This window comes from Phacochoerus africanus, chromosome 11 (genome assembly GCF_016906955.1).
Source record: "Phacochoerus africanus isolate WHEZ1 chromosome 11, ROS_Pafr_v1, whole genome shotgun sequence".
Lineage (NCBI taxonomy): Eukaryota > Metazoa > Chordata > Mammalia > Artiodactyla > Suidae > Phacochoerus > Phacochoerus africanus.
Genome location: NC_062554.1, coordinates 45,372,586 through 45,657,061, shown reverse-complemented (window position 1 = coordinate 45,657,061; position 284,476 = coordinate 45,372,586). Strand labels below are relative to the sequence as shown.

Below are 284,476 nucleotides of genomic sequence, written 5' to 3'. Positions count from 1 at the left end.
TGACAAAATCCAACATCCATTCATGATAAAAACTTTTACCAAAGTGAGTATAGAGGGAACATACTGTAACGTAATAAAAGCCATTTATGACAAACCCACAGCCAATATATACTCAACACAGAAAAGCTGAAAGCCTTCCTGTGAAAATCTGCAACAAGAGAAGAATGTCTCACAATTTTTCAAAATTGTATTGGAAGTCCTGGCTACAGCAACCAGACAAACAAAAGAAATAAAAGGTGTCCAAACTGTAAGACAAGAGGTAAAATTGTCACTCTATGCAATGACATGATACACTATATATAAAAACCTAAGGATGCCACACAAAAACTACTCGAACTGGAGTTCCCGTCCTGGCGCAGTGGTTAACGAATCCGACTAGGAACCATGAGGTTGTGGGTTCGGTCCCTGCCCTTGCTCAGTGGGTTAACGATCCGGCGTTGCCGTGAGCTGTGGTGTACGTTGCAGACGTGGCTCGGATCCGCGGCCCAAGAAATAGCAACAACAACAACAACAAAAAAGACAAAAGACCAAAAAAAAAAAAAAAGAACTACTCAAACTGATCAATCAATTCAGCAAACTATCAGGATACAAGACTGACATTCAGAAAGGAGTTACATTTCTGTATACTAAAGATGAAATATTAGAAAAGGAATATAAAAATACAGCACCTTTTAAAATCGTGCCAAGAATTAAATACCTAGGAATAAATCTGACCAAGGAGATGAAGACTCATATGCTGAGAATTATAAAACATTAATCAAGGAAATTAAAGAGGATTCAGGAGTTCCCATGGTGGTGCAGCAGTAATGAACCCAACTAGTATCCATGAGGATACAGGTTCAATCCCTGGCCTCACTCAGTGGATTAAGGATCCAGTGTTGCCGTGAGCTGTGGTGTAGGCCAGGAGCTATAGCTACAATTCGAGCCCTAGCCTGGAACTTCCATATGCCATGGGTGTGGCCCTAAAAAGAGTAAAATAAAATAAAATATAAAATAAAAATATAAAATAAAATAGTAAATTCAAAGAAATGGAAAGATATTCCATGCTCCTGGATTGGAAGAATTCATATCATTAAAATGGCCATACAACCCAAAGCAATCTACAGATTCAATGCAATCCCTATCAAATTACCTATGACATTTTTCACAGAACTAGAACAAACAACCCAAAATTTTGTATGGAACTATACAAGACCCAGAATTGCCAAAGCAATCCTGAGAAACAAAAGCCAAGCTGGAAGCATAACTCTCCCAGACTTCAGACAATATTCAGACAATATTCAAAACAATATTCAAGACAGTGTGGTACTGGTACAAAAGAGACAGACAGACCAATAGAACAGAATAGGGAACCCAGAAATAAACCCAGACACCTATGGTCAATTAATCTTTGACAAAGGAGGCAAGAATATAAAATGGGAAAAAGACAGTCTTTTCAGCAAGTGGTGCTGGGAAAACTGGACAGCTGCATGTAAATCAGTGAAACTAGAACACACCCTCACATGATGCACAAAAATAAACTCAAAATGGCTTAAAGACTTAAACATAAGACAAGACACCATAAAACTCCTAGAAGAGAACACAGGCAAAACATTCTTTGACATCAACCATGCAAATCTTTTCTTAGGTCAGTCTCCCAAAGCAATATAAATAAAAACAAAAATAAAGCAATGGGACTTAATCAAACTTAAGATCTTTTGCACAGCAAAGGAAACCATAAAAAAAAAACCCAAAAAACAACATACAGAATGGGAAAAATAGTTTCAGATGATGAAACTGACAAGGGTTTAATCTCCAAGATATACATACAACTCAACAACAAAAAAAAACAACCCAATTGAAAAATGCCCAGACCTGAATAGACATTTCTCCAAAGAAGACATAAGGATGGCCAACGGGCATGTGAAAAAATGCTCAACATTACTAATTATTAGAGAAATACAAATCAAAACTACTATGAAGTACCACTTCACACTGGTCAGAATGGCCATCATTAGTAAATCTTCAAATAACAAATGCCAGAGAGGGTGTGGAGAAAAGGGAATTCTCCTATACTGTTGGTACAATAGTATTGGTACAACCACTATGGAAAACGGTATGGAGGTTCCTCAGAAAACTAAAAATATGACTACCATATGATCCAGCAATCCCACTCCTGGGCATATATCTGGCCAAAACTTTCATTCAAAAAGATAAATGCACCCCAATGTTCATTGGGGCACTATTCACAACAGCCAAGACATGGAAACAAGCTAAATATCCATTGACAGATGAATGGATTAAGATGTGGTACATATACACAATGAAATACTACTGAGCCATAAAAGAACAAAATAATGCCATTTGCAGCAACATGGATGGAACTAGAAACTCTCATACTAAGTGAAGTAAGTCAGAAAGATATACATATCACCTATACATGGATTCTAAAATATGGCACAGATGAACTTATCTACAAAAAAGAAACAGACTCATAGACCTGGAGAACAGACTTGTGGTTGCCAAGGGGGAGGGGGAAGGGAGTGGGATGGACTGGGAGTTTGGGGTTAGTAGATGCAAACTATTGCATTTGGAGTGGATAAGCAATGAGGTCCTACTCTACAGCATAGGGAACTGTATCTAATCATTTGTGATGGAACCTGATGGAGATAAGGAGAGAAAAAGAAGGTAAATATATATATGTATAACTGGGTCACTTTGCTGTACAGCAGAAATTGACAGAACACTGTAAATCAATTACAATTAAAACAAAATTTTTTAAAGAAATGATGTGATGAGAATGGCACTTCACCTCTGCAGTCTTCCTTCCCTACACCCACAGCTCCATTATAACCATGCGAAAAACATCAGACACCCCCAGTTGAGGGATATTCTAAAAACACCTGGCCATTACCCCTCTAAACTATCAAGATCATCAAAAACAAGAAAAGTCTGAGAAACTGTCACAGCCAAAATGAGCCTAAGGGAGGTGCGACGACTATATGCATTGTGGGATCCTGAACAGAAAAGGGTATAAGTGAAAAACTGAGGAAATCTGAGTAAAGAATGGACTTTAGTTACTGATAATGTATCAGTGTTGGTTCCTTAATTATGACCAATGTGCCATACATGTTATTAATTAGAGGGAAAACTGGGTGTGTGGTACATGGAAACTCTCTGTACTATCTTTGCAACTCTTCTGGAGATCTAAAACTATTCTAAAGGAAAAACATTGTTTTTACTTTTATTTAAAAACATTAAGGGAGTTCCCGTCATGGCTCAGTGGTGAGCGAATACCACTAGGAACCATGAGGTTTCAGGTTCGATCCCTGGCCTCGCTCAGTGGGTTAAGGATCTGGCGTTGCCGTGAGCTGTGGTGTATGTAGGTCACAGACATGACTCGGATCTGGCATTGCTGTGGCTGTGGTATAGGCCGGCAGCTGTAGCTCCAGTTCAACCCCTAGCCCAAGAACCTCCATATGCCGCGGGTGCAGCCCTAGCAAAGACAAAAATAAATAAATAAAAAACATTAAAATTCATGTCTCTCTTGAAATTAGGTTGGGGTAGGGACACTTGCAGATTCTAAAGTTACAGGGCCGGTAAAAAATTTCAGTGTCTGAAATAAACCTCTAAGCCTTCAAATGCCCTCAAAGCCCCACTGCCCACTTTCCCAACCTCCTTCAATCCCATCTGCTAAGGAGTAAACGTTTCTCCACATAAAGGCTGTTAAATGGCCATATCTGTAATAGTTGATTGTCTCACAAGCTGATGCAACTCTCTTCAGACTCTACCTCCAGACCCATGGGGAGACCCCAAGGTAACCCATGCAGAGAGACACAGGCCTGTTTATATATCAAAGAGTTATAAGATCTTGCTAAACTGTATTAGCAAAAATCTAGGAGATACACGTGGAAGTGAATTACCAGCATCCTAGACTAGAGGAGATGGGATCAAAGGCTTTATCAACTCACATTCAATGCCATGGGTGCAGTCACCTACTGTTTGGCTGAAGCAGCCTCCAGTAGCACTTACTGCTTGCTAAATTGCTTAATTAAGACCTGGACTTACTGGTGGCCTACAGCAGTGGTCCTTAAGAACACCGACGTGCAGCTCCCCGTCTAGCAGTGTCAGCAGCACCCCAGAAGTTGTTAGGACTGCAGACGCTTAGACCCCTACCCCAGGCCTCTTGAATCAGAAACTATGGGGAAAGGGACAGGCCATTTGTGTCTTACAAGCCCTTCAGGTGATTGTGAGAACTACCTGCCTACAGTCAACGAGGTCCCAATGCAGGCCCTCGAATAACAATTGTCAAGAAAGGAATCCCAAAGCTCCAGGAAGTGACTGAATTAGAACGGATCTATTTGATCCAAGCTGCTCCACTTCCCTCCCTATACAATCTGTGAGGACTGAGAGACACACCCTTCACTAAGGTATTAAGAAGTGAACTGGTGAGGCAAGACCAGCATTCATTGCCGCTGGAGAGGAGTGGGGATTTTAGAATTGCGCTTCCTAAATTCAATGGGAATAATGGAGCCTGAATAGCAAAGACCAGGTGTTTAACCTTCAGGGACAAGGTAAGTGCAGTGACCACACTGAGCCACAGAGCCTGAACAGTCACCCAGGATTTTGAACCGTGTGGATCATCACAGCTAGATGATCACAGAGTCTCTGCTAAATACTGCAGCCTTCTAAAGTGCTGCCCACATACACCTATGGCCTCAGGGAGTTCCTCATGATGAGGTAATGGAGGACTGTGCCATGAAGGTCAATTCCAGATGGCCTGGAACTGGCCCGAGTTATTCAGTGCCCTTTGCATGGCATTGACCCTTGGTTAAAGCACGAAATAATGATTGTGGCTAAAAACATGTTGCCTGCCATTTCAGTAAACAATGAATATTGCCCGCCATCAAGCCATCAGCCACTTTAGCTGGCTTGCCCATGCACCCCGACAGGAATTCAGGGTGGAGAAAGACAGGATACTGGCCTGTGGCACTGCACCCCAAAGGCCTGCAAGCCTTGTAGCTGCCCAGCCTCAAGACGGAAGAAAGAGCTCAGAGACATCCATGGTTTATTGAATAGGGAATGTTACCCATCTGAGCAACACCCCCACTCAGTCTGGCAGGCAGGACATGGCAGCAAACTTTTCTACTCGGAGGGAGGTGGGGGGAAGGGAGGCTATCATTTATAGGGGGGAAATTGATGCAATGTTGGCTCGTCAGTTACCAGGGAAACCAGCAGCTGGGGTGGGGGTAAGTGCACAGGCAGTGACCATTTAAGGCCTGTAATTAGGAGGATTGGATAGTCATGTGAGTGAATCAGGACCTGGACAAGCAAAAGAGGACAGAGAGCAAGCGAAAGACAAACAGAGCAAGAGAACAGCCATTCTGAGTGGCTGACCATACACTCCATCCCTACTTGCCCTGCAGTCCCTTGCAGTCTTGGTCTGCCCCTCTGCCTCGATATCCCTGGGGTCAGGTATAGAGAACGCACTGCAATCAGACACCGCAAAGGCAATGCAGACCACAGCAGCTAAAGAGTATAAAGCGTAAGCCAGGCACCTACCAGGTCAATGTCTCATGGAAGTTCAAAAGAGGATGACCACGGCATCTCGCTGTAGACCCAGCCATCGGACTCATTTCACCATGAAGCCACTGCTGTCACCCAATCCGTGAACAGATTCCCTCCACTCAGTCTAGGGACAAAAGTAAGATGTTTAACAGGTACGGTTCAGGGAAGAGCATGACCATTAAGTAAAATATGAGCAGGAACAGCACGGAGGTAATACCACACACCTGCCTGTGGTTTGTCCTGGCCTGCAGTACCATACCGCTGCCCGCCCTCTGGCCCAGTGGAGAAATAATATAACAACAGACCACAGGATCACTGAGAGAGTGCCTGTCTTCAGTGGGGACCTGGACTAATTACCTTAGTAGCCTTAGGTGGAGCCGGATACAAGACAGGTGTAAATCCCTTTCTAATCCTATTCCCCAATGGTCAGCAAATTCAAACCACTAGCTGTCAATCCCAGGGCCATTTCGTGGTATATTCTCCTGGGGGGTGGGGTAGCGCCTATGGCAAGGGCAAAAGTGACTTTTTGTTCTGACCCATAGTTGACAACAGTCCTTCGGTGGTCAACAGTAGAACCTGGAAGGTGTTGACTAGTTGTCTCTGGATTATCTGGGAAAATTGCTCCTGGGATGTCGAGGGCTCGAGCTAGCCTCCTGGCCCACATATTGAGTTTCCGTCTCCTTTATTAGCTAAGTCATGCATTCATCCTCTCACCCAGCAGCAGTGGGGATGTAAGGCAGGTGGAAATGCCAGCATATGACATTTTGATCAGTCCATTCCTGATTTTTGTGATCAGTAAACTAGATTCCTCGGTCACTATTGGTGCTTCATGAGGGTCCTGTATGGCTCACACAGCTTTTCCAGACCCTGAACAGTGGTTTTCTGCACTTCTCCAAAACACTGGGCCTTTGTAACATCTTCCACCTGTTGTAATGCACTGCAGGCTGCATGAAGCTGTCATCCCATCACGCTCCCCCACTGTCCTGCTCCCTTTCTATTGCTGAGACCAGAAGCTGAAGGGCAGTCTTATTATTTTGCCCTTGCCACAGGCCCCAACCAAACACTTCTGGGTAACTGGCCATGTCCAATTCACCAGCCGGCCCCTGAGTTAATATCCCCAAAACCTGTGTCTTATTGTTTACAAATGGTGGGTCAGGAGTCTCCCTGTACTTTGCAGATAACCTAAGTCCCTACCTTTTGTCTATACTCACCAGCCATCCCTGTGCAGTCAGATGAACCATGAGCATGGGGCTGCTGCCTTTAAACTAGAAGGACAGTCTAATATTAATTGGATGTCATCAATATAACAGCAGTCTCACGGTGGTCAGCTCCACGGGGCCCCACAGGCTAGCGGATGGCCTCCTTGGGGTTGTCCCTGCAACGTTCCATTCCTTGTCCTTATTTCCCGACATCTCAGGACTCAGGGGAGTTTCCTCAGCCTCCCGGCTGGCATGCCAATTATCGCACTGCACCCTGCAGGCCTGCAAGCCTTGTAATTCCCCAGCCTCGAGACCGAAGAAAGAGCCCAGAGACATCAAGGGCTTCTGCGATAGGGGATCTTGCAGCTCTGAGGCAAAAAGTCCTGGAGCGACACCCCACTGTGGACGGCGGGCCAGGGGGCAGCCGGCAGACAGGCCAGAGCAGAGATCTTGGCTCTTTGAGGGAGGAGGCTGTCACTTACAGGGGGAATTGACATCAGGTTGGCTCATTAATTACCAGGGAAAACAGTGACTAGGGCCTGAGGCAGGCGTGTAGATAGTTAGTAAGCCCTGTAACTAAGAGGATTGGATACTCATGTGAGTAAAGCGGGGCCTGGGCAAGAGGGAGATGTACAGAGAACAAGAGAACAGCCATTTTGGTTTTTTTGTTTGTTTTTTTTTTTTCATTTTTTTATTACTCAAATGAATTTATCACATCTGTAGTGAGAACAGCTATTTTGAATGGCCTAACCATCTACGGCCCTAGATAGTTAAGATGCATATCTAAGGAATCGTTTCTGTGAGCCCAGACGCCTGCATCTTCCCATTCGTAAAAAAGCACTAAAAGAGTTCCTTCCGTGGCACAGCTGGTTTAAGGATCTGGCATCATCTCTGCAGCGGCATGGGTTCAAACCCCAGCCCAGTGCAGTGGGTTAAGGAGATAGCATTGCTACAGCTGTAGCGTAGGTCACAGCTGCACCTCGGATTTAATCCCTGGCCCAGGAACTTCCATATGCCTCAGGTGTGGCCCCCAAAAAGCACTAAAATCATTAACTTGAGATGCCTGTTTTCTGTAACAGTAATCCTTTGATGTTCAACTACACGCTGTTGTTTTTTTCAGCAAAAACTCCTATATATCCTGGATCCTCCCTTATCTCTTTGGAGCAGTTCCTCAGAGCTGAGAGGCTATGGTCATCAGTAAGGTTCTCAAATAAAACATATCTTGCATCTTTTAGGTTGTGCATTTTTCTTCAGTCAACGTGATCCATTGTGTTGCTTTGTAACCATGGTCGTGATGACTTTCCGGGAGGTCTGTAGCAGCTCTCAGACTTGTTGACTGATGACAGTGAGAGTCATGATTTACACCTGGTCTCGTTGAGCACTTGGAAGACTCTGACTTCATGGGACGTGGGATTATCTGTTGAGAGCATCCTGCAAGATTGGGGTGCTATCCTACCAAATACAGTATATGCCTTAAACTGGTCGCCAATGTATGGGACCATTTTCCCCAAAGGCAAAATGCCTGGGTTCAAGAAACAAGAGGTTGGAGTCCCCACTGTGGCTCAGAAGGTTAAGAACCTGATGCAGTCTATGTGAGGATGCAGGTTCATTCCCTGGCCTCACTCAGTAGGCTAAGGATCTGGCATCACCATAAGCTGCAGCCCAGGTTGCAGATGCAGCTTGGATGTGGTGTTGCTATGGCTGTGGTGGAGGTCGGCAGGTATAGCTCTGATTCTACCCCTAGCCTGGGGACTTCTGTATGCCACAGGTGTGGCCCCCAAAAGCAAAAACGAATAAATAAAAATAAATAAAATAAAATAGCCAAGGGTGGAGAGGTGAATGGTCTCTTTCACTGTTATCCTAATAACCTACTAGAAAAATGTTTGCTTCCTGTTTCCCCACAACCTTGAGATTGATGAGCCTGGTACCCACAGAATAAAAGCCATTATCAGGGAACATAGTCAGGATTCTGATGAATCAGAAACAGAAACCATCCCACAGCACTTGGGCTCCACATGCCACTGAACCAACAGGCAAAGGAAGGGGTCACATACTGGGTGGAGTGACTGATCCCGGCTACCAGGGTGAAATGGGGTGGCTGCTACTGAGTCGGGGGTGGGAGGAGAGTGTCTGACATGAGGGGCATCGCTGAAGCTCCCCTTCATCCAATAGACCTGATCAATGTGGCCACCCCCAAAATAAGGCAACCAAGGACTCAGAATCTGCAAGAATGAAGATTTGGGTCACCCCCAGGTAAAGAACTCTGTCCAGAAAAGTGCCAGTAGAAGTTAAGGAGATCAGAGAATGGAAAATGTAAGACGACAGATAAGATTACCTTGACCTTGGGGCCAGCTATAGAGCTGGGGATGTAGCAGCCACATTTCGTGAACTTCAATGGTTTCTTTTTCTCCCTCTTTATCCATTACTTTATCTGAAGAACACCAGTGATTTCAGTTGGCTGTATGACCAGCTGACATCCTATAATGACACAGTAGCTGGTGGGACTTTACGTCCCTTGTGTTGGGGAGACAAGATTTTCCTGGGGACAAAGGCCTAGGGTGGCTTCTGAGAGTCAGAGGGGTGGACTGTGCCATTTGCCTTTTGTTTGCCCCTCCAGAACCCCCTACCCACCAATCCCCATCACCTTCTCCTCCCTGCCCTCTGGCACAGGAGGCTGATCTGTGTGGTCCACCTCCCGTGTCTTGAGCCTCCTGGCAGAGCCCCACGGGAGATCAGAGAGAGAGAGGAGATTATTTATTTTGTCCCTGTCCAAGCTGGCCTTGTCCCTCAACTAATGATTACATCGTCTCTGACCATGGCCTTGAGGCACAGCTCTCTCCCTGTGGATGCCAATAACCATTCCCTCCCTCCTCCCTTCCTGCCTCATGATGGCCTTGGTTGGCTGCTGCTAAACTTGGGTCACTGCCCTATCCTTGTGGTTTCCCTACACCCACGTCTTTTTTGTAAATAAACCCACCTCAAATTATCCTGTTTTGAAAGTGCCATCTGTTTCCTGTTGGGAGAGTGACTGATGCAGTGGGGTTTATGCCAAAATTACTCTGCTAACAGGTTTTTGTTTGAACTTCAACTTGTGGTGTCCTGGCATTTCCCCCACTTAAATGGGAGTTGCTTTGAGCCCCCTAGGAATGTCTGCACACCAACAGGCAAAAGAGTGAAATAAGAAAATGTAATCACTGGTGCAGATTCAATGAATGCTAGAAGAATCCCTCTCCCCTCTCATTGCCCAATCATTTTCCTTCTTGGCTAGTGCAGTTTGACAATTTTGTGTTCTTGTCACACACAGTCATATCGGACAAAATAGACTTAAAAACAAAGGTCATAAAGAAAGATAAAGAAGGACACTATTTCATGATAAAAGGATCAATTCAAGGATATTCCGCTCATCAATATATATGCCCCTAATATAGCAGCACCCAAATACATACAACAAGTACTATCAGCCATAAAAGGAGAAATTGATGGGAATAAAATAGTAGGAAACTTTAACACTCCACTCACAGCAATGGACAGATCCTCTAGGCAGGAAGTCAATAAGGCAATGGAGATCCTAAATGACACCAGAGATGTTAGACTTCATTGATATTTTCAAGACATTACATCCAAAAAGAAAAAAACAAAACAAAATATACATTCCTTTTTTTTTTTAGGGCCACACCCACAGCATATGGAAGTTCCCAGGCTAGGGGTCGAATTGGAGCTACAGCTGCCAAACTACGCCACAGCTATAGCAACACAGGCCCCGAGCTTCATCTGCGAACTACATCACAGCTCATGGCTACACGGGATCCCTGACTCACTGAGCAAGTCCAGGGATCAAACCAACATCTTCATGGATACTAGTCAGATTTGTTTCTGCTGCGCTGCAACAGGAACTCCAGAATAGACATTCTTTTCAAGTGCACATGGAACATTCTCTAGGATTGACCACATACTGGGGCACAAAAATAACCTCAACAATTTTAAGAGTATTGTGTTTCTCTCAAGCATGTTAGTGATTTGAGTAGGGAAGGCTTAATTAAAGTAGAGAAATTTTGCCCCAAATGATTATTTTATGGCAGGTCTGCTCAATTCTTAATCTTAATATGCCTACAAAAGGCAAGAAGGAAACAAATCTAATTTAAGATGTTTGGAAATAAACAGAATTGGCCTCTAGGCAGGGCAAATTTAGAGGCCAGCAGGGGCGGATTTCCTGTCAAGTCAGTAATACGTCAGCCCTAGGGCCCCTCAGCATCTCTGCATCTAGCCTTGTGGTCATAATTTGATTCTTTTTCTTAAAGCAGCACTCCAAAGTGTCTAAGCTTCAGGTCCCATAAATCCTGGGCATCCACCCTGCCGAGAAGCTATTATATTTGGTCCCCTCTCCGGGGCAGGTGAAAGGCAGTCCGAGGCACATTAGAAGCCAGCTCACATCCAGAAGCCCCGAGCATTCTGGATGAGTACAAACAAACCAGGGGCCTCGGGCAGACGTGAGCTGTGCTGGGGACAGTGGAACAGCTGCAGCCACATGAGAGCTCTCAGCTTCACCCACAATCAAGACACAGGAACGTGTGAGACTGTAGACACAGACTCTTCCCCAGCTTCTACGGGGCAGGTCGTCGACTACAAGCACACACTTTCCAGAGTGTAGCACTACTCACTTCCAAGTGAGCATGAGTGCCTCACAACAGCCACTGCCACCTCTAACTGCTGCTGCTTTGCTTTATGGAATGAGAGTTGTTCCTTGCTACACAAATGCCAGGGGCAAAGACCTCAGTCTGTCATTCAAAAGGAATGTCATTTGGGAGTTCCCGTCATGGCACAACGGAAACGAATCTGACTAGGAACCATGAGGTTGTGGGTTTGATCCCTGGCCTCACTCAGTGGGTTAAGGATCTGGCATTGCTGTGAGCTGTGGTGTAGGCCGGCAGCTGAAGCTCCAATTGGACCCCTAGCCTGGGAACTTCCATACGCCGTGGATGTGGCCCTAAAAAGCAAAAGATAAAAAAAGAAAAGTCATTTGTACCAAAAACATTATAACATTTTGTGCAGGAGTGGGTGTGGAGAAAAGGGAAACCTCTTACACTATTAGTAGGAACGTAAATTGGTGCAGGCACTATGGAAAACAGTCTGGAGTTTTCTTAAAAAACTAAGGACTTCCCTTTGTAACTCAGAGGTAACAAACCTGACTAGTATGCATGGGGACATGGGTTCCATCCCTGGCCTCGCTCAGCGTGTTAAGGATCTGGCGTTGCCGTGAGGGATGGTGTAGGCCAGCAGCTACAGCTCTGATTAGACCCTTAGCCTGAGAACTTCCACATGCTGCAGGTGCAGCCCTAAAAAAAGACACACACACAAAAACCCTAAAAGTAGAGTTGCTGTATGAGCCAGCAACCCCCCTCCTGGGCACATGTCCAGACAGAACTATAATTCAAAAAGATACATGTACCCCAATGCTTATAGCAGCATTATTTACGTAGCCAACACATGGAAGCAACCTAAATGTTCACTGACAGATGCATGGATTAAGAAGATGTGATATATATATATATATATATATATATATATATATATATATATATAAATTATATGAAGTGGAATATTACTTAGCCATAAAAAGAATGAAAGGTCATTTGTAGCAACATAGATGGACCTAGAGAGTCTCAAACTAAATGAAGTAAGTCAGAAAGAGAAAGACAAATATCATATCACTTACATGTGGAATCTAAAATATGACACAAGTGAACCTACTCACAGAACAGAAACAGACTCACAGACATGGAGAAGAGAGTTATGGTTGCCCACAGGGGTGGAAGAAGGGAAGGTCTGACTTATGAGATCTTGATATCTGCTTAGGAAAACGTCTGAAAGAACAAGTGCCAAAACATTACCCCAAGATGGTAGTATTCTAGCATATTTTCATTTTGTTTAAATTTTTCTAAATTTCCTACAATGAAGTTATTTTTAAAGAATATACAACACACGAGATTAATATTTTTCATTCGTTTTTTAAAAAGAAAATGGAATCTAGACAAATTGGGGTTAAAAAAAAACCCCAGACTTCTGTTTCTGAAAATATCAAGAACTCTCCTACAACAATTGCCTAAAATGGTCATAAAATGTAAGAAAGGTCTTTTTTTCTGAGATACACCTGACCTACAGCATTATTAGTTTCAGGCATACAACATAATGAATCCAGGTATGCGTATTTGGGAAATGATCATCACAATAAGTCTAGTTAATTTCCATTACCCTACATAGTCACAACTTTTCTTCTTGTGATGAGAAACTTAGCATCTATGCTCTTAGCGACTTTCAAATATACTTTTTTTTTTATGGCCACACCCTTGGCATATGGAAGTTTCCAGCCCAGAGATTGAATCCAAGCTGCAGCTGAGACCTATGCCACAGCTGCAGCAATGCCGAATCCTTTAACCCACTGGGCTGGGCTGGGGATCAAACCCACTTCCTCCATGGCAACCCTCGCTGCTGCAATCGGGTTCTTAACTCAATGCTCCACAGTGGGAACTCAAAATATAGAGTATTATTAACTACAGTCGCTGAGCTATACATTGCATCACCGTGACTTCATTTATTTTATAACTGAAAGTTTTTACTTTTTTACCCCTTTCATTCATTTTGCCCACCACCTACCCTCCATCTCTCAAAACCACCAAGCTATTCTCTGTGTTTATGAGTGTAGGGGAAAATTCAGATTTTTCCTTCCTAGGTATTTGTCTTCCACTGTGTGTCTGCTTTACTTTCACAGAAAACACCACTTCTGACACTTCTGGTCATCAAATGTGTGGAGAAATTTTCTCTGACACTGGTGTCCTACCATTTAATTCAATTCTGACACTCTCTAGCCAGAGAGAGCATCAGATCCCACAGGTTAAGGGCTCAGTCCCACAAGACTGCCTCCCCCGCACACACACACACACACACACGCACGCACACTTCAGACACCAGTACTTCCAGCCAACTGGCTAGAGATCTGAGGTTCCCTTCTGCTTGGGTTCTATTAATTTGTGAAAGGGCTCACAGAACTCAGGGAAACATTTACCAGCTTATTAAAGGATATGAAAAAGACTACAGATGAACAGCCAGATGAAGAGATGCAGAGGGCAAGGTCTGGGAGGGTCCTGAGTACAGGAGATTTGTCCGCATGGAACTGGGATGGTCAACCTCCTGGTGTCTATGTGTTCACCAACTGGAAGCTCTCCAGGAGTTCCCGTCGTGGCTCAGTGGTTAACAAATCCGACTAGAAACCATGAGGTTGTGGGTTCCATCCCTGGCCTTGCTCAGCGGGTTAAGGATCTGGCGTTGCCGTGAGCTGTGGTATAGGTCACAGACGTGGCTTGGATCCCGCATTGCTGTGGCTCTTGTGTAGGCCAGCAGCTACAGCTCCGATTTGACCCCTAGCCTGGGGACCTCCATATGCCACGGGAGCAGCCCAAGAAATGGCAAAAAGACAAAAAAAAAAGAAGAAGAAGAAGCTCTCCAAACCCCATATAAGTGGGATTTTTTATGGAGGCTTCCTCATGTAGGCATGATCAATTATTCACTCCATGTCCAGCCCCTCTATTTTTCCTGAAGGATGAGGGTGGGCTGAGAATTCCAAGCTTCTAATCGTTGATTGGTCTTTCTGATGACCAGCTCCCATCCAGCCGCCTCCAGGAGCCCATTCACCCAATAGAAGAGAAGATGCTGCTGGTGTTCTTAACACTTAGGAAATCACAAAGGTTTTAGGGGCCATGTACCAGGAACTAGGGGCAGAGACTGATATATAAATTTTCCATTATCTCACAGTGAGTTTTTTGGTTCTGTTTTTAGATTCCACATATAAGTGCAAGGATCCTTTTTTAAATGTATACCTGATTTCCTGAGAAAGGAGAACTCACCAAGGACCAGAAACAAAGCTGCCCTGCAGGGTAGTAATCAACACTACCCACGAGCTGTGAAGTGGAAAGGTGGAGCTGAGTTCCCACCTAGGTCCAGAATCTTCAGAGAGTTACAGCCTCAGTGGAAAGAGAATCTAGAGAAGCATCTTATCCCTAGCCCAGGAACAAAGCAAACAAGTGTGTCTCAGCCTGGGCTCTGGGTGGAAAAGGAAATTCTCCTTTTTAGAATTTCTAAACACAGTCTGTGCCTCATGTTTGGGGCTTGAGTTTACACCGCCTTCATGGTTATTTAAATGGGATCCAGATACTACTCAGCCATAAAAAAGAACAAAATAATGCCACTTGAAGCAACATGGATGGAACTAGACACTCTCATACTGAGTGAAGTCAGTCAGAAAGAGAAAGACAAATATCACATGTTATCACTTTTGTCTGGAATCTAATACATGGCACAAAGGAACCTTTCCACAGAAAAGAAACTCATGGACATGGCGAACACACTTATGGTTGCCAAGGGGAAGGGGAGGGAGTGGGGTGGATTGGGAATTTGGGGTTAATAGATGCAAACCATTGCCTTTGGAGTGGATAAGCAATGAGATCCTGCTGTGTAGCACTGGGAACTACATCTAGTCACTTATGATGGAGCATGATAATGCGAGAAAAAAGAATGTATACATGTATGTGTAACTGGTTCACCATGCTGTACAGTAGAAAAGAAAATAATGTATTGGGGAAATTTAAGAAATAATAATAATACATACATACATACATACATAAATGGGATCCAGCAGCAAGACAAGAGAATAACATAAAAATTTTTTTTTCAGAGTTGGTGATACTGTTGGGGCCCCTAAAAGAAGCAATCACAAAATAACTCTGAAATACGATGCTTTCAACTCAGATCACATGGGATTTGAAAATATAAAGTCCCACTGAACATGAGCTCACCATCCAAAATTACAAAAAAAAAAAAAAAAAGAAAAGGGAGTTCCTGTCGTGGCGCAGCGGAAACAAATCCAAACAGGAACCATGAGGTTGCAGGTTCGACCCCTGGCCTCACTCAGTGGGTTAAGGATCCAGCATTGCTGTGAGCTGTGGTGTAGGTCACAGACGTGGCTTGGATCCTGCGTTGCTGTGGCTGTGGCACAGGCCAGCAGTTACAGCTCCGATTAGACCCCTAGTCTGGGAACCTCCATATGCCGAGGGTAAGGCCCTGAAAAGTCCAAAAAAAAAAAAAAAGAAAAAAGAAAGGGAGAAAGAAAAGAGAGAGAGAAAGAAAGAAAAAAGAGGCCATCATTATGAACAAGAGTCAGCAAACTTAACCTCAAAATTTAACCTCCAAGGCTTCCTGGTGGCCTAGCAGTTAAGGATCCAATGTTGTCACTGCTGTGACATGAGTTCGACCCCTGGCCCCAGAACTTCTGCATGCTGTAAGCACAGTCAAAAAAAAAAAAAAATTAGACTCCCAAGATTTCAGATGTTATATGAAGATTCTAAGGATATTATAGAATAGATATCACTAAAATGCCTAGATACATGTAAGGAATTGAAAGCATGAGGTTGAACCCACTAGGAACCATGAGGTTGTGGGTTCGATCCCTGGCCTTGCTCAGCAGGTTAAGGATCCAGCATTGCTGTGGCTGAGGTGTAGGCCGGCGGCTACAGTTCCGATTAGACCCCTAGCCTGGGAATCTCCATATGCCGCAGGAGCGGCCCTAGAAAAGGCAAAAAGAAAAAAAAAAGAATGAAATGCTATGAATAGACATACATGAATAAGAATCAAATAGAAATTCTAGAAATGAAAAAAATGGTAACAAATGTAAAATTCAATAAATAAGCTAAACTCAAAGTTCAACATAAATGAAGAGGATAATAATGAACTGGAAAACTGATCTAAGAAAATCACCTAGAGAAAGAAGAAATAGAAATTATGAAAAAGGGGTTAAATGACACAAACAATAAGATGATAGGATCCAACGTTCGTGTAATAGGAATTTCAGAAGAGAGGATGGCTGAGGTACTATTGAGAGAGATAATGGTTGAGAATTTTTCAGAATTAATGAAAGCTTTGGCTCTTCAGATCTAAATAGACATTTCTCCAAAGACAGATAGATGGCCAGAAACACGTGAAAAGATGCTCAACATCACTAATTATTAGAGAAAATGCAAGTCAAAACTACAATGAAGTATCACTTCACATCAGTCAGAATGGCCATCATCAAAAACCCTACAAACAATAAACGCGGGAGAGGGTACAGAGAAAAGGGAACCCTCCTATACTGTTGGTGGGAATGTAAATTGGTACTGTCACTATGGAAAACAGTATGGACATTCCTCCGAAAACTAAATCTAGAACTACCATATGATGCAGCAATCTCACTCTTGGGCATATATCCAGAGAAAACCATAATTCAAAAAGACACATGCACTCCAAGGTTCATTGCCGCACCATTTACAATAGCCAAGACATGGAAACAACCTAACTGTTCATAGACAGCGGAATGGATAAAGAAGATACGGTATATATATATATATATATGAATATTATTCAGCCATAAAAAATAATGAAATAATGCTATTTGCAGTAATAATGGATGGACCTAGATATTATCACACTAAGTGAAGTAAGTCAGAGAGAGAAAGACAAATATCATATGACATCACTTATATGTGGAATCTAAAAAAAATGATACAAAAGAGGAGTTCCCGTCGTGGCTCAGTGGTTAACAAATTCGACTAGGAACCATGAGGTTGCAGGTTTGATCCCTGGCCTCACTCAGTGGGTTAAGGATCCGGCATTGCTGTGAGCTGTGGTGTAGGTTGCAGACGTGGCTCAGATCCCACGTTGCTGTGGCTCTGGCCTAGGCTGGTGGCTACAGCTCCAATTTGACCCCTAGCCTGGGAACCTCCATATGCCGTGGGAGCAGCCCTAGAAAAGGCAAAAAAAAAAAAGACCAAAAAAAAAAAAGATACAAAAGAACTTATAAAACAGAAACAAATTCACAGATCTCAAAACCAGTCTTATGACTGGTCAAACCACTGGGGCGGGGGGGAGAATTGGGAGGGTGGCAATAACGCATATACTTTGGTATAAAATAGTTGATTAATGAGAACCTACTGTATAGCACAGGAAAATCTACTCAATAGTTTGTAATAACCTATATGGTAAAAGAGAATGGATATACCTATATGTATGACTGATTCACTTTGCTGTACACCGGAAACAAATACAACATTGGAAGCCAACTAAATTAAATTTAAAAAAGAGAAAATTAAATTTAAAAAAGAGAAAGATATGACTCTTCAGGTTCAATAAGCACAGTAATTCTTATTTCTAAATTGTTACGTTATGTTTTATCTATCTTTGTAAAAGGTCTTAAATCTTTTTTGGGAACAGACCAACTAGAAACAATAATAAATGAATGAATGAATGTTAAACTCATCAAATGAAGATATGAATGTAAAGTTTCACAGAGGAAGGACAGCTGGATCGCACTGGGCTGGGACATGTATAGGTACCCTTTCACTTGTAAATGGCATAAAAATCCATTTAAAACTCTTATGCAACAAGGGGCAACTGTTGTTAACCTTAGTGAAAACGTAGAGAGCGCAGTTGCTTTTACGTGGGGCCTGACGCAGGTTTCAACCTGACACTCAGGATGTGCTTTCTCCAAACCTCAGCTCTGCTCTTCCGCATGCTGGCTTCGTTCTCAGGCTCTGTCTCCAACTGAAATGGGAGAGAGAGCCTCCCTGTGAAAAGAGTCTTTTTCTTTTCCATTCACTGTTTAATCCCCAACACTTAGAATAGCAATTCGCACACAGTAGGCACTCAGAAACGGTAGGAGTGAAAGGAGAAGGCAGACACAGTTGTACAATTTGAGCAGGAAACAGAAGCCTATGTCACATAGGTTTTAGAGAAGCTTCAGAACAGTGGAAACAACCTGATGATTTTAAGTCGCCTGACAGATTACCTACAAAGGAAAACAACTCATAACAGACTTCTCAAAAGCAGCAGCAGAAGATGGAACTCAGAGGCATTCTAAACTCAAAGTGCTGACAAAACAAATAACTCACCCTAGAGTTTAAAATCCCCTAAAATATCACTCAAGAGAGCTTCAGTTATTATTATTTTTTTTTTTTTGGTCTTTTTAGGGCCCCACTTGCAGCATATGGAGGTTCCCAGGCTAGGGGTCTAATCAGAGCTGTAGCCACTGACAATCCAACAGCATGAGTGAAAGTGAAATTAAAGACCTTTTCAGGTGCAGACGGAAAGAGTTCACCATAATATCACTGGTGTTAGAGTCGCTAACACATTCATTTCTAGGGAAAGGAAACTGAACTCGGGAGGTATGAGGTGTCAAAAGCAATGAAGAGCAACAACAAAGACCTACTGTATAGCATAGGGAACTATACTCAATATGGTCTAAGAACTTAGAAAAGAATCTGAAAAACATATATACACATATACATATATATGTATAACGGAATCACTTTGAAACTAACACTACATTGTAAATTAACTATACTTCAATTAAAAAGAAAAAAGCAATGAAGAGCACATTGTAAACATGTGGGTAAATGGATATAAGCCCCAGTTGCAACCATGATGGTGATGAGTTGGAAGCGTGAAAACTAAAGCAGGTCCGCAAGCCTGGATGGTGATACGGAAGAGAGAGGAGGCGATCCGAGTTGAAGGTTCCATAGGCACTTCCTGCGTCACAGGACAATCAGTCAGTGTACATATGAAAAGGAGAGAGAAGTCCTAAAGAATAAGAATGAAAACGATAATTTCCAAGAAAGCAAATGAAGGAAGGAAGGAATAAAAGTAGAAAAAAATAAGAGGCTGGCTAAATTTGACAGTTATAGGAAACAAGGGAAGGGGAACAAATGAAAAAGTAAAAACCATGAGGAAATTAAGGAGCACAAAATAAGATGGTAAAAATAAATCCAAAGAATGACAATACCTAAACTTGTAAGTTAAAAGATATGGATTCTCAGATTAGATGAGTGTATCAACACAGCTGAATCTCAGAATCATACCAGCACCAAAAAAAAAAACAAAACAAAAAACAAAAAACAAAAGAGCAGCAAATTGCCAGATGATACAGCACAATAACCTCCATATATAGTACCTAAGATTTTAAAACATGCAAAAGTATGAGGCTTCTTGAAACAATTAAACACAGAATCAACATATAATCCAGCAAGTCTGTAACTGGGTCACCTTGCTGCATAGTAGAAAACTGACAGAACACTATAAACCAGCTCTAATGGAAAAAATAAAAATCATCATAAAAAATAATCCAGCAATTCTACTTCTGTGTACATCCCCCAAAGAACTGAAAACAAGTACTTGAAGAGATATTTATACACTCATGTTCACTGCAGCATTATTCACAAGAGCCGAAAGTTGGAAAAAACCCAAGTGTCCACCAACAGATGAGAGAATAAGAAACACATGGCATATACATACAATGGGATATCATTCAGCTTTTTTTTTTTTTTTTTGGCTGCACGCATAGCATACAGAAATTCCCTGGCCAGGGATCACACCCAAGCTGAAGCAGCAACAATGCCACATCTTAAACCACTAAGACCACCAGGGAATCCCTATTCAGCCTTTAAAAGGAAAGAAATTCTGATACATGCTACAGCATAGATGAACCTTGAAGATACTCTGCTAATCAGACACAAAAGAACGAATATTGTATGACTGTATGATTCTATTTACATGAAGAACCACAAATCTATAGAGACGAAAAGTAGTGGTGATTTCCAGGGGTTGTGAGGGAGGAGCGATAGGGTAGTTATTGACTAATGGGCACAGAGTTTCAGTTATGGAAGATTAAAAATTTTTAGAGATGCATGGTGGTGAGGGTTACACAACAATGTTAATATACTTAGTGCCTCGGGATCCTACAATAAAAATTGGCCAAAATGGTAAATGGTAAATTTTATATGATGTTTTACCACAATTTAAAAAAAAAATGCAGAGAGTTCCCTTGTGGCACAGCGGGTTATGAATCCAACTAGTATCCATGAGGATGTGGGTTTGACCCCCGGCCTTGCTCAGTGGGTTAAAGATCCAGCATTGCTGTGAGCTGCAGTGTAGGTCACAGACATGGCTCAGATCCTGAGTTGTTGTGGCTGTGGTGTAGGCTGGCAGCTCTGATTCCACCCCTAACCTGGGAACTTCCATATGCCACAGGTGCAGCCCTGAAAAAGCAAAAAAAACAAAAAGAAAATCATATGCAAAGCAATACTACACATAGCTTGTAGATAGACACAGCAAAAGTAAGAAGACAGCACAGCAGGGGGAAACTGCAAATTCAGGAGAGCAGCTACACCTGGGAGGGTTTCCCAAGCATGGAGCAGAACCTAGAACTTTCGGCAGATCGTTCCCTACCCATCCTCTCCAGGTTGATCAAACCACATCCTTCTTGCAGGAATCCCCAGGCAGAGAGACAGCCTGAGGAATCAAGCTACGAACAAGCCGTGCATCTGGGCTGTGGGTGCTGCAGGTGGCCCTTGCTGAAGAATCTGGAAGCTTTCCATTCCAGGTTCTCCACTGCTGGGCACTGAGCTGCAGGCCTCTGTGGGGGGCTGGCTCGGAGCAGCCCCCCTTCACTCCAGCCAGACTGTGGCGAGGCCCCCAGGATAGTCCTCTTCTGCTGCCTGGAGGCTGGTCTTCGCTTGTCCCAGCGCCAGTTATTCTTGGAATGATGCTCAGCTGGGCACCTGCTACCCCCTTCTGACCACAGATTTGTGTCATACAAGGCTCAGAGTGGGAGGGCCCACAAGGAGCAGCCTCATGTGGAGCTGCTGACAAGGAGCTCCTCCGGGAGGCCTGACTGTACCCTGAACTCAGGGATGTTGGTCATCCACATGTGAGACCTGCGTGGCACCGAGGGAACAAGCTTCCCACAGCCCTACAGCTGCCCTGATGGACTTAACTAGAGCATCCCTACCCAATCACTGAGCAGTCGCTGCCCGTGGTCAGCTCTGCACACCTGAAACTCTAATCCTTATAATGACCCTCCATGGGGCATATTAGCCCCATGTCACAAATGACGCCACAGAGGCCCCAAGAGGTCACCTGACTGCTGTACTCATGGAGACCACGTGACAAACCAGGGTCCGTGCCTCCGAGACCCTCCCTCAGAGGCAGGCTTGGCTCCCAGATCCCCGGAGGGTGGGGGTGGGGCTGCAGGTTGCAGACTCCAGGCTTAGACACAGGCGCCCTAAAGCCCAAGTCCTCACACTTGTGGGCAGCACTGATTAAGGGAGGCACGTGGGTGGTGACAGACAGTGGCAGGAACCCAATGCGGCACAGGCTGGTATGTTAGAGAAACGCTCGTTCTTCACCTGCCCTTTCATTTGCTTTTTTAACTACTTCTCACCACAATAGAAACTGATTCTCAGCAGGTGTGTGGCTTTTCTAAGCGAATGAATGATTCCCATTAGATTTCCATAGATGGGTCAATGCCTGGCAGCCCTGCCCTTCTCGGGTAGCGTCCCACACTGGGTTTTCAGACTGGTGCTGCGACTGTCCAGCCTGTGGCCATCACAGACCCCTTTTCCCTCCTGTCCGAATAGGCCAAACCAAGCAGAATGGTGGACTCTTGGAGTTCCCGTTGTGGCTCAGCAGGTTACAAACCCAACCAGAACCATAGAGACCCCTTTCAGCCCAAAGGCATAGAAATCTGAACGCCAGTAGCTTACACAGCAACGGAGTTTTTTTTTTTCTCATATAAGGGGAGCCCAGGGCTGTTGTGACTCAATGGTACCACTGAGGGTCCAGTCTCCCCATCTTCCTGCCCTGCTAGCATCAGCCTATAGGCTTCAACCTGTGTTTTTCAGCCTCAGGTTCATTGCCTTGTGGTCGCAGGGTGGCTTCTGCAGTTGTAAACCTTTCATCAGTGCTCAAGGCAGGAAGCAGGGGGAAGGGCAAAGGACCAAGAGCAAAGCCCACTGAGTCTTTCCCATTTTAAGGAGCTTTCCCAGGAACTTCTTCCAGTGGCTCCCACTTCCACCTTGTTTTTAAGGACTGGGTCCCCAGGCACCCCTAACTACAGGGGAGCCTGGAAATGTACCAGCTTAGTCACACTGCTACCTTGAGAATAAACATTGAGAAGGAAATCAGTAGTTCGTCCTCAAAGAAAAACTTTGGGTCATTCCCATTGTGACTTAGTGGGTTATGAGCCTGACTAGTATCCGTGAGGATGTGGGTTTGACCCCTGGCCTTGCTCAGTAGGTTAAGCTGTGGTGTAGGTTGCAGACATGGCTCAGATCTGGCATTGCCGTGGCTGTGGTGTAGGCTGCAGCTCCGATTCGACCCCTAGCCTGCAAACTTCAATATGCCCCAGGTACAGCCCTAAAAAAAAAAGAGAAAAGAAAAAAAGAAAAGAAAAACTTTGGGGTCCAAGCAAGGAGATTGCTTCCCCTCCCATTGACTGCCACCCGCTTGGGCTGCCTTCCAAGGATGAGTGGTCCAGCAGGTCTTTTAGTGGGTGAGGGTGTACATTTGAGCCCAGAGCAGACTTACTAAGGCTGGGCTGACTCTCAGGTCCCCTTGTCAGTCCTTCCCCTACAAGCCTGCAGCTTCACTGCAAAATCAAAGCTCAATAAATATTTTAAAGTATCATTTTTCCCACCAACCATGCACCTGCTTGTAAATGTGCTGAGAAGCTAAGGGGTGAGACTTGGGTGAGAACATCCAAGGTCAGGCACAGACTCCCCAAGGGCAAAAGGGAGCTGCGTCCTTGTGGGCAGAGGCCTGATTCAGATCAGAAAAAGAATGAACAGAGCATTATATTTATCGACCGCCCATAGAGAGTCTGTGGGGTTTTTTTCAAGAATGACAATATTATTTTTTCTTTGTAAGAGATCTTGACACATTAAGGATCTCAATATGTACAGAGTACCTCACCGCAAAGGGCACGGCACAACTGGGGGAGTCAGCTCGCAGGCTTGAGGTCTTGTTCGAGGGCTGGGCCCTGGGTGTTGTGGGGAGAAGGAGGGCCCTGTAGTGGGGTCAGGTCTCCTCCTCAATCCTCACTGACAACACAGGCATCACTCCTAGATGGACAGCCAGAATTTGGGATATCGAGACCCTTCAAAATTGGGATATTTCACATAAAAATATGGATCTCCACCTTACATTGAAAAACTGGAAGAGCGAGCAAATAGGGACCCCATCTTCCCTTACACCAACCATCTTCAGCAGGGAGACCCTGGTTACACAGAAATGTCCCCAGGCAGAGTCATCCCCCTTGCCTGTTACCAGTCCCCAGGCAGGGTCATCCCCCTTGCAGAGTTTCCTTAAGATGTCCCACAATTGTGTCCTAGAATTTGCATTTGCAACCCCTAATGGCCAGTGAAGGCTTCAACTGATATACAGATGACCTGGAATGGTAGAGTGGCCTGCCAGAGAGATACCCAGTTATCTGGGTGTGGCCAGGAGCCCCTGACTCAGTGCCCTGTTCCCATGGGGACAGGAAGCCATAGTGGTTGAGGTGAGAACAAGAGGTTGGGCATTCTGGCGGGCAGAGGCAACCACAGGCAGCTGCCACAGGCTGATGCCTGGCCCAGACGCACCCTCTACACCCTTTCTGCAAAAACTGCTGTCATGTGCAGAAATGCAGAAATGTGCAAAGTCTGAGAGCAGGGGCCCAGGAGTTCCCCCTACCCTGTGTATACAGGCTGCCCTTGACTCTCGGTCCCAGCCCCAACCATGTACATCTTTCAGGCAACTGAGGGTTGAAAAAAAAAGTTGTTTTTGATCTACAGGTGGCTGTGGTTTGAGCAGGGCCGGGGGAGGGGACTGTGCGGCTCCCTTGTCTTGCTCTAGGCCCTGCCTTGAGAGGAGAGGGTAGCGAGAGGAGGAGAGCCCTCTCTCCTGCCCCAGCCTGGCTGGTGGCCAAGCTGCAAAGAAGCAGGCTCCACAGCGGTCTGACCTCTGGGAGTCCTCCCCAGGGGGCTCCTCCACTGCCCCTGCAGACAGAGCTGTTCACGTCTCCCCGGCTGGGGCTCCGCCCCAACTCCTGGCGGGGTCCTGCCTGCTTCCTTGGCCCCCTAGGGTCTCTCCTGCCCCAGCGATGGCCCAGAGCCAGGGCTGGACCTCCAAGAAAGGGGTGATGCACAACAGGGCTGCCCCCAGAGCATAGTTGGGACCCCTTTCCTGGGAACACAGGCCCCCAGGCCCTCAGTATCACCATCACCAGGGGAGTCCGGCCACTCAAACCAGAGTGAACACACAAGAGACTGAAGGGCTGGCCAGGCACGGCCTCACCTGGGTCCCCCATAGGGGACATGATAGCGGTTCAGGACGTAGCTCTTTCCCCCAGAGCTCACAGAGATGCTCCTGTTCTTGGTCCAAAAGTCCAACTCCAAGGCCAGGGTCTCCAGGTTGTCCCTGGGGTGGAGCCAGGCACCAGCTCAGCCCCCGCCCCGCCCCGCCCCAGGGAGCCTCAGGAAGGGGGGCGAGGGCAGCAGGGGGTGGGGTGGCCACCGGAGGAAGGCGGTGTCATTGGCCTGAGTCACGTAGCGCTCCATCATGAGGCTCAGGAGCGGGGGCTGGCTCCGCTGCAGGTAGTACACGCGGGCCCCGTTGGGGACGTGTCCGTACCTGCCGAGAACGGGGCCGCTGACACCCCTGCCCCCACTGCAACCACCCCCCGCCCCGAGCCCAGGCAGATCCCGGCCCAAGCCCAGGGCCCTGCCCCTCCTGCACCCCGGCTGAGATGCCCGGGCCTCTTACGTCTGCACCAGGTCCAGGAAGTTCTGCAGCATGCCCTTCACCGTCCCTGGCATCTCGGACAGGAGCAGACCCTCCATCACCCAGTAGGAGTCCCTGGGGGAAGGACAGCTCAGGATCCCCCACCCCGCCTGGGACGCCCCGCTGGCCCCAGCCCCCCGACCCCCGCAGCTCTTGGCCGCTCACCAGTAATAGAACTCGACAAAGCGTCCTCCTGGCACGATGAACGGGTGACCCGAGTAGATGAGAGAGAAGCGCTCGGGGTGGTTGAGGACCTCTGGCTTCACCTGGAGTCAGGAGCGAGGGTGCGGGGAGCCCAGGGCCATGTGGAGGGGAGGCGGGAGGAGGCCGCGGGGGCGGGGGAGGCCCTGGCAGCTGTGGGCTTTGGAGCCAGGCAGCCGGGCTTGGGTTCTGGCTCTGGGGCAGCTCTGCCGTGTGGCCTCGGTCAAGGCCAGGGCCGTGGGGAGCGTGGTCTGCTCGTGTCCCCAGCTGGCCTCTGGAGCCCCAGCAAGAGCACGAAGGTGTGCAGGAGCCACCACCGCCCAGCCTGACACCCCAGGTGCTCACCCCGCAGTGGCCATTATTAGGACCCAGCTGGGGGACCATTTTCCTGGCTCCCTGTGCCCCCGCGTCTCTGCTGCCACCACGAGGCCAGACCCAGAGGATCAGGGCCCCAGGCTATCTGGCCGGGGTGTGGCTGAGCCCCAGCACCTTTCCCCAGTGAGGCGGGTGTGGTGAATGGGCTGAGGGAGAGCAGGCAGGCCCCGAGGGGGGTGGCTGTGTCCACATCAGGTGTGTTCTCGCTTCATCCCCTCCCAGTTCTATGCCAGTGAGGTGGGTTTAGTGGGGAGCAGGTCAGCCTGTCCGTGATTTGAAGGGGAATAAAGGGGCTCGAGATCATTCCCACTGGGTGAGGGGCTGGGTGAGGATGTGGCCCAGGCTGGCCCAGGAGCCTGGAGCACTGCCCCATGCCAGCTGGTGCCAGGGCCCTGGGGGCCAGGCCAGAGGACGGGTGCTGTATAGCCTTGGGCAAGCTGCTGCCCTCTCTGAGCCTCGGATGAAGGAGAGAAAGTGTGTACCAGACTGTGCTGAGCCCAGGGATGGACCCCCGATCGGCAGTGGCAGAGGCCTGGCCCGAGGAGCTCGGGGAAGAGGGAAGCCAGCCAGCAGGGGAGTGAGGGAGTGAACACAGTCAGCCACGTGGTGTAAAGGGCCGGGCCGGGCAGCCTGGGGGTGGAGGACAGGCTAGGTTTGCCTGGGGGAGGACAGGGGGGGCTCAAAGGAAGAGGGGAGGAGTTAGAAGTAGATGCTGCCCTGCTCCCTCCAAAATTCCTTCTAGAGAGTTTCTGTAGGGCCCAAGATTGGGGGCTCTGGTTACTTCTCTAAACCCATTGCCACCGAGAAAAATGACTCTCAAGCTATGAAGTGCTGAAATTTGTGTGGCCAATCCAGATATGAAGTCTGGGATCCTCTGGGCCCAGCTATGAGTGGCCACCCTGAAGCCTGTTCTGTGAGATGAAGAGAAAGGTGGCTGATTCAAGCACCACTTTGAACATATAAAGACCTGGGAGTTTTATCTATTTACCAACTCTTCTCTGGGCTGGCTTCTTCTCTAACCCAGGCGACGTGGACAAGGCTCTGAAATACCTGGAGGTGAGGGGGCAGCTAGGCAGGTGGCTACACTGGAGGCAGGACCACCAGCTCTATCCCTGACTTTGTCCTGTGACCTCTGGCAAGTGGCAGCCACTCCCTCCTCTGCCCTGGGTCTTACCCTGCGGGTCCCACTGCAGCCACCAGGGGGCGGCTGCGAGCCAAGAAGAGAAGGCCCAGGAAAGGAACATCTGGCTTCAGCAGGGCCCAGCCTCGCTCGTGGTCGCTCGCGGCTCCCTGTCCAGTCCCCCCACCTACACAGTAAGGTCTGGAACCTTCTAGGACAGCCAGATCCTCACCTACCACTACGGAATCCCGACCTCTCTCCGGAAGACAGGCCAGCAGTGGGACTTCCCCAACGCCTGGGCCCCCCTGCAGGACCTGGTCATCAGAGGTAGGGAGGCAGGGATGGGGCACGACCCAGGGCCTCAGCCCCAAGGGAGTGGAGGGCCGGCCTCCCTGGGACTGCGGAGCTCTGAGCCAAGGATGCAGGACCCTTTCTCTGGCTCCTCTGCTCTCTCAGCCTCTCCTTCAGCAAACGTGACACCCACCCCACCTGTCAGGGGAATCGGCCCCCCTCTCTCCCTCCAAACCTGGGCCCTGGAGTAAGAGCGGCTTGGCCCCAGGCTCCAGGAGGGAGGCCTGAGGACTGGGCCTCGTTCCCACTCCCCCTGTCATGGGGGCTCTGCCTGGGCTGGGGTCTAGGTCTGGCCAAGTCTCCTTCAGCCAGAGCCCAGGAAGTGGCTTTCCAGCTGGCCCAGAATTGGATCCGCACCAACTTTGATGTCTACTCCAGGAGGTCAGCCATGTACGAGAAGGTGAGCTGGCCCTGAGCCCAGGCCCTCCAGGCCCTCTCCTCTCCCCATGGTGAGATGGGGGGAACTGTCAGGCTTTGCAAAGCCCAGGCCCAGCACAGCCGGGACCGTGGCGACGCCTGGTGGCCATCCTTGGGCGCTGCAGGGGTCAGAGCTGCTGGCCAGAGCAGCTTCTCCCTAAGGGGCTCCCATTTCTTGCTCCCTAGAGACCTGGGGTTGGGGGAGTCGGGTAGCCCCTGACCTGAGCCTGTCCTCCTGTCCCCAGTATGACATCAGCAACGGTGGACAGCCGGGTGGTAGAGGGGAGTATGAAGTTCAGGTGAGTGGCCCATATCCTACAGGGACCTTTGGGGCTCTGCTTCCCCACAACTGACCATGACTTGCCCTTTCTAGGTTTCAGTTTCTTGGGTGCATGTGGGTTAGTCCACATGCTTCACTGTCCTGCTGAGATGTTTATAAATGCTAAAAAACCACCCGGCCTAAAGTCCCGAAACCATGAGTCACAAGTGCTATGAAGGAGGGTAGAGGAGGTGGAAGCTGAACAAGTGCTGAACTCTGCCCTCCTGCACTATACCTTCGAAGGAGCCAAAATTTGAACGTATTAGTCTAGATCATATCATGCCTCTGGGCATTTTAAAAAACAATAGAGCAATGAGCCAGCAGTTATTTTATCAGCTGAATGTGCTCAGGGAAAGAAAGGAAGAAAGCCCTGCCAATATCACTGTCATCCCAGGGTGACCGAGGGCACAATCAAAGCTGTGCCCTGTCGGAGGAGCATAGGCTTAACACTGAGGGAGGGAAAAAGGCTTCACTAAAATAATCTAACCAGACACTCCACAAATCAACACACAAAGAACAACAACAAGCCCTGTTGGGCGATGTGAGGAAACAGGAGCAGTACCCAGACCTGCTATATTATCCAAAATGTCCATTTTCCAACAAAAAACTGTGAAACATGCAGTTATTATGATACAAGAGAGTATCACACACACACACAAAGAAGAGAAAAGAAACTGCCCGTGAGAGTGAACAGATGTCAGATTTAAAAGCAGAAACTTCAGGAGTTCCTGTCCTGGCTCAGTGGAAACAAATCTGACTAGTGTCTATAAGGATGTGGTTTCCATCCCTGGCCTCGCTCAGTGGGTTAAGAATCCAGTCTTCAGGTAGGGTTCATCCCAGGTTCACAAGGATGGTTGAACATACGTTAATCAATCAACATCATACACCACATTAACAAAGGAAAAGTAAAAAATCATATGATCATCTCAATAGACGCAGAAAACGCATTTGACAAAGTCCAACATCCATTCATGATCAAGACCCTCGCCAAAGTGGGTATAGAGGGAACATTCCTGAACATAATCAAAGCCATTTATGACAAACCCACAGCAAATATAATACTCAATGGAGAAAAACTGAAAGCCTTCTCACTCAAATCTGGAACAAGACAGGGATGCCCACTCTCACCACTGCTCTTCAACATAGTTTTGGAAGTCCTAGCCACAGCAATTAGACAAACAAAAGAAATAAAAGGCATCCATATAGGAAGAGAAGAGATAAAACTGTCACTGTATGCAGATGACATGATACTATACATAGAAAACCCTAAGGACTCAACCCAAAAACTACTTGAACTGATTAATAAATTCAGCAAAGTAGCAGGCTATAAGATTAACATTCAGAAGTCAGTTGCATTTCTGTATACCAGCAATGAAATATTAGAAAAGGAATACAAAAATACAATATCTTTTAAAATTGTACCTCAAAAAATCAAATACCTCGGAATACACCTGACCAAGGAGGTAAAGCACTTATATGCCAAGAACTATAAAACTTTAATCAAAGAAATCAAAGAAGATGTAAAGAAATGGAAAGATATTCCATGTTCATGGATTGGAAAAATCAATATTGTAAAAATGGCCATACTACCCAAAGCAATCTACAGATTCAGTGCAATCCCTATCAAATGACCCATGACATTTTTCACAGAACTAGAACAAACAATCCAAACATTTATATGGAACAACAAAAGACCCAGAATTTCCAAAGCAGTCCTGAGAAACAAAAACCAAGCAGGAAGCATAACTTTCCCAGACTTCAAGAAATATTACAAAGCCACAGTCATCAAAACAGTGTGGTACTGGTATTAAAACAGATAGACCAATGGAACAGAATAGAGAACCCAGAAATAAACCCTGACACCTATGGTCAATTAATCTTTGACAAGGGAGGCAATAACATAAAATGGGAAAAAGAAAGTCTATTCAGCAAGCATTGCTGGGAAACCTGGACAGCTGCATGCAAAGCAATGAAACTAAAACACACTCACACCATGCACAAAAATAAACTCAAAATGGCTGAAAGACTTAAATATACGACAGGACACCATCAAACTCCTAGAAGAAAACATGGGCAAAACACTCTCTGACATCAACATCATGAATATTTTCTCAGGTCAGTCTCCCAAAGCAATCGAAATTAGAGCAAAAATAAACCCATGGGACCTCATCAAACTGAAAAGCTTTTGCACAGCAAAGGAAACCCAAAAGAAAACAAAAAGACAACTTACAGAATGGGAGAAAATAGTTTCAAATGATACAATGGACAAGGGCTTAATCTCTAGAATATATAAGCAATTTATACAACTCAACAGCAAAAAGCCACTCAACCAATGGAAAAATGGGCAAAAGACCTGAATAGACTGTTCTCCAAGGAAGATATACAGATGGCCAGCAAACATATGAATAAATGCTCAACATCACTGATTATAAGAGAAATGCAAATCAAAACTACCATGAGATGCCACTTCACACCAGTCAGAATGGCCATCATTAATAAGTCCACAAATAACAAGTGCTGGAGGGGCTGTGGAGAAAAGGGAACCCTCCTGCACTGTTGGTGGGAATGTAAGCTGGTATAACCACTATGGAGAACAGTTTGGAGATACCTTAGAAATCTATACATAGAACTTCCATATGACCCCGCAATCCCACTCTTGGGCATATATCCAGACAAAACTCTACTTAAAAGAGACACATGCACTCGCATGTTCATTGCAGCACTATTCACAATAGCCAGGACATGGAAACAACCCAAATGTCTATCAACAGATGATTGGATTCGGAAGATGTGGTATATATACACAATGGAATACTATTCAGCCATAAAAAAAAGAATGACATAATGCCATTTACAGCAACATGGATGGAACTAGAGAATCTCATACTGAGTGAAATGAGCCAGAAAGACAAAGACAAATACCATAGGATATCACTTATAACTGGAATCTAATATCCAGCACAAATGAACATCTCCTCAGAAAAGAAAATCATGGACTTGGAGAGAAGACTTGTAGCTGCCTGACGGGAGAGGGAAGAAGTGGGAGGGATCGGGAGCTTGGGGTTATCAGATACAACTTAGAATAGATTTACAAGGAGATCCTGCTGAGTAGCATTGAGAACTATGTCTAGATACTCATATTGCAACAGAACAAAGGGTGGGGAAAAGAATGTATAAATGTAAGAATAACTTGACCCCTATGCTGTACAGCAGGAAAAATATAAAATAAAAAATAAAATAGGAGTTCCCGTCGTGGCACAGTGGTTAACGAATCCGACTAGGAACCATGAGGTTGCGGGTTCGGTCCCTGCCCTTGCTCAGTGGGTTAAGGATCCGGCATTGCCGTGAGCTGTGGTGTAGGTTGCAGACGCGGCTCGGATCCCGCGTTGCTGTGGCTGTGGCACAGGCCGGTGGCTACAGCTCCGATTCGACTCGTAGCCTGGGAACGTCCATATGCCGCGGGAGCGGCCCAAGAAATAGCAACAACAACAACAACAACAACAACGAAAAGACAAAAGACAAAAAAATAAAATAAAATAAAAACACATAGCTATCGTAAAAAAAAAAAAAAAAATCCAGTCTTGCTGTGGGCTGTGGTATAGGCCAGCAGCTATAGCTCCAATTCAACCCCTAGCCTGGGAACTTCCATATGCCAAGGGTGGGGCCCTAAAAAACAAAAAAGAAAAAAAAAAAGCAGAAACTTCAGGGAGTTCCTGTTGTGGCTCAGTGCTAATGAATCCAACTAGTATCCATGAGGATGCAGGTTTGATCCCTGGCCCTGTTCAGTGGGTTAAGGATCCAGTGTAGCCATGATCTGTGGCATAGGTCACAAATGCAGCTCAGATCCCGCGTTGCTGTGGCTGTGGCGTAGACTGGTGGCTGTAGCTCCAATTCGACCTGTAGCCTGGGAACTTCGATATGCTGCACATGTAGCCCTAAAAAGGGGGGGCGGAGCAGAAATTGCCAAGTGACCATTATGAATGTATTTAAAGAATTAAAGTAAATTTTGCTTAAAGAAATAAAGGACATGATAGTGTTGCATCCAATAAAAAATATCCATAAAAGAGATGATAAAGAGATGGAAATTATTTTCTTAAAATCAAATAAGGGTTTCCAGTTTTGAGTCCAGCACGTAAAGAGCTTGGAAGGCATCACTCTGTTCTAACAAAAATTTAAAAGCTGAACAAATTGAAGATTAACGCCTCTTAGATCTTTCTGAGAACGGAGGTAACAGGGCAAACTGTGATCCTCAAAATTGAGAGACAGACAGGGAGATAGAGACATTACAGCTTACCAGCAAAAACTCACATGCCAAAACCTCTAAAGGAAATAGTACTAGGCTTCTTTTGCCCAGTTGTCTAGCTTTCAACAAAAAATTACAAAGCATACTATTTATTTATTTATTTAGCCTCACCTGCATTCATGTGGAAGTTCCTGGGCCAGGGATCGATCCAAGCTGCTGCAGTGTCAGTGCCATATCCTTAACCCACTGTGCCATAAGGGTTAACTCTCAAGGCAATATTAAAAGACCAAAAAGAAGAAAAAACAGCTCGAAGAGACAGACAAAGCATGAGAACCAGATTTCAGATATAGCGGGGATGTTGGAATTATTAGATCAGGAATTTTAGAACAGATATGATTAATATGTTTTTTTTTTTTTTTTGGCTTTTTAGGGCTGCGCCTGTGGCATATGGAGGTTCCCAAGCTTGGAGGAAAATTGGAGCTATAGCCACCGGCCTACGCCACAACCATAGCAACACCAGATCCTTAACCCATTGAGCGAGGCCAGGAATCAAACCCAGAACCTCATGGTTCCTAGTCGGATTCGTTTCCTCGGCGCCATGAACTCCATGATTAATATGCTACAGTGGAAAAATTAAAAAACATGCAAGAACAGATGGGTTTAGAAAGAATAAAAAAGAAATGCTACATACAAAAAACATTGTAACAGAAATGAAAACTCCTTTTGATGGACCCTTCAGTAGACCCGATACACCTGAAGAAAGAACCCGTCAACTTGAGGATATGTCAGTAGAACTTCCAAACCTCAAAAACAAAGAGAAAAAAGACGGAAACAGAACAAAATATCTAAGAATTGTGGGACAAATACAAAAGGTGTAATATATGCGTTAATAGAGCTGTCAGAAGGAGAAGAAAAAGAGAAAGGAACAGAAATAATATTTGAAACGATAATGACAGATAATTGCCCCAAATTAACATCAGACACCAAATCACAGATCTAAGAAGCTCAGAGAACACCCAGGAGAATAATTGCCCCCAAATCTACACCCTGACATATCAAATCAACTGTGAAAAGTCAAACATAAAAAAAAAAAATCTTTAATAAAGACAGGGGAAAAGACACCCTACCTGGAGGGGACTAAGGATAAGAATTGACTTCTCCTCAGAACCAATGTGAGCGAGAAGAGAGCAGGACAAAGTATTTAGTGTTGAGGGAAATAAGTGGATGTATGAACAAAATGAGAATGTTGAGAGAGAGAAACTGTGTATGGAGGTTCCTCAAAAAACGAAAAATAGAACTACCATAGGATCCAGCAATCCCACTTCTGGGCATCTATCTGGAGAAAACCATGATGTGAAAAGATACATGCAGCCCAGGGTTCACTTCAGCACCATTTACAATAACCAAAACATGGAAGCAACCGAAAGGTCCATCGACAGAGGATTGGATAAAGATGTGGTACAAGAGAATATTCCTCAGCCATAGAAAGAATGAAATAATGCCATTTGCACTGACATGGATGGACCTACAGAGTATCAGACTAAGTGAAGTTAGTCAGGCAATGATAGACAAACACAATATGCTACCACTTATATGTGGAATCTTAAAAAAAAAAAAGGATAAAAAATAAACTTATTCATAGAACAGAAACAGACTCACAGGCTTTGAAAAACTTATGGTTACCAAAGGGGACAGCTGGGGAAGAGAGGGACGGACTGGGGGTTTGGGACTGGCACATGCACACTGAGCTCTATGGAATGATTGGCCAACAGGGACCTGCTGTAGAGCACAGAGAACCCTACCCAATATTCTGTGACCATCTATGTGGGAAAAGAGTCTGAAAGACAGTGGATGTGTTTACATGTAAAATTGAATCACTTTGTTGTGCAGAAATGATCACAATATTGTAAGTCAATATACATCAATAAAACTTTTTGATGATGGTTGTACGCTATAAATATAATAAAATTCATTGAATTAACAATAAAACTTTTAAAAATTAAGTTAAAAAAAGAGAGAGAGACAGAAATTACCAGAAGAAACCAAGTAGATTCTAGAGCTTAAAGGTACAATAGTAGCTGAAAGAAAAAATTTACCGGAGGGCTTCAACAGCAGATTTGAGAAAGCAAAAGGCTCAGAGAACTTAAAGATGGGACAACTGACATTATCAAGTCTGATGAGCAACTCACCAGGGACAACATTAACTGCCAAGTTCGCCTCAGAAACCATGGTGACCAGAACACAAAGAGATGACTATTGAAAGCACTGAAAGAAAAAAAAGTCGATCAAGAATTCTATGTCCAGGAGTTCCCATTGCGGCGTAGCGGAAACAAATCCGACTAAGAACCATGAGGTTGTGGGTTCGATCCCTGTCGCTCAGTGGGTTAAGGATCCGGCGTTGCCGTGAACTGTGGTGTAGGTTGCAGATGCGGCTCAGATCTGGCATGGCTGTGGCTGTGGCTGTGGCCGGCAGCTGTAGCTCTGATTGGACCCCTAGCCTGGGGACCTCCATATGCCATGGGTGTGGCCGTATAAAGAAAAAAAAAAAAAAAAAATCGATGTCCAGCCAAACTGTACTTCAAAAAGAGAGGAAATTTAAGAAACTCACAGATCAGCAAAAGATGAGGGAGGTTTTACCACTAGCTCTGCCCCGCAAGAGATGCTAAAAGTTCTTTCATGTTGAAATGACACTAGATAGTAACTCAACCCCTATAAAGAAATAAAGATCTCCTGTAAAAGAAAACACATGGGCAAATATAAAAGCCAGTACCATTGCATTTTGGGTTTATAACGCCCCTTTTTAATACCATTAGAGAATTTAAAAGACAAATGTAAAAAAATAAATATCAATTTATGTTATTGGGCACACATAGGCTGTTAGTGACAACAATAGCATAAGGGGGAAAGACAGACATGTATTGTGATGTATTGGAGCAGAATTTTTGTATTCTGCTGAAGTTAAGTTGGTATTAGTTTGAACTAGCTTGTTATAAATTCAGGATGTTAATTTAGTTAATTCATGGTAACTAAAAAATAAACCCAAAAGGAAATGAGAAGGGAATCAAAATGATTCACTACAACAAAATCAACTATACACAAGAGAAGGCAGTAATGGAAAAAATGAGGGACAAAAATAGTATAAGACGGGAGTTTCCTGGTGCGCTAGCTGTTAAGAATTCTGCGTTATCACTCCTGTGACTCGGCTTTGACCCTCAGCCCAGGAACTTCTGCATGATGTGAGCATAGCCAAAAGAAAAACAGTACAAGACGTGCAAGAAGAAATTAGCAAAATGGCAGAAGTAAGATTACACTCTCCAGTTGAAAGACAGAGAGTGGGAGTTCCTGCCTTGGCTCAGCAGTTAACAAACCCGACTAGTATCCGTAAGGATGCGGGTTCAATACCTGGCCTCGCTCAGTAGGTTAAGGATCTGGCATTGCCATGAGCTGTAGTGTAGGTCACAGATGTGGCTCAGATCCTACATTGCTGTGACTGTGGCATAGGCCAGTAGCTGTAGCTCTGATTGGACCCCTAGCCTGGGAACCTCCATATGCCGCTGGTGAGGCCCTAAAAAGCAAAAAAAAAAAAAAAAGAAGAAAAAGAAAGAAAGAAAGAAAAAAGAATTTTTTCCCCAGGATGACAGCCTCCAGGGGAGCTCACACTAATGATTATTCCCTGAGACCACAGCCTCTGGTGTCCTGTCCCCACAGCAAACTACAGCCACCCCCTACTTTCCCAGGACACCCTCCAAGACCCACAGTTGAGCATGGGAAGTAGAATGAGGAGAGCTTAAATTGTCTCTGAAACCAGACCTGATCCCCAGGTTCTTAGCTCTGGGTGCTGCTAATGGAGGTGGGAGAACTTGGGATTTTGATGCTGGTTTTGGTGACATCCATCATCAGCTGAAGGTACTTTGCATCAAGGTTTCCCCAAGTCTCGTAATGTCAAAAGAAGATCTTGGCATACAGGCTGGATGCAAATGGAACATACCTGATGGGATGTCCGTGGCATTCATTGTGAGATGGGCAAAGGGTTGAGTCTCAGGCTTTTTCCTTCTGGTCAGATCTTACCATGAACTTTCTGCTGTGACTGGAGATGACAGAAGACAGGCTAGCCCAAAGAATGGTGACCCTAGGGGTTTTCTAATATCCATACAGATCCATGCTTACATTTTTTCTGCTCTGATGTGTTGTGATTTAACAATATGTTGCATTTCCTGAAATAAAAAGAAAAAAGAGTCTCAAAAGAAGAGAAAAAAAAAAAAAGACAGAGTTCCCTGGTGGTCTAGTGGCTAAGGATTTGGCATTGTCACTGCTGTGGCACAGGTTTGATCCTAGGCCTAAGAACTTCTGCATGCCACACGTATGGCCTAAAATAAAATAAAATAGATCTTAACTCAATAAACTAACTTTACACCTAGAGGGGAACTAGAAGAGCAAACTAAATAAAAAGCTAGAAGAGAAAGTAAATAATGAAGACTGGAACATAGATAAATAAAATAGAAAATGGAAAATCAATAGACAAAATCAATAAAGCCAAAATTGGTTCTTTGAAACAACAACAATAAAACTGACAAATCTTAAGCTAGAAAAAAAATTGACAAAGAAAAAAAGACAGAAGAGGAGTTCTCTTGTGGCATGGCGGGTTAAGGAACCAGTGTTGTCACTGCAGTGGCTTAGTTTGCTGCTATGGCACAGGTTCGATCCCTGGCCTGGGAACTTCCACATGCTGGAGGCACAGACAGAAATATATATATATATGGAAAAAAAAAGACAGAAGACACAAATCTCTAAAATCAGAAATGAAAATGGGGACATTACTACAGAACTTAATAAAGATAATATTAGTATCCATGAGGATACGGGTTCAACAATCACATGCCAACAAATAAGATAACCTAGATGAAATGCACAAATTCTAGAAACACACAAATTTCTTAAACTGATGCAAGAAGAAATAGAACATCTCAACAGATTTATAACAAGTAAGATTATAATTAAAAACCTTCCAACCTATAAATCCCCATGTGGGAGTTAATTTTATGTGTCATATTGGCTTGGCCAAAATACCTTGATATTTAGTCAAAGATTATTCTAGATGTTTCTGTGAAAGAATTTTTTAGATGAGATTAACCTTTAAATCAGTAGACTGAGCAAACACCCTCCCTGATGTGAGTGGGCCTCACCCAATCAGTTGAAGGGCTTAGTAGCAAAAGATTGACCTCCTTAGTAGAGGGAACTCTGCCAACAGACTGCTTATAGACTTGAACTGCAACTCTTTCCTGGATCTCCAGCCTGCTGGCCTATCTTGCAGATTTTGGACTTGCCAGCCTCCATAGTCATGTAAGTAAATTCCTTAAAATAAGTCCCTTCTTCACCACCACCCACCCCACACATACACATCCTGGTGCTTCTGCTTCTCTGGAGAACTTTAATATAATCCAAGAACAATTCCTTCAGTGGTGAACTCTACCATGCATTTAAAGAAGAATTAACACCAGTCTTTCTCTATTTTTTCCAAAATAGAAAAGAAAAAAACACTTCCTAACTCATTCTGTAAGACCAGCATTACCTGATGCTTAAGCCAAAGAAAGACATCACAAGAAAATTACAATCCAATAACCTTTATTCGCATGATGCAAAAATCCTCAGCAAAATACTAATAAAACAAATCCAAAAGTATATTTAAAGGATTATACACCATACAAGTCAGATTTATCCCAAGAATGTAAGGATAGTTCAATATAAAAAATTAATCAATGTTGGAGTTCCCGTCGTGGTGCAGTGGTTAACAAATCTGACTAGGAACCATGAGGATGCAGGTTCAATGCCTGGCCTCACTCAGTGGCTTAAGGATCCAGGGTTGCTGTGAGCTGTGGTATAGGTCGCAGACGTGGCTTGGATCTAGCGTTGCTGTGGCTCTGGCGTAGGCCAGCAGCAACTGCTCCAATTGGAACCTTAGCCTGGGAACCTCCATATGCCACTGGTGCGGCCCTCAAAAGACAAAAAAAGACAAAAAACTAATCAATGTAATACACTACATTAATAGTACAAAGAAAAAAACTCACATGGTCATTAATTGACAGAGAAAAGCCATTTGAGAGAAAAGCCATGTGAGAGATAAGCCATTTGACCATGATTCTAAATATAGAAAATCCCTTCGGTGGTTTAAAAAAAAAAAATCCTAGGAGTTCCTGTTGTGACTCAGCAGGTTATGAACCCGACGAGTATCTATGAGGTTGCAGGTTCAATCCCTGGCCCCAATCAATGGGTTAAAGATCTGACATCACCATGAGTTGTGGTATAGGTCGCAGAGTGAGCTCTGATCCTGCTTTGCTGTGGCTGTGGTATAGGCCAGTAGCTGCAGCTCTGATTAGACCTCTAGCCTGGGAACTTCTATAGGCTATGGGTGTGGCCCTAAAAAGGGCGGGGGGGGCAAACCCTAGAAACTAGGAATAGAATGAAATTTCCTCAATATGTAGGGAATTTATGAAAAGCCCACATCTAGAATCATACTCAAAGGTGAAAGACTGAAAGCTTTCTCCCCAAAATCAGGGGGGATAAACAAGGATGTCTCCTTTCACCCCTTTGATTCAACACTATTCCAGAGTTCCAGCTAGAGAAACAGGAGAAAGAAAGAGAGGAAGGGAGGAAGGAGGGAGAGAGGTAGGGAGGGAGAGAGAAAGAGGGAGGGAGAGAGAGGGGAAGGGAGGAAGGAAGGGAGGAAGGGAGGAAGAGGAGGAAAGAAAAGAAAAAGAAATAAAAGGCACTCAAATTGGAAAGGAAGACTATATCTATCCACAAATGACATGATTCTATATATAGGAAATCCCAAAGGACCCACAGGAAAGCTACTAGATCTAATAAACAGATTCAGTAAAGCTTCAGGGTACAAAATAACACACAAAAATTGGTTGAGTTGCTATACACCTGCAAAGAACAAACTGAAAAAGAAATTTAAAAAGCAATCCAGGAGTTCCCATGGTGGAGCAATGGATTAAGAATCCAACTATAGTGGCTGAGGTCGCTGTGGAGGCGTGGATTCAATCCCCAGCACAGCGCAGTAGGTTAAAGGATCTGGCATTGCCACAGCCGCAGCATAGGTCACAGCTACAGCTCAGAATCAGTCCCCGGCCTGGGAGCTTCCACATGCTGTGGGTACGGCCACTTAAAAAAATTAAATAAAAATAAAAAGGAATGCCATTTAAAATAGCATCTAAAAGAACAAAATACCTAGGAATAAATTTATTCAAGGAGATGAACGACATACACTGAACACTAAAAACATTACTGCAAGAAATTAAATAAGAGCTAAATAAAAGCAATGGCATCCAGTGTTTGCGGGTAAGAAGGCTTAATATTAAGATGTCATAATACAAAAAGCAATCTACAAATTCAACACAATCCTTATCAAAATTCCAACAGCCTTTTTTGGAGAAAGGGAAAAGCTGATCTAATTTGTATGGAATTGCAAGACACCCTGCATAACCAAAACCATCTCAGAAAAGAACAAAGTCAGAGAGCTCACACTTCCCGATTTCAAAACTTGCCACAAATTTTTAAACGGGCAAAAACCTTGAGTAAATGTTTCTCTGAAGAAGATATGCAAACAGCCAATGAGCATAAAAGATGCTCACCCTCAGTAATTATTAGGAAAATGCAAGTCAAAACCACCATGAGATGTTATCTCACAACCGCTAGCATGGCTGTTATAAGAAAAACCAACAAAATAACGAGAGCTGGGAGAAATTGCAACCATTGTGCATCGGTGGTGGGAATGTAAAATGGTTCACCTGCTAAGGAAAACAGCCTGGCATTTCCTCAAACATTAAACACAGATTGACCATATGGCCCAGCAATTCCATTCCTAGGTACATACCCCCCAAAAATGAAAGCAGGGAGAGGAGCAGATATTGTCCCCCCATTTTCATAGCAGCATAATTTGCAAAGCCAAACGGTGAAGGCAACCCACATGTCCAATGATAAATGAAAGGATGAAGTAAATGCAGTCTTGGAGTTCCCATCCTGGCGCAGTAGAAACGAATCCGACTAAGAACCATGAGGTTGTGGGTTTGAATCCTGGCCTCATTCAGTGGGTTAAGGATCCGGCATTGCTGTGAGCTGTGGTGTAGGTCGCAGACACGGCTCGGATCTGGCGTGGCTGTGGCTGTGGTGTAGACCGGCAGCTGTAGCTCTCATCGGACCTCTAGCCTGGGAACCTCCATATGCCGCAGGTGCAGCCGTAAAAAGCAAAATAAATAAATAAATAAAAGGAAATAAAAAAAAAAAAAGAAAATGTGGTCTCTACATACAATAGAATATTATTCAGTCTCAGAAAAGAAAGGAAATTCTGATACATACTAAAACATAGATGAACTTTGAAAACATTATGGTGGTGAAATGAGTAAGACGCAGAAGGACGAATACAGTATGGCTCCACTTATATGAAGTACCTAGAATAGGCAAATTCATAGACACAAAACTAGAATCATGTTTTCCAGGATCCATGGATAAAAAGGGATTAAGAAGTTATTGCTTAATGTTTTTTGCTTTTTCATTTTTGGCCGCCCTGAAACATGTGGAGTTCCCAGGCCAGGGATCAGATCCGAATCACAGTCATGAGGCAGCAGCCGGGATGGAACCTGAAACTCAGCAATCCCAAGACGCCACCCATTTCATTGTGCCACAGTGGGAACTTCTGCTCAATGGTTTAAAGTATGTTTGGGGGAGTTCCTGTCGTGGCGCAGTGGTTAACGAATCCGACTAGGAACCATGAGGTTGCAGGTTCGATCCCTGCCCTCGCTCAGTGGGTTAAGGATCTGGTGTTGCCGTGAGCTGTTGGTGTAGGTCACAGACGCGGCTCCGATCCCGAGTTGCTGTGGCTATGGCATAGGCTGGCAGCTACAGCTCCGACTAGACCCCTAGCCTGGGAACCCCCATATGCCGCGGGAGTGGCCCAAGAAATGCAAAAAAAAAAAAGACAAAATAAATAAATAAATAAAGTATGTTTGGGATGATAAAAACAAAAAGGGTTGGAAATAAATAATGGTGACAGTTGCAACATTGTGAATGTAATGTAAATTGAACTGTGCGCTTAAAAATGGTTGAAATGGCTAATTTTACGTTATATTAACCACAAGGAAAACACATTTTAAAAAGGAAGGAAGGAAACATAAAGCATCAGGAGGGAAGGGTGGCAGGAAGGAGGTGGGCAGACAGAGCAGATGCCCGCTCCAGTGGGGGCAAAGCACTGGCAGCAAAAGCACAGGGCCTGGCCCACCCCCTCGTGTGCAGACACTGAGCAGGCACCCAACAGATAGCCTGGACAGCAAGCCTGAGTCACACAGGAAAGGTCACACGGTCACCACACGCCAATGACCAAGGCTGACACAGGCACCTTCTCCCACCCACTCCCTGTGCTGGTTCAGGCCTGAGTCACTGACCCTGGACCATCACTACAGCCTCCTGATGTGCCCTGCCCCACCTCTGCCCCAAACCTGCCTACCCTGAGGCCCAGGGGCTGAGCTTTCTGAAGCAAATTGAATCCTGCTGCCTCAGCTCACAGCGTCTCTGGGGTTCCTTCACTGGAAGCTGCTGCCTCCCTGGTTATTGACAAAGGTTACTGGCAAAGGCTACTGGCAGTTCGGTGCCAACACGTCCCTCTGGCCTTGCCTCATGTCCCTCCCCTGCACCAGCCCCACGTGCTATCTGGTCAGGCTGATACTGGAATGGCGCTGTTGACACTGGAATAGTCTTTAGCACATTTCCTCGGTGAACTCCTACGTCATCTTCAAAACCCTTTGCAAATGTCATCGCTATGGTGGGTCTTCCTCAGACAGGATGCTTGTGCCCTCCTAAACCCCCCAAAATTTCTTATAGATAAATTGCAGGGGTCCTTGAGTTTCTCACTACACCTGGAACAGAACCTTGAGCCATTCTGTTTGAAATGCTAAAGGAAAAGATAACCCGCTGAGGTGGTGGTCTCAGGTCCATCCAAGCAACCGGCACCTGGGTCACAGATGTGTGGCCTAATTTCGTCCCATTCCCCCGCCCCCACCTTGACTGTGAGGGAAGGGCCTGAGAAGAGGCACCAGCTGCGGCTGAGAAACAGCAGAGAAGGAAAAGAACAAAGCTGGGGGCGTGGGTGGCTTCTGCGAGCTGAGTGGAGTGGCAAGCTTGCAGGAGTGGCAAGCGGGCTGTGTGCGGAGTGGGCACACATCCCCTCCGGCGGCCACGCCTCAGTCCTGGACTTTGGCTGTCCTGGGTAGGCAGGCGGGCCAGGCTGCGCCCCAGCAAGCAGGAGGTGCCTGGCTTCCTCATTTGGCCGCAGCCACTGCCACCATGCAGAGGAGGACCTGGGGGCTGCACCTGCTGCTTCTGCTGGGGCTGGGGCTGGGGTCCTGGGAGGCCCTGCCCCCACCCTGTGAGAGGTAGGAATGGAAAAGGCTGGGGATGGGGCGGGAAGGCTGGCTCTGGAAGGTTGGGGTGAGAATTCAAGTGCTCGGGGTCAGCCCTGCAGAGCGGAAGAAGGGAAAGAAATTAGGTTTCCTTGTGTGGCAGGCTCTGGTCCCAGCCCTGCACCTCCCACGGTGGGAAACAAGGGAGCGGCCTGAGGCTGGCCTGGGCACCGTCCGGGAGCCTGCTGCACAAGGAGGCCTGAACCTTCTCTCCCTCTGGCCCTCCTCCCAGCCGCTCTTTGAACTGTGCAGGCCTGTTCTCAGGATTGTTCTAGGAAACTTCCTACTCCATTTCCCCAGCCTGGATGTGAGAGGGGGTGTAAGGGCCTGAAAAGAGTTCGTGGGTTTAACCTCTGATGTCTGTAACCAAGGGCAAATCAAACCTCTTTCTAGAGCCATAGGTTCCATCTCAAAATAATAGAGATAAGAGACCCTGTCCTGCCTCCTGGACTCACAGGGCCCTGCCCACTCCTCATTCAACAGGGATTTATTGAGCTCTCATTGTGCCCCTAGGGCTGCAGCAGTGAACAGGAGCAGGGAGGCCCGTGCACGCAGGGTTATTGTTACATAACAAGTAAGAAAACTAATAATAGTGGTTCAACGGTGATAGAAGTACAATTAAAAGGAAAATGAAATTCAAGAGCCGCTGATGGGGTGAGCAGAGGGTGTTTGGGACAGGATGGGGAGGGAAGGGGATGATCAGGCTGAACTGTAGAAGGAAACCTCTGAGTGCAGATCTGAGAGAAGACGGGCCAGACATGGGAGCTGCGGGGCAGAGGCTCTGAGGTTGCTGGTCAAAGATCAGGAAGAAGGTCTGTGCGGTTGGGGCAGGAGCGGAAAAAGCTTGGGGGAGAGGGGAGCTCCAGGGAAGAGGGGCCCGGGGCGTTGCCGTGAGCTGTGGTGCAGGTCACAGAAGAGCCCAGATTCCGCGTTGCTGTAGCTGTGGCTGTGGCCGTGATTGTGGCCTGCAGCTGCTGCTCCGATTTGACTCCTAGCCTGGGAGTTTCCACATGCCACAGTGTGGCCCTAAAAAGCAGGAAAAAAAGAAAAAGAAGAAGAAGAAGTAAAAGAGAAGGAGGGGAAGGGAAAGGGGGAGGAGAGGAAGGAAGGAAGGGAGGAGGAGTTCCCGTCGTGGCGCAGTGGTTAACGAATCCGACTAGGAACCATGAGGTTGCGGGTTCGGTCCCTGCCCTTGCTCAGTGGGTTGACGATCCGGCGTTGCCGTGAGCTGTGGTGTGGTTGCAGACGCGGCTCGGATCCAGCGTTGCTGTGGCTGTGGCGTAGGCCGGTGGCTACAGCTCCGATTCGACCCCTAGCCTGGGAATCTCCATATGCCGCGGGAGCGGCCCAAGAAATAGCAAAAAGACCAAAAAAAAAAGGGAAGGGAGGAAAGAAAGGGAGAGAAAGAAAGAAGGAAGGAGGGAGGAAGAAAGAAAGAAAGAAAAAGAGGAAGAAAAAGAAAAAAATGGAATGTTTAAACAAGCTTTCTGTCAAGCGGTTGTTCCTCCTTCAACCAAATGTTTTACGGGAATGACCATCATGACTGATGGGGAACACTTACCCTGCCTGTCACTGCAAAGCAAAACCTGCTCACGCCCGAACACCGCCACAGTCAGGAACGCAAGGGTTGATGTGACTAGGATGAAAGTTTGGGTGAAAAGTGGTGTGTTTGAATTCTTCTTCTTCTTTCTTCTTCTTCTTCTTCTTCTCCTTCTCCTTCTCCTTCTCCTTCTCCTTCTCCTTCTCCTTCTCCTTCTTCTTCCTCCTCTTCCTCCTCTTCCTCCTCTTCCTCCTCTTCCTCCTCTTCCTCTTCTTCTTCTTCTTCTTCTTCTTCTTCTTGTCTTTTTAGGGCCAAATCCATGGCATATGGAGTTTCCCAGGCTACAGGTCCAATCAGAGCTACAGCTACCGGCCTATGCCACAGCCACAGCAACACCAGATCCAAGACACGTCTGCGACCTACACTACAGCTCACAGCAACAGCAGATCCTTAACCCACTGAGCAAGGCCAGGGATCAAACCCGCAGCCTCATGGTTCCTAGTCAGATTCGTTTCCGCTGTGCCACGATGGGAACTCTTGTGTTTGAACAGTTCTAATGTGAAGGGATTGCATCTATTTTCCCTGAATGTATTACAGGGACGGATACTATGCCTGACTGGGGAACGTTTCCATTCTCTAGCAGTAAAAAACAGAGAGTGTGTCAATCCATACATCAAGCAACATTAGTTGGATGTTCCAAGTGGGAAAAATAAGATCAGCTGAGTCCACACAGAGTGTAGCCTTCTGGGAAGCATAGCCTGGGACTTCCAGCAAAAACCTTTGGGTGCCACCCAGCACGATTGCTGAGACTTTGGACTAAATCATTTCCATTTGAGAGGCAATTGCTAGCTTGCTATCAGATATTAATTGAAGCTGCCCCTATGGTTGAAGGTCATAAGATAATCCTGACACCCGAAATACCCATAATATCTTGGTGATACTGGAGAAATGCTTTAAGAGGGAGGACAGTGCCCGGAAGAGTTCCACAATAAAATGGAAATGTTTTATGCAGGAAATGGTTTATCCATGAACATGCAACTGGGAGAATGCAGTTTCTTGGTGTATTCAAGAGCAGGTAGAGTCTTTTCCCCCAGGACTAACTTTGGAATCACCTGAGGAGCTGCCGGATTCTATTGCCACTTGGGCAGTGCCCTATATACAGCTCTTGATTGACCAACAAAGAGCTGCTTGGTTTATGGGTGGCAGTTCCTAGCTGAACATGCAACATACTGTTGGGAAGATTGCCACTCTCATCAAAGGAGATCAAACCAAATCATCTTGGTGGGCTGAACTGCAGACTGTTTGCCACTGCATGTGGGTTTTTGCCTATTCTTGGTCAATAGTCAATGGTCTGGCCATATGTGGGCAGAAGGACAATGGAAAATCCGTCTATGAAAACAGTGCTCTTTTGTGGCATGATCCTATGGAAATCACTATGGGAATTTGAATAACGCATTCAAGTAGAACACACTGATGCCCATCAGAATCCTCTTCCTATATTGAAAGGTAACTGGAGCCAGCAAGTGAGTTATCTCCGTGTGTTCGCATGAGGTAGCCTCTTGGGTTCATAACCTGATTGACGTTGGGAGGCTGCAGCACTGCAGAGATGGGCTGAATCTAGCTATATTCCATTTGTACCCTCTAGCAGAAAATGTCACTAAGAACTCTTCTATCTTCCAGCAAGAGACACAGACTACAGATGACTGTGGGGCAGATTCCCTGGGGGAAAGGACAGGCACATAGCTGGCAAGATGATGACTGATGCTGGAAGACCCAGGAGGTTACAAATGGGTCCTGACAAAAACAGGCACTTACTCTGGACTGGGTTTTGCATACCAAGTGGTAAATGCTCAAAATACTGTAAAAAGGACCAGAACAGAATATATGGCATCAATCTGGACAACTGCATGAACATCTCTTCAGACCAAGGAACGTACTTTCATCCTTGGAGCAATGGTTTAATAGAGAGTTGCAAAGGTTGGTTGTCTAAATCAGAGGAGATATAGGTACAAAGTTCTGGCTTAAATACCTTCATGAAAGTGTGATCACACTCAACATGAGGGGGATCAAGGGAGTGTCCCTACTAGATGGATTCGACTGGTTTTTGTAGGGGAATCTAGGGAAGAGGGGGTGGAGAGGATGTTGGGTTCCATTACAATTCCCCCCATGGGAAGTAGACAATGGTAAATGCTCAAAATACTGTAAAAAGGACCAGAACAGATTATATATGGCATCAATCTGGACAACTGCATGAACATCTCTTCAGACCAAGAAATGTACTTTCATCCTTGGAGCAATGGTTCAACTATACTTTTTCTTTCTTCCCCACATCACTTAAATTTTCTTTTTTCTACCTGAAAGAAACAGTGTTCCCAGGACCAAGACTGCAGCTAGAAGTGCCAGAAGCAGGAGTGATTCCTAAGCAAGAAAATGTAACTATAGCTTTAAACCATCATGTCAGAATTCCTAATGACCTGATGGGATGGTTGCCTTCATCCCATGTGGCTCAACTGGGATTGTTAGTGATGCATCTGTATTTAGCCCTAACTCATGCCTAGTGATGGGAACAGCCCCTCTCATCCTGTACCTATGTAACACTAATCCATACGAATGGGAGGGAGTGGCTGCCAGGAGGCATCTGCCAAACCAGTACTGCTGCCTGCAATCCAGACCAACCCAGTAGCCAAATCTAACAATCTTTCCAAAACTGGAAAATTCTGAATATAAATGGAGAGAAGGACAAGTAGTCCTGAGGTAAAGGAATAAAAGAAGAGATTAGCAACAAGTGCTGTGAAGGAAACTATTACATTAACACTTTAAAAAGACTTAGAACAAAAATGATAGTGCCTCTTAGCTCAGTTATACCAGATCCCTGAAAGGGTGAAACGATGTATTGCTGAGACCATTCCTACTTTGGAATCCGACAAGATCGAATGTACGTCTGCAAAACTGGGTATCCTCGCCCTGGGAGATATTTTGGGTATGTGATCTGATGATGGACTAGACTAATTATTACTGATTGTATGGAACTCTAATGATGTGCCAACATCTTTTGACTTGTATTTTTAGGTTATATCTATCATTGTGTGACGTGATAAACATGGGCATTAATGGTTAGATTATAGTATTAATGGTCAAATTGGGAAATTGAGTTAAAGCCTTCTATCCCTACCCTATACTAGCTACGTTGGGTATATTTGTGTTGATACTATTGCTTTTTCTGCTATATAAATGCTACATCAAAAGTACATACTCAAACAGGTATGGCTGCTTTGCTGTAAGGAGCCCATGGCCAAAGAGCAGGGGTAGGGGGCTTATTGTGTAACAAAGAATTTGTCTGTCCTTGACTTGGTTTCCTGGGACATAACCTCTGAGCTTTCGGAATTTGCAAAGTGCTAGGAAGGATACTGAGGGTGGGCTCTGATAGTCTGTCAATGGGATGACTTGTGGTGAACCCCTAGATGGGTCGTGCCCCATAGTACATGCCAATGAGATGGCTCAGGGTGATAGAAAGACTAAGCAATTAGAGGGTTGGGGCTTTGGACCTACATGATATCAGCTCAACCTTCAGGGAGGAGAGGGGAGTGGGAGAATGAGCTCAATCACATGGCCAATGCTTCAATCAATCAAACCTATGTAATGATACCCCAATAAAAATTCTGGACACCAAAGATCAGTGGAACCCCCTATTTGGTGGACCCTTTGATGTGCCAGGAGGGTGATTCATCCTGATTCCACAGGGAGAGGATACAGAAGCTCTGTATTCAGGACCCTCCCAGACCTCACTCTATATGTCTTGTAGAAATGAACTGAGTGAGGCAGTTTTATTAGAGCCTTGCCCCTTATACCTGTGGAGCCCGCCCTAGCTCCAGGTGGTCAGCATCAGAACTGAATTCAGTTCACCACCCCTCTGGCTCTTGACATAGGCTCTTTTACCAGCAAAACCACCATATCTGTCTGAGCATCTGCATTTAGTACAGCAATTATATAGTAGATACGACAATATGGAAGTTCCCATTGTGGCTCAGTGGGGTTTGAACCCAGCTAGTATCCATGAGGATGGGGGTTCACTCCCTGGCCTCACTCAGTGGGTTAAGGACCCAGTGTTGCTGTGAGCTGTGGTATAGGTTTCAGACGTGGCTCAGATCTGGTATTGCCATGGCTGTGGTGTAGGCCAGTAGCTATAGCTCCAATTCGACCCCTAGCCTGGGAATCTCCATATGCCACAGATGTGGCCCTAAAATTAAAAAAAAAGGCCCCCACACACAAATTATATAATAGAAATGACAATAGTATGACTATGGCTGACATTGAAAGGAGCCAGTGCTAACTACAGATAGACTTAAAAGTAACAACTAACTTGGCCTATAGAGCTTTTACACACATTTCCACATTTTTGTAGTGATTTGGTTAATTCACTTCCCTCCTTGATCTGCTGCTATTTGTATCTTACAATAAACTTGTGCAGAACTACTTAGCCTAGAAATTAGCTAAATCTAGTTCTTCCTCAAGCTGGTCATTTCCTACTGGTTTTACCTTCTGCAGAAGCCTAACTCAATCTCCCAATATACTTAATCAGCAATATCAGTATTACCATATGGCTTAGTTACACCATGTAGTTGAATCGTACCAACAATATCCGTGTTACACCATAGCCTAGTATGATTGTAGTATAATTCAATTTCACTACAGAACAAATCTGTAAGAAATAGAGGTATTTTTCTATGCCTTCCCCGTGGAATCAAACCTTTCACATACACTATATACTATTATGGATAGGCATCACTGTAAATGGCCATGATTTGTAAATGTTGTTTGTTATTTCTGGGTCCCAGGTCAGTTGGAGGCAAATCCAGTCACCCTGTCTCAGTTCACATTCTGGTCTGAGACTGGTTTCCATCGTGTGCTGTAGGAGAGCAGGGCCCACCTCCTTCCTATGACAGACACGGTTCCTATCCTTGCTAATTATACTATAGATTACCTCTTCTTCTGATCTATTCTTGGAGCAAGGGGAGTCATAGTACATCAATGTAAAATACAAGAGTCTCAGAGAACTTTGCAAGGTTTGCAGGCCCATAAGATTCCCACGGGGTGTCCCTTAGGCTTCTAGCTAGCATGGTGGGCCATGGCCCTATGGCTACTTTGGCCTCAGTCAGCCAGTCATTTCCCATTGATATTACATTCTGAAGAGGCTTTAACTCGGTCTCCTAATTTAGTTAATTAAAACAGTCGAGAGGCCCTATGGGTGAGGATATGAGCCTTTTCCCAGGGCTGGGCCCTAGCATGACTCAGCATTATTTGTTCTCTTGGCCTGAACCACCTCACTAAAGCCTCATCATCTTTCCAAGGCTGATTCCCATCCTTTGCTTTCCTCCTGGAAGAGATCTCCTTCTAATCTGCTTATTCTAATTAATAAATATCTTTCCTCTGAATGCCCCTCCCCATTAAAAGCAAATCCAGTTTGCTCCCCAATGTGGGGCACTTACCTTCCCCATAGCCCTTTCCTGTCTCATTATCTGATCCACCATGCATGCGTCACCATTGTATATTAAAGGCAAGAGTGGTGGGTCCCCCATGCTAGAACTAGTTAAGTGGTAGTCACACCTAGATGTAATTTGAGTTTGCCATTAGGCCTCCCGTAGTGGTCCTCATTTCAGGATGAGGCTATTCCCCAGAAGAAGCTGGATGTACCATGTGATGCCTATTGCTTTAATCCCATAAGAAACCCCTTCTTTCCATTATGTTTAATAGCTTTCTGTCCACAAAAGCAAGGGTGATCTGCCTTTGTGCACACAGCGCATTATGACATGTTGGGGGTGCCATTGCTATATTTTGTCCATTAAGACGAGGGACCTTTCTAAGCATTAGATTATCAAGGTTTTTGGTTCCACAGCCATTAGTCTGCCAGAAGTAGTAAACCACACAGCCCAGAGACTACAGAGTAGTTCCCAGAAATTCCTTCCCAAATGACATCCTTCATGGTAGGTATGACCTGGAAACTTAGCGTCAAAAAACCCTGGCACATTCTAGAGTTCCCTCAGTTGTCAGTAACTAGTCCAGCTCAGCATCGTATCCCAAGACCAAGATGTCCCCCAGGGCGACACCACCCAGGTGTGCAGGCTTCCATTCAACTTTGCCAGGTTCCAAAGGCGGTGGGCGTGGCAAACACATGGTGTCACCATTGCAGGCACCTGGCCTACCTGTGCTAAAGACAATATTAACCTCTATCTCTGAGCCTCCCTGCAGGCACCAGGGAAAGGTAGGATGTCCCGTTTTCACTTCGTTCCCTTTTGTGCAGCCCTTTACCCTGAACTACCATTTCTCCTTCTCACCATTTGTCTCCATTTGATTGATACTAAACCTTTCCACCTTTAGAACAGACGTTAGGTTTGGCCACTATACCAATCTTGCAAGTGCCTCCCTCCCCACCCCTCCCATTCACATAGGGGGCTATTCCTACCCCTGGGCAGTCCAGCTGCATTCACTGACGGCCCCTATCTAGCCAGGGTGGGTGTAGGCACAACCCTCCCCAAAAGGCCCTTGAGAATCCTATCACAAAAAATTAAATAATAGGTAGAAGAGTTTCTTGCTTCAGGATCATTTCTGTTTCTGGTACCAACATTGCAGTCCTGGGACCACTGTTTTGGCAGGAAGAGGAAGCTGAGATGATGTAGCAGAGATCTGTACCATACCACCAGCAACCTCGCACACCCCGTCTCCCCAGATCCCCCAGAGAAGCAGAGGAATCTATCCAGGGGGGACCTTCCTGGGCCGCATCATGCTGGATTGAGCACACACTTTGAAGGTGTGTAAGCCAGCCCTCAGGGCTTTCTCTCTTCCCATTTTATTTGTTTGCTTTTTAGGGCCGCACTCGCGGCATATGGAGGTTCCTAGGCTAGGGGTCCAATCAAAGCTACAGCTGCCAGCCTATGCCAGAACCACAGCAACACCAGATCCAAGCTGCCTCTGTGACTTATACCACAGCTCATGGCAATGCCGGATCCTTAACTCACTAAGTGAGGCCATGGATTGAACCTGCAACCTCATGGTTCCTAGTTAGATTCATTTCCGCTGTGCCACGATGGGAACTCTGCTCTCTCTCTCCCCATTTTAGACCACAAACGTTTCAACTGCCTGTTCCAATTCTCCATCGAGCACTGCTCTGAGGAGCTACACACACATTTGTTGTGATGTGTCTTCGCCTGGCATTGGAGCTATGGACTGTCCACCTGGCAGAGTGTCTTCTATCACCATATAGTATTTTATAGTATTTTAAGGATTTTAATCTACAACCAGGTGTGCAAAGCTACCTTCATGTGCCCTTTAAGTTCTCACAGTGATTTCCTTGGGGTTATGCCCCACACGGGCTTCCCTTTAAGAGTACAGCTTTCACTGCCCATCTGCCAGGCCACTCGCCATGGGAAAAACCCAGACCCAGGGACTTTCGTCGTTCAATTCTTCCACCACTGCAGGGAAACAGCTCGAAATTCAGCCCACCAAGCTGGCTTGTTCTTACCTTTTTTTTTTTTTTTTTTTCCTTTGTCTTTTCTAGAGCCGCTCCCAAGGCATATGGAGGTTTCCAGGCCAGGGGTCGAATCGGAGCTGTAGCCACCGGCCTACACCAGAGCCACAGCAACTTGGGATCTGAGCCGCGTCTGCAACCTACACCACAGCTCACGGCAACGCCGGATCCTTAATCCACTGAGCAAGGCCAGGGATGGAACCCGCAACCTCATGGTTCCTAGTCGGATTCATTAACCACTGAGCCACGACGGGAACTCCTGTTCTTACCTTTTTAAAACATTTCCATCAGGCAGCAGAGTGCAGTGGCCTTCCAAACAAGATACTGTCTGTCCACTTTGGAAGCGCCTTCAGTAAACCCAGTGGCTTTTTGTTGGTCAATAGGAAACTATTCACAGGGCACCTGCTGGGGGCTCATCAGCTGCTTCCCAAGTCAGCCCTGCAGGAAAAGCAGCCACCTACCCCTAAACACGATGAGCACCTCCGTGCATTCCTCAACTACGATGTCCTTGCATAAACCACCCCCATTTCATTAAGGAACGTGCAGGGCCCTACCTTCTGTATCAGAGTGTTTCTCTGACATAACCCATCACGGTGGTTTCAAGAATACTTTGTGTCCTTCAGTCATAGAGGTGGTTTCACATGGAAACTTTCTGGTCCAAAATCTGAGCCATTGCCACTGGGTCCAACTCACAGGGTTTTGCCACAAGCCCTTGCGGTTGGGTCCACACAGAGCCACTGTGCAGAGAACCGGCCCATCCCATCTAACATGTCACAGATTAAGTGCCAAGCTCCTCTGGTCCACCAGGTTTTCTCTCCTGTTTCAAATTAACAAGGGGGGTGGGGCCAGGCAGTTGTTTAGGTCCTTTATTGCACAAGGACCCTCTTTGTTCTCTCAGCCCTGCAGGTCACCACCACCACAAACCCCTTCTACACGTGCACATGCACACGCATGCACACGCACAGCCCTCATCCCCTCCAGCGAACATGCCCCAGACTCTTGTTTTCTTCTCCCCTGATGGGGGTGACCCTCCCCTCCCCAAATGTCTCTGCAGCCAGATTTACTGCCACGGGGAGCTCCTGCGCCAAGTTCAGATGGCCAGGCTCTACCAGGATGATAAGCAATTTGTGGATATGCCATTGTCCGTAGCTCCAGGTGAGACACCTGGGGGCCCCACCTTCTCCTGAACCTTCCACCAAAAGGTAGGGGGTAAGACCAGGCAGAGAGGGGCCTCTGATCAGGGGGGGGACCCCTGAGGTCCTGCTGACCCCTCCCTGCTGCCTATTCCCCAGACCAGGTACTACAGCGCTTCAGCGAGCTGGCCCAGGCCCACAACTTCAGCATCCCCCAGCAGGAGCTGCAGGATTTCATCCGAGAACACTTCCAGGCTGTGGGGCAGGAGCTGCAGCCCTGGACCCCCGAGGACTGGAAAGACAGGTACAGCCCTGGACGTGGGCACAGCAGAGGGCCCTTCACCCAGCGCTGCCTCCCTGAAACCTGTGGTCCCGGCGCTCTTCCAGCCCCCAGTTTCTGCAGAAGATCTTGGACCCCAAGCTGCGAGCCTGGGCAGGGCAGCTGCACCAGCTGTGGAAGAAGCTGGGAAAGAAGGTATCAGGGCCCTGGGTCTGGCCAGGGGAGATGGGGTGGGAGGGGAGCCCATTTGGGGCCTTCACTGTCCCTACAGCAGAGATTGGGACATGTTTTCCGAAAATACAACTCCCACCTCGAGGGTCCTTGAACAGAAACTCTAGAAGGAATTTCGGAGGGAGCAGGGCAGCATCTACTTCTAACTCCTCCCCTCTTCCTTTGAGCCCCCCCTGTCCTCCCCCAGGCAAACCTAGCCTGTCCTCCACCCCCAGGCTGCCCGGCCCGGCCCTTTACACCACGTGCCTGACTGTGTTCACTCCCTCACTCCCCTGCTGGCTGGCTTCCCTCTTCCCCGAGCTCCTCGGGCCAGGCCTCTGCCACTGCCGATCGGGGTCCATCCCTGGGCTCAGCACAGTCTGGTACACACTTTCTCTCCTTCATCCGAGGCTCAGAGAGGGCAGCAGCTTGCCCAAGGCTATACAGCACCCGTCCTCTGGCCTGGCCCCCAGGGCCCTGGCACCAGCTGGCATGGGGCAGTGCTCCAGGCTCCTGGGCCAGCCTGGGCCACATCCTCACCCAGCCCCTCACCCAGTGGGAACGATCTCGAGCCCCTTTATTCCCCTTCAAATCACGGACAGGCTGACCTGCTCCCCACTAAACCCACCTCACTGGCATAGAACTGGGAGGGGATGAAGCGAGAACACACCTGATGTGGACACAGCCACCCCCCTCGGGGCCTGCCTGCTCTCCCTCAGCCCATTCACCACACCCGCCTCACTGGGGAAAGGTGCTCTCAGCCACACCCCGGCCAGATAGCCTGGGGCCCTCATCCTCTGGGTCTGGCCTCGTGGTGGCAGCAGAGACGCGGGGGCACAGGGAGCCAGGAAAATGGTCCCCCAGCTGGGTCCTAATAATGGCCACTGCGGGGTGAGCACCTGGGGTGTCAGGCTGGGCGGTGGTGGCTCCTGCACACCTTCGTGCTCTTGCTGGGGCTCCAGAGGCCAGCTGGGGACACGAGCAGACCACGCTCCCCACGGCCCTGGCCTTGACCGAGGCCACACGGCAGAGCTGCCCCAGAGCCAGAACCCAAGCCCAGCTGCCTGGCTCCAAAGCCCACAGCTGCCAGGGCCTCCCCCGCCCCCCGCGGCCTCCTCCCGCCTCCCCTCCACATGGCCCTGGGCTCGCCGCACCCTCGCTCCTGACTCCAGGTGAAGCCAGAGGTCCTCAACCACCCCGAGCGCTTCTCTCTCATCTACTCGGGTCACCCGTTCATCGTGCCAGGAGGACGCTTTGTCGAGTTCTATTACTGGTGAGCGGCCAAGAGCTGCGGGGGTCGGGGGGCTGGGGCCAGCGGGGCGTCCCAGGCGGGGTGGGGGATCCTGAGCTGTCCTTCCCCCAGGGACTCCTACTGGGTGATGGAGGGTCTGCTCCTGTCCGAGATGCCAGGGACAGTGAAGGGCATGCTGCAGAACTTCCTGGACCTGGTGCAGACGTAAGAGGCCCGGGCATCTCAGCCGGGGTGCAGGAGGGGCAGGGCCCTGGGCTTGGGCCGGGATCTGCCTGGGCTCGGGGCGGGGGGGTGGTTGCAGTGGGGGCAGGGGTGTCAGCGGCCCCGTTCTCGGCAGGTACGGACACGTCCCCAACGGGGCCCGCGTGTACTACCTGCAGCGGAGCCAGCCCCCACTCCTGAGCCTCATGATGGAGCGCTACGTGACTCAGGCCAATGACACCGCCTTCCTCCGGTGGCCACCCCACCCCCTGCTGCCCTCGCCCCCCTTCCTGAGGCTCCCTGGGGCGGGGCGGGGCGGGGGCTGAGCTGGTGCCTGGCTCCACCCCAGGGACAACCTGGAGACCCTGGCCTTGGAGTTGGACTTTTGGACCAAGAACAGGAGCATCTCTGTGAGCTCTGGGGGAAAGAGCTACGTCCTGAACCGCTATCATGTCCCCTATGGGGGACCCAGGTGAGGCCGTGCCTGGCCAGCCCTTCAGTCTCTTGTGTGTTCACTCTGGTTTGAGTGGCCGGACTCCCCTGGTGGGAGGGTGGGTGACTCTGGCTCACCTCTCAGATGGTGATCTGAGAGCCCTGGGCAGTCCAGGACAGTGGGCCCCTGGGGAAGCTGGGCCAGCATGACTTGGCCCCCAGCCCAGGCACAGAGGGCCTAGAGCCTCCCAGTACCAGGCCCTACTCCCCTCCTGCCAGGCCAGAGTCATACAGCAAAGACGCAGAGCTGGCAGCCACCTTGTCTGAAGGTGAGCAGTAGGAGAGCAATGGGTCTGCATGGGCCTGGGTGTCTGCAGTTGCACCAGGCCCCGGGCTCCTGTCTGCTGCTGCCTTGTCCTCACAGGGGACCACGAGGCTCTGTGGGCTGAGCTCAAGGCAGGGGCCGAGTCTGGCTGGGACTTCTCTTCACGCTGGTTCGTGGGAGGCCAGAACCCTGATTCGCTCAGCAGCATCCGAACCAGCAAACTGGTGCCGGTTGATCTCAATGCCTTCCTGTGCCAGGCAGAGGAGCTGATGAGCAACTTCTACTCCAGACTGGGTGCGCACTGCCCGCGGGACCCTGCTAGTCCTGCTTAGGTCCCTGCCTCAGCCTCGGCAGCAGAGCTGGAAGTAGGCCGGTGGGGGAAGGGCCTCCAGCTCCCCTGGCCTTACCCTCACCCCCAGAGCAGCCACACCCCTCCCTTCCTTACTGAGAGGACACCCTACTGCACACATCCAAACCCCCTCCATTCCCTCTCCCCAGACAGCTGCCCTTTAACCCCTCAGAGCCAGGGGAATCCACACAGGATCTGTTCCCGAGAGGACAGACCCAGGAACAGACCTGTGCAGGTCCTGGGAGCTATTCAGGGCCATTTGCTCAAGGAATTCCAGCTGCTAGAGGCCTGAAATGTGCTGGGCTCCCCTCCACACAGGCATGTCCCCATGGTGCTCAGGACCCCTCAGCCCTGGGGGAGGACAACAGCATGAGGCTTAACTAGACTCCTGGAGGCAGGGGGTACACGGGCCGGGGGCCCTGTCCCTCAGCCTAAAGGCAGTGCTGCCCCAGGCAATGACTCCCAAGCTGAGAAGTACAGAAATTTGCGAGCACAGCGCATGGCCGCCATGAAGGACATCCTGTGGGATGAGGAGAAAGGTGCCTGGTTTGACTATGACCTTGAGAACAGAAAGAAGAACCTTGAGTTTTACCCATCCAACCTCGCTCCACTCTGGGCTGGCTGCTTCTCTGACCCAGGCGACGTGGACAAGGCTCTGAAATACCTGGAGGTGAGGGGGCAGCTAGGCAGGTGGCTACACTGGAGGCAGGACCACCAGCTCTATCCCTGACTTTGTCCTGTGACCTCTGGCAAGTGGCAGCCACTCCCTCCTCTGCCCTGGGTCTTACCCTGCGGGTCCCACTGCAGCCACCAGGGGGCGGCTGCGAGCCAAGAAGAGAAGGCCCAGGAAAGGAGCATCTGGCTTCAGCAGGGCCCAGCCTCGCTCGTGGTCGCTCACGGCTCCCTGTCCAGTCCCCCCACCTACACAGTAAGGTCTGGAACCTTCTAGGACAGTCAGATCCTCACCTACCACTACGGAATCCCGACCTCTCTCCGGAAGACAGGCCAGCAGTGGGACTTCCCCAACGCCTGGGCCCCCCTGCAGGACCTGGTCATCAGAGGTAGGGAGGCAGGGATGGGGCACGACCCAGGGCCTCAGCCCCAAGGGAGTGGAGGGCCGGCCTCCCTGGGACTGCAGAGCTCTGAGCCAAGGATGCAGGACCCTTTCTCTGGCTCCTCTGCTCTCTCAGCCTCTCCTTCAGCAAACGTGACACCCACCCCACCTGTCAGGGGAATCGGCCCCCTCTCTCCCTCCAAACCTGGGCCCTGGAGTAAGAGCGGCTTGGCCCCAGGCTCCAGGAGGGAGGCCTGAGGACTGGGCCTCGTTCCCACTCCCCCTGTCATGGGGGCTCTGCCTGGGCTGGGGTCTAGGTCTGGCCAAGTCTCCTTCAGCCAGAGCCCAGGAAGTGGCTTTCCAGCTGGCCCAGAATTGGATCCGCACCAACTTTGATGTCTACTCCAGGAGGTCAGCCATGTACGAGAAGGTGAGCTGGCCCTGAGCCCAGGCCCTCCAGGCCCTCTCCTCTCCCCATGGTGAGATGGGGGGAACTGTCAGGCTTTGCAAAGCCCAGGCCCAGCACAGCCGGGACCGTGGCGACGCCTGGTGGCCATCCTTGGGCGCTGCAGGGGTCAGAGCTGCTGGCCAGAGCAGCTTCTCCCTAAGGGGCTCCCATTTCTTGCTCCCTAGAGGCCTGGGGTTGGGGGAGTGGGGTAGCCCCTGACCTGAGCCTGTCCTCCTGTCCCCAGTATGACATCAGCAACGGTGGACAGCCGGGTGGTGGAGGGGAGTATGAAGTTCAGGTGAGTGGCCCATATCCTACAGGGACCTTTGGGGCTCTGCTTCCCCACAACTGACCATGACTCCCCCCCTCTGGGCTTTATTTTCTTTTGTGGATGTGGGTTCCAGGGAGGATGATCCTTGGTGGTGATCCCTGTACCCCTGGGGCTAGGTGAGGCCAGAGCCTCACATGGGGATCCCATGCCCCATAAAAGGACTAGGGGGCCTTCCCCAGAGATCTTGCCACTGACCTTGCCTCTTTCCAGGAGGGGTTTGGCTGGACCAATGGAGTGGTCCTGATGCTCCTGGACCGCTATGGTGACCGGCTGAGCTCAGGGACCCAGACAGTTTTCCTGGAGCCCCACTGTCTCACCGCTGCCCTTCTGCTTGGCCTCATGCTCAGCCTCCTGCCACAGTGATGGGCCTTCTCATCTGGCTCCAGCTCCTGCCAATTAAACCTCGGCATGAGTCCCTACCTTCTCCTGCCTCTGGATCCTTTATCCCTGGAGAGCCTGCCTTCCGCCCCAGCCCAGCCCTCAGTTATATTGGAGTAGGAGCCAGGCAGGGACCTGGAGGTCATGGTGGGGGAGTTAACATGGTGGGGGAGTTCCCGTCATGGCGCAGTGGTTAACAAATCCGACTAGGAACCACGAGGTTGCGGGTTCGATTCCTGGCCTTGCTCAGTGGGTTAAGGATCCGGCGTTGCTGTGAGCTGTGGTGTAGGTCGCAGATGTGGCTTGGATCTGGCGTTGCTGTGGCTCTAGCATAGGCCAGTGGCTACAGCTCTGATTAGACCCCTAGCCTGGGAACCGCCATATGCCACAGGAGCGGCCCTAGAAAAGGCAAAAAAAGACACACACAAAAAGTGGGAATCCTGCTTTGTGGGAACAACCTAGCAGCCTATACCACATACCCCAGCCCCATGCCCCCCATAACCTGGCCTCCCAAACACATAGTCCAAATGCTTTATTGTTCTGCTGAGATGCTTACAAATACTGAAAAACACCCAGCCTGGACCCAGCAACCATGGCCCAGGACCAGGAAGAGGGACAGGGAGGTGGGCTTAGTGTTAAGGCGCTAAGGGCTGAGCCCAGACAGCTGGAGGCCTGGTCCTCTGCTCTCCATTTCATCCCTCTTCTGAGGCCACAGGAAGGGCAACCAGATCTCAAGGCCCCCTCTCCTGCTCAGTGCTTCCCTCAGGGAGCATCTGAGCAACCCTCTGCCCATCAGAAGCTCAGCCCCATAACAAACCCCGAGGACAGTCCTTCCAGCTTCCTCTCTCAGCCAGTGGCTCCTCCTCTGGTCTCTAGTTCCCGGCTTCGTCCCTTCTGGCTCTAAGCAAGGCACGAGTGGAAGGGAGAGGGTTGGACTGGAGGCCGGCAGGCTACATATCAGGGCCTGGAGACACAGGCTTGGGGGGGAGAAGGTGTTCAGTCCCGTCCCCCCAGGTGGAGATGCCCAAGGACCTGGGCTGGAGAGATAATGGCACGTACCCTCAGCCGGGCCCACAGTTGAAGCAGCGGGCTGAGCCACAGAGCCACGGCAATTAGTATGTAACCATGGCAATGAAGCAGTCACTACGGTGACCATGGTGCTGGGTCTGCAAAAAGGGGAGAGGCGGGACCTGAAGGATGACACCCGTGGTCTCTGGCCCTTGGCAAAGTAATCAACATGGGTCAACAACGGGCTAGAGCAGGGTTTGAGAAGAACACCGCCTGAGCTGTTACCCCACTCTGGATGTGGCTCTCTCAGCCCCCAAGGCCCCTGCAGAGGGGGCTGAGGCAAGAGGGGATCTTTGGCAGATTCTGGTACTATAAGTTGTCCTTAACAAAAGAGAACACAGGCTGGGGAGCGCAGGTGCCAGGTCAGGGCAGAGGGGCCCCCCTGTGACAGCTCCTTGCCTGTCTGGGCCCGGGGCAGGACCCTGAAGGGTTATTGCGAGTTCTGGGCTCCAGGAGGCAACAAGGCCCCCTCCCCAACTTTTATCTCCTGGCTGGTTCTTTAGAGGGCCAGAGCTCAGAAACTCACAGGAAGAGCTCCTTACAGAATGTTCCAGAGTCTCTTCTGGCACAAAAGCCCCAGTATGCTCTGCCCTTCAGGGCCTCTGGCAGCATTCCTGTGAGGCCCAAGGCCCAGGGTGCCACTCTGGCTCCAGGGGCGAGCAGAGTGCAGGCAGTTGGCAGGGTCCTGGGGCCAAGAGGCCCGCCCAAGGGGCCAGAGGCCCATTCCGTCAGTTCATGAACTGAGTGTAGCCCTCAGCCCCGGTGACGATGACGTCCATCCAGATGCGCATGGCCTCCGCGGATGGGGCCACCATGTAGTACAGCCGGTCGTGGGTCTTCACACAGAAGGTGAGGGCTGGGTTCGGGCTCTGCCGAGGGGGAGAGGAAGGTCTAAGCCGCGGCCCACCCCCGAGGCCCAGGAGCACCTGCCTGGAGCTTGGAGCTGAGCCCTAACTAGGCCTGGAGCCCAGTCCCCACCATCAAGTGGGCCCCAAGCTGAGATGCTCCCCTGGGCAGTCCTGGGACCCTGGCAGGGCCAGACCCCGCCAGATGGGGGCAATGTTCCCTGGCATCCCCAGGCACAAAAGGGAATATCAAAAGAATCAGACTTGGAGTTCCCACTGTGGCAAAAGGGGATTGGCGGCGTCTTGGGAATGCAGGGATGCAGGTTCGATCCCTGGCCGGGCACAGCGGGTTAAGGATCTGGCGTTGCCACACCTGTGGCTTAAGTTGAAACTGAGGCTCACATCCGATCCCTGGGTCCCTGGCCTGGGAACTCTGTGTACCTCAGGGGTGGCCAAAAAACGAAAAAACAAACAAACAAAAAAAGAATCAGACTCAGGAGTTCCTGCTGTGGCTCAGCGGTAACAAACCCAACTTGTATTCATGAGGATGAGGGTTCAATTCCTGGCCTCATTCAGTGGGATAAAGCATCCGGCGTTGCCATGAGCTGTGCTGCAGGTCACAGGCATCACTCAGATCCCGCATTGCTGTGGCTGTGGCGTGGGCCTGTAGCTGTAGCTCTAATTCGACCCCTAGCCTCCCTTCCATACCAAAAAAAAAAAAAAAAGAATTACTCAAAGAGCTGTTCCAGCAAGGGCCAGAGGCTCTTCTCAGCAAAAGAGGAACAGATGGGGAAAGCTGGGATGCTGGGCTCCAGGGCCCCAGAGGAGCAGAGATAAGGGCTGGAGCGGGTGTCTGAGGCTTGGCGGGAGAGAGGCCGACTTGCATGAAGGCAGCCGGCCGCAGCCTCAAACCTCTCCTGTTGATCAATCCTCTGCACCAAGTCTAATCTCTGAGGCCCCCCACTCCCTTATGCATCCCTTCTGCGCTGCGCCAGAGACCTCCTGCCGCCATCCTAGGAGAGGGAGGCAAACAAGCCCACTGGAACCCACAGGGGCTTCCTGCTCTGCAACCCACCTGGCTCCTCCCTCAGGCCCGGGGGGGAAGGGGCTTAGGGGAGAGTCAAGGGTCAGGGGTGAGAGGGCATAGGAGGCGTTAATGTGCGGTAGTTCTAGTTACAGGTATGTGGGGAGGGGTACCTCAGTCACCAGAGTGAAGCTGAAAAACCTCTTCTGGGAAAGGGAGAGGGAGAGAGGAAGAGAATGTTTACAAAGGGCACAAGGAACGGGTCTGAGGCCAGAAGAGAGCGGGCTGGGCTCACCCCTTCCCCTTGCCCGGGCTGCCCCTCTGGCCCTCACCTTGGCCGCACTGCGCAGGTGGTCATAGTACACTTCCTCGATGGCTTGGAAATAGATGACCCCCTTCAGCTTCGTCTCATGCTTGTCTGCAAAGGAATAAGGGCCGGGCTGAGGAGGCCTGTCACACTTCCAGTCAGGCGCCATGGACGTGGAGCGTCCCCCTCCGGGAAACAGGGTGATTCCCAGGCCTCCACAGCAGAGCCCAGCAGGGAGCCCCAAGGACCGAGTTGGTGCTCAGCTTCCCTCAGAACGACAGAGGCTGCGAATCAGAACTCCACCCAGACACCACTTCCCACTTATCGCAATGGCAAGAATATACCCAAAATACACAGCATACTTTTGGCAAGTCTGTGGGGAAATAGAATGATAAACCCGAGAGGTGGGAGTATAATTGGTATTTATGAATGATTTGGCCATATCCTCCAAAGTTAGAAAGGCATTTGCCCTTTGAGCCAACGTTTACACTGATGAAAATTCATCTTACAATGTACAAAATAACGAATTTACAAGATAAGTCACCCCAGCAGTATTTACAGTCACAAAAGACTGGAAACAACCCACGTATCCAGCAAGTGGCGATGGCTAAGTAAATTAGACTGCACCACCCGGCAGAACACACACAGCACTAGAACAGAATGACAGAGAAATATCTGATGCAGATTCAGAAGTAAATCTACAAAATACATCCAGATTTAAATATCTAGATAGACCTATGTCTGAGACAGAACTCTAAGTTACATTAGCAGAACAACAAAGATTGTATCATGTGCTACTTTCTGTGTGAGAAACAGGTAAGAATATATGTTTGCATTTGTTTATATTCCCTAAAGAGACTCTAGAAGGATACACAAGAGATTAACAAAAGAAGTTATCTCTAGTGAGACAGGGCATAATTCTCAATTTAAACCTTTTTCTGTGTTTGGAGTTCTTAGCAATGTGAATGCATTTATCTGCTCAACACCAACACTCAAAAATAGAAGCATAAGGCATCAGGAGGGAAGGGTGGCAGGAAGGAGGTGGGCAGACAGAGCAGATGCCCGCTCCAGTGGGGGCAGAGCACTGGCAGCAAAAGCACAGGGCCTGGCCCACCCCCTCGTGTGCAGACACTGAGCAGGCACCCAACAGACAGCCTGGACAGCAAGCCTGAGTCACACAGGAAAGGTCACACGGTCACCACACGCCAATGACCAAGGCTGACACAGGCACCTTCTCCCACCCACTCCCTGTGCTGGTTCAGCCTGAATCACTGACCCTGGATCATCACTACAGCCTCCTGATGTGCCCTGCCCCACCTCTGCCCCAAACCTGCCTACCCTGAGGCCCAGGGGCTGAGCTTTCTGAAGCAAATTGAATCCTGCTGCCTCAGCTCACAGCGTCTCTGGGGTTCCTTCACTGGAAGCTGTTGCCTCCCTGGTTATTGACAAAGGTTACTGGCAAAGGCTACTGGCAGTTCGGTGCCAACACGTCCCTCTGGCCTTGCCTCAGGTCCCTCCCCTGCACCAGCCCCACGTGCTATCTGGCCAGGCTGAGCTTCTCACGGTCGCTTAACAGCCCACTCTGCCAACACTGGAATGGTCTCCAGCCCAATCCCTTGGCAAACTCCTGCGTCATCTCCAAAACCCTTTGCAAATGTTACCACTAGTGCACAGCTGTGTCTCCTATGCTTTCACAATACATGTTCCTCTGTACAGAACTTATTCTGCTGAATCTGAATGCTCTTTTATCTGTTCACAGGTCTAGCTCCTCCAACACGGACTGCTGTGTGCCTAGCAAACGGGAAGTGTTCAGTCAATGTTGAATAAATGAGTCAGAGGCACTGGGATCCAAAGAAAAGTCAGAGACCTTTCTCTCTCTTTTTTTTTTCTTTTCTTTTCTTTTTTGTCTACACCTGAGGCATATGGAAGTTTCCAGACCATGGAATGAATCTGAGCTACGACTGCAACCTGTGCCACAGCTGGGGCAATGCTGGATCCTTACCTCACTGTGCCTGGCTAGGGATCAAACCTGCACTGCTAGAGACAACGCCAGATCCTTAACCCACTGTACCACAGTAGGAACTCAGAGACCCTTCTCTTAGGAACCCACAAGGGAAGAAAGCACAGGCACACAGCCCTTCATCAGCTGTCTGACTTGGGCATGGTTAGGATTCCAAGAGAACACCTGCAGGTCGCAGGTGGTCCTGAATATGAAGGGACAAAACACACTCCAAGGGCTCAGCACTGTGTCTGGCACAACACATGTGGCATCTGTCATGACATCAATATGCCCCAGGGCTGATGTCACATGGCAGATGGAGCCTGTGTAACACAGGAGTTATACCTGAGGGCAGGAACCGTTTCCAGTGAGCTGGGGCCAGGAAAGGCTTCCCAGATGTGGATTCTGATCTGGACCCTGCAGGATGGAGGGGTTTCACGGGGTAGGTGGGAGGACAGTGCAGGCAAGGGCAGGGAGAATGGACGAACTGAGGAGCAGCCAAGCACGGCCAGGGTCCTGATCCAGCCACAGGCCCATCTCCCTCGGACACTTCCTCCTCGGGACAGCGACCCAGCCCCATCCCGGCCCCTGGCCCGGCCATCCCTGCAGCCTCCATTGTCTCCCATCTCTTCCTTTCCTGGAAATAGTAACACATTCCTGCCTCTCTGTTTCCTTACCACCCACCTACCCTCGACCTTGTGCAATCTGGCTCCCGCCCCAGTACGCGGTGGAGACGATTCTCTCATCAAGCTCCAATCCCTGAATCAAACAGCCTTTGGGTCCACATTACTCGTGGCCTTTCTGCAGCACCCAGCATCATTGTGACAGCCCCCGCTTGCACACGTCTACTCCTTTGGCTGGCTTCCTTCTCGGTTTCTGTCCCGCCCTCCCCTTCCCCTGACCAGGTCTTCTTTTGTTTCACAGACATTAAGGAAGGTCACATATGCCAAGTGCCAGCCCAGCACCTACATGTGGCTTCCTGCCTCTTGTCCTTGGCTGGTGCCTCCTTTTCCTACTTCCCCACCAGGGAGGGCCTGCCCCAGGGTGCAGCTCTGTCTCTCCCTGAATTGGCCGCTGAGACCCCTTGGGCAAGTTTCCTAACATCTCTGAGCCTAATTTTCCTCATCTGTAAAATGGGTGTAAAAATAGTGCTTCCCTCACAAGGTTATTATGAAAATAAACGAGACAATGCATGTAGAGGGTAGAGCCCTGCAGCTGGTTCATCCAAGGGTCCAGTATGATCTGCTGTCGTCACTGTCATCATTATTATACCAACAGCTTCGGCTTGCACTCTGCCTCCAACCCTGACCTTTCTCTCTCTCCATCTCTTTTTTTTTTGGCCCCCACCCACAGCCAAAAGTTCCCAGGCTAGAGGTCAAATGGGACATGCAGCTGCTGGCCTACACCACAGCCACATGCCAGATCTAAGCCTCGTCTGTGAACTACACCACAGCTCACAGCAACGCCGGATCCTTAACCCCCCAAGCAGGGCCAAGGATCAAACCCACATCCTCATGGATACTACTTGGGTTGCTACCACTGAGTCACAATGGGAACTCCACCCTGACCTGTCTCTTACTTAGATACTCCAGGGGCTCTTCAACTCAACAGGCCTAAAATGGAGTTCTTCTCCCCCAGCCTGTTCCTCTCAATCCTGACAAAGTCTCTTTCCAGCCCAGGTGGAAACATGGGAACACATGTGCCTTGGCCTCCCCACACCAAGGGCCTAGATAGTTAGGGAAGGCTTCTTGGAAGGGATGGCACTTGGTTGGAGACCAGGTCAGGGGCAAGTAGGGTGCTCCAGGCCTGCACAACTCCAGCACCAAACACTCTGGCCCTTTCCTTCCAGGCTCTGAGCAAGATCGCTCTTCCTGTGTTTGTGGTTGGCTGGGGCTGGGTGACTGGCTGAACAGTCCCACTGGTGAGTTGGGGACAGACTCCAGCAGGGGCATTTAACACCACTGAAAAACCAATCAGGCTTCTCTTTACCCTCGGCCACCACAACCAGCAATGTTCCAGAAAGACATGCTCTGAAGCAAAAAGAAAGCTGACGAGGAGCAGAGGCCCCACCAACCCACAACATACGTGGACACCTATCGGGAGTAAGAAGGAAAAGTTTGGTTTTGAGCCACTGGGATTTTAGGGTGGGTTGATTCCTCAGCAGAGCCTAGCCTATCCTGACCTGAACACACATAGCAGCTCACGCTCCCAGCAGGAACTGTCCAGACGGAGTTCCAGGGATGGGAACTAAGTTGGAGCCCAGGCGGAGAGAGCTGAGGGAGCTCTCCCCAGGGGGCCTGTCCCCAGGGCTGTCCTGAGCATCCCTGGGCACTGCTCAGCAGCTTGCCTTGGGGTCTTCACAGGAACTCACCCAAGGGGGAATCCATAGGACCCCAGGCACCCACAGCATCTGGGTGTCCCCTACAGCATCTCCAATATTCTTGTCCAGTATCTGCCTCCCTGACAACAGGCTCCAAGGGAGAGAGCTGTGGCCACTTTGCTTATCACCAGTGCCCAGAACAGTGCCTGGAACTTATTAGCTGCTCAGTTATACTGCTGAATAAACGAATGAATGACCGAACAAATGGAGGGGAACCAGGTACACCCTGTACATTTTCAGAGAGAGGGGGACAAGTCCAAGCCCCTGGCCCCGACTTGGAAGCCTGGCCTCCTTCCAGAAGACCCAACATCCTGGGTGACAGAGTCCCGGGTTCCCTGTGGAAACTTACCTACATAATAGGAGAGGGTGCGCTTGAGCCGATCGAAGACAAACCAGCGCTTCTTCCATGATTTAATCTTGCCGCCCATCTTGACCAAGTAGCCACGGCAGACCTGGTAGGAAGTGAAAGTGAGGAAGGACCCAAACGCGCAGCCCCCAAAACTTTCTTCCCTCCCTTTTCTTTTCTTTCTTTCTTTTTTTTGCTTTTGAGAGCCACACCTCCAGCATATGGAAGTTCCCAGGCTAGGGGTGAAATTGGAACTACAGCTGCCAGCCTGCACCACAGCCAGGGCAATGCCAGATCCAAGCCGTCTGTGACCTACACCTATAGCTCACGGCAACTCTGGATCCTTAACCCACTGAGCGAGGCCAGGGATTGAACCCGCAGCCTCCTGGATACTCGTCAGATTCATTTCCACTGTGCCACAACGGGAACTCCGCCCTAAACTTTTCTTCCCTGAGCGGCAATGTCAGCGCCATCTCCTGTGCCTATAGTCATGGGGGGGATGTCCCCAACATCTCTTGCGGCCAGCACACCTGGTCCTGGGACAGAGACCTCAGGGGTTAGGGCAGGAACTGAGGCCACTATTCAAAGGACTCAGAAGGTGCCCCTGCCAGGGGGGCCCCACCCCCTGCCCCTGCCCCTGTACCTTGCTGCTGAGCACCACGTGCAGGCACGTATCCACACCGTGGCCTGAAGACTCAATGTGGGTCTTCAGGTCAAAGTCCTCCTTCCTGATTGGCAGGTAGCGGGTCAGGGGTCGTGCCTGGGAGCAGAGGGAGGGTCAATAGAGGCTCCTCTCTTCCCCACCATTCCCTTGTCCAGGCCCCTTGGCTTGGGTCCCGAAGCCCCCCCCACTGCAGCCTGCCATCACCCCCTCCCCGCCCCTGCAGCTGACACCCCGGTTTCTTGGGGCTTCGGCAAAAGGGCCTGGCAGGCCTGTGCTGACTCCACCGAGGCCTGGGTAAACTGCAAATGGTTCTACGCCTCAGTCTCCCCACCTAAGATCCAAAAATGTGGGCCTTGTCTTGTCCTTGCCCCTCCTCACCCTCCCGCACGGAATGGAACAAAGCAGACAACCAGAGAGGAACATGCTCTTGGAAAAAAGTCCGATAAGAAGCCTGGGCTCTGACTTCCCGTGGGGTCTTGTTTGGGTCACGACACCTCTCTGGGCCTCTGTCTCCTCCCACATAAATGAGCACTCTGAACTAGAGGATCTCTGCGGTCTATTCTATCTCAAGATTTCTGATACTAAACTCGAATTGTCAGTCCACTGCAATTTTTTCCTACTCTTCCTAAGAAAAAACATTAGCATGACATGAGAAGAAAACATCACAAATTATTTAAAGAAAAAAAGAAAACGCTCAACTTCCCAGAGGGGCCCCAAAGATGAGCTGACTCCACCCACCTCCCCAAAGCTGGTGGGACCTGAAGCCACGCCTGAGTCCCAGGGCAGAGAGCTAGAGAGGGTCCCCCAGTGACCACTGACAGAGACAGGAAAGAGGAACTAGGCATCTGACAAAGATTCTAAGCACAGAGGTAAAACTCAGAGTGTTTCTTTTATTTCTAAATTCCCAAAGCAATCTAAGCAACCAACCCATAGAATTTACGTTGCTGCATCAGTAGAAAATCAGGGGGCTGTGATTGCCAGTCACTGCTGTGTGGAGCCCACCCTGGGAAGGCCTAAGGAGACCCCATAGGAAAGGGTGGCCTGTGAGTCTCACAGGCTCTCCCAGGGGCCCAGGATCTGGGACCAGAGACACAGGTAGATTTCCCTACACAACCTAATTTCTCTCTACCTTCAACTGCTCTGCTCAAGTCTCCTGTATAAGGAAAAAGCCCAGGCTGAGTTTTTGTGTAAGGATGGATTCTGGTCCCTAGGAGAAATTGGTACAATTCTCTTCTGGAGACCTAAACTGAAAGTCAGAGTGAGGCCAGCTGCTGGAGGTGGAGCTGCAGCCAAAAGGTCTGGTGGAACAGGGCCAGGACAGCCACGAAGCCCAGGCTCGGGGCAGGGAAGCAGAAAGGAGGGGCAGGGCAGACTTATGAGACAGAGGTGAGGCCCTCGACAGAGGCCAAGGGAGCCCCCCTGATTCTCGACTCAGCTCCCACCTCTAGAGGGCCTGTCCAGACCCTCTTCTCTGACCCCAGTGTCTACAAGGTGTCCAGCCATGTCCTCACAACCCACCCACTCCCAATACACACATACACACACTGGCTTGAGCAAGCCCTGGTGGGTCCCTCTTCCTTGGGGCCAAACAAATCCCAGGCAGAGCTGTGCTCGTGCAACCCTTTCTGGGCAGAACAGGCTTAATGGCCCAGCAGGGGTGCCCTGGGATAACCAACCCCTGCACAGCTCCACTACCCACTCACCTGTGAAAACTGTTTCTCCCGCATCTTGACCTCCTTCTCCACCAGCTGCTGCCTCCGGGCACTCTCGCTCTGCAGCCTCCGTTCCACCTGCTCCCGCCGCCTCCGCTCCTCCTCCAGGGCCTGCCGCCTCAGCTCCATCTCCCGCTCCTGCCCCCAAAGGCAGGACTCAGTGCCCATAGCCACCCTCTTCTCCCCCGACCCCCTCCATCCCTCCTCAGGCTGCAGGAGGCACCCACTTCCAAGGGCGGCCTGGCATGAGGGGCCACCATCCTCCAAGCCCATCCTCTCCAAGGACCTCGCTGACAAGGGTAAATGCCTTAAAGTGACACCTGTCTGGCTCCAAACCCTGGCTCTGCCACCACTAGGAGCTCTAGACCCTAACAGAACGATTTAAACTCTCTAAGCCTCAGCTGCCTCATCTGTAAAATGGGGCCAAGAACGCCTACTCCTGGGATTATAGCACAAATTAAATGAGATCATAGAAATAAACGCCCATCACTGACACTGGCTGGAAGGAGGCACCCAATAGACAAGCGGAGCTTTTATAATTTTTTTTTCCTTTTTTTTTTTTTTTTTTTGTCTTTTTAGGACCGCACCTACAGCAAATGGAACTTCCCAGGCTAGGGGTCGAATCAGAGCTGTAGCTGCCAGCCTACACTACAGCCACAGCAACACGGAATCTGAGCCTTGTCTGCAACCTACACCACAGCTCACGGCAATGCTGGGATCCTTAACCCACTAAGCAGGGTCAGGGATTGAACCTGTGTCCTCATGGATACTAGTCAGATTCGTTTCTGCTGAGCTCTGACGGGAATGCCAGGGCTTTTATAACTTTTACCTTAATCCACCATAACAACCCTCATATCTTTAACTCCTGCCATTTCTTCCCAGCCCAAAACTTAGCAGAATCTCCTTTTTCTCCATTTGCCAAGAGAGGTTTATCAATCTGCCCTCCTTTGAAGTGAGTGAGACTAAAGAGCCTTCTTTCCTGGTTGGTCTCCTGCTCCCCGGGGCCCACTCTGATCTCTAGACAAGGAGGGTGCCTGGATGGTAGAGAGAACAGCTTCTGCAGAGTCTATTGAACCTCCTCCCGGTGCGGGTTCCTCAGCCTGGCTCCACCCACTGTAAACAACAGGCCCCTCTGCTGGGCCCCAGCCCCAGCCCGCACTCTGCACCAGCCTGGACAGCTGCCCTCTCTCGGTTCCATCCTTCAATCCCAGTTCCTAACCATTCCCAAGAGGAACCACCTGCCACTCGGGTAGAGAGGAATCAAAATTCCCATGGTGGCCAAACATCTACAGAAGCCAACAAACAAAGACTGGACATTCCCACACGGGAAGGTCATGGTTGGGCGATGGTCACTCTGCTGCCTCCTCTTCCTAAGAGCTGTGAACCTGTAATCTCGCCAAGCCTCCCTCTCCCCGACTTGAGGAAGACAGGCTTTTACTACACTTTCCTCCTCAAGGGACCACTGTGAGGACAATGTGGGTGAAGGGGCTTGGGGAGGAGCGGAGGGCCTCAGCAGACGGAGGGCAGCCCGGGGCCGAGGGACCTTCTCCCCGGTGGCCCAGATCTGCCTCACCCTTGACTCCATGAGCCGGCTCTTTTCCGCATGAGCTTCTTTTAGCATCTTCTCCATTTCCTCGATCTTCCCCACATCCAGGCCGCTGGCACTGGAGAAGGAAGGGGAGGAAGCACCAGTGGAGGCGGTGGCCCTGGGGTAGGGAGGACCGAGGCAGCGCCATGCGTCAGGCGGCAGCCGGGCTGGGGTACCTGGACATGTTATCGGGGGAGCAGGCCGAGTTGCCCCCCGTAGAGATGCTGGTCTCCATGCTGTCCGAGCTCTCCAGGCTCAGCGTGTCGTAGGCATGCTCGCCCTCCTCCCCGCGCTCCCGCGCAGCTGGCAGGTGGTGCAGGATGGAGTGGTGCGCGAGCGGTGGGAAGCCCGAGGGCCCGGTGGGGAAGGGGGCCGCCCCGTGCAGGGCATCCCACTGGCACTGCGCCTCTGCCGCTGCCTTCTGCTTCAGCTCCGCCAGCCGCCGACGCTGCTCCTCAATCACCTGCTGCCCTGCAGGAGGGACAGGTGGGAGTCACGCTGGGCACCCCACCCACCCAGGGAGGACACTGGCAGCATCACAGATGGAGGGAGGAGGCGAGCAGGGGAGAAGATAACAGGGCAGCCCCCTCGCCCCCACCCCCACCAGCTTCCCTAAAGCCCCCATAGCTCTAGGTCCAGCTGCCCTGGCAATGCTTCTTCGCCTGCACAACTGGCCTCAGCCTGGCGTCAGCACTCTCATTGTGTCCTGAGCCCACACAGGGCACCAAACCTGCCCAGGTGATGCCCTGGCAGCACAACAGCCAGGTGACTCCAGCCCACAACCAAGGCCTGAATGGGTAGGCAGGGCACATGCAGCCACCCTGCTGCTGGGGAAGGCAGGAGGAAGAGATGCTGGGAGCACCACGTCAATGCAGACCCCGCCGCGATGCAGAAGCAAGAGCAACAGCAGCAGGAAAGGAGAGGGGGAGACAGACGTAGAGCACAGCTAAGGCAGGAGAGAGCTTGGCTCCGGGGTGAGGCCAGCCCAACACCCCGACCCAGCTCAGCCTGGGAGTCTGGCTGCAGACATTGGGGGCCTGGGCAGAATACATCATGCAGACGCCCGGGCGGGGGCCACCTGGCCAAAGCAATGCCCTCAGCGACCAACGCTCTACCTGCTGGGTCGTCGGTTGGGAGGGGCTCGGCAGGAAGCGACTCGACTGGTGTGGGGGCCCCAGGCAGAGGGCAGGGTAGACACAGAGGGGATGAGAGGAGAGAGAGGCACAGACATGGGCTTTCAAAACAACCAAAATGCACATGAGCAACAAGGACTCCTGGGTCTCCAGAGCCAATGACTTAGGGAGGCATTTGCAGAAGTCATCAAGGCCATCCCCCTGCCTCCAGACAGCAACATCTATTTGCTAGGCTCTCTGGGAAAGATCGCACAGCCCCCGCCCCCCCCTTCACCCTTGGTCTTCTCTTTTTTATCAGAGCTGCAGGTGCTGGCCTATACCACAGCCACAGCAACGCAGGATTGGAGGTGCGTCTGCAACCTATACCACAGTTCACGGCAACACCGGATCCTTAACCCACTGAGCAGGGCCCGGGATCGAACCCTCATGCTCATGGATACTAGTCGGGTTTGTTACCAGTGAGCCACAAGGGGAACTCCTGCCCTTCGGGTTTTGATAACTATCCAGCAAGCTCTTCTTTAAGTATCTAATCTCAATGCTTTCTGCTCTCACCTAGATCCCAAGACAAGGAAAAACAACCTGTGAAAGGTGCAGGCGCGGATAAGACCTGGTGGAGAGTGCGTGGCAGATACCCAGGGCCCCCAGGAGAGCAGGTGAGCTGGCGGGGCAGCCACTCACCCTTCTGCTGCAGGGCCAGCTGGCGCTTGGTCTCAATGTCCTGCAGTGTGGCTGCCAGGTTGCGAGGAAGGCTGCTTGTGCCATTGTGGGAGAGCAGCACACTCTGCTGGGGGGGGGGGGCAGGGGTATGGAACGTTGAGACGGATCCAAGTCCCCTCGCCCCAAGGCTTTGGGATGGATGGCTCTGGCCTCTCCCCTGCGTGGCAGTCTCCTTCCCCCTACCGCCGCCACCCTGCCACATGCACAGCCCACCCACTGTCCTCAGACCTTTGGGGAGGGGCTACGGCCCAAGGTAGCCACGCTGAGCTGGGAGGAGGAGGAGGATGAGCCAGAGGAAGAGGGGAGGGGGCCACTGCGGGTCCGGGGCAGGGGGCTGGTGGCTTCACCATCCATCCTGGAGCGATAAACCTGGAAGGAAGAGATACTGCCTGGCATCTCCAGCTCCCCCACCGGTTGCCACCCCCATGGCACCTAGGCTGGCTGTGACCCACGATACTGCCCATGAGGTCTCTGTCTCTAGCTGACAACAGCACTGAGTCTCCTGGGCCAGCCCAATGGGCAGATGCTATTGGCAGCTGCCAGGCCTCCTTTCCAGGCTGCTTCTCCTTGGACTAATCCCCGGTTTAACCCTGCATCTTAGAAAGGACCTCGTAAATCAACCCATGTGAAGAGTTAACATGGACGGGCAGAGTAGTACAGGAGCCTCACTGGAGGACGGGGCGTCCTCTGGTCCCAGGTCTGCTACCTAACAGGCTGTGTGACCTCCGGCCACGCACCTCCCCACTCTGGGCCTTGGTTTCCTTATCTGCGAAAGCAGTGGGAAGGACTAGACTAAACAATCGCCACGCTCCCTCCCAGCACTCATGTTTGGTGAATGTGGTCTTTGGAGTCACGAACCCCCCGGACTCTCAGTATAGCCCCTGCTACTTCCCAGTTGTGTGACCTCGAGGAGATTACTTATCTTCTCTGGGCCCCAGTGTTTGATCTATGAAACAAGAGTTATCATTATCTACCTCACAGCCCTGGGGTAATGATTAAATAAATCAAAACGTGTAGAAATCTCTAAGCAGCCAGGCCCAAAGCAGAAGTGCCATACAGACTCCTCAGAAGGGAACACGGACTTTCAGCTGAGATCACAGTCTTAGAGGCGCAGTGTCTTCATTCAAGGAATGGCTTTTGAATGGGTGTCTCAGCACTACAGCTGGTCAGTGAAGTGAAACTTGGGGTAGAAGACATCCAAATGCCCTTCCCTACCCCCTGGTCAGCAGCTTGCTGCAGGCTCAAGCAGGCCCTTGCCCCCCATGGCAACTCTGAGGAGGCTTGGCTGTGTCCTCAGGGCTGTCACTTCAGAGTCTTTGTCCCACTCTGTCTTGCCTCCAAATGTCACCCCCGGGGAGACTAGGAGAGCAAAATACTGGCACCTCTCCTAGGACACACTCATTCCACTGCAACAGACTCAAGGGTGTGTCAGGCCCCCAGACCAAGTGAGAAGCTCTGGGGTGAGGGCTGCCAAGGACAGAGCCAAGCCTGTCTAGCTCAGCACGAGACACCACTGCTCCCAAACCCCTTCCATGGAACAGTCAAGCATGTCACCCTCAGACTCAGGAGGCTGGCTCCCCAAGCCACCCACGGGGAGACCCTCACTCCCCTCTCAGGGTCTAGAGGCCCCTGCTGCCCTGGCTGGATTGACCCCCACCATCTAAGGTAGCACTGGGTGGCTGATGGGTCAGCAGGAGGTACCCAGAGCAAAGAGGAGCAGGCCTGGGCAGGGGTGGGCAATGGAGAAGGGGTTACCTGCAGCTGACGGGAAGCTTTGGCGGGCAGAGGCGGGGGGGAGGAGCGAGGGGAGGCTGCAGTGGGGCCAGTCCCCAGCCCGGCCATCAGCTCCTGGTACCACTGCTCTAAGTCTACAGCGGGGAGCAGCAGCTTCTCCATCTGGAGGGGTCACGGGGAAGGGGACAGGGGACAGGAGGGGAAGGATGGAGAGGAAATGTCAAGAAATGAGGGGAAAGGAATAGGGAGGAAGAAGGAAGACAGGGGATGGTTGGAGGAAGGGTAGAGAAAGGCCATCATCAGGCAAGCAGGCAGGAAGGTGACGGGAAAGGGAGGGAAGGGAGAAAGGAGAGCGTAAAGAGAAGAAAACACGGTGAGAAAACAGTGGCCGTGGATGCGCTAAGGGCAACGAGAAACAAGGCACAACTCCCAGACCACAGACACGTGCTCTACCAACCACGATGCCAGGCAGCCAGAGCCCCCAGGCACTCAGCACTCCCCGGGGCCAGCCGAGGGCCGAGATGCCGGTTCACGGAGCAAGGCACACACAGACGGAGTGGGCTGGCGGGGGGGGGCAGGAACACACAGACCACCAACCTGGGGTGAAGGCGTGACAGAAGCCAAGGAGGAGGAAGAGGGCAGCACGGGAGGAAGGCAGGTGGTGGGAACCAGGTCCTGGGAGGCAGAGGCCCAGGGAGGCAGGCCTGGCGCAGGGGCTGTGAGCCCGGGCGAGGTGCCCCACATCGCCTTTAGCTGCTCAAGCGTCACGTACTTGGGGGAGGGCCGGGCGCGGGAGGGAATACAAGAGGTTAATGGGACAGGAACCCAAGAGGCAGCCCTGCCCGTGGGCAAGGGAAGGGTAAAGGCAGGATGCACGGAGCAGAGGAGGCTGGTGGAGCCCGAGAAAGCCAGACTCCTCTCAGAAGGATGCCCTCGCACTAGGGCAGGCCCTCCCTCCTTGAGCCATCAGGAGCTGAAGGAAGTTCCCAAGGCTCTGGGGGAGAGAGAGGGAATCCCACCCAACCCCCCTATGCTAGCGCCCTTCTCCCTCACTGTGGAAGACAGACCCGGCTGCCCCCCAACCCAGGCCTGAGGGACAGTCTAGGGCCTCTGCGAGGAGGCCCGTGGGCATAGATGGGCTCACTCAGTGGCTGGTACCTCACTGTCAGGCAGGGGCTGGGCGAGCGCGCTGGGGGAGGTGGCAGAAGCAAAGGGTTCCAAGCGGGAGCACAGCTGGAGAACCTCTGCCAGGCTCACATACTCCTAGGGTGCCCAGTGGGAGGGGGAGGGATGGGCAGAGAACAGGTTAACAGGATTCAGCCAGGTACCTGATACCCACACTCCATGCCACAGAGCCATCACTCCACTCAATACAGAATCCAGAGCAGGGCGGGGGAGCTCAGCTGCCCACTGTGGCCACAGATGGCTGTGGGGAAGGAGGGGCAGGAAAGGACAGGCGGAAATGACTGTCTGGAGGCTCCTGAACTCCACTTTTGAGGCTGCCTTAGCATCTTGAAGGCCCATTCCTGGGTTTGCCCTTGAATAAGGGCTGAAGAAGCCTGAGGAAGGTCTTCCAAGAGTCCACCAAGGACCAGGAGCCAGATCCCAGAGAACCCTTCTGTCTCCAATACCCTGGGCATCCCAAATAAGGCATACACATGCATCACTGGGCACCAGTCACACCATTCCTGAGGGACCCCTCACATCCCACCAGCTGGAGCAAGAGCTGGAAGGTGTGGGAGTGAAGGCACTACGAGGGCCTGAGCAAGATGGGCCCTGAGAAAGGGACCATAGCAGGGAGCAGCTAAAAGCCCAGGTAGGAAAAATGGGCCCACTTCCCAAAGGTTAGTACTTGAAAAGATGCTAACACACTACTAGACTGTGGGTTGGAAAGACAGGGACTGTCACACTCCCTGAGCATATCCTCAGAATCTCGAGCTCATATCTAGGTGCTAAGGACACAGCAGGTATCCAAAATGCATGCAGAATCAAAGCACAGAACCTAAGACCACCTCAGCCAGGGGGGCCCATGCTGGCCTAGCCCCGGAAGCTGACTGTCCTCCAGGAGTCATGGAAAAGGAAAATGAGGGGGAAGGTCCAGTGTGTTATGAGAGCTGATGGAAGGCATGCAGAATACACATGAATTTAAATGCCAATCGATGCTCTGATCTTGCACCGGTGGCCCAGGCACCTATAGAACAGCACTCTCACAAACTCTGGCCAGATGAGGGTTGACTGCCACACGCCCTTTAGCTGGGCATTTGGGAGGAACTGTGAGCAGAAGCTCAGCAAGCAGGCAGACAGGCAGTGAGCACAGCAGAGCAGGCAGTTAGCTGTGATTACCTCTTGCGCTTTGGGGCAGAGCTCAGTGGAAGCAGGTGGGGTTAAGGGGACAGAGGAGGCCCCAGCCTGAGAAGACCCTGGGAAGGGGCCCAGAGCCGCCGTCCCCAGCCCCATCTCTGAGGACGCGGAGATGAGTGGTTCAGCCTATAGAGAGGGTACATGTGAGGGGCCTCAGCCCTCGCCCTCAGCTCAGCCACCCCAGCCCAGGCCTAAACTGCTTATGCCGGGAGGCATGTCCTGGCTGGACCTCGCTCACCAGGCACGCAAAGACTCAGCAAAGAACGGCTGAAGCAGCCTCAATGCCCACTTCAAGCCTGCAGCCTAGTTCCAGACAGAAGCCGGGGGAGCTCCAAGGTTAGGACCCCCTAGACCCAGCCCTGACCCTCGCGAAGCCTCCAAGCTGCCATCCTCCCCACCTATGCCTCCTACATCCCCCAGGAGTATTCAGTCACCCCACATGGTAAGATCAGAGGGCTCCTGGGAGCCAGACAGGGAGCTGAAAAGCAGCAGCTGGGACCCATAGAGGATCCAGTGCCAGACCCAGGTCTCTCTAGTTCAGGAAAACGTCCCCATACTCGACCTCAGCCACTGGGGTGAAGGTGCCACGTGTTGCTCCAGAGCCTCCCAGGAGAGCACTTGGGCCTCAGGCTGGGGCTGATCCAACCACATTACCTCTTTGAGAGTCGACGTGGTCTTCGGGAAAGGCCTGCCCCCTGTGAGTGAGTGGTATCTTCGTTCCAACATGGCCAGTTTCTCCTTCTCCTGCAAGGCCACAGTGGCAGAATCAGAAAGGAGTGGGAGTGAGGGCAAGGCAGCCAAGGTGGCTGGCAAGTCTCCACTCCGGCCCTTCTGCACGCCCCTCCCGCGCCCCCCAGCCCCTCCCCATCTCTGCTTCCCTACCCAACCCAGCAGGACACTACCTTCTGCAGCAGCTGCAAGGAGGCATTCTTATCCCGGGCCAGGCGTTCAGACTCTTGCACAGCCTGGGACCGGATCTGCCCAGCCTGACTGTCCAGGACCGCCAGGCGTTCCTGGAGGGGATGTGGGTTCTGGGTCAGGCCCTGGAGAAACACAGGGCTAGACCCGAGGTGAGGTGAGGCTGTCTCTCCTGCCCAGAGACCCTCGGCTTGGGTGAAGAGAATCAACCAGCTCTTCTGCTCCGCCTCATCTCACCCAAGGAAATCCCGGCAGGCTGCTGTGGTCAGCTCCTTCCCCCACCCCCCTTGACCAGTGACCCCATCAGGCGCACCAGCCAGCACTTAAGTTTCCAAACCTCACTTCCGCCCCCCACCCTGTGTCTAGAATCCTGGAGATACTGCCCGGTTCTCTATCTGCCCACTTGCCCATCCCACTGCCACCACCCCAGTCCAGGCCCTGTGCTTTCCCAGCCTGGACTTTTTCCCCAGCCTCCTCCTTCCACTCTCTCCACTTTCTGATCCACCCCACACTGCCACAAATGGCTTCCTAAAGTGGCCTTTGAGATTTGTTTTTGTTTGCTTGCTGATCTAAATTTTCTAATCTTTCTAAAAAGAAGGTATATTACTTGAAATTTTTTTTTTTCTGTCTTTGTATCTTTTTAGGGCCGCATGTGCGGCACATGGAGGTTCCCGGGATAGGGGTCTAATTGGAGCCCCATCTGCCACCTACACCACAGCTCACAGCAATGCCGGATCCTTAACCCACTGAGCAAGGCCAGGGATTGAACCCACATCCTCATGCTTCCTAGTCGGATTCGTTAACCACTGAACCAAGACGTGAACTCCGATTTTTTTTTAATCCACGAGTAAAGGTAGATCACGCCTCTCAAAAATCTTTCTGTGACTCCTCAGAACTCACAGGATAAAGCACAAACTCCTCAGATAGCACTCAAGGGTTCCTGGAACTGGGCCTACGCTTTCCAGCCTCCCCCCGACCCTGAGCCCTCCGTGTTCTCAGCTCAGCCCTGTTGTATAGTCAGCTGTGCTCAAATTATTCCATTCGACCATTTGCCTTGTATCATTGTTACTTGTGAATATATGTCTCCAACACCAGAACCCTGCCCAAGCTGTCAGACCCAAGGGCAGGGCCAGTGTCTTTTCTGTCTCCACATCCCCAAGAGGGCTTGGCACAATGCCCGGATCAATGACCATGTGCTAAAAGGAAATGAAAAGGTAATGAGCAAGAGAAAAAGGATGGGGGCTGAGGAAAATGGGCTGGGTTTATCTCAGGAGGGCTTCCTGAAAGAGGAGGCCTTCAATGATCAGCAAGACATCGGAGGGAAGGGAAGGAAGAAGGGAGCTGTACTAAATCTGGGGTCAGCCCAAGCAGACTGAAGCAAACCAGCCAGTGAAATCCTCACAGCAAGATCTGCCATTTACTGAGAATCCCATCAAGACCCAAGGACTCAAAGCCTTTACATGCCTGACTTCCTTTAACTCTCTTATGGGGCGGGTGCCTCTATGCCCATTTCACAGATAAGTAGATACATTTGTAAGGCAGAGCAGCTCAGGGAGAGAAGCAAGGAACCTGGACTCAGGGAGAAGTCCAGTGGCTCCCCACTTACCATCAAATTCAGGCTAGCCCTCAAGCGCCCAACTCATCACTTTTTGACACCCCTCTCCTGATTTCACTGCCCTCACCTTCCACCCACTCACTCGAGCCAGGCAAACAGCACATGCGTGCATATGTGTATCTGAACACTCAGGTCTCAGCCACCTGGGCCAACCTCACCCATCTCCTCTCTGACCTCCCTAACCCTCACTTAATTTGCATTCTAACCCTTCCTCCCAATTTTACTCTCCACCCACACACGCACAAATCCCCACCCCATCACCTTGCCTGGTCTGGCTGAGATCAGAAGCAGACATCACAGCATCCAGAGCTCCAAAACTGGCCTGGATGCGATACCCAGTCCCCTTATTTAACGGCTCAGTCGAGAGGGGCGGAGCCAAGGCTGGCACCCAGGTGATGCCTTTCCAGGACCCCAGCTGGCTCTAATATCCAGATCTCAGGTCCTGTATGTGCCTCAGCGCTTCCATCCGACAGAGAGCTCTACAAAGGCAGGAGCAAGCCTCCTCTTCGTCCTCCTCCTCCTCCACCTCCTCCATCTTTCACTTCCCTGCCCGGCCAGTGCCTGGCTCCAAATGTGAGCCCAATCCACTTTCCACTGGAGGACTGGAGGGAGGGAGGAAGGGCTGGGAGTCAGGGCTCAATAGCAATAGCTATTGTTCACGGAGTGCTTACAATGACCATGCCCTATGCTGTCTTCACACACATCATCTTTCATTCTCACAACAGCCTGTTATTGTCCTTGTCTTACAGATGAGGAAACCGCTCAGCAAGGTGCAGTCAAGCTGGCACTGGATCCCTGCGGCAGGGATGGGGTGGGGCGCACCTTCCTCTTAGCGATGCTGCGAAGCAGCTCCGCCTTGCTCCGGAGCAGCCCCTGGCCTGCCAGCTCGCGCTCTTCCTCCACGCGGCTCTCCCGCTCCAGCTGCTGGAACTCCAAGTCCTCAAAGAGCTTCGTCTCAGTCTCCAGGGCCTCTGCCTCCTTGAATGACAGTGACAAAGCCGGTTGGATGGTACTCACAATACCACTCTGAGCCTGGAAGGCCAGGACACAGAGGTGTGAGTTCTGGGGCTGGACCCGGGGAAAACGGAGGAAGGGACCTGCCCCCCACCCGCCCCCTTTCCTCCGCTCGGCTTTGCCCCCATCCGGGCGGCACTGCCTGCAGTCGCACAAAGGGGAACCTCCATCCTCCCCGGTCCTTCCCTGTCCCCTCCAAGCCCCAGCACCGACCCTGGCGTCCGGCAGGTACTGCAGGGCCCAGGCGGTCCCGGCCCACCGCTCCTCTCTTCCGGGCGGGTGGCTCTCGGGGGCGGGGGAGGGGGCTGGTGAAACTGACCCTTCTCAGCTGCTCCTGTAACTGTTCCCGCACTGACTCGGGGCAGTTATCGAGCTGCGTCTGGAGCTCGGCGTAGAGCGCCTGGCGGGCCTCCAGGTGCCTCCGTCCCGCGGCCAGCTCCGCCCTCTCCTGGTCGCCCGAGGGGGAGGAGGCGGGCACAGGGGAGAAACAGAACACACACTCCTCAACTCCGGCCCGGGGCAGCGGCGGCGCGGGGCGCGGGGGCGGGGGAGGAGGGAGAAGAGAAAGAGGGCAGAACTGGGAGAGGAGAAAGCCACGAGGAGCACGGGAATCAAGGAGGAAGGGGTGCAGAGTGGGAGGGGCAAGGAGCTGGGGCGTGAGACAGGGCTCAGAGGGGCAGATCATGGTGTCACAGGCAGGGGTTTGGGTCCCAGGTAGAAATTTTGGTCTCTTGGAGTCCCTTGAACTAGAAAGGTTTGGGTTAGGTCCTAAGGAAAGGCCCTCTGTTTTCTCTTCCAAACAGTCAGGGCCAAAGCTGGTTCCATACCACAGACCCGGAGCCTCCCCCCTTCCACTGCCCATGGAGAGACCAAAATTTAACCCTGGGATCAAGGGTAAAGTTGATGAAGGTTAAATCCAGGGGGTTGGGTGTGAATTGGGAGCTGGGGCTGTTAAAGCTACAGCAGTGCAGCGGAGGGGACCCCAGCCCAACCCCCTCGGCCTCCCCTTCCTGCCCAGGGTGGGGGTGGGGTGCTGGCACTGCAGGCTGAACTTCAGCAGGATGAGGGTTGCAATTAGTTCGGCCGTTGCCATGGTAATAGGAGCCCCAGGAGTGGGTACAGAGAGGAGGTGGATGGCAGTGTCTGGGGCGAGATGACACCTCTGAGGGCGGGAAGGGGGATGAGGGGAGGAGCTGGTGAGTCACCCCTCCGAAGGACAGGCAGAGGAGAAACTGATTACTGATTCCCAAGTCAGAGTGGGGCCATGGGCTGGGGGCTGGGAAGGGAAGCTGAGGGAACCTTCCCCACCACTGCCGCCACCACCACCACCACCAACACCACCACCACCACTTCAAATAACTGAGCCCAGAAAGAAGGCAAAGTCCAAGTCTCCAGGCAATGCCTGGTCAATGAGAAGTGAGATCAGGCAGGTTCCTTCTGAAATGCTGAGTTTCACCCAGTGTGACTACACTGACCCCTGCCTCTGCCCACCCCTCCACCCCCATCCTTGGAGAGGGGGACCTGAGCAGGCCAGCTCCTGGGAGCCAAGCACTTCCCCATGCTTAGACTCAGCCTTCAAAATACCCTCTGCTCTGGATGGATCAGGGCTGGGAGTGGGGAGACACCTACCCCTTCCCACCCTCTGGGTGGAGTATCTGCAACCAGGAAGCCCCAGAGGAAAGCTAAGAAGGGCAGCCACTGTGTGGCAGGGAGGCCCTGTCCACACCCTCCCCAGGCCATGCCACCACCATTGGAACTCCTCACTCCTCCGCTCAGGAGGGAAGGCATGCGATGGCTGGAGGACAGCCTGCCTCTCCACTATGCAGGAAACTGCCAACAGCCTGTGGAGGCTGCACCCTGGCTTTTCCAAGTGAGAGGAGCCCTTCAGGCTGAGAAGCTCCTCAGCCAAGCATTTCCCCCAGTCTTGTACTCCTCCTGCCCCACTGTGTAAAGTTGAGCTGTGCTCCCTGCCCATTCCTTTCTGATCAAAACCCTGGGGTCCCACACCAAGAAAGGAAGGAGGCAACATTAGAGGGGAGAGGCCAAGGGCACAGAGGTGCCCATGGAGTTAGTGCAAAAGCAGGCAAGGCTCAGCCCTGCCTGCCTGGGTGGCACTGGCAGTTAGGGGCATGCGGAGAGCCCAGGACAGCGATTAGAGGGGGCGTTAGTGCAGGCCTGGTTGGTAAGCATGGAGTTAATTTGGCACAGAATTTGGGAGTGTGGTTTTGGGGACCAGAACCAAAGCTCCAAAAAAAGGCCAGGGGGGTCAAAGAATTTTTGAGCTTCAAAATTGAGGGGCAGGAGGAAGACGCTCTCAAAAAATCCAGAAGGAAAATTAATTCTTGGAAAAATACTGTCAAGTCCAGAAATAGATGGCCCCTCTCCACTTCAGAGTTTTTGGCACGTTGTTGGGCATCTTGGACATGGCTGGCAAGGCCCCAGTGGGACGGAGCGGCCCCTGCAGGCTGGCACGAAACCTGCAAGGGGCAGGGGCAGGAGCTGGGACCATCTGGGATGGGAGGCTGCAGACTCGGAAGGGGAATCAGAGACATGAGGGCCCTCTCCCAAAGACCATGTCCCAAGCCCCGGAGGCAGGCTTGGGCAGGGGGGTGGGGGACACCTCCAGATGCAGGGGCCCAAATCTGAGTCACTCCCCAGCACCAGTCCCTTGGGCTGTGCTCACCGCCAGAGAAGGGGCTTCGGCACTTCCTAGATGGGTCCAGAATGACAGACACCCAGGCACCCAAAGGTAGAACAGAGACCAGGCAGAGGAGACCCCAGACACCAGCCCAGACCCTGGCAGCACCCTTCAAGCTGGTATCTTCCACAGAGAACAAGGCCCCCTGCCCCTGGAGGGGCACAGAGACCACCTGGTCTGCAGGACGAACGTGAGGGAAGGGGTAAGGGGCCCTAGAGAAGGCATTTCTCCTTCTCTCCCAGGCCACTGGTGCCCAGCAATGAGCCAGGCCAGGTGTTACCTTGTCCCTCTCCTTCTGGATGCCCGTCTCCAAGGTCACCAGCTTCTCCTGCAGCTGGTCCACCGCCTTTTGCTCCTTCTGCAGCAGTGCCCGCTCTGCCTCCCTCTCCCCCTGCAGCAACGCCCGCTCCATTTCAGCCTGGAGGCAACAGCAGCGGCCATGTCAAGGCCACTCAAGGCAGCTAGACTCTGGCCACTGTGCGGGCCGTCAACTGTGCCTGGGAAGGAGTCCAGCCAAGTCCCTCGCTCTCACCTCTCGGGCCGACTCCTGCAGCTGCTGCTCCAGCTCCTTCACACGGACTTTGAGCTGCTCCACTCGTCCCAGCACCTGAGCCCGCTCCTCTTCCAGGGCCAGCACCTCTCCCTGGAGCTTGGTGCTAGGTGCATCTTCTTGCTAGAGGGGAGAGAAGCCATCAGCTGGGGAAGCCTAGAGCCTTCCAGGATGACTAAGAAAATGGCGCTGGGAAGGAGCAGCTGGACTGAGATAGGAGGCAATTCCCCTCCCTGCAAGGGGAGCAATTCGGGCTCAGCTGAAAGGAATAAAGACTCACCACTGAGAGCCAGGCCTGGGTGGGGCCCCAAGGGAAGGCAGGTCATAAAGCATATTTACAGCTTGGGAAACTCAGCAACCCCTCCCCCTCTTCCTTGCCTCCTCTTTTCTACACCTCTCATCCCTGCTGTTGTCCCGAACTGCAATTACTTCCCACTCGCTGGGGCCTTGGCACCCACCACCCAGCCTGCCTCCTGGGGCCACCTTCGAGTCCCACCTCCTGCTGGGTGCTCTCAGTGCTACTGCACTCCTCCTTGAGATTCTCCTCATCTGAGCGCTCCACACTCTCCCACAGGCGCTGGGTGGCACCTCCAGGCTCCTCACTGCTCCGCCCAGAGGCCCCAGTGACCGCCCCCAGGCCGCGTGAGGGCCTCCGGCCGGCCAGGGCCAAGGCTGCTGCAGCCTCCCCAATGCTGGGCAGCTCCCCGGCCTCAGGTCCCCCGTCGGCCCGGCTGTACTCGGCACACAGGTTCAGGATGGTCTCCAGGCGCTGGCGTTCCTGGGGAGGGTAGACAGAGCAGGGCATGGAGGGGAGGAGGTGGGTCCCCATGGGGCTAGAGCCGGGGACAGTGTCTGGTCAGGAGAGAGGACTAGGACTCCAGGGCCTCCGAATCAAGTCAGGAGAGCCCCAAGCCCAGAGTCTAGGGAGGCAGAGGGAAGGGGGGTGGGTGTCCCAGAAGCAGACAGGAGGAACCAAGCTATTGTGCCACCTGTCCACGTGGCCAGCCCCTCCTGTCTTCCTGTTTCCTTTCCCTTCTCATTCTGTCCCAGGGTGGGCTTCCTCGTGGACACATCCAGACACACCCAGGAACACACACTGGTAAGCAGATAAACAAGCAGGTGCTCACACTGACACGGATACACATAGACCCACAGACCCCAATCCACAGATCCAGACACCCCTACATACCAGCACCGACACACACAAGGACACAACACGTGCCCCAGGCCCACATTGTTAGGCAGGCACACACAAACACGCCAGTCCTGACATGCACAAATGCACACTGGCGCACACTCACACCGATAAACACAGTCTAGCGTACAGACGGGTGGGCACCGACACAGACAGGGCTGGAAAACAGACCCGGGGCCACAGGACCTGACATAGGTTCACAGGAAGATGTCCTCAGCGTGCACACACCCTGCCCCAGAGACCCGGGGCAGGTCTTCCCCATCCTCCTCTCAATTCCAAGTCCCTCTCAGGCAGCCCTCACCTCCTTCCCACCTTGAATGCCCAGGTGTCAGTGCTCCAGGGCCCTGTCGCCTCATCTGCCCCCTCCCCACACACAGCCCACCCAGATACCGCTCAGGGGCCTAGAAAGTGAAGGAGGAACGGTGCAGTCACGCTCCAGGTCTGGGTCACCTCTCCCCAAGCTCCCACGGCTCTTCCTTCTGGGTCCCTCAACATCTGGTGTTTCTCACCAATCATTTGGCCAGGACCCCCCTCCCCTGCCCCCAGACACATACCCAGCTTCCCTCCTGCTGCTTGCCCAGTTCCATGTCAAGAAAACCAGGAACAGAGTCTCAGCACCCAGGAGGCTGGGCCAGTGCCCCCGCCCCTGCCCCGGGACCCAGATAAGCAGCCTGTAGAGGTGGGAGGGGCAGGGCGGGCAGCCTCCAAGATTTAAAGTGGCAGGTGGGGCAGGTCAGAGCTGGTGGTGAGACACGTGGGGCTGGAGCAGGGTGGGGGTGGGAAGGCTGAACGGAGGAGGAGTCGAGGGAGGCTGGGCCCACCACCCTGCTGTGCCAGGTTCACTGTCCCCTCTCTGGGATGAGACCCCAGGGTAGGCCAAGCATTCTTGTCTAAGCAGAGACCAAAAGAGTGAAGAGAAGATAACAGCAACAGAAAAAAACGAGGGATCCTGCCTCATCCCTCCCAACCCAACACTAACACACTATCCCACACCCTCACCTCACCCAAAGCTGTCCCAACCTCTTCTGCAAGGGTGTCCAGACAAACTTCTTCAGTTCTGATTCTCCTTCCTCCGCCTCAAACCAATCCCAGTGTCCCTGGGTCCCCGAGAACCCCTCTCTTCTGCTCACAAGGGAGAGAGAGCAGAATCTATTTTCCTATCCATGTGCTTGAGTGTGTATACACCAGCCAGAGCCCAGGAGCTCCCTGTGCTATCTGGGGAATCCCAGCCCCCACCCAGCTCAGATGCCATCTCCAGGACAGCTGCCCAGAGCCACACCCAGCCCCCACATGCACCCACAGGCAGAGTGTGCATGCACACACCCCAGCACACACCATTACAATCACACAGGCCAGCCTAGATCAGCCAGGGGCTGCCCATCCTGTTCTTTCCTCTCCCCTGCCACCCCCGTTCCCAGATGATCCTGCATGGACCACGGTGAGCAGCTCTCATCCATTTATAGAGGCCAAGAGAAGCAAGAAAGAAGGCTTTTCTAAAGAATAGCCTTGGAAAGATGAGAGACTTGGATTCCAATTCCAGCTCGACCAGAACTTGCTGTGTGACCTCAGACAAATTCATTCCCCTTTCTGGGCTTCAGTCTTCTAGTCATTAAGACCTGTTTCTCAAACTGAGAGGTGTGCAAGTCCTCAATATGAATGTAGTGTGTTTTTCTAGAGCTTCACTGTATTCAGATAAATAATGTAAACTTAATTTAAAATAAACATTGCCTTATAGAATAAATGTAAAGTTAGCATGAATTTAAAATAAGGCCTTACAGGAGTTCCCGTTGTGGCTCAGAGGTAACAAACCTGACTAGTAGCCATGAAGATGTGGGTTGATCCCTGGCCTCACTCAGTTGGGTTAAGGATTGGCATTGCCATGAACTGTGGTGTAGGTGCAGCTTGGATCTCTTGTTGCTGTGGCTGTGGCCTAGGCTGGCAGCAGTAGTTCTGATTTGACCCCTAACCTGGGAACTTCCATATGCTGCACGTGCAGCCCTAAAAAGCAAAAATTAAATTAAATTAAATTAGGCCTTAGAGACTGCAAAGAAAGTTCTTCAGGGCACCAGAGGCTTGAGGTGCTGGTCACTACAGTGTACTGGGGAAGTGGAGAAGCTTGGGAAGCCCAGGCCCTATCCAGGGCCCCTCCCACCCTGCCAGCTGGCTCGCCCACACCCTGGCAGAGCCCCTGCTATGGATGCCGGCAGCCTCCCTGGCATCCGCTCACCAGCCTCTCCATCTCCTGCTCCCGAAGCCGCTCTTGGCGCTGCCGCCGGTGGTACTCCAGGAGGTCATCCTCATTGTCACTGATCTCCGTGATGCTGTTTTTCCGCTCCCGAGTCACAGGCACCCGCAAGTCCCCGCTGGAGAGCTTCCTCTGGGCACGGGGGCTCTGGCGGGGTGAAGCCCCCGTCAAAGAGCCCAGACTGTAAGCCGGGCTCAGCCTGCCACTGAAGCTGCCCTTGCGGGGTGCCAGAGACTCCCCGAGTGTGGGGGAGGGGCTCCGTGTCCTGCGGCCCCGTGCCCCCAGCGTCAGGGAGAAGTCCTCTGGTGAAGCCCCATGGGCTGCCCAGCGCCGGGGCCGAGGACTGTCCGCCACTTCCCTGGTTACTTTGGGATCTGGGGTGGTCCGGGTGGGCATGGGGGAGAGAGCCCTTCGGGACAGAGATGGGCTCAAGGGAGGCAGCTCTCTCATACTGTCCAGGCCCCGCCGGCCTAGGCGGGGGCTCTCGGGAGGCTGCAGGGTGCGGGCGGCTGACCCATCCGAAAACGTTCGGCCCACCAGCTGGCGCGAGGGGCTGGTGGTCAACACCCGCTCCGTGCCTGGCGGCTCCCTGAAGGGGCTGGGAAGGCGATCCTGGAGGGTGCCAATCTTGTTTCTGGGAGCAGGGACCGGAGGCTGGAACTTGGGGCTGCCAGGAATGCTGGTGGGTTGGCTGCGGGCACCAGAAGCCGGGTAATCACTCAGGCTGATCGCCACCAAGGGCAGCTGCCCACCCAGCCGGGGGCTCTCTGTGGCTCTGCGGGCCTCTGCCAGGACAGTGGCTGCAGGGCTGTCTGTCAGGAGACCTCGGAGGCCAGGGCTGGGCGGCCTCTCATGCCCCCCTTTCCTGCCCAGGCGGGGGCTCTCGGAGGGGCGAGCACCGCTGGGTCGGGACTGTGGGGGCTGCAGGGCCAAATGGTAGCTGGAGGAACGGGCAGGCACCAACGGGGGCATGGAAGGTGCTGGCTCCTGCCCACTGGGCGAGTGGCTGGCACAGCTTCCACTGCTAGCTGGTGAGGAGAGTGGAGAGAAGGCTGGAGAGGTGTTCTCATAGCTGGAGCCCACAGACATGGCGCCGGGGCTGGTTGGAGGGGACAGCAGGTAGCGGCCACCGTTGGCCATCGGTGACAGTGGGGAAGTTGCGGCAGGCTTCTTGCCAGCAGCTCCAGGCTCCTCTAGCACCAGTGAGTCCATGATTTCCTGCAGGTCCTTCTCAATAGAGCTCACCAGGGAACTGTGGCTGCCACAGGCTGAGGGTCCCCGGGTTGCAGGCTGTGGAGTGTGGTTCCCATTCACCAGGCTTTCTGATTCTCCTGAAGGGCAATACAAAGATGTGACAGGCCCGGGTTTTCACCTCGAGGCCCCAGGGTGCTACAAATGTGCAAGAACGAGCACTCCCCACCTCTTGCGAGCAGAGTGGGGCTGCAAGGGCTCTGGAGAGCGCCAGCTCTGCCACTGACCTGATGTGCAACTTCCTCAAGGCGTTTGCTCTTGGTGTTGCCTTTTGTAAAGGAAGAGGACGGGCAGGGCTCTTCAGGCTCCAACATTTTATGATACAGGACAGAGCTGGCAATAGTGCCAGGCACTTTTAGTCCTGGTTGTTGCCTGCCGGTCCCAAGACCAGGTTCCTTCCTGCCTTGTTTTTCCCAGCCTCCTCGACCTTTCCTTCAGGACAGGTATGTAGGAGTTCCCATCGTGGCGCAGTGGTTAACAAATCCGACTAGGAACCATGAGGTTGTGGGTTCAACCCTTGGCCTTGCTCGGTGGGTTAAGGATCCAGCATTGCCATGAGCTGTGGTGGAGGTCGCAGATGCGGCTTGGATCCCGCGTTGCTGTGGTTCTGGCACAGGCCGGCAGCTGCAGCTCCAATTAGACCCCTAGCCCGGGAACCTCCATTTGCCACAGGAAGCAGCCCTAGAAAAGGCAAAAAGACCAAAAAAAAAAAAAAAAAAAGAGCATGTAGCCGTTCTGCAGAGGGGCAGGCCAGAAGTTCCAGGGCCGGGGGGTCCCAAGTCTAACAGGACATTAGGATCTCCCAACAGAGCAGCTGAAATCCAGGAAAACACACCAGCACAAAGCCTCCAGGGCTGAGTGAGGGGTGAGTGCAGCACCACTTTATCCAATCAGAGGCAAGGGAGGGGCCTGGCCCTATAGGCCAGTTCCTGGAAGCCAGGCTGGCCAGCAACTAGGTGCAGCCCAGTGCCTCCAATTAGCCCATTAAGCCACGCCAGCAAAAGCCTGCCTTTGCCCTGCCCCAGCCCTCGTCACCCAACCAGGAGTCCCTGGAACCACTGCCCCAAACAGCTGAGGGAGTGGTATGACAAGGCTAGGGTGGGGGCAGGGTGAAGCTACCCAAGGAGTGGACTTGGAACCCAGGCTCCCACGCCCCCAAGGGCCTAGAAAAGTAAGGGGTGAAGGAGAAGAGAAAGCCTTTGCAAGACCGAGTATGGGTCCCAAATTATGGGGACCATGTGAGACCAAAATCAGAGGGGTCGCTATGGATACTGATGATGCCAGTGACCACCCATCTTTCCTCAAATCCCTAGACTATCCACTTAAGCCACTGATGCCATCCCACTAGGTGTACCTGACATGCATGTCCACTTGTCCCACTACCATGCTGACACTTGCCATCCCACAGCCATCTGAATGCCTGTGCAAAGTCTGGGGCAGCCGGCCTACAGGCAGTCTCCTGGCCTGTACCCCACCCACTAGGCAGCTGCGCTGAAGAGGCTGTGCTGGTTCCCTGGGACAATCACCAACTCTCCTCCGGGGATCAATAATTCACACACAAACTGCAGCTGCTCCACTGAGTCATCAGCTGGCATGGCATGGCCTGGGGGTGGGGCAGGACCCAAGGCCATGATCACAAGCAGGTGGGACCCTCCAGAACTTTCAGGAGCTCAATCAGATGCTTCCTTCTGCCTCTTCAGGCCACCCTCAAGAGTGAAGCTCTTCTGTCTTGTGGTGACACAAGAGAGTCAGGGTCCCAGACACTAAGGGGGCACCTTCCAGGGCAGTGGGACACAGGCTGGCAGAGCCCTCCATCCTTCAGGCACATGATTCCCAATTCCAGGCAAGCAGTACTTCTTGGATCTCTCCCAGTGGCCAGACTGCCTGGCACTCTCCACCAGTGGGCCCATGGGAGGTGGCAGCAAGCCCAGATCACGGGTATTGTCCTGCCCTGACACTACAAGTTTGGCTGGAGTGGGCAAGAAGGAGGACTGGCTGTGGGGTGCCACCAAACCAGTCGCTTGCCCCACCTGGGTACCTACCTGGGCCAGGACCAAAGGGGGGGCCAGGGGCCCGGCCCCCTGCCGGAATCATGCTCTTCATCCACTTGGCTTCAGCCGGGTGGTTAAAGCGGAGGAAGGTAGACTGACCCAGGCACAACATGCAGCCTGCAGAGAAAGCAAAAGCTGGGAAGGGCAGGCTCATCCCAGTCTCCAGAGAGCCATCCCCACCTACACTCAAGGCACCCTCAAGGTCCATGCCTCACTCTGCCTGTGCCCAAGACAGGCCCCAGCCCAGCTCCACAGTGCAGGGCTGAGCAGAAAGAGCACTGGTTTGTGAGCCCTAGTCCTAAAGAATTTTCTTTTCTTCCTTTTTTTTTTTTTGCCACATCTGCAGCATGCAGAAGTTCCCGCACTAGGGAATGAACACAAGCCACAGCTGTAACCAGAGCCACAACAGTGACAATGCTGGGTCCTTAACCCACTGAGCCACAAGGGAACTCCTAAGTTTTCTTCTTAATATCTATAAGATCTTTAGGTAATGTCACTTTGCCTCCCTAGGTCCAGTTTTCTCATCAGAAAAAAAGAGGACAAGGAGTTCCCGTCGTGGCTCAGTGGTTAACAAATCTGACTAGGAACCATGAGGTTGCAGGTTCGATCCCTGGTCTCGCTCAGTGGGTTAAGGATCCAGGGTTGCCATGAACTGTGGTGTAGGTTGCAGACACAGCTCGGATCCTGCGTTGCTGTGTCTCTGGCGTAGGCCGGTGGCCACAGCTCCGATTAGACCCCTAGCCTGGGAACCTCCATATGCCACGGGAGCGGCCCTAGAAAAGGCAAAAAGACAAAAAAAAAAATTAAAAAAATAGAGTATGGACACCCATGTGCTTCCCCCTAAACCTGTACCCGTGATCCATCTATCTGCACTTTAGTGGAAGAGTCAGTCTGAGAAGCAGCAACTTCCAGGATCTCAAAAAAGCTCTGAGACAGGGGACAGGGAAAGACCATGGATCAGTCAGATGCCCCCGCGGGGACCAGGATTTGCTTCCCTTCTCTCTGGCCTGACATTTTCCTGCCCCTTGGTCTCCCCTGGAATGCGGCCAAGCCTAGGCCAATGGGCCCGGCCTCAGCCAAGCACATTCCCAGGCAGTAGACACAAGCCCAGTCCTGCCCAGGAAGTGTGTGTGGATGGAGCGGGGACGGTATGTGGGAGCCAGAAAATGTAGCCAGGGGCACCAGGAGTGTGCCCAGCAGCAGGTGTGCCCACAGGCGCCTAAGCCTAGCTGGCAGAGCTCCTCTTCCTGGCCACTCAGGTGCTAGAGGGCATCGGCACAAGATGCTCTGCTGGGAGAAGCCAGAGCCCTGGTGCTCTCTTCCATCCACCCTTCCAATCTGTCCACACCCTTGGCCCCTGGCCCCTGTCTAACCAATCTGGTGCTATTTGGCACCCCAAGCTTCATGCCAGTCTGAGCTAAGACTCGCAGGGAAATCTACATTCCTGGAGGCTGAGACAGTGCAGCTTAGGCAGGCCACGAGGGCATGGGGCATCCCAGGCCATGTGGGTACCTCGGCAGGCCCCCTACTGAGAAGCTCAGGGCATTGCCATAGATGGGGGACTAGCAGGCTGAGAAGCCCATAGCAGATAACATAGTAGACAAAACCATCCACTTCTCTGGCACACCCACAGGCCCTCCCAGGCAGGCGGGCACCAACAATTCCAAAGGCTGATGGGTGGTTAGGAGAGGAAGCAGCCTTCCCGGCCAAGCCACCAATCAGAGGAGCTGATCCTAGAGCAATCATAACCAGAATAAATAATAGCCAGCCACACCGTCCACCTAATTACAACCACAGCTGTTTCAGAAAGAGCTCGGCCATTCCCCTCCCCCTCCTTTCAGCCATTTAACAAGCTAATTAATGATGACTTCGCAGGGTCTAGACAGACCTACTCAACCCTAGATTGATGGGGTTGGAGGGGGGGTGTGGGACAGGAGTCTGACCGCACAGTCCAGACTGGGAAGGAGGTGGGAGTCTGGGTGGATTCCAGCGCATCAGTGCCAGGCCCACCCAGTGGGCACCTAGGGACCCTCAGTCTAGCTCCTACAGCTGTGAGTTCCCTGCCCCCTCCTCTGCCCCTCACCCTCCTCTGTACAAGGGGTGTGGCTATGCTGCCTCTGGGGCTATAAATAGGTGATGCCAGGCAGCAGAGCTGGATCTGTATTAATAGAGCGGGCAGGAGGGCAGCAGGACTGATTGCAGCCCAGCTCCTGCCCAAATTAACTTTCTATTTGCACTCAGGGGCCCCAGGCAATGCCCCAACTCAGGTCCTATGTGCCCAGGGACCTGGCCAGCCTATTTCTGGGAAGAAATCACCTCTCTGTCCACTCCTGCCCCACACCTCCACAGGTCATGCCCATTCAGGAAACCCAAGAACCCCCTCTCATCCAGGCAAAGTCGTGTTCATGCCCCCCCACACACACACACACTTCAAAGAGGCTCAGGGCCCAGCTGTGAGCAGGTAGGTGGAGGAACTACACAAGTGGAGGGGAAAAAAACAGGGCAAGGGAGAGGGTGGATCCTATCCCTGAGAGACTGGGGAGAAAACATTACACACAAACACTCTCATCCTGACTCACACATACACTCTCAGAAACACACACTCGCACAGATATAGAAATAGGCATATGGGCTTACACACTCAGAGCCACAGTCACTGCCCTGCTGGCCACGCGGACGGAATGAACTGGCCAAAAGGAGGCCGGGGTGAGGGGGAGACCGGAGGAAGGGTCTCGGTCCCTTCCATCGGACACCCCTCTTAGCCATAACACAGGCCCCCCTTATGCTACCCCTTTCCCCATCCAGAGGCAGGTCCCACGAAGGGGACCACCTAGTACTGAGGAAGATGAAGTCTGCCCCGCTGTGGAGCGGCTCCAAGCCCAGACGCCTCGCTCAGCAATGTCCAGGGCTTATACACGATCCGGTCTCCCAGCCTCAGCTCCCGAAGACGGGCCGACCATCTGATCCCACTCCTCACGCGCCTCCCCACCCCCTCCACGCCCCTCCCAGCTGAGCTGCTCGGCGCCCGGCTGCCGGGCTGCGGCTGGCCCGGGGCTCAGGACTCACCACCGAATCCGGACCTCCGGACCGCTCGCCCCCGCTAGCTCGGGCCCTCCGGGTCCCCGGCCCGCCCCGGGCCTTTGAGGGGGCGGGCGGACCTCCCGTGCCGCCAGCTCTGGGCTCGGAGCTGCGAGCAGCCCGGCGGTGAGCAGCCACCAATGCCCGGGGAGGGGCGGGCCGGCCACCGGCGGCGGGGGGAAGGGAGCCAGGGAGGGAGGGACAAAGGAGAGGAGGAGGGGAAGAGGAAGTGATGGAGGAGAAGAGAGGGGAGCGGGATGGAGAGGGCGGGGCGGGGCGGGAGGATGCGGGGAGGGAGCGAGCCCGGGGATTCCGGAGCGCCGGTCAGGTGGAGAAGTGGGGCAGGGAGGAAAGGTTCAGGGGAGAGATGACCGAAGGAGGAAAGCTGAGAGGTAGATACGGAGGCCAGAGGGTGAAGAGCCTGGAGGCAGACGGGAGGAGAAGTGGGGTTCCACTGAGAGCCCTCTGTGGTTAGAAGTCATCAGAGCCTAGGATGGGGCCAGCCCAGCCCCTGGCTGGCTGGTCACCTTGGGCCAGTCACACCCTCCTGCCGCCTGATTCCTTATCAACAGAGTGAAGAGGTTGGCTTCATTGGCAGCAGAAGTTAAGCTCTGACATTCCATGGCTCCATCATGCTCCATCTATTAGAGAGAAGAGTGAAGCTCCCAGGAATCCAGCAAGGTCCCTGGACCCAGCTCTGGCCCTCAGTCTGCCACTGTGACACGTGGGAGTTCAGGCCCAGGCAGTGTTCTGAGCAATGTGAGCAGCATGGCCCCATCTGTACCCTAAACACCTCTTCCTCTGCCCCCCACGCCCCATTCCCCCACTCCCAGCAGCTCACCTCACCCCATGACCCCCACTGGAACCACCAGTTGCGCTAGCCCCAGCGGAGAGCTCTGCCACCCCAAGGAGGTGCCCTTCCTACCCAGGAAACACAGTGCCATGGTCCCTGGAGCCCCCAGGGTCCGGCCAAGTTTCTGGGCCAGGCAAGCACCTACCACCCAGCCCAGGCCCCAGGAAGGTCCTCTCATTTCAGGGACCTAGCCTCTGGACACCAGAACCTTCAGGGACAAAACTGCATTCTCTCAGAAGTGCTCTGTGTGCCCCACACACTTTCTCTCACATATACGCCAACACCTGCTCAGTCACGCAGACACCCCAGTTAAACATGCCCTGTCTCTCACACACACTTGTTCTCAAACACACAACCACACAGGCGCCAGCTTCCCTCTTGGTTACACGTTCACTCAGGCACAGAGAGTCTTTCACTCAGTCCCCGGAGAGACTCTGAAATCCAGAATCAACCTCCTTAGAGAAAGAGTCAAATGATTTTTCCACCCTTGTTGAACACCTACCCACACTGCCATACTACACATACACACACACTCACGCACTCGTGTGTACGCATGCGGCTTATTTCTCTTCTGAAGGAAAAAGGAAAACCATATAGGGCCAAATGCAAAATAGGGGGAGGCTTTTTTTAAAAAAAAAAAAAAAAGTCCTCAGGAAATGTGATTCATCGGTCTGGAAACTGTGACGGCCAGCTGGACAGACCCAGACAGACACGGAGGATGCCCGCCAGGGAGAATTAGGGCAGGAGGCAGGCACAGAGACGTGGCGAGCTAGGAGCTTTCGCTTTTTCTCTCCTTCCTTTGAGCTTTATTAGTCAAGATCTTTATCAGTCTTATAACAGAGGTCAGTTGGAGGCTTCACTCCCATTTTTCAGAAGGAATAACTGACAGCAGAGTGGAAAAGAAAGAGGCTCAGTGCCTGGATCCCAAAGGGAGGCCACTAGATAACCCGGAAATCCTGGCTCTGCAGCCACCTTCCAGGAGCCTCCCCTCCAGCCCTCACATAAGCCCTTGCCCACCAACGAGGGGCCTGGTTAGTGATGGAGACGCAGAGACAAGGGCTGGCAGCGAATGCTGGGTGAAGATGGGGGCCTTCTGTCTAGACAGCCTGGACCCTGAGTGGCATGGCTTTCTGGTCCTCCTCCACTTGGTCCCCTCCCAGATCTTTCATGTGGTCTGGCGATGTGGTCCCAGGGCGGGGCAGGCTAGACCCAGATTGAGATTCCTCCTCATTTCCTTGGTCCTATTCCCAGCCCCACCTCTTGCTCTGCAGAGAGAAGGCAGCGTGGGATGTACCAAGATACCTAGGCATGAGACTGGAATCAGGATCCTTCCGGCTCCCTCACTTCAGGCTGCTATCTATGTCCACAGCTCGAGCTCAAGGTTGGCATCTGTTTTCTGCCTGCTTCCCCTCACCCCTGGCCCAGGCAGATTCCTGCTGGAAGAGGCTGTCACTGCCACTCTGCTCGTTATGACGTGTGCCTCTCCAAGTTGCCTATGGCTGGGCACAGTGCCCAGAATGATGCATCCAAGGCCTGGCCCAGCCGGAGAGGGGTTCTTGTTATTTCTAGGGTAGCCTTCTGTTCTTCAAAGAGGAGGGTCCCCCCCACAAGGGTAGATTGGGGGAACAAAACAGGGAAAATGATCCTCTTGCACATATGTTCATAGAGAGGCACGTGGCCAGTGAGTTCTCATATACACGCAGGAGCACACACAGGGATGCTTCGAGACCATAGTCCTGTGTTCACCCCGACCTGCCCCCAACTTGAACACTCTGATCCATAAACACAAGGAAAGACACAAACACAGAGATACACAAGCCCCAAGTCACAAACATCCGGAGATACATAAACACACTCCAGTTACACAGACGCACAGAGATAGCACATGCACCCCCCGAGCCACCCAGTTTCCAGGGAAACGCACTCCCAAGAATGTCCGGAGTGGGGCCAGGGAGGGCTGGGCTTGGTGCCTTGCTCCAGAGATGAGACAAGGAAACCCTCAGCTCCTGGAGCCCAGGGGAGGGGTAGTGCTGGGGAGAAGAACACCCGTTCCTTTGTGCCTCTGCCTACCCCTCCCCAGGCTGCCAAGCTTCTGAGACAGACGAGCCTAGACAAGGCAGCTATAGGGGTGGGAGGGAGCCAAAGGGAAAGGGGTTTGGGGTCAGGAGAAAGTGGGAGGGTACATACTTGGCAGGGTGGGCTTTTGGCTGGGAAGGAGTTGGGGGGTCACTCAGGCCACAGGAAACGCCTAAGAAGCCCATCTTGGCCCAGGCCCTCCCTCTGCTCAGCGAGCTAAATGCTGCACTGGGAAGACTGAGCAAGAGAGGCCTTCAGAGCATCAGTTCCCCCACTCTGCTCACAAGACACAGAGGAAGAACATTCTTGCCAGTGAACGTGAGGGATTTGGGGCTGCACTCTGCCCCTGCCTCTGCTTGCTGCCCTAATAGCTCACTTCCATGTCCCCAAATCTTGGGGAAGGTGCTGTCTTTGAGAGTGACGAGGACTATCAGGAGCCAGATGGCATCACAGCCAAAGCCCCAGTTTATGGGGCTCTTCCTCTTATCTGGAGTCAGAGAAGTCCTGGAAGAGACCAGGGCCTGCCTGCTGCTGCTGCTGCTGCTGCTAGCGGACCTGCCTCCCTGAAGCCAGCTGTCCCCCCCCACACACACACACTCCCAAAGGCAGAAATCTCCTGGATCAGCTCTTCAGGGAGAGACCCCAAAGGGTATGAAGAGAAGGAGGGGGGAAATAGTGGAGTGAGTGGGGTTTCTACTGCAAAGGAGCTTCCAGCAGTAAGACATAAGAGTCCCCGGAAAATGCCAGGACATCAGTCCTTCTACTCAGAGCCAGGCCTGGTCCAAAGCACTCATCCTCTACTCCCACCCGAATCTGCTTTTCTCACCTCCCCTAATATGATGATTCACTGATGCCCAGGGCAAACACAACTGGTCCACCAGAGTGCTACCTGGGTCAACCTTTTATCTGCCTGGTCACCAGAGTAACTAGAAGCCCAGTTTTTAGGCTGCTCTACACAACAAAATGGCCTGTTGCTTTGAGGAACAGGTGGTAACCGTACTCATGACCCCAAAGCCACTGTCAACTGGAGGGGGCATGTCCTCAGATTTTGCCATCAGATTTTGCCCTTGTCCCATCCCCATTGTCCTGCTTGTCCCAATTTCAACAGCTTTTCAAAACAACTCCCTCTTAGCATCCATGCCACTGTTCCCCTCACTGCTGCTGCAGCTGCTGTCCCCTAACGACCACTAGCGACCACTGTGCCACACCGCATGCCCTCTAATAGCAGGAAGCAGCACCTCTTCTCTGCCCATGGTGTGGGAAGCAGGGTGGGGGTGACCAAAGAAAAGCAGGTTGGAGAACAGTCTGGATACTGGAGGGATTTCCCAACACACCTGATCCACATGCACCAAGCACCCTGCCCCCAACTTGGCCACTCAAGGCAGTTACTATGGCAACCACCATGGCCAGCTTCCCCTGCACCTGCTGTGCACAAGCTCTTAAACAGAGGCTCCCTTGGTTCCAGGGTGTCAGACCTTACCCTGGGTGAGCCGGGTGGGCTGCCGGACGGGGAGCCCATCAATAGTGCAGGCATTGCCACAGGGGTAGAGGGTGAGGGTCCCCCGCAGGTTCTCAATGTAGCAATGCTCTGGAGCCAGGCCTGGACCCTGCAGTGAGATGTCCCTGGCCGCAGAGCCAATCACTGTCCTCCCTGAAGACAGGAAGCAAACTGAGTCAGGGGGTGGTCCAAGCTGAGGAGGCAGGGACCCAACCCAGCAAAGAGGCCACACTGGAAACTATTGCCACAGTCACTGGCCACCCACTGGGGCCCCTGAGCCTGGTGGAGACAATCAGGGGTAGAAGCTCTTGTCTGGTGGAGAAAATTCTCTGGGCCCAGAGATGGGAAGGCCCAGCGGGCACAGAGGATCCACAGACAGAAGAGGGAAGGGGAGCTTAGTCCCTCCAATCCCCCCTCACTAAGGCCTTTTTCTCCTCCATTGCCCCCCCTTTTCTTCCAACTCACCCTCTCTCCTTCTTCCCTCCCTCCCTCTGCCACCTGCAACCCTTGCCCGCCGCCCTCCCTCCCTCTCTTCAGGGCAGATTCTCCCCCGACTTCTGCAGGCACAGCCCCTCCCCCTGGCAGAGCCCCCGGGACTGGTATTTGGAGAATGCGGAGAATGTAGTATCACCCAGGCAACAAGTGCAGCCAGGAGAGAAGAGAGGAAGGGCAGGAGCTGAGAGACAGAGAGAGAGAGAGAGACAGAGAGAGAGAGAGAGAGAGACACGGAGGGAACTCTGCCCCACTCCCCTCTCTCCATCTCTACCAGCACCTTCTCCCATGCCAGGCATGGCCCTGGAGTGGGGTGCCCATTCTTCTTGGCCACACTGATTGCCAAGGGCCATGTGCTCTCCTTTTTCAATGCTCTCCTCCTTATTTCTAAACAGATCTTTAATCCTAGTCAGGGAGCCAGATTAGCCACCCAAGAGCGCAGCGGTCTAGGGAGGCAAAGGCAGGGGAAGCAAGCAAGCGAGGGCAGGGTGGCACGCTCCCATTTGACGGAGGCAAACTCTGCCAGCAGAGAGCAGGAGGGCCCCAGCACAGGCCTGGATTCCAGGGCAGGAATGGCATAAGGATGGAGGTGTAGCAGGCGAGTTGCCCCTCCAGACTCACCTTCCTCCAGCGGCAGAAGGGTGATGGCCGTGCTGAGCCGCCCACTGCCCAGGCTCACCAGATGGGGCTTGTCCGTTTGCACTTTCAGCCCTTTGCCTGTTTCAATCAGGTCCAAGGGTCCTTTCTGCAGGCAGCGGACGTGGGGGATGAGCATCATGAGAGTCTCCAGGCTGGTACCTCACCACCCTAGTCCCACTCACAGGAGCACTCTCTCCAGCACTGCCCTCTCTAAAGGGCTCTGAGGGTGGTGAAAGGCTTAGCACAAAATCTTGCACAGAGCATTATTCCACTAAATTGAAATTAGATCTGAATTGAGGCCACTAACTAGTCCCACTGGATTTATCTCAAGTCCTGGTTTAACTGCCCCTTTTGTCTATATTAGGACAGAAACAAGGAGAAAGTAAGGGGAATGGGGAGGTGCTGGGTCAAAGAACGGATACAAAGAGGACGGTTGATCAAGACTTGTCCTTAAAGGGAGCTCCCATCGTGGCTCAGCAGAAATGGTCCGACTAGTATCCGTGAGGATGCAGGTTCAATCCCTGGCCTTGTTCAGTGGGTTAAGGATCCAGCATTGCCGTGAGCTGTGGTGTAGGTCGCAGACACGGCTCAGATCCTGCATTGCGGTGGCTGTGGCGTAGGCCGGCAGCTGTAGCTCTGACTGGACCCCTAGCCTGGGAACCTCCATATGCCGAGAGTGAGGCCCTAGAAAGCAAAAAAAAAAAAAAAAAAGACTTGTCCCTTTAGACTTGTCCATGGCAATCCACTTGGCCTCAGTTAAACAAAATTACAAGAAAGGGCAGGACACGGATCACAAAGGAGATACGGCTCAGGGTCATTTTGTAAACTGCTTCAAAGGGTATTTCAGGAGTTCCCGTCATGGCTCAGCGGTTAACAAATCTGACTAGGAACCATGAGGTTGCAGATTCAAGCCCTGGCCTTGCTCAGTGGGTTAAGGATCCGGTGTTATCATGAGCTGTGGTGTGAGTCACAGACATGGCTCGGATCCCGTGTTGCTGTGGCTCTGGTGTAGGCCAGCGGCTACAGCTCCGATTAGACCTCTAGCCTGGGAACCTCCATATGCCGTGGGAGCGGCCCTAGGAAAGGCAAAAAGACAAAAAGACAAAAAAAAAAGTATTTCAAAGGGTATTTTCTGGGTGAACCAATTAACCTAATTCAGCTACAGACTCAGCTGTTAATAGGCTTGGGACCTGGGGAAGAGCAGAGAGGTACTGCCACTCTCATCTTTAGGCTGGGCCTAGAGGTAGCAAGAGGAGCCAACCCATCCTCACCGTCAGCTCTCTGGCCTATGGCTCCGACCCCACTCACCTGCACTGTAGCTTGGGTCTTGCATCCAGGGCCCACCTGGCTCCTATTGAGAGTGTCCATGGTCCTGCTGCTCCAGAGCTCCTGCGAACACAGCAGAAAGCAGGTGAGGTGGGAGGCCAGGGCAGGAAAGGGCGAGGAGTCGGCTGTGCAGCTGGCTTCTCCAGCCAGGGGCAGCCCAGTCACCATCGTTCTCAGCTCACTCCTGCTGAGGGAGAAGTGGAGGCAGCTCGGGAGCTTCCTGGGAGAAGGCGGTGCCCCAGTTCCAGCCAAGGCATGGATGTCACCCCAGCCCTGGCCCTTGCCACACACAGGAAGCACAAAAAGCTCTACAGGGCCCAACCTGTGACTCTGTGCTTTCTTGTCTCTGACACCCAGGACCCAGGCCTTGTCAGCTGAGGACCCTCGGACATCTGGAGCCACAAGCGGGGTGGGGAAAATTGAATTTAGTGGGAGAAGTGAGTCCAAGGAAGCCCCTTCAGAGACACTGGTAGACAGAGGGCCCCAGGTGTGTGGCAGGGCTGAGCAGGAGCTCCCTCCCGCAGCCTTTCCTTCCCCTCTTCTCCCTTGTCTCTTTTTTTTGGGGGGGGGGGTGTCTCAGAAGGATGTTTTCTTAAAGGAGACACACGGGGAAAATGCAACTACTCCTGCCATCTTTTTGTCTTGATTCCTGAACCCTCTCTTCCCCAGAAAGCAATCTTACCCCCACACAATCAGAAAACAAAACAAAACAAAACAATAACTCACGGTGACTAACTCTGGAATATACAACTCTCAAGTTCTTAACCTGATTTGGTGCGATAGGAAGCTTAGGTCCTTAGAAACAGAGGTCAAATAGATGCCAGAACCAGAACTTGAATGCTTCCTCCCTTTCTCTCCCTTCCATCCCTTTCTCCCTGGCTCACAGTTTTGGTACCTGAGAACTATGAGGAAGGACTTTTGCATACTAATATGTGCCTACATGCCTGTCCCTTGGCCAGCTTGCTAAAGTGAGAAACTTCCCATTTGTGGCTGAAATGTGAAGAGGCTGAAAATAATGTGACTGAAGGTAAAGAAGGAGACCCGGGAAGTCAGGGTTCCCCTCCACTTTCTCTTCCAAGGGACTTGGAAGAGAAAGTGGGGCAGGAGCCACCATTCCAAGGAGTGTCTGACCCTGGCAGTGAGACTCAAAGGCCTTTACCATAGAGTTACTAATTTTACCCTCCCAGCTTCCACCCTTCCGGACCTGGACTGCATCACCTCCGTCACCATTTCCACCCGAGCTGGCGGAAAAGAGGCCGGAACAGGGCCTGGGGCCCACCCCAAGTCTGCATGGGAAGAGGGAAGGCTAAGGCCATTAACCTACACTAAAGCTCAAGTTGGCCTGGCACCTCCCCAGGAGATCTGGCCAGGGGGAAGAATTTCCAGGGGCAGAGACTGCTGTACTGCTTCTTTGACTCAGGGAAATCCCTCAGCATTCTCCAAGGGAGGAGAGGCAAGAGACAGTGGGTGGGGGATGGAAAGTTTATATAAAAGAGGGAGTAAGAGAAACAAAACAAGAAATAATGAAGGAAAGGCATCAGCATTTAGGAAAGAGCTTTAGACTGGAATGCAAGAGTCAAATTCTTTTTTTTCTTTCTTTTTTTTTTTTTTTTTTTGTCTTTTTAGGGCAAAACTTGCAGCATGTGGAGGCTAGGGGTCCACTTGGAGCTATAGTGGCTGGCCTACACCAGAGCCACCACAACACCAGATCCTAGCTGCATCTGCGACCTACACCACAGCTCAGAGCAATGCCATATCCTTAACCCACTGAATGAGGTCAGGGATCGAACCAGCGTCCTCATAGATGCTGGTCAAGTTCATTAACCACTGAGCCACGACAGGAACTCCCAAGAACCTTAAATTCTAATCCTGATTTTTATTATTAGCTGAGAGACCTTGGACAAGTTACTTAACCTCTGAGTGTCAGACCATCTCTATAGAACTGGAATAGGAGTACCTTGGTGGCTTAATGGGTTAAGGATCTGGTGTTGTCACTGCTATGGCTTGGGTCACTGCTGTGGTGCAGGTTCGATCCCTGCCTGGGGAACATCCACATGCTGTGGGTCTAAACTAAAAATAAAAAACTGGAATAATGATTTGGGGATTGGGGGAGCTGTACCTACAGCACGTGGAAATTGCCAGGTCAGGGATGGGACCCACACCACAGCAGCAACCCAAGTCGCTGTAGTGACAACACTGGATCCCTAACCCCCTGCACCACAAGAGAACACCCGGAATAATGATTTAGAGAAAAAAGATAGATTGTCTAGATTATTGTTTGCCTGGGACTAGGGGTGGAATGGGAAGTGACTATAAATGGGCATATTTCTCTTGGGGGTGACAGAAACATTCTCGAACTTATTTGTGATGATGGTTACACATATCTGTAAATATACCAAAAATCATAGAATGTTCACTTAATTTAGTGAATTTTATGGTATGAACATCATACCTCAATAAAAATTGTTAGTAAAAAACAAAAGATTGTCTGGGATTTCAGGTATTATATCAAATGACACTCCATGAAGTGCAAAGCACTACGGACATGCCAGTAGTTAATATGAGCTTCGTGACCTTGAACAAGTCACTTCACCTTTCTGGGCTTCAGTTACTTCACCTGTCAAGTTTGTCACTATAGCCCTATGAGGCCGCAGTGGGTGTGCTTGTTTATTTACACCAAGGATTTCAAGTGGAGATAAAGATTGTAAAGGAATGAAGTTGATGGGGAACAAGAGTGATTAGAGAAGTGAAGAGAAGGGAATAAGGAGGTGAGAGAAGAGGGAAAGATAAGGAGAGAGGTGTAAGAGAGACCGAGAAGATAAGAAAAGATGTAGAGATTGGGAGGCGTGAGGCTGTGGCCCCAGCTCTGAAACCTAATCCAGGTGAAGTGGAAAAGATACACCAGCCCAGCCACCCAGCACTCAGGCAGTGATCTGACCCAGGGCTGCGCCGCTGCCGGGAGAGCCGCCACCGGGGGGCGCCCTCTCTCCCACCCCCACCGCCCCCGGCCTGGAGGGCAAAGCGGGCTGCGCCGGAGCGCCCCCCACTGGAAGACCCGCTTCCGTCCCACAGGGCTGCCTACTCCCCGGGGCCGTAATTACCTACCGCGCTCTCCCTGCCCGGCTTCCGCGGTGGTTCTGGGAAACCCTACTCCGCGCGCTGCCAAAAAAAGGCCCCTGCGGTGCGCGTACAGCTCTGGGGAAGGAGACACTGGGGGAAAGCGCCGCGGTCAGACCCAGCTCTCGGTAGACTTCCCGCGCCACGGGCAGATACCCAATCGTCTCCTGGGGCGCAGGTAGCAGAAGTCGGGTGTCTCGAGGCCTCCGTGTGGGACGAGGCGCAGGCTCCCGCAAGTGACCGTGCTTCGCCCCCCCACCCCACCCCAGCGCGAACGAGCGGGCATCCGGGCCACGGGGAATCAGCAGCCCCACCCGGTCCCCGGCACTCTGCGCCGCGTGGACGGTCTGGAGTCACTGCTTCGGGGGTCTTGGCACCCGAACGAGGGCGGTGGGAGGCCCGGGTAGCGGCCGGAAAAGTCTGGAACTAAGAGGCACTAGAGGAAGTCCAGGCTCCAAATTGGGCTCCAGACGAAAGGTCCAGGTCTGAGGCCAACCCCGGAGAGCGATCCCCGCGGCTCCCCTGCTCGGGTGCTCCCGCTTGGGCCTCACCTGTGGCTCGCGCGGCCGCCAGCCCAGGCCTCGCCCCGAGCGTCGCATAGCTGTAGCCCGAGGCCTGCGGGGTTGAGCTGGGATCCTCTCGGGCAGCCACCGCCTTCGCCTGCCCGGCGCACATCCGCCCTAAAAGAAGGGCCGCCGGCAGAGGAAGGAACCGGGAAGGAAAAGAAACTGAGGCCGGGAGCTCGGCGGGCGGGGCGTCGGAGCCGGACGGCGACTGGGGAAGGCGTGGATAAAGGTCTGGGGCAGAGAGGACTTCAGGAGGAGGAAATCGAGGGAGTCTGCGAAGGGACCGGGCGGCAGGGAACACGAAGGGATTTGGAGGGAAAAGTGAAAGAGGGAGACTGAGGAATGAAGGAAAAGGAGAGCTGGGGAGGGAAGACTGAGGGCAGAGAACAGGGAGGAGGGAAGAAGGTGGGAAACAGGATAGAGTCTGGGGGATGCGGAAGTGAGGGGAGACAGGGACAGAGAGGTAAAGGGATGGGGAAGAGACGAAGGCGATAGGGGAGACTGGGGACAGAGGAGTCCTCAAGGAAATGGGGTGACTGACCAGGAGAGCAGTCGAAGGTACCCAGGGCCATGGCGGGGGAGACAGAGAGGGGAGGAAGGGAGGCGAGAGGCAGAGCCCTGGAGGAAAAGAGGGGGCCGGAGGGTAAGCCAGGGGACCCAGGAGTGGGGAGCGACTTCACGCGTGCAGGCTGGAGGAGGCGGCAGGACGAGATACCATTGTAGTTTGAGGTGTGATTTTAGCGTGTACCGGGTGGAGGTGGAGTGCCGGAAAAGGGCAACTCTCCAAGGCCGGGGGACAGAGTGGGGTTTCCGCACCGAGCAACCCTGCCGCCCTGCGCCGCCCTGCGCCGCCCTCCCCGGGGCCGCCAGGTGGGACAAGGCCGCAGTGTTGGGCCGCCTGCCGGGCCGCCCCGCCCGCCGCTGACGCTGGACAAGCGGCCTTTCTTTGGCCTGGCGGGGAGAAGGGGCCGCTTGTTTGCTCGGCGGGGGAAAGGGGCGGCCCCCAGACACCGCCGGCTCCCCGCGGGCAGCTTGGGGGGGGGCGCTTGTGTAGCATTTGTGTGTGTGAGGGGAGGTGCGTGTTTGAAGGGAGCGCGTGTGTAAGAAGCTGCATGCGTGAGGACTGAGTATGTGATGGGTGTGAGCGGTGGGGGCTGCGTGTCAGGGGGTGCGTGTGCCCGGGGAAGGGTGTGTGCGCGGGGAAGGGCGTGAGCGCGGGACGCCGCAAGTGTGAATGTGGACCTCCTGAGAGTGCTTGGCGTGTGTGTAGAGTGTGTAGAGGTCTAGGTATGTTTGGGTCCCACCCGTGTAACTGCAGAGAGAGACAGGGGTGTCGGCGTGGCTTGTGTAGTGGGAAGGGTGAGTGGGTGGTGCCTGGTGGGGCACCGAGGGTGTCTGCTCGTGGGATGCCTGACGTGGTGGGGAGTTTTGTTTGTGTGTGACCGGTCCGATGAGTCAGCCCTCCGGGAGGCTTCGGGACCGCTGAGCTAACGGGCCCAGAATGCAGCCCCGCCCCGGCGCCCTGGGTCCCCCGCCGGGCAGCGCGCTCTCCCGGCCCAGCCGCCGCTCGCGCCAGCCTGGGCGGAAGAGTCGGCGAGCGCCTCGGCAACCCCGCGGCCCCTCCCGGGCCCCCTCCCGCCCGCGCTTCCCCGTCCCAGAGGAGCCCGGATGACCTGGCTAAGCCTCGGCCCGGGGAACTCCGCAAGGGATTGGAATCCAGACCAAGCGGGAACTCACTGCCCCCACAGCCCTCTCCAACCTCCAGGACCCCTAAAGATGCGGGTCCTGGGAGTTCCCGTCGTGGCGCAGTGGTTAACGAATCCGACTAGGAACCATGAGGTTGCGGGTTCGGTCCCTGCCCTTGCTCAGTGGGTTAAGGATCCGGCGTTGCCGTGAGCTGTGGTGTAGGTTGCAGACGCGGCGCGGATCCCGCGTTGCTGTGGCTCTGGCGTAGGCCGGTGGCTACAGCTCCGATTCAGCCCCTAGCCTGGGAACCTCCATATGCCGCGGGAGCGGCCCAAGAAATAGCAACAACAACAACAAAAAAGACAAAAGACAAAAAAAAAAAAGATGCGGGTCCTCCGAGGAGGGCCCGGGAGGCCCCAGATGTGCCACCTATCTACTAATACTCCCACGAGTCGCTCCCGGATACTACTGCCTCCGAGCCCGACTTCACATCCCTTTCCCATCCCTAAAGGAGGCCCTGCCCGGGACAGAAGCAGAGATGCCCCAGGGGACCCCCTCGCTCTTGGTGCAGTGCTCTTAGTCCTTCTATCAGCGGAAGAGCAGAGGTGTGGGGGGCAGGCGGACGAGTCCCAGGGGTATCGCCTGGCTGTCTGGGTTCCCGCAGGAGACTCTGAAGGGACAGGGTCCTCGTTCTTCCAGAGCGGGGTAGGGGGTGAGGGGTGGAGCGCGAGGGCCCCCTCTGGCGGCAGCGCGGGCAGCGGCTCAGGAGGGCAAGAGTAAGGAGTTCCCAGGAAAGCAACGAAGCCCATTCTGCAGAAAAACCTTGGCGCTCCCATGCACTCACCTGAGGCACCCCCTCCTCCTCTAAGGGTTTCTTCCGGGCTCTCCAGCCCAAAGCTGATCTGAGGGCTGTCTCCAGGCCCCTGGGATTTCCTCTTGTCCTGTCCCAGCAGTGCAGCTAGCAGGACTCGCAGGCTCAGTGAGAGGGAACGTTCTTACCTCGGCGGGAGAGGGGGACACCGGTTCCTTAGCCCGGCTCAGCCTCTGAGGCCTCAGGCTCCGGAGAACACTCTTGCTTTTCCCTGGGAGCCCAGAAAGTAGGAGGAGAGCCAGCGGGTCCCGCCTCCCCATTCCCCACCCCACCCCCACCCCCCGCTAGTCCCCGCCCCCGTCCCCCGTCCCGTCCGCCCGGCCAGCCTGAGGAGACGCCCTTGCGGGACCGGAGCCCAAGGTCCCCCCACCCACCCTTTCCCATAGCAGCACCTCCCCCCCCCCCCGCCCCCGCCTGCACAGCGCCCGCTTTGTTCATCTCTGCAGCTGGGCTCTCGGCTACCACCACCACCGTATACACCCCCCATCCCCACTCACTTTCCGGGTCCGACTCTCTTAGACCACCCTCCATCCTAGGCTTTAAGGCGCTTCTGAGGATTGACAGTTTCTCTCTACCGTCCCCCCCCCCCCCGCCCGAACTTTAGATGTCTAAACCCTCCATCAGCTCCCAGTGAACCTCATAGTCACAGCCCTCCAACACACTCTCAATATTTCCAAATACTTTCAGGGGATATCCAGGTTTGGCCTCTGTCGCCCCTGCTCATCCTACCACCATGACAGCTTATGGGGTTGATAACCCTGCATATACGGTAGCACAGATATTTTCAAGGATAGGTACAAGAAGGCATGTTAAAGTGCCATGCAAACTGTAAAGAACAGGAAAGCTGAATGGAAGTGTCATCTTGGCCCCTTGTTAGCTCCACCCCCACCGCAACCTGCAGGATTATAACTGGAAGGCAAATGATAGATTTATAGTTGAGCACACCATCCTATAGCAGTTTGGATCTCTGTAGGACTGAGAAGTTAATAAGGAAAAAGAGGAGGGACTAAAAACCTAAGAGAAACCTAGAAACTGAGCCTGGCTGAAAGTCATGCTCCTTTTCAACCCCCACCCGAAATCCAACGCTGATAGGTGATCCTTACCTTGCAAAGCCAGCTCTTGCCTCAAGAGACTGGGGAGGCCCCAGGGAACTGAACTCAGCTAGACTGGATTCCTTTAACTTGCATTAGAGGGACTTCTGAGACTGACTCTTCCTCCCTGAAGGAGAAGGCAGAAAGTCCCCAAGCCCCCAAGGAGAAAGCAGAAAGCCCCAATTCCAGGGGGGGGGGAATAGCAGAAAATCAGGGACAAGTCTTGTTCTGATTCAGTGACTTTAGTGTGTACCCTCTCTCCCTACCTAACTCAGGAACGGCAGGAGGTTGAACTTCAGGAATCTCTGGTCACTCATTGACAGGGCCAGCATTAGCAGGGGGCCCCCCACAGCAGGAGGCAGGAGATGACTGGAGCCAGGCAATGGACAAAAAGGGGGAGGGGGAGGGAAGCTCTTTGCAGCTACCTGCTATAGCTAACAGAGGTTGAACTATCAGGCTACAGTATGTACCGGAAAGCCCCAAGATTTGGCCAGGGGTGGGGAGCAATGTTGAGGGTGGAAGCCTCTTATTCTTTTTTCATACTGTTTGAGGCTCATAAAAGTACTTTTATTCTAGCCATCTTTCATGAGGCAGATCATAAAAGTAATTTTTAGGCTATTCTGCTTAAAAAAAAAAATTAAGAAAGAAAAGGCAAAAAAACAAAACCCAACTGTTGTATCCTATGTGCCAAGACGCAGCATTTGAGGGAAGGGGCTCAGATTGGGGTACCCCAGAGATTTTACATAACTCTGTTTCACAACTCCAGCTCTTCTTTACCGTCTTGGTCAGGAGGAATTTCAGGGAATAATCAAAGGCCTGCCACGGAGGTTGCAGATGCTGAGACAGAGTTGAGACATCACTCAACTGCTCTCTGTCCTCGAAGCCCAGCAACCAGCTGACCCCATGATAAAGGCTCTGTGCAATGTGTCCTTGTTCCTGCTGTGTTGGGGCCCTGCATTCCCACAGTTAGAGCACTCAGGAGACTTCAGACCTACCATCCCCACCCTCCACCCCCACCCTGCTCCACATCTGGAGCCCATCAAAACACTCAGTGCTCGCTCGCAGTTACGCAAGAGGTCGAGCAGCTGGGAGCTTAGAAAGGGGGAGGAAGAGAGGAGAAGAAAGCAAAAAACAGCTTCCCAAGCATGCTTCAGACTTTCCGAAGTGGAGGCAGGGGGAGAGGGCAAAGGCTGGGTGTGGAAGGAAGAGTGGATTTTTTTAAGGCCCTCTGCACTTGGCTATGAATGTCAGGAGTGGATTTCCCCACCCATCCTGCCTTTGCCACGGCACATTTCCCAGCTCTGTCCCTCCTCTCAAATTATACTCCCTCCAGCCCCAGAAAGAGGTGATTATTGCTCATTATAGCAAGCAAGCCCTGTAGATACACACCCTATCCCAGGAAGCTATCCTTTCTGGCCTCTTTGGATCCTCAACCCAGGCAGCATTAGTGTAGGTGTGGTGGCAGCAATGATGCCAAGTAACTCCTCGCTGTATCCAACTTGGAGAAAAAGTTCAAACTTTTTCTTCAGTAGCCGCAGAAGAACAGCTTTCTTCTCAGCTTGTCTTAGAAATTGCACAGTCCACACTTCTACCCATAACTAAGATACATCCAAGGTGAGTGAGAGATTTGGGTAGGACGGAAGACTAGTCCTGTCTACCCTCTATGGCTCAGAACTTTTCTATGAGCTGAAAACAACATTCCTTTGGGCAAAAGAATGGGAAATGACCTATTTCCATTTCTCTCATTGCTTTGAATTTGTAACACATTTTTCAAAAAGCCAGTCCTGGTTTGGTAATCAACCTGATCACAGAGTACACCTATGAGAGCTTCCCAGAATGGGTCAATGCCTTAAATAACCTGATAGCCCCTGCCCTATCAACAACAAGGGAAAAAACTTTCCTTTTTGGCCAGTGAGGGTAGTGGTTGGGGTAGGTAGGCAGCCCAAGCTTCTAAAGACTGCCTGGTTGCTTGACTTCTTGTGTTTGAGAGGGGAACAGCTCCATTTGGAAAAGTAGTCTAAACTTCCTAAAGGTTTGCCTCCACATCAATCCCTAACTTGCCAGGATAAGATGTGAAACTGACTTTTGCAGAGATGCTTTATGCCCTTGGGTCAGGAGCAACATACAGCAACCAATCTATTTGTGGATCTTCTAGTTTTTTTAAAAAAACTCTAGACATGCAAATATATTTACCAAAGGGGGCAAAAAGAGGGAATGGAGAGGATGTTGCAATGAGAGATGTGCATAGTATAGGGAGTCAATTCGGAGTTTTTGTTTCTTTTTTGAGCCATTCATCTGAAACCTACTGGACAGAAGCACTATTCCTCACCTTCACTGAGTGCCATGTTGAGTATCACTAGCTGCAGTTAATGCTTATCTGCCTTGACAAGAAAGCTCTGTAGGGTACACCGTTTATTTCCAGTTCAACTTCAAATCTGACGGGGACTTTTATTTTTCTCCACTCTTCTTCCAATGAGCCTGCAGATGGACACTTTTAAGAAAAGCTATTCTGTATCAACCCCAGAAATTGCTCAGAGCCTACCCATGTGAACCATGCTAAATGAAGGGCAAATTTTCATGTCAGAGATGCACGGATTTGGGGTTCAACACTGCGAGTAGGTGAATGACAGACCTTTTTTAAAAGGAATTCACTTTGAGATTGGCACATGCACACTGTATATTAAATGCCTGGCCAATGGGGACCTGCTATACAGCACAGGGAACTCTATGCAATCAATATTCTGTGATAATCTATATGGGAAAAGAATCTGAAAAAGAATGGATGTATATGTATGTGTAGCTGAATCACTATGTTGTATAGCAGAAATTATCACAACTTGTAAATCAACTACACTTCAATAACATTTTAAAAAATGGGACAAAAAAAAGGAAAAAGAAAAAAGAAATTCACCTACCTTCCTACCACCTCTGTGTGGAATTAATTAACCCAGAGCTAGAACCACAAATCTACATTAAACAGAATGCTCAGTCCAATCTAATTATTTTATTAGTCTCCCTCATAAGAGGCCAAGTAAAAAGTCCACTTGACACAGTAGAGGGATTAGCTGCCAGCAAGACGGTGCAGCGTGGTTTTGGTGTGCTTCATTTCACTGGATTAACGTTACAGTCTCAGCGCCAACCCACACTTGAGTAACATTAGACCAGATACTTGCTATTTCTCTCAAGGAAAAAAAATTCAAGATCTTGCCTTTCACCATTACAAAAAAAAACCTTTTTCATTCCAGAAACTTATTATTCATCAGATTTGCCTTCTAAACAACTTGGTGACATTCAATAATTTAAGTTAAATTTAAAAAAAATAAGACGCCTTTTCTGAGGGAATTATCAACTCCCAAGGCATTCATCACTCATGCCTGTATCACTTACTTCTTACCACTGTTTGTCTAATGGGGAAGAGAACAAGATATCCCCAACTATGATTATTCTTTAAAATTGAAGCCAAATTTTCCTGACTCTAAAACTGCCACTGACAAAATTAAGATCAAAAGTCCACATATATCATCAAATTAAAAATGTACTGTAAGGAGTATGTGTACTCGAATGTAGAAAATACACAAGGAGGCAAAATATCTGTTAATAGGGAGAAAAGGCAATGAACACTTAGAGATTATTTCCTCTTAAAGAAACTTATTAATTTTTAATGTTAGATCCCATTACATCATCCTGACTTAGCAAGATATCAAAGTATGAGAGTCAAGTCTGAAAAACATTCACTTTATAATATTCTTTATTTGATTAAAGAATTTGCCTTCTTTGTGTACACTGGAATGTTATATTCCCTATGTATTTTACAGGGTTACAAAATGTCTCTCATTTTAAATATTACCCCAAAAGCAACTTCAGAAAAAAAAGTTTTTGTGAAACCTTCACTTTTAAAAAATCATATGGACAAGCAACTCTCAAACAAAACTGAATTAATAAGATTTCTTACCTACTTAACTACATGACAGATTTCTTGTCCCAGTCCCCTTCCTCAAAAAAACCTTATGTGGAAACCAAGCTAGAGATAAGGATTCTTCCCTGATGCAGTTAAGGGAAAGGGAAAGGCCAAAAATTTCTTTGGCAAACAATTCCATCCATGGTCATTTGTATGTGACTGCTTTGCTTCAAGTACAGTACACTCTTTGCAGGGAAGGCCAGATGTCACTCAGAGTAGGAGTGGTTCCCTCTAACCTGCTGAAAGTGCAGGAGGTCATCTATAGTCACCTGTCTCTTCCCCTGGCCTGTGGCTGCAGCCTGACAGCTACTCCACCAACCACCAGTCCAATACTGGGTTAAAAGCCAATGATGGGCTGGCTGATGTCTTCTTCACTGAAAAAAGTAATGAATAAGATGGAGTTGAGAAACAACCACTATATGACGACACTCGACAGAAAAGCCTTAGGGCAGAAAAAGGAAGGATTTCAGAGACAGGGATAGATAGGCTGCTGAAAAAATGTTGGGCAGGCTAGAAGGTTAAATGGAGTATGTATCAGTAATCCCTACATAGCAATATAATCAGCTGCATGTTGAAATGCTAAAAACCTGGTGGCAAAAAATGGAGTCTCCTTGACACTTTAGGGCCAATATTATAACCTCATCTCTGACAGAAAGGAGAAAACTGATGACATAGAGAACATCCAGGAAGAGGGAGGTGGTGAATCTCAGGGAAGGAATGGATTATTAAGACCATGAGCTTCATGCTTTTGCTGAAGTACCCAAAATATGGAGAATGGAAGACTGGGGAGCACCAGCCACAGACATGATTACCTATGGGTGTGAAATCCCTAACTGAATGTGACCATTTTCCTCCCAAATAGTTGAAAAGTGCTTCTCAGCTGTCTGTTAATATGGACACAAATGGGATTCATAGTAGTGTTCTAATCTGGAGGGACAGGCCTGAAAGAAAGACAGCCTGGCAAAGGAATGGAGGGATAAACAGATATAGGAAAAAGACATTAGACAGCCTAAGCTTTTAACTTCTAGATCCCATACCCCTCAAATAGTTCAGCTGTATAGTCCAAAAATCAAAAATGGATTAGCTCAACCTGTTCCTGGAGTGCCAAATGCAATGCCTATATGCAGATGAGTCCAGTGCTTAATTGGATATACGGAAAGGAAAAAAATGAAGGTAAAAGAAAAGAGTATGAAAGATTAAAATCTTCCACAGAGAAAACTTCTAAAAAACAAACTATGAAATACATTTAGAGATTAAAATAAAAGAGCAACTCAGGAGAAGGCAGAGAAAGTTTTTAACTGGGGGCAGTCTCTGGAGAGCTTGCTATCCTGCTGGCCAGTAAAATCTGCCAAAGAAATCAGCAGCCTTTCCTTTTATGTTTTGTGTCATTTCTTTGCCAAAGAATGTCTCTGTGACACTGAAACACTGGGGATGAGTTGAGGGTCCTTTGCGCTCAGAAAATCGTGCACTGTATTTGAAAAAAAGGGTCTCCAATGGCTTGTAGATTTGGAAAAAACTTCAGCCACTGTTGGCTTCTTCTTTATTAATTTGAAAATGTTCCTTTTCGGTTCCTTCTTCTTGGTATTACAGAATTTCATACTTATCCACTAGGAAAGTGGTCTCTGTGGAAAACCTTACAGGGCTGTTTCCATCTACCTGGGTCACTTTGGTAACCTAGGAAAACAAACAAAAAGTAAGGTAAAACAGCAGGATGGTGTGTCTTTTTTTTTTTTTTTTTTTTTCTTTTTAGGGCTGAACTTGCAGCATATGGAAGTTTCCAGGCTAGGGGTTGAATTGCAGTTGCAGCCACCAACCTACACTACAGCCATGGCCACAGCAACCCCAAGCCGTGTCTGGAACCTGCACCTCAGCCCACAGCAACGCCAGATCTTTAACCCACTGAGCGAGGCCAGAGATCGCTCCCACATCCTTACGGAGACTAGTTGGGTTCATTACTACTGAACCACGACGGGAACTCCTGAGGATAGTGGGTCTTTAAGGTGCTAGCTAAATTCTCAGTATAGAAAAGAGCAAATTCCCCAAAACAGTATTAAAAGTAAACCAGAAATACTAAAAAAAAAAGTTCAATTCACAACTGTGGCTCATAACATCACCCTTCCCACCAACATAATTAATCTGCCCTCAATATAGAAATAATAACTGTTGGAAAGACACGTAGAGTGGCCAGAATGAGTGGCCACTGCCCAGGCTCTGCCCTATAAATCCAATGAAAGTCTTAGACATTCTATTAGGATGATCAATAACATTTTCACCCAAAATGAAACATTCTAACAATTCAACACTGTTCAATTTGCTCTCAAAGTCTTATAAGCTGCTCTATGATATTTATTTTCTAGATGTGGCTGAGTCCTTCTACTGAGGTTTCTTTTTATTAATAATAATAAGTGTCCAGTTTAATGAACTACCTGAAATAATAGTGCCTGAAATGGCATCAATACAATACTCGCACCATTGATTCATATTTTCTAATGAGGTTCTGAGAGAGGAATTATATGGTCCTGTTCTTCAAATGGTCCCTAAAAGGAAATGTCTTGGGCTCAACAATGTGTCCCTAATATTGATGGGGTTAAGCCAATAACTGAGAGGGGAAAGAGAGAGAACTGCTCTTCGGAATTTTCCAAAAGAGCAAACTGTAGCTTCCCAAGCACTTACAGGTGAGACAGAGTCCATCTGGGAAGATAAGACAGTGTCAGGATAGCAAGAAAATCAACAAGTCAAAGGGAGGACAACAATGTGAACTGGGTCCTTGTAATGAAATTTCAAAAACTGGAGGAATAATGAGTTAAAAATAATGATCTAAAGGAAGAGTTCACAAATTTCCATTGCTTTGCCTACCTAGAGGACAAAGTTTACAATAGAACTGGCTTATGATTATCTATATTAATGAAGGTAGGCTGTGACATAAACTAAAACAAAAATTGTATCCATTTGTACTAGAATCAGCATTTTTGGCAATAACTTTGCATTCCAAATAAACTTTCCTTCTATTTTTCAGTTCAAACCAAGTGACAATACAAAAGGTAGTAATAAGTCATGTGTTGAGTGTTTTGGCAAATGGATTTTAAGATGTATGAGATTATAAAACAAAAAAGGCAACTAAGAGATAGGACTCTTGCACGACCCATAAGTACTTTTATACCTGGTCATGTTCAAATTCTTTACTTTGATTAGAGAGGAAAATTGAGATAAAGCATGTGAAGAGTTTGACCAAGATTATACAATGACGTAGCAATAGAATCCATGGAGAACACTAGCTTTTCTGATTTCCTGCTCTGACCATGAAGCCATACTGCCTATCTGACATCTGTGCTACCACTTTGCCCATATAAGCTCTCTATTAAAATGGGGAGTTTCCTGGTGGCCTAGTGGATAAGGATTTGGTGTTGTCACTGCTGTGGCTCAGATTTGATCCCTGGCCTGAGCACTTCTGCAAGATGTGGGGGCAGCCAAAAAAAAAGGTTTCGGGGAATACCTGTATGTTACAGTAATTTTTTTTGGAGACAAAGGAGACTTGAACAGGGAAGAAATCGTTGGGCTGCCCAGCAATGCTGAACTCAAGGCTGCCGCTCTTATTTTTGGCATCAATCACTGGCAGGCACCACTCCAAAGTATTTCGTCGACTGTCATGTCGATACTCGCCATCAATTTCACCAATCACCGGTGCACCAACACCAGATCTGTCATAAGAAACATCCGTATCGAGTTAGCTGTCCATAGCTAGAAGAACTCTGCCAAGGAAAAACAGCCCCAAATTTGATTATGGTTCTCAAGTTCTGCCCACTTTTATATAGTCCTAGAAAGAATTAGACTCCCTACTAATTTCAAGGTTCAAAGTTTGAGCACCTTAAGGTGGGAGGGTGCACTGAGGATCTGGGACGGAAATGCTATAAAATTTGGTTGTGATGACTGCTGTACACCTATAAATGTAATAAAATTCATTTAGTAATTAAAAAATAATATAAATAAATAAATAAAGTTCAGGCACCTCAGCTAAAGGTGTCACTCATTTCTTTTGTAGGTACAGATACATGCAACATATATAATTGGTACGAACAGCCATGGGCTGCTCCAACTTGTACACTAGATCTGGAGCTAGCAGAGGACTGAAGCTGATAAATGTGTTAAGAGGGATTTATTTCTAAAAATTCTGCACTAATGGTCTGCTGCCTTGTCAAGAAGGAATTTAACATAGTGTAGCTCTCTTTATAGGTGCCAATGAGGGGAAAAACAGGTTGATGATAACAGTGGGGGGGGACTGTAAACAGATGATTTTTTTTTTTTTTTGGTCTTTTTGCCTTTTCTAGGGCCCCTCCTGCAGCATATGGAGGTTCCCAGGCTAGGAGTCTAATCGGAGCTGTAGCCACCGGCCTACGCCAGAGCCACAGCAACGCAGGATCTGAGCCGCGTCTTCAACCTACACCACAGCTCACGGCAACGCTGGATCCTTAAACCCACTGAGCAAGGCCAGGGATGGAACTCGAAACCTCATGGTTCCTAGTCGGATTCGTTAACCACTGCGCCACGACGGGAACTCCTGTAAACACCTTATTTAGAACAGAGATGAAATGGGCCCCTGAGACAATGTCTTCAAAAGATTTTAAAAGGTTTCAAAACTTACTGTAGTTTGATACCAGAGTGTTTACTTGATTTAAAATCCAATTAGTGAAATTTATTTGATAAGTAAAAGTATAATTACCCCTGGGCAAAATTTGAACATGAAGGGAGAGAGAGATGCATAGTTGTCCTTAATCTGCAGGAGAACCAGGGTTAGTTAGGATGTACTCTGTACCCCCACACATGGCTGACAGGCAGTGTCGCCTACTCCTACACATTCTAAATTTACCATCTTTTAACTCACCAGTGACATCCAATGTTTATATTAGGGGCAGGGTAAATAACGGAGACAAAGAAAACTTTAAGGGTGATATAGCACAATTAACTCTTCCTTATCGATTTCATGGTCCCAGTTGTATATGTTTCTTCTCTTTGCCCTTGTTCCAATTCTGATTCTGATCTCCTCTAATTTGATCAGTTCTAGACAACAGAGTAAAATGCTGTCTAAGGGTCCCTTCTGGAGATTTCAATGGCAAAACTTAACTAAGACACAGGAAACCATCATAACCACAATTACAGGGTGGATGGAGAGGCCTAAAACTTGTGGCATCCTAAAAATAGTCCAGTAAAATAAATCTTAACAAAATAAAACCCACACCTGTCACCAACGCCAAGTCTTACAACGGTTCAAGGTAGCCATCTACTGTTCTGAAATAACAACCAAGCTGTGAATAAGATGATTATTAGCCCATTAAAGGGGATATTGGTAATAAAGCATATTTTTAAATATGCCAATGAGAATAATTAAAATAAGACCTGGCCATGCGAAGGCCTGAATCAAACTTTTGTTTGTTTGTTTATTTATTTGTCTTTTTGCCTTTTCTAGGGCCGCTCCCATGGCATATGGAGGTTCTCAGGCTAGGGATCTAATCCGAGCTGTAGCTGCCAGCCTACACCAGAACCACAGCAACATGGGATCTGAGCCGCGTCTGCGACCTACACCACAGCTCACAGCAACGCTGGATCCTTAACTCACTGAGCAAGGCCAGGGAGCGAACCCGCAATATCATGGTTCCTAGTCGGATTCATTAACCACTGAGCCACCATGGGAACTCCTCAAACCATAATTTAAATCTAATTTCACTTTAGTTTATATTTTTATTTATTTATTTTGCTTTTTAGGGCTGTACCCGAGGCATATGGAGGTTCCCAGGCTAGGGGTCTAACTGGAGCTGTAGCTGCTGGCCTATACCACTGCCACAGCAACGCAGGATCCGAGCTGAGTCTGTGACTTACACCACAGCTCAAGGCAACACTGCATCCTTAACCCACTGAGCTAGGCCAGGGATGAAACCCACAACCTCATGGTTCCTAGTCAGATTTGTTTCCACTGCGCCATGATGGGAACTCCAATAACTGAGCAATTTAACAGTAAAAACACACTAAGAATACACTTACTGGGTATTCATAATTAAGCCCTATAGTTGATCACTGGAGTGAGAAGAGTCAGAGGAGAGGAGTAGGGATTCAATGTGAAGTAATAACAGTTTACAGTCATCCGCTAGTGAGGAGATAAACAAGGTAGACAGTATTTCTAGAAGATCCTAGGAAGGTAGGCCATTTAAGCATACATCAAAAGCTTACTGGAACTAAGCAACTATACCCCAAAATTAAAAAACAAAAAACTCACTGGTACCAAACTCCTGGGGGTAACAGATATTTTGTTATCTTAATTGTGATGATGGTTTCATAGATGCATACATGTCAAAACTTATTAGATTGTATGATTTAAATATATGTAGTTTACTTGCTTGTCAACTATAATTCAATAAAGCTGTGGGAAAATCTGCTGAAACTAATGCAGATATCTTATTTTCAGCAAGAATAGGATCTTTGAAAACATACTCTCATCTTCAGCCTAAAGTTTAGAGAGCAAAGTGAAAAAGAAAAATTTAGTCTGACAGACTCAATTCCCTTCACAGTTGCAAAACAAAAGAGGAAAGAAGTCTGATTGAGAACTGGCTCCCCCTTCTGGAAACCTTCATTACTATATGAACAAACTGAGGACCAACGACTAAAAACAGCTCTAGAACCAGCTTTGTTTGACTTTAAAGTCAGTAAAACCCACTCCTTTAAAAGTGTACAGCTCAATGCATTCTTAAAGATGTATCCTGTAAGCACCATTATAATCAGGCCATAGACCACTTGCATCATCTCCAAAAGTTCCCTTGTGCTCCTCTGCAATCAAATGCTTCCTCTCTTTGCAGTCAAATGTCTGATTTCTAAGTGTATTATCTTTTCAGAATGTCTTATATGTGGAATCAAAGTAAATATGCTGCCTTCTGAACCTGGCTTCTTTCACAACTGGCCTTTATGAGAAACAAACAGAACGAAAGCCAGCTAAGTGCTGCCTCCAAAAGGTTAGTTCTATAAACTCACTATAGAAAAAATTATATGGGGAACTTACGGGAGTGGGATGGTGATAATCACATCATTCAGTTCTAAATTATCTTCTTGCAGCTCATATTCTATGTTGACATCACAACCATTTCCACTTTCCGAGGGCCAGCAATTGACTGAAGAGAAAAGCAAAGCAGGTATGACATTAGAAAAAGGAGAAGATGGTAAATCAAAACAGACAGCTGTAGGCCAGAAACATCCTAACGTAAACTGTTAAAAATAATGGTTTCAGGGAGCTCCTACTTGTGGCTCAGAAGAAACGAACTCCACTAGTATCCATGAGGATGCAGGTTCAATCCCTAGCCTCGCTCAGTGGGTTAAAGATCCTGCATTGCCACAAGCTGCAGCATAGGTCGCAGATGCAGCTTGGATCTGGTGTTACTGCTGGCTGTGGTATATGCCAGCAGCTGCAGCTTTGATTCGACCCCTAGACTGACATCTTCCACATGCCGCAGGTGTGGCCTTTAAATAAATTAATTAATTAAATTATTTTTAAAAATTAAAAATAATGGTTTCAGGAGTCCTGCTGTGGTGCAGTGGGTTAATGATCCAGCTTGTCTCTGTGGCAGCACCAGTTCGATCCCTGGCCCAGCACAGTGGGTTAAGGATCTGGCATTGCCACAGATGTGGCTCAGATTCGACCTCTGGCCTAGAAACTTCCACAAACTGTAGGTGCAGCCGAAAAAGAAAAAAAAATGGCTTCAAAATTAAAGGTATTAAAAATTAATGCTTGGAGTTCCCGTCACGGCTCAGTAGTTAATGAATCCAGCTAGGAACCAAGAAGTTGCGGGTTTGATCCCTAGCCTTGCTCAGTGCGTTAAGGATCTGGCGTTGCCGTGAACGGTGGTGTAGGTTACAGACACGGCTCAGATCCTGTGTTGCTGTGGCTGTGGCAAAGGCCAGCGGCTACAGCTCCGATTAGACCCCTAGCCTGGGAACCTCCATATGCTGTGGGAGTAGCCCTAGAAAATGCAAAAAAAAAGACAAAAAAAAATTAATGCTAATCATTACAACACATGAAGTGCAGCACTGAGTTCATTTTGAAAGAACGTCATTCTGTCAGAAAGAATTATGGTGATGAAGATAAGACTGTATAAGCCAGGGCTATTTCTAGTTCTCAGTGCATAATAGCTTAGTAGGACTGGCCAGAGGCACCTACTTGTCAGTGGAATAAAAGATTCCTCTGTGGTTTGTAGTCTCCACTTTAGCACTCCTACATCACTGTTGACTGGAAATGACTTCTCTGGATTCTTCAAGCCAATGAGAGATTCTGCAGTGAAAAGTTTTTTATCCACATTTGGATGGGTCTGAAACAAGGAAAAGAAAACTTCTGAGGTTCAGACATGCTAAAACAAGAAATACATTCCTTCTGGCCTTACATGGTCCATAATTTAAACATCTAAAACAGGGTACCAAAAAAGTATAATTCTTTCTGATTTGAAGAAAGACTTCCCTTCTTCAAAGACTTTTTAAAGATTTAATACATTTGGAGTTCCCATCGTGGCGCAGTGGTTAACAAATCCAACTAGGAATCATGAGGTTGCAGGTTCGATCCCTGACCTTGCTCAGTGGGTTAAGGATCCGGCGTTGCCGTGAGCTGTGGTGCAGGTCGCAGATGCGGCTTGGATCCCAAGTTGCTGTGGCTCTGGCATAGGCCAGTGGTTACAGCTCCGATTAGACCCCTAGTCTGGGAACTTTCATATGCTGCGGCCCTAAAAAAGACAAAAAAAAAAGTTTTAATATATTTAAAAAATAGTAATAAAAAAAGTAATTTCAACTCCATTTTGTAAGTAACAAGTTGGTAATTTTGTAATTGAAAAAATTAAAAGACCATTAACCAAGTCCTTTACAAAAACGCTTTACATGAAGCAGCCTCATGGTGGGGCCATGCTTGCCAAGTAGAAGACTAATGTTAGACGCTGATCAGCTGTCTGGGTCAACTAGCTGTCTGGCCTTATACTAAGGAGGGTGGGGAGGGAAAAGCTCTGTGGAAAGTTTAGTTGCAATTTTGCCTAGAGAGCTGAAAGTTGTTCAAACTTAGGCCAACTAAGAAAGACTAATTTTTAAAAAATTTTTATTTTATTTTATTTTTTGCTTTTTAGGGCCACACACATGGCATATGGAGGTTCCCAGGCTAGGGTCAAATCAGAGCTATAGCCTCGGGCCTACGTACCAGTCATAGCAACACCAGATTCAAGACTTGTCTGTGACCTACACCAAAGCTCACAGCAATGCCAGATCCTTAACCCACTGAGCAAGGCCAGGGATTGAACCCACAACCTATGGTTCCTAGTCGGACTGTTTCCCCTGAGCCATGATGGGCACTCCATGAAAGACCGATTTTTTTTAAAAGAAGTAATATTAGGAGGAAAAAAGGAAAAAGAAATAACTTTAGGATAGCAAAGTGTACAGCAGAAATTGACAGAACATTGTAAATCAACTATTAAAAAAAAAGGGGGGGGGGGAGCCAGTAAAGCTGTTGTCAAATAATATATAAGCACTACTTCCAAAAGACAACTGTGTGCTGGTTGTGAAAGGGAAAAAAGTAGACAAAAATCACTTTCTCTGAAAAAGCTTTGTTCTTGTGACAAGAGACAGAAGATTATCTAAACAAAATGTAAAAAGAATAATATAAACGTGATAATATAAAGTCTCTAACATATCTAGGTAGGTGGAATATACATATTTATTTTGTAAAAATTTTACGCACTTTTCAAATAGACCATTGTATATTGCCTTTCAGCTAATAAAACAAGCATTAGCAGTTAATATAGCAGCAGAATGAATAAACTTAAGCATCACAACTTATTTTAATAAAATACCTCTCTATTAACTTTTTAAACTTTTGTTGTTTTTTAAACTATATTTCAAGCAATATCCTAAATGAATTTACTCTTTGCAAAATAGTAATAGATAAGCATCTCTTTGTACTTTTGTTAGTACGAAGTCATTAGATTTCTAAATAACTTTTCATTCAATTCTAATATTAAAAGTCCATACTCAAACAGTTTCTGTCAGTCATTCACAACCAGCTTGGGAAGGCGTTTATTGACTCAAGGCATCATTTGTAGGTAATAAATTAACTTCTTTCCTAGGCATCTAGAATGGCACTAGTGATAAAACTTAAATAATCTTCTGTGTTCTGTGGTTCATATAAGGAACCCCAGATGAGAAAGACTGTGCTAGGTAGATGAAAGCCTTAATATTCTCTTTTCAAAAGCCACTACACACCTGCAGTTGCACCCCTTTCTTATCTTCATTTTCCACATGAAGTCGAATTCGGCCAAATTTATCATCTGAGATCCTAAGCATGATCATGCCGTGCAACTCCATATTCTGTAATCCTCCATCTCGCCCACAGGTTAGTGTGATCTTTTCCTCAATCTTCATGTGCACACTGCAGAGAAAGAATAATAAATTTGTTCAGAAAGGGAGAAACTAGAACCCTCTTTCTCTGGGGTTTAATGGTGATTAGCCATCAGCAACTTATTTTAAGGTGCTGCGACCAGATGTATCAAAATTTAAAGCATTATTCCTTTTGGTTCAGCAATTCCTCATCCTACAGATAAATTCTCACCTATACAAAACAACTAGTAAATTATTCACTGAAGAATTGCTTGTAATGGCAAAAATATAGAAACAACAATAGCGGAACAACTTAAATACATGACAGATCAAATCAGAGCTGTAGCTGCTGGCCTACACCACAGCCACAGCAATGCAAGATCCAAGCCGTACCTGCTATCACAGCTCACAGCAATGCTGAATCCTTTAACCTACTGAGAAAGACCAGGGATCGAACCCACATCCTCATGGATACTAGCTGGGTTCTTAACCCACGAGCCAGAATGGGAATGCCCTATACAAATATATTTTACTCTTTTCCCTGAACCCGTTAGAGGCAGATTAAATACATCATGGCCTTTTACCCCTAAACATTTTTAGAATATATTTTGTAAGAACAGAGTATTTTCTTACATAAACACAGCATTGTTATTAACTTCATAAATTACATTTTTATAATACTTTTATTTAACCTACCATTCATATGCCAATTTTATCAGCTGACTTAATAATGCCCTTTATAGTAGTATAAGATCTATTATTCTAGGGTAAGGTAAATTGCATTTAAAAGTCTTGTCTTGGGAGTTCCTGTCATGGCACAGCAGAAACGATCCTGACTAGGAACCATGAGGTTGCGGGTTCAATCCCTGGCCTTGCTCCTGGGTTAAGGATCCAGCGTTGCTGAGAGCTGTGGTATAGGTCACAGAGGCGGCTCAGATCCGACGTTGCTGTGGTATAGGCCAGCGACTACAGCTCTGATTAGACCCCCTAGCCTGGGAACCTTCATATACTGTGGGTGCAGCCCTAAAAGACTAAATAAATAAATAAAGTATCTAGTATGCCACCACTTACGTATAAAGAAGAGAAAAACAAATTATACCATGTTTTCTTTCATCTATATATAGACTATCCCTCTCATAAGATGCATAAAAAATTATTTAATACCAGTTGCCTATAAAAAGAGAAATCTGCATGGCTGGGTGGGAGGAAGAAGTTTTAGAGTAATATGCCCTTTCAATCTTTTGAATTTTGAACTATATGAATATATAACCTAATTTTAAAAATAAGTAAAATAAAAGGTACTGCTGCTATGGGTAGTTACCAAGAACAATCTATCCATATTCCTCACTAAAACTATTTTTAGCCAGGTGAACTTCAGAGGCTTAAAAAAACTATTCTGGCATCCCACTTTGTTCTGTTCCAACCTCTAAATCTTCCCAGAAAAAAAGGCATGAGTTTCAAGACCACAGAGGAGTGTATCTTAAAAACAATGCATGCTTGGAGTTCCCATTGTGGTGCAGCGGAAACGAATCCAACTAGGAAACATGAGGTTGTGGGTTCAATCCCTGGCCTTGCTCAGTGGGTTAAGGATCAGGCATTGCCCTGAGCTGTGGTGTAGGTGGCAGACATGGTTCAGATCTGGAATTGCTGTGGCTCTGGCATAGGCCAGCAGCAACAGCTCCAATTCAACCCCTAGCCTGGGAACCTCCGTGTGCTGCAGGTTCAGCCCTAAAAAGACAAAACAAAAAAGCAATGCATGTGGGAGTTCCTGTTGTGGCTCAGTGGTTAACAAATCTGACTAGGAACATGAGGTTGCGGGTTCAATCCCTGGCCTGGCTCAGTGGGTTAAGGATCTGGTGTTGCCGTGAGCTGTGGTGTAGGTCACAGACACAGTTCGGACCCCACATTGCTGTGGCTGTGGTGTAGGCTGGCAGCTACAGCTCCGATTAGACCCCTAGCCTGGGAACCTCCATATGCCACAGGTTCAGCTCTAGAAAAGACAAAAAGACAAAAATAAAAAACAAACAAAAACCAACAATGCATGCAAGTTCTCATTTACCTTCACAAGCACTTGCTCCAAACACACCCTCACACTATATACAAAAATAAACTCAAAATGGTTTAAAGACTTAAATGTTAAGACATGACACCATAAAACTCCTAGAAGAGAACATAGGCAAAACATTCTCTGACATAAACCATACAAATGTTTTCTTAGGTCAGTCTCCCAAGGCAATAGAAATAAAAAACAAAAATAGGAGTTCCCATCGTGGCACAGCGGAAACAAATCCGACTAGGAACCATGAGGTTGTGGCTTGAATTCCCGGCCTTGCTCAGTGGGCTAAGGATGTGGCATTGCTGCGAGCTGTGGTGTAGGTCGCAGATGTGGCTTGGATCCTGTGTTGCTGTGGCTATGGCATAGGCCGGCAGCTGTAGCTCTGATTTGACCCATAGCCTGGGAACCTCCATATGCCACAGGTGTGGCCCTAAGAACAGAAAAAAAAAAAAAACACAACCTACAGAATGGGAGAACATACTTGCAAATGATGCAACCAGCAAGGACTTAATCTCCAAAATATACAAACAACTCATAAAACTCAACAATCAAAAACCAAACAATCCAACTGAAAAATGGGAAGAAGACCTAAACAGACATTTCTCCAAAGAAGACATACTGATGGACAGAGTAGGCACACAAAAAAATGCTCAGCATCACCAATTATTAGAGAAATGCAAATCAAAACTACAATGAGGTACCACCTCACACCAATCAGAATGGCCATCATTAATAAGTCTATAAATAACAAATGTTGGAGAGGGTGTAGAGAAAAGGGAACACTCCTACACTGTTGCTGTGAATGTAAATTGGTACAATCACTGTGGAAAACAGTATGGACAGAACTACCGTATGTTCCAGCAATCCCATTCCTGGGCATATATAGAGATAAAAATTTCATGAACATGCACCCTTAAGCTCACTGCAGCACTATTCACAATAGCTAAGACATGGAAACAACCTAAATGTCCACAGACAGACAGTTGAATTAAGATGTGGTATATACACACACAATGGAATACTATTCAGCCATAAAAAATAACAAAATAATACCATCTGCAGCAACATGGATGGAATTAGAGATTCTCATAATAAGTGAAGTAATAAGTCAGAAAGAGAAAGACAAATACCATATGATAACACATATCTGGAATCTAATATATGGCGCAAATGAACTCTCTACTGAAAAGAAACAAACTCGTGGACATGGAGAACAGACTCGTGGTTGCCAAAGGGGAGAGGGGAGTGCAATGGACTGGGAGTTTGGAGTTAGTAGATGCAAACTACTGCATCTGGAGTGGACAGGCAATGAGATCCTGATGTACAGCAAACGGAACTATATCCAATCACTTGTGATGAAACATGACGGAGGATAATGTGAAAAAAAGAATGCGGTGTGTGTGTGTGTGTGTGTGTGTGTGTATGCATAATGGGGGTCACTCTGCTGTACAGTAGAAATTGACACATTATGGAGTTCCCGTTGTGGCACAGTGGCTAACGAATCCGACTAGGAACCATGAGGTTGCGGGTTCAATCCCTGGCCTTGCTCAGTGGATTAAGGATCTGGTGTTGCCGTGAGCTGTGATGTAGGTTGCAGATGTGGTTAGGATCCCGAGTTGCTGTGACTGTGGTGTAGGCTGGCAGCTACAGCTCCGATTAGACCCCTAGCCTGGGAACCTCCATATGCCACGGGAGCGGCCCTAGAAAAGACAAAAAAAGAAAAAAAAGAAATTGACACATTATAAATCAACTGTAATGAAAAAAAAAATTTTTAAGATCCCAATAAAAAATAATAAAAAGAAATAAATCTATAAAAGCAAACTGGTTAATAAGCTCTGAAAAAAAAGAGATTATCATATTAATGAAATAAATCAGAAAGATCAATACCATATGATATTACTTATATGTGGAATCTAAAATATAGCACAGGGAGTTCCCCTTGTGGCTCAGAGGTAACAAACCTGACTAGTATCCCTGAGGACATGGCTTCGATCCCTGACCTCGATCAGTGGGTTAGGGATCTGGTGTTGCCATGAGCTGTGGTGTAGGTCACAGACATGGTTCGAATCCCACATTGCTGTGGCTGTGGAGTAGGCCAGCAGATGTAGCTCCAATTCATCCCCTGACCTGGGAACTTCCATATGCTGAGGGTGAGGCCCTAAAAAGCAAAATAAGTAAGTAAATAATAAAATAAATAAAGTAAGGCACAAATGAACCTATATACAAAAGAGAAACAGACTCACAGACATAGAGTTGTGGTTGCCAACAGGGAGAGGGAAGGGAGTGGGATGGACAGGGAGTTTGGGGTTAGTAGATGCTATTACATTTAGGATAGATAAGCAATTAGGTCCTACTATACAGCACAGGGAGCTATACCCAATCTCTTGGGAGGGACCATGATGGAAGATAATATAAGAAAAGGAATGTATATATATCTATGAATAGGTCACTTTGCTGTACAGCATAAATTGGCACAATGTAAAACAACTATACTTTAATAAAAAAGTAAGTTTAAAACAAAAAAAAGTGTTTGCTCCATGCTCAAGAAGCATTTCATTGTTCAAAAGAGTCTCCAATATTTTTTTTTTTCCTGTCTTTTTAGGGCAGCACCCACAGCATATGGAAGTTCCCAGGCTAGGGTTGAACTGGAGCTGTGGCTGCCCGCCTATGCTACAGCCACAGCAATGTGGGATCTGAGCTGCACCTGCAACCTACACCACAGCTTGAGACAACGTGGATCCTTAACCCACTGAGCAAGGCCAGAGATCAAACCCGCATCCTCATGGATAATAGTCGGGTTCTTTTTTTTTTTTTTTTGTCTTTTTGTCTTTTTCTAGGGCCGCTCCCACAGCATATGGAGGTTCCCAGGCTAGGGGTCTAATCGGAGCTGTAGCCACCAGCCTATGCCACAGCCACAACGAGGGATCCGAGCCATGTCTTCGACCTACACCACAGCTCAGGGCAATGCCTGATCCTTAACCCACTGAGCAAGGCCAGGGATCGAACCCACAACCTAATGGTTCCTAGTTGGTTCCTCGTTAACCACTGAGCCACGACGGGAACTCCAGTAGTCGGGTTCTTTTCTGCTGAACCACAGTGGGAACTCCTCCAACATCTTATTAAATACTATCAAGCCCTCTGTCTCACTCAAAGCCACCGCTAGGAAGAGTACAGGAGGTTTAGTGATTTGAGATTTATTCCAGTGTAACCCTGTTCATTTCATGCAGAGAAAAACAAACAAAATACTCCTCTTTTATGCACACCTGATAGAAGTATCCTCCTAGACTCATTTTTCACTTGACCTCAAAATTATCAGTAAGAGTAGAAGGTCTGGGCTTCAAGACAAGAAATCTTAGTCATGAATATGTGAACTTGATAACTACTACTTAAAAATGTTAGCAACTAGTACCACAGTCCTGAGATAAGAGACAAATCAAAGTATTCTACACTGGTCTCAAATACTTAAAAGGCAAAAGATAGTACATTATTTGCTATTAAAGATATTTATATAGTATTACTTATATGTGGAATCTTAAAAAAAAAAAAAGAACTTATTTACAAAACAGAAATAGACCCACACAGAAAACAAACTTATGGGAGTTCCCTGGTAGCTTCGTGAGATAACGATCCAACATTGCCACTGCTGTGGCAGAGATTTGATCCCTGGCCTGGGAACTTCTGTATGCCATGGGTACAGCCAACAAGACAACAAATAAAACAAAACAAAAAATACAAATTTACGGCTACCAAAAGGTAAAGTGTTGGGGTGAAGGATAAATTTGGGAATTAAGATAAACATATACACATTACTGTATATAAAAGAGATAACCAACAAGGACCTACTGTATAGCACAGGGAACTATACTCAATATTTTGTAATAACTTATAAAGGAAAAGAATCTGAAAAAGAATACATACACGTATAAATAAAATCACTGTGCTGTGCACGTGAAACTAACACATTGTAAATCAAGTATACTTAAAAAAAAAAAAGTCTGGGAGTTCCCATCGTGGCGCAGCGGTTAACGAATCCAGCTAGGAACCATGAGGGTTTGGTCCCTGCCCTTGCTCAGTGGGTTGATGATCCGGCGTTGCCGTGAGCTGTGGTGTAGGTTGCAGACGCGGCTCGGATCCAGCGTTGCTGTGGCTCTGGCGTAGGCCGGAGACTACGGCTCCAATTGGACCCCTAGCCTGGGAACCTCCATATGCCGCGGGAGCGGCCCAAGAAATAGCAAAAAGACAAAAAAAAAAAAAAAAAGTCTGGAGTTCCCGTCATGGCTCAGTGGCGAACGAACCCTACTAGTATCCATGAGGACACTGGTTCAATCCCTGGCCTTGCTCCGTGGGTTAAGGATCTGGTGTTGCCATGAGCTGTGTCCCACGTTGCTGTGACTGTGGTGTAGGCCAGCAGCTATAACTCCAATTCTACCCCTAGCCTGGGAACCTCTATATGCCACAGGTGCAGCCCTAAAAAGACACACACACAAAAAAAGTCCATTTTAAGAGACAAGTATACACTAGGCATGAAGACAAATTATTTTTGTTAAATTCAGACAACAGAGAGTTGATAAAATGGTAAATTAAATGGCTAAGAATCCCCAATCACAGTTAAGAGAGGACAAAAAAGAAGACCTCATGTTCATACCTAGAATATACTCTTAAGTTGTTCAAATCTGGAGAAATTAAAAGACACAAAAAGAACTTACAACGCATTGAGATAAAGAAATTTTTTAACACTATGTAGTGTTTTTACTTAAAGAGTTACTACTTACCTTTCCATATTAATGGGAGGAGCATGCACTTTGGTTGCATCAGAGGTACGCTTGCCCATATTGGAGGACATGATAGTTTCACCTTCAGATTTCAATTTGTCCACAAAGTTATCTACTTCCTTTCCTTTGGCTCCCAGTTTCAAAGCTTTGCTAGGGCCTGAAGGCCTAAGTGGAAGAATACAAAAATCAGAAAAGACATTCACATGATTTAAAAAATTAAAAATGAATTAATACTCTCTATTACTGAAGCTTTCCCTCAAGTTGTTCTTTAAGAGGAATGTGAGTACCTCGAGGGAAAAACTGAACTTCCTAATGTTGAGTGGACAACTAGACTACTCCCTGCCCAAATTGGGCAATTAATATGTAAGCTTCAAGTACCCAAAAACCAAAGGCATACTTTTATAAGGATTATGATCTGGGAGTTCCCGTCGTGGTGCAGTGGTTAACGAACCCGACTAGGAACCATGAGGTTGCTAGTTCAGTCCCTGCCCTTGCTCAGTGGGTTAACGATCCGGCGTTGTCGTGAGCTGTGGTGTAGGTCGCAGACATGGCTCGGATCCTGCGTTGCTGTGGCTCTGGCATAGGCTGGCGGCTACAGCTCCGATTCGACCCCTAGCCTGGGAACCTCCATATGCCGCAGGAGCGGCCCAAAGAAATAGCAAAAAAAAAGACAAAAAAAAAAAGAATTATGATCTGATGAAAAGCTTTCTATGTTCAATTCAGATAAATATACCTGTATACAAACTTTTGTATTTAATTTCAGGTAGTTCAGATTTCCCCCCAAATACATTTATGAACACTAAACTAAAATTACATGTTCCAAGGGTTCCTCTGTGTCTCAGTGTTAAAGACCCGGTGTTGTCACTGCTGTGGCACAGGTTCAATCCTTGGCCTGGAAGCTTCCACTTGCAGCAGGCAAGGCCAAAAAGGAAAAATAAAATGTTCCATTAATAGTTAAATATTTCCTCTTTGGAGTTACCATCATGGCTCAGTGGTAACAATCCAGTTAGGATCCACAAGGACACGGGTTCAATCCCTGGCCTTACTCAGGGGGTTAGAGGTAAAGATCCAGCATTGCCGTGAGCTATGGTCTAGGTTGAAGATGTGGCTCGGATCCTGCATTGCTGTGGCTGTGGCGTAGGCCAAAAGCTACAGCTCTGATTGGACCCTTAGCCTGGGAACTTCCATATGCTGGCAGGGGCGGGGGGAGGCTAAAAAGACCAAAAAAAAAAAATCCCCTCTTCTCCCAAAATAAGGCAACTTTCATAGGAAATTAAGATCGATATAATTTACAAAAGAACTCTCTCACACAAAAGGGAAAATTCCACATTCAGATTTTTTCTTTATCCCCAAATTATGTAGTCAAGGTTAATATTACATCTCACTTCATTAAGTCACTCATTATTTACAGTTTGCCTAGAAATCATATCACTCTAAGATACATACATATAGGCTTCATCTTTCATTCTAGTATTGCACACTAGGTAATACACTGGATTATACCTGGCTGGTGCAGGTGCCACTTTTGGTTTATCAGTTTCAATGATGGTCTCTGTGATCATAGCAGCTGTGCTGCTTCCAGATACTGTGGAGCTTCCAAATCCCCCAAATCCTGGTGCTTTTTTGCCCTGTCTTTCTGCATCTCTTCGGGCCTGTTGTAACTCCTTTGCTTTACGCCGCATCTCAGCCTTGGCTTCACGTTCTTGAGTCTATGAAAAGAGACATGGATGTAGCTTTGAGTACAGTGTAGACTAGTGAATAGCAACAGGAAAATCAGGCAGTGAAGTCTAAAATAAAGATATACAAACCCAGCAGTCCCAAAGAAGACCCTACTTACCTCTCTCACTGCTCTGAACACCTTCTCCTCATGAGAATCCATTTCTGTGAAGGTTCTGATCTGTGCCAGGTTAACATTCTCCCGGTATCCGAGGGCAACAATTTCATCAAATGCAAAAATCAAATCAAAACAGTGCTCAGATATTTCATTCTCTTCCAAGGCTCGGCAATATTCAGGAATCTAATCACAGAGAGTGATGAAAAAGATTTAGATTTATCAACTGTTATGTTTTCCAGGTCTTAATCTTTAAAGTACACAAACTTCTAGGAGTCCCTGTTGTAGTGCAACAGGTTAAGAATCCTCATGGATTAGTATCCATGAGGATGCGAGTTTGATCCCTGGCCTCACTCAGTAGGTTAAGGATCTGGCATTGCCGTGAGCTGTGCTGTAGGCTAACAGCAGCAGCTCCAATTCGAACAGTAGCCTGGAACTTCCACATGGCTTGGGTGCAGCCCTAAAAAAATTTTAAAAAATTTAAATTTAAAAACAAAAAAAGGAGTTCCCGTCGTGGCGCAGTGGTTAACGAATCCGACTAGGAACCATGAGGTTGCGGGTTCGGTCCCTGCCCTTGCTCAGTGGGTTAAGGATCCGGCGTTGCCGTGAGCTGTGGTGTAGGTTGAAGACGCGGCTCGGATCCCACGTTGCTGTGGCTCTGGCGTAGGCCGGTGGCTACAGCTCCGATTCAACCCCTAGCCTGGGAACCTCCATATGCCTCGGGAGCGGCCCAAGAAATAGCAACAACAACAACAACAAAAAGACAAAAAACAAAAAACAAAAAAAATTTTTTTAAATAAAATATACAAACTTCTGGAGCTCCCTTGTGGCTCAGTGGGTTAAGGAGCCAGAGTTGTCACTGCTGTAACATGGATTTGATTCTTGGCCCAAGAACTCTACGTGCCGTGGGTGTGGCCAAAAAGAAAAAAAAATTTTAAACTAAAAAATTAAATAGATAAAGTACACAAATTCAGTAAGCCTGAATCCCTTTATTAGCTCCTTCTACTACTATTTTTTTTGGCTGCAGCATATAGTGGCTTGATGTGGGAATCTCAATTCCCAATCTAGGAACTGAAACTGGGCCGCAGCAGTGAAAAAGTGCCAAATCCCAACCACTAGAACATCAAGGAACTCGCTATCACTCTTTATTTTAAGCAAGACTTTGGATACAGTCTTTGTATATGTGTAGCTACACCAACAAATCTTACCTAAAGAACATTATCTAAAAACATGGCCAAACAAGTATCAGAACCACAAAGGCAGGTTAGAGTAACTGCTAGAGAACTAGGAAACAAAAGGGCAATTCTCATATTCTCCTTTGGAATACTTACAGTCTAAGATACCTAGTATATGTTTGCTGAATGAATAAAGAACTGTAACTATAAGGTGCTGGGGTCGGGGTTAGGGGCATGGAGCATGCAAACTGATAAGCATCAGCTGCTTTAGGGAAAAAATAGTTTCACACAAAAAATTTAAAACCAAAAACTGTAACCCGGTATTAACAGGACTCTTACCACTCTTGAAAAGAGCCTTAGAGTCTCCAGATCTTCTAAGATATTGCTGTTTTTCGTAGTGATCAGTACCATGTACAGTTTCTCCATAGGTTGGTAAACATATCTGACGCTCTCTGTTTCAACAAATGTATGTTGTTTTCCAGTGTTCATGAGCTTTGGAAAAGCTGCTAACAAGCCCTCAATCCGAGTTCGGGTCATCTCTACAAATTGTCGAGAAACAATAGCCTTTCCTGCTTTCGTGCAGACCGCTGCTGCCAACAACACCTGCCAGGAACATATGCATAAATCATTACTAATTATTTCTTTACATTTGTTTTCTCAGCATCTTCAGATCTTCCATAAAATGGCACACTTATTTAGTGATATGACTACTATTAGAATGCTGAATTTCAAACTCTACTTCATTGCTCTTTTAATTATAGTATGTTATTCATAAGGCAAAGACAGAGGAATATTAAACTGTTATTCCTATTTTTCAATAACATACCTAAAAAAAAAAAAACCTAGTAAATAAATAATTTTTTCTAGGTCTACATGGACTTAGACTGAGTGCCCTGTTACTCAGAACTGGGTAGACCCATAAAGAAGAGAAGATACTCTATAGAAGATCCTCCATAAAGAACTCAAAGAAGAACAGAGAAATCTACAACCAAAACACCTCTGATCAAGTAGTCAATGTTTACATGAGGCCCCTGACTCTTCCTGTCATTTTTACTTGGAATATGGAACCAAGCTAGCAAATCTAAATTTATCTTCTGTTCTTTGATTAACCTTCCCATCCCACACTATCTTACCTCCAGACATGTAAACAATCTATAAAATGAAAAACTAAATGACTCAATGTTTCATACAGGTTTTGACACTGAGCAATGATCAAGACCAACAGCCTTTTTTCAGAGACTTTTTTTCAGGCATTTCATTAAACAAAACAAAGCACCAGAGTCCCTGTTGTGGCTCAGTAGTAACGAACCTGACTAGTATTCGTAAGAATGCGGGTTCAATCCCTGGCCCTGCTCAGTGGGTTAAGGACCTGGTGTTGCCAGAAGCTGTGGTATAGGTCACAGATGTGGCTTGGATCCCGAGTTGCTATGGCTGTGGCGTAGGCTGGCAGGTACAGCTCTGATTCGACCCCTAGCCTGGGAACTTCCATAAGCCACAGGTGCGGCCATAAAAAATAAATACACAAATAAATAAATAAATAAATAAAGCACCAAAGAAGAGACCCCAAATGCCATTAGAGAGAAGTCAGAAAATTAAGTAGTGTTAAAAAAATCTCTTCAGTTCAAGAACTCAAAAGTTGACAAGTACAAGTAACAAAAAGACTATTTACACATTTTGGAAGCCTCACTGCTAGGATACAACCTCTAAAATATCAACATCCTATTGGTCAGGCTTCTCAGCCTGAAACCTGTCCTCAACAGTTAACCACCTTGAAGAAAAAAATTAGTCAATGTGAATAAATATTCTTAAGGTTTTAAAACATCAATATAGTTTTATAATAATTATAGAACACAATGTCCTTTTCCATCAAAAACAGGTCATTAAAATATCTGGGAGATAATTACCATCATGCTTATTTCCAAGCAGCTAGGTAAAAACAATCTATACTGGAAAAGTATTTGATCTATATCTTGCACAAATAATTTCCCTCTAATTTTATTTTTACTGATTTACTTCCGATGAACATGTGGCAAATTTTCTCATGTGAAATCTCAAAAATAAGGCTATCAACTGCTCTATTTCCCAAATAACAACTGCAAGTTTAGAAAGAAGCATATTTAAGGCAGTGATACGATTTTATGTTTCTATCACCTCTACATTGAAATGTACCTTTTTTTATACATATTTTTTAAATTATTTATTTATTTATTTATTTATTGTCTTTTTGCTATTTCTTGGGCCGCTCCCTCGGCATATGGAGGCTCCCAGGCTAGGGGTCTAATCGGAGCTGTAGCCACCAGCCTACGCCAGAGCCACAGCAACGTGGGATCCGAGCCGCATCTGCAACCTACACCACAGCTCACGGCAACGCCAGATCATCAACCCACTGAGCAAGGGCAGGGACCGAACCTGCAACCTCATGGTTCCTAGTCGGATTCGTTAACCACTGCGCCACGACGGAACTCCTGAAATTTACTTTAATTATTCCAGCATATGTGGCTGTGGTGTAGGCCAGAGGCCACAGTTTTAATTTGACCCCTAGCCTGGGAACCTCCGTATGCCTCGGTCACGGTCCTAAAAAGCAAAAATAAAAACTAAAATAAAAAAGAAACTAAACACACATACACACACAAAAAAACTGACCTACAACACTATGTTCCTTCCTGGTGTACAACATAGTTATTCGACATTGCTACACATTTCAAAATGATCACCGTGGGAGTCTCTACTGCAGCTCAGCAGGTTAAGAGCCGACTAGTATCCATGAGGATGTGGGTTTGAACCCTGGCCTCGCTCAGGGGGTTAAGGATCCAGCAGTGCCACAAGCTGTGGCGTAGCTCATGGACGCAGCTCAGATTCAACCCCTAGCCTGGGAATTTCCATATGCTGCAGGTGTTGCCCTAAAAAGAAAAAAAAAATCTTACCTTATTCAGACATAAAAATTTTTTCATATAAAAGTCATATAAACTTTCAGTGAGCCAATACAGAGACATACCTGCTTGTGATCCATGAGCTGAAGCAGCAACTACCTTTCCCTTTTTCCAGAAATGTGTAGGTGGTGGAATTCCCTTATGGCTCAGTGGATTAAGGATCCAGCATTGTCTCTGCTATGACTATGGTTACAATTGTGGCACAGATCTGCCCCTGGCCCTAGAACTTCTTTCTTTTAAAATTAAAAAGCTAAGAGTTCCTACTGTGGCTCAGCAGTTAATGAATCTAATATCCACAAGGACGCAGGTTCGATCCTTGCCCTTGCTCAGTGGGGTAAGGATCTGGCATTGCCATGAGCTATGATGTAGGTCGCAGACATGGCTCGGATTCCATGTTGCTGTTGCTGTGGCTCTGGTGTAGGCTGGCAGCTAGAGCTCCTGTTCAATCCCTAGCCTGGGAACCTCCATGTGCTGTGGGTGCTGCCCTAAAAAGACAAAATGATAAAAATAAAATTGAAAGGCTAAATCTTATTGTACATGAATTATATTTCAATTAAAAGAAAAAGGAATGGAAGTCAAATCCATACATTAAAATAGATTTTTAAGAGTCATATCCAAAAACAGGAGTTCCCTGGTGGCACAAAGGGTTAAGGATCCAGTGTTGTTACTGCTGTGGCTTGGATCGCTGCTATGGCACAGGTTCAATCCTGGGCTCAGGAACTTTTGCATGCCGAGAACGCAGCCAATTTTTTTTTTTTTTTGGTTTTTTTGTGTTTTTCAAGGGCCGCACCCACGGCATATGGAGGTTCCCTGGGTAGGGGTCCAACTGGAGCTGTAGCTGCAGGCCTATACCACCAGAGCCACAGCAACTCGGAATCTGAGCCAAGTCTGTAACCTACACATACCACAGCTCACAGCAAGGCCAGCTCCTTAACCCACTGAGTGAGGCCAGGGATAGAACCCATAGCCTCATGGTTCCTAGTCCGATGCATCAACCACTGAGCCATGAAGTGAACTTCCCCAAATTTTTTTCAAATAAAAAAAATGTCATGTCAACTAATTACAATGTATAAATCTTATTTGAATCATGATTCAACAACTGTTTAACCTCTCAAATTAAAATTTTCTCTTGGAGTTCCCATTGACCATGGCTCAGAAAGAAAAAAGAAATTATTTCTCAATTAAAAATCTTGGAGTTCCCATCATGGCGCAGTGGTTAACAAACCCGACTAGGAACCATGAGGTTGCAGGTTCGATCCCTGCCCTTGCTCAGTGGGTTAAGGATCCAGCGTTGCCGTGAGCTGTGGTGTAGGTAGCAGACGCGGCTCGGATCCAGCATTGCTGTGGCTCTGGCGTAGGCTGGCAGCTACAGCTCCAATTAGACCCCTAGCCTGGGAACCCTCCATATGCCGTGGGAGCGGCTGAAGAAATGGCAAAAAGACAAAAAAAAAAAAACTTACCTATATAACTTTTAATAGTATGTATACGTAAATTATTAAATATTTTAAGAATACATTTAACTATTTGTGCTATAGTCCTAAAACTCTATATATTCCAAAAAGCTTTCCTTAATATAAATCATTAGGAAAATGAGGAATTCCCTTATATTGTTTTCTCTTTTCCCCCAAAACTATGTGAATTAGAAACAGTGTTCTAGGAGTTCCCTGGTGCCTTAGCGGTTAAGGATTTGTTGTTGTCACTGCTGTGGCTAAGGTTCAATACCTAGCTCAGGAAACTTCATATGCTGCAAGTGCAGCCCCCCCCCCCCAAAAAAAAGTGTTCTAAATTTGCCAAGAACCAAGTTAACATATCAGGAAAACTGAATGACTATGGATCCTAATTTTTGTTCTATTTATTATCTGCCTGACTTTAAGTTACTTACCTTCTCTTAGCCTCAGTTTTTTTCTCTTATAAAATGGAGCATCATCTATTTCACGAGCTATTATGAGGGCCAGATGAGTATAATAAAAATGTAAACCAAAGCACTATGTAACTTATACCACATATATTCACAATGTAAAACAGCACCATTATTAAAAATAAAGTTGCCAAGAAAGTTATCACTTCAAGTTAATGGATTTTTACCTTCATGGGTTTGGCAATATTTTAATGTTTAAATAATGGACACAGACGCTCTTCCTACAACATTTTATATAAAATTTCAGAGAGTTCACAGATCCTCTACAGTAGAAATTCTCAAGTGACCCATAATCACTTTATGCAGTGAGAAATATTACGAATAAATGGGGCATATTATAAATTTAATACTTGTAGAGGCCTTCTTCATGGGACAGAGAGGGGGAGGCTGAGAACCACAGTCCTAGGAATTATGTGGTCCCCTACCTTAGAATTTTCTATGGTTTTAAAGGAATAAAATAAAACACAAGTAAGTAAAGATACTAAGCACAGCACAATTTAAACACTTGAAGTCAAATGTCTACCTCAAAAAAGGACTACTCAGACCAAACCTTTAGACCTATATAAATATGCTGATTTAATGCAAAGCCCATATCGAATATGCCTAATAATAATAAACCTGTTAGAAACAATGTCTGTAGGTTTCGGGGTAGTTCTTAGGCAGATGGAATTTTTTTTCTTTTTATGGCTGTGCCTGGGGCATAATGGAAGTTCCCAGGCTAGGGGCTCAATCAGAGCTGCAGCTGAGGCCTACGCCACAGTCACAGCCACACTGGATCCAAACAGCAATTGCAATCTACACAGCAGCTTGCACCAACGCCAGACCCTTAACCCACTGAGCAAGGCCAAGGATCAAACCCCCAACCTCACAGAGACTATGTCGGGTCCTTAACCAGTAAGCCACAATGGCAGCTGGAATTTAAATGCTTCCAGGGAGTTCCGGTTGTGGCGCAGCAGAAATGAATCTGACTAGGAACCATGAGGTTACGTGTTTGATCCCTTGCCTTGCTCAGTGGGTTAAGGATCCAGAGTTGCTGTGAGCTGTGGTGCAGGTCACAGATTCGGCTCAGATCTGGCATTGCTGTGGCGCAGACCAGCAGCTGTAGCTCTCATTGGACCCCTAGCCTGGGAACCTCCATATGCCTCGGGTGTGCTCCTAAAAAGCCAAAAATTTTAAAAGAAATAAATAAAATGCCTCCAGGAGTTCCCACTGTGGCTCAGCAGTAACGAACCCAACTAGTATTCATGAGGACACAGGTTTGATCCCTGGCCTTGCTCAGTGGATTAAATAATCCAGTGTTGCCGTAAGCTGTGGTTTAGGTCATAGACCTGGCTTGGATCCCACGTTGCTGTGGCTGAACTGTAGGCCTGGGGCTACAGCTCCAATTTGACCCCTAGCCTGGGAACTTCCATATGCCATGGGTGCGGCCCTAAAAAGACAGACATAAAAATAAAAACAAAAGAAAACATAAACGTCTCCATACCATACAGATAGAGTTTAGGTAAAAATTATCATCAAAGGCAACATGAAAGGGAAAAAGAAATTAAAGGCAATCTGTAAACAGAAAGGTGTATGCTATACAGAGGGGCAACTCATCCACTTTGCTTCATTGATGGAGCATGGTCAAAGGGTAATAACAGGTACTGAAAATCTCCATGTTAGCAGTATTATTTTAAGAATTAATAATTATTTATTGGACACCTACTATACACACTAGATGCTCTCTGGAAACAGCAAGAGGAAATTAGTAAGATTCTTCCCCTAAGAAATCTAGCAAGATCTCAGAGTTCCCACTGTGGATCAGCAGTAACAAGCCCAATTAGTATCCACGAGGATGTGGGTTCAATCCCTGGCATCACAGTGTTGCCATGAGCTACACCATGTGTCACAGATGCGGCTCAGATCTGGTGGTGTTGTGGCTATGGCACAGGCTGGCGGCTGTAGCTCCAGTTCAACCCCTAGCCTGGAAACTTTCATAAGCTTCGGGTGCAGCTCTAAAAAGACAAAAAAAAAAAAAAAAAAAACAAAGAGAGAGAGAGAAAGAAAGAAAGAAATCCAGCAAGATCTCAAAAGTTCTCACATCTATGAAAAGAAAAAATAACTCATAACTAAATAGTGACAAATGTTCACTAGACTTATTTTGGTGATTATTTCACAATATACATAAATATCAAATCAGGGAGTTCCCGTCGTGGCGCAGTGGTTAACGAATCCGACTAGGAACCATGAGGTTGCGGGTTCGGTCCCTGCCCTTGCTCAGTGGGTTGACGATCCGGCGTTGCCATGAGCTGTGGTGTAGGTTGAAGACGCGGCTCGGATCCCACGTTGCTGTGGCTCTGGCGTAGGCCGGTGGCTACAGCTCCGATTCAACCCCTAGCCTGGGAACCTCCATATGCTTCGGGAGCGGCCCAAGAAATAGCAACAACAACAAAAAAGACAAAAGACAAAAAAAATAAATAAAATCATTATGTTGAAAGTAATAGGTTATATGTCTGTTATACTTCAAAAAAAAAAAATCCCCCCAAAACAAAAAACCCAGCAGCAGCCTAGTAGGGACACAAACATAAATAACTGTAATACTAGGCAGAACATGTTAAGTAATGTGCTATGGGAATTCAGAGGAGGAAGAGATTACTTTCAGCTCACAAGACCACTGCTGACATGACAGAACAAAAGTATTTAAGTTATGCTTTGATGAATCAGGGGAATTGAGTATATAAAGATGAAGAAACAGCAGTGTAAAACAGTAGGTCCCAAGCAGGAAAACTGAGACTCTCTTTGAGTCATTCCAGTATCCAGATACAAGCAATATAAGGCTCCCAAGGTAGGACCAAAGTGCCCCACACTAAATATGGCTCTTAACCTTGAAACACCCAAGACACCACAATCACAGGGTCCAGGAAACTGACACAGATTTCTATTCACTGTTATTCAAACATGGCTAGAAGATTTGGTCAACTCAAAACAAGATAAATTAAACCTGTTCTAAATTAACATTCATCTTCTCAAATGCCTTGAAATAAGCTTCTTTTCACATTAATGTTTACCAATGTCTAAAAATTATTAAAGTATAATATACACTAAAAGGTAAGTTAATTGTTCCTAGTGTAATCTGATGTGATTTTCTTTCAGGAAGAATGAATATGCATGATTCTCCATGAAGTTATTTATTTTCTTTTTACATTTTTTGGGAAAAAAAAAATTTAGACCTAAAAGAAACTTTCAAGAGCCTTTGACTGTTTTATAAATATAAAAACTGAGGACCCAGAAGTCATGCCGATGATCTCTTCAGGACTGTTGAAAAAATAAAATAAAATTTCCCATTAGGTTGAAATTTGTCAAACAATTTTTCTCTTAATAATACTTAAAGTAGTTTGAGTATATTATCAATTGTTTTTGGATTGAATAAAAATTCTCTCCTACACAGCTTTAACTACATGGATCAGAAAGTTCCTTGAGGAAGTTCCCTTTGTGGCTCAGCAGTTAACGAAACCAACCAGGATCCATGAAGATGCGGGTTCAATCCCTGGACTCACTCAGTGGCTTAGGGATCCAGCATTGCTGTGAGCTGTGGTGTACACCAGCAGCTACAGCTCCAATTAGACCTCTAGCATGGGAACTTCCACATGCTGCGGGTGTGGGGCCCCCCCCCCAAAAAAAAGGAAGTCCCTTAAGTAAAGAAATCTGGAAATCTGGAGAATTAGGCTTCTGTTCTGCCTCTGCCATTAATTATCACTTAATCGCTTCTTGAAATATCCCTAAAACAGAGGCTAATTTATATGAAATCTAAAGTGACTTTAGGAGTCCTCTTGTGGCTCAGAGGGTTAAGGATCTGGTGTTGTCACTGTAGCATCACTGCTGTGGTGTGGGTTCAATCCCTGGCCCGGGAACTTCAGCATGCCATGGGTGCAGCCAAAAAATAAATGAAACAAAAAAACCCAAAAATAAAGTAGGCTGTACATCTTTATAAAGCTTTTTTTGTGTTTGTTTGTTTTTCTGTCTGTGCTCAGGGCACACAGAAGTTCCTGGGCCAGAGACTGAACCTGCGCCATTGCAGTGGCCTGAGATGTTGCAGTGACAGCACCAAATCCTTAACCCGATGTACCACAAGGGAACTCCCATCTTTAAGATTCTATAAGTGTAGCATTTGAAAAATTTACAGCAACAGAAAATGTGCAATACCTCCATTTCACACCCACTGCTCCAGTAGAAACTAATCTGGAGCCATATTTTACATTAATATTAAGCTGCCAGAAGTCAAACTGTTTAAAATCAGTGTGTATAGTATACATGTACCAAATAGCTGCATATCCCCTCATCCCCACTAGTGATAGAGATTCAAGAGTAACACGTAGTAATTCAGCATAAATATGCACAATTCCCTAAAGAAAAAAGTCAAGGACTTTTCCTTACTTCCAGAATTAACCAGTTACCTTCTCTTTCATAATTCATCATAATGATGACGCATATATATAATTCATGACCATATTAAGGCTAGTTTCTACAACTTCAGAGAAAATCATTTTGTCTTTCTCCTTTGCATGAAGTAGTTATAGATAAAATCAAATCCAGGGGAAGATCACAGTAAGATCTAGACCAAATACAAAACCAAAACTTGAAGTTACTCAGTAAGAGTTTTAAGCTCATCACAAGTTTCCTTTCTAAAACAAAAAATAAAAACCTGTAAAGAATAAAAATAAAAGGACATCATTCTCAGTTTCTACAGTGTACTTCCAATTTGGGGAATAAATAGATGGCAAATCAGTGGAAACTCAAGCAAATTATTTTCATTCTTTCCTTTCCTCTCAAAAAGATACATAAAGAATACAATAGCTGTGCAGCTGCTGTACTGTATGTGGGAAAAAATAAGAATAAAAATAGGATTTCAGTTTCCCCCATCATGTATAGCCATACAAACTCAAATCCTAGCTTTCTAATAACCAATGACTTTTGGCAACTGAACATACTGTGATCACTACAGCAAATTTATTCATTGCCTATATTTAGTAAACAAGTAAAACTGTAGATAAACCAAGATTTTACAGATTAGTGCTATATATTAGTGCTAATATAAAGTTTATTCATGGAGTTCCCATCGTGGCGCAGCAGAAACAAATCTGACTAGGAACCATGAGGTTGCAGGTTCAATCCCTGGCCTTGCTCAGTGGGTTAAGGATCAGGCATTGCCGTGAGCTGTGGTGTAGGTCGCAGATGCAGCTCAGATCAGACATTGCTGTGGCTGTGGTTAGGCCAGCAGCTGTAGCTCTGATTTGACCCCTGGCCTGGGAACCTCCATATGCCACGGGTGTAGCCCTAAAAAAAAAAAAAAAAGTTTTTCGAGTTCCCATGGTGGCTCAATGGTTAAAATCCAACTAGGAACCATGAGATTGTGGGTTCGATCCCTGCCCTTGCTCAGTGGGTTAAGGATCCAGCGTTGCTGTGAGCTGTGGTGTAGGTCGAAGACACGGCTCAGATCCCACATTGCTGTGGCTGTGGTGTAGGCAGGTGGCTACAGCTCCAATTAGACCCCTAGCCTCGGAACCTCCATATGCTGTGGGAGCGGCCCTAGAAAAGGCAAAAAAGACCAAAAAAAAAAAATGCATTAAGAAAAAAAGATGGCTATAGGGATGGATGGATGATTAGACGTGTGGTAAAACAAGAATAATGAAATGTTAATTTCAGAACCTAGCTGGTCGTTACAACAGTGTTCACTGTAAAGCTCTTTCGACTTTTTTACATGTTTGAAAATTTTATAATAAAAATATGGAAGAAAAATCAACTTTTGGAAATTTGCTTACAACTTTTTTTTTTTTTTTTTGCTATTTCTTGGGCCGCTCCCTCAGCATATGGAGGTTCCCAGGCTAGGGGTTGAATAGGAGCTGAAGCCACCAGCCTGCGCCAGAGCCACAGCAACGCTGGATCTGAGCTGCGTCTGCAACCTACACCACAGCTCACGACAACGCCGGATTGTTAACCCACTGAGCAAGGGCAGGGACCGAACCCGCAACCTCATGGTTCCTAGTCGGATTCCTTAACCACTGCGCCACGACAGGAACTCCTGCTTAGAACTTTTAGATGCAAGAAATCTTACAAAATGTTACGCTATTTAGACATTTCTCTGTTCAGAGATCTCTTTGTTAAGGAAAATGACCCCAAAACATTACACAAGATAATACTTAATAATGCCTTAAGATGTCACAAAGAAGAATGTACTGAAGTAAGTTGTTCTCCAGAGTACACAAATCTGTGGGTAACTGGATCATGCCTAGTCCCCAATAACTAAGACATATATGCATATGTTAAACATGACACAACTGTATATGCACATAAGTAAGAATAACATGCAAAATTTATATGTTTATGTTTACCCCTCAACACCTAGGGCTCTACCATTATCTCTGGTTATTGATGAATTAAAAATAGTATTGGGGGAGTTCCCGTTGTGGCTCAGTGGTTAACGAATCTGACTAGGAACCATGAGGTTTCAAGTTCCATCCCTGGCCTTGCTCAGTGGGTTAAGGATCTGGCATTGCCATGAACTGTGGTGTAGAATGCAGATGCAGCTTGGATCAGGCATTGCAATGGCTGTGGTATAGGCCAGCAGCTGTAGCTCTGATTTGACCCCTGGCCTAGGAAACTCCATATGCCTTGGGTGTAGCCCTGGAAAAGATAAAAAGATTAAAAAAAAAAATAGCATTGGGGAAAAAAAATTGTACTAGGTTCCAAGAACTTTTCAACAAACAAAGGTTTTTGTTTTGTTTTGTTTTTATGGCCACACCCAGAAGTTTCTGGGTCCAGGGAATGAATCTGAGGTGAAGCTGTGACCTACGCCACAGCCATAGCAATGCCAGATTTTTACTCCACTATGCAGGGCCAAAGATTAAACCCATATCTCTGCAGCAACCTGAACCACTGCAGTTGGATTACATTTTTTCTTTTTTTCTTTTTTTTTTTTTTTTTTGCTTTTTAGGGCTGTACTCATAGCATATGGAAGTTCCCAGACTAGGGGTCAAATTGGAGCTGCAGCTGCAGTCCTATGCCACAACCACAGCAACGGCAGAATACAGGTGGTGTGTGCAACCTACACCACAGCTCACGGCAACACCAGATCCCTGACCCACTGAGGGACTGAACTTGCATCCTAAGGATTCTTTCCACTGCACCACGAAGGGAACTCCCTGCAGTTGGATTCTCAACCCAGCAGGAACTCTTTGATTTACAAGGTTTTTGTAAAGTCACCTATGTTTGGTTTATATAACACAAGGCTTTAATTTTGACTTAAAATTATAATATACTCTGAAATGCATTATAAGTACACCCAGGATGTAAAAGGAAAGTAACTTAAAAATCACTACCCAAATATTAAGCCTCCCAGTGGAAATGAAGAAAGGACTTTTTGGAAATTTTATGTCCGACATAAAAGTTTTATGAGGCAAACCTGCTTGATGCAATTTATATGCCTGAAGCTGAAGAAAATCTTTCAGTGGTTTAAAGCCCAAGCACGAAAAAGGCTGTCAACAGAACTTAATATGACTGGCACCAAATTACATCGTCATATCTGAAGCATGTAGGAAAATGCTTTAAATCAAATTATGAACCTACTGACAAAAAAAAGAATTAAAAAAAGGAATATCCTTCAAAAGACTGAAGGCCATAAAGTGCACTTAAAAATAAATTTATAGCTTGTTTGGAACCAAAAAATTTCTCCTGCTTCATAAATACCCATCCGCGGTAGTAATAAAGCAAGATTTGGTGGATTGAGCATTGTGTTTTGTCCCATCCCATCCACATTAATTTTAACTGTCTCAACAACAGATGGGAACACAACTGAAGGCAAGTAACAAGTCCCAGAGTGTGAACCCTTTCTCACTCCCGTGAGACATCTGACACAGACACATTTCATTTCACCTGAACTATAAGCTCCTTGAAGACAGAAAGCCTGTGTTCTCCTTAATTTGCTCACATTTCTACAATGCTCCATACACACCTATATACTCAATCGCACTGATAAATGGACTTACCCAAGATCTACAGAAATAGGTAGCAGCTTTCAGGAACACTTGGGTCCTACCAATTAGTGCCAGAAGTTACTTCTACCTGCTCTAGGCCTCCTTTCGGAACTGTCCTCTATTTCTCCCTTTTGAACAAACTAAAGAAAAAGTCCGGAACGCTAACGGATTTAGATTTAGGTTTAGAACATCAATGGCCTAAGGAACACCGGGGGGGAGGTGAGCCGATTACAGAAGAGAACTCCTGAGAGGCCCAGCCTGCTGAGCCTAAGCACCCACGGAACCTGCTGGACACTAGCTCCCTGGTCCGCAGAGTGGGGTCCACGGGACATCACTAAGAGGTTCCTGCAGAGCAAAACTCCAGGCCCGTTTGAGGGCCTGAGTCCTGGCAGAGCAGGGTGCCCAGCCGGTTGCGGGGGAGGGGTGTGGGCGCAACGACAGACGACTGGAGGAGTCAGATCCCTCGGATCTCTCCACAGGTCGGACACAGGGTAGGGAAGGCCACAACGCTCCCAGAGCCCCAGCGAAGCGACCGGCTCCGGGCGCTCGGGGCGGGGCTCCTCTGGCCCCAGCACCAGGCCGGCAGCAGGGAAAGCGGGCGAGCGAGGCCGTCCAGGGAGCTGGGTCCGGCTCAGGTCTTACCATGGTGAGGGCGGTGGTGAGGCGCTCCCGCGCTCCGGCTCCACTGCGACTCCGGCTGGGGTGGGAGGAAGGGGAGCACCCGCCGCTCAGAACCTGCTGCCCCCCTGACAGGAGCGCCGGCCTCTTCGCCTCCTGCCAAGATGGCGGCCTCGAGCCACGTCTCCAACCGGAAACGGCGCGGGTCAAAGGCCGGGAGGCGGGGCGCCGTGAGTGGGGAGACGGGGCGCAGGGCTGCTACGCAGGCTGTGCCAGGGAGTCCTGGAGCCTCCACCTCCTGCGTGGAACCGCTGGCTTCAGTTCCTTCACCGTTCTCAGCGCCTTCGTTTAAATTGCGAAATCTCTTGCAGTTTATAAAGCTCTCAGAGCCACTGGTAGCATTTAACATACAAAATAACTGGTGTTCATAAGGGACTAGTAGCCAGAATATATAAAGAATCCTTAAAACTCAACAATGGAAGGAGTTCCCCTTGTGGCTCAGTGGAAACGGAACGGGACTAGGATCCATGAGGATTCGGTTCCATCCCTGGCCTGATGCAGTGGGTTAAGAATCCAACATTGCCTGAGCTGCAGTGTAGGTGACAGACAGCTTGGATCTGGCATTGCTGGTGGCTGTGGCAGCAACTGCAGCTCTGATTTGACCCCTAGCCTGGGAACTTACATATGCCACGGGTGCAACCATAAAAAGAAAAACAAAACGATAGATGGCCAATAAGCACATAAAAATATGCTCAATATCTTTAGTGCTTAGGGAATTGCAAATCAAAGCTTGCTAGGATAGCTATAATAATAAGAGTTGGTGAGAATGTGGAGAAATTAGAACTCTCATACACTGCTGGCGGGAACCTGAAGTAGTTTAATTGTTTGGGGAAAGCTTGGCAGCTCCTCAAAAAGCTAAGCATGGGGTTACCATGTGACCCAGCAATTCACTCCTATGTATGCACCCAAGAGAGTTAAAACCACACACCCATACACAACCTTGAACACTAATGTTCATAGAAACAATGTCCATAATAGCCAAAAAGTGAAAACGATCCAAGTGTCCCTCAGTACTCGAATGAATAACAAAATGTGGTATATTTAGAGTTCCCACCGGCAAAGCGGAAACGAATCTGACTAGGAACCATGAGGTTGCGGGTTCAATCCCTGGCCTCACTCAGTGGGTTAAGGATCCGGGGTTGCCATGAGCTATGGTGTGGGTTGTAGACGCGGCTGGGATCTGGCATTGCTGTGGCTCTGGCATAAGCTAGCAGCTACAGCTCCGATTAGACCCCTAGCCTGGGAATCTCCATATGCTGTGGATGAAGCTCTAAAAGGACTAAAAAAAAAAAAAAAAAAGTAGTATATATAAACAATGGAATATTAGTCACAAAAAGGAATTAAATACTGATACATGATACAACATGGATGAACCTTGAAAATATTATGTTAAGTGAAAGATGCCACTCACAAAAGACCGTATCTTCTATGACTCCATTTATGTAAAATATCCAGAACAGATAAATCCATACAGAGAAAGAATGGCCGGCAGCTACAGCTCTGATTTGACCCCCAGCTTGGGATTTTCCATAGGTCGCAGGTGCAGCCCTAAAAAAAAAAAATTAAAATTAAAAAATTAAAAAAGCAGGAGAATGTGTTAAATTTGAATCACAGGTAAATAATAATTTGTTAATACTATAAATATGTCCCATGCTATGGACACAGTGGAGGGGAAAGACTATAATGTAATAAAAATGCTATAAAAGTAGTACAGAGTGTCAGGAATTGAGGCAACCCCTGAGTTTGCCTAAAGGCTGAGTGGTCTGACTTAATAGGAACTCATGCCTAATAATCCTTTCCCTGGGTAAAAAAATGCAGACCGTGTTTCGGGATTGAGAGCTTAACTCTCTACCAACCGGAATTCATCTGATTTGCTGCCTGCAGCCGCTAGATGCCACCACAGACACATCTGTTGAAATCTAAACAATCAAGATGGGAGCTCCTCTTTTTCTGCTTGGCTCCTTAGATGGGGAGAAACATACTGCGCGAGTTGAGCTCTCACGAGAGTTAAAGGAAGTCTCGCGATTTTTCTGTTTCTTTCTTTGCTCTTTATTTATTTATTTATTGTTTGCTTAGCTACTGACAACACGCCAGTTGCTCCCCTTCTTTCCAAGTAAAAGTGGCCTGGCCTGAGATTAGGGTGAGACCCCAGCCCTAGGCTGGGGTTCCTTCCAGATAGAAGAGACGGATTCGGAGGGGCTACAGGTAATTCGTACTCACCCTAACAGAGAACGCTTCCTCTCTCCCAAGAGGAATAGAAAGGACTCCTTTTCTCTCCTCGCAACCCCTCTCCACTTCTTTCCGTTTTCTTATCCACTATACTTTCTCCCGTCCCTTCACGCCATCACCGACCATTCTGCTTGCCTTACTCCCCACGAAACGTAAGGGGGATCCGAACTACAAGACGAGAACAAGGGGGGTGGGTGGTCATGGTATAGACGAGGGTGATGCTTTTGGAGCAAGAGACTAGAGTTTAACCTCTCTTAGAGGAACAGCCCCCGCCCTGGTGACTCTAGAAACAGAATTGTTTCTAGAACCTCTACAGCTAAGAAATCCCAGCAGCCTTGGGAAACTGACCGAACCTGAGGCTCACTTGAGCCGTTCTCTACAAAAGAGCTTTGGGGAAGGTGATGCAGAAGTTGGCTGTTTTCTCGCTCCAGGATTTCCTCGTTCTCCGGTCAGCCTGCCAGCAGTTCCTAAATAAGGGCTGCAGCAGAATGACTTAACTGCTTGAACTGGGGTGAGGGTTTCATGTAAAACTGGTGTCTCGGAACCATTGCTGGTTTGGAGTCCAGCTCCCCACAGAGTGCTTACTGTCCCGTGATAGGAGCTGTGTAATCTTGTTTCCTTTTACTTAGACCAAGATTATAGAAAACCAGACATATGATGAGCGTCTAGAGATTAACGACTCGGAAGAGGTTGCAAGTATTTATACTCCTCCCTCAAGACACAAAGGTAAGAAATAAATGAAGAGAAAAGAAGACAGACGGTTCTCAGAGCAAAGAGCAGGATGGACTCATGATTGTTTCCAATAATTTTTTAGTTTCTAATAGCAAATGTTGACTTTCAGAGTCAAGTTATTTGTAGTCGCTTCTGTTTTCTAACTGCTTAAGGAGGGAGAAAACACTGCCACCCACATTGCAGGATCTTCCTTCAACCTGACCAGTTTCCCATCATCATTTATTTCATGATACTCTTTACCCATAATCTGCCAGGAGTTCATGTTTGTTTATTTAACTTATCAAAAGTGTTTTGCTCAGTTTTGAAGATGCTTCAGTAACCTGCGCTTAACCTGCAATCCCAATTAAAATCTCAACGGAATATTTTTAGAGGACTTCACACCATCATTTATTCAACAAACATTTTTTGAATGCCTGCTGTCAGCCTTATGCTTCGCACTAGGTATGCTGTATTAAAAGAGACATTAACCCTGTCATCCTGATGCTTGTGATTATGGGAGACAGACGCCAAATAAATAAAGAAACATAATTACAGATGCATTAAGTGCATGATGGAAGCAAAGAGTTTGATGTTATGGAGAATATTGGTGAGGAATGGGCTCCACTTTTGATAGAAGGATCAAGGAAGACCCAAGGAAGTGATATCTGAAGCTGAAAGATGAGAAGGGTCTCAACATTGAGGAAAAGTAAGCCAGGAAGAGGGAGCAGCAAGTGAAAATTGAAAAGGCACTGAGGCCAGAAAGAACTTAATTAGTTTGAGGACTTGAAAGAGACCAGCATATGGTAGGGGGAAGTAGCCTCAGAGGTGGGCGGGAGGCATGACAAGCAGGGCTCAAGAGGCCATATTCCTCTTATGTGTGATATGGATTGAAAGGTGCTACGGAGAAAGTAGGGGGTCAGTAGGACTGTTGCCATGGTAGAGTTGAGGTGACAGTGGCTTGGATGTGGTGAGACAGTTGATAATAGAATTGGTTAATGCCAGAGGTATTGTTGTGGTCAGATCACTGAGAGTTGCTGATGGATTGAATTTAACTCCTGACTTAGGAATCAATGATGACGTCCAGGCTTGTTTATTTGTTTATTGTGGTAAATTTGCCTACATAAAAATGTGGTATTTTGACGATTTTGAGGGATACAGTTCAGTAGCATTAAGTGGTTCCTGTTGTTGTGTAACTATCTCTAATAACTATTTCCAAAACTTTTTCATCATCCCGAATAGAAATTGTACCTGTTGAACAGTAACCCTCTATTCCCCTTCCCCTCCCAGCCCCTGCTAACCTTTTTATGGTTGAATAATATTCCATTGTATATATAACCAAATTTTGTTTATCCATTTGTCTGTTGATGAGAACTTGGGTGGCTTCCACCTTCTGGAGATTGTGAATGTGCAACTATGTACATTGGTGTACAACTGTCTGAGTCCCTGCTTTCAATCTTTTGGATATATATATATATATATAAAACCTATACACCCAGGTTTCTGACTTAAGCATACTTATAATCTTGCCAGCCATGGTCATTATAATTTGTTTTTAGTTTAGGCAAGTTAATAGGCAGAAAAATAGGCATTTGATTGACTTAGAAATCATTGAACATATTTTCATGCCAGTTAATAATATCTTACCTTTGACTATGCTTTTATTTCTTTTATTTTATTTTATTTTATTTTTTTGCTTTTTAGGACCTACAGTATATAGAAGTTCCCAGGCCAGGGGTCGAATCAGAGCTGCGGCTGCTGACCTGCACCACAGCCAACAGCCACGCTGGATCCTTAACCCCCTGTGAGGCCAGGAATGAACCCCCATCCTCATGGGTACTAGTCATATGTGTTACTGCTGAGCCACAATGGGAACTCCTGATTATGCTTTTTTTTTTTTTTTTGTCTTTTTAGGGCCTCGTCCACGGCATATGGAGGTTCCCAGGCTAGGAGTTGAATGGAAGCTGTAGCTGCCGGCCTATACCACCGCAGTAGCAACACAGGATCCGAGCCATGTCTGCAACCCACACCATAGCTCACAGCAACACCAGATCCTTAACCCACTGAGCAAGGCCAGGGATCGAACCTGTGTCCTCATGGATGCTAGTCAGATTCGTTTCTGCTGAGCCGTGATGGGAACTCCCTGATTTTGCTTTTTAATTGTTCAGAATATTTTATTGCTTTTATCTTATAGACATTGATTCAGATTCATATTTATGACCATTAGTTGCCAGGAACTAGATCATTTTCTTCCATGTAAAGTTTTTTCAATTGATCCTTACAACAGTCCTGAAAAATATTACTAACTCCATCTAGAAGTGAGAATTCAGACAAAAAGAAATTAAGTTATTTTGTTAAAGTGATAGTGTTGTCCTTTACACCCAGTTTTCTGCCTATATATCCAGCACTCTTTTGCTTTACTAATTAGTAACCTCATTTCACCAATGTGTAAACTAAGCACAGATTTTATACTATTTATGTAATGGTAGATAATCAATATAATGTCTCACCCAATGCCTTAACCATAGTAATGCCTAAAACATAATAATTCAAGTAACCATATCTTTTTTTTTTTTTTTTTGATCTTTTTAGGGCCATACCCATGGCACATGGAGGTTCTCAAGCTAGGGGTCGGATAAGAGTTGTAACTGCTGGACTACACCACAGCCACACCAACTCCGGATCCGAACTGTATCTGTGACCTACACCACAGCTCACGGCAACACTGGGTCCTTAACCCACTGAGTGAGGCCAGGGATCGAACCCGCATCCTCATGGATACTAGTCCGGTTCGCTAACCACTGAGCCACGACAGGAACTCCAAGTAAATACATCTTGAATTGAATTGAATTAAATTTACAGAGCCGAATAGAATTCAGTTTCCAGTCTTTCAATTAGATGTTCTTATAAACCCAGTTCCATAAAATGGTTAGAGCATAAAATATTATAAACTAAAAATATTTGTCTTTAAAAATCATTTTAACAATAACCTAAAGGGAAAATCTTCTTCCAAGGACTTCCTCATTCTGCCCATCTTCCTAACAAGACTATGGCTGATAACAGTAGTGATGAGTGTGAAGAGGAAAATAACAAGGTACGTATAACCCACAGCATCTTGTGAAATTTCCGCTTTGAGTTTTTAGTAGTAGTTTGACACCAGTTCATTAGCAGCCTTTTCTTGAATACTCACCTCCAGAGGTTGGGTATCTTTGAGCTCATGGAGGGCAATTCAAAGAGGCTTAAGATTTTGACTCTCCTTCAGGAATAAGGCTTATTATTATATAGCTGACTTTTTGGTGAGAAATTTCATATAACATAGCCTAGTGTTTCACAAACTTTTTTTTTCTTTTTCCTTTTTAGGGCCACACTCAACGGCAGATGGAGGCTCCCAGGCTAGGGGTTAAATCAGCGCTACATCTGCCAGCCTACACACAGCTACAGCAACGCAGGAGCCGAGCCGTGTCTGCAACCCACACCACAGCTCACAGCAATGCTGGATCCCTGACCCACTGAGCAAGGCCAGGGATCGAACCTGCATCCTCATGGATACTAGTGGGATTTGTGTCTGCTGTGCCACAGCGGGAACTCCTTAAAAGGTAATGTTTTAAGATAGCCCCACTTCATAACTAGTGTGCTGTTTTATATCTTACCTACAAAGTAATTTGGGGGCATTTTTCTATGGTATATAAAGTCTTTCATCTTAGGTCAGAGATTTTGCTAAGCACTACTTTGAAGAAGCAGACAAAAGAGAAGTGAACAATCTTCCTAAACTGACCTTCTAATTTTGTTTATTCACCCTCAATTTTTTTAGCATTTATCTAATGTAGTCAATATTCAAAGCTTATTTTTCTTTCCAATTTAATATGCAGCCAGAGTCTTAAGGGTTTTTTTTTTTTTCCCCTTGGCCGCACCCATGGCATGTGGAAGTTCCTTGGGCAGGGATCACACCCATGCCACAGCAGTGACCCAAGCCACTACAGTGACAGCGCTGAATAGGAATGATCCATTTTTTAAAACTCTTAAAGCTGACAATATTCTTAAAAAGCTCCCTTTGCCAGACTGCTTCCCATGTGACCAAGAATAATTTTGGCAGATCCCGAATCAGGAAAGAACACTTTGGGATATTCTTATCAATTGTAAACCAGTCAGGCACAGTCAGTCTTATCAATTGTATACCAATAAGGCAAATTCTGCAACTGTGTCTTCTGTCCCTTATGTTACAGATTAGTTAAAATACAGCTTTATCTATGCATAATAAATCTGTGTTATGTTTCGAGGAAAATGTTACCAAATGAAGTTTTTGATACCCTGTAATGTATCACAATCAAATCAGAGCTGCGGCTACAGCCTTAACCCACTGAGCCAGGCCAGGGATCAAACCTGCATCCTCACAGAGACAACATCAGGTCCTTAACCTGCTGAGCCACAAGGGGAATTCCAATAGGTGCTTTAATGTAAGAGACACATTAAATAATTTTTAAAGCTAGAACCAAATACTTCTTAACCTCAGTATAAGTCATATGACATATGGAAACCAAGCTTGAACCCACCTTTTTTTTTTTTTCATCTCTTTGTGTTTTCTAGGGCCGCACCCTCCGCATATGGAGGTTCCCACGCTAGGGGTCTAATTAGAGCTGTAGCCACCGGCCTTTACCAGAGCCACAGCAACTGGGTATCTGAGCTGTGTCTGCAACCGATACCATAGCTCATGGCAACGCCAGATCCTTAACCCACTGAGCAAGGCCAGGGATCGAACCCACAAGCTCATGGTTCCTAGTTGGATTCGTTAACCACTGAGCCACGACAGGAACTCCAAACACCTATTTTTAAAGGGGGCCAATTGGTCACCCTTGAGATCCTAAGTGAGGACACCTGCCTCAGCCTCCAGGCCCTAGAGGTAAAGACATAGACCGTGTCCCAGTTGCAAGTCCAAATACCACCAGACTTCTCATGCGCTTGAGAGGGTGGGATGGTTTGTTGAGAACCAGAAGCTCAGAAAGGTAAGTTGTAATGCCAAGAAAAGAAGAGTCTTCAGATGTAACGTCCAGTCATTTCATTTAACTTACAGGGAAGGGGGGGTTAAGATGGATAGGTCAGATTCGCATTGAATGGAAAGGGAAGACCCACAGACTCTGAAAATGCTGATCAGAGTTCAGACACAGGGTTGATGGTGAGCTTTTGATAATTGCAAGCAGCTTACCCTGGGCAGTCTTGCAAATTAAATAATTAATTAAATAAAATTAAAATTAAATAATTAAATACTAGATTTCCTCTCTGTGATCTTTTGAGTGTCAAGGGCCCCAAAGTTTATCTTTCCCACTTCATCTTTCCCCATTTCCTCCCAAAATAACTATTTAAGAGTTGCTTTATTCTTCAGAAGTCCCGAAGTTTTAGAGTTGAAGCTGACTGGATAAAGTTTATGCAGAGTTCTCAGGAGCTCCTAAGTAATAGGTAAAATAGATCAGTATTGGATAAAACCTATACCTAAGCCTCAAGTCGAGGAGTAGACCATTGTTAGAGGAGTCGGGGCCTCAGTCAGTAGTTCAGCAGGAGCAGGAGAAGGTTCTTGGAGCCCTTCTGGGGGTACTTCCTTCTCTTTCTAGTGAATTGGTGCCAGGTGGGAGGTTGTGGTCAGAGCACCGGGAGAACACGGGGCACAGGTATGCTGGGTTGCTCCTGATATGGGCCTTTCTGTGCCTGCCCCGCCCTATCTCAGGAGAAGAAGAAGACCTCGCAGCTGACACCTCAGCGGGGCTTTAGTGAAAACGATGATGACGACGATGATGACTCATCTGAAACCGATTCTGATGATGATGAAGAAGAGCACCGGGCCCCCCTGGAAGGGTGAGGAAAGCCCCATCACCAAGGAGGACAGTGCCTCCCTCAGAACACTGGGCAGGAGGACATCTGTGAGAAGTGAAATTCCAGCAGCCCCTTTGATCTTCTCGGTTTAGGACTATCAGTTGGCTCAGAAACCCAGTGTAAGGAGTTCTCCTTTCCTGGCTCCACTGCCTCCCAGAGTCCTGTGATGTCACCTGCACTGTCTGAAACATTGGTGGACTCAGAGGGTTCACGAGGATTTGCTGAGTCAATTTGACTGATGGTCTCTGACTTCAAGGAGTGCACACTGTAGGGAAGAGAAGATAACTTTACACACATACCACAGCATTTCTACTTTACAGGAAGAACACATCTGCAAAGGAGCACTTCTCTTTTAGGCTCAGATCCTTTTAGGACAGGCAGAGAATAGGGGTTTCCAAGGCCCCATGTTGAGCCAAAATGTTCCTGGATAATGCTTCAGTAAAAATTGTCGTCACCCTGTTCCAGGCCCAGTGCTAGATTTCATGACTTGCCCATATAGGCTTTAATCAAAGTGCATTCTAAGGCCCATTCCTTTAAAATATAATTGCTGGTTAAATAAATGAAAGTATAGCCAATCAGTGGGGTTCTTTCTATCCATTAAAAAGTATGAGGCAGCACTCCATGCACTGGTAAAGAAGAGTCTCCAAGAGATAGTTACATTTTTAAAAGGTATGTGTATGAAACAAATATTACACAAGCTACCCCTAGGCTACACTGGGAACTAAGAATACTGATTGCCCTTGCTAGGGGAACTTGGCAACAAGGAGACATAACTTTTCACTATATGCATTTTGTGCCTTTTATTTTCTATCACGTGCATGTATCATTTACTCAGTGAAGTAGTTTAATAAAAATTAGAATTGGATTCGACACCTGCAGGTAGACACTAAATTAGGCAGATGTTTAATACCAGACTGATTTTTACTTCATGATCCTGCTTCTGTAAATTATAATCTGGGGTGTGAACTTTAAGTCATTGACCTATTTAGTTTTTTTGTTAAGCACCTCTCCCCAAAAGGATCTTTAATAACTTTCCAAGTCACTTACATACTTTGTCAGTGTTCTTTACATTTTACTTAATTATAGTAATTAATACGTGCCCTACTAATTTTTTTACTGTGTACATTTCATGCATTGATAATAACTCTAGTATTCAGCTTGACATATGTAACTATCTCTTGAGAGTTGGAAATTTTGATATTTTTTTGGACACTTTGTTTCTATTTTTTATTTTTATTTTTTATTTTTTTGTCTTTTTTTGCCTTTTCTAGGGCCGTTCCCACGGCATATGGAAGTTCCCAGGCTAGAGGTCCAATCGGAGCTGTAGCCGACAGCCTATGCCACAGCCACAGCAATGCAGGATCCGAGCCATGTCTGCGACCTACACCACAGCTCATGGCAACGCTGGATCCTTAACCCACTGAGCAAGGCCAGGGATGGAACCCGAAACCTCATGGTTCCTAGTCGGATTCATTAACCACTGAGCCATGACAGGAACTCCGACACTTTATTTCTAATTTTTTACTTTTATAAAAACACTGAAACATCTTTGTAAAAATTCCTTTTTTCTTGAAGCAAACCATTTTCATGACAAATCAGTTTCATTCCATCTTTACTCATCTCCTTGATTTAAAAAAAAGGGAAAACAATTTCAGCTACATTCTAAAATTTTTTTAAATTATGTTTTGGGTTTGTAGTTCTGTTCTTCATTGTCAGAGCTAACTGAGAGCTAATTATCATTTTTAAAGTTGCTTTGCAAGCGACTCAGAAAAGGCATATGTGGGTGGAACAAAAACAAGGTTCAAAGTCTTGTGCCCTGTGGTGAGAGTAACACATGCTGAACCAGGGCTCAGCAACACCCGCTCTTCTCTGGCCCCTTGAACTAAATTTTCCTATCCCCAGGGCCTACGATCCTGCAGATTATGAGCATTTGCCAGTTTCTGCTGAGATTAAGGAACTCTTCCAATACATCAGTAGGTGAGTACCAGGACCCCCCACTGTAACCCTCAACCCTGCCTCGCCCTTTCCTTCCTCTAGTCTGAAACGTGGCCATTTCCCTGAGGCTTTTTTAGCCTGAATAACAAAGTAAGTTTCTCTGACAGTTGCTACCTTCCTGTGTCATTATCTTTCAGGTATACACCTCAGTTGATTGACCTGGACCACAAACTGAAACCTTTCATTCCTGATTTTATCCCAGCTGTCGGGGATATTGATGCATTCTTAAAGGTAGAGTCAGAACATCCTAAAAATGACTTCAGTGTTTCTTCTGACTCCTGTGTTACTCTCACAGTTCCACTCATTTCCTTGACTAGCAGTAACTACCTTGAATATATTCTTCATTTCACTGGAGTTCTTTTTTTTTTGTTTGTTTTGTTTTATTTTTGTCTTTTGTCCTTTTTTTTAACATTAATAAAGAGCTTTTTATAGTCATAAATTCATACACAGTAGGTAACAAGGTCTGGTCTGATGTCGCTGGGCTAGGAAATCTAGCCTGTCTCTTTTCCTGAGGGGCAGCAGTCTTGACCTTGACACCTCTCTGGTGAACCCTGAGCCACTCTTTTTTTTTTTTGTCTTTTTGCCTTTTCTAGGGATGCTCCCTCGGCATATGGAGGTTCCCAGGCTAGGGGTCAAATCGGAGCTGTAGCCACCGGCCTACACCACAGCCACAGCAACTCGGGATCCGAGCTGCATCTGTGACCTACACCACAGCTCACGGCAACGCCGGATCCTTAACCCACTGAGGAAGGTCAGGGATCGAACCTGCAACTTCATGGTTCCTAGTCAGATTCATTAACCACTGCGTCACGACGGGAACTCCTCATTTTTTTTTTAAATTGTTATTTCCCCAATTTTTTTTTTCTACTGTATAGCATGGTGACCCAGTTACACATGCATGTACACATTCTATTTTCTCACATTACCATGCTCCATCATAAGTGACTAGACATAGTTCCCAGTGCTACACAGCAGGGTCTCATTGCTAATCCATTCCAAAGGCAGTAGTTTCTATTAACCCCAAGTTCCCAATCCACCCCACTCCCTCCCTCTCCGCCCTGGCAACTGCAAGTCTATTCTCCAAGTCCATGATTTTCTTTTCTGTGGAGAGGTTCATTTGTGCCATATATTAGATTCCAGATATAAGTGATATCATGCGGTATTTGTCTTTCTCTGACTTATTTCACTCAGTATGAGTCTCTAGTTCCATCCATGTTGCTGCAAATGGCATTATTTCGTTCTTTTTTATGGCTGAGTAGTATTCCATTGTGTGTATGTACCATATCTTCCTAATCCAATCATCTGTCGATGGACATTTGGGTTGTTTCCATGTCTTGGCTATTGTCAATAGTGCTGCAATGAACATGCAGTTGCATGTGTTTTTTTTAAGAAAAGTTTTGTCCAGGTATATGCCCAGGAGTGAGATTGCTGGGTCATATAGTAGTTCTATGTATAGTTTTCTAAGGTACCTCCATACTGTTCTCCGTAGTGGTTGTATGTCTTTTGTCCTTTTAGGGCCGCACCTGCAGCCAATGGAGGTTCCCAGGCTAAGGGTCTTATTGGATCTATAGCTGCCAGCCTACACCAGAGCCACAGTAACATCAGATCTGAGCCGGGTCTGCAACCTACATCACAAGCTCATGACAACGCCGGATCCTTAACCCACTGCGTAAGGCCAGGAATCCAACCCACAACCTCATGGTTCCTAGTCAGATTTGTTTCCCCTGCGCCACGAGGGGAACTCGCTCACTGGAGTCCTTAACTTTGCTTTCTACTCCCAATTATACTCGTTGTTTTTAGGTAATAATTGATTAGCATATATGTTAAAATTTGTCATCTATATGGCTCCTAATTATCCATGACTTCAGTTTTATATTTGAAGCCCTATAGATAATGTATTTTTTTTCTTTTTCTTTTTTGGGCCATTCCCAGGGCATGTGGAAGTTCCAGGCCAGGGATGGAACCAGCACCATAGCAGTGATAGCCATTGCAGTAACAAGCCAGATCTTTAACCCACTGTGCCACAAGGGAATTCCCATGGTTTTTTTTCCAGGTAGTATTTTAGTACAGCTTGATATACAGGCATGCCTTTTTTTTCTTTTTTTTTTTTTTTTCTTCCTTTTTAGGGCTGGACCTGCAGCATATGGAACTTCCCAGGCTAGGGGTTGAATCATAGCAGCAGCTGCTGGCCTACATCACAGCCACAGCAACTTGGGATCAACGCCAGATCCTTAACCCACTGAGAGAGGCCAGGGATCAAACCTGCATCCTCACAGATACTATGTCCAGTTCTTAAGCCACTGAGCCACAACAGGAACTCCCAGGCATCCTTTTTAATTCTAATAATCATGATGAACTGGAAGAGTTCTTCCTCTTTGGCTTATTGGAAACAATAAGTGTGCCTTTTTATTTTTTTATTTTATTATTACTTTTTTGGTCTTTTTTGTCTTTTTCCAGGGCCGCACTCTCGGCATATGGAGGTTCCCAAGTTAGGGGTCTAATTGGAGCTGTAGCCGCCGGCTTATGCCAGAGCCACAGCAACGCCAGATCTGAGCCGCGTCTGTGACCTACACCTCAGCTCACAGTAAGGCCGGGTCCTTAACCCACTGAGTGAGGCCAGGGATCGAACCCACAACCTCATGGTTCCTAGTCGGATTCGTTATCCACTGAGCCACGACGGCAACTCCAAGCGTGTCTTTTTATATCCCTCCCTCTTTTTTCCCCTCTGCTTACTTACCTTTCTCCTAATCAGGTTCCACGTCCTGATGGAAAGCCTGACAACCTCGGCCTGTTGGTATTAGACGAGCCTTCTACAAAGCAGTCAGACCCTACGGTGCTCTCCCTTTGGTTAACAGAGAATTCCAAACAGCACAACGTCACAGTAAGATACTAGCCTGGTATAGGCCGCAGCTCAAGGGGGCCAAGACTGGAGGACTTTCTGGTATCTGTACCATTGACTTACTGCCTGTCGAAAGGGATGGCTATGGCTTCAGCCAGCCCTATTTTTTAAATAATAGTTTATTGAGATATAATTTACCTACCCTGAAATTCATCCTTGTAAATTGCACAAATCAGTGATTTTTAGCATATTCACAGGGTTGTACAGCCACCACCACTATCTAATTTAGGAATATTTCCATCATTCCAAAAAGAAACCCCATACCTGTTAGTAGTCACTCCTTAATCCCCCTGCTGCTAGACCCTGGTCACCGCTTCATTCCTTTTCTACGGCTGAATAATTCCATTTTATGGACATACCATATTTTGTCTACCCAGTTATCAGATGTTTCTACTTCTATTAACTATACTTAATATGAACATGTACAGGTTTTTGCATGGACATACATTGTTATTTCTCTGGGGGATATAGGTAGGATTGGGATGGCTGGGCCATATGGTAACTGTAATATTATGAGAAACTTCCAAACTGTTTTCCCAAGTGGCTAAATCATTTTACAATCCCACCAGCAATAAGTTCGAGTTTCAATTTCTGCACCTCTTCACCAGCACTTGGTATTGTCCATCTTTTTTATTCTAGCAACCCTAGTAGGTGTGAAATGGTATCGCACTGTAGTCACTCCTATCCTGTTGACCTACTCCCTTCCTCTGGCTCCAGAAGACTCTCAGCCTTTCCTATAAGCTTCATTTGGCGGCTGGCAGGCTTCCCTTTTCATCAGCTATCCTGAATATGAAATAGCAGCATATGATGAGCCACTCTATAAAAACAAGAGAGCCCCTTCAGCACCATCAGCCAGGCTTTCCCTTTACTTTTCCAGCAACATATGAAAGTCAAGAGTCTGGAAGATGCAGAAAAGAATCCCAAAGCCATTGACACATGGATCGAGAGCATTTCTGAGTTACACCGTTCCAAGGCCCCTGCCACTGTGCACTACACCAGGTACGAAATAGCACATTCTTCCCCATAGTAATCCATGGTAACCTTCACCACCTATGAAACCATTGCTTCTGAGAAGGGGCCCTTAAGTCTGGGACATATTTGGGACATATTTAGTCAAGCTGAGGACCTGTGGATCCTAGCCACTGCTGGCTAAGATTGCAGATGTAAAGATTGTCATTTACCTGGTATTATTACTTAGCCAGCTTCTCCAAAACCCAAGCCCTGGGTAAGTTTGGCACATCCAGTCTACATGCCCCTGGAATCCTAATGCGCCAGATTGAGGACCTCCCTTCATCTTGGAATATCTTGATGCAGAGGTTCTGCTATCCTCAGTCCATGTTTTTTGCTCATACTTACCTCTTTCCTTCTAGGCCTATGCCAGATATTGACACATTGATGCAGGAATGGTCTCCAGAGTTTGAAGAACTTTTGGGGAAGGTGAGTGGAAGGTAGCAGGAGCATTCATTTTAGGGCCCAGTGGTTCCTCTCTTCTCGTATTACTATTATCATTACCTTCTTAATCGAAGTATAATACAGAATCAGAAACATACACATAAGAGTTAATTTTCACCAACTGAACAGATTTAAAAAAAAAAAAACCAGAACGTTGCTGGCATCCTGGAAGGCCCCCTGCTGCTTCCACCTCCCAGTGTAACCATTCTCCTGACTTCTAATAGCACAGATTAGGTTTGCCTGTTTTGTATTTTATCTAAATATAACATCATATTCCTTTGTGTCTTATTTGCTTATCCATATTATTCATCCATATGGAGACTCATTCATATTGTACATTTATTCTCATCACTGTATGGTATTTCATTGTTTGAATATATGACAATTAATCCATTCTGTGATAGTCATTTGGGTACTTTCCAGTTTGGGGTTGTTAAAAAGTACCCTGTAATAGCACTGTAACATGCCTGTGAACATTCTAACACATACCTTTTGGTGAACATACATACCTCTTGTCTTGTTCCTTTAGATTCCACCTTCTCCACAGAAGTATATATACTTTTCTAAGAAGCTATGGTCTTCTTTATAATGACCCCAAGTTTTTTAAAAAGTGCCCCAGAATACATTTAATAAGAAATTGGTGGAGTTCCTGTCATGGCACAGTGGAAACAAACCCGACTAAGAACCCTGAGGTTGTGGGTTCGATCCCTAACCTTGCTCAGTGGGTTAAAGGATCTGGCATTGCCGTGAGCTTTAGCGTAGGTCACAGATGTGGCTCAGATCTGGTGTTGCATAGGCCGTGGCATAGGCCGGCAGCTGTAGCTCCAATTGGACCCCTAGCCTGGGAACCTCCATATGCTGTGGGTTCGGTCCTAGAAAGCAAAAAAACATTAAAAAAAAAAAAAGAAATTGGTAAGACCTTTTTGAAAATAAAGGATAAAACTTTAGTGAAAGGCGTAACACTAGCTCTGAGTGAGGAGTCAAGCCATGTTCCTGGGAGGGAACAATCTCATAGCACAATCTTCCCCAAATCTGATGAACATTGCCTTCTGTCTGTCTATATGTACATTGTTGATTAAAATATTGAACAGAATAAGCCAAAAAAAAAACCAAAAAACTTCCCAGTTCACAGGTAAGTGTAATGCCATTTCAGTTAAAGTTTTAACTGCATTTTCTTTGAAACTGAAAATTTGGGAGTCCCTTGTGGTTCAGCAAGTTAAGGATCTGGTGTTGTCACTGCTGTGGCACAGATTTGACCCTGGCCCAGGAACTTTTGCATGCCATAGGCGTGGCCAAAAGAAGAGAAAGAAAGAGGGAGTTCCCATCGTGGTGCAGTGATTACCGAATCCGACTAGGAACCATGAGGTTGCGGGTTCGGTCCCTGCCCTTGCTCAGTGGGTTAACGATCCGGCGTTGCCGTGAGCTGTGGTGTAGGTCGCAGACGCAGCTCTGATCCACTGTTGCTGTGGCTCTGGTGTAGGTGGGTGGCTGCAGCTCGGATTAGACCCCTAGCCTGGGATCCATATGCTGCGGGAGCGGCCCCAGAAAAGACAAAAAAAAAAAAGAAAGAAAAAGAAAACTTAGCAAAGATGATTAACAGGTCCTTCCTGGCCAGGATATTTAAAATTGTTACACCATGTTCCCCAGCCTCTTTTCTGCTTTTCCTCCATAATACTTACCTTCTAACATGCTGTTCCCACTTATTTTTGTTCCTACTAAAATGTAAGCTCCATGAAGACAGTTTTTTGGGTACATGTTTATTGAGACGTTGTTGTAAAAGCAAAGAATTTGAAAATAATCTCTTTTCTCCTAGCATTTTAAAGCTGTATCTGAAGAAAAATGTTTGATTACGGAATTGGATAGATTGTAGTACATCCATTCAGTGAAATACACAATGGAACATGTGTATTCTGTGTGTATTATTTTGCTCTGAGATGGAGAAGTATCATGACACGTTGTCAAGTGGAAAAAGGAAATTGCAGAACTATATACACTCTAATTTATGTAAAAAGAAGAAAAAGGAGTTTCCTTGTGGCACAGCGGGTTAAGGATCCAGCATTGTCACTGCAGGGGCTCAGGTTGCTGCTGTGGCACAGGTTCAGTCCCTGGCCCAGGAATTTCCATATGCCATGAGTGTGGCAATAAAAAAAAGAACAAAAAAATCCCAAGAAGTCAATGGTTTTTAAAAACAATATGACTGGTTTACATCTGAAGCCTGTCATGTGAGATATCATGTCATTTTTTTCTGTTCCTCTGGTATCCAAGGGCCACTAGGCCTTACAATACCAAGTAACCGAATAGTTGGCCATAACCTGGGACCAGTTTCTTCTGCACAAATATACACAGGAAGACTGGATGGCAGTATTTTACTTATAAAATACTTTGGTCCTTTTACATCCTCTGCTGCTTTGGTGGTTAAGGAGTACAACCAATTCCATTTTACTGATCAGGGGGAAAAAAAGGCACATTATATTATTTGCTAGGGCTGCCATGACAAAGTACCACAGACTGAATGCCTTAAATGTCAGAAATTCGTTTTCTCATACTTCTGGAAGCTAGAAGCTGGAAGTCAAATGATCAGCAGTTGATTTCTTCTAGAACCCTTCTCCTTGACCCTTTCCTCCCCATGTATGTGTCTATGTCCTGATTTCCTCTCCTTATAGCGATACCAGTCATACTAGACTAGGGATCACTCTAATGACCTCATTTTGACTTAAGTATCTCTTTTACGACCATATCTCCGAATACACTCACATCATCTGAGGCACTATGGGTTAGGACTTCGACACATGAATCTGAAGGGAACACAGTTCAGTCCATGACACATCTCACGCTTGGAGCCGTTTTCCTTCAGAGAGAGAGAAAGTGATGCTAGAATCACTGAACCTTCGACCTTTGACTTGGGTCCATCCCATGTCCCTCCCAGGTGAGCCTGCCCACAGCGGAGATTGACTGCAGCCTGGAAGGGTACATTGACATGATCTGTGGTAAGTGAGCTCTTCCAGCCCTTCCTTGGCCCCATCATCTCTGGATAAATTCACTGGGGGCTGTTGAAAAAGCTTGTTTACTCTTACAGCTTTCCCTTGTCACCAGTTGTGCTATTCGGCAGCACTCGAGGGTGGTATTTGGGTTTATGTGACTCCCTGCCGGATACTCAATCCCCAGTGATCGTAACACATCCCATCTGGAGGGGGCCGACCATCCTAAACAGAGATGCCCCATAATTCCTGGATTTTTGTCTGTGCTCACGGGAGTTCTTGATTTCAGCCATCCTAGACATCCCTATCTACAAGAGTCGGATTCAGTCCCTCCATCTGCTCTTTTCCCTCTACTCAGAATTCAAGAACTCACAGGTAAGACTAGCACTGGCGAGCGACACGAGCTGACTGTGGATTGCTGCCGCCACCGCTCTTCTGGGCCCACTGTGATTCTGTCCTGTGACAAGGAAGGGTGCCTCTGCCTGGAGTGACCCTTACCCTTCCTCATATCGAAGGGAACTGCAAAGCGCAGGGGTTGGCCTTTAAAAGAAGGGGAGTGGGAGAGATGTGGGCCTTAGACAAGGCTGGGTTAGGCATCTAGGGCGAACACTCATTCTTCCAGGAGAACCCAGTGGCCTAATGAGGCAGGAAAGAAGGAGAAAAGGGGTTCATGTTTGCAGGAGGTAGGGCACATTTCTCGCTGTTTTTTCAAAAACAACACCAAGGAATTGTTTTGGAAGACAGGAGAAAGTTGTACGGAGGTTAGTTCTCACTAAAATGTAGTAGCTGGCATGTCCCCAATCCTCCATGTCCCCTCTCCTCTTTTATCACAGCATTTTAAAGCACTAGCTGAAGGCAAGAAAGCATTCACCCCTCCATCCAATTCCACCTCCCAAGCCGGAGATGCAGAGACATTAACCTTCAGCTGAGGTACCCCCCGTGTGGCTCTGTTTCAAGGCTGAGCCGACTCCTCTGCCCCATCTGAGAAGGAGGGATCGTTGTCAGCCACCTGGCAGCCTTGCCTGCCTCACAGCTCGACTTGGGCACGGTGCACACACTACACCCTCTCTGCCGGAAAGCACTGCACATGATCGTGCAGTGGGCACTGCTAATGCCCATCTCAGATTTCCTTCCCATGGGAATTGTGCGTGTACACCACTGTGATACATGGGTTTAAGTTGGAAGGATGGAAATTTCTGGGATCCCAAGTTGCTCGGGTTGGGAGGAAGGCTTAAAAGATGTTCTTTTTGAGATAGCCGTAGAATTGTTTTCTTTGATTTATTAAAATTAATCGGCAAATATTTTACAAATAAATTGCTCTTATCTTGCAGGTTACGGTGCTGTCCTTTATTATGAAAGAGAGAAGGCAGACTGAGCATAGGCAGAGATAAGGAACTTGGCCTAATAGGCATTAAGGGAATAGCAGTTTAGACAAATTGACTTTGTGAAATGAAATCAAACCGTGATCCTCCAAGGTTGGCAGTAGTGGGGAAGCATTTTTCTCCCAGAACTTATTTTCTCCTGTGGGGCGTGTCTCACCACATGGTGCTGCCTGCCGGTCTAGCTCCAGACCTGTCAAGCTGTGGTCTCAGGGAGCCTCGCTATTGCAGTAGCCCAGGTGAGAGATGATGGGGTCTGGGATGAGGGAGGCAGTAGTGGTGGCTGTAGCGATGAGCAGATTCAGGAACCATCTTGGCGGTTTTATCACCCCAGTCAGGATAGTCAGAAACCATACTAGTTATTTCTAACAAAGGATGCTAAACATGGAAAATTGGTTACAAAAGTGTCAGAAGGGCTAAAGGGATCATGGAGGGAGAGTGGAGGCTACGCAGGAAGGAAAGATTAAAGGGGAGCATGCACTGCGAGTGCTGGAACAGAAGAGCTGCCACCGCTGCCGGGTCGGAGACACCATTGCCTCTGCCTCCACGCGCGCACAGTGGCTGCTGCCTCCTCTCTCCCTCCCTCCTCGCTCCCCATATCTTGCCTGTGGTGCTCACTGGCAGAACTTTAGCAGCTGGCAAAGGGAACTAGGAAAATCAGGCAACATAAAGCAGAGTATAGAAGGGAGGGTGTGGGGTAAGAGGCATCCAGGAGAGGTAGAACCAAAAGAACCTGGTGATAGACTCCATGTGGACAATGGAAGGAAAAAAAGCAAGGACTCCCAGGATTTGGGGCTTGAGCAGCTGGGTGGATAATGGAGCCAAGTACTGAGTCTTCCCTTGAAACTGATCACCCAAAGAGAAAAAGACCTGCAGACACTGACATGGAATCCTTAAGCAAATGTCCAGGTCCCCCTTCCTACCCATCAGCTTCCAAACAGCTTTCAGGGGTGTGTGTGTGGGTGTGTGTCAGGTTTGATCTCTGGCCTCACCAAGTGGGTTAAGGACCCCAAGTGGCTGTGGCAAAGGCTGGCAGCTGTAGGTCCAATTCGAGCCCTACCCTGGGAACTTCCATATGCCGAGGGTGTGGCCCTAAAAAGCGAAAACAAAAAACAAACAAACAAACAAAAACAAGAGTAGGAGACTTACAAAAGGAACAGCAAGAAAATATAACTATGTGGAGTTGCCTGGTGGTCCAATGGGCTAAAGAACTGGTCTTGCTGCTGTGGCATGGGTTCATTCCCTGGCCTAAAAACTTCCACATGCTGGAGGTACAGCAGAAAAAAAGATATAACAATTATAAACATTTACACACCTAATAACAGACTCAGAATATGAGGGGAAGTTGACAGTTGAAGGGAGAAATAGTTTTACAGTAATAGCAGGACAGTCGATAATGGATAAAACACCCAGACTGAAGGTAAGTAAGGAAATAGAATTAAAGGACTGGAACAACACAATCAACCAACTAGATCTAACAGACATGAAACCCAACAGCAGAGGATTCCCCTTCTCAAGTGCACATGGGAATTCTCCAGGAACAGAACACATGTTAAGTCACAAATTAAGTCTCAATAGATAACATACAAAGTAACTTCTCAGACCACAGGCAAGTTATAAAAAACATAAAGAAAACTGAAAATTTTGTGGAAATTAAATAGTACTTTCTTAACCCATGGAACAAAGAAGAAATCACAAGGCAAATTAGAAAATACTTAAGAGAGAAATGAAAACAAAAATACAGGGGAGTTCCTGTCGTGGCGCGGTGGTTAACGAATCCGACTAGGAACCATGAGGTTGCGGGTTCGGTCCCTGCCCTTGCTCAGTGGGTTAACGATCCGGCGTTGCCGTGAGCTGTGGTGTAGGTTGCAGACGCGGCTCGGATCCCGCGTTGCTGTGTCTCTGGCATAGGCCGTAGGCTACAGCTCCGATTCGACCCCTAGCCTGGAAACCTCCATATGCCGCGAGAAGTGGCCCAAAGAAATAACAAAAAGACAAAAAAATATATATATATATACAACATTCCCAAATCTATATAGGACACAACAAAAGCTCAGAGGGAATTTATAGCTATAAACATTTACATTAAAAAAGAAGAAAGATCTCAAACAATCTGACTTTATAACCTGAGGAACTAGAAAAAGAGGAACAAACTAAACTCAAAGTTGGTGGAAGGAAGGAAATAATAAAGATTAGAGCAGAGATAAAGAGAATTTAAAAAAAAAATTAGAGAAAAACAATAAAACCAGAAGTTGGTTCTTCAAAAAGATTAACAAAATTGAAAAACCTTTAGCCTCCTGTCTAAGAAAAAGAGAAAAGACTCAACTACAATCAGAAACGAAAGTGTGTGGGGGGGAACAAATAAAAAAAAAATGAAAATGGGAGAGTTCCTGTTGTGGCACCGTGGGTTAAGGATCCAGTGTTGCCGCAGCTGCGACGTAGGATAGATCAGATCCTGCTCAGATTAGATCCCTGGCCTAGGAATTTCCATATGCCACGGCTGTGGCAAAAAAAAAAAAAAAAAAAAAAAAAAGGAATGGTGAGTACATTACTACCAATTCTATAGAAGTGAAAAGGAGCAGGAAGTGCTAGGAACAGTTGTATGCCAACAAACTGGATACCTGGATAAAATGGACAAATTCCTAGAAACACAAAACCTACCAAGACTGAAGTAGAAAATTTATAAGACCTGTAATTAGTAAGGATATTGAATCAGTAATCAAAATTTTTAAAAATCAGGAGTTCCCATCATGGCTCAGTGCTTAATGAACCCGACCAGGAATCATGAGGTTGTGGGTTCGATCCCTGGCCTTGCCCAGTGGGTTAAGGATCTGGCATCACTGTGAGCTGTGGTGTAGGTTGCAGACGTGGCTCAGATCTGGTGTTGTTGTGGCTGTGGTATAGGCCAGCAGCTATAGCTCTGATTCAACCCCCTAGCCTGGGAACCTCCATATGCCACAGGTGCGGCCCTAAAAAGACAAAAAAAATTTAAAAACTAAAATATATATAACATGAAATTTACCATTTTAACCTTTTTTCAGGGCCACGCCTGCAGCATATGGAAGTTTGAGGCTAGGGGTCAAATCAGAGCTGCAGCTACTGGCCTACACCACAGCCACAGCGCCAGGTCTGAGCCACATCTGCAACCTACACCACAGCTCACGGCAAGGCCAGACCATTAACCAACTGAGCGAGGCCAGGGATTGAACCTTCATCTTCATGGATACTAGTCGGGTTCTTAACCCACTGAACCACAACCGGAACTCGCCATTTTAACCTCTTCTAAGTGTACAATTCAGTAGCCATAAGTACATTCACGCCTTGTGCAACTATCAACACTACCCAGCTTCAGAACTTTTTCATCATCCCCACTTGAACTCTGCACTCATTAAACAATAATTCCTTCTTCCCCCTCCCTCAGTCCCCAGTAACTTCTACTTTCTATGAATTTTCCTGGTCTAGGCACCACGGAAGTTGAATCATAACAAAATTTATCCTTTTGTACCTGGTTTACTTCACTTAGCATAATGTTTTTAAGGTTCATCCATGTTGCAGCAGGTGTATTTCCTTTTTATTTAAAAAGATTTTTTTATGTATGTATATATTTATTCTTTTTATGGCCACCTCAAGGCATATGGAGTTCCTGGGCCAGGGATCACATCTGAGCCAAAGTTGCAACCTATGCTGCAGCTGTGGCAACACTGGATCCTTAACATTATTGGGCTGGGCCAGGGATCAAAGCTGCATCCTGATGTTCCAGAGATGCCATTGATCCCATTGCACCACAGCAGTAACTCCTAAAACTTTATTTATTTTGGCCTCACTCTTGGCATATGGAAGTTCTTGGGCTAGGGATCAAATCAGAGCCACAGCTGAGGCAATGCTGGATCCTTAACCTACTGTGCCACATCGGGAACTCCTCAAAATATTTATTTTTAAACACAAAAGATCTGAAGCAAAGATTCAACAGTTAATGGTGGATACACAGGTGTTTGTGCTGTTTTCTCTACTGTGGATTTAAAGATTTCCTTTAAAAAAAACCCCTACTTGAATAAACAAATAGAACCTAGTCAAAAGTTTTTGCACAGCAAAGGAGACTATCAACAAAATAAAAAAACCTACAGACTAAAAGAAAATATTTGCAAATGATGTGACCAACAAGGGTTTAATTTCTAAAATATACAAACAAGTCATACAGCTCAATATCAAAAAAACAATCCAATCAAAAAATGGGCAGAAGACCTAAGTAGACATTTCTCCAAAGACATGCAGATGGCCAACAAGCACGTGAAAAGATGCTTAATTAACATCAATAGTTATTAGAAGAATGCAAATCAAAACTACAATGAAGTTATCACCTCACACTGGTCAGAAGAGCCATCATCAAAAAGTCTACAAATTATAAATACTAAGGATGGTGTGGAGAAAAGGCAACCCTCCTCCATTGTTAGTGGGAATATAAATTGGTGCAGCCACTGTGAGAACAGTATGGAGATTCCTTAAAAAACTAAAAGTAGAGGAGTTCCCTAGTGGCTTAGTGGTTGGGGACTTAGCACTGTCACTGTGTGGCTTGGGTTGCTGCTGTGGCTTGGGTTTGATCCCTGGCCCAGGAATTAACGCATGTCACAGGTGTGGTCAAACAAAACAAAGTGAAACCTAAACAGTTACCATATGATCCAGCAGTCCCACTCCTGGGCATGTATCTGGAAGAAACGAAAACTCTAATTCAAAAAGACACATGCACCCCAATGTTCACAGCAGCACTATTTACAATATCCAAGATTTGGATATCTAAGTGTCCATCAGCAGAGGAATGGATACTGAAGTGGTATATAAATACAGTGGAATATTACTCAGCCATAAAAAAGAATAAAACATGTGATTTGCAGCAACATGGATGGGCCTAGTGATTATCAAGCTAAGAGAAATAAATCAGATAAAAACAAATATATCATTTATATGTGGAATCTAAAAAAATGACACAGATGAACTGAGACTCACAGACATGGAAAACAAACTTATGAGTTCCCGTTGTGGCTCAGCAGTAACAAAACTGACTAGTATCCATGAGGACTTGGGTTTGATCCCTGGCCTCACTCAGTGGGTTAAGGATCTGGCATTGACTTGGGCTGTGGTATAGGTCGAAGACATAGCTCGGATCTGGTGTTGCTGTGGTTGTGGCTGTGGCTGGCAACTACAGCTCTGATTCAACCCCTAGCCTGAGAACTTCCATGTGCCGCAGGTGTGGCCCTAAAAACACACACGCACAAAAATTATCGTTACCAGAGGGGAAAGGGGAGTGGGGTAGGAATAAATTAGGACAATCTTGTAAGTCAACTATACTTCAAAAAAATCATATTTGAAGGAATGAAATAGACATACAACATTCACTCAGTCAAGTTTATTGAATCTATTGTGTGCTCGGCACCGTCCTAGGCAGTAAAATGAGAAAAATCACAAAACAAGGTATCAACAAGGAAAAAATATATTTTGCACTCTACTGGTTTGCACTCTTTTCCTTGTTGCTTTTCAAAAGTATTCTTAGCTTGTTTTGGGATATGTGGTCTCCCTCCTTTTTCCATGTCCCCTAAGGTTTCTGGCACTGTCCAGTTATGAGCCACTATGACCATCCCCTAAAGAACTGAGGGTGGGATAGGAAGCTTCCTGCTGAGGGGCCAGTCCAGGGCTGCTCAGGGCTGGGATCCCAAGTGGTGGGAGAGACATCGTGAGTGGGAAACCATCAACCCCAGGGGCTCAGGGCACTCACAGTGAATCATGAAAAGGCCAGTCTTGGGAAAGCCACGGATGGGGCCCTGGAGCCCTTGCTCACCCCCTCCTCAGGAGTTGTGCTTAAAGTGCTAACACTAAGAAAACGATGCATAGCTACACATGGTCCTGGATGCACCAGACTTCTCACCTCCCACTCTTCTCCTGACTTGTGCTAACACCAGGCGCTGGCACCCCTGGCGTCAGGCCAGTGGGGAGTCTAGTGCCCCAGTGGAGAAGTGGAGCGGGTCCAAGGCATAACTCGATACCCAAGAGGAGGCGGGGGTTGAGGGGGCAGCGAGGTATGCCGCAGAAGGGACTGCTGTGTGCTTGGCCAGTGCCCCCAGCTGGGGACTGGTTCTCTACAGCTAGCAGGGTCCTACATTCTCCCTGAGGGAACAAAGCTGCATAGCATGGGAAGGAAATCCAAGACGTGCAGGGTCCTCCCAACCAGGCGTGCTCCATGCCTGCTGTACAAAGTGCTGAGGTGTGGAGCACAGCAGGCCCAAGCCAGCAGGGCCAGGCCACACCTAGATGCTGAATGACCTCAGGCACACCTGGACTAAGCGCTCAGTCCGCCTGGGCACAGGCAATCATGCAGGCCCCCAACGGGAGCTGGGGCAAGGGCTTAGGTCCAGCTAAGAGCCTCGCCAAGGATACCTGTGCTCCAGAGGGCAAGCAAAAGTGGCAGTGGCATGGCCTCTTTCCGTCGGCAATGTGGCCAGGCAGAAGATGCCTTGGAGGAGGATGGGGAGGGTGCTCAGGGGCCAAGGAGGAGCTGGTCTCAGCCTCAGCTCAGAGCCATATCTCATCACTGCTCACACTGGACACCCGATAAATGTAGCCCAGCATCGGGAGACGGATGAAACCTGCGGGGTCGGAGATGCCAGGAGACTCAGGAACCCTCGTTCCTTAGAAGCTGTGTGATAGCTCTCTTTTCTCGAGGACTCAGAGGCCTCTGGCACAAGCGAAAGGGCTGAGAAGCAGAGGAGGAGGGCAGTAGGCCCGTTTCTCGTACCTCGGCTGGTAAGCAGACCTCCAGGCTCTGGGTCCAGCAGTTCTGGCCGGCTGTTGTTCTGTGCAGTCTGCCGGTCCACTGGCTTCCCTGTAGGGATGGCAAAGTGGGTGGCACCCAGGATCAGGCACACGCCCGTGGGGCCTAGCCCCTCCTAAGGCCCAAGTTCTCTCTTTTGCTCAGAAGCAGCTCCTAAGATAAAACAGGGGCAAACAGAGGGCCCTGGTGATACCTCTGGAATCCGGAGTGAGGTCGTTGAGCTGCAGGTTGGATGGGAGGGACATGTTCTCCCGTGGCAAACGCACGTTGTTGAGTTTCAGGTTGTTGGAGTCGCTACAGGGCAGACAAAGGCTTGGGTGTGCCCTGGCACCAGAGGGCACAGATTCCAGCTTTGGAGCCCGTTCCAGAACTACCAGAAAGCACAGGTTCCCAGCTGCCCCCATGCTGCATCTCCATTTGGCCCATCCACCCAGGCCCAGGAAATTACCTAGAGATCAGAGATGGGCGCCGGGACGGGCCTGAGGACAAAGAAACCACGCCACTGTCTCAGTGTGCTCACCTGCTCTGGGCCCTGCCCCCTCAGGCCACGAGTTGCCAGATTTGCCCAGACTGGGTTCCCAGTGCCCTGCCCTGCTACCTGGGCTGCACGTGGTCTAAACCGTGGCCGTACCCAGGAAGACCTGGCCTACCGCTGTAGAGACATTCTCCCCAGCTCCACTTGCTACTGGGCCCTGGCCACTCCCCCCACCCCCACCCCCCGACCTCGCCTCTGCTCCCCCAGGCCCCCTCTGCCCCTGCTTCACTTTGGCCCTACCTTTGGTCTTCTTCACTTTCCTGCAGACCAGGCAGGCCACCAAGGTGCTGAACCCCACCAGGGTGCCCAGGGCAAGTCCTCCAGCCACAACGATGCCCAGCAGTGGCACTTCCACCCGGGTGGCCAGGAGCCCTGCAGGTCATCCTCCGGTTAGGTTCCAAGTGGGCAAGGCCCCCAACTCTGAGATGCTACAGGTCACTACTCCGTGCTTGCCCAAGATAGCCAGGGACAGCTTTCGCTAGACCCACCCAAGGGCAACAAGTCTTTTCATTTCTGTACTGTGATCCCACACCCACCCGAGGCTTTGCTGGGCTTATTGCTGGCAGTGCTCACCTGGGGCGGGAAGCGAGGCACTGGTGACACCCACATCATTGGTGGCCACCACCGAGAGGTTGTGTGGCAGGCTTCGGAGCTGCAGCTGCACAGTGTGGTTGGTGAGCCAGGGGTAGTTCTGGGCATCCAGCACCAGGAATTCAGAGGCATTGACAGTCACCGGCCCATCCTGGTCGATCCAGGTCACATTGGCAGGCGGGTTGGCACGCACCAGGGCAAAAAGTACGACCAGGAGGCCTGGGCCCTGAGCTTCTTGGTACTTGGCCCCAACCTGGGCAATCTCCGGCTTAACTGGTGCAAAGCAGAGACCAGTATGTACCTACCACAGCCCCTCCCACTCCTTGCCCTTTCTTCCCCAACTCAGAAGGGACCTAGGGGCCCGGACCTCTCCGTAGAGCAGACCGGGAAACAGGATGGCTGGGTCTGCCAGAGAGACAGCGTTTTGTATAAACAAAGATGAAGAGTATAAATACCAGAACCAAAATGTCCAATTTGAATCCTGGCGCTGCTGCTCCCCAGCGGCAGGACCTTTGGGCACATTGGTTAACATCTCTGTGTCTCAGGTTTTTTCACTTGTAAAATGGAGACAGCAACAGTCATTATCTTGTAGGATTATAGTGAGGACAAAGTGAGTTAACGTTTGCAAAGTACTTAAGTGTTTGTTAAATGTCCTTTGGGGAGTTCCTCTGTGGCTCAGCGGGTGGAGGACCTGGCATTGTCACGGCAGTAGCTCGGGTCACTGCTGTGGCGCATCTGGAACTTTCGGTAACTTCCACATGCTGCGGGTATGGCTAATAAATAAATAAATATCCTATTGGACCACCTGCCTGGCGGCTGCTGGGACTCCCTAAGCAGAGAACATCTCTCTCTGTCCACTCAGAGGCACTCACATTGTACATTGAGGATGACGGAAGCGTTGGCTGACCGGCCACTGCTTGGGTCCTGCAGGGAGCAGTTGAGCTCATGCTGACCCCTCTGGGCAGTGACAGTGAAAGTGCTGGTGCCTCCGGAGAAGGCCTTCCCACCCACGCTCAGTAGTCTCGAGGAGCTGGCCTCCTGTAGCTGTCCATCCAGGTACCAGGCCAATCGGGGGGTGCCAGGCCCCCCTGCCACCCGGCAGGTGAAGGCATGGCGTTCATTCTCTCGAAGTGCCCGCTCAGCCCAGGTCTGACCATCAATTTGTGGCGCCAACTCCCCCCAACCTGGAACACAGGGGGTCCTAGGGAGGGCTGGTGGAAAGTTGGTACTGTTCTGAAACCAGGATGAGGGAGGTCCAGTTACAGAGGGACAGCAAGCCAAGAGACAGAACACCTGGGTTCTCTCACCAGGACTGGCTGGACCTTGGGGAACCCAGCTCTGGTGCCTGGGGCCTGCAGTGGGTACCCATACCGAAGGTGCAGGCAAGGTGGGGAGAGAGGGAGACTTGACCCCAAAAATGCACGGCCAAAGGATGAAAGGGGTGTACCTGGGCTCAGAAGGGCTGGCAGGAGCAGCAGTGTGTGCGGGAGGGTTGCTGGCCCGGGAAGCAGCGCCATGGTGGCCCCTGTGTGGGCCCCAGGCTGCCGAGAGAAGGGGGCGGGCCTCGATGTTAGCAGCCAGGTGAGAGCAGGCAAGCTTAGTAACTCCTCCATGAAATTACTCCCCAGAAACAAAAATAAACCATGCACGCTAACACACAAGTAGACCGACCCACAGCGGTTGACGACAAGGAAGCAAATGGCCAAGCCCAAAGGTCCAAACCCAGCTGGCACGTACCTGTTCACCCTGCGGGCGCAGAACTAACCACTTACTCCAAGGGACAAACAAGCACGCGCTCGCAGGTACACAGAAACAACTAACAATCGTGCAGCCTGCACAAGGAGCTCACACACATATGCGCGCGCACACACGCACGCACACACACACACACACACACACACACTAGCGTACACGTATCCCGTCCTTCTCCCGACTCTGGCTCTTTCCTGCCCAATCCCCTCTCCCATCTACGCCCTCTTTTCCCCCTTTCCCCATCCTCCGGATTTGGGCCGCAGAGGAGGGGATCCGAGAGGCGAGGGAGTCGCAAAGCATCCCCGCCCGCGCCCCGCCTTTCTGGGCGGCTCACCTGGTTCCCTCCTCGAGCGCAGCCAGAGCGACTGCTCAGGTCTGATGAACACCGCAGTCCGCCGCAGGGGCCGAGGCTGCGCCAGGCGGGGCCAATCGATGCCCAACCTCCGCCCGACGTCCCCCTCCCCCGGCGGGAGCTCTGGGGCCACCCCCCCGCGCGTCGTGGGCGCGCGCAGAAAATTCCTGAGTGCGTTCCCAGCAGAGGCGGTGGGCGGGCGGAGACACTGGCGGGGTCGGGAAAGCCGGCAGCTTTATTGGTTGCAGGTGCCCCTCCCACCCGCCCCCACCCGCCAGCGGCTCAGCGCCCGTTGAGCTCCCCGCGCAGCTGCCCCATCATGTCTGCTAGCATGCGGTTGCACAGAGCCGCGTAAGGGTTGAGCAGCACCAGCTGGCGCCGGGCGAACTCGCTGCCCAGCCGCGCCGCTCGCTCAAAGTCCTCGCGGGCGTCGTCGTCCCGGCCCTGCAGCCGCGCCACGAGCCCGCGCTGCACGAACCCCTGGCGGGCGGCGCGGCCCCGGCCGCCGCTCAGCGCCAGCGCGCGCTCCAGGTCTTCCAGGGCTCCTGCGGGACAGACGGGTATGCAGGGGTCAGGGCCACGGCCAGCACTCCCTCTGGCCTAGAGTGGAGGCTCTGGGGCCTGGCCACTTACATCCCGCCTGCACTTGACCCTCAGTATTGTTATTCCCGTTACGCAGATGAATACTGGAAAAGTTGGCAAGACTTGGCCTGGGTTTCACAGCCAATTAGTGGCAGAGCTGGGACTAAAGTCCAGATCTCTTGACAGATGGTGCTTATTTTCCACCATCTGATACATCAAAGCAAGAGGTTGTTGGGAGGATTTCGGATGGTCACTATGTTAAGAATCTGGCCTAGGAGTTCTCGTTGAGGCTCGGTGGTTAACGAATCCGACTAGGAACCATGAGGTTGAGGGTTCAATCCCTGGCCTCGCTCAGTGGGTTAAGGATCCGGCGATGCCGTGAGCTGTGGTGTAGGTCGCAGACGTGGCTCGGATCCTGCGTTGCTGTGGCTCTGACATAGACCGGTGGCTACAGCTCCGATTGGACCCATAACCTGAGAACCTCCATATGCCTCGGGTGCAGCTCTAGAAAAGACAAAAAAAAAAAAGAGAATCTGGCCTACTGCCCAGGAACATAACAGGCAGTTTATTCCATAGATGTGTTATTAACCATCTACCTTGTACCAGGTGACTGACTCTGAACCCCAGAGTTCAAAAACACTGGAATTAACTTTCTTATATATAAAGCCCATTTCTCTAACGTTTGAAGACGTCCCTTTACATTGCATGTCTTAAACCTGCTTCTCCCAACTGTTCTCTACAGAGTGCCTCTCCTCAGTCTTTTTTTTTTTTTTTTTTTGCTTTTTAGGGTGGTGCACCTGCGGTATATGGAGGTTCTCAGACTAGGGGTCTAATTGGAGCTGCAGCTGCAGGCCTAAGCCACAGCAATGCAGGAGCTGAGCTGCGTCTGACCTACACCACAGCTCACTGCAAGGCCAGGTCCTTAACCCACTGAGCGAGGCCAGGGATCGAACCCACATCCTCCTGGATACTATTCGGATTTGTTGCTGCTGCGCCACAATGGGAACTCCTTCTCCTCATTCTTTATTTCCATGATCTTCATTATTTTGTACCTGATTTTCTTGGAAGGCGATCTTGGGAGCTGGCCTGCTGTATTTTTTTTTTTTTTTAACCCTCAAATATTTGGCTGAGGCATCACAGCTCTGAACAGTAACCTCAGGCAGCCAGCTGTATCCACTGTAGGGGCCACCGGCTGCATTTCTGCTGGTCTCTGCTTCAGTTCACTCACGTTCTCTAGTCTAAAGAGCCTGTCAGGGCAGGACACTTGGGGAGTGCCAGCAGCATCCTACAGCAAGGCTGATCTTCCTTGTGCTGTCTCTTGTGAGTTTTGGTTCCTGGAACCCAGCAGGGACTCTGCTCTCCACCCCACTTGGTGGATTGAAAAACTAATCACAGCATTCCTTGGCTTTCCTCAGAGAAGCTGGTCAGGAGGAATTGAAAGCTTCCTCCAGGCAGAATCGCCTCTGATGCTCTCCAGGGTTTTAGTCCGCAGGCTGTCCCCAGTGGCCTTTATGGCCCTGCTCTGCCAAAGCCAGGTGGCAGACAGGCCTGGGGAAAGGGCCCTCTGGGCTTCCCCCATGTGTCCAGAATGGAGTCCAAACTCCCCAGCCTGGAATTCCTGGCCCAAGGAATACCACCTAATAGTCTACTAGTTCCCTCCTAGGCTTCTGTGGTTTACACTGTTGCATCAGCCTTCTCTCTGGTCCCTAGCATGGCCCTCTCTGTCTCACTGTCCCTCCTTCAACCAGAGCAACCTGAGTGTAGTAAGTTGGATCCAGTCACTCTACAGGGGAAGCCCTTTAGTGATTCCCCGTGGTTTCAAGACAAAGTCCAATCTTGGCCAGATGGTCCCAGTTCTTAACTCTCCGGCCCTTGTTTAGGTCTCCAGGCTCTGGAGAGGCTCCATCCTTCCACTGCCTCCTTTTCCAGCCAGACTGGAGGTCTGAAGCTCCCTGTACCTGTCCATGCCTTCTGGACTTTGCAGGGCGTGCCTGCTTCCATTCCCTGCCCTCCATCCAGCTGACTCCTCCTCATCCTTCCAAACTCACCCCTCAGGAACAGATCCCAGGCTGAACCCTCTCAGCTTGTTATGCTGCTATTATACTTATGTGTCTGTCCTACCCTCTAGGCCGGGAGCTCCTTGAGAAGCAGTATCTCATGGGGATTAAGAGCACACGTCTGGAGCCCTGTCACCTGGTCCATATCCCAGCGCTGCCACTTTTCAGCTGCGCGGGTAGAAAGCTACTTAACCTCCATGCTTCAGTGTCTTCATCTGCAAAATGGAGGTAGTAGGAGTTTCCGTTGTGGCTCAGTGGAAACGAATCTGACTAGTATCCATGAGGATGCAGGTTCAATCCCTGGCCTGCCTCAGTGGGTTAAGGATCCAGTGCTGCTGGGAGCTGTGGTGTAGGTCACAGACTTGGCTTGGATCTGGCATTGCTGTGGCTATGGTGTAGGCCAGCAGCTGCAGCTCTGATTCAACCGCTAGCCTGGAAACTTCCTTATGCCGTGATGACTGCCCTAAAAAGACCAAAAAAAAAAAAAAAAAAGGAGGCAACAAAAGCACATACCTTTTGGGGTTGTTGTGAGGATTAGATGAATGACTATACCTCGCTTGTAAAGTGCTTAGTGCCTGGCACATGGTTATTGCTATAAGCAGCATATTCCTCAGCACCTAGCCCGCAGCTGCAATACTAGGCTCTCATTAAATGTTTCTTAAATAAATAAATGGAATGCAGTCTCTCAATAGTTCACAAAATCCCTAAGAGCTTAGCAGGGCCTGTGGTATATCTCCTAAAGGTAGGAATGTATGTTCCAGAAGGGCCTAGTGACTTCCCATGCCCTGTGTCCAAGCCCCACGGCCATGCCATCTCTGGCCTGTGCCCTCCAGGGTCCCTTCTTCACAGGCCTCAGGGACTCTCCTCACCTGCCACATCTCCCTGGAGTCGCCGGGCCTGGGCTCGGTTGTTGTAGGCTGAAGCCCTCTCAGGCAATAGGTTGATGGCTTGACCAAACCTCTCCAGGGCTGTACTGAGGTCACCAGCTTCTGCTGCTATCACCCCCTGCAGCTCCAGGGCCTTGGACTGCTCCAGCTGTGCTCGAGGGAAAACTCCATCTGTACCAGGGAGGGAACCAGGAGGGGACGGGTGTGCAGTTGGGAGCAAGAAGCAAAAGCCAGCTCAGGCTTTGGAAACCTGGGATGCCAGCCAGGGCTGACTGGGCTGGGCTGGAAGTCACAGCAGGAGTCAGAAGCAGTGTTCAGGGCAGGGCAAACTGAGGTCACCAAGGCTAAGAGTTAGCACTGCTTAATTCCCAAGGGTCCTGGGAGAGGGGCCTTGGTTGGCTCCCCGTTGCCAAGAGAATGAAACCCAAACTCCTTATCCTGTAGCTCAAGGTTACACAGCCAGCAAGTTGCACAGCTTGGATTTTAACCCAGGTCTTTCTGGCTCCTTAGTCTGTCCCCATTTTGCTTTTGCTCCACTGCTTCCAACAGGAAGGCCACCTGACATACCCGGGATCACACCCTTAGCTTTTCAGCCTGAAGTCAGAAAGGCCTAGGTTTCAGTTCTTTAGAAACAAAGGGCCCCAAACGCTCCTGATGAGGACAGCAGTTCCCCTAAGGGACTGGCAGAAAAGCCTGTGAGCGCACTCTGGCAGAATTAGCTTGGCGTGTAAGAGTGTGTGACACTGAATGCTTGCTTAGTTTGGAGGCATTTAGCTGAGCCGCCCCTGCCCTGTGTCTGCCTCCTGTGCTGTTTTAGGGTGATGTACTCTCTATGACAAGGACGTGGGAGCTTCACATCCACCCCCACCACCACCACCACCACGCTGGCACAGTTAAGCTTGGATCATGGGGGTGAACTGAGTGCTAAGTTCAGAGGTGTGGGGTTGAGGGAAACCCTGGCTTCTTCCTCTTGGGACGGTGACTCTGGCCAAGCCCCCACCGGTGCACTGAGTCTCGGCCAACCTCCGATTCCAATCACAATTATCATCAGAGGGGCACGGAACAAGGGGTCTTGTAAGACCGCCTTTCTCTGTCACTTCAGTGAGGCAGGCCAGCCTGTGTGCAGAGTTATCCTCCCAGGCTAAATACTCACCTTCATCTACTTCCTTCTGTGCTTCCTGTCCTGGGTCCAATCCAATGATGTCTCCAAATGGGGAGTCCGGGTTGAAGATGGCCTGCAACACAGCCTGGTCATTCGGAGTCCCCATGGTGCGCAACTCCCAAATCCGCAAAGGTGGCTCACAATGAGAGGGTGGAAGAAGGGGTGAGGGCCGAGCTTCTTATCAGCTGATCTGGAGGGAGGAGGTCTGTTTGAGGACCATCCCCCTTGAGGAGGAGCGTAAACTGGCTGGGGTGTAAACTCAACCCCTTTTAGCCTGGGGCTAGTGACCTGGCTTGGTAGAGTATTTACAAATATTTCTCAACTGCCTCCCTGCCCCCACCCCAGTCCTAGGGAGAAAACAGAGTAAATAAATCCAATTTCAGCTTCAAGGTGGAACAGAGCAGAGAGAGGGTGCTGTCCAGGTTCTCCCTGAAATGCCTTCATTTTATTATATTCACGGATTGGGAGAAAACTGTTAGAAGCCAATGCGTGACTGCCCAAGGATGAAGACGGGGGTATATGGATGAAGTAAGGGAACGCCTCCTTTGTCCTCTTGGCCCCTTGCTCATATCCAGAGTTAACTAGGTCCTGAATTTGCATCACTGATGACTAAGGGAAGAAAACACACCTAGGAGAGGGGGGTCTGGAGGCAGGCGGTGGGGAAGGATTGCATGATTCCACCTTAAGAGAAAGGACTGTGGAAGGGACTTTGTCATCAGGTCACAGCCATGCCCCTCCCACTTCTCCACCCCAGCCAAGCCAAAAGAAAGTTCAACCATGTGCAGCAATAAACTTGACATGTTTATTAATTAAACTATCACTTAAATAAAAAAAAGTGCATAGAAAATAAACATGTTTAAAAACTCCTTTTTTTTTTTTACAACTATGTACACTTTTTACTTTTACATTCAGTCTTTCGTAGAGAGCTTTCAGCATTATTATTTTTTGAACTATTAAAGTATTTTCCTTCATCCCTGTCACAGGGAGTTAACACTGATGGACTTTAGACACATTTTTTTCCTTTTTTTTTTTTCTCTTTTTCTCTAACCAGAAGCTTGGAAGAACACAAGGGAAAAAAAAAAAAAAACCCAAAAGATCTGTTATACATGATAAAGTTGTCAAGAAATGTCTTATTTCTAGAAAAGAAGCTTGTCATCTGTTGAGCTTTTGAAACAATTATTCAACTACCTGTATTTACTAAAGAGACTGTTAAAAGTTCAATAAAAGAAACACCACAAGTCTATTTTCTTGGTTGAAAGACAGAACTAGAGTACCTCGGAACAAGATACCAGGAAAGCACAGAACACAATTTTCCCCTAAATGCAGGTGGTTACCCCAACATTCATAACCAAAAATAAACAAGGAGTACAGGTACTGACTGGCAACATTCACAGGCAGAAAAAATCCAGGTGACACCGTTTCTGCATTTCTCTCTGATCCTGGGAATGGACTGTTCTGCCATCCCCTTAAGGTTTGGGTTGCCCCCCCCCCACTTTGGGGGCTCAGAGGAGCGCCAGACTGACATTTTCCTGCCACTACTAGCAACTGTAACACAATCCTTATCTATAGTGTTAAGAGAATTAAAAGCCATGGACTGAACTAGGCTTTGTTACATGGTGCATTACTATATTAGTTCCTATATATATCATATTTATATTTATTTGAAAACCAAAACAAAAAAGTTGCAAGTTTTCAGAGTGTGAGACTTGACTGGTATTCATGATTCGGCACAAAACCATCTGCTCAATAACCTTGTATTGCTTTAAAATGAAGGAAATGAAACATAAAATTACACCCAGCCCTTTGCAATGACCCGCTTTTCCTTTAAAAAAAAAAGAAAAAAAAAACACCAAAAAACCCCACAACTTGATTTCTATTTTAAAAAAAAATTCCAAATCAAACTTAACATCTGACAAGGTTTTGACCTTTAGTATTTTCAGATACTTGATTGAACGTCAGTCCTTTAGAAAGATACATTCATTAAGAGTTTTTATGTTGTTGTATTTTTTTTTTTTTTTTTTAAATCAAGGGAGCTGCATGGTGCTCACTGCACTGGCCGGGGAGTTGACAGAGGCAAGCGGGATGGATCCTGGCAAAGGAATCTGGTTGAAAACTTACATAGAGCTGCCAGGACTTCCCCCTTGATTCTTGTTATTGGTCTAAAAACAGGAGGGGCTGGGCTGAAGGTGGTGGACGGTAGCAGAGGGAGCCAAAGGACCATGTTCCGGCCAAAGGGTCAGCGCCATGCAGCTATTCTGGTTACACAGTTGTCACTGGCCACCAGGAAATGCAGCCACAACAGGTTCTAGCAGCAAAGCTGTAAGTGAGCTGGCTCTCTCACTGAGAACTGACCAGGTTTGCAGCTGTTCCTCCTTAGGGATTTGGGATGCCCCTTGGGGGATTCTTGGGAACGACCCACCACAGTTCCTCAGTCTGCACTTTTGTGCGGAGTTTCCCTTGGTCACTTTCGAAACAAACGCAGAGGTGTTTTGGAGATAGCTATGCCGGTTTTTGCCTTCTTTCCCTCTTGTAGGGAAACCTTAGCTTATTCCCCAAGTTGCTGGCAGGTACGCTGAATTTTGGCAATGGACTCAAGGCTGAGCTCTAAGAGGAATCACTTGTCTCTGTGGTTGACGGTGGGAGTGGAAAGGCAAGGCAAACCATCTGCAGCTGGCAGGAGGAGGAAAGCCGTGGGTTCCTCCCCTGGCCTCAGGGTTTGGGATTGGTAGAAAGAGATGAGGAGGGGGCTCACAGTACAGCATGGCCTAGCAGGGCAGTAACTAGGTCTATTTAGCTGAGTTTCCCCCACCCCGGACTGGCCTTTGGGTCTTTCTCAAGGTGAATTCATGACCCATCAGTGCATTAATCATTTCAGTAACAAATGTAGCTTAAGGTTTTTTCTTAAAAAAAAAAAAAAAAAGAATAAAAGGATTTACAAAAAAACCTCACACAGTGCAATAATAAAGGAAACCAGACACTAGTGGAACCCCTCGGGCCACTGTATCTTGTTCGCGGGCAAAAGGAGGAAGGGAGGTGAGGTCTGGGTGGAGTGCGTTTCCCCAGTCCCCTGCTGGCACTCCTCCACGATGACAGGGAGTCTCTGCCATCCTGGCCACAGTGCTGGGCTCCCTGCATGACAGTGAAAACAGTGACAATGTCCCAGCAGAGCCACCAAAGTTCTTAAGGTCACGGAAGAACAGGGAGCCCAGGATGGAAGGCACAGCAGAGCCATGAGTCCCGGGCAGAGAGCGCTGGGCTGAGTCATATTGCTTCGCTAGACTTCCTCCCGTAGGAATGGGCTTCTCGTGGCGAGAAAAGGCGCCCCTGGACTACGCTGCTCTGAAACCTCGTGGCTGACAGAGGCAGAGGAGAATCTGCTTTATCGTGAGTGGTCAGACTGTGCTTCAGTTTCAACAGGCTGCCCCCAAAGAGGGCACAAGGGGGACCCAGGGGGTCTTTGCAGGTATGAGGACTTGGTGGGCAGAGGGAGAGGGAACGAGGAGACCTATGAGGCAGATGGTGATGGGATATGTCAGGTTGCCATTGAGCTTGGTTGCTAGCTCTGCAGGAGGGAAGACGAGGGACGTGTGGGCTCCCACCTCTTAGCGCTCCGAGCTGGTGCCGGCAAGGAGCGACAGTGCGGGAAAGAGGAGGAGGAACTGCTGTGTCGAGATCCTACCGCAGCCTTTTCAGGAGCTTCAATACGGAGGAGGGGAGTGGCCCAATGGAGCTGGGGGACCTTCCTTTTCCATTTATTGTCAAAGAGCAAACCCAGGAAACGTTTATGTCAACAGGGCACAAACAAGCTACACATTAAACAACAAAAAGCACACCTTCCAGGGGGAAGTTGGGCAGGAAAAACCAGACTTTGTGTGTACAGCTGAATATTTTCTCTAACTTCATCCTATGAAAATAAAAAATTATTAAAAACCGATCTTCTTTTAAATTAGGATAATACCGCAGTTTAAAAAATAGCCTTGTCATAAGTGCTTCTCCCTATGAAGTGCTTCTCATAGAAAAATATACAAAATATATTTACATTTATAAAACCTTAAATAGTAAACTGTAAACAGAACAGAGTAAAATCCAATGACTTAATTTAACAGGTTCAGGACGTTGTCTTGGGGAAAGGAAGAGAAGAAACATTTGATGCTGTTTTGACCACATCCTAGGGAGTAATCAGGGTAGTAGTGTCATTTAATTTATCCATAGATTCACGGGTGGCAGAGTTCCCTCAATACAAGTTGGTCTAGTCCCCAAGTTTTGGGCCTTGAAGTCTGATTAGTGTTCTGCCTTCAACTGGACACTGACCGTTTAGAAATTAAGTTTTCCTATGTCTTAACAAGGAGAAAATAAAGTTACCATGTCCTAGGAATGGGGCCCAGGAGTCTTCCTGGTTGTTGCATGATTCAAATCCTATTTAAATTATCTTCCGCTTCTAAAAAATCATGCTACATATTTTCTTTAAAACCCTCGGTGGAGCTTTATGAAAATGTCTCCGAATTGTCTGGTTATGGCCAATGGCTCCTGTCCACTTCCCCGCTGGGAGTGCTCACAGGCTCAGGGAACGTTCTACAGGCACATGCTGTGCCTGAGAGAGAGTGTCCTCAAGCAGGGAGTCACTCTCCCTACCACCCAGAGAGAACAGGAAAGCAGTGGGGTGCAGACTGGGTTGAAGGGGGGCAGGAAAGCAGATTGAAGAGAAGGAATGAGAGGGAAGCCGCTCCTATGGTCTAGGAAGGTGACCGACCAGGGTAAGGCTCATGGGGTAACGCTCCCACTTACAGCCCATGGGCTCAACGTTTGGTAATTAATTGGCACAACCCCAAGACAGCCTTTGACACCAAACGTGCTCAGAATCCTGTCTCCCAACCAGAAAGGAACTCTCAAGTGGGAGGATGGTAGAGAAAACCACCAGACATCTCTGTTCAACCCACGGCTACACTTGGGCCGGCTGGCAAGCTGTCAGGTATCCAAGCAACCCGACCCCCGGGCTCTGCCTGAGCCCTGGCTTACGGTGCTCAGGAAAGGGCCGAGCAGGATGGCAGCTTCTCTCTGAGGAGGTTCTCTCCCAGCATAACTAACCCTCTAAAGGCTCCTTCCAGGCAGGTCTGCCAGGGACCCCGTTTCCCACTTTTTAACAGCATATGATCAGAGGGGCCCCGGTAGAAAACCGATGGCGGGTCTTTTCTTCGAGACCTCCTCTCTCTCCAGGACTATGATCACATGTATAATGTGAATATGGGACCTAAGGGAGCCCAGCCGTCACGGAGGCCCCTCAACTGTGCCCACGCAATCCTGGAACTCTTGGCTGCTGGCAAAGGCCCTTGGCATTGCTGTGGAGGCCCTGGGTCCTGATACTCCAACACTGGGGAGAAGAGCAGCTTTAGTTTAGGAACTTCCGGCATTTCTTGGCACCACAGTTGCAGGGTAACTTGTTGCTGGCATCCTCAATGGGGAACTTATAGTCGTAAGTGAGTTCCTCCCCTCGGTAGATCTTGCGCATGGCAAAGATGACAATGTGCTTCTGCCCGTCGATATTGATGACCCGGGAGTAGCAGTTAGGCTCACAGGAGTGATTGATGAAGCGGGCGGCATTTCCGTGCATGGTGGCATCCACGACCTCAGAGTCATCGATTCGGAACATGTAGCAACCAATGCCCTGCACAGGAAAGAGCAAGGAGAAGAATCTGTTATTTATTACAGCTTAGGCTTGAGAACACTTTCCAACCTTTCTCTGATGTGACCGTAGCTGATGAACAAAGTTGCTTCTGGTAAAATTTCCAGATTTCTTCCATCTTTCAGAATGCTTCCAGGACAAATTTCTAGACTATAGGCACTGGACTAGAGGTTTCTTTTTTTGTTCTTTTTCCGGGCCACTCCTGCAGCATATGGAGGTTCCAGACTAGGGGTCTAATAGGAGCTGCAGCTGCCAGCCTACGCCACAAGCACAGCAAAGTGGGATCCGAGGTGCGTCTGCGACCTACACCACAGCTCACAGCAATGCCAGATCCTTAACCCACTGAGTGAAGCCAGGGATCAGACCCGCATCTTCATGGATACTAGTGGGGTTTGTTTTCGCTGCACCACAGTGGGAACTTCTGGACTAGTGGTTTCTTTTATTATTATTATTATCTTGTTTAATTATTTTTTATTTTAATTTTGCTTTTTAGGGCTGCACCCACGGCATATGGAGGTTCCCAGGCTAGGGGTCCAATGGGAGCTGCAGCTGCTGGTCTACACCACAGCCACAGCAACACGGGATCCAAGCCGCATCTGCAACCTAAACCACAGCTCATGGCAACACCGCATCCTTAACCCACTGAGTAAGGCCAGGGATCGAACCCACAACCTCATGGTAGGATTCGTTTCCACTGTGCAATGAAGGGAAGTCCTGGACTAGTGGTTTCTTAATGTCTCCCTCCACAGGCAAGAGAAACCTAAAACTGTGTCACTGTGTGCCTTTGAGCCTGGAGCCACTCAAACCTTCGAAGAGTGTGCTCTTGCTCAGAGTGGACTGGGCCCACCACAAATTTCAGAGACATTAAAGTGTTTTAAAAAAAAAAAAAAAAAAGTGTCTCTGAATCAATAAAATACACTATTTCTTCTGGGATCCAGGGATCATATTTATAGTTGATGGCCTTGATCCAAACAAAAGAACTGCGAGAGTGACCGTGTGAGCCTCACCTTGCTGTCATAATACTTCTCTCGCTTGTCGGTTTGGATGGAACGGATGACATTGCCGGCGTACTCAATCACCATCTCACCCGCGTCAATGTTTCTTTTACAAAAAAGACCCCGGCCGTGGATGGGAGACCTAGGACATAAAGATGGAAAAGACATCAACCGCAGCCTTTGCAAAAAAGGTCAAATGTGTGACTACACGAATAAATGAATACTATCTCCTGCTCTGTTAGTTCCTCAGGAGGGACAGACACTTGGGGGGAAAAAAAATATGGACCCACCTGATTTGAGTATATGAACTGTTCTAACAAATGGCCAAGGATTAAGGATCTCTCCATTCCACAGCCCACTAGAAGCAGCAATGTATTAATGCTTACTTTATTAAATTCCTTGTTCAACACAAGGAGCTGTAGAATCCCAAGACGTCAGGTTCAGTTAGCAGTATTGATAAATACCTCACTTACTGAATGAGGGAGGTCTCTCCAGCATTTGGTCCACTTTGATTTTGGAAAACTTCATTAGTTTTCTATAATTCTTTCTACAATTTTAGCCATACCTGTAGACACCAACTGCCTCCTTAGAAGTCTTTTTTAAGTGCCGGAAACGCATGGGCATTGGCAGATCCATACTAGTTGCCCTCCTAAAGAGAGAAGGCTCGTTATTAATGAATTCTCTTCAGGAAATCATCAGTTTTGAGTCTCAGATTGAAGGCTTCTAGAGCATATGACTACACTATTCTCTGTGTTCAATGCCAAGCATAAGAAGTGCCTTATAAAATTAGGCCTATAATAGTCTGTTAGATATGAAGACTGGTGGTACATCTAAAGCTGACAGAGCATCCTATACTACATGGTAAAGAAGAGAAAATGTACATTTTCTAGTAATCCAAATTTCTCCTCTGTAACATACTTCTCCCTCTTTGCCAGCCAGCTTCTGCTCTTTCAACACAAACTATACTTGCCTTTTTTTTTTTGGCTTTTTAGGGCCTCACGCATAGTATATGGAAGTTCCCAGGCTAGGGGTCGAATTGGAGCTGCAGCTGCCAGCCACAGCCACAGCCACAGCCACAGCCACGTGGGATCTGAGCTGCGTCTGCCACCTACACAACAGCTCACAGCAACACCAGATCTTTAGCCCACTGAGCAGGGCCAGGGGTGGAACCTGCGTCCTCATGGATACTAGACATGTTTGCTTCTGCTGAGCCATAACAGGAACTCCTATACTTTAGTCTTCTTAATTGTTATCTGGGAAATTCTGATCCAAGCAATACTGGAACAGAAGGAAGGAAGCAAAGTGCACTTCTTATGACCTCCCTGCACTCCAGACTTACCGAGCTGATTTCAGCTGTACCTCTTCTTCCTCCTCGTCATTGGGGTTGTATTCAGGAGGCTGCCGATGTTTAGAAGCCAGGAAGTTAAACATGTCAAATGCTGACTTCCTGTAACCAAAAGGTGAAAATATACTTAGAGACATGCTTTAACAGAATCAGAGAAGAAGAGCATTAACTCCCCAAAGGTTAAGTGGGAAAATAATTATATAACAAAGTCAAGACCCTCAAACCTCTTGTGGAAAAGAACAGAACTTGCCTCAGGTGGACCTCAGCCCTGGCTGAGCCATGAGGGTTCAGGGGGGGTTCATTGGCCTCCTCTGGCTTGTGGAAACGGAATTTGTAATTCCTACAGTGCTTGGCACCAGACAGCTGCTCAATCAGGAACACAACCGCATCATGGAGAATCCCCAGCATCCTCAAACCATTCACACCTGTAGGAGCAAAGGCACCAGGGTAGTAAGGAGCCCAGCCAACAGGAAGTTGCCCACAACTACAGAAATGTTATGCTGGGGAATAACTCTGCCAGAGGCTGCTCAAGGGTGAATTACATTAAAGACAAGCTAGAAATTAGCAGTAGAGAGCCATTAAAATGATGTGACTTCGGGAGTTCCTGTTGCTCAGTAGGTTAAGAACCTGACTAGTATCCATGAGGATGTGGGTTTGATCCCTGGCATCACTCAGTGAGTTAAGGATCTGGTGTTGTCATGAGCTGTGGTATAGGTGGCAGACGAGGCTCGGATCCTGCGTTGCTTGCCTGTGGCTGGCAGCTGTAGCTCTGATTCGACCCCTAGCCTGGGAACTTGCATATGCTTGCTGCAGGTACGGCCTTTAACAAAAAAGATGCGGCTCCAGATCCATCAATAAGGACAACATTCATGACAGAGTAAGTGAAAAAAGGCATGACACCAAACTATGGACTCTTTTCCATGTTCTCTGTGCACACAGAAACAAACGCTATATGCGTTATTTCCTTTCATGGTCAAAATGAACATAGGAAGCAGGAATTACTAGCGTCACCACAAGGTAAGTAAACCTAGGCTCACACCCAAGGTCACATAGCTAGTTTGACAGGATTTGAAGCTTGGACTGTTTAGCTTCAACTAAGAGCCCATTTTTGTTTACAGATAATGACGTATCTGGGTTCTGTGAGCTCATAATCACACAGGTATCTCACTAAAATGTATAAGCAATGTTCGTAAATCCCTAACACGGAACTCTCTTCTGCGCTGTTACAGCGAATGTACGGAGAAATACATGCCATAGCTGCTTTGTTGACTTAGTCTTACTTCATTAATGAGCAGTTATTTCTTTTTATTTTATAAAGAACAACATTTATATAAATCCGCTAGCATAGGTGGTGAAAGGCCTTCTAAAATGACTGGCTTCTTTCACTAAAGGGCTGGGACACAGTAATAACTACCACACCTTTTTTTGAGCTGCACTGGCAGCATACAAAAATTCTGGGGCCAAAGATCAGAGATCGAATCTGTGCCACAGCAGTGACCCAAGCTGCAGCAGTGACAATGCTGGATCCTCAACCCACTGAGCCACCAAGGGGAATCCCTTGCTACACCTCTTTTTGATACGAGCAAATAGCTAATGTATTTTATTATTATTATTATTTTTTTGCCATTTCTTGGGCCACTCTCGAGGCATATGGAGGTTCCCAGGCTAGGGGTCGAATCGGAGCTGTAGCCACCGGCCTACGCCAGAGCCACAGCAACGTGGGATCCGAGCCGCATCTGCAACCTACACCACAGCTCACGGCAATGACGGATCGTCAACCCACTGAGCAAGGCCAGGGATCAAACCCGCAACCTCATGGTTCTTAGTCGGATTCGTTAACCACTGCGCCACGACAGGAACTCCTGTATTTGATATTTTTATTAAGCAAAAAATATTATTTCATTTAGAATTATTGTTTTTGGTATTATTAATAGGTACCAAAATAATAATGATGTCTACTATGGACAAGATATATATATTTCATAAACATAACTGGGTTAGGATCACATATGCAATTCCAACAGATACAGTTTGTGTTATAAAGCATATTTATAAAGATGTAATTTGGGGAGTTCCCGTCATGGTGCAGTGGTTAACGAATCCGACTAGGAACCATGAGGTTGTGGGTTTGGTCCCTCGCCTTGCTCAGTGGGTTAACAATCCGGTGTTGCCATGAGCTGTGGTGTAGGTTGAGGGAGCGCCCCCCAAAAAGCAAAAAGACCCAAAAAAAAAAGATGTAATTTGGGGGCCACATGATATGTCTGGAAGGATATCCATGAGTTCCCTTGTGGTGCAAAAGGTTAAGGACCCTGCATTGTCACTATAGTGGCCCAGGGTAGCTGCTGTGGTGCAGGTTCAGTTCCTGGCCCCAGAACTTCTACATGCCAAAGGCACAGCCAAAAGAAAAAAGTTAACAATCACTTCTCAGAAGCGCAACCCTGTATATCTTTGAATTTGCCATTGGGTGATTTGTTTAAAATTCTTCTATGTCTTGGAGAACTTTAAAAGAGAGGGAAGTTATTTTTAGATTCCTAATTTCCACTTCACTTAAGAGAATTTCTAAGGGAAATAATTTGGTTTTAATGTCAAGCAGAAAGTTAAGTCTCCAAATAAGCCACATTCTTGGGATCACAGTTGTCGTTCCAATCAGAACTCAACCTATTAAAGTTAAAATGTGGGAATGGGGAGTTCCCGCTGTGGCGTTATGGGATTGAAGGTATCTTGGGAGTGCTGGGACACAGGTTCCATCCCTGGCCCAACAACGGTGGGTTAAAGGATCTGGCATTGCTGCAGCTGCAATGTAGTTTGCAACTGCGGCTTCGATCTGATCCCTGGCTGGGGAACTCCATATGCCAAGAAACCCAACAACAAACAAAACAACACAGGTTGACAGCCTAAGAGCTTAAGTTTCTAATCAAAAGATATTTTCCCTAAGAATTCCTACCTAGGAACTTTAAGATTGCTGCAGACTCCTAGGTCGAAAGACATTAAAAAACATACTCAAGTGTATTTTCACAGAAAGTTCATTTTAATGTTTAGGCTGAGCGTTCAACTCTCCATTCACTGGAGGGCTTACAATGAGATTAGATATTGTGTCAACAATGGGAAAACAAAGATGAGTTAAGCATAGCCCCCTGTTCTCAAAAAGCCCTTGGCAGAGAGGGGCAGATATACACATAAGCCTCGCAATGTGAATGCATCCAAATAATGGTGAAGTATAAATACTATAGGAACAATCCATTCTGTTGTGGGAGACCCACTTATTCATCCCACAAACATTTACTGAGCACCTACTGTGTCTCACGCATTCTTTCCACCTCTCCACTGTGCAGGACAGAATCTGGGAAAACTAAGGTGAATGAGATAGAAAGGTACCTGTAGCCAATGGAAGTTTTATCTCACCAAAGACACAGGCAGTAACACAGCAAAGAATGCATTCCCACCTCAGGGCCTTGTCACTCTCTGACTCTTCAGCACTGAGGACATGACTGGCTCCTCCTCATCAGTACTCAGATCTCAGCTTTAACATCACCTCTTTAAGAGACTCGTTTACTTTTTTCTCTTTAAAAAAATTTTTTTTGTTTTCAGCCGCCCCTGTGGCATATGGAAGTTCCCAGATCGAATCTCAGCCAGAGCTTCGACCTACGCCTACGCCACAGCTGCACCAACGCCAGATCCTTAACCCACTGCACCAGGATCAAACCAGCACCTCCAGGAGGTCCCGTCGTGGTTCAGTGGTTAACAGACCTGACTAGTATCCATGAGGACTCGGGTTCGATCCCTGGCCTTGCTCAGTGAGTTAAGGATCTGGCATTGCTGTGAGCTGTGGTGCAGGTCAGACATGGCTTGGATCCCATGCTGCTGTAGCTGTGGCGTAGGCCGGTGGCTACAGCTGCAATTCAACCCCTAGCCTGGGAACCTCCATGTGCTTCAGGTGTGGCCCTAAAAAGACAAAAACAAAAAACGAAAAAACCCCAGCACCTCCACAGAGACAAGCCGGATCATTAACCCACTTCACCACAGCAGGAACTCCGAGACTCCTTTTCTGACTCTTCTATCTAGAAAAGGATCCCTGCCACCAACTACCTACCTTTGTGTCTGTCTCTATTTCATGTCCCCATGTTATCCTCTGCAGGGTCTGATACCTGTCACTAGAATGTAAGGTCCTGAGGGCAAGGACAGGTGGTAGCCGGCAGAGGGAGAATAATGGACAGGCTTTGGATTAGGGAGCATGTGATCACTGGGGTTCACTCCCAGCATCCTCTCCACCCAGGGGACTAGTCTAAACCAAGCACAGGAATTCTCATCCCTCTGCCGGTCACTAGCTTAGGGATGGACATGGTACCAAATTCTGGTCTATGAGATGTGAGAAGCCCATCTTTTCCTAATAAAAGCCCCTCTGCTGAGCACTGCCATGATTGACTGATCCTGGAAACTTCCTTAGCCTAAACATGAAGCTTTACTATGGAGAGCAAAGTAGGAGAAAGGGAAGAATCTAAGTCTTTTTTTTTCGGTCGTGCCTACAGTGTGCAGAAGTTCCCAGGCCAGGGATCAAACCAGAGACATAGCAGTGACAATGCCAGATCTTTAACCTGCCATGCCGCCAGGGAACTCCAGAATTTAAGTCTTTAATGATACTGTAAATCCTTTATCAACCAATCCTGTTGCCTGTCCTACTTCTGGTCTTTGCTGTGAAATCAGTCAAGAGTACAGGTTTCTGTGATATGAGGTTGAAAGCATCCTAAATGAGAAAGCAATATGCACACACACAAAAAAATGGTCAAAAAGAGGCTAAAGAAGTGACTTTGAGCAGGGTGTTCAAGGGTTAATGGGAGTTTGACAAGCAAACAAAAATTTGGGGAGTAGGAGAGAGAAGATGAAGGGAAGTAGGCCATCCTGGCTGAAGGAACTGCACGAGCCAAGTTCTACTACTGTGGAAGCAGGTGTAATATGACAGGAATGACTGGGACACATGTTAAACATTCAGCTGTCTCACCACCAGAGGTTCTGATTCATGTCCATAGAGCACATGCGAAGACACACTGCTGAGTGTGGAACAGTGTAAGGTATAGTGGAGCCACAGAACAAGGTATCTTGAGGGGAGAGCAAAGTGATGGAGTTCCCATTGTGGCTCAGTGGTAACAAACCCGACTAATATCCATGAGGATGCAGGCTCGATCCCTGGCCTTGCTCAGTGCGTTAAGGATCTGGCGTCGCCGTGGCTGTGGCATAGGCCAGTGGCTACGGCTCTGATTCGACCCCTAGCCTGGGAACCTCCACATGCTGCGGGTGTGGCCCTAAAAAGACAAAACAAAAGAAAATAAACGAATGTCAACGTTTTAAAATATACCCTTCCAGAGTTCCCGTCGTGGCTCAGTGGTTAACGAATCCAACTAGGAACCATGAGGTCACAGGTTCAATCCCTGGCCTTTCTCAGTGGGTTAAGGATACGGCGTTGCCGTGAGCTGTGGTGTGGACCGCAAAATCAGCTTGGATCCTGTGTTGCTGTGGTTCTAGCGTAGGCTGGTGGCTACAGCTCCGATTAGACCCCTAGCCTGGGAACCTCCAAATGCTGCGGGTACGGCCCTATAAAAGGCAAAAAGACAAAAAATAAAAATAAAAAATAAAATAAAATATACCCTTCCCTCCTTCTTAAAACAAAAACCCTAACCCTCACCCTTTATAGTTGCTTATTCACTTCCTTTCCCAGAACCAATCTAAAAGGAGGCTGTTAGGAGATAGACATGGAAAAACCAGAGTCAACGGAAGGTTTCTTCCTTAGGTTATTTAAAATCTTTTTTTTCCCTTTTTGTTCTTTTTTTGGCCACACCTGTGGCATGTAGAGGTTCCTGAGCCAGGGTTTGAACCCAAGCCATAGCAGTGAGAATGCTGGATCCTTAACCACTAGGCCACCAGGGAACTCCAATTAACTAAAATTTTTTTTTTTTGTCTTTTTAGGGCTGCACCCATGGCATATGGAGGTTCCCAGGCCAGATCCTTAACCCAGTGAGTGAGGCCAGGGATCGAACCCGCAACCTCATGGTTCCTACTCAGATTCGTTAACCACTGAGCCACAATGAGAACTCCTAACTAAAATCTTTAATGTGTGCTTGAAACAACTATATTAAACATGTTTTTACACTGCCTACAGTTAATTTGGCAGTTCCTCAAAAAGTTAAATACAGAGTCACCACATGACCCAGCAATCCTACCAGGTATATACCCAAAAAACAAACAAACAAAAAAAAAACCATATCTATGCAAATACTTGTATATGAACATTCACGGCAACATTATTCATCATGGTTAGAAGGTGGAAAAAACCCAAACATCTATCAGCTGACAGGATAAACAACAAAGGAATGAAGCACTAATAAAAGCTACATATGGAAAACCCACAGGGACTATTATACTCAATAGCGAAAGACAAAGTTTTCCTCTAAGATCATAAACAAAACACTACTTCTTTCACTACTTCTATCCAACATAGTACTGGAGGTACTAGCCAGAGCACATAAGTAAGAAAAAGAAATAAAAGACACTCAAATTGGAAAGGAAACAGTAAGATCATCTCTGTTTGCAGAGGATATGATTTTTTTTTTTTTTTGTCTTTTTGCCATTTCTTGGGCCGCTCCCGAGGCACATGGAGGTTCCCAGGCTAGGTGTATAATTGGAGCTGTAGCTGCCGGCCTACACCAGAGCCACAGCAACACAGGATCTGAGCCGCGTCTGCAACCTACACCACAGCTCACGGCAACACCAGATCCTTAACCCATTGAGCAAGGCCAGGGATCGAACCTGCAACCTCATGGTTCTTAGTCAGATTCGTTAACCACTGAGCCACAACGGGAACTCCAGAACTCCCAATTTGTATGCTTTAAATACGTAAACTGTATATAAGGATTACTTAGAATAAATAATAAGTTCTTTTTATAATAAAGTTTTGAAAAATGATATAAGAAGGTTGATTCTTTTCTTCTTTAGAATCAACCCTGCCGATTAGACCCACAAGTTATTAGAAGATTCTGAGACAGAAGTAGAACGACCACTAGCATTACCTGCAAATGAAAGCTGCTTTAGGCGGGCATTTGACCGAGCTTCCTGGACTTTATCTGTCAATGATTTCCAGGCATCTGTGAGGAGATAATACATTCAGTCAAACATCTTTTTTTTTTTTTCTTTTCAGTCTTTTTAGGGCTTCCGTGGCATATGGAAGCCCCCAGGCTAGAGGTGAATAGGAGCTACAGCTGCTGGCCTGTGCCACAGCCACAGCCACATGGGATCCGAGCTGCGCCTATGACCTATACCATAGCTCATGACATGCTGGATCCTTAACCCACTGAGAGGTCAGGGATTGAACCCGAGTCCTCATGGATACTAGTCGGGTTTGTTACTCCTAAGCCATGAGGGGAACTCCCAGTCAAACATCTCTCAATGTCAATGATATGAAAACATCCCCTACTAGAAAAGCTTTTTGTTTTCTTAGTTTAAACCAGTTCAGTGAATAAAAAAGAAAGTGGGAAGGTGCACTACCCACAGTGCTTCATTCTGTGAAGGATACAGAACCAATGAGGAGACTCCTGCCTTCTGAAAATGATCCCAGAATCCCCAAAGCACTCACTCCCTTTAATCGATAGGCTGGGTTGCACACCTAGCTGTCTGGCATTCATTCATACTCCCTGTACCGCTTACCCACACAAAACCTTTATAATCCCTTCCAGCTCTAAGCTAAGAGTCTGTGCTCTCTTCCCATCTGTTGGATTTCCTGCCAGCACTCCACACTCAATATGTCTTATGTAGAACTTGTATACGAGATTAGTTACTTTTTTGTTCTTTTGGGGGGGGGGGGCCACACCTGCAGCATATGGAGGTTCCCAGGCTAGGGGTCGAATCCGAGCTACAGCTGTCAGCCTATGCCACAGCCACAGTCACAGCAACTCGGGATCTGAGCTGAGTCTGCAACCTACACCACAGCTCACAACAATGTCGGATCCTTAACCTGCTTAGTGAGGCCCGGGATTGGAACCTTTGTCCTCATGGATACTAATTGGATTCCTTTCCATTGCACCACAATGAGAACTCCAGATTTTTTTTGTTCTTCTTACACGTCCTTTTTTTTTTTAAGTCACCCAGGCCTGAATCATCAGTCACTTTTGACTCACTGCTTATTATTCTCCATAACCAAGCAGTCATACAGCGTATTGTCATTCTTTCCTTTCCCTTCTTCTGCTACTGGAAACAGGGCTTAATTACTTGACATTTCTACTGCAGCAACACCTTCACTAGTGGCCTCTTGCATTATAGCGTCTCCAGTTCAATCTGTCTTACGTGGAGCTAACATTAAAATTCCTGAAATTCTGCTTTTATTCTACTCCCCAGCTTTTTTCAGGCCTCACGGTTTGGCACTGAATGCCAAAAACCTGTGCCTAATTCACCTTCTGAACTTGTTTTCACTACCACCCAACAGGGATCTCAGCATCTCCTTCCAGCGTGACACTACTCTAACCCAGCAGACACACCCTGTCTAACTAACTTTGCGTATCCCCCCTCCCCCTGCCCTCGATAGAGAGCCTCCCTGACTCCTCTGCCTAACCTCAATCCTATTATCTCCCTTAACAGAATCTTCTATTCCACTGATCCAAGGTGATCTTTCTTCCTTTAAACTTCTCTTACTGCCTAGAGAACATTCACTAGTCCTTCAACAACTAATGGACCTATGTGCTTGGGACACAAAGATGAGTAAGAAAATAAAATTCCAGCCTGTATGGGAAGTTCTCTGTTGAGTAGTAAGACATAAAAGTAAACAAGGAGTCCCTGCTGTGGCACAACAGGATCAGCGGCGCCTCTGCAGCACCAGGATGCAGGATCGATCTCTGGCCTGGCACAGTGGGTTAAAGGATCTGGCGTTGCCACAGCTGTGGTGTAGGTCGCAACTGCAACTGCAGCTCGGATCTAATCTCTGACCCAAGAAAGACCCCCACGTGCCGCAGGGTGGCCGAAAAGAAAAGGAAAAAAGTAAACAAACATTTAGAAAACAAATTTTAAGCTATGAGAGGGAAACACGTGCTCTGCTCTGGCGTGTGCAACCTTAAAAACATGATCTATATAGCATTAGCTTTTCATCTACATCACAGACTATTTCTCCAATAACACGAACGTCTTCAGAACATGTTAATTGTATAAGGCCTCCAAGATCTTCCCAAACTCTAAGCACCAAACTGCCACATAAATGGTGCCAATAAAGCACGGCTCCAGCTGAATAGAGCCTGGGCTAACTCAACCCACTCACCTTCAATACTTTCCGCACAGATCTGAAAGCCATCATCACTTGAAATTTCAAAAACAAGACCTTTCTTGGGCTTTTTCTCAGCAATGCTTTCCTTCCGCTTCTGTTCTTGCTGGAGCCAAAGCATCAGTGGAGAGCTGAAATTACTTTCTTCTTCTTCTGCTGTTTTAGGTTCTGTGATGGAGAAAATAGGACCCAAAGTGGATGCAACAGCAAACACTTACTGAGTTTATGTATGTTGTCTCTAAGCCCAATAACATTCTACAGTTGGTCTTCTCAGTCCCATTTACAGAAAACAAACCTGAGGCTCAAAGAGGTGGAGCAGCTTGCCTGAAGTTATAGCTAGAAAGTGATGAAAACTAGAATTTTTTTTTTTTTTAACATAAAGTCATGCTGTCTCTGTGGTAGTTTCTGGTATGACAATCCTACAGTTCTTCAATAATTAATTGCCCTCAACAGGACCAAAGCTAAAAAATAATAATGGTTAATATGAATGAAGCACTATGTATGAAGCATTCTTCTAGGAACTTCTATATTAACTCAGATAAACCTTACAACAATCCAATGACAGGTGGTTATCTAAATTTTATTTACTTATTTATTTACTTACTTATTTGCTTTTTAGGGCCACACCTGAAGCATAAGGAAGTTCCCAGGCTAGGGGTCCCATCGGAGCTACAGCTGCTGGCCTATACCATAGCCACAGCAATGAGGGATGCAAGCTGGGTCTGTGACCTACACCACGGCTCGTGGCGACACCAGATCCTTAACCCACTGAGTAAGGCTAGGGATTGAACCTGAGTCCTCATGGATCCTAGTTGAGTTCATCAACTGCTGAGCGATGAAGGGAACTTACAGTTATCTAAATTTTAAAGGTGAGAAAACTGAGGCAGAGAGAGGTTAAGTGGCCCAAGTTTTTAAGTGGTAAAGCTGGGGTCTCAACCCATCTGGGTCCAAAGTCTGCACTGTCAGACACCACCCCTCATGCTGCCCTGTTACATAAAGAGATGGATCAATCCTCTTGCATAATCAGCAAGTCAGCAGAATGTGACTGCATCCCAAATCTTATGCCTAAGCATTTTCTCTGCCTGGTTTTCTTCTGGGAATCCCCTTCACGGTAAAGGGCAAAGCCTTATATCCAGAGCTCTCTAGTCGTGAAGTGACTGGTTGTTTATTGATGAAATTCATCAGGACAGATGGCAGTGCTAAGGAGACCTCTCTGGTGTCATAACTAAATCTGGCTATTCTATATAATCAAAATGGTTCTTGGTTTTCACCAGTGACAACTACGGGATGGAGGGAGGTTATCACTAGCTATTTAAATCACACCGCTGTTATAGCAAACAGAGCAGGAGAATACAGGTTTTTAGTCTTGTGTCCTTTGGCCAATTACTTGATGTCTTTAGAGCTTTGATTTTTTTTTTTTTAAATCTAGAAAATCAGTAGGCAATGTAGGGGATGTTTATAGTACTTCTGACTTTGAAATTCTGATTCTAACCTGTTACCACCCACCTACCTGAATTTTCCTGTTCATTCACTGGATTCTGTGTTGTCTGAATCTCAGGAAGAACAGCCACTTGCCTACATGAAAAGAAAACCAAATGTGAGATGCAACACTGGCTAGTTCCTCAATTCAAAGGTAAAAACTGTCCATAATCTGCCATACAGCTGTGTCAGTTACACAAAACAACTAAAAACATGAACCACAAGATGCTTTGTGTACAGCATTTGAATGAACACACCACCACGTGACTCTATGATACATAACAACAACTATCTTTTGTGAGATTCTTTCCCAAACATTTAAATTTCTGCTTTTGGAGTTGTAGACTGTGTCCTTGAAATTTTTCTCATATCCTTAAGCATTAGGGAAAAATGACAATATGATCCAGCAATCCCACTCCTGGACATATATCCAGAGGAAACCATAATTCAAAAAGGTAACATACCCCAATGTTCACTGCAGCACTATTTACAATAGTGGAAGCAAACTAAATGTCCATTGACAGATGAATGAATAAAGAAGATATGGTACATATATACAAAGGAACATTACTCAGCCTTAAAAAAAAAAGAATGAAATAATGCCATTTGCAGCAACATGGATGGATTTATAAAATAATCATACTAAGTGAAGTAAGCAGACAGAAAGACAAAACATCATTATGATATGACTTATATGTGAACACTAAAAAGATGATACAAATGAACTTATTTACAAAACAGAAACAGACTCACAGACTGCATAAACAAACTTATGGTTAGCAAAGAAGAATGGTGTGGGGATTTGGGGTTGGCATATGGACACTATTGCATATGGAATGGATGGTCAAGGGGGACCTGCTGTATAGCACAGGGAACTATTCTGTGATAAGCTATATGGAAAAGAATCTGCAAAAGAATGGATGTGTGTATATGTATTAAGCGAATCACTTCGGTATACATCAGAAATGATCACCAACACTGTATATCAACTATATGTCAATAAAACTTTAAAAAAAATGAAAAAACAAAAAACAAACACAAAAACACAAAAAACCCAATCCTGAGGCAGATCAAGAACGGATTAGTTAAATAAGTTACTGCAGGTTCTCACAACAGAACTGGAGATAGCCATTAAAAAAATGAAGTGCAGGAGTTCCCGTTGTGGCACAGTGGTTAACGAATCCGACTAGGAACCATGAGGTTGCGGGTTTGGTCCCTGGCCTTGCTCAGTGGGTTAAGGATCCGGCGTTGCCGTGAGCTGTGGTGTAGGTTGCAGACGCGGCTCGGATCCCGTGTTGCTGTGGCTCTGGCGTAGGCCGGTGGCTGCAGCTCCGATTCAACCCCTAGCCTGGGAACCTCCATGTGCCTCAGGAGAGGCCCAAGAAATAGCAAAAAAAAGAGGAAAAAAAAAAATGAAGCGCAGAGTTCCTGCCATGGCTCAGCGGTTAACGAACCTGACTAGCATCCATGTGGAAGTAGGTTCAATCCCTGGCCTTGCTTTGTGGGTTAAGGATCTGCCGTTGCTGTGGCTATGGTGTAGGCCGGCAGCTATACCTCTGATTTGACCCCTAGCCTGGGAACCTCCATATGCCACAGGTGCGGCCCTAAAAAGACCAAAAAAAAAAAAAAAAAGAAGCACTGATACAGAAATATGTACACAATACAGTAGGTGAAAAAAGAGCAGGTACAGAAGAGTATGTGCAGCATTATTCATTTTATGCAAAAAGGGTATATAGACATTCATAATACACTATGTATACCTATAGGTATAGAAATGTCAGCATGAACGAAAACAAATTACAAGCAATGGTAACCTCTAGGCAATAAACAGAGAGGAGGGTAGGCAGGATGTACATGAAACCACTATCTATTACTTAATCATGCTATGCTTCTTAATTTTAATAACCATGTTTTAATTCCCTTAAAAAACTTTGGCAATAAAAAAATCAATACAAATGAGGAAAAACTATTTTCGAAATGAGGGCTTCATCTTAAGGAACCAAATTTTATACTTACCCTGCAGGGTGCCCACATCCCTTCTGTGATGACTGCTCCACACTAGCTGTTTCTTGCTGCTCAGCCTCTGCTCCTGGAGTCCTGCAACAGAATCATTTGTATCTTTTCAAGAAAATGCCAGTATATATGTACCAAACATGGAGGTCAGTCTAAAGAAACGACGCTAACAATTTGATAAAATTTATGGGCTGGTAAAACTAACCTGTGGTGATACAGGTTAGACAGTGGTTGCCTTGAGGGGGAAATAACTCAGGTCACCACGAGCCTTCGGGGACACTAGAGATGTTCTATATACTTGATCTGAGTGGCAGCTACAGGGGTGCATTCCTACCTAAAAATCCCCTTGTGCACTTTATGCATGCTGTACTTACATGTTTATTTATTTATTTATTATTTTATTTTATTTTATTTTACTTTTTTGTCTTTTTGCTATTTCTTTGAGCCGCTCCCACGGCATGTGGAGGTTCCCAGGCTAGGGGTCCAATCGGAGCTGTAGCTGCCAGCCTACACCATAGCCACAGCAACGGCAGATCCTTAACCCACAAAGCAAGGCCAGGGATTGAACCTACTTCCACATGGATGCTAGTCAGGTTCGTTAACCGCTGAGCCATGGCAGGAACTCTGCACTTCATTTTTTTTTTTTTCCTCTTTTTTTTGCTATTTCTTGGGCCGCTCCCGAGGCACATGGAGGTTCCCAGGCTAGGGGTTGAATCGGAGCTGTAGCCGACAGCCTATGCCACAGCCACAGCAATGCAGGATCCGAGCCGCATCTGCAACCTACACCACAGCTCACGGCAACGCCGGATCCTTAACCCACTGAGCAAGGCCAGGGACCGAACCCGCAACCTCGTGGTTCCTAGTCGGGTTCGTTAACCACTGCGCCACGATGGGAACTCCATGTGCTTACATGTTTTAAAACAAACAACAACAACAAACCCACCACGAGGGCCTACAACAGGTGGTTTTGCCCTCCAAAGAGGAATAATCAAGCATCCCTTAATATTCCAAGCCTCAGCAAATAGAAAGAAGAGCAAACAGTAGCACCATTTTTCTTTCTTTCTTTTTTACAGCCACACCTGTGGCATATGGAAGTTCCTGAGCCAGGGGCTAATTCAGAACCACAGCTGCCAGCCTACACCAGAGCCATGGCAACACCAGGTCTAAGCAGCAACTGTGAGCTACACTGCAGCTTGTAGCAATGCAGGATCTTAACCACCGAGCGAGGCCAGGGATTGAGCCTGCATCCTCACAGAGACTACCTTGGGTTCTTAACCTATTGAGCCACAAAGGGAACTCCAGCAGCACCATTTTAAATCAGAGCCAAGAGTAGAGATGTGGTTCTGTCCAAGGGACAAACTGCCCATGGATGAACTAAATTTCACTCTAGGAATCATCACTTGAGGAAAAAAGAAATCCAAGTCAAAATCCAGAACACACCTGAGTAATGCAGCTTGGACAGAGGCGGTGTCCCTCCCAGAAGACCAGCACTTCCACAGCCTCTAATCCCGAGCATGAAATCCCACAGACCGCCCCCCGCAAAGCCAACGCTTGCATCTCTCACCCTGTGACGGAGGTCAGGGCTGTAGTGCTGGCTTCTTGGTCTGGAATGTGTGCTTCAGAAGAACTGGTCCGCAAGTGGGAAACTTTGTGCTTCTTGCCACTCCCTTTGTCCAAAGGCAGCTGAATCCGCTTGCTTTTTGGTTTGGGTTTAGTGGGAGCCGGCACTGAGGGACTTGCTGACTGCTGTCCAGAGGATGGAGAGCCCCCAGGAGAGGTGGAGCTGGCTTGCATAGCTGAGGATAAAGTCTTATTCTGCTCTAGCCCCATGTTATTGGGAGCATCTACTGTCTGGGTAAAGTTGGATCCCTGGGTCCCTGGAGCAGAATCAAGATCCCGCTGGGAAGAGAGAATCCCAGTTTTGCTGGCGAGGAGCTGGTTCACATGCTGAAGCTGATAGTGCTCATCTGTGTCCCCAGAAGGCGAAGCCGCCGTTATGCCCGCAGTCTGAGTGGAGGGAAGGACACAGATGCTAGAGGCTGCTGTCATCGCAGCAGTAGAGGGAGTCTGTGATGTCCCCAGTTGTGGAAACATTCCAGAACTTGGAGGCAAAGCCACAGACTGGTCCTGAATCCCTAGGCTCTGCTGGCTGGCTTTGATTAAAAGATTGCTTATGGAGCCAATATCTGGGGTACCGAGCAACCTTGGGTTGGTTAAAGCGACATGGCCTGGAACGGATGCACTACTTGTGGGGGCGGTTGTAGTTTGCATGGATACAACGTTCAAGACGGAGGAACCGGAGGCCAAGCCAGAAGCAGGCCCTGACGTGAGGTGGCCAGCATCCTGGCTTATGGTGGATGTGCCCGCCGCCGGGGCAGCACTTCCTCCCACACTCTGTGGTAACAGGGGTGCCTGTTCAAAATACATGATGCTAGATTTAGACCTTTTTATGATGTTGGGGACAGTTCGGTGAGATGAAGCATTAAGTGAACCCAAATCTAACAGGTTGGGATGATTTGGAAGCTGGGAGGGTGTGAAGTTAATCAAGGTCATGTTAGAAACCACATCGGAAGGGGCAATGTTGGAAGGGGTACTAGACGGGGCGAGTTTTTTATTCTTTCGGTTCTGCAGACGAGATATGGGTCTTTTCTTGAGTCCAGAGGGTGGAGTGGCTACTGTGGTACTGAGGTCTGTCCTCTGGCTGGCTTCTGAAACCAAAAGCTGGGGATCTGGAGGAGGCTGGACCCCGATAAGTAGGCCTGAAGGAGGGCTGCTGATGTTAGCTGGGAAGCTACTCTGAGTAGCCGCAGGGAAGGAATGTAAGTGCTGGTGATGAGGCATGGGGAGCAGTCCTTTGCTAGCAGGAGGGAACAAAGACTGAGAAGTTGGCAAGCTTGGATTTAGTCCTGTGGTTAGGGTGAGACCACTGCCCATGGGCCCCAATACTGAAGTATTTGTCTCCATCACATTTGGTGCAGAACTAACAGAAGAGGTCAACTGGATTTTTTGGGTCACTCCATTTGGAAGAGTTTGGAGAACATAGAGTGGCTGCATGTTCTGGTTAACAACAATGAGTTTCTCAGTGGCTGGTTTCAGGTGGGGTGGAGTGGTCTGGACAGCGGCGTTAGAAATCTGAGATGGGCCAGGACTATCGGTGGAGTTGGGCACGTATTTCTGGTTCTGGATGGGAACAGTAGGGGAAACAGGTACCTGAAGGCCAGGGGTGCTACTATTTCTAGTTAAATCCTGATTGTTGCCATGACCTTGCTCCACTGAACCACAAGGAGGGCTGGAGATGTGGTCTGCATCCATGTGTCCTTGGATAAAGTGGTCAGGAGTCATGTGGCCTTCCGGGGTTGGATCCACCCCTGGACTCAGCAGTGCAGAGTCACTTTCAGAGGATGCCACGGACTTTTCTGTGATGCTTACTCTCTTCTCTCCTGAGTCTGAGATGACAGCTAGCCTACTGGGGTTCTGGCTAGGGACGGTGGGGCTGCGGGTGGTCAGGACAGAGAGATCCGATGGCAGCTCTAGTGGCAACTCAAACTGCTCCTCGGCCGAGATGGAGGAAGAGACACTACTGTCCACAGGTTCTGCTGTTGGCAGCTGCTGAGAAAACACTTCAAAGAGACCCATGTCTTTTTCACGATTACTGTCGAGACCCAAACCTTCACCGAGATTCAGGAGTTCTGATGACGAGGACTCTGGGCTCTCACCCAAAGCCTGCATGGATGGAGTATTCTTTAGTACAAAGTCCATAATGTCTGAGGGCAGGATGTTGCCACAGTCATCGCTGTTGTTATTATCTGAATCTGATTTCAGGAGCTCAGTGTTATAGGTGTCCAGTAAGTTTTTGTCTGAGGGGGTGCTGGTGTGGACCCTGCGGCCTGACTCCAAGGAGCTGAGCTGAGCTTCCAAGGAATCCTGTCCCTGTGTTTTCACTCGGCTCACAGAGTGGCAGTTATCCATCTTTGGCTCATTTTTGTGGCCAACAGAGCTTTTAATGACATGTTCTTTTTCACCAGCATCTTCGGGCCGATCCATCTTCAAGTTCTCCGTTCCGTTTTCTTTACTGTTTCTTTTTGGAATCTGGCTGCTTTTCCTTGTTGTGGCTGTGACGCTAGTATCGCTCTCTGTCCCGTCATCGACGCCATCTAGCTGTGAGATTTTTGGAAGATCACACTGTTCCTCTTCCCGAAATAAATTATGGGATGCCAGCCGTTCCTCTCCCCCTGAGGCAATCACTGTTCTGGTGAAATTGTAATAGTATAAATCGTCTTCATCTGACGTGCTCAAGTCATCAGCCCCGTCCACCTGGCCTTCGGCAGACCTCTTGCCGCGCTTCTTCCCAGTCGAGCTACTGTAAAATGGAATGTCTTCTTCCCCATAGGATCGTACTCCATAGAGCGGGGTGAGCCCAAAGAACATGTTAGAACGCGCCCGGGCACTGCGACGAGGATACCTCCTCTTGAAGGAGCCATCCTCCTGAGGTTTGGGGCCATCTGGAAGCATTAGGTTTCTGTCCTGTACTGGAAGATTCTGATAGCTGTTACTTTGAGAATCCTGGGAGGAGGTATTATTGGGGCTTGGCTGGGCTACTGGACCATCTCCTGGACTTTCAGAGGCTGAGACTGGTTCTGTCGGAGATGGTGGCTCTATTTGCAGAGGGGAAACAGGACTACTTTCTTTCAGGGTATTCTTGGACTGACTCTCGCTCTCCATTTTTAGAGGTGTCAGTGTTACTTTGACTGTGCGTTTCCGGGGTGTCTGTAATTCCTTGGCAGACCCTTCTACTTGCATGGATGGAGCTTTGGGGACTCCTGCAATAGAATGGACTTTGTCCCCAATCTTATCAGAAGAAACATTATTACATGGTCGTTGCCCCATGAACTCAGGAGTCAAAACTTCATCCATGAACTCTGGCTTTAGGTTTCCTTCCTCACCAGTGGTCACCTGACCAGGTTCCAAAAAAGATTTACTGGAATGCTTTTCTTTGAAAGTGTCTTTACCAGATTTTTTCCCTTTCTGTCTCCTGTCTCTGGAACTAGATCCCACGTGTTCACTGATAGTGGACGCTCTGCTGCTCACTCCAGACAACTTCAAAGTTTTGACTTCAGTATCTTCATCGGGAGGAGGGTTTGCCAACTGGTTAGAATCTGGCTGTTGGTCTCGATCGTTCCTTTGCCCTCTCAAATGGAGTGGTGGGAACGGGAGGGCCTCTTTAGAAGAAAATGGCACTGAAGAGAGTTCAGCGAAAGTGCCCATTTTACTAACGTTTAATTCTCCAGATGTTGTATTATGAACCTGTGGGGCCAGTTTCGGAATGCCAGGGTAAGCCACGTTATGTGCAGACCCCTCCGAGTTCTTGGAACTCGGCATTTTGGTCTTTTCTCCCTTCAAAGAGGAGCTCTTGGAGGTCGAGTCTGAGGCACTAGAGTGCTTCATCTCTGAAGACGAAGGGCCGTCCAAGTGACTGGTTTTAGTGCCCAGAGTAACCACTGTCCTTTGCAAATTTGAAGAGGTGGGAGTGTTTTGCCCTAAATTAGTATTTGAATTCAGTGGCCCTAAGACATGATCAACTGCTTTGGCACTTGACTCAAGATCGGTAGTGGTCCCTATGGTGGAGAGTGAGGAAACGCTATTCCTGGAATAAGTACCCCCAGTCCTCATTGGAGACATTATCCGGAGCTTCGACCTCTGGGGTGACAAAGAAGAGGTACTGTGACGCCTGGAGCCAATGCTTCGAAGTCCAGAGGAGAGTAAAGGGTCACCCACTGTGACTATTTCATGGGTAGTTGGGGTAGGGCTTCCTAAACAAGAACAAAAGCAAGAAAGTCTGTTACAGATAGAACAAATATGTTATAGTCATCGGTTTCAAGGACTTGGTTATATATGTTTATACGTAACAGAGAATCAACATTTTCACTTGGCAAAAGTCACTAAGATAAAACTGCCTGAAAGAATTACAAACTAATCTTTTGAGCTGACCTTCTTGGGTCAAGTAGGTCAACGAAGGCCTTTACCTGCAGAAGGCAGTGGCCGACAGCCAGGGGATCTCTGCGTTGGAGAGTAACTGGGTGTTCGAATCCTAGGGACCTTTGAGATGACATGATAAAAACAGGAACCCGAGGTCTGTGAATGAGGAGGTCGGTCTGGTGATGGAGGACTTACAATTTCAGCTGTGTTTTGACTCTCCTTAGATGAAATTTCTGTGGCAGGAAATAAAAACTCTCACTACAAAAGTTTAATTAAAATATCAAACACAACCACCAATAAAAAGCCAGCTGTCAGATAAATACCGAAACAGAAAGAAATGCATCATTCCCAAGGGAATGCCTTTTTTCCACTCTTCAGTCACAGTATTCCCTTAAATCTAATTCAAGCCCCATCTTGATTAAAGACGAACCTGCAAAAGATGATGGACTGTGAGCGATGGTTCTATTTTCATCATGTTCAACAGTGCTGTTGATGTCTGGCTCTACAACTGGAGGACGGCATTCGACTATCTTGCACGTGTACACACAGCGCTTGCGAGCATCTGTGGTGCTCCAGTACACCCTCGAACACCTGCAGACAGACAGTAAACATCACCATACATGAAAGCACAGAGACTAACAGCTGTCAAAACCTCTTCTCAGCCTAGGTCCCCTGCACCCTCCTTGAGTTACAGAATTTAGGTTTTCATGGATTCTAATCGGAGAGTCCCCTAGGTCCAAGCTTTTTGAAGTCCTTGTTTTTCCTGGCCTCTCAGAAAATAGCATCAGATCTTTTTTTTTTTTTTTTTTAATTTTATTGTGAGCAAGGGACAAAAAGAGTAAAATATTCTGAAATGCAAAGGAAGAAAAATACTAACTACTGTAAGAAATAGTTGTTGGCCTTTAGGAAAGGATCGCTGCCCCATAATTACAAAGTTAGCAAGGAACAAATTTGGGGTGTTTCTTCTGGGAGAAAAGGTCCATGAGACAAGGAAAATGTATTTCAAATCTGCTGGAAGCTAAATGAGTGTAGTTTACACAAAGAGCTGCCAGTTAAACATGGAGTGCAGACTGCATTGTCAAAAGTGAGATGCAGGATAAACTAAAGCATATGTAACAAAATGAGACTCCAAAGGTGAAGGGACAGGAAAAAAATTTTAAATTTACATTGTCAACTTGCCAGAGGTGTAAACAATTTGCCTCATATAGGAAGGATTATAAATTCTTGCTGGAGAATCCGATTGTTATTGTGGGGGGTCTATATTTTTAGAAGGATCTATTAAATGTAAATTGAGGAAAGAAGCAGAAGGTGGTTGATTCATGATAGCAATCTAGACTTCTGGACTGAGTGGAATTTAATGGAATCTTAAAAGATTGACCTGGTGTTTTCCACTTAAGTTTTTAGAAATGACTCTGAAATTACACTAACAATACTTTCCTTGATCAAGGTGACAAAATGATACCTTATTCCCAATCTACGAGACGAGACGTAGCAAAAAAGTGATTAGCTGGAAGGTGTTAACAAGTATGGCTCTACAACTGAGTGACTTGCTCACTGCTTCAGGGTGCTTCAATCGGGGACTGCTATCTCATCTTTGCAGAGCTACTTACTGATATCCAATAGGAAAAAGCTTATCCTCACAGTCAGAGAGATCGTTCAGGATCCCTAAGCAGTCGATTGTCATGGAGCCTGAGTAAAGAAAGAAGAACTGATTAGAGGCGACCATGAGAAGGCTCACTCTGTACCTGAAGACTAGAAAGTACCTCTGCAATACATCCAGCCTTCCCCAACAACTAAGGCCCATGGCATACCAATCATCATGTGGATATTTTCTGGTTCTAAGCCATTGAGAAACTTCCTTCTCAAGCTGATTCCTTCAAAGTCCACAAACACTCTTCTAAAAACTTCAAATCCATTCTCAGGAACCACCTTGAAGGAAAAGCCAGAGTAGCTGTTAGGCTATCCCTTTTCACATTATACTCACGACACTGACTCAGAGGGAAAATGCATAGCATTATCTCAAAATCACGCTGTTTCCCTAGCAGGGTCTCCATTCTTTCTCTGAAGAGGAAGTGATTCTAGGAACACCTCGTGTCTTTAACATCTTTCTATTTTCAGCCTCTATTCCCTGAGAATTCCTAGAGAATCCCCAAAGCAACTAAGGCTGCCTCACCTCGCCTTTGATCAAATCCCGATGCCGCTGGCAGTATACTTTTTTATCATCCAGAAAGACACAGTTCTTGGCCCGGGAACACATGAAGTGATAGTTGCTGGTGCAGGATGTGAGGCAGCAACCCACGGTGGCACCTGGCTTTTGGCAGAATTCACATCTCTGACAATCCAGAAAGAACAGAGGCTGAGTCAGACTTTCAGATGTTTTAAACGATTTTCCATCTCTTCTACAGAGTCACCCCATTCTGGGTTTCCCACAATTCATTTTGTTATTGGTCATCTGCTGAATTACAGAAAAGTGATATGAACCACAAAGCCTCTTCTGCAAAGGCTTTCCCTTTCATTGCCCATAGGGCCCATAATTATTAAGTTTAAATATTACAATTTGATTTAGAACTTGGACCAAAACATTTTTTCCTAGGATGCACAATTGATTTAGAGAGGATGAAACTTGGAAGAGTGATGTTAAAAACACATCACCTTGCTATAAAGCGATTATGTCCAAAAGAACTCAGTTCTAGAAAGCTTACACTAGTCAGAAGCATAATGAAAACGGTTCTCTAATTACTAGGCTTAACTGATGAACGTACATGATCCAAAGATTTCCTTCCACTAGCCTATATGTTACCACCTTATTCTGTCACACACACAGTCCGGGCTCCTTCCAGAGAAGACTTTGTATTTGTGCTCTCTACACATTTTACCTATGTTTATTACAAATGTGCTATTTCTGTTTCATTCTGATAATCCTTCATTTTCTCCCCTCCTTCAAGATATAGCCTTAAGTTTTTACTCCTTCGTGGCCTTTTCTGATTACTCTCAGCTGCTACTGATCACTTTTCACATCTTCTCTTCCTGTATGTATTTCATGGGTTCATCCTACAGCAGCCTCAGAGTGCTGATTCAACTGAGACCTCTGAGATCATTTCATCTAAATCACTTAATGAATTAATACTGTTCGTGAATGTCTGAGTATCTCCCTAACGAGTTAAGACTGTGCTTATATTTCTTTCTTTCTTTTTTTTTTTTTTTGTCTTTTGTTGTTGTTGTTGCTATTTCTCGGGCCGCTCCCTCGGCATATGGAGATTCCCAAGCTAGGGGTTGAATCTGAGCTGTAGCCACCGGCCTACGCCAGAGCCACAGCAACGCGGGATCCGAGCCGCGTCTGCAACCTACACCACAGCTCAAGGCAACGCCGGATCATTAACCCACTGAGCAAGGGCAGGGATCGAACCCACAACCTCATGGTTCCTAGTCGGATTCGTTAACCACTGCGCCACGACGGGAACTCCTTTTGCTTATATTTCTTTTGCCCCCATCCTCCAAGGGTCAGAATAGCAATCTGTGCACAGTGTACACCAATATCTGCTGCTGGCGAACCCCTCTGAAGGCACTCTGAGGAACATCAGTGAAGCAGCACTGAGCCACAGAAAGAACACCTGGAAACTGAGACAGACTTTGCCATGACAGTCACTTGCAAGTTCTTACCAGCTGCTTGCCCCTGATCACAGCCATATGCACATTCTTTAGTGATCCATCATCATCTTCAAACACTTCTGCTGACCACAAAGCGCAATTTACATGTGTCCACTCATTTTGGCCAATGTAGAGCAAACGGCCAGCATCCTAAGAAACAAAGAGATTTCCTTCTTTCTTTAAAGAATACAATGTCAAATAATGTTGTCCTTGGTATTAGCTTCACCTCGGTCAAGGTAACTTCAGTAAATCAATTCTAATTCATTAAACTTAGGGATGAACATGAAAATCACAATTCGAAGTTCTTTGTTTTTACTTCTCATCTTTTTAGATTATCTTTTTCCACAGACTGGATATATTTTATAGACACAGAAATTTAAAAAGAAGAAGTATGTGATAAGTTTATAGAAGTGCCCACTGACTTCTTTAAAACCACATTTCAAAGCCAGTTCTCTTAGCTTGCATTTTAAAAATCTTTTTTTTTTTAAACTGTAAGCTTACTATGTGTCAGACCCTAAATAAGGCTTTACATACATTATTTCCTTTAATCCTCACAACCATTCTGCAGTAAGTACTATTATTATCCTCGTTTTAAAAATGAAACCGAGAGTCACAAGAGGTTAAGCTCCTTGCCAAGGTCAACAAGTAGGCAGTAAAGCAGAAAAATGATGCGGGCGACCTGCCAGGACTGAGGATCTTAAGCATACTGATAACTATATTAAACACAGGCTATTTAATATGCAACTTCTATTTTACCGACTTTCATAAAATCTTTTTTTTTGAGGAACTGCCTATAGAAATCACTAGACATCAGCAGGTTAGTCGAAGGCAACTCATCTTTAAATCAACTAAATCAGCTCTAGAAAAAACCTACAAACTAAGTGTCACTGAATAAATGACACCTGGTCATCAGGCTTAGACACAACAAAGAGTTCATCGAGGGCTAGACTACTAAGCAGGACCCTGTACAAGGTACTTACATTAGCACTGTCGTCCCCATACGTCAAACACAATGCACACTGTCTATTATCTTCTATGCCTGGTGGTGGGTTCAGTTCTGGACTATCTTCTCGACTTCTATCAGTACCTTTGAACCCAAAAGACATCCAGTGAAAATTGGCACTACTGCGTCTGATTTTCAGGAAAAAAAGAAAATTCATCCTAAACAGCCTATGGTTCATGAAATCAACACTTTCAAAAAGTGTTCAAAGTTATGCTATCTTACCATCTGTTGCATTATTTAAATCAACTCCTTGTCAACATTCCAAGTTAAGACCAAAATAATGATTTTATTACATTTAAGGATGACCTCAAAATTTTCCAGTGTGGAAGTATATTACATATAGATTCCCAAAGTCAATCATTTGTACCCGGAGAGAAATGAGTAACGAGTCTTCATTTGGTGCCTTACTCAAAATTGGTGGTGTAGGAGGATGCAGAGGAGTTGGTGAGTCTGGTTCTCCAGGCCCTTTAGGTTTGGGAGCTGGAATGATTTTCTTCATTAAAGGAGGCTGCTCAGTGTGGCTGTTTTCCTCTCGCTCCTGCCACTGAGCATAATTATGGTCAAGTGAAGGTGGAAGCACTGCGTTTGGTAACATCCCACTGCTGGAAATAATTGATTCAACAAGTATTTATTGAACTCCTACAAGATACCTAGAACTGCACAAAACAGTCAAATTCTTGATATCGTCAGGTCTCAGGTCTGTGCATAAGCCTTCACAGACTGTGAGAACGAGTTACAGAATTTGAAAACGACCTACACAGGACTTAGTTGTTTTCTTTTTTTTCTTCTTAACCCACACCCACTAGGGGTCAAATCGGAGCTGCAGCTGCTGGCCAACGCCACAGCCACAGCCACACCAGATCCAAGCCATGTCTGTGACCTATGCAACAGCTCACAAAAGCACCGGATCCTTAACCCACTGAGCAGGGCCAAGGATTGAACCCATGTCCTCATGGATACTAGTCGGGCTAGTTACCACTAAGCCACAACGGAAACTCCAGGACTTACTTATTTTTTAAAAAAATAATCCCGATGTATTGTGCTTCTTAAATTTCTAGAAACAAATGATAACCTTATCAATGCACCAAAAGGATTAACTGGAATAAAAATTTAAGGTTAAATATGAAGAATCAGGAGCTGTTGAGAGTACCATTTGAACTAAATAAAATAGAATCCAGTTATAACCAGCCAATTACTGGGCTATATGTATATAGCCCATGTATTGCACATAGGCCACAAGTTCCCTAAAACATAACTAATACATAAAGCAAAAAAAGGGCAATAGACTATAATAAACATTAAGTGCTATCTCTAAACCAGGAACAAAGAGGCATTTAACTGATTAGTCTTTAATATTACAACCTAGTCTTAAAAAAAACTCAACCTAGAAATGAAGAACTCTCAGATTTCTTGTTGATGAGGAGAAAAAAGTAATACTGAATTTACTCACTTGCTTGATACTTTATTTGGCTCCCAAAACCTGGACTTTTTGACACTGAACCATGGAAAAACACGTTCCATTTGCTAACAGAAAAACAAACAAGCAAGGTAAGCCTGTGACCATTAATTTGGAAACCACAAAAAACCAACAACTTTTGTCAATATGAGGACAATTTCAGGCCACCAAGGTAAAGATGCATCCACTCTGGGACCTCATCAACTTCCTCCCAAAGAATCAGAGGAACAAATTAAACCAAAAGATGACTTATACATAAGGCAAAGCAAAATGTAGATGAAAACAAGTCCATTCTGTTCATGGGGTAACACAAAGATTAATAAGCATTAGAGACATGAACTATTAATATCATTCACCCGAATAAAGAAGGACTTGACCATGCTGTTGGCTTTTTTAATCTCTGGCTGCCCTCCATCTGAGTTAATGGCTGCTTGAATGATCTTCACGATATCATCACTGAACTCCAGCTGCATATAAAAACAAAGAATTAATTATCCATAAAACTGTATTTGCAAAAACACTTCCTCTTCCCTCCTAAATCATCTAGCACAGAGATCCAACAGAAAATGGACACCCTATTTTAATATGGTATAACTTCTCTTTAGTGGAGACTTTGGGGACTCAGTTCATAAATAACTTGCAGTAGTCAAGACATGCCAGGCTATTTAAGGCAAGAATGCAAATAAATTAGCTGTGCCATAACAAGTTACGAAAATAGGGCCACGCTATTTTATTTAGACTAATATGAATAAACAACTGAATAGCAAATGCGGACCAAGAGATAACAGATGATCACTTTCTATGCACTCTTAAAACCATAAAATTAAAAGGCATCTATCTATAGGAGTTCCTGTCGTGGCTCAGTGCTTAATGAGCCCGACTAGTATCCATGAGGACTCGGGTTTCATCCCTGGCCTTTCTCAGTGGGTTAAGGACCCAACGTTGCCGAGAGATGTGGTCGGTGTAGGTTGCAGATGTGGCTTGGATCCCACCCACATTGCTATGGCTGGGGTGTAGGATGGCAGCTACAGCTCTGATTCGACCCCTAGCCTGGGAACCTCCATATGTCAGGGGTGTGGCCCTAAAAAGACAAAAAGAAAAAAAGATAAAAGGCTTCTTTCTATCTGTAAGTATTCTGTTTAGAAAGATATATTATTCAAATGTAATCTCAAAGGGGGCAAACCAGTTAACTTCATATTAGCATTTTTCCATAAAGAGTTTTACTATAAAAATAATTTTTAGAGAACTCAGATGGAAGCCAAATAAAAGACATTACCTTCCCTGTCACAACCCATCTTCTGAAACACAGAACAAAAATAACACATATTTTTACTTATTTAAAACCACATGAGGAGCTCCTGTCATGGCTTAGCGGAAACAAATCGACTAGCATCCATGAAGATGCATGTTCAATCCCTGGCCTTGGTCAGGGGGTTAAGGATCCAACATTGCTGTGAGTTGTGATGTAGGTCGAAGATGAGGCTCAGATCCCGAGTTGCTGTGGCTGTAATGTAGGTCAGTGGCTCCAGCTCCGATTCCACCCCTAGCCTGGGAACTTCCATATGCCACAGGTGTGGTGCCAAAAGGAAAAAAAAAAAAAAAAAAGAAAAAACCACAATAATAATACATAAATTAAAAAATAATACAACATACATTTCTAAATATAATACAAACCATCTTTAAATGCTTGCACCAAGCCTCATCCCCTAAGACCCAAAAAAGCTAAACCGGCACTGGAAATTTGGGTAGTCTGCTGTAGAGGCATACCACAGATGTGTAGTTCCCTTGGTCCATTTTCCTCTTCACTCCTTCCAGATCTAAAGGCTGTTGATCTTCCTGTTTGCTGACCTCAGTAAGCACTGGTGGATCAGGTCCTTCTGGAGAGCTGCGGGAAGGTATACTCTCCTCTGTCTCCGGATTTAAGTCTGGAGGCTTGGCAGCCTGTTGCCAGGAAAGATATGTTTCTTTTATCTAACGCTGAAAATGAGGCACCCATGAAAAATTCTATGGAAATGAATAAAGATGGTACTGAATGATGAATAGTAGAAAACCTAAAGAACTTGAAAATAATCAGAGATTTCTCAAATAATAGAAAAGGCAAGTTAAAATGAGCCAACTAATAGCTTGGCTAGGCTGACTTATGAGCTTTGCTTAATAACTCCCAACCCTGTATGAAGAAACAGAAACTGTCCAATTGCTTTTGAGTAAGACAGAGATAGTAGCTAATTTTCCTATTAAAAAATGGAACTCTATTAAAAGATAAAGCAGCAGCCTGGCTCTGAGTTAGTTATCTATGTGGTTCTTCCAACAGTATACCTATGCTCCCAATGACTGCTTCACAGGTAGAGAGCTTATGACTTACAGGGGCAAAAAGCATTTTTTTTCCCCTAAAAAGCAGCTTTGAGAAGATTACTTTTTTGGGTGAAGTCCTTCATTAGCTCCCCCTAATTTTCAGAATACAGAGTCCAAATTACAACAGCAAGGACTTTGAAAAGGATATGGCTCTTTCCTACTTCTTACCCCAAAGAAGAGTGTTACTCTTGTTGCTAAACATTTTTCTTGATGGCCTAAGGCCAAAACAAGGAACTCTACAAAACTAAGTGAAGAATGAAGCAAAATAAAATAAATTTTAAAACATACATACAACCCATCCACCCCACCCCCACTGCACACACACACATTCCATGTCTAGGGAGAAAGCAGCTAAGAACAAACTCTCAGAATAGAAAATGAGACTCAGGCCTACCTGTCGGTAGCGCAGCAAGTGGCTGGTGGTCCGAGAGTTCAACAAGGCTGTCAGAACTTGCTTCAGAGAGATCTGTAGCTCTTTTTCAAGGGCGAGTCGCCACTCCGCAGGGTGCCGCTCAGTACAGTTCACACAAGTGTAGGCCACACTTTCTGGCAGATTAGATAGAATCTCATACATTTCATCTGGGAAAATAAAAACCTACAATGACGAAGTTCTCTAAAGAGTGAGAGAGAGGGAAAAGCAGAAACTATGCCACTGAACTTAACACAAAGCTGTATGTTAGGAACGGCAATAAGACTCTCCTCACATCCCCTAAGAACTCATACATACTGATCTCCAAAGGGCTGTTATTAACACTAACTCGGGATTTGGTTATTGGAAAATCTATAGGTTGTGGTATCCACAAAGGAAAGCAAATCAATATTTTAAAGGATGTATTCAAGATAGATGAGTACAAACTTAAAACAATGTTCTTATTTTAGAAACTAAAAAAAAACATTTAAAAAAGACTTCGAGTAACAACACTACCCTAATTTTACATAAATAGGATTTGGGGGACTGTAAATGCAGCTGTACCACGAAAGAAGGAAATTGTAATAAAAAGACTCCAACCTTCTGTACCTGAAAGATTCTCACATTTGGAATGGACCCAGCGATCGCATTTCCCACACTGCATCATCTTACTCTCATAGTCATCATCATCATAACACTTATCACAGAGAGGGCAGAAGTTTCCTGAAAGCAAAGCAAAGTTATCAGCAATGCTTTGGTTCACATACCAATGCCTCTATGGCCCTTGACTCACATATGTCAACCTGATCTAAGACGCAAGCCACTACATTCTGCTTGGGGAACGACCGACATACACCAGCATGGATCTACTATGGAATGTTCACACATCTGTGAAGTATCCAGATTACTCAGAACTCTCAGAATATGCCACTAGCTCTCTTCGTCAGACCTATTTTTAAAGGTCGTGTGGTAGATTGTACAGATAACATAATAGGAAATGAATGAGAGAACGTTCTCTTAAATATTCCAAAGAAATGTTTAAATTCTTAAAAGAGGAGAGGATAGGAGTTCCCACAGCGGCGCAATAGGATTGGCAGTGACTCTGGAGCACTGGGACGCAGGTTCGGTCCCCGGCCTGGCAGACTGGGTTAAGGATCCGGTGTTACCGCAGCTGCAGCACAGATCGCAACTGGGGCTCAGATCTGAGCCCTGGCCCAGGAACTCCGTATGTCTCAGGGTGGCCAAAAAAGAAAAAAAAAAAAAGGATGCTGTTACACTTGAAATTTCAGATAAACAACGTTTTAAAATGTTAAAAAAAAAAAAAAAAGAAAGAAAGAAAGAAAAAAAGGAGAAGGGAGTTCCTGTCATGGCGCAGTGGAAACAAATCTGACTAGGAACCATGGGGTTGTGGGTTTGATCCCTGGCCTTGCTCAGTGGGTTAAGGATCTGGCATTGCCGGGAGCTGTGGTGCAGGTCACAAACACGGCTCAGATCTGGCGTTGCCGTGGCTCTGTCATAGGCCAGCAGCTGTAGCTCCGATTAGACCCCTAGCCTGGGAACTTCCACATGCTACAGGTGTGGCCCTAAAAGGACAAAAGCCAAAAAAAAAAAAAAACCCTAAAAAACAAAGAAACAAAATAGAGGAGAGGATAATAGAAGTAAAAAACAAACAAAAGGAGTTCCCGTTGTGGCGTGGGAACCTCCATATGCTCGTGGGATCGGCCCAAGAAATAGCAACAACAACAACAACAACAAAAAGACAAAAAAAACCAAACAACCCCCCCCCCAAAAAAAAACCACATTTAATTTACATTTTCCCCTTATTTCTAATGCTTTTAACTTAGAGCAGCAATTCCTAAAATTTAGAAAAATATATAACCTTCATCAATTTGTTTTATCCATATCACTATTGTTTTTTTCACTTAATAGACTTAACACTGATTTGCTCATTGTATTTATTCATTTAATTTTTTTGGCCTTGCCCATGGCGTGCGAAGGTTCCCAGATCAGAGCAGTAACCCAAGCCACAGAAGTGACAATGCCAGATCCTTAACCCACTGAGCCACCAGGGAACTCCTGGTTTGCTTACTTTTTTATCTGGTCACACGGAGGCATAAGTAAGTTCCTGGCCAGCAATTAACTCTGAGCTGCAGCTACGGACCTATGCCACAGCTCTAGCAACGCTGGATCCTTAACCCACTGTGTCAGGCCAGGGATAGAACTAGCACTGTCATAGAAATAAGCCAGACTGTTAACCCACTGAGGAACAGAGGTAACTCCCTGCTTGTTTTATTTCATTTTACATTTTTTGTCTTTTTAGGGCCATACCTGAGGTATATGAAGTTCCCAGGCTAGGGGTCAAATTGGTGCTGTAGCTGCTGGCTTACACCACAGCCACAGCAATGGCAGATCCAAGCTGCATCTGCAACCAACACCACAGCTCATGGCACGCTAGATCCTTAACCCACTGAGTGAGGCCAAGGATCCAACCTGTGTCCTCATGGGTACTAGTAGGGTTCATTACCCCTGAGATACTACAGGAACTCCTGCCCTACTTATTTCAAATAACTTCAATAGTAAACTTTCTGTTTTCTAGGCCACAGCTTGTGGTGGGATCTGAGTTCCTAGACAAAGGACTGAACCCAGGCCATAGTAATGAAAGCACTGAAGTCTAACTGCCAGGCTACCAGGGAACTAACTCTGTAGCAGTGACCTTTATCTCATTATTATCCTTAGTCTGTAAAATTAGGAGTTTAATGTATTGGTTATAATTTTTTCTAACATAACTTTTTTTTTTTCTTTTTAGGCCTATACCTGAGACATATGGAAGTTCCCAGGCTAGGGGTCAAATCAGATATACAGATATCGGCTTACACCACAGCCACAGCAACTGGGGATCTGAGCTGCATCTGCGACCTACACCACAGGTCACAGCAACACCATTATCACCGACCCACTGAAGTAAAGTCAGGGATTAAACTTGTATCTTCATGGATACCGGTTGGGTTTATTTCACTGTGCCACAACGAGAACTCCCCAGCTTAACTATTAAAATATTTAGAGTTCCCGTCGTGGCGCAGTGGTTAACGAATCCGACTAGGAACCATGAGGTTGCAGGTTCGATCCCTGCCCTTGCTCAGTGGGTTAACGATCCAGCGTTGCTGTGAGCTGTGGTGTAGGTCCCCTAGCCTGGGAACCTCCATATGCCGCAGGAGCGGCCCAAGAAATGGCAAAAAGACAATAAAATAAAATAAAATATTTGACTTAGTACTACCTAAAATAATTTCTTTTTTTTTTTTTTTTTTTGCCATTTCTTGAGCCGCTCCCTCGGCATATGGAGGTTCCCAGGCTAGGGGTCCAACCGGAGCTGTAGCTGTCGGCCTACACCAGAGCCACAGCAACACGGGATCCGAGCCGCGTTTGCAACCTACACCACAGCTCACAGCAACGCTGGATCGTTAACCCACTGAGCAAGGGCAGGGATCGAACCCGCAACCTCATGGTTGCTAGTTGGATTCCTTAACCACTATGCCACGACGGGAACTCCCTAAAATCATTTCTGAAACAATCAAATGAATATATAACCTCACTTTGGGAAATACTGGTTTAAAGCATACTGTGTTTAAAGCATTACTATAAATAGTCCCCTTAATTCATTCCCCCAAAGCTAACAAACTCTTTCTTTCATTTTTGTCTTTTTAGGGCCGTACCTGCGACACATGAAGGTTCCCAGGCCAGGGGTCGAATCAGAGCTGTAGCTGCCAGCCTATACCACAGCCACAGCAACTCGGGATCTGAGCCATGTCTGTGACCTACACCCACTGAGCAAGCCAGGGATCAAACCCATGTCCTCGTGGATACTTAGTCGGGTTCGTTAACTGCTGAGCCACAATGGGAACTCCTAATGAAACCTTTCTAGTTGTATAATTCTCTGTGTAAAGAAAAGAACAATGGAGTTCCTGTCATGGCACAGCGGAAACGAATCCGACTAGGAACCATGAGGTTGCAGGTTCGATCCCTAGCCTCGATCAGTGGGTTAAGGATCCAGAGTTGCTGTGAGCTGTGGTGTAGGTTGCAGACGTGGCTTGGATCCTGAGTTGCTACGGCTGTGGTATAGGCCAGCAGCCGTAGTTCCAATTAGACCCCTAGCCTGGGAATCTCCATATGCCGTGAGTGTGGCCCTTAAAAGCAAAAAAAAAAAAAAAAAAAAGAGGAAGACCAAGAACTTAGTAATATGTCTGAAAGGCATCCTTGACAAGATGGTAAGACTTGTTCATTCCACTGCAGTGTCCAGTTTACCTTCAAAACACTAAGTACAACCTCTAAAAGTTAGCAAAACTGGCTTTTTTGAGGTACCTTTAGCAAAGAGTTTGGCACAATCATGGCACAGTGAAAAATCATGAGACCACTGTGCATCCCATCCTTTGCCTGGAGTTGTGGATCCACAGCTCTTGCAGCGAACACACTTGGTACAGATCTGGAAGAGATGAAAAGAAATTCAAGAGGAACTTATTTTTAATATCTCTTCTTATTAAAAAAATCTCAAATGCAAATCCACTTCTAGACAGCTCTCTACTGGGACAGCTTTTCTCTCTCAGGCACAACATTCCTATTATAATTTGTGTAAGCCCAACAGTCCCCCTTCTCTTTGTAACTGTACAATGTGTGTACTCACCCAAACTTTCTTTTTCTTTGTGGGTTTGGTGGGGTAGTTTGGTCCCAGGCACTCAGGGTGATAGCTGTTTCGGCACTTATTACACTCCAGTAGCTGCTATAAGGAAATAAGAAAGCAAAAAGGTGGCATGACCTCACCTTCACTGGACACCTGTCACTCAGTACCCCATTTCATATTTATCTTTACATAAGTACAGCACATCATTGTAACAGTTTAAACTTTCTCATAATTTATTTACTCTCAAAACACAGGGATTTATTTCCTGCCAAAGGCACTCAGCAATAAGGTAGGTTTCATTTATTTGGAAGATTTTATCCAATGCCCTGTTTTCTGCTACAGTTCCAATATCAAAACACAAAAAAAATGCAACTGATTATATCAAATTAAACAATCAAAACAAACTAAGCCAACAGAGAAAAAATACAGATATAAAATCCTAAATTAAAAGGCAGAAATAGAGCTAGAGAGCAATATTCAAAGTGGTTCCACTGCTCAGTTTTGTACCTTTGTAGCCTGATGCTGCCTTCCACAAACATGACAGAACTTGCAGCGACGACAACACCAATTTTCCAGCTGGTCCTCCAGAGGGCGCTCGTTCTCCTCTAAACAAAACTTGTGGAAGGGTTCACAACAGACTTGGCAATACACAAACTTGGGGAAGACAGGAACACAGAAGCAGTCAAATTATATGTAGAAATATCAACCAAGTCCTTCCTACTTACATACTTTGGGCTTTATATTTTATTCAATATATTCGCTAAATAATGACTATGTTAAAAAGGAGAATACTGGGCACTGCAAGAGATTAGGAGACCAAAGTAATAATAACAGAATTATAAAACAACTAAATATATAATCCAAGACATAACAGACATGCTAAATGCCATAAAAGAAGTAAAAATAAAAAGCTAAGGCAATGTAAAAGAGTGAGGGAAGGGGAAACAGGGAGAGTTTTTAAGGTTTTCTACAACCTACTAAACAACTCTAAGTTCTGCTTTGTCCTTCCCACCTTTAATTTTAGAAATGTTATTGTCGTAATGATAGAGATTTTCAAAAATTCAAATAAAGGTGACTCATAATTTTCTTTTGCCATGAAAGAATTCTTGGGACAACTGGTCAAACTTAAAGTTTTACTTAGATAACTATAATATGCCAATGTTATTTTATTTTTTGTCTTTTGTCTTCATAAGGCCGCACCCGTGGCATATGGAGGTTCCCAGGCTAGAGGTCCAATCAGGGCTGTAGCTGCCGGCCTACACCACAGCCACAGCAACACCAGATCCTAGCCGCGTCTGTGGCCTACACCACAGCTGACGGCAACGTCAGATCCTTAACTCACTGAGGGATGTCAGGGAATCGAACCTGCAACCTCATGGTTCCTAGCTGGATTCATTTCTGCTTCGCCATGACAAGAACTCCTTAATTTCTTGACTTTGATAATTTTACTATGGTTATGTAAGAAGGTCTTTGATTTTAGGAAATCTACTACATATAACTTGGAGGTAAAATGGCTTATGTCTGCAACATGCTCTCAAATTTTAAGAAAAAAAAGTGTCTACATATAAAATGTGTGTATATATTTTATTCCTTTGTAAAATATATACACACAAAGAAAAAAAAATTACCATTTGGGGAGTCCAGGTAAAGGGTATATGGGAACTGTTTGTCCTACTCTTATAGCTTTTCTGTAAATCTGAAATAATGTCAACATAAGAAGTTTTTAAAAATTCAAATGGAGGGAGAATTCATCAAGCACTGGTTATGCTTTAGGAGTGAAATGCAGGCATTCTCTAATTCCGTTTTTAGGAATCCCGTGGGACTGCTGTGCACAGCTACACAATTTAAATTAGAGCAATTATACTCTGGAAAAAAAAAACAAAAACCCTGTTTGAACACAGAAGTTGAAGTACTAGTGTTACAAAAATAAGTCATTCCTATGGGTAGCATGTGTGCGGACGTAAAGCATTAGATTATGTAGGAAAAGAGATACAGTGGACCCCTGGCACCTATAGACTGAAGAGTTTTGGTTTCAACGCTATCTCTAAAGCAACTCCAGCATGTAGAACAATATAGTTTGTAACAGGCACTAAGAAACTATTTCCTTAATGAATACCAGGCAATAACATGTAATTTTGCTAACGCATAATTTAAAATAGCAAGTGAGCAGGACTGAATCTCTGAGGGAGTAAATTAACCTCACTGATTGCTCAACATCTAAATTAACTTGGCTTTGGTTTTTTTTTTTTAAGGACCTTAGAAAACGTATGTGATAAATAAGCTAAAGAAATATTCAGAAATTGAGAATTATATGAATGACAAATTCCTGCTTCCTATTTAAAATTGTGCTATCTTTTTTTCTTATTGTAAAGGTGGCACATGCTGCAAAAAAAACTCAAAAAGAAAGAAAAATAAAAAACAAAAGTCACCCATAAGCCAGCCACACTCAAGATTTTGGTATAAATCCTTCAGCATTCTTTCTTTCCTTCCTTCCTTTTTAGGGCCACACCCATGGCACATGGAAGTTCCCAGGCTAGGGGGAGAATACGAGCTGCAGCTGCCTGCCTACACCACAGCTACAGCAACACTGGATCCAAGCCACATCTGTGGCCTACGCCGCAACTGTGGCAACACTGGATCTTTAACCCACAGAGCGGGGCCAGCGATGGAATCCGAATCCTCAGAGAGATGTTGAGTCCTCAACCCACTGAACCACAATAGGAACCTCAAGAATTCTTTTTACATATATATTTTTATTTTCCCAAGCCAAAATGGCATTACGCTTTACATACTCTCTGATGCACCATGGCAGGATCTCCACTTGACCTTTTTTATCATGCTTTAATTTACAGTGTTTGGTAATCAGCTCCCCTCTCACCATGTTCCTCTCATTTTGTAAATTATCTATTCTTGTCCTCAGATTTTTTACTTGGTGCTATTCCTTTTTCTTTCTTTCTTTTTTTTTTTTTGTCTTTTTGCCTTTTCTAGGGCCGCACCCGCGGCATATAGAGGTTCCGAGGCTAGGGGTCAAATCGGAACTGTAGCCACCAGCCTACGCCACAGCCACGGCAACACTGGATCCAAGCCACGTCTGCAGCCTACACCACAGCTCACGGCAACGCCGGATCGTTAACCCACTGAGCAAGGCCAGGGATCGAACCCGCAACTCATGGTTCCTAGTCGGATTCATTAACCACTGCGCCACGATGGGAACTCCGGTGCTATTCCTTTTTCTTATTAATTGCTAAGAGCTCTTTACAGACAAGGAGGTTTTGATATTAAACATAAAACAACTATCAAAAGCACCTCTTTTTCCAGAAAAACATTTATCATTTCTTTCATGTTTGGACATCTAGCAGAAAAATCAGAACTCTAATGAATAAATTTAAGAGATGAAACTATTAAACTTTCAACACTCACATAACTGCTACTCCAATAAACAGCAAACCTCTTCCTGAAATTTCTAAAAAACTTCAAAAGCACTTCATTTGCTGGTTCAAACAGGCTATAGTACCTGCTACATACCAACAAAACAGAATATAATGATTTATTGCATCACAGCATGCTAATCTATCATTATCCTTTCTGGGGTACAGAGAAGCAGGATATCTCACCTCTACATGCCCACTACTGGCACAGAGAAAGCAAACCACCCTGGGTGTTATAGGAACAGAGGTCAAGATTCCTAAGCCTCCCATTTCCCACACATTTTCCGCTTCACAATCCTCCTGTGGAAAAAGAGAGAAAGATCATTTATGAGAGTTTATGACAGAACACTGCACTGAAAATAAGGATGAAAAGCATAAAAGTAGAGTGACACCAGAATATCAAAAATATTTCATTTCAATGAGTTCAAAATAAATGCTGCTTTGAAAAACCTAAATCTGACACAATCTGTTAAAAGGCTCACTGTTAACTATGCAAAGATCTACTGAAACTAAATTTCCCTTTGAGTTTTGCTAATTCAAGCAATCATCATGGTTTGGTAATTCCTATGTGAATGAACTACTTCCTCAGATACTGTTCTCCTCTAAATGGACTTTACAACTCAGGATGGGCAGGACTGCCTCAAGAGCCTCTGTCCTTCAGTCAGCCCACAGACTGACCTGGTAACGCTGACCAGAGCTCACGTGTAGCTCTTCCTTCCCCCACCTGGCGTGAATTTTCTCTTTAACAGCTTTGCTAACATCATTTTTTTTCTTTTTTGTCTTTTTGCCTTTTTTAGGGTCACACCCCCAACATATGGAATTCCCAGGCTAGGGGTCTAATTGCCTATGCCACAGCCACAGCAATGTGGGATCCGAGCCACATCTGCGACCTACACCACAGCTCACGGCAACGCTGGATCCTTAACCCACTGAGCAAGGCCAGGAATCGAACCCGCAACCTCATGGTTCCTAGTCGGATTCATTAACCACTGAGCCATGACGGGAACTCCTAACATCATTTTCTTGATTTAAAGTCCGAAACACTTAACATACGATGTGGTCACAGAAAGCTTTTACCTTAAAGTCCACTCTGATCCTGTGGACTCCATCTGCTGGGATTTTTTGCTTGGAACTACTGCCATTGGAGAAAGTGCTGAGGATGTTCAAAGTGCCTGCGTTCTCCTGCTTATTGACTGGAGGTGGTTTTTCCTGCGGAGGTTGAAGATGGATAAAGGGAAAATCCACACCTGGCTTGCCTTCACTTTTGCAACAGATAATAATGCAAATGACAAATTTTATTAATAGAGTTGGAAAGCATGTTTCCAAAATAAGTGCCCTATAGAACAGAAAAGTAATCTTCAGAGTTCCCCCCCACACTGAGGCATTTTATTGGCATATATTTTATTATATCCCTAGAAAAAAGCAACCCAAGATTTTCCCTCCTTCCTCGTGGTCCATGATGCCAGCTGAGGTTGTCAGTATAATGAAATCACACTGACGGGGTGACAGCAGGTTATTCTGCCATTTTTTTCTAGATCTTGGTGTTGCACACATGAAATCTGGGGCTGATCACGCCACATGTGTGTAACATGCCTATAAGATGCACAGTAGTTTTCCCATTTCTGTGCTCATCAATGATTTCAAACTCACCAATGCTTCACCATCATAGTGAGAAACTGGACAATGACCCTGGAGCATGACTTAGTAAGAACCTGGCATTTGCCTCTTTTTTTAGCATTGCTGGTGCTCTCAAGAGGATCAGCCAGGATGTTCATACGCTCCATTATGGTGGCACAGAAAGAGCTAGAAGATTCTTAAAAACCTCCCTCCCCACATAATAAAAATAGTGGACACAAGAAGAGGGTGACTGTTATAGACAAATATTGCTAAAAGATGTTGAGGGGAAAAAAACAATTACACTAAGCAGCTTGCAGCAAAAACATGTGGGCTACAAAAAAGAGAAAAACGACAGGAGAAAAAAAAAGAAATGAGCTAAAGCCTAAACCTGAAGTTTGCTAATTTTAAGAAATTTCACTGCCATCAACATAGAAGCAGAAATGCAGTTGTACAAACTCAATCAAGGCAAGGATAAGGCTAATTCCCTTCAGAACACATCATTGAGAAACAGTAGAGAAACAAATTTCTCCTCACCTTTTCTTTTGGTTTTTGTTTTACAGGAATACTTGGGCGAGGAGCCACTTTTTTCTGCTTGCTTTGCTCTGGACCTAGAGAATTCAAAATAAATCACAGTCAGATGCGACTAAACTTAACAGTTAATGCTAAATAGCAGCGATGACTCTACAGCTGATTGGCCTGTGAAGAAGGGGGCATTAGAAAAAACAAAAAACCATTTATACTCTAGACTTTAAACAGGAAATCTCCAAGTTAACTGGGTTTAGCTTCTACTTCTTTATTTTTATATAATAGTTACAAGAGAGCTAATTTTCTTATATCAAAGACTTCAAACATACATTTCAGGTTTCCAAACGCTCTTTATGACGTCAGTGTTCTCTGCTAGTACTTCTGGTTGAGCAATTCCTCCTGCCTTCCTCACTCACCTGGCTCCGGAGGTGGAGGCTGCTTTTTCTTAGGCTCACTAGGAGTGGTCTTGGGAACTTCTTTTCTCGGTGGTGCTGTGCTGGCTGGCTGTGGGGGGATGGCTGGTGTTGGCTGGGAGGCCTGCTTGTTGGACTTCCTGGAGGTGGGCGCAGCCACCTGCTTGGCCTCAGGGGCCGAGGTGGAGGAATTCCCTTCCTCGCTCTTGTCCTCCACCGGCTTGCGAGGAGGAGGTTCACTGTTGCTTTTCTTGGGGGTGGGATCCTCTCTTGCTGCTGGGGTAGATTTCTGACTACAGTCCACCAAGTTCTTCACAACGCTGCTCTCTTTGCTCTCTTTCTTTTCACTAGTCTTAGACTTTTTCTCTTTCTTTTTCACAGCTGGGGGGGGAAAGCAAGATTATTTTCCTGTGAGAACATTTTATTTAACATATATAAGTATAGGAATGTAACGATCTTATTCTCAGTTTCCTAAAGCTGAACCTGAAAGGTGCAAGAAAAAGTTAGTGGCAAGTTGGTCAATGAGATAGGTATATTTTTATTGCTCTAGGAAATCAAATATAATGTAATTTTTAAATGGAAAAAAAAAATTTTTTTTTTTGGCCGCCCCAGGGCATATGAAGCTCCAGGACCAGAGATCAGATCCGAGCCAAAGCTACAGCAACACCAGATCCTTAACCTGCTGTGCTGGGCCAGGGATTGAACCCACGTCCTTGTGCTCCAAAGACGTTGCCGAATCCATTGTGCCACGGTGGGAGGTCCTTAAATGGATTTTTTAAAAATTTTATTATAGGGAGTTCCCGTCGTGGCGCAGTGGTTAACGAATCCGACTAGGAACCATGAGGTTGTGGGTTCGATCTCTGGCCTTGCTTAGTGGGTTAAGGATCCGGCATTGCTGTGAGCTGTGGTGTAGGTCGTAGACGCTGCTCGGATCCCGAGTTGCTGTGGCTCTGGCGTAGGCCAGTGGCTACAGCTCTGATTCGACACCTAGCCTGGGAACCTCCATATGCGCCAGAAGCAGCCCAAGAAAATGGCGAAAAGACCAAAAAAAAAAAATTATTATGGTAAATTTCAAGCATGCTCCAAGGTAAAGGGAAGTGTAAAATGAACACTCATATATATCTATCACCCAGCTTCAACAATCATCAGCTCTCTGGGAAGAACAGTACTTCAAAGAAAGGCTAGTACTCTCTTTACACTACATGTATATGAGTGTATGACACTGAAGGGGGAAGCATTTGGAGGAAGATCTTTTTATAACACTACCTTTTGCTTGCTTTTGAAGGTAGGCTTTGGAAGGCATCCACTGTAGATTCTGACATTTTCTCATCCTATAATAAAAAGGAATACCATAAAGTAAACTACATTCAGAAGAGAACCAATTGAAAGAGCGTTAACTGGTCTGTAAAAATCAGTGAACTCTTATTCAGGTTCATTTTGAGGACTGAAAAAGGAGCTGCTCATTTTTAAAATTAAATCCAAGCCTTTGAATCTTTTGACCAGCAAATTTACCTACCTTGAAGATCTAATGGAGCAAATATAAAATTATTTGTGAAATGGGATTCAAATATCTTGCAACTACACACAAAATGATCAGTCATTATTTCTTGCAGTCAGATAAGTTCTGCTCCCTTATGAGATTAATATTCATATAGTAATCTGAATATAAAATAGACTAAAATTACCCAAGTCTTCCATCTGCCACTGTAATGCTACAGGTCTATCTCAGGGCTTAGATACATATTTCAGTCCTCAATTTAATGAAACTCAAACTTAATTTGAAGTCTAAAATTGAACTGAATCCACTTCAACTCCTAAATTTAGTGTGATTTTATCTTGCCATCATGTACCTTTTTTGCTGATCTGTGAATTGTCTCACTTCCTTTCACTAATGGGACTGAAACAAAAATTTTTTTATTTTGCTTTTTAGGGCCAAACCCGTGGCATATGGAGGTTCCAGGCTAGAGGTCCAATCAGGGCTTTAGCTGCCAGCCTACACCACAGCCATAGCAATGCAGAATTCGAGCCATGGTCTGCAGCCTACACCACATCTCACAGCAACGCCAGTTCCTTAACCCACTGATCAAGGCCAGAGATTGAACCTGCATCCTCATGGATGCTAGTCAGATTTGTTAACCACTGAGCCACCATGGGAACTCCTGAAACAAGATTCTTGCTTAAGGCCAGACTAAACCAAAGCACAGAACTACTTGCTGTCTCCTAGAAACTGTGTCCCCTTCAATAAGTAATGCAGCATTTCTCCCAATTATGTTTTATATAAATCACTTTCATGTCATGTCATTCATTCATTCATTAAGCAGATACCTATTGAAAATATCTCTTCCTGGTGCCAAGCACTTGAAAAGATTCTCATTTATTTGAGAATTTGAAATTTGAAATTTCTGTGCAACCCTCTCATCCATTTTAAACAAATTATCCCACGAGTAGTAAGTGCAACTAGGAGTTCCTGTTGTGGCACAGCAGAAACGAATCCAACTAGGAACCATGAGGTTGTGGGTTTCATCCCTGGCCTTGTTCAGTGGGTTAAGGATCTGGCGTTGCCGTGAGCTGTGGTGCAGGTTACAGGTGCGGCTTGGATCCTGCATTGCTGTGACTATGGTGTAGGCTGGCAGCTGTAGCTCCGATTGGACCCCTAGTGTGGGAACCTCCATGTGCCGAAAGCGTGGCCCTGAAAGACAAAAAAAGGGGAAAAAAAAAAGTGCATCCACAAACAACTCAAAAAAGGGAAAAAAGGTAGAGTAAATCAAAACTTCTAGAGTTCCCGTTGTGGCTTAGCAGAAATTAATCTGACTAGTATCCATGAGGATGCAGGTTCGATCCCTGGCCTCGATCAGTGGGTTAAGGATCCAGTGTTGCCATGAGCTGTGGTGTAGGTTGTAGATGCAGCCTGGATCTGGCATTGCTGTGGCTGGGGTGTAGGCCAATGGCTACAGCTCCAATTGGACCCCTAGCCTGGAAACTTCCATATGCTGCAGGGGCAGCCCTTAAAAGACCCAAACAAACAAACAAACAAACAAACAAAACCCATAGGCATGAAAATATTTAGAGAGTTAGAGAGCAAGGAACTCCAATCATGGCAATCACATTTCCTAATTTTTTTTTTGTCTTTTTAGGTCCACACCTGTGGCATATGGAGGTTCCCAAGCTAGGGGGTCCAATTGGGGCTACAGCCGCCGGCCTACGCCATAGCCACAGCAACGTGGGATCTGAGCTGTGTCTGTGACCTACACCACAGCTCACGGCAATGCCAGATCCTTAACCCACTAAGTGTGGCCAGGGATCAAACCCGCATCCTCGTGGATGCTAGTCAGGTTCGTTAACTGCTGAGCCTCAAGGGGAACTTTGGCAATCATGTTTCCTGAATGCCATAAAGATAAAGGTAATTCAGTTGACCTAATAAATACCATACATAAATTCGTCAGTTTTTAAGAAGACACCCTCCAGAGCTGAAGTGATACAGTAGCCTAGGTACATGTGGCTATTTAACTTTAAAATTAAATCAAAGTTTTAAATGTAGTTTCTCAGTCACACTAACCACGTTTCAGATGCTAACTAGTCATTTGGCTCACAGCTACCAGGCTGAACTTGAGCAGATAAGGAATATGTCTGCCACTGCATAAAGTTCTGTTAGCACTGTCCCTAAGGATTTCTTATTTAAGTGCAGCCCAAACCTGGCACATCACAAAATTCAACTGCGCAACTCATCTTACAAGGAGATGCAGTACAAGCACACTGGGTCTTCTGATGCATCTCGAAGACAAACTAGGGACAGGCAACCACCTCCTGGCTGAAAGGTGGCCAGCCACTTGGGGCAGATGTGTACTCACTTGCAGCACTGCTTCTTTATGTTGCGGCCACCAAACTTGGGCTTGTCCAGACAATTAGTGCAAACACCACAGTCTTCAGGCACCTGACAGCCAGGACACTGCCCACACCGCCTTGATCGCCTTCCTTTCTTTACTGGAGGTTCCTGCGGAGCCTTGTTTCTGGTGACAGGTTTAATTGGTTTGATGGGCGGAGCAAGAGGTTCAGCATCTTCTGAGCCAGCAATCGATGACTTGTCTGTTAAAGGAACGTGTCATTAGCTCTGAGGGAGTATCTGATTCTTTTCTGGGAACGGAGGGGAGATTCTCAAAATCTACTGATGTTTTTACATACATTCCAACCTTGTTTTAATCGGGACTCCCAGAAATGCAATTCGTTATAGTAAAAAAATACTCATATGCAGAGTTCAGAGCCTTTTTTAAATAAGTACTTAAATGTTTTAAAAATGCCTATAACTTGCAACTTGATGAAAGCAAAAATCCAATCACTGAAAACAAAACACAGTGTAACCTAAAATCAAAAATGTGAGTTCAGGGAGTTCCTGATGTGGGTCAGCGGGTTAAGAACTTGACTAGCATTCATGAAGATGCAGGTTCGAGCCCTGGCCTTGCTCAGTGGGTCAAGGATCCACTGTTGCTGCAAGCTGCAGCATAGGTCACAGATGTGGCTTAGATCTGGCATTACTGTAGCTGTGGCCAGGTGCAGCTGCAACTCTGATTCAACCCCTAGCCTGGGAACTTCCATATGCTGCAGATGCAGCCCTGAAAAGACCAAATAAATTTTTAAAAAAATTTTTTTAATTAAAAAAAAAAAAGAGTATGTGTTGAAGAGTTCCCTAGTGGCTTAGGGGCTAAGGATCTGGCCTTATCACAGCTGTGGCTCAGGTCACTACTGTGGCACGGATTTGATCCTTGCCTTAAGAACTTCCCCATGTCCTAGGTACAGCCAAAAAAAGAATATGAACTGAATGCCTCTGAAGACTCTCTAACCCTCAAATTTCGTATGCATAGTCACCAGCATTTGAAAACTATTTGGCAACCATGAGAACCATGCCTCACAGACCTCAAACCACAGGCCCCAGCCACTGTGCTCTGAAATCCAGGGGTACAGAGGCCACACTTACCATGGGGCTTGCTCTCAGGCAGTGATGAGCGTGGCAGGGACACTAAGGTAGGCCTGCTCCTGGGAGATGCAAGACTCCTAGGACAGTCAAAATTTGCTCAAGGATGCCCCACAGCCCTGCCAAGCTTTCTTACACTTCATGTCGGTCTAGGAGGAAGATTCTGTCCACTTCTTTACCTCTTACTTTCATTAGGGTCAGACTCCCAGCTTTCCTGACTCCCTCCCCCTTTTCTCTCAGGTGTTTCCTCTAATAAAATCCCTGCAGTTACTCCCCCCATGCCACGTTTTTTGGAGGACCCAGCCTAACCTCTAATGCTATGAAGACCTATTGGGCACCTCTGGGATGATCAACAAACAAACCCAATGTCTGCTCAGAACTCAAGGTTGACATCCCCGACCTACCATCATTCCCCATGGAAGACAAAATTTTTTCTCGTTCTTCCCACGGTAAGGCACTCAGGGTGGGCATATCATCAGGAAACACAGCTCGTTTTCGGCCAAGGGCAACAGCAGCTCTTCTGCAGACATGTTTAATTCGGGGTCCTCGCACTGAGGTCTCCGACGAGTCACTTTCTTGACCCTGAATCGGAGGGCAAGCCAAAAACAAACAGTTAACAATCACGTGTGTTGAAAATAAAATCAAATGAAGGCAAGGTATAGCTGATTAACTTACAATCTAGAATCAACACATGCAACTCGTTATTTCCAGCTGATATACCATACCAAAACACAGAAATCACCTACTTCTATACCCTAAAAATGGCAGAAAAGGCTTCTAACTAAAAAACAGAGATCAACCAAGCTTCCATTCCCAATTACACTACTTCTTTAAAATTCCCAGAGTTCCTTGGTGGCTCAGGAGGTTAAGGATCCAGCATTGTCACTGCTATGGTTCTGGTAACTAGTGTGGTGTGGGTTCAGTCCCTGGCCAGAGAACTTCCACATGCTATGAGTGTGACCAAAGAAGAAGAAACCAAAAAATTCCCCTCAAAAAACAAACAAAAAACAATCTGCCAGTCTATATTATCAAAAGGTTCAGTCTGATATAAACAGGGTTTATCTAACCACAGACTCTTTCTTATATTTCCTGATCAACAGGGAAGCAGGGTGAAATTACCTGTAAATGAAGTATAAAAGGCTCCAAACAGAAATGGTCCACATTTTAAAGAGCCATACCTCCTATAGCTAGGAGGCTAACCAAACACATCCAAAATGGTGACAGAAATAAGTCTCATATTCCTGCGAGAACTCCCACTGGCAAAAATTACTAAATGTAAATGTGGCCCTATGTTGAACAACATTAAAACCTAAGTTTGTGGTCAGCTTAACCTAACCTGATATGTTGGTATAAACATGTGTCAACTACATGAAAACTTTTTTTAAAAACACAAAGATTGACAGGTTTTCTCAAAAAAGCCAGTGCCTGGCTCATTTTGGGTTTTTTTTGTTTTTTAAAGCTGTTCTTTACAAAAATCTATTTGTCATCATCTTTTTATTTTTATTTTTTGCTTTTTTGGGCTGCACCCACAACATATGGGGGTTCCCAGGCTAGGGGTTAAATCAAGAGCTACAGCTGCTGGCCTACACCACAGCGACCATGGATCTGAGCTGTGTGTATGACCTACACCACAGCTCGTGCCACTGACAAATCCTTAACCCACTGAGCAGAGCCAGGGATCAAACCCAGTCCTCATGGATACTAGCTGGCTTGGCTACCGCTGAGCCATAATGGGAATTCCTATTTGTCATCCTCTTAACTAACTGAATTCTTCAGCTTTTCTGTACCACAAAAAAGGCTGTGCTTCTCATATGTATTCTGCAAACATTTATTTCCTACTAGTCTGTCTAATCACTTGCTACTCGGAAGAAAAAAATCCCCCTCCTTGTTTTCTATAGTAAACAACAGAAAGCAATTTGACTACAAAAATGTACCTTCAAAATGAAGTCCCTGATTCCATCACACCGAACCCATTAAGTCCCAACAACTCAGCTCTCTGTGTAATTCGGCCCCACCTACCTTTCAGTCTTGGTTCACCACCTTCCTACGCCTGCTGGTCCAGCTATTCACCAGCCCTCAAGTATGTGTTACACTTTTTGATCTCTACCTACACTGCTCCCCCTCCTTAAAATGTTCTCCCCTCTCATTTTCTACCTAAAATCCTCCCAGTCCTTATAGGTTCACCATCTTTTCTAGATTCCATAACTGGATGTACCTGAAACACACAGCCTAAAACCTGCTCATGCAAAGGGCTCGAGAAACTGTTGATTTTAACAGGCAAGATGGAAAAGAGTACCTGTGCTTTGGGCTGGTCAGTCTGTTTAAGACTCTTACTCTTCTCAATCTTGCAGAGCTGGGCTTTGGCCTTTTTTAGGAGGCTGGCAACCCTCTTGTCAGTCATTGGAAGCTTGTCTGCCTGAGCCAACATGGAGCCTATGGAGGAAGTGGAATGTTTAACAGTGCTAGATGAAGGAGTGGAAAGGCAGAGGGTTTTCTCCTTCTCCAGGGATGGGGCAGTTGGGCCGAGGTCCAAGTTGTTTTTTTCCAGATTTCCTCTCCCTTTCTTTATAAGTATTTTGGTTTTGACAGCTGTTGTATCCCCAAGAGTCACAGAAGCAATATCAGTCCCAGAATCAAGTGATGAAGACTTCTTCCGCCCTGTTGCTTTTTTGGCAGAAGATGAAGTGGCCACATCTTCATCAACGACCTTCTCTTTGGAAACCCTACCCACAGGATACAAAGCAGAGCTACTCTGAATTTCTGATCCCTTTTTCCTTTTCTCTTTCCTGGACTCCCGCTTATTCTCTTTTTCTCTCTCCCGGTCTCTCTCTCTACTCTTGTCCTTCTCCACGCTCTTGTCAGCATCTCGCTCTTTGGACAGCTCCTCAGGGGCCTTGTCTTTATTCCTCCCTCTTTCAGTCTGAGAGCCTGGGGTAAACCAAGGGAAGAGAGGAGTGGGACTACTGGATGAAAATGGCTCTGCCGGAGCACTAGTCTGCTTCCTTGGTCTCTGGCTTTTCTCTGCAGATTCCCCAGACTGAGTCAGGGAATGAGAAGGAAAAGTAAAAGTTGGGTTTAAGGCACTAGTGGCAAGAGGACTAACAGAAATGCTTAACGAGGAAGAGACAGAAGACGGTGGGGTGAGAGGTGACAGCTCCGAAGTGCTAAGCCTTCCGCTTCTTGTCCTCATGGAGTGAGAAGGAGATCTTGGTTCAGATCGAATAGGGCTAAACACTTTTCTTTTCCTTTTCCTGTTCGATAATCCTGAAGAAGATGTTCCAGCAGAAGTTCGATTACTAGGCAAGGTTACAGACTCAAATATTCTAGAGTGAGCCTCGCTTGGAGTAAATCTTGGAGCTCTCAGAAGAGGGCTCCGTTTGTGCATATCAAACCTTGTTCCAGAATGGAGTGGCGAAAACAATCGGGCTGAAGCAGCAGTACCAGATGTAGAAAACCCGGATGCGAAGCCGACATCCTCAGGAGTTAGTGGAGGGGGGCGGAAATTATCAAATATTGGTTTGCGAATAAGACCTTCTTTGGCATACTTTGCTGAGGAAAAGTACTGTGGCTCTGACCTAGAATGCTTTAAAGAAGTCCACCTAAACGTTGGTTCTCGCAAAATAGATTTTCGCTTCCCTTGCATGGGAGCGGCAGAAGTAGGCAAAAATGGTGATGCTAAGGGGATCGTTGGAGGCATGAGCCAAGGTGTGTGGTCAGAGATGCTGGAGGCTGGCTGCAGTGGAGGGGGTGGAGTAAGCAGGGGTGGAGGTGGCGAGGAAGAGGTCTGCTGCGGGGGGGCACTTTGCAGAGTGGAGAGTTTCTTCGTCGTTCTAGATCCAAAACTTCTCTCTGACACTGAATACCTTCGGCTTCGCCTGTCAGTACTCTCGTTTTCTGGGGACTGGGAAATAGGCAGTGGAGTATGAACTTCGGGGGTATCGCTCCGCTCTTCAGGAAGTACCTGAATCTCCTCAGAGGCCTGAGAATCTGTGGAGGTATCAACACTGGGGCTACTCGATCGGGAGGAGTCTGAAGACATTTGCGAGGAGTGCTGAGAAGCTGCGCTTGATTTTTCAGAAGATCCACAGGATGTGGCGCTGAATCTACTATTCGGTGTAGACTCGAGTCGGGCAATTTTAATTGGAGGGTCATAATCTTCATCCTCTATAAACCGCCGAGGGGTTTTAATGATCCGCGAGGAGATGGCGCTGACGACAGGCATGATGAACTGCCGGATGTTTTTGACCTGTGTCTTCACCTTTCTTCCTTGCAGCTGAGCTGCTTCTTTCTCAATTTTCTTCTGAGCCCCCTTTTTTGCCCTCTGCAGGAGCTGCTTAGCGATTGTTGCATCTGTCCTTTTAGAAGAAGGAATAATCCTAACCGGCTTAATCCTTCGAGGGCTTTGTCTGACTACTGTCTTATCTTCTTTTGTGAGTGGAGGTGTTCCTTCCTTGTCTTTCCGGACCTTCTGGGGCTTTTCCAGTTCTGAGTTAATGAGGAGACCTGCAGGAGTCTTTATCCTTTCTGTGGACGGAGGCCTTCCTCTTCGGCGAACAATCTGTACCCCCTTCCTTCCTATTTGAAGCTTCCCTGTCTTAAATTTTGACTTGAGAGGAGAGAGTTTACCTGCTCTTAATTTTTTAATCTTTGTGGCTTGCTGAAACGTGGCAGAAGGTGTCCGTTTCATTTTCTTCAGGCTATCTTCTTTGTTTCCCTTTGGTAACTCTGTAATGTCCTTTCCATGTGTTATTTTGAGTTTTACTCCAGGGAAAGTGGGAGGTCTTCCTCTCTTCTTTTCTATACTTTTAGAATCTTTCTTCTTGATCTTATCTCCAGGTCTGGTCTCTGATTTATTTAGAGGGGAGAACACAGGTGGGTCTGAGAGGAGGGCTGAGTTTCGGTCAGAGCCACTTCTAGGCCTCCCGCGAGGTTTTCGAGGACTAGTTTTAACTGTGTATAGAAATTAAACAATGAAGAGCATATATTTAGCTTTGTAGTTTAGGTCTTACCTAAGCTGAATATAATTTAGCATAAGCCACTTTGTACTGAACTCTATTGGGTATAACGAGTCAATAAAACATCTTAATTGTGCTTAGTTTCTTTTCACCAAAAACCTGCCTTGAAGAAATCAAGTAAATAACATCCTACCCATAAGAACACTTAACTACATTGTTGACAGAAAAACTAAGATAATAATAAGGTTTTCAACTAAGCAATTTATATATTAAACTGACTTTCCTACTGCTTTAGGTGAATAAGGTTTTTTTTTTAATTAAAAAAAAAAAAAGTTTTAAAACTAACTGTATCACCTTTTCCATATCCTAGCCACCAAGAGTAGTATTTGAGAACACATTTACAGTATTCATCCCATCTTTTTAACTCAGAATTTCAGTTTTAATAAATTTGAACTAGGTGCTCTTCAATCATTAATGCATCAACTTCTGCAGATACAATAACATACCAACTTCTACAGGCAGTTCAGCTTCCTGGACTTTTTAACTGGCTTCACCAAAGTAAGTTAAGAAAGTTTCATTGGAAAAAAAAATTCATTCATGAATAGGATCACAGAACTCAGTGGTATGTGAACTGCTTGGTGAAATAAGATGATGTGCCCATTAATCTAGTCCCCTACCTACAGGTTCTTGAACTAGTTAGTCTCAAATTACAAAAAAGATGTAACCATAATTGATGTCAAGAGCAAACTACTTAAATCAGATTCCTTCTATTTTAAATAAAAGGAATTTGCCAATTTATAAATTAGCTCAATTTGCTATTTATCAAGAAACTTAATAAAACTATTTTCTAAACTCCTTTGTATAATTTGTACTTTCTAAATGTATTAAGAGTTGCTTAATCTATCATTGAGTAATAAAAAAAAAATTTAAAGAGTTGACTAATGTATCATATCTTCCCTTCTCTCATGACTTTTCAATGTTTTATATGACTCAACATTCTTCTGAGATTAAAACCTCCCCTAACAGGCACCAAAAGAGATTTATGTCATTATGATGAACATTTTAGACTATGGAAGCAACCAACAAACAGAACAAAAATCAACAAAGGTCTTATTGTTAAGCTTTCTAAATATAAATGCTTTCCTCACCAATTAACTCGAGACTTCCCTTAACAGATTAAGGATTCACAAATCTGACTCAAAATACACTAATTACAACAAAAATAATGGACTAGGAGACAGAAAACTATCTTTCAATTCTTAAATAATAAAGTATATACAAATGATTAAAACAACAACAAAACAACATTCGAGGTATACTGACAGCCAAGAAAAAAACAAGAAACCATCAACGGCTGTGAATTAACAAAATAAACTCCTACTCAGAAATATATCACAAGATTCTTTATAATCAAGGCAGACTTGAACCTGGCCACTCATAGGCCTTTATTAATTCTGAAAAGCTCTTCTATCCAAAAAAGAAGCTTTTGGTGGAGTTCTCCTGTGGCACCGTGGATGAAGGATCTGGCATTGTCATTGCAGTGGTTTAGGTCCCTGCTATGGCTTGAGTTCAATCCCCGGCCCAGGAACTTCCATATGCCACAGGCAAAGCACCCCCCCCTCCCAAAAGAACCTTTGGATAGACAACTAGAAAAAAGCAAGCAGAACAGAGAAGAGTACATTTCTGCTAACTTCCATAATCCACAACACATTCAAAGAACTCACAAATCATTTAGAAGTAACTGCTCATGATCATTTCATTTCTGGGCCTTGCTTATCATCTATAAATGAAGGGTAAGACTTCTGATGAGAAGTTTTACGATTTCATCACATCTTAACAAGAATACTGCTACTGTCTAAATGGCACAGACACTGGGATACTACTGGCTAGGTCCTTCCACCTGGGAAAGGAAAAAATTGTCAACTTACGTGTTTGAACTAGATCACTATATAACATATGACTCTTAAATGAAACCCAAATGCTAACGAACATCACAGACTAAGTCAAAGAGCAAAACACGGCTAATAACATCCTATTTAAGTAGATTGTCCATCCACATAAAATCAAAGGAAACTATACAAGAAGTCCGAATGGCAGCGCCAATGGGGAATGATTTTTTTCATCAAAAGATCTACAGCTCTCTCCTATCCAGAACAGAATTCTGCAAGCCATTAAATACTATTTCCACTGAGGATCAACTCACAGGAAACTGCCCTTGAGTCTAGAAGTAAGACATTCTAGATATTTTCTTGGTGAGAACAACAACAAATATTGCTAATAAATGGAAATACCCTTGTCATTTCTATTTTCTTTATTTTAATACAGTTTTTCAAGGATCAGGTAAAACAGTTTCATACAGTGCCCATTTTTTTGTTTTCAGTTCTTAGACAATAGCAGACCAAATTTCATCTGTAAAATACAATGGCCAAATGTTTTCCAAAGTCATGTTTACCACCATTCAGTTCAAAATGTGTAAATCTGAGGATGCTCTTAGGAGGTAGCCTTCAATCTGCAGTCATTCCGTGGAAACATAGCCCCCGTGCCTCAAGTGGTTCCCAAAGAGAAGCAAAACCAAGAATAAACCAAAATCAGCCTGACAGAGAGGCTCCCATAAAGAGGTCTAGTTCAAAAGCCACTTCCTACTTAATATGAGAAAAAGGAAAGGATCCCAAAACCCTAGTATTTAAGACCACCCTTCACAGGCAAAGAAGGCAAGGAGAGGCCACAGTCTCTTAAAACGTAAAGGCGCCATGCATTTAACTGGCCATACCTGAAGGAGACCTTGTGGGACTTCGTACTCTGACTTCTTCATCTGAGCCAAAACCTAAGAACTGCTCATCCTACAACAAAGGAAAATTATTTTAAAATCAGGGAAAAAAACATAACTGTGAGCATATCCCAAAGAAATGCCCAGAGGAGACACAAACAATTTGGAAAAATTATCCTCTATGTATTAATCATCATCATTCACATGGATATTTTTATAAAATAACTTAATATTGAACTAAATGGACCCAGCCATACAGCTTCATTATAGACAAATAGGAGCTGTGTAGTAAGTGAACAATGCATTGATAATCACCTTTGGTGCACAGTACACAGGGGATAGTCCTAAATTTCAAACTATAGATACGGCCCAAAACAATTAAAGAATGACTTTAATTCAAGTAAGCAAATCAGTACAATGGGAGAAACATACAGCCCCAATAAAACACATAAATCTTTTCAGAGTAGTAAAGTCTACAGACACATTAGGAATAACATAAACCATATCATAATCTCTTATGTACCAAATATTAAGAGACTGCAATTGCCATAACTGTCAGTTCCTTAACTCAGGAACTGATATTTAGATGTGATTTCTGTACATTTGAGATCCAAAGATTCTCAACATGCATTTTATGGCATTATTTTAAAATGCCCTGTGATAAGAGACTTAATGGTGGGCAGCAGCATTGGTGAAAAGGTTGATGAATGGACCACATGAAGGGTGAAATGCATCTAAGATTAACTGAAGGAAGCATCTTATTTTCAGTTGTACTTGGAAAAGGCAAAAAACTTCTCCTTACCTCTAACTTTTAACCTGCCATATTAAAAAATACTAAGGGTTTAACCAATTTTGAACAAGTTCTCAAGAAACATGGTCTATTTAAACAACCTGATTAATAGACATTCACTGATTCAAAGATTAAGAGTTCTTTCCAGAGAGAGACAAGAAAGAGAAAGAATTTCAGATGTGAGAAATAAAACCCACATAAAACAAGAACAAAACAAGGAATTAAAGACAGATTTTCTTGTACCTCCAATTTATACTGATAACTCCCAAACTAAGTTCCACCAATTAAAGACCCCCAGTTTTAGATGGGGCCAGTCCATCCTCGTTTGTCAGCACGTGACACCACTGACTGAAGTGTTATAAGGAGTAAACAAAGTAATTTACGTAAATTGTCTAATTTACATTAAATTACCCAGAAAACTATAAGGCAGCATCCATATTATATTCTCATTATTGATGTGGTTTTAGAAACCAAAGTTCTGAAAGGCCAAGTGACTTGCCCAATATCATACAGTCAATTACAAAGAACTTCCTACCATAATGGTTACAATCTAAAACTATAAATAAATATTCAAAGAAATCAAATAAATCATCTACAGTACAAAATATGCTATTCTTTCAGCTATCATTAATGTAACACGATGCCCATTTTCAAATCCTTAAAGTTTCTGATTTAACTCATTCTTTTCCTGCATTATCCTCATGGAACAATCTGCTAATCTATACATTTCACAAAGGCCTCTGGCGATTTCCTAACACTTACCTAGGGACTCCATTGCTAAATGCATGAAATTTATGCCCCATATGTTGCAATGAGAGTTCTAACAACTATACATAACCAAAGTAACCAACAGGTAAAGTAACCTAACCAACAGCTGAAGTAAGGAAAGATGATTAATCTTTAAAAGAAACATAAGAGATTCACATTGCTATGTTCATTATCAGCAACCTTAGTGAGTCACTTTCTTTATTTCCAACTTTCACAATATGTACCTGTACAACCCTAATTCAATATGCTCCCAAACAGAGTGCTATTGAGCAGCCAGGCAGTAATTTAACTAACTCTGCCAAAGTTTAAAGTTTCCAAGTACTTTCTAAAATGACAGAGAGCATTAACTCTTTCCCTGTGGTCTTTTAGTTGGAATAAGAAAGACTTTACTTCCACCCAAGAACTTTCTTTTCACTTGAAATATAGATTGACTTCTTGAAGCAGGCTTAAAAAAAGTAAGTACCCACTGTTTAAATAATCCAGACAGTTTAATCAAAAACAAAAGCCCTCATTGTTATGTTAAAATGCCCTAGAGGCTAACTCTGAACTTCCAATTCCATGTAAGAGCCTCCCAAAATCTAAGGGAAGCCAAACTGAGAAAGCACTGGGAAAAAATTGCGGCAAGAAGGCGCAAATGAAGTCCTTTCTGCCTCTCCTGTCACTCCCATCACCCGCTTTTAAACATGCGGGGTTCCTAGAAGATGAAGTAAACATGGCAGCAGTGCTGGGCTTCCTGGGGATTTAGGCTTGCCTAAAAAACGAAATACTAAGGCAAAATGTCTACAAAAAGACAACAAAAGGAGCTGCAATTAAATCCATGTTTGGCACTATGGCATCATAAGCCTGGACAGCCCTGGAGAGAGGGAACAGGAGATACCAAATATTCCTGGAAAAGGGGTCCACACACCCATGCATACTTTTCCTTTCATTCTGGCTTTCTCTAATACACACAGCATTCCAAGACAAAGTATAGGCAGGAGCCAACAAACCTATCCCTTCTGGATAATGAAGTCCTTGGAGACTAGCTCGCCAAGATTTTACCCCTTTCTTACCTCCAAAGACAGAAAAATATCCTTGCCAAGTTGAGCACTGTAAAATACTGTTAAATCACATTTAGCTTCCAGTGATTAGGAATTCAGTGAAGCTAATGTGGCTTCTTAAGTGAAATCTAATTCCAAAGTAATGAATATGTAGAATTTCTCTCTTTATTACCCCTCCTCCTAAGTCTAGGGTAACCAGTTATTTGAGAACTTCCAAACATAACTCTACTAGCAAATTCTATTTTACCCATAAATATCTTAACATTTGAGGACCTTGATTTTAATGGCAGAATTTTAATCCCTTACATGCTGTTGAATTTGTAGGTGATGAAGCGATAGGAATATTTTTTCTACAAGAGAATCTATGCAAACCCAAAATAAGTATTACAGATAATAATGTTTATACATAAAATATAACAATGAAGACATTTTAGAAAAATACATGAAATTCTATATTTTAAGGAATTATGCACTACAAGGCAACTTTTCAAACAAAGCACTATTTCTTTTACTTGGTCACTCATTCAACAACCATTTATATATGCTACCCATTCCCAAAGCAAAGACGTTTCTAAGGAAGACAGGCAGGTGCACAATTTCAGCCTTCCTTTCAAAAGCCAAAATCCATTAAAATATTTGTGAAGGATAAATTACAATGTAATTGATCTTCTAGAAAAAAAAATTTGCTTAAATCTTGGAATAGTTCCTTCTTCCTCTTATATTAGTATTAGGTTCAATGAGAGATATTCAACAAATTTCAAAAGTCTTCCAAATGATATTAATGTCTACCTCCAGCCCTCAGTACTGTGCAGGCACCACTCCAGCATTAGAAATCAGAATTTAAGCAGATGAGACCTGAATCATCTGCAGTGATTAGATGTGACACAGTTCCTAATAATACCAGTGATCTGACCAGGTTGCGACTGACAGACCTCAATGCCTTTTCTTCTCTACCCCCAACCAAAATACAGAGTTTAGCTCCTCCTTTAAACGCCTCCCAATTTATCATAATTAGAGCAAAAAATCACTCACCTGGAGTTCTTCACCTCCCAATCTACTGGGGAGGATCCAAAGCAACTTTGAAAACTTCTATTAAATAAGCTCAGCCACCTCTGGCCTTCGATGCGTAAGTCCTAGGCTGACCATTCCTTGCTTTACTCACAACGTTCCTTTCTTTACTAGCAAGAGACTCCTCAGCACTTCAGAGCACTGAATTAAGCGGTACGTATCTTGGCTTTCTCCTGTCTCTAAAATGTTGAGTCTTAAGAATTTTTTAAAAATCAAATTTCTTCAATTGCGAATGTTTATTGATGAATCAATTGGAAATAACAATCAATAACCAGAGAGCGTTATCAAAAGCACCCCAATACTCTGTCTAAAGTTCTGTTTTGAAAGCTTATAATTTTTGGTATCATCACATATGGTTCCATAATATGAGGATGACATAGAACCCAGAAAAACACTAAGAACAAATTAAAGATGAAGAAACATCAAGGAGGCATATTGTATGTCTCAGCAACTCTAGTTAGAAGAGTAACACTTCTCCTTTGGGAATTTATTCTAGCAAGCTATCACTTCTGCTGGCACATTTCTGTGTCTACCACTACAAACTCTAAAATATCAAGGCCTTACTATTGCGTTTTAAAGACATACACACATAATCGCCAGTATTTAGTTAGCATAAAGGATAAGAAATGTGTTTTTACCTGACCCCCTCGCTGTACAGTGGGAAAATAAAAAAAAATTATTAAAAAAAAATTTAATAGCAAAAAAAAAAAAAAGAAACGTGTTTTTATGTTTGCCTCCTTCTCTAGAGTGTTCACTCTTTGAGGACAGGAATAGTTTACTTATTCATTGTTGTATTCCTAGTATCTAGCACAAATTTGGCATTCAATGTTTGCGAAATGAAAATAAAAAGAAATGTAGTATACTATTTAAAAAAACATTAGATGGTAATGGCACTATAGTAGAAAATACTGGTACAGCACAACACTGTAAATCAACTACACTTTAATCTAAAATAAGGGAAGGAGTTTCTATTATGGCTCAGTGGTTAACAAATCCGACTTGCATCCATGAGAATGCAGGTTCCATCCCTGGCCTCGCTCACTGGGTTAAGGATCCAGCGTTGCAGTGAGCTGTGGTGTGGGTCACAGACACAGCTTTGATCCTGCACTGCTGTGGCTGCAGCATAGGAAGCAGCTACAGCTCCACTTTGGCTGTGGAGGAGGCCAGCAGCAACAGCTCTGATTTGACCCCTAGCCTGGGAACCTCCATATACTGCAGGTGTGGCCCTAAAAAGCAAAAACAAATAAATAAATGGGAAAAAAATTACTGGTGGACTCCAAAAAATTAACAAATAAGATTCTCACTTTTAAGAATGCATAGGGGAGTTCCCCTTGTGGTGCAGCAGAAACGAATCTGACGAGGAACCATGAGGTTGCGGGTTCAATCCCTGGCCTTGCTCAGTGGGTTAAGGATCTGGCACTGCTGTGGCTGTGGTGTAGGCCGGCAGCTGCAGCTCTGATTAGACCGCTAGCCTGGGAACCTCCATATGCTGTGGGTGTGGTCCTAAAAAGCAAAAAAAAAAAAAAAAGCATAGGTATCTACAAATAACAAACGCTGGAGAGGGTATGGAGAAAAGGGGCCTCCTTCTACACTGTTGGTAAGAATGTAAACTGGTACAACCACTATGAAAAACAGTATGCAGTTTCCTTAGAAAACTAAATATAGTGGAGTTCCCATCGTGGCTCAGTGTAAACGAATCTGACTAGCATCCAAGAGGACACAGGTTCGATCCCTGACCTTGTTCAGTGGGTTAAGGATCTGGCGTTGCCATGAGCTGTGATCTAGGTCACAGATGGGGCTTGGATCCTGAATTGCTGTGGCTGTAGCACAGGCCAGCAGCTGTAGCCCCGATTCAACCCATAGCCTGGGAACCTCCATGTGCCACGGGTGTGGCCCTATGAAAACAAAACAAAACTAAAACTCTAAACTAAATATAGAACTACCATATGATCCAGTATTCCCATTCCTGGGCATATATCCAGACAAATTTTCATTCAAAAAGATACATGCACCCTTATGTTCAGTGTAGTATTATTCCTAATAGCCAAGACATGGAAACAACCTAAATGTCCATCAACAGATGGATTAAGAAGATGTAGTGTGTGTGTGTGTGTGTGTGTGAATACTACTCAGCCATAAAAAAGAAAACAATACCATTTACAGCAACATGGATGCCTCTAGAGATTATCACACTAAGTGAAATAAGTCAGAAAGAGAAAGGCAAATACCATATGATATCATTTATATGTGGAATCTAAAATATGACACAAATGAACCTATCTACAAAACAGAAACAGACTCACAGACTTGTGGTTGCTAAGGAGAGGGGAGGAGGTGGGATGGACAGGGAGTTTGGGGCTAGTAGATGCAACTATTATATTTAGAATGGATAAGCAGTGAGGTCCTGCTATACAGCACAAGGAAATATATCTAATCTCTTGGGACAGACCATGATCGAAGATAATGAAAGAAAAAATATATATATACATGTGTGTATGACTGGGTCACTTTACTGTGGCAGTAGAAATTGGCACAACATTGTAAATCGACTACACTTTATGGGTTCCCACTGTGGCTCAGTGGTAATGAACCTAACTTGTATCCATGAGGATGCGGGTTTGATCCCTGGCCTCGCTCAGTGTGTTAAAGATCCAGTAAAAGATCACCACATGAACTGTGGTGTAGATGCAGACATGGTTTGGATCTGGTGTGGCTGTGGCCAGCACCTGCAGCTCTGATTTGACCCCTAGCCTGGGAACTTCCATGTGCTGCAGGTACAGACCTAAAAAGCAAAATAAATAAATAAATAAAACCCACAAAACAATACTTCAGTAAATAAAATAAATTTTATTTATTTTGTCTTTTGTCTTTTTGAGGGCTGCACCCACGGCATATGGAGGTTCCCAGGCTAGGGGTCTAATCGGAGCTGTAGCTGCTGGCCTACGCCAGAGCCACAGCAACACCAGATCCAAGACACGTCTGTGACCTACACCACAGCTCATGGCAGTGCTGGATCCTTAACCCACTGAGCAAGGTCAGGAGACGAACCCACCCCACAACCTCAGGGTTCCTAGTCGGATTCGCTTCCTCTGCGCCATGACGGGAACTCCAATAAAATAAATTTTAAAAAAGAATATTCATTCTCCTGGGAGCCTATCAAAAGGGAAAATGTTCTCAGGCTGGTAGGATGGACTAAATCCATTCATTCATTCATTCAAATATGTGTGAGCCTATTTCAAGGGATTAAAAGATTAATATAGAGAGAAGAGACAGCTTCTGCCTTCAAGGACCTGCTAGTCTGTCAAGAACTGAACATTCAATTAATGGAATATATAGCCAATATTTCATAACAACTATATACGGAGTATAACCTTTAAAAATGGTGAATTGCTATATTTTACATTTGTAATAATACCATATAGCAATTATACTTCAATTTTTAAATAAATAAAACATTTTTTTAAATTAATGGAATACAGTGTTTCCTACTACGCCAGATGAATACACACGCCAGAGGAATGACTATGGAAACACAGCAGAAAGGTGACTAACCCAGTCAGGAAGAGTCAGGAAAGCCCCTGCAGAAAGGATGAAAGCTTACTCTAACTTTTGAAGAATAATAAATTAGGGTTGAAGGGAGCTATTGCAGTCAGCGAGAATATAACACACAGAAGGCATAGAGGTACAAAGGAGCATGGCATGGAGTGAAATACAAACAGTTCAGTACAGCTGAGGCCCTAGCTGATGTAGGAAAGGAGCTAAGACACTGAGGGGGAATAAAGGCAGAGGGAGATCATGAAAGGTCTTAAATATGCCTTTAGAGTTTGAAGTTTATCTTCAAGGAAGTGTGGGCCTCATCCTGAAGGCTAAAGCTCATCAGTAACGCTTTGGGGCAGGAGAGAAGCATGATTAAATTTCTATTTTCAAAAGATCACTGTGGCAGCAGTGGGGAAGTAGAGATTGTCTTTAAAACCAGAGGCAAGAAGAACAGTTATAAAATGACTGCAGCGGCACTGGGGATTGAGGAAAAGGGCAGATTCCATAAACAGGAGGCAAAATGAACAAGGTTTTAATATAAAGGGTTAAGGCAAAAGAAGGAATCAATAAAGCCTTGCAGGTATTGGGCTTATGTTGATTAGGTTTATGGTGATATAAGACTGGGAAGAAAGAAAGAAAAGAGGTTTCTAAATGGGAAGGGAAATCACCTTAGACATTTGAATTTGAAATGTCTATCCAAGTTGTAAGATATAATGATCTGGAGAGAACACATCTGATTCAATGAATTTATGAATGCTGAAACTGTACAGATAAACACAGTCACCCAGGGAGAGAACACTGAGAGAAAGGAGGATCCAAGGCAGATCCCAGAGGAATACCTGCACTTCGTTTACAGGGGAAGGGAAGCTAAGGGAAAAGATAGAGACAGAATGGCCAAGGAGAAGTACAGAACAGTCAAGTTAGGTAAAACAGAAACTTGTATAGAGGATATCAAAATTTTGAGGGCATGGGAGTTCCCATTGTGGTTCAGCAGGTTAAGAACCCAACTAGTATCCATTAAGATGGGGGTTTGATCCCTGGCCTTGCTCAGTGAGTTAGTATTGCCACAGCTGTGCCAGAGGTCGCAGATGTGACTTGGATCTGGCATTGCTGCAGCTGTGGCGTGGGCTGGCAGCTACAGCCTTGATTCGACCCCTAGCCTGGGAGCTTCCATATGCCATGGGTTTGGCCCTTAAAAAACCCCAAACCGCCCCCCCAAAACCAAAAAAACTGAAGTCACTTGTGAGCTTACCAAGGCCAATTTCAATGCAGTTTCAGAGAGAGGAGGAGCCAAAATGCAGTGGATTGAGGTGTGATTCCAAAGCGACAAAAATGGAAGTGAGTATAGACTAATCTTTTGAAAAAACTCGGCTATGGGAAAAGAGGGAAAGGGTACAACATAGGGAAAGATCTTCTTTGGAGAATTACTTTTGGAGATGAGTATGCTCACATGATGAAGGGGAACACAGCAGTCAGGGATAGACTGAAAATCCTCAAAAGCAAACTGGTAATACATAGAAAAAGGATGGGGGAGGGGTCGGCACTGAGAGAGAATGAAGGCTGAGCACAGTGGAAGGGAGTTCTCCCCCATATGGCAAGAGGCTAAGCATGCCTGTAGTTGTAGGCAAGCTTACAGGTAGTAAGCCGAATGATTTCTCTGAAATCACAGGCAAAACTTTGCTTATACGGGCATCTGCCATGTCAGAGACACAGCAGATTTCTTCAGGTTCTCAAAGAGGCTCACAATCTACAAAAGTTTTTAAGAATGCAGCTCTGAAGAAAATAAATCACAGATAATGGCTGATTAAGAATAAGTGGGAGGGCAGAACACTGTAAGTCAACTATAATTTTTAAAAAAGAATAAATGGGAGGGGGAAGTAGTGGGGAGAAGTGGGAAATCAGATGCAAAGATTGGTAAAAACTGATCTGGATGGAAAGGGGCAGCCATAGTAGAGCCAAGATCAAAGACAAATGAAGTATCAGAAGAATCTTGTTACTTCTAGGATAGTATGTTCAAAGGTCATCCAATAAACGAGGAGCTACCTTTGGGTCTCAAGTGCAGAAAAGGTATAACTGTCTCTGAAGTTTAATCTACACACACACACACACACACACACACACACACACACACATACACACACACATAGAGTAGGAAAGACTGAATAAAGGGAGACCAGATAGTAGTCTACAGCCAAAATTCAAGTGTGACTGGCATTCAATCACTCCAGCAAGTATTCATTCAATGTTGACAGGCACTGTTTTAGACTCTAAAGATACCCAGGTGAAGAACTGACAAAATTACTGCCCCATGTCTTCTGGTGGAGACAGAAAATAAACATAAACAAATAAAGAAATGAGGGCACTGAGGATTGATGGGGGTTAGCTGTGGGGGTTATTTCTGCTAGGGTGGTCAGGGAGGCTTCTCTAAGGTGATGGTTTACCAATGACTGGTAAGCTGTGGGCCAGAGGCCAAATCTGGCCTGCCACCTGTTTTGTTCCATCCATGAGCTAAGAATGGTTTTTAACATTTTTAAATGGTTAAAAAACCCAAAGAAGACTATTTCATGCACATGAAAATTGTATGAAATTCAAGTTTTGGTGACCGTAAACACAGTTTTATTGGCATATGACCCTACATGCCATTGTTTCTCTATTTGGCTGCTCCTGCACAACAGCAGAGGCAAGTCACTGCCACAGACCACTTGCAGAAAAAAAACTTGTTGAAACCTGGTATAGACATAAATGATGAGGAAAAGGGCAGTTATATATAAAGACAATGGCGGAGTAGTATTCTAGCTGGACAAAAAGGCCAGTGTAGCTGTGCAACAGAATTGAGCAGGATGAGGAGAGTGGGGTTCCTGTAGTGGCTCAGTGGTTAACGAATCCAACTAGGAACTATGAGGTTGCACGTTCGATTCCTGGCCTTGCTCAGTGGGTTAAAGATCTGGCGTTGCTGCGAGCTGTGGTGTAGATTGCAGACATGGCTCAGATCCCATGTTGCTGTGGCTCTGGCGAAGGTCAGCAGCTACAGCTCCGACTAGACCCCTAGCCTGGGAACCTCCATATGCCACGGGAGCGGCCCTAGCAAAGGCAAAAAGACAAAAAAAAAAAAAGAGAGAGAGAAGAGAGTGGGCTAAAGCAGCAGACCTGACCAGAGGCCAGATCATGTACAGCTTTGCTGGACAGGGTAAGGAATCTGGGTTTATTCAAGCAGTGGGGGGAAGGGAGTCAAAGGAAGGACAACAAGGGGTTTAAAGAGAAGGGAGAGGATTTGATTTAAACTTGCAATACACAGTTGCTGTGTGAAGAACAAACTTCAGTTGAGGTAAGAACACAAGCAAGGAGATGAGGGATGGTCCAGGCAAAAGATTTTAATGGGTAAGACTGGGGTTTTGTGGGAGAACTATTGAGAGGAAGTTGGACTTAAGGTTTTTTTTTTTTTTTTTTGGTCTTTTTGCCATTTCTTGGGCTGCTTTCACGGCATATGGAGGTTCCCAGGCTAGGGTTCTAATCGGAGCTGTAGCCGCCGGCCTACGCCACAGCCACAACAGCAACTTGGGATCCGAGCCGAGTCTGCGACCTACACCACAGCTCATGGCAACGCCGGATCCTTAACCCACTGAGCGAGGCCAGGGATCGAACCCCCAACCTCATGGTTCCTAGTCGGATTCGTTAACTACTGCCCCACGACGGGAACTCTTAAGGTATTTTGGAGGCAGTACAGACACAATTTGCCACTGGGTCATCTACGATCTAAATAGAGAGAGATAAGGATAACTCTTGAATTTCAGGCCTGAGTAATTGTATAAATGACAGAGTCATTCTGAAACAAGAAGAAAGGTGACAATCATGATTTTTTGGACATGGAAGTATATACTAGATAGCCAAGTGCTTCCACGCACACCTGTGTTCTTGTCTGGGAAGAGTAGTGGCTACCTGGGTGGGTGGTCATGTTCAGGTGCGATAATACCTGTGAAGCACTCAGGACTGCCTGGCCCACAATGAACTCTCAATAAATGCTAACCATGCTTAGTGTTATTACACAAATGGAAATGTCAAACAGGCAACTGATAACACAAGTCTGGGATTCTAAGAAATAGTCAAGGGTGAGAGACAAAGATTCAGGGGTCCTCGGCCTGGAATGAGATCATCAAGGGGGAGTGCACACAGAAAGAAGGTTCCTTTGGTAGATTCCTAGGTGCCTCTGACATTCAGAGGAGTTAAGCAGAGGAGGGAAACGATACAGAGTACTGAAAATTAATAACCAGAGTTAAAAAAAAATAAAAAACAGATGAATGTAATACTACAGAATCCAAGCAGAGAGTGTTTCAAGAAGGGAGTGGTCAGCTCGTTCAAAGGCTGCCCAAAGGCTGAATAGGATGAGGACTGAGAATTATCTATTCAATCTGATGAGAGAGGAGGTCCTTGAGGATTTTGATAAGAACAATTTCAGCCCAATTGCAGTGGGTAAGGAGGGGCTGAGAGGTGAGAAAGTGGCACCTGCAATTGCACAGAGAACTTATAAGGAATTCTGTTGTGAAAGAGAGTAGAGGAGTTCCCATCGATCCCTGGCCTTGCTCAACGGGTTAAGGATCCGGTGTTGCCGTGTGCTGTGGTGTAGATCGCAGACGCGGCTCGGATCCAGAGTTGCTGTGGCTCTGGCGTAGGTCAGCGGCTTTAGCTCTGATTAGACCCCTAGTCTGGGAACCTCCAAATGCCGCGGGAGCGGCCCAAGAAATGGCAAAAAGACGAAAAAGAAAAGAGAGAGAGAGAGTAGAAAATTGGATAGTAGCTGGGAGAGGATGTGGGGTCAAGGGGTTTTTAAAAGAAGGATTATAAGAATGAGAGAGAAACTGCCAATGCAGGAGAGAGAGGGGATAACTGCAGGAACTGAGAGTAAATGAGAAGGGATGGAATCCAGAGTACAAGTGGTACTTCTTCAGTAAAAGAAGGCAGCAAAGGATGTGCTAATGCTTAAGTTCCCTTTTCAACAGGAAGGGAAAAGCTATTAAATACCCCAGGAATATTTAAAGTATCTTTTTTTTTTTTTGGTCTTTTTTTTCTTTTAGGGCCGCACCTACAGCATAGGGAGGTTCCCAGGCTAGGGGTCAAATCTCAGCTGCAGCTGCGGCCTACACCACAGTCACAGCAATGCCAGATCCGAGCTGCATTTGCAAACTACACCACAGCTCACAGCAATGCCAGATCCTTAACCCACTGGGCAAGGCCAGGGATAGAACCTGTGTCCTCATGGATACTAGTCAGATTTGTTTCTGCTGAGCCACAACGGGAACTCCCTATTTAAAGTATCTTGGAGTTCCCGTCGTGGCGCAGTGGTTAACGAATCCGACTAGGAACCATGAGGTTGCGGGTTCGGTCCCTGCCCTTGCTCAGTGGGTTGAGGATCCGGCGTTGCCGTGAGCTGTGGTGTAGGTTGCAGACGCGGCTCGGATCCTGCGTTGCTGTGGCTCTGGCGTAGGCCGGTGGCTACAGCTCCGATTCAACCCCTGGCCTGGGAACCTCCATGTGCCGCGGGAGCGGCCCAGGAAATAGCAACAACAACAACAACAACAACAACAACAAAAGACAAAAAAAAAAAATAAATAAAGTATCTTGGTTCTGGCAGAGCTTCCTTCCCTGCCTGCTTACATCTCTCACAAGCGTCCTATCATAAGTCTACTTCTTGCCTAAAAAAAAATAATTAAATAATTTAAAAAAAATTAAGTATCTTGATTCTTATATCACAACTGATATAACTCTTGAGAACTGGTAAATCAGTAAATGAAGACTATTACTAGAATTGCTCCCAGGAAGAATTCTGTTAATATTAGTTTTGAAAGCTTCCACCTTCAAATGACCAGTTTACAAAGTATCTTGCAAAGTATTAAAATTTTAGTACTTATATTCATGCTAAGCCAAACTAAATAAAGAAAAATTAGATAGTAAGTTCCATGAGGGAGGAGATTTGTTCAATGCCAAAGCCCCAGCACTTGGTTATCTGCCTGGTACATAAAAGATGTTCTTTGAAAAACAGATTAGATTTCCAGTCTCCATTTCTTACTTTGAAGAGTGCTTACTATGTCTGTAAATGCCATTTAGGGAGAAGATGAGCCTCTTTGCAAGCAGCTTTTCTTCATGTGTAAAAGAAAAAAAAATAGGAGTTCCCGTCGTGGCGCAGTGGTTAACGAATCCGACTAGGAACCGTGAGGTTGCGGGTTCGATCCCTGCCCTTGCTCAGTGGGTTAACGATCCGGTGTTGCCGTGAGCTGTGGTGTAGGTTGCAGACGCGGCTCGGATCCCGCGTTGCTGTGGCTCTGGCGTAGGCCGGTGGCTACAGCTCCGATTAGACCCCTAGCCTGGGAACCTCCATGTGCCACAGGAGCGGCCCAAGAAATAGCAAAAAGACAAAAAAAGAAAAGAAAAGAAAAAAAAATAGCGAAACCTGTAAATCATTTCCAAAAAGTGAATTTAACAATAATGTTGTTGGAGTTCCCATTATGGCTCAGCAGTTAAAGAACCCAACTAGTATCCATGAGGATGCAGGTTTGAACCCTGGCCTGGCTCAGTGGGTTAAGGATCCAACCTTGCCCTGAGCTGTGGCATAGGTCAAGGATGTGGCTCGGATCCCACATGGCCATGGCCGTGGTATAGGCCGACAGCTGTGGCTCTGATTCGACCCCAGCCTAGGAACCTCCGTACGCTGCAGGTGAGGCCCTAAAAAGCAAAAACAAACAAACAAACAAAAAAACCCCAATAATGTTGTTGAATTTACAAGAAAGGAAAAGTATATTATACTCAAGAATAGTCAAACACACAGACATCAAAAGACAAATTTCTTAAGCCAAGATGATTTCTGAAATCCAAACCAGTTGAGAAATACATGCAGTTACTGAATGAACATCAGTCTCTTGTCAACAAATTGGCAAGGGCAGGGCCAAGGCCAGATCCTTTCTGGCTATTGGTACATCAAAAGGCACTGTGGTTGTTTGAATGCATAACAGGAAGAGATTTAAATTGTTTTAAATACGATCTCTGCCTGATATTGAGCCAAAATAGTCACCTAGGGTTGAAGAGTGCAAAGACAGTATACACTGTTCTTCAATAACAAAAGTTGGTAAAAATTTTCACCCACACAAGACTGAAGTTGTTTTCAAATATTTAATCCAATTCTACCTAGCAACTGTCACCTACAAAACACAAATGTTCCCTACTTTGTAATTAGAGAAAGAAGTAATATCTCCTCATCTTCACTCCATGTCAACAAGAGCAAGCAGCAAAGATGCTCAAAACAACTAAGCAAATGAGACAGGTGAACTCCACCCATCCTGCTCCGGAAAAAGTAGCAGTCATAAAGAAGCTCAATGTTTCAAAAAAAAAAAGGCAAAAATGAACACACTACATCAGAGAGTAAGTTATACAGATTCTTGGAGATGTCCAAAATTACGTCACGGGATCTTAAAAAACAAAAAACAAACAAAAATCAAGAAGGGTCTCTTTCCAGACTCATAGGTTCCAAATCTGAACTGGTTTATCTCCTTGCTGAAGCAGAAGAAATAAGCCCACTTAACCGATATACTGTAGAAATCAAGTTAATCATCACAATCACACGGTTTATTCTTCTCTGTTCAATGGGAAAGTACCACAAAATGACCAGATCCATTTGAACAGGCTGGGAAAATTAAACAAACAACACCAACTTTGTTTTCAGAGATGGTTCTTTTTATTATAAGAGGCTTTTGTACTCCATATGCCAACTTTCAGTAGATAACTTCATCTTGAGCTATATGCTTATTCAGCTACATGTCTCTACTATAAATTTTCATTTTTTTTTTCTTCAGCTCATTGTTCTGATCTTGGTATAAAAGTCAGGTTGCATCTTTCCTTCTGGGCTGTCAAATGACCAACAGCAACTAAAGTAACACTGAGGAATTCACAACTTCCTTTCCTCTAATGGTAAATAGAGTTATCTCTCCAAAAAGCCAGTGTTTTGAAGAAGCAAAGTGAAATGAGATGACAAAAGCAAATATTCCCCTTGGCAAGATAACAAAGCTACCAAGCCAGCCAAAACAATTTTGACCTAATATTTTTGAGGAATTAATGTTTAATATATGAATTGGGAAGTTTTGTGTTCTTACTATCTTGAAAAGATACTGACTCGCTTCTGACTACATCATATTTGGAAGCTTGTCATCACATTCTGAAAAGCCCATATTATGTGCCATTAACTTACTAACAACAACAAAAGCCCCTGGTATTTTTTTTTTTATTACTTGAACATTAAAATCTCTCAAAAGAATAAAGAATCATGAAAATCATGGTGTTTTTACAATCTTTCTTTCTGAATTTATACCTATATGACTAGCAATTAAAAGAGGAAAAGTATAGTTCTCTTATATTTCCAATTTCCAGTTTCTCGAATGACACCATATTCACACTTAGGGAAGCAAGCCGCCCTTCACTTTGCCACCACTTGGAGAATTCCTGCAACAATCCAGTTTCACCTTTGAACGCCAGTCATTTTATGAGATGGTCTGGTTAACAGTGGACAGCATTCACTATATGAAACTTAGAAAATCTTCATTATATGTAAATAAGCTTAAATAAACCTAGTAGCAATCTACCTATGAGAAGGAATTTATACACAATCCCAGTACTAAATTCCAACGTCCTAAAGCTTCAATAACCCACTCAAGGTTTCGGAACCGAAGAGCTAGTAGGAAAATGAGCTGGTGTTAATATCAGCTCTGCCCAGACTTTTGGTAATCTATATGAATAATCCCAATTCACAGTTTTCATTCTGACTGTACCGGAAATGCTTTTTGCAACCCAACATATCTTAAGAGGTTTCATTCTGAGTGATGCAAGCTCTCCTCACTGCCTCAAAAGCCAAGGGTCAGAGGCCTCTGTAACCCTCATTCACATGAAGCCAACTTATTAGACTGGAAAGGATTTACAAAACACTTCTTATAATGCATCCACAAGCAGTGATAGCCTTAACAAGGGATATTCTGAAGCACATCTCTTCCAACTACAACTGAAAATGGACATAAAAGCTATAAGTATTATCTCATATTGAGACCACACCTACTGTTTTCCTAGTTTCTCTTGACATTTAAGATTTCTCTCTTAGCCCCATTTACTAAGTTTTTATTCTCCTATAAAACCACTATAAAATCATTTCATAAAGACATTTCTCTGGAGCTTACTACTGAAAGTTAATTACTGCCATAAATTGACAATTCAAATCAAACACTTCTTAGAGAGCCAATGAGACCCTAGGACCTCTTGGGGAATATTAAAAAGTATAAAACAGGATCCATGCCCTCTAGGATCTGATTAAAAAAATATACTTGTTGATTCCAAAAAAGAGAAGGTAGCTTGAAAGATCATTTTACACATACACAGGTAGGACTGTACTTTAAAATTCACCTCCAGACAAGTTCAATTCCTGGCCTACGAACTTCTATATGCTGAGGGTGCAGCCAAAAACAAACAAACAAACAAAAAAATCACCTCCAGAGAGGATCATAAAATTATTTTGGTAATTTTTTCACAATCACTATAATGACAACCATCATTAGCAAGAAGTTCTTTATAGAACTACGCTTTGCTTCAGTTTAAACCTACTTTTCTCTTATTTTAGCATCAGTGGAGCTAGAAAACAGCTGGTTACCATTCCTAATAATGGATCCATTCATGTTTTTCCGAAGAGTTATTAAGTTGCCTCCTAACCTTTCATTCTCCCAACCTTTCCTCATAGGACTGACTTCCAATCATATAATCATCTTTTGAGTCTCCTCAGAACCGTCTCCAAGGTCTCCTCATCCCTTTTAAGTTGAGGAACCTAGAAATGGAAACAACACTCAAGTAAGGGGGTGACCAGCACCAGCACTATCTATATAAAAGGTGATGCCTTCCCAGCCTTCCCATCAAGATTCCTCAACATTACTTTTAGAGCCCTGATCAGTCCTTTTACAAAAAATGTCCTTTGATGGCTCTCAGACTTTCCTCCTCCATACTTAAGGTAGTTTACTACTTTTTTTTTTGTCTTTTTAGGGCCACACCCACAGCACATGGAGGTTCCCAGGCTAGGGGTCTAATCGGAGCTATTGCCGCTGGCCTACGCCACAGCCACAGCCATGCCAGATCTGAGCCTCGTCTGCAACCTACACCACAGCTCACGGCAACGCTGGATCCTTAACCCACTGAGTGAGGCCAGGATCGAACCTGAAACCTCATGGTTCCTAGTTGGATTCGTTTCCACTGCACCACAATGGGAAATCCACTATTTTTAAAAATTACTCCAAATTATCCAGTTTATTTGTCTGTTTGTTTTTTAGGGCCACACCTATGGCATATGGAAGTTTAAGCTAGGGGTCAAATCAGAGCTGCAGCTGCTGAACTACACCATAGCAACAGCAACATGGAATCCCAGCGACATCAGCAACCTACACCAAATCTTGCAGCCACACAGGATCCTTAATCCACTGAGCAAGGTGAGGGATGGAACCCACATCCTCATGGACACTATGTCAGGTTCTTAACCTGCTGAGCCACAACAGGAACTCCCAAATTATCCTGTTAAAAATCTTGAACAATGTTAAAAAAAAAAAGAGTTCCCATTGTGGCGCAGCAGAAATGAATCTGACTAAGAACTATGAGGTTGTGGGTTTGATCCCTGGCCTTGCTCAGTGGGTTAAGGATCCGGCGTTGCCGTGAGCTGTGGTGTAGGTCACAGATGCAGCTTAGATCTGGCGTTGCTGTGGCTGTGGCGTAGGCTGGCAGCAACAGCTCCGATTGGACCCCTAGCCTAGGAACCTCCATATGCCTCAGGTGCGGCCTTCAAAAGACAAAAGACAAAAAAAAAAAAAAACACTTGAACAACGTAACAGCTTATGTAATATGTTTTTGCAAAGAATTTCGGAAAGTTGTATGTATACCAAATTTTCAATTAAATAAACATTCACCAATTACCTGCTATATGTAAAGCCACCTTTGTAAGAAGTTATAAAACATGAATGATGACTCAGAAATGGCCCATGTCTTGAGGAAATCATAATCTAATGGGGGAAAGACAAACACATCAAAAGTATTTACAACATAAAGTATCCTGGGGTAAATTCTTTATAGGTAGGTATAAAGTATAATAAGAGAACAGTAAAGGAGAAACTGAATTTCAACTAGTAGTGGCTATCTGAAAGCTTTATGGAAGAGTTGGGATCTGGGGATCTGAACTGAGCCATCAAAGATGAGTAAGTCAGGAGTTCCTGTCGTGGCACAGTGGTTAACGAATCCGACTAGGAACCATGAGGTTGCGGGTTCGATCCTTGCCCTTGCTCAGTGGGTTAACAATCAGGTGTTGCTGTGAGCTGTGGTGTAGGTTGCAGATGCAGCTCGGATCCCGCGTTGCTGTGGCTGTGGCGTAGGCTGGCAACTACAGCTCCGATTAGACCCCTAGCCTTGGGAACCTCCATATGCTGCAGAAGCGGCCCAAGAAATGGCAAAAAGACAAAAAAAAAAAAAGATGAGTAAGTCAGAGGTAGGCCAAGGTGGGAAAGACTTTAAGGCAAAGGAGAGGATTAGCAAAGGCATACAGGCCAGGTACACACAGACTGTGGAAAACATTAAGTGAAAATGTGTGTTCAGGACATAATGCTCAAAATGTAGAAATATAGGCCAGCTAGATTATGAAGGGTCAGGAATTTTAAATCTTACTTTACACTCAGGGAGAAGTCAAAGGGTTTTAGGAATAAAGTGACAGAAATGAGATCTGTGTTTAAGAAAACCACTGGCAACACTGAATCCAGTGAAAACAAAGGCAAACAGACTCATCAGGAGATTACCGTTATAATCCAAGCAAAAGTAGTGGAAATTCAAAGTAGGACGGTAAAAACAGAAAAGCCAGGACAGATTAAAGAAACACTACAATGGTATGATGGAGAAGCCTCAGAAATTGATTGGATGGGATAAGAGAAAGGGCTTGAAGGTAGCACAGTGCAGAGAGCATGAATGAACCTTCAAATAGTTATAGGTTTGAATCAGCCACTTACTAGCATACGACCAAAGGAAATCTATTTATCTTGTCTGTTCCTAGGTTTCTTCATCTGTAAAAAGATGGTGTATCAGGTATTCCCGCAGCCCTTTTTTTGAAAATGGAGCCACAGCTGCAGCCTGTATCACGGCTGCGGCAACGCCGATCCTTAAACCCACTGTGCCACGTGGGAAATTCCCAAACCTTTTTTTTTAAAGTGATATAAAACAGAATTATATTCTTCCTCCTTAAGGTGGTAATACTCTACTAGCTACTAGTTATTATTGTTTAATTGTTTTTGACTATCCTATGTGGTTTTTATTTCTCAAGTTAAGTTCCAACCTACAATTTAGCATGTCTTCAGTAATTTAACTTGTTTGTTGCATTGATCTCTGTAGACCAACACTTGCTCTCCCTAAGCTGAAACTTGAGAACAAATGTCAAAGAGTTACCAAGTATAGACTAAAGGATCTGAACCTGGGGGCCAAGAACCCTAAAGGGCCTCAGAGCTGTTTTAGGAGATCACCAAGTATCCATACTCAAAAAGATAAGGAACACCAATTAGAGAGACCCTGAGTAGCAACCCCAATATAGCTGCCCTGGCCTGATAATTCAGAGAGGCACTGCCTTCCTTGGTTACCCACCTGCCTGTTTACTGTCTTCTTTTTCCTCCCATTTTTGGCCTTATCTCTAATCATATTATACTTGGACACCAATGGTACCCACTGTTACTAAAATGTGGAACCAGCTTCAGTTTGGTTCCACCTAGCCTACTGATGAACTTGACACCCAGACCAAAATCAAGAACATTCTAAAGTCAAGATTATAGCACTCGAACAGGTACAGAAGTGTGCACATATACTGCAGACCTCAAAGTAATAAAAACCAGTTATCTCAGTGGGGAAAAAAAAAGATTAAGCACCCCAGGCCTTTAAGTCCTAATAATAATTAGCATTCCTATGTACCAGGCAAAGTGCTAAATACTCTGCATGCATAATTTCAATTAAGCCTCACAATAATCTTACGAAGCACAATTACCACTAATTTACAAACGAAGAAACTGAAGCATGCAGAAGTTAAGAAAGTTTTCCAAGGTCATCCAGCTAATAAATGGTGGCGCCAAGATTTGAACCCAGGCAGTTTAAATGCAGAGCTCATGGTCTTAATAGCTCTTAATTACTGTGCTACACTATCTCACACTATTACAGATTAGATAATGAGATTCTGCCCTTGCTTTGTAAAGGTATTTATATATGCACGAATAAAAAATCCTTGCTGGAGAGATTACAAAAGGATTTCCTCATTAACTAAGCTTAAAGAGATATTATCCACATGGGTTTACTGCTTATAATTAAGGGCAATAATCTAGAGACAATGTTGTATGTTTGTGTTTGATCTAAAAATCAGCCAGTACTCACAGATGGACAGAAGTTGAATAACAGTATGTGTAGACATTTATTCCTCTAGGTGTAGAGAGATATTTGTGATTAACTTTTCCCAGTTTTTAGAACTGAGATAGTACAAAGGAGAGCTTAATGAAAAAATATTTTCTCCAAAAACACTACTCACAAGTAATATTACTCCCTTAATTCAAGACGAAAGCCACAACTACTTTGATGCTGTAAAATGAGAATGAAACAATGATGCTTCAGCAAAGCATGGATCTTAAGGGTTGCATCTGTCAAACAGTCTGAATGTGAGGAAGGTTCACAGCTCTTACCAGTGAAAGACATCAAAATATCTAAATCCAAACATTCCAACCAAACACAAAAACAGAAATGTAAGAAAATAGATAAAATTTATAGAAGAAACTCCAACTCCAAAAATAAGTGCCAGTGGAATAGACCCTACTCCCTGGTGCCACACAAGGCACTGCTATAGTAATAATTAAAGGTAAAAGGGTTGGGGAAATCCCTTCAGCCTCTTTGTCAAATAGAAAAACTACTCATTTCAAAGAAAGGGGAATTTTCATACACAGCACAGCAAACTGCCAACTATATCTTTAACTGTTTCCTTAAAACTAAAACTCATGAGAATAGTATATTCAGTATCTAAAAAGTCAAACCAAGTTTGGTCACTAAGAAGTTTCATACTAAACCTACAAGATGATTTGTATCATCCAAAACAACTAACTACAAGTCACACAACAAAATTCTTCTTTCAAATGTCTTGGGTCTTTAAAAGCAAACCCCCGGCAGCAGCTCCAGCCTCCTGGTTGGCTTCCCCTGGTGTGTAACCCGACAAGGTACAAAGCTTATTGAAATATTTAACAGTGGTGGTATGGATTTCTTTGGATAGGTCAAGAAAAGCAACTCATCCTTTTCAAAAACATAAAGAACCATTTTATGGGATGTCATTCCCTCAATCCAAGTGTCTGTATTTCCTCAGGGCTTTCTCAGAGAACTTACTGAGGGGGAAAATGAAAAGGCTAACAAAAGGACCCCTTTTCTCTCCCTATTCCCAACATAATCCACCTCAGCCACAGGGCCAGTTGCATCCACACTGTCATAAATGCCAGCAATTAGAGAATTAGGCCATAAAACCACCCACTCAGGTATAAGAGCACAGGCCTCCAGCTTTATTTTATGCATGCCATAAAGATCTCTTACTTCCTTCTTTCAGGCCTTCTTCACAACCAAGGAAATGACAATAACAACAAAAAAGCAGCCCTTTGTCTGCCTAATACTGATGTGATCAATGAAACCATCTGGGTCCAGGTGAAGGAGTCAAGATTCCTTGTTCTTATTAGGACTGCATTTCCTCTAGCATGCCACAGATTGATCCACTGAAGGACATACTGTATTTTGAGCACTAACATAACGGGAACTAGAATGAAACAACATTTTCCAGAAAAGTGACTTTCCCTTATTCTGAAACTACTCTAGAAGCCTAGCCAACTCCTGATGGTCTCAAAGAAATACTGGAGGCTACAATTAATTATTCTTAATTAACTCAATAATTTCTATATGCTCCTGAAGTCTTTTCTAATCAAAAAAGTTAACTCAAATCTCAAAGTTAACTCTCAGTCTGTTTTAAAACCTGATGCAATTTAGGAACAAGCAATAATTTCATTTGACTGATCATCTTCGAAACCACAAAAATCCCAAGTCCGTGATTTACTCCATAAGACTTTACTTATCAAGCTTTAAACCAGTCTAGGTAAGACCTAAACAAATACTTTTTCTGGGGCCTTGCCTGTGGCATGTGGAAGTTCCTGAGCCAGGGATAGAACTCTTGCCACAGCAGAGACCTGAGCTGCTATAAGTGACAACGCCAGATCCTTAATCCACTGTGCCACAAGGGAACTCCCCTAAACAAATACTTTTTTAACATTTTGTAAACTCTTTAGCTTTCTCCTTCCTTCTAGTGCCTATAGGGTTAAGAATCCGATTAAAATGTAGGTACCTCATGTCAGACTCATTAGTAATTTAATCTTTCATAATTCCTGAAAATAACATATACAAACAAGAGAAGGTCCCATCCCAGCAATCCTAGAATAAATGCCTCCTAAAGCAGTGCCAGTCACAAAGCTTCCCCCTTAGTCATAGGTCTATGCCGCTGGGCTCTCCACCTTGGCAGAGGAAGAATGGAAAGAGACAAGATATTCACAAAAGGCCTGACTGAAGGCCTTCAGTTAAATGCTAGAAGGAAGCTGAAGTTCTGTGCCAACACTAGTGGAATGTGGGCAGGCACAAAGAGATCTTAATTAGGAGACCTACAATTAAAACAGTGAGTCTCCAAAGAAGAGAGAGACACTGCAGTCTGTTATGCCTCAGAGCAAGCAAAGCAGTGCTGCCACCCCCCTCTAGCCACAGGGCAAGGAAAACAACGGGTACTGAGTCTGCACAACTGCTCCAAGGAAGGCCAGCCCCCAGGTAAGCAGAGATGGGACCAGAGTCAAGGTGGTAGTATCTTTCCTCTGCTTCCAATCAGAAGATAAATCACTACTTTGTGAATGATGATGTCCTATGAGAGCATATGCCTTAAGGTAATTAGATGGCAGGTAAAGATGGGGACAAGAGATACGGTTTTCAGTGAAAGATGAAGAAAAGTCCTCGAGACTGCATTTGTGATGCTAAGTACTAACCAAAGAACATTTCAGAGCATATTAACAACTACTCCCTGCAACACAGGTACCATTACTTTGGATTTATAAATACATTAGTGTACTGGGTTTTTCTTTTCATTTAAAAGCTCACACGCCTAAAGGAATGTACCAACTACACTGAAAATAACTTCCCTTTTGGTCAGTCAGGAATCTTTAACATTGAAAACATGAAGAAAAATTTAGCCAAACAAGAAGACCTCTAAACCCTAGATAATGAGTTATACTTAAAACTATCTTTGGAGTTCCCTCCATGGCTCAGCGGTTAATGAACCCAACTAGTATCCATGAGGATGCGGGTTTGATCCCTGGCCTCGCTCAGTGGGTTAAGGATCAGGAGTTGCCTTGAGCTGTGGTACAGGTCGCAAACTTGGCTTGGATCCCGTGTTGCTGAGGCTGAGGTGTAGGCCTGCAGCTGTAGTTGATTCAACTCCTAGCCTGGGAACCTCCATATGCCGCAGCTGCGGTCCTAAAAAGCAAAAAATAAATAAATAAATAACTTTATCTTCATTTTTCTTATAAATGAAATTGGTCAACTTCAGCAAAGAACTTTTCCCACACAGGTAAGTCTTTACATTTTGTCTATACAATGAAAACTTCCTCACCAAGTTCAAATTTCTCTTCCCAATAATAATGGCAGGAAAATGGGCATATGTATAATTTGATATTAAAAATTACCAAATAGGTTCACTGACTCTGACTCAGAATAAGAAGTTCTAGGGATTGGGAGCTTGGGCTTATCAGACACAACTTAGAATAGATTTACAAGGAGATCCTGCTGAATAGCATTGAGAACTTTGTCTAGATACTCATGTTGCAACAGAAGAAAGGCTGGGGGAAAAATGTAATTGTAATGTATACATGTAAGGATAACCTGACCCCCTTGCTGTACAGTGGGGAAAAAAAAAAAAAAGAATAAGAAGTTCTGACCTGAGCAAATAATATAATAGAAAGAAATCAGAATACTGGAGAAGAAAAGATTCCTGAGCTGACATTTAGCTCAGTTTTTTCATTTTACAAATCAGAAACTTCAGGTTAAAAGTGAATAGTCCAAACTGGTCAGCGAGAAAGATGAATGCAAGGAGAGCCCTTGCCCACTGACTTCTTCTACTCGGAGGGGGTCTTCTGGTCCACTGTGCTCTCTGCTTAACTTTCCTTCTGCCCAGCTCAGGATTAGCTGTGAAGCCAATGAAGGAGCAACTCCCCTCTCTTGGTATGTATGCCCAATGAGCACCAAAAAAAAAAAAAACGTCGCAGACACTCTCCCACTCCAGGACCCCCCATCTTTCCTAGGCCCAACCCAAGAGCCCACCTTAGTCCGCTTGAACTAAACTGCCATTTCAAATAAAGACAAATACACACATATCAATGTTGTAATTCAGTTTCCGTGTATGTCTAATCAAAGTTTGCCATGTTATAATCAGGGTAGAAACTTTGCTTTTAACATTTTATGAGCTGGTAGGAAATGGATTATGAAATTAATAAACGAAGGCTACTTGCTGATAAACAGACCAGTTCTGGGGTTCATGATAAAACAGCCCAAATTCTAGTCAACAGAGAGGATGCTGTACTATGTTTATTTAGATAGCAAAGTAGAGTAGCATAAACACCACTTGAGACAATCCTCAGAAAAATGGGACGCAGCTACTGCGCAGGAGAGAAGGAAGGTAAAAAAGCAGACCTCTGTGACTTTTCACAATGTGCAAATAAAACTTTAAATTCTGCTTCACAACTGTTACACAGAAAGCCCAAAGAGGAGGCCAGCAACACTTATATATTTTAAAAATAATCCCATTCTGGCAGGATTTGGTCATGAAGAACTCTTACATGTAGTTATTACTCAGAGAGCTATTCCATCTGAAGGGTTCGAACTTATGGCAAAGACAAATCTACAGCTGAAAGAGTATAAAACAGGGAACTGATCTGGAAGTTCTGTCACCTTTCAACCACCTTAATTTAGTAGTTCAATAAGTATTAACTTACGCTTTGTTATGGAGAAATTATAGCCATTGCTCACTTAAAGCAAACCAGAATTTAAAGAGGGTAGAATCATTGTGGACCACAAACCATTTCTTCATGAATCCAGACAAGACTTGATATAGATCTGTGAGCAAATTCTGAGAAACAATCTTTAGAATTCTCTGTCAGCCCAGGAGAGCCCTAAACCTCCTGGGTGGAACTTTTACCATTGATTTGTAAGACTGTAACAAAATGCTTGGTTTCCACACTGAAAACTACCAGGTCAAAGGATATAATCACTATGGTTTGGTACTAAACCGTACCATGGGTTAGCACTCACGAAGGTTGCCTCAAACTACCACATAAAAGGCTTACCAATGGAACAACAGCTCATTCAAGTTTAATTCAGAAAAAAATAGTGAAGTTTAATGTAAGGAGCTGACCACTCTTCTCATAATGAAGTAGCAACTATTGTTCAGGCAAAAGTTTTAAGGGAAAAAAAAAAAAAACTATTAGTATGATCTTACTTGAAATTACTGCAATTCCCTGCTAGACTCTACACTACATACCACTGCTAAACAAAATAATGCCAGTGGATAAGAAAATGTTAGCACCTGATTAAAACTTTAAAGGTGATTTGTCAAAGACCAACAGATAAAATATTCTGGTGCCCAGACATTAGGTCCCTGAATCCAGGTGGCTCTCTTTCTAACCAGTCTCTTGAAAAGCTATGATTGGAAGCTGTCAGCATAAAACTTCGCTTTTGAATATGTGATAACAATATTTGGAATGTGGTCCGTCAATATAAAATACATAAGCATGTTAAACAAGAAGAAAATACTTCTCAGGAAATCCTTGAAAATAGACTAACTTCTCCTAATAGAAAGTTTCTTATTATACTCAAATATACATGGGGCTAAAATTCTACATATAACCAGGCAAGTCTCAATTTTGAAAATAAGCAGGTAAATGAAATGTCAGTAAGTCTTATTTTATTTTTTTATTTATTTTTTGCTGCTGTATCTTTTAAAAAAGCAAAATCAACTCACATTTAAGCACCAACTCCATGCAAGTAACCTGAACGGTTCAGTCTTTTTGTCATGTATGAGGCCTTTGGTTCTCCAACTACATGGGATCTGTGTTGTTAGCTTAAAAAATACAGAATTGGCCTTTCAAAAAAAAATAATAATCTACAGCAACCAATAAATAGTCTCAAACAACCCTGCTGACTGCAGCTGCCTTCTGAAGGCTGGGAAAAGGAGGTGGAGAGAGCAGAGAGAGGCAGGGAAAAGGGACACTGCAGCTAGCTACACAGCAAGGAACACGCCCCCATCATGTCCTCCTTGCTCTGTCAGAAGGCGGGTTGTTGTCAGTCTCCTGATCAGGCTGCCTTAGAAACGATTTAAAAAAGAAGGCAGGAAGACTAACAACTAAAAAATGCCAACTCCTTGAAAGAAGAGGCTGGGGTCCCTGGGATCTCCTCCCCCGCCCACTTCCCAGGATCTTTCCGGAGATCTACAGGGGTGTGGGGCACAATAGGGGACGAAGGGTTTGCCCAGGATATTTTGTGTGCACCAACGGGCAGAGCACGCAGGAAACGGCTGGTTGTTATCTTTCCCTTTCTGTTTCAATCAAGAGCACTCCAGAGCAGCAACCCCCTGCCCCCCTTCTCTTCAGCCCCTAGCAGCTGCTCTTCCTCCTCCTAGCATCCCCCATCCCATTCTCCCCCTTCCCCAACAATTCAAACTCCCCCTCCTGCATCCAATGGAAAACAAATGCGCAACGCCGCTGGCAGAACCTGAACTCAACTTCCCTTCCCAGGGCAACTTTCCTTTTGGCCGAAGGGGACTGAATAATACCTATCCAAGCATCCCCATTCTTGTCCCAGTACTAATGGGGAAGGGGGCAAAGCTCCAGACCTTTCATTCACCTTGAGTCCCCCTTAAATGCATCCTAGCAATAACCCTAACTGCTCCTTCTAAGGAATAACTTTGCTTCATAACCCCCTCTTTCTCCCAACCAGAAGCAGCCGCCACCACCACACTAAAGTAAAACTGTCCCTTATCTACTCTCCTCACCCCAACCCTGCTTCCCCCAGCCCTTTCAAGCCCCAGGATTGGCCTAGGAAAAGGTGGATCAATAACGAAATGACCGAGAAAAGAAGGGTGGGAGGGAGCTAGGACTGGAGACTGCGTGCTCTCAGGCGCAGTGGGTGGGGTAGGAGAGCAGCTGCTTCCCCTGGGAGGATGCTGCCCCGGTCCCCCCACAAACACCTCCCCTCACGGGGCCCCTTCCCCAGAGCTGGAGGGAAAGCCTGCCTCCTCTCCAGGGGAAATGGTAGAAAGCTGCTCTTCTCTGCGCCTAGGGGACAGCGGACTATTTTTCCCTCAAAGATGCCACTAATCCTTCATTCTAAAGGAGGGAAAGGATGGCGTGAAGGTAGAGTAATCCCCTGCTACCAAAAGGCTAGAAACTGCAGCTCTAAGATGGGGGAACACTGCTGTATGAGGAGCTCACCGTTACCTTCAGAGGAAAAGGAGGTGAAGGGAGGCAAGGTGGAGAGGAAAGTAGATTTTCCCCGATGGGGTAAGGCGGGATGACGGGAGGATCTATCTGCAGGGGGTAGGGGTTGAGGGTGGAAGTGAAGGAAGGGGGAGTGGCTGGTAGTGTAGGGACCTGGCCTGGGGACTGGGCGAGGGTTCATCAGGTTTTCGGAAGCAAGGTGCTGGAAGGGACATCGGTCCCCAAGGGTAGGAGAAGAATGTGGCTCTGGATGAGGCCATCACCAGAGAGATGCCCAAGAGGAAAACTGCCCAGGAGTAAAACATCTGCCTAGAGAGGGAGGCGGGGATGTGGCGGGATCAAGTCTCTAGGAAGGAGGGAGGGAGGGAGGAATCTTGCTCGGATGAGGTAATCTGTGAAAGGGAGGAGGGGTTCAGTCCCGGGATGGGAAACCCGGGAGAGGGGTCTGTGCCAAGGGATTTGGGGAAGGGTCAGAGGAACGAGGGTGGGAGGCAAACGCGCTCGGCCTGATGGGTCGGAATCCCGGGGTGGGGGCGCCTAGGGGCCCGCACCCCTATATGGGGGTCCCGAAATGGGAGGGCCATCTGCCCCGGGTCAGGGACCCCAGGATGGTCCCCGAATTGGGATGCTCCATAATCCCGGATGGGGGAGGGGAGGGGGCTCAGCAGAGGGTCGAGACCCCGGACCTGGGGGTTCCTCGCCCCCTTACCTCTCCGCTGCCGCCTCCCCCGCCGCTCTCCCCAAACACGGCCCGGAACCGGCGCAGGTTGGTGCCGATGGCGGCCGAGACCTGCAGCGCCGCGTCGAAGCCCGGGCCCACCCGGAGCAGGGCCGGCCCAGAGGAGGCTGAGGACGATGACGAAGACGAAGACGAGGCGGACGACGAGGAGGCTGCTGAGGCGGCGGCCGCTCCCCCTGGAACCCCAGCCCCGCCGCTTCCCGCCGCCGCCGCCGCGGCCGCCACAGCCGGGGGGGAGGGGGGCGCCCCGGGGCCGCCGCCGCCGCCCGGGGGCCCGGGGGGAAGCAGCAGGGCCGGGACGCGTTGCCGCGGGGCGCCCCCTAGGCCCCGGCGCCCCCCGCCGCCGCCGCCCCCGGTGGTCCCGGGTCGGGCGGGGAAGCGCCACCGACAGCTGTGCGCCATGTTCGCCCCGTGAAGTGAAGCAGCGAGAGGGAGAGGCGACAACACAGGGGGGCGGGGAGGCGGAGGGGGGGGGCGCGGGCCCCGGAACCTGCCCGGCCCGCTCGGCGCCGCCCGGCCGCCTGCACCCCGCGGCCGCTATGCCGAGCGCCGGGCCGCGCCAGCCGGCCCAGCAAGCTGTATAGCGGGCTCAGGCCCGTGCTGCCAACGCCGAGCCGCGGCTACGGCATCCCGAGGCCCGGGCCGCCGCCTGCCGCCCGCCCTCCCGCCCCGCAACCTGGATAACTGCATGCCCCGCCCTCCGGGAGCGGCATTGCTCTGGAAAAGGAGGGGGGAAGGAAGCCCAGGAGCCCGACGCGGAGCGCGGGTTCCGGGGAGAGGGGGAGGGGCGAAGGCTACGGGGAGGATGGAGGCGGAGGGATCCCGGCCGCCCGCAGCCTCAAGAGCCGAGAAGCTGATTACACACGTTCCCGGGATGCGCTGGGAATCGAACCGCCCGGGAGAGTAGCCTCCAGTCTAACGCGGCGGCCGGGTCGGGGACGAGTGCGCCTTCTCCGCCTCGAGGCACGGATACGAGATGGTTAGCCGGGATTTAACGCTTCTAGAATAAAAGAGCCCTTATTGTGCTTACAGGCAAGACAGAATTATTGTCCAGTTTACTCTATGCAAAACAGAAAGGCCCTCAGTGAATGCGCTTTAAAAAATAAAAAGCCCCTCCCATTTCCATGCTGGAGCTCTCTCCAAAACGCAAACCCGGAGAGATTCAGCTCCCGCCACCTCCTCGCCCTATTATGCGCTCGGGGCTGAGGAATCTCTGGCTTTGGTGCCCTTCTGCAAAGAGTTGCGTTGTGTTTCGCCAGCCCGGGCATGGGGGCCACGGCGTGCTCCGCTAACGAGGCGGCGTTACAACGAGGCTGAAGCTGGGTGGCTAGCGGGGCCCGGAGGGAAGAGGCGGGCAAAAGCGCCCCCGCCCCTTCTTCCTCCCTTCCCTGCCTGCCGCTGCATGCAAAGCAGACCCTAATGTATGCACGCAGAGGGAGGGGGGTTCGCGAGCACGTTTCTGATTAAGAGAGGGGGAGGAGAAGAGCGTTGAGCATTATGATACACTGGGTGGAAGGGGCCCGCTGGCGGCGAGCTGTGTGCGCGGGGTTAGTAGGCGGAGAGGGGAGGGAGAAGGAGGAGGGTTAGGACCGGAGATGAATATCCACGGGTTTACTTTATTGCGGGAAAGAGGGGAGGGCGCCTCAAGCTAGGCGTTAGAAGCCTGCAAGGCTGGGAAAGCACAGAAGGAAGGGAGGGGTTTGTACCGGGAGAACTTGTGTTGGCTGAGACTGGGGGATCGATACACAGCCTGCAGGCCCCCGGGCAGCCTCCATCCGGCCCTCCCCCCGCCCCCCCTCCCCAGCCGAGGTGGAGTTCGCTGGAAGGTCACGCAGCCTTTCTGGACTCCCGCACCGGTACAGCGCCGGGCATGCAATATTACAGCCTGGGGCGGCGAATTTGAGGACAGGGAGGGTCGTGGTGAGCAGGTTGCAGTCAGTTCTGGCCCTCTGGAGGGTGCACTACACGCCTTCAGAGAAGGTCCACGGCCTCCTGGTGCTGAAAACCTAAGTCCCTCCACCCGCGAAACGTTTGTGCAGAGCGTAAGATGGGGTGGGGGCTAGAGATGAACAGAGAAAGGGAGAAGACACAGGCAAGCCCCAACTCCCCCAACTCGTCCCGGATCGATCGTGGTTCCAACCGCGCAGGATGGAGCCCAGATGGTTTGCAAAGCGCACACTCAGCGCACACACTGAACCAGATTCCCTTGTTACATCGCGTGGTTTACTAGGTGCAAAAAGGGTAAGAGTAGGGAGAGAGTCTCTTAAACGGCAGCTCCAGGACTCTGCTAAGGACATAGACACCCCATTGTGGACGGTTTCTCCATTGCAATATATTTAGCGTTAGGAGCTGGGGGTTTTGCTTGTGTAGCTGCTCTGATCAGTTACAGATTGGCGACCACGTGGATTCCCTCAAGCATCCTGATTTGTTCCCTCTCTCACTCTCTCTGGCTTATTTTTCTTTTGTATTTGCCGCCCCCCCCCCTTTAATATGCATAACGGTCTGCAGAGGTGATAGGCAAGGGACTGAGTGACAGGCTTTACCTAGCTGTGTCAACAGGATTTCTTCCTGTCCTACACCCCTGAGAAAACACAAACTGGCAGAGATGAGTAACCTCATTTCAAGCACACTTCTTTGGGCACAGGTAGAAGGTCTGCAGGTTGAGTGGGGACAGCAGGAAGGAAGAATGTCTGTGAAGACTATGGAAAGTCCTCAGACTCAAGCCTCTAGGTCAAAAACTTGAGAAATCATCTAGTTTCTCTCTTACCCTCCTAACTATCCAAAAGGAGCCTGAGCAAGTCAGAATGTGGTTTATTGTTGGAGTTTTTGAGGCAGAAATAATAATAACTTATATTTGTTGAGTGCTATGAGCCTGAGTGCTTTATGCACATTCAATTCTCACCACCTCTCTGGTTGAATTCTGATTTTAGGAATGGGGAAACTGGGGTGATGTCCAAAGTCACACAGCTAGTAAGTGGCAAGACCAAATCTCGTGGGCTCTGACGCCAGTATCAACTGACCATACTGCTGATTCCCCAAAACATATACAATGCCACGCCATATGGATTAGGATGACTATTATTTTAAAAATAGGAAATAGCAAGTATTGGTGATGATGTGGAGAAACTGGAACCCTTGTGCAGGAATGTGAAATGGTGCAGCCACTTAGAAAAAAAACAGTTTGGTGGTTCCTCCAGGGGAAAGAAAAAAAGGATCACCATACAATTCAGCAATTCCACCTCTGGATATATACCCAAAAGAATTGAAAGCTAGGGGAGTTCCTTTTCTGGCACAGCAGGTTAAGGATACGTCCGATGTTGCCACAGCTGTGGTGTGGGTCTGCACATCTGCAGCTCAGATTCAGTCCCTGGCCTGGGAACTTTCATATGTCATGGTGCGGCTGAAAAAGGGGAAAAAAAAAAAAAAGAATTGAAAGCAGGGTCTGAAGGGGATATTTGAACACCCACATTCATGGCAGCACTATTGATAATAGCCAAAACATGGAAGCAAACAAGTGTCCATCAACCAATGAATGGATTACCAAAATGTGGTCTACTCATAGACTTATTCAGCCTTAAGAAAAGGAAGGAGGAGTTCCCGTCATGGCGCAGTGGTTAAGGAATCCGACTAGGAACCATGAGGTTGCGGGTTCGGTCCCTGCCCTTGCTCAGTGGCTTAACGATCTGGCCTTGCCGTGAGCTGTGGTGTAGGTTGCAGACGTGGCTCGGATCCCGAGTTGCTGTGGCTCTGGCGTAGGCCGGTGGCTGCGGCTCTGATTAGACCCCTAGCCTGGGAACCTCCATATGCCGCGGGAGCGGCCCAAGAAATAGCAACAACAACAATAACAACAACAAAAAAGACAAAAAAAAAAGAAAAGAAAAGGAAGGAAATTCTGTGAAATGTTACAACATGGATGAATCTTGAGGACATTATATAGAGTGAAATAAGACAGTCACAAAAAGACAAACAGAAGTTCCTGTTGTGGCTCAGTGGAAAAAATCTGACTAAGATACATGAGGACACAGGTTCCATCCCTGGCCTCACTCAGTGGGTTAAGGATCCGGCGTTGCCATGAGCTGTGGTGTAGGTTGCAGACAAGGCTTGGATCTGGCGTTGCTTAGGCTGTGGTGTAGGTCAGCAGCTACAGTTCCGATTGGATCCCTAGCCTGGGAACGTCCATATGCTGTGGGCGTGGCCCTTAAAAAAAAAAAAAAGACAGATACTGTATTATTCCACTTATATGGGGTACTCAGAATAGTCAAAATCATAAAGACAGAACGTGTAATGGTGGTTTCCAGGTAATAGAGTGAGGGGAGAATGGACAGTTATTGTTTATTAGGTATAGGGTTTCAAATTTATAAGATGAAAAGAGTTAAGGGGATGGATGGTGGTGATGGCCGCATAACAATTTTTTTAAAAAGACATTATAGGAGTTCTCTTGTGGCGCAGCGAATCAACGATTGGGGTTGTCACTGCAGTGGCTTAGGTTGCTGCTGTGGCATGGGTTGGATCCTTGGCCCAGTAACTGTCATGTGCCTTGGGCACAGCCAAAAAAAAGAAAAGAGGGGAAAAAAAATTATATCTTACTCATGTTACCTTAGACCGCATGTGTTTTATATAATTTTTATTTTAAATTTAATTCAATTTCTTTTTTTTTTTCTGTCTTTTCTAGGGCCGCACCCAGGGCATATGGAGGTTCCCAGGCTAAAGGTCTAATACGCCAGAGCCACAGCAATGCAGGATCTGAGCCTTGTCTGCGACCTACACCACAGCTCACAGCAATGCTGGATTCTTAACCCACTGAGCAAGGCCAGGGATCGAACCTGCAACTTCATGATTCCTAGTCAGATTCGTTAACCACCAAGCCACGATGGGAACTCCCGATTTCTTTCTTTCTTTTTAGCCATATGTGAATCATGCATAAGTTTCCAGGTCATGGATCAAACCTGTGCCATAGCAGCGACCCAAGCTGCAACAGTGACAATGCTGGTTTCTGCTTGGCCACAAGAGAACTCCCAATTTATTTTTCTTGAACAGCATATGTGTGTGTGTGTGTGTGTGTGTGTGTACAAATATACTTTTTTATTGAATAGCATATATATGTGTGTGTGTATATATACATATATATAGTTTTAAAACTTAGAGAAGGAAGAGTTCCCACTGTGGTGCAATGGGATTGATGGTGTCTCTCCAGCACTCAAAGGAAAGCACCCTGGCACAGTGGGTTAAAGGATCCAGCGTTACCACAGCTGCAGTACAGCTTGGATTGATTCCCTGATCAGGGAACTTCCACATACCACTGGTATGGCCATAAATTAAAAAAAAAACCCTTTAAGGTGAAACAAAGTTTTCACCTCACTTTTGTTTTGAACTGCCCTCCCCTCACCCAGTCATACCTTATATCCTTTCTTAGGGGCAATGAATGTTAGCAGTCTCTTGTATATTCTTCCAGGGATAGTTTGTACCTATAGAAGCTAATACATATAGAAGTTGTATTTGAACTTTGAACCATAAATGAAAGAATATCAAACCCATTTCCTGGATCTTGCTTAGAAATCTATATCTTGGAAATCATTCTGGTCAGTAGACAGCATTTATTCATTCTTGGGGCTGCATGGGCTAGATATAGCATAATTCATTTAACCAGCTCTCTGTTAGTAGGCACTTAGGTAGGTTCCAAACTTTTGCTATTTCAAACAATGCTGCAGTGCCACAGCCTTGAACACATGTTATTTTGCAAGTGTGCAAATATATCTGTGATGTAAATTTCTAAAAGTGGAATTTCTAAGTCAAAAGGTATGTACATTTATAATTTTGATAGATTTTGCCATGTAGTCCCCTATAAAGATTGAGTTGTCCCCCAGGAAAGATTTTTCTAATTCAAACTCCCACCAGCATTGTTTAAGAGAACTTCTTTTTTTTTCCTCTTCTTTTTACCTTTTTTTTTTTTTTGGCCAAACTTGCAGCATGTGGAAGTTCCCATGTCAGGGACTGAACCAAAACCACAGCAGTGACCCAAGCTGTGACAATGCTTGATCCTTAACTTGCTGCATCACAGAACTCCAAGAATGCTTCTTTCTCCACATCTTTCTGAAATGGATTTTTTAACTTCTTGATCTTTGCCAACCTAGTAGAATGCATACATTTAAAATTTTTTTCAAAATGCCAAAAGAAAATTTTTAAGAAAGGAGCCCGAAATTTGCCCCTTTCTGCAAACTCATGAATTGCTTCTGGTTTGAAGGGACCTCTAGCTGTTAATTGCCTTTTCTCTTCTTTTTAGGTTGGAAATCAGTATTGTAGTGAAATTAATATGGGTTCAGACCTAATCATTGCAGTTACGTGATCTTGAGCCAGGCACCTAGGCTCATGATGTCTAGGTTTCCTAATCTGCAAAAATAGAGATATTAATAGCAACTTCACAGGATTATTATCAAGATTGAATGAACTAATCCAAGTAAAGTTCATTCTCTCTCATTTACATAAAAAATCTTCCTTAGTCATTGCTGAAAATACCTGCCTCTTAAATAAGCAATTTCCTTTCTCCAAACAGGCCCCCCATGGAAAACATTGCACTAGTAGTCACCAAAGTCCTGGAACTAAGAGAAGAAAGCTGAACCTTTAAACTTGCCCAAAGGACAGTTAGATCTGCATTGAGGACTGTTCAGAATACTTAGATGGGATCCTTAGGGGTAGAAAAAAAAGGGAGTTCCTGCCTTGGTGCAGCGGGTTAAGAATTCAACCGTGGTGCCAGTTCAGTAACCCCCTGCCCAGCACAGTGGATTAAAGATCCCACAGTGATTTGCTGCAGCACAGGTCAAAGCTGTGACTGGGGTTCAGTCCCTGGCCTGAGAACTTCCAAATGCAGTGGATGCGGCCATTTAAAAAAGAAGGGGGAGTTCCCATTGTGACTCCACAGAAACCAATCCAACTAGTATCCGTGAGGATGCGGGTTCCATCCCTGGCCTCACTCAGTGGGTCAGGGATCCAGCCTTGCCATGAACTGTGGTGTAGGTTGCAGACACAGCTTGGATCTAGTGTTGCTGTGGCTCTGGTGTAGGCCAGCGGCTACAGCTCCGATTCGACCCCTAGCCTGGAAACCTCCATGTGCTGCAGGTGCAGCCCTTAAAAAAAAATAATAATAATAACTTTAAAAAAAAGGGATCCAAAGAAAGACCAAGCCCATTATCTTTCTACAAAGGCACCCTTCCATTAAGGAATAAATGACCCTTCCAAGCTGCACTCTTGGACCTTGGGATCCATACCCAGGGGATCTTATTTTGTCAGAGGATTTTGGCAGTCACATGTGCTGGGCTTTCTTTTCCTTTTTTTTTTTTTGCATGCTGGGCTTTTTTTTTTTTTTTTAATTTCAGGTTCTCTTTTGTTTTTGTTTTTGTTTTTTTTTGGGGGGGGGGTGTTTTTTTATGTATTTTTTTTTTTCTTTTTGCCACACAGGCAGTCTGTGGGAGTTCCTGGGCCAGGGATTGAACCTACGCCGCACAGCAGCAACCAGAGCCACAGCGGTGAGAACGCAGGAGCCTCAACCCGCTAGGCCATCAGAGAACTCCCAGGGCTTTTTAAGAATATATATTTTATTTAAAGTCATGGAGTTCCCGTCGTGGCGCAGTGGTTAACGAACCCGACTAGGAACCATGAGGTTGCGGGTTCAGTCCCTGCCCTTGCTCAGTGGGTTAACGATCCGACATTGCCGTGAGCTGTGGTGTAGGTTGCAGACGCAGCTCGGATCCCGCGTTGCTGTGGCTCTGGCGTAGGCTGGTGGCTACAGCTCCCATTAGACCCCTAGCCTGGGAACCTCCATATGCCGAGGGAGCGGCCCAAAGAAATAGCAAAAAGACAAAATAAATAAATAAATAAATAAATAAATAAAGTCAGTAAATTGTCTCCATTTGAAATTTTTTTTCTTTTTCGGACAGCATATGGAAGTTCCTGGGACAGGGATAGAATCTGAGCCCTAGCGGTGACCTACGCCACAGCTGTGGCAATGCCAGGACCTTAACCCACCATGCCACAGTGGGAACTTCTCCATTTGAAATTGTGCTGATGATTGAGGTTTATTATCTCCTAAAGAGAGAAAAATGATAAGAATCATTTGTAGAAGCTTAAAGGAAATTTTGCACTAAAGCGTTTATTTTCCCTCTCTTCCTAATTACCCCGAAATTATATTCTTACAGGAGTGATTGGTGTTCTTACCTTTAACCTCTGCTTTCAAGGGAGTTCCCGTCATTGCTCAGTGGTTAATGAATCCATTTAGGAACCATGAGGTTGCAAGTTCGATCCCTGGCCTTGCTCAGTGGGTTAAGGATCCGGCATGGCCGTGAGCTGTGGTGTAGGTCGCAGATGCGGCTTGGATCCCGTGTTGCTGTGGCTGTGGCATAGGCAGGTGGCTACAGCTCTGATTAGACCCCTAGCATGGGAATCTCCATATGCCGGGGGTGCGGCCCTAGAAAAGACAAAAAATAAATAAATAACCTCTATGCTTTCTGAATTTCTATCCTTTTATTTATTCAATGAGCACTTTTTTTTTTTAATGGCTGCACGTGTGACGTGGAAGTTCCTGGTCGAATCAGAGCTGCAGCTGGGACCTATGCCACAGCCAGGGCAACACAGGATCAGAGCTGCAACTGCGACCTATACCATATTCATATCCCGCTGAGCCACAATGGGACACCAATGAGCACTTATTGAACATCTGCTTTGTACAAGGTATTATGTTAGATCTGGAGATACAAAGATGCTATGGCACAAAATTTCCACAGAAACATGAAAAGAAAATAGGCCTTTGGGAAACAGAGTACTTCAGTATTGCTTAGACATTAGGTACATGTGGGAAAGTGTCAAAAAAAAATGACTGGCCAGATCATATAAAGGAGTTTGGAATTTATTCTAGAAGGTGAGAGGAAAATGGACAGATTTCAAACAGGGACTGACATGACAGAATTTGAGCCATATCACTGTGGCAACTGGGTATAAGAAAACAGGCTGGAGTTCCCATCATGGCTCAGCAGAAATGAACCTGACTAGCATCCATGACTAGCAGGGCTTGCTCAGTGGGTTAAGGATCTGGCGTTACCGTGAGCTGTATTATAGGTTGCAGGCACAGCTCCGATTTGGCATTGCTGTGGCTGTGGTGTAGGCCATCAGCTACAGCTCCAATTCGACCCCTAGTCTAGGAACCTCCATATGCCTCAGGTGTGACCCTAAAAAGACAAAAAAAAAAAAAAAAAGAAAAAAAAAGAAAAAGAAAGCAAGCAAAGAAAATGCAGTTAAGATATTTCTGACCTTTTTCCATGGCTTCAGACTTGTATATCCATACGCAGTAGTCCAGCCGCTGGGTGCAGTGGCAGTGAAGATATAGCAATGAGGCCAGATTCCAGAGGTATTTTTGTGTCTCTCTAGACATGGGGGATGAAAAGACGGCCTTTTCTCAAGTTGCCAGCTGAGGTCAATCAAGCAGATGGTGATAATACCCACTAAGATAAAAACAACAGGAGGAAGAAGGTGTTTTTGCTTGGAAATGATGAATTTGGTTTCAGAACAGTGGAGTTTGAGATCGCTCAAAATTGCAGGTGGAGCTAATAGGCAGTTGGATGTACTGCTTTAGAGCTTTGGGACTTGGAGCATAAAGGTGATCACCAAGAGTTCCCATCATGGCTCAGTGGTTAATGAACCCTACTAGTAACCATGAGGTTGAGGGTTGGTTGGATCCCAGGCCTCACTCACTGGGTTAGGGATTCAACATTGCCCTGAGCTGTGGTGCAGGTCGCAGATGCAGCTCGGATCCCGCGTTGCTATGGCTGCGGCATAGACCGCAAGTCGTGGCTCCGATTTGACCTGTAGCCTGGGAACTTCCATATGCCGTGGATTCGACCCTAAAAAGACAAAAAGATAAAAAAATAAAAATAAAAATGGTCACTGGGGAGATCCCACCGTGGTGCAGCGGAAACGAATCGGACTAGGATCCGTGAGGTTGTGGGCTTGATGCCTGGCCTCACTCAGTGGATTAAGGATCCACTGTTGCAGTGAGCTGTGGTGTAGGTCGCAGACTTGGCTCAGAACTGGTGTGGCTGAGGCTGTGGTGTAGGCCAGCAGCTGTAGCTCCGAATAGACCCGTAGCCTGGGAACCTCCATATGCCAAGGGTGCGGCCCTAAAAAGACAAAAGACAAAAAAAAAAAGAAAAAAGAAAAAGATGGCTACTGATACTATGGGTTACCACAAAGAAGGAGTATGTGTAGCACACAGAGGCGAATGGGTCAAGAATAGAACCAGAAGAAATTTAGGTCTCTGGGGTGGGCTAGCAAAAACAACCAGTGGAGGAAGACTGAGAAAGAATGTTCAGCAAGCAAAAGTCTAAAGGTAGCAGGAGGGAAGCCAAGGTTGGAGGGGTTTCTTTTTTTTTTTTTAGGGACGCACCTACAGCCACAGCAGCACCAGATCCCAGCCATGACTCCGACCTATACCACAGCTCACGACAACACCAGATCCTTAACCCACTGAGTGAGGCCAGGGATCGAAACTGCCTCCTCATGGGTACTAGTCGGATTCTTAACCAACTGCACCACAACGGAAACTCGGAGAAAGAGTTTCAAACAGAGGGGCTGTAGACAATGTCAGACATAGCAGAGAGGTCAAGAATCAAAGAACTGAAGAGTGTTCCTCATAGGCCTAGGGAAGTGGCAGGTGATCTCTGTAAGGGCAGTGGTGGAGTGAGGTGAAGACTGGAGCCGGATTGTATTTGGTTTGGGACACAGAGAGGGCAAGGAACAAGTGGGGGCAACTCTGGAGAGGCTCGGCCACAAAGGGAAAGAGGACTTTAGCTGGAGCCCCTTAAAACACAGTTAGGCGTTTATTTATTTTCTAGCTTTGTTGTTGTTACTAAAAAAGTAACCCAGGGAGTTCCCTGGTGGCCTAGCAGTTAAGAACCTGGTGTTGTCACTGCTGTGGCTGTTGTTACTGCTGTGGCTTGGGTTCAGTCCCTGGCCTGGGAATTTCTACATGCCATGGGCAGGACCAAAAAAAAAAAAAAGCAACAGAGGCAAGGTACATTTTTTTCAAATAATATGGGAGAATATAAAGTCTAAACATCCCTACCTTCCCTCAAAAGGTAACCACTATTAAGTTTGTTATCTATTACCGTAGAATATAAACATATTCTGTGTGTGTGTGTGTGTGTGTGTGTGTGTGTATACACACACCTATAAGGCAGGGATAGAACCTGCACCACAGCAGTGACCTGGGCTTTGAACGGACAATGCCAGATCCTTAACCCACTGCACCACAGGGTAACTCCTATATATAAAAATACAAATACATTTATTATCTATCTTAACTATCTATATGGAGGTACACACAAACACATACTGCTTTACTCAATGTGATTATACCATGCAAACTACTATGCCTTATCCCTTAATCTTTTTTCACGTAACAGTAAATCTTGGAAAACTTCCCCTGTCTTTCTGACCTTATCTCGCCTCTCTCTCCCTAGTTCATTTTGTGCTCCTACTGCTTTGACCTCTTTGCAGTTCCTGGAACACACCAGCACACTCATACCTTAAGGCTTCTGCACTCGCTGTTCCCTCTGCCTGGAATGTTCTTCCCTGAGATATCCTCTTGGCTCACTTTCTCACTTCCTCTAGATCTCTACGTAAATGTCACCCCTTCAGAGAGGCCACCACTATCATTCAGGATACCTTACCCTACTTTGTTTTTCTTCACAGCACTTTTATCTGCATCTACTGACTTGTTCCATGTCACTCTCCCCAATTAGGATATGTGCCTCATGAAGGGACTTTGTCTGCTTCACTGCTCTATAACCAGAACCCAGAACAATACCTGCCCCTCAACAGGTACTCCATAAAATAGGAAAAAGCATATAGAGCCAGCACAGTATAGTATTATGCATAACAATGTAGTGATTAAGGGTGCAAGCTCAAACCACTTGGGTTTTTTTGTTTTTGTTTTTGCATTTCATTTATTTATTCATCTGTTAATGGACATTTGAATTTTTTCTACCTTCGACTACGGTGAATAATGCTGCTCTGAACATTGGTGTACAAGTATCTCTTTGAGTCCTGCTTGGGTTTTAATCTTTATTTCTCAGTACATGCGTGCACTTGGGTAAGTGAATGCATTTCCTCCCTGTAAAACGGGGCCATATGAGTGCCTAAATTCCTGGGTTCTTATGAAATTTAATATGGGAACATAATAAACCGTAATGGCACATAGAAAACTGGTATTAAATGTTCATTGCTATGATTATCAGCAATATTTTATAAAGACGACAGAAGAGTTCCAACATCAGTGAGTCTTCCTTTCTTCCAGCCCGTCTTCCCCCCTTTGATTCTTCTCGCCCCGCCCTCTCTTTCCTTCACTCCTTAGACATTGGTGTCTCCTGAGTACTTTTCGTTTTTCACATTCTCTTAGAGTGAACTCATGGTTTTAACTACAACCCAGGCGGAAGAGTCCCATAACTGCTGCCCCAAACCACACTGTTCCCTGGGGCCTGACTCTTGCATCCAGACTGCTTTGAGCATTTCCATTCTAATTACTTGTTGGGCTGTATGACTCACTCAAGTGTGGGTGCCTCAAGGGCAGGAATAGTTACTTGGTTATCTTTGTCTCTGCTTCTCCAGGGGAGGTACTCTAGGTAGAGGCACTTTGTAGGTGTTTACAGTCTAGTGAAAGGAAACAGACAATAAATTCGTTACTATCATAGGTTAGCTAGTGACAAGTGCTATGGAAGTGGGATGAAGAGAGTAGAGAGCTGGGCAAGCCAAGATGCGATGATTTATGAAGGCTGAACCGGGAGACCTTAGGGTTATGGCGCTATTTGAACAGTGTGCTGAGGATTGAGAGAGTAAACCAATGTCTGAGGAGAGAGTGTTCTGAGCATAAAGCAGTAAATGCAGATGGCTTGAAGTGGCTGGTGTTTAGGGGACAACAAAGAGGCCAGTGTGACTGGAGTAAGGTCAATGGCAGGAAAAGTGGAGGAAATGAGGTGAGCGGAGCAACGGCAGGGGCGTGCTTCAGGTCAAACAGCGACTTGAAATGAGGTGATGAGCCATTAAAGGGTTCAAAATGGAAGACTGACAGAATACTTAATACTTGGAAGAATCACTCTGGCTGATAGTATAAGAAGAGAGAGGAGTTCCCGTTGTGGCTCAGTGGGTCATGACCCTGATTAGTATCCATGAAGGGTTTGATCCCTGGCCTTGCTCAGTGGGCTAAGGATCTGAAGTTGCCACAAACTGTGGCAGAGGTCGCAGATGCCGCTTGGGTCTGCCATTGCTGTGGCTGTGGTGGAGGCAGGCAGTTGCAGCTCTGGTTCGACCCCTAGCCCAGAAACTTCCATATGCTGCACATGCGGCCCTAAAAAGATGACAAAGAAAGAGAGGAAGAAAGAAAGAAAGAAAGAAAGAAAGAAAGAAAGAAAGAAAGAAAGAAAGAAAGAAAGAAAGAAAGAAAGAAAGAAAGAAAGAGAAAGAAAGAAAGAAAAAGAAAGGAAGAAAGAAAGAAAGAAAGAAAAAGTGAGAGGCAGGGTGAAGGTGGGGGGTTCAGTTGGAAGGTGATTGCTGTGGTCTAGTTAGAGATGGTGGTGTCCTGGCTTTGGGTAGTGAGGTGGAGGTGATGAGAAATAGGTAGATTCAGGATATAATTTGAAGATAGAGTAATAATTTATTGATGTAGTAAATGTAGGGTGTACGAGAAATAGAAGGGGTAATGATGAATGAATAAGTAAATGAATAAGTGAATCATATACATAGATATATTCATTACAGAATGATACAAGGGCTATCCAGGTCAGAAAGTAAATTAACAGGAAACTTTAGGAGAACCAATAGAAGAAAGAGGGTTCAAGACAGCTGGTGCAGACCTTCAGGAAGGAGGTACAGAACCTTGTATAATCACAGCTCACTAGTGTCTTGACATTGGATTGGCTTTGCTCATGCAGCCCTGGTTGCTTCTGGTGGGATCATTGGCTGTGCAAAAGCAGGTAGTGTCCCATCCCTGGCTGCCAGGTGGGCTCCTCTTTGGTGGTTTAGTGGGCCTGGGTACTTATCAGCTGTCTCAGGATTCAAGGAACATTTGGATTTTCTTAGTTACATCTGGAACCATGGCTGGCATTATGGGAATGAGATTCTACCAGTCCGGAAATTTTATGCCTGCAGGCCTGACTGCAGGTGCCAGTTTGCTGATGATCCTCAATCTTGGAATTAGTGTGTTGGGGAATCGCCATCCATAGTAGTCATGACCCACCTTGGACTCAAGAAGAAATTTTTTTTGTCTTTTTTTTTTGGTCTTTTTGCCACTTTTAGGGTGGCTCCCATGGCATATGGAGGTTCCCAGGCTAGGGGTCTAATCAGAGCTAGACTTGCTGGCGTACACCAGAGCCACAGCAACTCCGGATCCGAGCTGCATCTGCGACCTACACCATAGCTCACGGCAACACAGGATCCTTAACCCACTGAGCTAGGCCAGGGATTGAACCCTCAACCTCATGGTTCCTAGTTGGATTTGGTAACCACTGAGCCAAGATGGGAACTCCTCAAGAAGAATTTTTAAACTTCCACTTTTTTTTTTGTCCATGCCTATGCCATATGGAAGTTCCTGGGCCAGGGATCAAACCTACGCCATGGCAGTGATCCAAGATGCTACAGTGAAAACGCCAGATCCTTAACCTGCTGTGCCACAAGAGAACTCAATACTTTCACTATTTTTAGTGTATTAAGATAAATATAGCATTTTAATATATTCTGTCATTTTGCTTAAAACAAAAACAAAGGAGTTCCCTGGTGTTCTAATGGTTATGATTTCGTGCTTTTAATGCAGTGGCCCCAGTTCAATCCCTGGTCTGGGAACTGAAATCCCACATCAAGCTGCTGCACACCATGGCCAATAAAATAAAATAAAAAACAAAGAAGTTCCCAGGTGGCCTAATGGTTAAAGGATTTATCACTGTTGTGGCTCAGGTCACAGCCGTGGTGTAGGTCAATTCCTGGACCATGAACTTTCACATGTCATGGGCATGGCCAACAACCACAACAACAACAACATTGAACTTGGCAGAGAAAAAAAATCAGTCATCATAAAGACCCTAAAGAGGTTGGTGGAATATAACACAAGGACTTCTTACTATAGTACCTTCATATACTTTGATTCTTATGTGTTAGTGTTATCTCTTCTTTCTGTACCTATAGGTAAACTCTGCAGGGGTACAGTGTTAGATGTTACCACTGGGGCCCCTGAAACCCCATGCCCTACTCAGAGGAAGAATGTGGGGAAAAAAAATCTCTGAATGAGACTTAGGAAACCTGTGCTTTTGCTCATCTTAGAATATAGACCTACTTTTATTATTATTATTTTTTTTGTCTTTTTGCTATTTCTTTGGGCCGTGCCCGCGGCATATGGAGGTTCCCAGCCTAGGGGTCTAATCGGAGCTGTAGCCCCTGGCCTACGCCAGAGCCACAGCAACGCGGGATCCGAGCCGCATCTGCAACCTACACCACAGCTCACGGCAACGCCGGATCCTTAACCCACTGAGCAAGGGCAGGGACCGAACCCGCAACTTCATGGTTCCTAGTCGGATTCGTTCACCACTGTGCCATGACGGGAACTCCAAGACCTACTTTTAAATTACACTAAATTAAATAAATGAAAGTAAAGTTTACTGTAATTTTTTAAAAAGAAGATGAGTTCCTATCATGGCGCAGCGAAACGAATCCGACTAGGAACCATGAGGTTGCAGGTTCCATCCCTGGCCTCTCTCAGTGGGTTAAGGATCCGGCGTTGCTGTGAGCTGTGGTGTAGGTCGCAGACGCGGCTGGGATCCAGTTTTGCTGTGGCTCCGGCGTAGGCCTGCAGCTATAGCTCAGATTTGACCCCTAGCCTGGGAACCTCCATATGCCATGTGTGTGGCCCTCAAAAGACAATAAATAAATAAATAAATTGAATAAAAAAGGAAGAAGAAAGAGGGTTCAAGATATACTCGCTTCCATTCACTTGAGAAGAAGGGTAATAAAAGATAGGTCAGTATCCTGAGAATGAATTAAAAAGATTAAATTTTTTGGTTTTTGCTTTTTTGTTTTAAAGATAGGGAGACTTGTGTCTCTGTAGCTTGAGGGGAAGTATCAATGAAAAAGGAAAGAAAAAATTGCTTAATGAAGATGCAGCCAAGTTTCTGAAAAGAATCACCTACTTTCACAGCCTCCACTTCCTTCCCATCTTCCATACAGTCTTGAAACACTATCATCTGCCCACTCCCTACCACCATGAAACTGCTGCCACACTCACAAAAAACCCCGTGACTTTCTAGTTGCTAAAACTAATGGAGACTTTTTATTTCTCATTGCATCTGTGTTTCTGCAGCATTGTTGAACTTCCGAAGCTCTCCTCCCTTGATTTCTGTGACCCCATTCTCTTCTTCTCGTTTTGCCTCCTACCTCTCTAAACTTTCTATCTCAAATCCATTCAGTGGCTTCTTTTGTGTTGACGTTTCTCAGAGCTATGTTCTTCTTCTTCTTTTTTTTTTTTCAAACAAGTGGCTGCAGCTGCAGCATATGGATGTTCCCAAGCCAGGAATCAAGCCCCAGCCACTGTAGAAGCAACGCCGTGTAGTTATGTTGTGAGCCACAAGGGAAGTCCTCAGAGCTATGTTCTAATCCTCTTTTCTTTTCATTATTTCATTCATTTATTCAAATACTTACTACACACCAGGCACAGTTGTAGGTGCTAGGGAGGTAGGTAGCAATAAACAAAACCTATAAAAACACCTACCTTCCCTTCAGGGAGCTTACCCATTCTTCCTAAGCAATCTCATCTGATAAGCAAGGCCCCAGTCCGCTCTGTGTTCTTGTTACTTCCAAATTTACATCTCCAGCACTAACCACTCTTTTTAATTTCAGATACACAGAATCAGTATTCTGTCAGGCATCTTCACCTGTATGTCCTTAAACTTATTCCTATTTACTCTAAAGTTTACCTCTTTCTGTGCTGCCTCCTCTAATTACACCACTGTGCACTCCCAATAGCTCATTTCCCTTCAGGCTAATTATCCTCTGATAGAAGACATTCCTAAAATGCAAATCTGGAGTTCCCATCATGGCTCAGCGGTTAATGAACCCGACTAGCATTCATGAGGATGTGGGTTCAATCCCTGGCCTCCTTAGTTAAGGATCTGGCGTTGCCATGAGCTGTGGTGTAGGTCGCAGATGCAGCTCAGATCCCGAGTTGCTGTGGTTGTGGTGTAGGCCAGCAGCTAATTGGACCCTTAGCCTGGGAACCTCCATATGCCACAGGTGCGGCCCTAAAAGACCAAAAGACAAAAATAAAATAAACTACAAAAGTAAAATGCAAATTTGACCATATTACCTCCATTCTTAAAATACTTTAATAATTCCTTATTATCTTCAAGATCCTTTGTTATTTGGTCTAACTCTCCCTCATCCCTTACCTCCAACACATATCTATATCTTGTGTTTCTGCCTTACTGGTTGGTTTGTTTGTTTTCAGCTGTGCCCACAGCATGTGAGAGTTCCTTAGGCCAGGGCTTGTACCTGCACCACAGCAGCAACCCAGGCTGTTGCACTGACAATGTCAGATCCTTAACCCACTATGCTACAAGGGAACTCCTTCCTGCTTTATTGACTTGAATTCTCTCTCTCTTTTTTTTTTATCTTTTTGCCATTTCTTGGGCTGCCTCCTGAGGCATATGGGGGTTCCCAGGCTAGGGGTCGAATCAGAGCTGTAGCCGCCGGCCTATGCCATAGCCACAGCAACTCGGGATCCGAGCCGAGTCGGCAACCTACACCATAGCCCACGGCAACACTGGATCCTTAACCCACTGAGCAAGGCCAGGTATCGAACCCGCAATCTCATGGTTCCTAGTCGGATTCGTCA

General features: G+C 46.6%; 9 protein-coding genes, 2 long non-coding RNA genes and 1 pseudogene across 37 annotated transcripts; 5 read left to right on the top strand and 7 right to left on the bottom strand.

Moving 5' to 3' along the window:
• Positions 1-24,623: 24,623 nt before the first annotated feature.
• Positions 24,624-26,094, bottom strand: LOC125111261 (trehalase-like). Its single transcript, XM_047753167.1, has 4 exons — positions 25,587-26,094; positions 25,404-25,496; positions 25,155-25,271; positions 24,624-25,058 (listed from the first exon to the last, which is right to left on the bottom strand). Exons 2-4 carry the CDS (start codon positions 25,478-25,480, stop codon positions 24,932-24,934), a joined length of 321 nt encoding a protein of 106 aa, XP_047609123.1. The 5' UTR covers positions 25,481-25,496; positions 25,587-26,094; the 3' UTR covers positions 24,624-24,931.
• Positions 26,095-26,500: 406 nt separating this feature from the next.
• Positions 26,501-28,238, top strand: LOC125112115 (trehalase-like). The gene is made up of 5 exons (XM_047754358.1): positions 26,501-26,574; positions 26,963-27,053; positions 27,333-27,444; positions 27,756-27,868; positions 28,131-28,238. The coding sequence occupies exons 1-5, from the start codon at positions 26,501-26,503 to the stop codon at positions 28,236-28,238; spliced, it is 498 nt and encodes a 165-aa protein (XP_047610314.1).
• Positions 28,239-42,664: 14,426 nt separating this feature from the next.
• On the top strand, positions 42,665-58,402 carry TREH (trehalase). 2 transcript variants are annotated; one of them, XM_047753783.1, is made up of 15 exons: positions 42,665-42,874; positions 53,018-53,118; positions 53,256-53,400; positions 53,484-53,571; positions 54,759-54,859; positions 54,950-55,042; positions 55,176-55,292; positions 55,389-55,511; positions 55,751-55,800; positions 55,896-56,090; positions 56,598-56,815; positions 57,095-57,206; positions 57,517-57,629; positions 57,892-57,945; positions 58,189-58,402. In XM_047753783.1, the coding sequence occupies exons 1-15, from the start codon at positions 42,786-42,788 to the stop codon at positions 58,339-58,341; spliced, it is 1,752 nt and encodes a 583-aa protein (XP_047609739.1). In that variant the 5' UTR covers positions 42,665-42,785; the 3' UTR covers positions 58,342-58,402. The 2 variants fall into 2 exon arrangements, with proteins under 2 accessions (XP_047609739.1, XP_047609740.1); XM_047753784.1 differs by lacking the exon at positions 42,665-42,874 and adding an exon at positions 51,096-51,246.
• Positions 58,403-58,873: 471 nt separating this feature from the next.
• On the bottom strand, positions 58,874-106,206 carry PHLDB1 (pleckstrin homology like domain family B member 1). Of its 17 annotated transcripts, none has more exons than XM_047754120.1 (26): positions 105,947-106,206; positions 99,716-99,796; positions 98,390-98,513; positions 97,259-97,429; positions 89,763-89,888; positions 86,452-87,800; positions 83,526-83,807; positions 83,012-83,152; positions 82,760-82,897; positions 80,101-80,229; positions 79,590-79,745; positions 77,137-77,247; positions 76,889-76,978; positions 76,217-76,360; positions 74,471-74,644; positions 73,895-74,035; positions 72,368-72,508; positions 72,101-72,206; positions 71,405-71,449; positions 70,466-70,760; positions 70,275-70,365; positions 68,693-68,839; positions 66,969-67,085; positions 66,329-66,431; positions 61,626-61,711; positions 58,874-60,293 (listed from the first exon to the last, which is right to left on the bottom strand). In XM_047754120.1, the coding sequence occupies exons 2-26, from the start codon at positions 99,773-99,775 to the stop codon at positions 60,153-60,155; spliced, it is 4,608 nt and encodes a 1,535-aa protein (XP_047610076.1). In that variant the 5' UTR covers positions 99,776-99,796; positions 105,947-106,206; the 3' UTR covers positions 58,874-60,152. The 17 variants fall into 17 exon arrangements, with proteins under 17 accessions (XP_047610076.1, XP_047610072.1, XP_047610073.1 ...); XM_047754116.1 differs by lacking the exon at positions 105,947-106,206 and adding an exon at positions 103,402-103,939; XM_047754117.1 differs by lacking the exon at positions 105,947-106,206 and adding an exon at positions 103,402-103,939 and having other exon boundaries at positions 72,101-72,203.
• On the top strand, positions 92,922-95,313 carry LOC125111944 (uncharacterized). The gene is made up of 3 exons (XR_007130984.1): positions 92,922-92,975; positions 93,422-93,608; positions 94,974-95,313. It is a non-coding gene; the product is annotated as an uncharacterized LOC125111944 (long non-coding RNA).
• A 4,588-nt stretch (positions 106,207-110,794) lies between the features above and the next one.
• Positions 110,795-144,906, bottom strand: ARCN1 (archain 1). Its single transcript, XM_047752486.1, has 10 exons — positions 144,736-144,906; positions 131,576-131,839; positions 130,068-130,247; positions 129,734-129,939; positions 128,231-128,395; positions 121,289-121,454; positions 119,217-119,364; positions 118,065-118,173; positions 114,516-114,720; positions 110,795-112,696 (listed from the first exon to the last, which is right to left on the bottom strand). Exons 1-10 carry the CDS (start codon positions 144,736-144,738, stop codon positions 112,607-112,609), a joined length of 1,536 nt encoding a protein of 511 aa, XP_047608442.1. The 5' UTR covers positions 144,739-144,906; the 3' UTR covers positions 110,795-112,606.
• A 1,870-nt stretch (positions 144,907-146,776) lies between these two features.
• On the top strand, positions 146,777-164,229 carry IFT46 (intraflagellar transport 46). The gene is made up of 12 exons (XM_047752819.1): positions 146,777-146,976; positions 147,630-147,726; positions 150,723-150,802; positions 153,425-153,552; positions 155,473-155,547; positions 155,703-155,796; positions 158,318-158,446; positions 159,342-159,463; positions 159,835-159,901; positions 162,843-162,903; positions 163,184-163,269; positions 163,728-164,229. The coding sequence occupies exons 3-12, from the start codon at positions 150,758-150,760 to the stop codon at positions 163,821-163,823; spliced, it is 903 nt and encodes a 300-aa protein (XP_047608775.1). The 5' UTR covers positions 146,777-146,976; positions 147,630-147,726; positions 150,723-150,757; the 3' UTR covers positions 163,824-164,229.
• Positions 152,739-162,775, bottom strand: LOC125111047 (uncharacterized). The gene is made up of 2 exons (XR_007130817.1): positions 162,671-162,775; positions 152,739-153,835 (listed from the first exon to the last, which is right to left on the bottom strand). It is a non-coding gene; the product is annotated as an uncharacterized LOC125111047 (long non-coding RNA).
• A 5,430-nt stretch (positions 164,230-169,659) lies between the features above and the next one.
• TMEM25 (transmembrane protein 25) lies at positions 169,660-174,363 on the bottom strand. Of its 5 annotated transcripts, none has more exons than XM_047753236.1 (9): positions 174,306-174,363; positions 173,667-173,760; positions 173,092-173,403; positions 172,202-172,492; positions 171,869-172,000; positions 171,542-171,572; positions 171,287-171,417; positions 171,058-171,144; positions 169,660-170,908 (listed from the first exon to the last, which is right to left on the bottom strand). In XM_047753236.1, exons 2-9 carry the CDS (start codon positions 173,734-173,736, stop codon positions 170,835-170,837), a joined length of 1,128 nt encoding a protein of 375 aa, XP_047609192.1. In that variant the 5' UTR covers positions 173,737-173,760; positions 174,306-174,363; the 3' UTR covers positions 169,660-170,834. The 5 variants fall into 5 exon arrangements, with proteins under 5 accessions (XP_047609192.1, XP_047609193.1, XP_047609190.1 ...); XM_047753237.1 differs by lacking the exon at positions 174,306-174,363 and adding an exon at positions 173,957-174,291; XM_047753234.1 differs by lacking the exon at positions 174,306-174,363 and having other exon boundaries at positions 173,667-174,291.
• A 186-nt stretch (positions 174,364-174,549) lies between these two features.
• TTC36 (tetratricopeptide repeat domain 36) lies at positions 174,550-179,286 on the bottom strand. The gene is made up of 3 exons (XM_047753239.1): positions 179,003-179,286; positions 177,832-178,020; positions 174,550-174,868 (listed from the first exon to the last, which is right to left on the bottom strand). The coding sequence occupies exons 1-3, from the start codon at positions 179,115-179,117 to the stop codon at positions 174,606-174,608; spliced, it is 567 nt and encodes a 188-aa protein (XP_047609195.1). The 5' UTR covers positions 179,118-179,286; the 3' UTR covers positions 174,550-174,605.
• A 692-nt stretch (positions 179,287-179,978) lies between these two features.
• Positions 179,979-267,003, bottom strand: KMT2A (lysine methyltransferase 2A). Of its 6 annotated transcripts, none has more exons than XM_047754092.1 (37): positions 266,533-267,003; positions 264,350-264,448; positions 238,006-238,075; positions 232,577-235,230; positions 230,685-230,862; positions 229,163-229,397; positions 226,581-226,645; positions 225,318-225,695; positions 224,911-224,984; positions 223,837-223,968; positions 222,946-223,059; positions 219,839-219,985; positions 219,335-219,430; positions 219,016-219,136; positions 215,260-215,382; positions 214,645-214,829; positions 213,666-213,839; positions 212,255-212,365; positions 211,893-211,966; positions 210,851-211,044; positions 210,420-210,526; positions 209,452-209,589; positions 207,965-208,123; positions 207,603-207,720; positions 207,402-207,480; positions 206,222-206,382; positions 205,839-206,024; positions 201,380-205,625; positions 199,819-199,899; positions 197,834-197,898; positions 196,321-196,491; positions 194,090-194,164; positions 187,282-187,456; positions 187,026-187,133; positions 186,252-186,335; positions 185,699-185,828; positions 179,979-184,673 (listed from the first exon to the last, which is right to left on the bottom strand). In XM_047754092.1, exons 1-37 carry the CDS (start codon positions 266,962-266,964, stop codon positions 184,398-184,400), a joined length of 12,015 nt encoding a protein of 4,004 aa, XP_047610048.1. In that variant the 5' UTR covers positions 266,965-267,003; the 3' UTR covers positions 179,979-184,397. The 6 variants fall into 6 exon arrangements, with proteins under 6 accessions (XP_047610048.1, XP_047610049.1, XP_047610050.1 ...); XM_047754093.1 differs by having other exon boundaries at positions 215,269-215,382; XM_047754094.1 differs by lacking the exon at positions 186,252-186,335.
• Positions 267,004-280,360: 13,357 nt separating this feature from the next.
• Positions 280,361-280,823, top strand: LOC125112114 (transmembrane protein 14C-like; annotated as a pseudogene).
• The last annotated feature ends 3,653 nt before the right edge of the window (positions 280,824-284,476 follow it).

Excerpts from the sequence above, each read along its gene's own strand:
- TMEM25 (XM_047753234.1), bottom strand. The coding sequence starts at position 173,832 with ATGGAGGAGTTACTAAGCTTGCCTGCTCTCACCTGGCTGCTAACATCG. Across the intron at positions 172,001-172,201 it reads TGCCTCGCTTCCCGCCCCAG|GGCTCCTGGCCACCCGGGTG; the intron begins GTGAGCACTGCC and ends GATGACCTGCAG. Across the intron at positions 171,418-171,541 it reads CGCCCATCTCTGATCTCTAG|GGCACACCCAAGCCTTTGTC; the intron begins GTAATTTCCTGG and ends CTCTGGTGCCAG.
- IFT46 (XM_047752819.1), top strand. The coding sequence starts at position 150,758 with ATGGCTGATAACAGTAGTGATGAGTGTGAAGAGGAAAATAACAAG. Across the intron at positions 155,548-155,702 it reads CTCTTCCAATACATCAGTAG|GTATACACCTCAGTTGATTG; the intron begins GTGAGTACCAGG and ends ATTATCTTTCAG. Across the intron at positions 155,797-158,317 it reads ATATTGATGCATTCTTAAAG|GTTCCACGTCCTGATGGAAA; the intron begins GTAGAGTCAGAA and ends TCTCCTAATCAG.
- KMT2A (XM_047754092.1), bottom strand. The coding sequence starts at position 266,964 with ATGGCGCACAGCTGTCGGTGGCGCTTCCCCGCCCGACCCGGGACCACC. Across the intron at positions 219,986-222,945 it reads CCAGTAGTGGGCATGTAGAG|TTTGTGTATTGCCAAGTCTG; the intron begins GTGAGATATCCT and ends GTCTTCCCCAAG. Across the intron at positions 199,900-201,379 it reads GCCCTGACCTCCGTCACAGG|GACTCCAGGAGCAGAGGCTG; the intron begins GTGAGAGATGCA and ends ATTCTGTTGCAG.
- ARCN1 (XM_047752486.1), bottom strand. Across the intron at positions 118,174-119,216 it reads ATCTTTTATTCCACTGACAA|TCAATTGCTGGCCCTCGGAA; the intron begins GTAGGTGCCTCT and ends TTTTCTCTTCAG. Across the intron at positions 114,721-118,064 it reads ATTATCACCATCCCACTCCC|ATCTGGTGTTGGTGCACCGG; the intron begins GTAAGTTCCCCA and ends TTCTTATGACAG.
- LOC125111261 (XM_047753167.1), bottom strand. The coding sequence starts at position 25,480 with ATGGAGGGTCTGCTCCTGTCCGAGATGCCAGGGACGGTGAAGGGCATG. Across the intron at positions 25,272-25,403 it reads TTCCTGGACCTGGTGCAGAC|GTACGGACACGTCCCCAACG; the intron begins GTAAGAGGCCCG and ends CGTTCTCGGCAG. Across the intron at positions 25,059-25,154 it reads AATGACACCGCCTTCCTCCG|GGACAACCTGGAGACCCTGG; the intron begins GTGGCCACCCCA and ends GCTCCACCCCAG.
- PHLDB1 (XM_047754116.1), bottom strand. The coding sequence starts at position 103,449 with ATGCGACGCTCGGGGCGAGGCCTGGGCTGGCGGCCGCGCGAGCCACAG. Across the intron at positions 89,889-97,258 it reads GCCCACCCGGCTCACCCAGG|GCTGCATGTTGTGCCTGGGT; the intron begins GTAAGGTCTGAC and ends CTTTCTCTGCAG. Across the intron at positions 70,761-71,404 it reads CCCAACCGACGACCCAGCAG|GGCAGCAGGTGATTGAGGAG; the intron begins GTAGAGCGTTGG and ends TCCCTCCTGCAG.
- LOC125112115 (XM_047754358.1), top strand. The coding sequence starts at position 26,501 with ATGGACCCCCGATCGGCAGTGGCAGAGGCCTGGCCCGAGGAGCTCGGG. Across the intron at positions 27,445-27,755 it reads GCAGGACCTGGTCATCAGAG|GTCTGGCCAAGTCTCCTTCA; the intron begins GTAGGGAGGCAG and ends GCTGGGGTCTAG. Across the intron at positions 27,869-28,130 it reads GGTCAGCCATGTACGAGAAG|TATGACATCAGCAACGGTGG; the intron begins GTGAGCTGGCCC and ends TCCTGTCCCCAG.
- TTC36 (XM_047753239.1), bottom strand. The coding sequence starts at position 179,117 with ATGGGGACTCCGAATGACCAGGCTGTGTTGCAGGCCATCTTCAACCCG. Across the intron at positions 178,021-179,002 it reads ACAGAAGGAAGTAGATGAAG|ATGGAGTTTTCCCTCGAGCA; the intron begins GTGAGTATTTAG and ends TCCCTGGTACAG. Across the intron at positions 174,869-177,831 it reads ACTCCAGGGAGATGTGGCAG|GAGCCCTGGAAGACCTGGAG; the intron begins GTGAGGAGAGTC and ends TCTGTCCCGCAG.
- TREH (XM_047753783.1), top strand. The coding sequence starts at position 42,786 with ATGCAGAGGAGGACCTGGGGGCTGCACCTGCTGCTTCTGCTGGGGCTG. Across the intron at positions 55,512-55,750 it reads GTCCCCTATGGGGGACCCAG|GCCAGAGTCATACAGCAAAG; the intron begins GTGAGGCCGTGC and ends CCCTCCTGCCAG. Across the intron at positions 57,630-57,891 it reads GGTCAGCCATGTACGAGAAG|TATGACATCAGCAACGGTGG; the intron begins GTGAGCTGGCCC and ends TCCTGTCCCCAG.